General features: G+C 49.5%; 12 protein-coding genes, 1 non-coding gene and 2 pseudogenes across 30 annotated transcripts; 7 read left to right on the top strand and 8 right to left on the bottom strand.

Moving 5' to 3' along the window:
- Nucleotides 1–14,377: 14,377 nt before the first annotated feature.
- RHBG (Rh family B glycoprotein) lies at nt 14,378–31,232 on the bottom strand. Of its 3 annotated transcripts, none has more exons than XR_010340326.1 (10): nt 31,006–31,195; nt 21,865–22,051; nt 21,087–21,237; nt 20,790–20,937; nt 18,004–18,170; nt 17,578–17,715; nt 17,319–17,452; nt 16,647–16,768; nt 14,932–15,118; nt 14,378–14,805 (listed from the first exon to the last, which is right to left on the bottom strand). XR_010340326.1 is itself a non-coding variant. In XM_064370468.1 (10 exons), the coding sequence occupies exons 1-10, from the start codon at nt 31,190–31,192 to the stop codon at nt 14,737–14,739; spliced, it is 1,377 nt and encodes a 458-aa protein (XP_064226538.1). In that variant the 5' UTR covers nt 31,193–31,232; the 3' UTR covers nt 14,378–14,736. The 3 variants fall into 3 exon arrangements, 2 of the variants coding, with proteins under 2 accessions (XP_064226538.1, XP_064226539.1); XM_064370468.1 differs by having other exon boundaries at nt 14,932–15,005; nt 31,006–31,232; XM_064370469.1 differs by lacking the exon at nt 31,006–31,195 and adding an exon at nt 24,441–24,996 and having other exon boundaries at nt 14,932–15,005.
- Nucleotides 31,233–59,999: 28,767 nt separating this feature from the next.
- Nucleotides 60,000–72,538, bottom strand: TSACC (TSSK6 activating cochaperone). Of its 3 annotated transcripts, none has more exons than XM_064370691.1 (4): nt 72,212–72,538; nt 70,684–70,740; nt 64,745–64,873; nt 60,000–60,227 (listed from the first exon to the last, which is right to left on the bottom strand). In XM_064370691.1, the coding sequence occupies exons 2-4, from the start codon at nt 70,715–70,717 to the stop codon at nt 60,013–60,015; spliced, it is 378 nt and encodes a 125-aa protein (XP_064226761.1). In that variant the 5' UTR covers nt 70,718–70,740; nt 72,212–72,538; the 3' UTR covers nt 60,000–60,012. The 3 variants fall into 3 exon arrangements, with proteins under 3 accessions (XP_064226761.1, XP_064226762.1, XP_064226763.1); XM_064370692.1 differs by having other exon boundaries at nt 72,459–72,538; XM_064370693.1 differs by having other exon boundaries at nt 72,306–72,315.
- A 213-nt stretch (nt 72,539–72,751) lies between these two features.
- CCT3 (chaperonin containing TCP1 subunit 3) lies at nt 72,752–96,266 on the top strand. The gene is made up of 14 exons (XM_021667327.2): nt 72,752–72,910; nt 75,205–75,266; nt 77,385–77,435; nt 77,529–77,591; nt 78,950–79,046; nt 83,199–83,316; nt 84,693–84,879; nt 86,771–86,920; nt 88,248–88,380; nt 88,854–88,935; nt 93,344–93,524; nt 94,348–94,593; nt 94,854–94,985; nt 95,927–96,266. The coding sequence occupies exons 1-14, from the start codon at nt 72,880–72,882 to the stop codon at nt 96,029–96,031; spliced, it is 1,638 nt and encodes a 545-aa protein (XP_021523002.2). The 5' UTR covers nt 72,752–72,879; the 3' UTR covers nt 96,032–96,266.
- Nucleotides 106,966–107,384, top strand: VHLL (VHL like; annotated as a pseudogene).
- LOC135272339 (U6 spliceosomal RNA) lies at nt 112,052–112,158 on the top strand. Its single transcript, XR_010340500.1, has one exon. It is a non-coding gene; the product is annotated as a U6 spliceosomal RNA (small nuclear RNA).
- Nucleotides 112,159–113,044: 886 nt separating this feature from the next.
- Nucleotides 113,045–117,187, top strand: GLMP (glycosylated lysosomal membrane protein). Of its 2 annotated transcripts, XM_012449826.2 has the most exons (6): nt 113,045–113,196; nt 113,689–113,946; nt 114,130–114,330; nt 115,333–115,551; nt 116,298–116,554; nt 116,667–117,187. In XM_012449826.2, exons 1-6 carry the CDS (start codon nt 113,077–113,079, stop codon nt 116,830–116,832), a joined length of 1,221 nt encoding a protein of 406 aa, XP_012305249.2. In that variant the 5' UTR covers nt 113,045–113,076; the 3' UTR covers nt 116,833–117,187. The 2 variants fall into 2 exon arrangements, with proteins under 2 accessions (XP_012305249.2, XP_012305251.2); XM_012449828.2 differs by lacking the exon at nt 116,298–116,554.
- A 1,821-nt stretch (nt 117,188–119,008) lies between these two features.
- On the bottom strand, nt 119,009–125,741 carry TMEM79 (transmembrane protein 79). The gene is made up of 3 exons (XM_012449841.3): nt 124,792–125,741; nt 124,318–124,531; nt 119,009–119,222 (listed from the first exon to the last, which is right to left on the bottom strand). Exons 1-3 carry the CDS (start codon nt 125,546–125,548, stop codon nt 119,009–119,011), a joined length of 1,185 nt encoding a protein of 394 aa, XP_012305264.1. The 5' UTR covers nt 125,549–125,741.
- Nucleotides 119,112–164,488, top strand: SMG5 (SMG5 nonsense mediated mRNA decay factor). Of its 4 annotated transcripts, none has more exons than XM_064370359.1 (23): nt 119,112–119,204; nt 125,598–125,828; nt 134,087–134,185; nt 135,052–135,175; nt 135,502–135,658; nt 138,828–138,917; nt 140,359–140,448; nt 141,127–141,205; nt 145,471–145,596; nt 145,704–145,772; nt 146,186–146,394; nt 147,184–147,321; nt 147,482–148,081; nt 149,789–149,964; nt 151,980–152,055; nt 152,763–152,938; nt 154,908–155,066; nt 160,217–160,276; nt 160,646–160,805; nt 161,233–161,323; nt 162,251–162,325; nt 162,719–162,857; nt 163,043–164,488. In XM_064370359.1, the coding sequence occupies exons 2-23, from the start codon at nt 125,785–125,787 to the stop codon at nt 163,124–163,126; spliced, it is 3,021 nt and encodes a 1,006-aa protein (XP_064226429.1). In that variant the 5' UTR covers nt 119,112–119,204; nt 125,598–125,784; the 3' UTR covers nt 163,127–164,488. The 4 variants fall into 4 exon arrangements, with proteins under 4 accessions (XP_064226429.1, XP_064226430.1, XP_012305247.1 ...); XM_064370360.1 differs by lacking the exon at nt 119,112–119,204 and adding an exon at nt 126,338–126,461 and having other exon boundaries at nt 125,234–125,828; XM_012449824.3 differs by lacking the exon at nt 119,112–119,204 and having other exon boundaries at nt 125,234–125,828.
- An 88-nt stretch (nt 164,489–164,576) lies between these two features.
- Nucleotides 164,577–170,060, top strand: PAQR6 (progestin and adipoQ receptor family member 6). 3 transcript variants are annotated; one of them, XM_012449830.2, is made up of 8 exons: nt 164,577–165,462; nt 166,683–166,758; nt 167,186–167,313; nt 167,449–167,654; nt 167,774–167,900; nt 168,253–168,349; nt 168,579–168,729; nt 169,078–170,060. In XM_012449830.2, the coding sequence occupies exons 2-8, from the start codon at nt 166,708–166,710 to the stop codon at nt 169,350–169,352; spliced, it is 1,035 nt and encodes a 344-aa protein (XP_012305253.1). In that variant the 5' UTR covers nt 164,577–165,462; nt 166,683–166,707; the 3' UTR covers nt 169,353–170,060. The 3 variants fall into 3 exon arrangements, with proteins under 3 accessions (XP_012305253.1, XP_012305254.1, XP_012305252.1); XM_012449831.2 differs by having other exon boundaries at nt 164,577–165,513; XM_012449829.2 differs by lacking the exon at nt 164,577–165,462 and adding an exon at nt 165,947–166,088.
- Nucleotides 170,061–170,155: 95 nt separating this feature from the next.
- Nucleotides 170,156–171,997, bottom strand: BGLAP (bone gamma-carboxyglutamate protein). Its single transcript, XM_012449840.3, has 4 exons — nt 171,124–171,997; nt 170,848–170,886; nt 170,636–170,705; nt 170,156–170,436 (listed from the first exon to the last, which is right to left on the bottom strand). Exons 1-4 carry the CDS (start codon nt 171,185–171,187, stop codon nt 170,307–170,309), a joined length of 303 nt encoding a protein of 100 aa, XP_012305263.1. The 5' UTR covers nt 171,188–171,997; the 3' UTR covers nt 170,156–170,306.
- Nucleotides 171,998–173,159: 1,162 nt separating this feature from the next.
- On the bottom strand, nt 173,160–200,447 carry PMF1 (polyamine modulated factor 1). Its single transcript, XM_064370361.1, has 5 exons — nt 200,242–200,447; nt 183,401–183,506; nt 181,811–181,911; nt 178,856–179,051; nt 173,160–173,646 (listed from the first exon to the last, which is right to left on the bottom strand). The coding sequence occupies exons 1-5, from the start codon at nt 200,400–200,402 to the stop codon at nt 173,593–173,595; spliced, it is 618 nt and encodes a 205-aa protein (XP_064226431.1). The 5' UTR covers nt 200,403–200,447; the 3' UTR covers nt 173,160–173,592.
- Nucleotides 200,448–200,621: 174 nt separating this feature from the next.
- Nucleotides 200,622–219,924, bottom strand: SLC25A44 (solute carrier family 25 member 44). Of its 4 annotated transcripts, XM_012449838.2 has the most exons (4): nt 219,767–219,924; nt 213,932–214,569; nt 205,652–205,779; nt 200,622–203,179 (listed from the first exon to the last, which is right to left on the bottom strand). In XM_012449838.2, exons 2-4 carry the CDS (start codon nt 214,554–214,556, stop codon nt 202,988–202,990), a joined length of 945 nt encoding a protein of 314 aa, XP_012305261.1. In that variant the 5' UTR covers nt 214,557–214,569; nt 219,767–219,924; the 3' UTR covers nt 200,622–202,987. The 4 variants fall into 4 exon arrangements, with proteins under 4 accessions (XP_012305261.1, XP_012305262.3, XP_012305260.2 ...); XM_012449839.3 differs by lacking the exon at nt 219,767–219,924 and having other exon boundaries at nt 205,652–205,803; nt 213,932–219,551; XM_012449837.2 differs by lacking the exon at nt 219,767–219,924 and having other exon boundaries at nt 205,652–205,728; nt 213,932–219,550.
- Nucleotides 219,925–221,087: 1,163 nt separating this feature from the next.
- Nucleotides 221,088–221,233, top strand: LOC135272379 (small nucleolar RNA SNORA26; annotated as a pseudogene).
- A 6,038-nt stretch (nt 221,234–227,271) lies between these two features.
- Nucleotides 227,272–257,827, bottom strand: SEMA4A (semaphorin 4A). 5 transcript variants are annotated; one of them, XM_012449844.2, is made up of 15 exons: nt 257,810–257,827; nt 250,173–250,340; nt 248,295–248,455; nt 246,802–246,864; nt 246,443–246,541; nt 246,106–246,211; nt 244,442–244,558; nt 243,714–243,838; nt 243,380–243,552; nt 241,002–241,152; nt 232,065–232,245; nt 230,064–230,182; nt 229,759–229,916; nt 229,340–229,440; nt 227,272–228,615 (listed from the first exon to the last, which is right to left on the bottom strand). In XM_012449844.2, exons 2-15 carry the CDS (start codon nt 250,309–250,311, stop codon nt 228,023–228,025), a joined length of 2,286 nt encoding a protein of 761 aa, XP_012305267.2. In that variant the 5' UTR covers nt 250,312–250,340; nt 257,810–257,827; the 3' UTR covers nt 227,272–228,022. The 5 variants fall into 5 exon arrangements, with proteins under 5 accessions (XP_012305267.2, XP_012305266.2, XP_012305265.2 ...); XM_012449843.2 differs by lacking the exon at nt 257,810–257,827 and adding an exon at nt 255,136–255,218; XM_012449842.3 differs by lacking the exon at nt 257,810–257,827 and adding an exon at nt 251,126–253,214.
- LOC105715458 (NADH dehydrogenase [ubiquinone] 1 subunit C2-like) lies at nt 235,029–237,507 on the bottom strand. The gene has a single exon (XM_012449846.3). The coding sequence runs from the start codon at nt 236,370–236,372 to the stop codon at nt 236,007–236,009; it is 366 nt and encodes a 121-aa protein (XP_012305269.3). The 5' UTR covers nt 236,373–237,507; the 3' UTR covers nt 235,029–236,006.
- Nucleotides 257,828–266,879: the final 9,052 nt, after the last annotated feature.

Below are 266,879 nucleotides of genomic sequence, written 5' to 3'. Positions count from 1 at the left end.
ACCGTGGCCAGCCCTCTGCCTCCTCTCCTGGCCTCTGGCTTGGAGGGGAGGCTCCCGGGTAGGGGAGCAGGGCAGGCAGGAGGAGGTGGGTAGAAAGGATTCTTCCGAGCGTAGTAAAGAAAAGCGGGGCAGGGTCGACAGCAAGCAGGAGAGGGCCCCAGAGGGTGGGCTGCCTTTTGGAAACAGAATGACCCAGACCCAGACAGGGCAGAAGGGGTGGGGTAGGGCCCCTCCCCGGACAGAGATGCCAGGACTGGGGTGGGAGGACCCAGGCAGGACACTTTGGAATGTGCTCTCAGAGTCCCACTGAGCATATGCAGATGAGGCCTGTCTGTATGCAAATGAGCCCGTCTGTATGCAGATGAGGAGAGAGGGCATTCTCTTCTCAGGGTTACCATAGAGCCCAGCTCCTCCCTTTCCCTCTGGGCTCCAGCTGCAGGGCAGTCTGGGAAGAGTCCAGGCCGGGGGAGAGGCAACCTGCAATAGAAGGTTAGACTTCAGGAAGGACTTACCAAAAAAAATGGCTAGTTCTGGGAAAGGAACTGTAGATGAAATAGGGAATATAGGGGGGCTGCTGAGAGGGCCAGGTAAAAAGGATGGAGGTGAATCATGAAAGGACATCTCAGCCACAGGAAAACACAGGCAAACTGACAGAAAGCTTTGAGAGGGAGGCTGGGGAAGAGGAGGGGAGGAGCTGTGACTGAGCATCCGCTCCCTGCCAGGTCCCGCATAGAACGCCTTCCACTCAGTCTCACTGGATCCTGGTGATAACCCTGTGAGGACTTTTACAGATCAGGCCTGGAGAGGCAGAGAGACTCACCCACATCACACTGTTTGCAAGTGGCCAGGCCCTGGCCTGTCCGACTCTACAGCAGGCAGCCATAGCTTAGACCCTTCCCATTGCTTCCTGGCAGACACTGAACAGTTCTTCCTACCTGAGGGGAGAGGAGGAAGGGCACCAGGGGTGGGAGAGCTGTGCCCAGAGCAGGGGCCTGATGTACCCTGAGGGGAGGTCCGGTTGGGTCTCAGCCAAGGTAGGGCCTGCAGAGGTCTGAGAATTGCCAGTGCAGTGTCAGGGAAGGCTACTGGGGAACTTGGGTGGGCAGCAACCAGGAGGGGACCATGAGGGCTGGGAAAGATGCCAGGGATGATCCAGTGGGGAAACTGAGATCCAGAGAGGTTGAAACAGTTGCCCACTCACTCAGCAGATCCAAGTAGAAACTGGGCCTAAACTCTGGCCCCTCGGCCCCCAGCCCGTGGCCCCTTCCTAGGAGTGCTGAGGCTAGGGGTGGAGGGGTCTCTGAGAATAGCCTCTCCTCTTCCTCCGGTGGCCCCCGGCCCCCCACATCCAATGGCGTAGCCAAGGCCTTTGTGGAGAAGCCGTGGGGAAGAGAGGCCCCTTGTTGGCCCATTCATCGTGCCGGAGGCTCGGCTGATGCCAGCCCCCGGCACCGGCTGGGCTCTCCTTCCTGGGGGTGCCAGCCAGCCCCCACCCGCTGCCACAGCCCGCTCCCCAGCTCTGTCGTTTCCTGGAGCCTCGGGGTTTGGCCGAGGTCCCGGCTGAAGGATGGCGGGGAGCCCCAGCCCCCGCGCCCCCCGCACCTCGCCTTTCACACGCTGGCACCAGAGCCGTGGGAACGCTGGATGGCAGCTGGGCACCGGTGCCCGGCTCTGCCCACCCCCAGCCCGGCCAACCTCAGAGAGGAGGAGAGGAACAGGCTGCCCCCAAAAAAAGCCCCTCCAGGATGGGGCCCTAGAAATACTTAGCACTAATTATGAATCTGGGGACAAACAAGGCATTTGCAAGTCAATTAGTGACAGAACTTTCCCAGGAAAGAGGTTCATCCAGGCTCAGCTTCAGACAGGGCCACATGCTGGGTCATCTTGTCCCTCCCCCTGCCTCTGCCCCGCTTGAAGCTCCAGGCATATAGACCGACCGATGTTCTGCCAGCCCCAATGTGGCTGAGGGTGCCTGGGGCCCTGAGTGGACCTGGGGGGCAGGAGGGCAAGGCTGACCCTACTAAGGTCAGCTGGAGGTCAAAATAGGGCTGTCACCAGGAGACATTCTGCCAGGGATCGGGCCTCAATTCCACCTGTGACAGAACCTGGTGGTGGCTCTTGGAAGGAGATGCCAAAGAGGCCATTGGCTCAGACAGGGTGGCCCGGGTGGGCTGACGGGAGAACAGCAGTCATTGTAAAGGGCCAGTGGGAGATGCTTCCCAGAGAACACAAAGGCACCAGGACAAGAGGAGACCGACGGGGCAGACAAAGGGTCTTCAGGCATCTCAGCAATCGTCCCCCAGCCAGGAGGCACGCGGTGTCCAGAGGAGCCTCCAGGTGGACCTGCATGGCACCTGGGGTCACTGTCCCTGGAAAAAGAGACAGAGCAACAGATCTTGCTCCTCCCGGGGCTGAGAGGCCTTTAGCTGGGGCAGGGGCTCCCTAACAAGAGAACCCCTTAATTGGGGAAAGAGAGAGAAGGAAAGGGGCTGTGCTGGGCAAAAGCCCTAGAGCCAGCCCTGCCATCTGAGGGAGATTAAGGGATTATAATTAAAAGGTGTTTGAGGGGCTCCAAGCAGGTGGGTTGGGGCCGGTGCTAATGATCTAATTGCTGCTTCACCAGGGCTTCAGCCAGGGCCTGGCTGCTGGGGCTCCTAATGAGTCGGGTGTTTTTCTGAGGGAAGTGGAAGAGAAGAGGCGGAGCTGAGGGGCCAGGAGGGGAGTCTTTTTCTTCACTTTGAGCCCTCAGTGCACATGCTCACATGTTCTGGCCGGTCCTTCCCTTAATGCCCTCCCTGGGAAACCAAGCCTAACGGAGTCACGGGAGGCCTGGAGAAGACTTCTGGGAGCCAGGAGTGAGCAAAGAGGGGCTTAGATCTCCCCAGAGAGAGGACACTCAGACAGGGGATGGTTAGGGAAAGCGGGGTGTCCTTGGAGTAATTAATAACAGAATGCAACTAAAAATGTAGTCTGTGTCAGGCACCGTACTGAGCACGTGACAAACCGACTTAACCCTCACAACCACACGGCAAAGACCAAGGAGGAGACACGCTCCCGAGGCTAAGCAGAGGTCAAGGGTCCCACAGACCAGGCGTGGCCCTTTTCGGGCCCTTCCTTCTTCCCGGGAAGGGACAGATGGTCAAACCCTCTCTAGACTCTGAGAGTCTACAGGCTAGGGGTCAACAGTGTGTAGATTGCAGCCCAAAGACCTCTGGCTACAGGAGTCCAGACTCACCCGGTTTGTGCAGGCTGCTTTCTTGCCTCTCATGCAAAAAGCAAACTGTGGCCCCAGCGTGGTGGCTCGTGCCTGTAATCCCAGCACTTTGAGAGGGCGAGGTGGGCTGATCACTGGGGCACAGGAGTTCAAGACCAGCCTAGGCAACATGGTGAAACCCTATCTCTACAAAAAACAAGTTTAAAAAATTAGCCAGGTGTGGCCGGGCATGGTGGCTCAAGCCTATAATCCCAGCACTTTGGGAGGCTGAGGTGGGCGGATCACCAGGTCAGGAGATCAAGACCATCCTTGCCAACATGGTGAAAGCCCATCTCTACTAAAAATACAAAAATTAGCTGGGCATGGTGGCAGGTGCCTGTAGCCCCAGCTACTTGGGAGGCTGAGGCAGGAGAATCACCTGAAACCAGGGGGTAGAGGTTGCAGTGAGCCAAGATCGTGTCACTGCACTCCAGCCTCGGCAACAAGAGCGAAACTCTGTCTCAAACCTCCAAGACTTCTTATTGGAGAGGAGCCAGCGGCGTTTCAGTCCCTTCTTGACCTCCCCCTTCCATCTCTCTACTCCTGCCTCCTGCTGAGCGAGCTCATGGTGGCCACACTCACCATGAGCCTCTCAGGATGGTTCCCTCCCCACCTGCCACCCCCTAGTTGGCACCGTGGACAGAGCACCTGGGTTCTCACTAGCTGTGTGCACATGGGCAAGTCACTGAAGCACCTGCCCGTGAGGGGTGGGACAGTGATGGCCACTCCCCTGCTGCAGCTGGGGGACGGGGTGAGACATGGTGTCACCTGTGAACTCCTGGAGAACTGAGGCCTTCCACTTGCCCTTCCCTGCACCTGGTGAAGGGGCTTTTGCTGCCCCGTTGCTAATCTGCGGCGTGCTCTTCCCGAGGCCACGCCCCCTCTTCCAACCTCAGTTGATCCTACTGGGACATTGTTGCGTCCCTGCCCTTTCCTTGCCTGTTCAGCTGAGCCGAGGAGAAAGGCACTGTAGTCTCCCAGTCTTACTTTCTCATCTGAAAAATGGGGATACAAAGAGTAGCTATTTCCCAGAGCTGTCGGGGGGATTAAATGAGATAATGTATGTAAAGTGTTTGGTGTAGGAGAAGACTCATAAACGGTGGCCGTTATTATAGTTATTAAATGGGAGGGACCCTACAAAATGTACTAGTCCGGGGAAGGGCCTCCTTATTACTGCTCCGGCTGGGAATAATGAGGCCTTGTGGTAAAAGCCCCTCGCCCTCCCAGGCCCCTCTCACAAAAGAACTCAGGGGCTGTGGATGGGCCGACAAAGTGAGAGTGAATGGTGCATAATGGGACACTTAGGGGCTTATCCCAGGCTGGGAGTGCTGAGAAGGACCCTCGGGCTGTGGCTCCAGGTGCTGAAGAACCCCACAGGCCCGAAACACAAGCCAACAGGCTGCCCCTGCCCTTGGCAGCTGGGCCCAGAGCCTCCAGACACCACGTCACCCAGGCCTTCACTCAGGGATCGAGGGCATCCCCGTGCCAGGTGCCACTCTGCTTGCTGGGGCACTGGCCAACCGGCCTGCACATACGAACCCCAGGACCTCTGACCCCATGACTTTGAACCTAGTGTAGCCCACTGGCAAGAATCAAAACAAACAGGTAAGATAATTAGTGTCAGACCATGATAAACCATCTGGAGAAAGACAAGCAAAGGGCACCAGGCCAGGCTGGGCTGGGGTGGTGAGTTGCTGTTTAAAATAAGGTGCCTCCAGTCTGGCCAACGTGGTGAAACATGAGGAAAATGTTGTGTAAAAATACAAAATTAGCCAGGCGTGGTGGCGGGCACCTGTAATCCCAGCTACTCGGGAGGCTGAGAGGCACAAGAATCACTTGAACCCAGGAGGCAGGGGTTGCAGTGAACTGAGATTGCACCACTGCACTCACAGCCTGGGTGACAGCGAGACTCTGGCTCAAAAATAAAATAAGGTGCTTAGGGAAAACCAGGTTTTGCTCCAGTTTTTCTTGTGGAAATTTAAAAATAGATATAAAATAAACAGATTAGTATAATGAGCCCCCACCTATCCCTCGCCTGGCTTCAACGTCTGCCAATCTTGTTTCACCTGCACTCCCGCCCCTTTTCCCCACTTCCCGTGTTATTTTGAAGCAAATCCCAGACATCTCCCTCCAGGAAGGATGTGATTCCAGCAAAGACCAAAGGGAGGTGCAGAAGCCAGCCCCGGGGATGTTTGGGAGGTGAGCATTTCGGTCAGGACAGAAAGTACAAATGCCTTGTACCTGGTATAGTATCGAGCCTTTCAAAAAAAACAACCCTATCAAACAAAGAAGGAAAAAGGTCCGGGGCTCTCATCTCATTTGCCCCTAACTGGGTGTGGAACCTTAGACAAGTCTGCTAAGTGCTCGGTTTGTCATCTGTGAAATGGGGCTAATGCCCTCGTCCCACAGGGAGCTTGTAGGAGTGGAATGAGAATCCCCAGGTTTCATAAAAGAGTGACACGGCAGGGTCAAAGGTCAATGTCTGCTCCCAGGCAGTTCCGGCCCCAGAGGAACTCAGTGTCTCAGGGGAAATGAGAGAGGGCCCCAGGGCACCCAACATTAGGTGGGGTTGAGAAGGAGGCTGGGCGGATTCCTGGAGAAGCCACCTCAAGCAGTGATTCGTGGCAGCCCAGGAGAGCTTGGGAAGGGACCGCCCCCACACACCTGCTCTCCCCGATCCTTCTCCGCCCCAACTTCAATGTCTTGACTACAGCTTTTGAGGGAAGAATCCACCAAGACTTTAGTCTCTCCCAACCCAGGGAATAAGAAGAGAAAAAAAGTCCTGAAAACAAAACCCCGACAACAACCTTAAAGCAGGAGAGATTGGTTGGAAGGCTTTTAATCCCTTAATCCCTCTCAGATGGGCCTTGAGACGCTAATGATTTTCCTAATTATTCCCTCCGATTTTCCCATCGCTCTGTAAGGACCTTCGAGAGGAGTGAAATTCCGAGTGAGCGGGTGTGGGATGAATGGCAGACCCACCTCCCCCACGTCGGGCCCAGAGTCCAGGCGGCTGCAGAGGTGGGGGAAGGGCCAGGAGTGCCCCAGCTGCGGGGCCTGGGCTTCTCTGTCACTGACACCCGTGTGCAAGGCGGGCCTGGGACAATGGGGCGGTTGGGGGCTGCCTGAGAGGGCCAGGTGTGGGGCTGGGGTCCCCTCAGCGTGAATGGCCCATTATCCTGCCTTGAGGATGGGAGTTGAGGGTCTCTTTGTGTCCCCCAAGAAAGGCGTCTCCGGCGATAATCACCCTGGGAGGGAGGTGGAGGTGGTGAGGAGGATCTTTAAAGGGGGCCAAACCTCCCCAGAGAACAGTTGGCCATTCAGGCCTCCAAGCCCTCTCTTGTCTCCAGCAGCCTGGGATTCAGGGGCCCGTCCATGGGCGGTGGGGCGAGGGCTAGGCCCACAAACATGGCCAAGCTCAGGCCAGGCCCCTCCCCATCAGTGTGGACTGTGGGACTGAGCCCAGAGGTGGCTTCTACAGGAAACTGCCCAGCCTGCTTGGGGTGCAGAGGCCAGGTTGGGCCAGAGGGGAATCCCAGGCAGCAGACAGCTCCTGGAAAGGCCCCCAGGGCCCACCCTGCCTGGCAGGCCACATCCTACCTCCTGGAGTCCCAGCTGAGAGCAGGCAGGCTTTCCTGCCTCCACAGGGTCCAACGGGGGCAAACTGGACCAGAGGGCTCCTTGCCACCCCTCCTGCTCTGTTAGCCCAAGGCTGGAGGTCAGGCAGGGGACAGCAAGGCTGGGAAGGGAGCAGAAGGACGGTGGCTTTGTCACCAAAGCCAGAGTGGGCTTCCACTGCCCGTGGGGACACACAGCCACTGTCCTTTAGAGCACAGCCCGTTGGGGTGAACAGATAAATAACAGCTCATTACAGGCAGTGTGAGGTGGGGTGCCATGTAGAGGGGTGAGGTGAGACCGCATGCTGTTGGAGGAGGTTGGGGCAGCTCCCGGGAAGAGAACGCCTTTTGTTTATGACAGTACCCTCTGGCCTGGCACATGGTGGGTGCCCAGTAACTGAGGGAAACGTTCCAGTCAGAGGTGTCCTCCACCCTCTTACAGCGATCGCCTCACTGTCTTGCTGAGATGGCCCCTAACCACGGTGACACCCCCGCAGAAGGGGCCACACTCCACAGCCTGGTCCTTAGGGCAGCAGGCAAAGGGGGACTCCAGCGGGCACTCGAGCTGTGGGCTGCGGGAGAGCAGGGTTGCCCGTGTGGGTGCTCACCCACGCTTTCTCCAGAGCCTCTGCACCCGCCACCCGGCCCACCCCGTGTGCTGCTGGCATCAGGTGGGTTCTCAGGCCTCTCACAGGCACACATCCTGGCCTGGGCCATCCCAGTGCAGGTTGTCCTCTCCCTCCCCCACTCCATTTCTCTGCAGGGCTCAGTGAACCCCCCGGGTGCCTTTGTCTCCACCCACCCTCCCCTGGCAGGGCCTGGGGTGAGTGGGTTCGGGAAAGGGAGCAGCTCCTTCCCAAGATGGAGCTGGGGGAAGCCGGCGGCCCAGCGCCTGCCAGCGGTGCAGTGATTAGCTGCCTGGGCTGCTGCCTGCTGCAGCATTAACAATCGCATTTATTAATGGTCTTAATTAGCAACCGCCAACAAGAAGCCCGGTACTAATTTCACCAATAATCGAGGATTGCGGGGCGTGGACAGGAAGGGCGGGTGAGGGGATGGATGGCTGCGGCATGGGGAATGATGCCGCCATGGGCAGTGCCAAAGCCCAGCCCAGCAGGGCCAGGGGCTGGAAAGATGGGGAGGGGGACCCACCCTCCACCCCCCACCCCCTACCGCCTCCCACACCAGGGTGCCTTGACCCCCCACAGTGCAGCCTCCTCAGATGGTGTTGAGGAGTTGCAGGGAGGAGGGGCGACCTCTGTCTGTGTCTTCAGCGCCAGAACCCAGACAGCAGCCCGTGGGATGGAGGCGAGTCTATAAAAGCCCGAGTGAAATGAGCTAGAAGGGAATTGGGAAGAAGTCCCACAGTGTCCTGGAGCACATTCCTCGCTCTGAGGAGACGGAGATGGATGGTGCTGAGCTGGGAAGGAGGGGACGCTGGTGTGTGGGGGGCAACTTCTCCAGCTGAGGGCTCTCCTGCCAAGAAGAGCAGGGTGGGAAAATCCAGACGATGCCCAGGCACAACAAAGCCCACTTCCTCTCTCAGCCTCAGAGCCAAGCTGGGCCTGCTTGGTGCCTGCCTGGGGCCCCAGAGACCTGCCCAGAGAGCCCTGGAAATCTGGGCTGAAGGGATAGGGGCACCTCAGGGCAGGGAGCTCTGGGACCTGCCCAAAGCAAGGGTGACCATCTGCAAATGCCTTGGAGAGGGAGGGCAATGGGAGGGACACGTGTGCTCTGGGGCTCAGGTCGGCAGAGGAGAGGGGTGGGGATGCTGGGTTACCTTCTTTCAGAGGTGGCTTTTGGGGCCTCTGGAGGAGTTTCCATGAGGCTGGGCAGCCCCAGGTCAGAATGCTGTGGAGGGGTTCCAGATTGGGCCAGCGCCCTGGACAGGTGAGGAGCTGCAGGAGGGCTCACTACCCCAGACAGAGGTGAACAGAATAGAGGTGAAAAGAACCCCAGCGGCCTCCTCGGCCCCAGGAAATGCCTCAGCTCCCAGGCCTGGTCCCTGCTCCCAACCTTCCTCTCTTCTAATAATTTTCCAAATACTATTCCAGAAGCCAGGCCCCACTGCCCCAATCAGAATGGCTGACATGGACGCTGCGCCTTGATGTTTACAGAGGCAAGGGGGACAGAGGGGAAGCGCTATATCTCACGTGAAAGGCTGGGCCAGAGCACAGAGGAACACGCCTCTGAGCCCAGCGCTGGGGCCCTGCCTTCCAAAGATTGCCTGCCCTCCACCTCTTCTTCCTCCTCCCCCCATTCAGCCTCTCCTGCCTTCCTACCACTGAAGACAGGAGTTCCTGGGACAGTTCTCATTTTGGTGTTGCCCCTAAAGCCATTATGAGTTATCAAGGAAGCATCAAGGCTTCAAGGGCCCAAGCACCATTTCCAAAACGGCATCTCACTTGAGTGGAGGAAGCCCTTACTCCTGAGTCTCAGTGTGGGCTTAGAAAAGGTGAACTCGCTGGGCGTGGTGGCTCATGCCTGTAATCCCAGCACTTTGGGAGGCCGAGGTGAGTGGATCACCTGAGGTCGGGAGTCCCTGAGGTCAAGAGTTCGAGACCAGCCTGACCAACATGGAGAAACCCCATCTCTACTAAAAAAATACAAAATCAGCCGAGCATGGTGGTGTATGCTTGTAATCTCAGCTACTCGGGAGGCTGAGGCAGGAAAATCACTTGAACCCGGGAGATGGAGGTTGTGGTGAGCCGAGGTCGCGCCATTGCACTCCAGTCTGGGCAACAAGAGCGAATCTTCATCTCAAAAAAAAAAAAAGAAAGAAAAAGAAAAGGTGAATTCAGGTCCTGTGCCTTGCAAAGATTCCAGCCCATTCACTGGAGCTCAGCCTGGAAGCGCTCAAGTCCAGAGTGCCAAGTTCCCAGCCAGAACAGGCTCTGCTCTGAGCCGAGAGCTTCCCTGCCCACTGCCCGGGTGTTCTGCAGTGTTTGATGGGTGCCTTCCGTTAGATGGGCACAGTCTCCTGTGCTGGGGTAGAGGGATGCACTTCTTTAGCTTGTGGGAAGGGACTTTGTGTGACAAGCCCCCACCTCTGCGTCATTGGAGAAGTTTGTTTTTGTCCTGCCACGGCTGCCCTTTCTCCCAGTAAAAGTTGGGGCTCCTTATCTGGTGGTGGACGGGGGAGGGAAGGAGCTGCCCCACGGCCTGGACTGGGCCTTGGGGCATCTCTGCCCAGTAACCAGTTTTGCTTTGGGAACGCCACAAGTATTTCCCTCAGGGCTCTGGAAAGAATTGGCCTCAGAGATACCTGTCAAAGTCTTTTGGATCAATATGATGTGTAAAAATGGATGGAGTTTGGGGGGAGGGGGCTAAAAGGGAGTGGCATCTTCTCCCTGGTGAGAAGAGTACCAACCACAGCCAGCTTTAAACTCCAAAAGACACAGGCTCAGACGTGTGCAGGCCCCCAAGTAGTGACGGGGTAGCCAAGATGGGGACCACCATGGCCAGGTCCCAAAGTCAAGGCTTTTTGGGGATAAGAGTAGGTATGGGATGGGCGGGGGACAGATGGCCACCTCTTTGGGAAGAAGAGTAGGTATGGGTGGGGGTGACAGATGACCACCTCTTTGCGCCCCAAGGCCTGGTTCCGGCCACCCTCTGCCTTCCTCCCGGGCTGGCGGACTCCACTGGTGATCAGACGCCGGCGGCACAAACAATGGCGCTCTGTCCCCAGCGCTCCCGGGGCGACAGCTCATCCCTATGCAGTGGCCGCCTCCCCCACCCAGGCCCGGCCGCCAGCCCTTTTCAGGCCATGGAAGCCCGGCCGGCGGCGAAGGGGATTCTCACAGGCTGTTGGGCATTTGCATAGCCAGCTCGCCCGCCCGGAGACATTGGCCCGCATTGTTCCCGGGCGGTGGCGGCGGGCGCACGGGCCGGGGCGCGCGGGACGGCGCGGCGGACCGGCTGGGAGCGGGCGGGCCAGACAAAGGAGAAGGGGCGCGCGGGGCCGGAGGCGGCGGTGGGGGAGATCCTGACGGTGGGAGCGGAATATCGGGGTGAGGTGGGGGGACCGGGCTGCCGAGCTCGTCTGGCCCGGGACGGCCACCGCCCCGCACTTGGGACACCCACGCCGTGTCTAATTCCTCCCCGAGTTGGGGCCGCCGCGCCGTGATGTGAATCCCAATACGGGGGATCTCAGGCCTTTCCCAGGCTGCGCGGGGTTCGGAGTGCCGGGTCCTCTGGAGGTCAGAGGAGCAGCTTCTAGCTCCTGGCCGAGGGGCTCTGGCCGCACAAGGCAGAAGCACCTGGGGGCTCCTGGGGACCTTGGGCCTCCTATCCTGATGTCCCTGGGCAGGAAATCCTGCTGTGGTTCATACACACTTGTGCCAGGCCAGAGCAGCGGCGACTTCGGAGAACCTTCCGTCAATGCCGCTGGCCCTGCGGGCTTCCACCCTGACCCCAGCGCGGCCTGTCTCCCTGCATCAGCCTTCTCCAGGAGGCAGGCAGGGGTTGTGTCCTCGTCCATCATTGTCCGAAGAGATCAGGCACTGGGGTTGGACAGACAGAGTTCATGAGCGGGCAAGTGTCCGATTGTCCCGCTCTGAGAGGAATAATGGTGCTGATCGGAGGGGCTGTCCCTGAGGGGCAGAGGCCTCATTGTCCTGAAGGGGTGAGGAAGGAGCCCCCTTGGCCCCTGTCCCCGGCATCTCCTTGACCTGTTCATTGTCCCCCTGTTGACCCAGCCCGAATAGATGGGCCACCGTGTAGGGGACGATGCTGCTGAGGCAGGGGCTCCAGGGGAGAGGAGGGAAGGGCTTGGTGGCCTTTGAGCAGGGGCGCTAAAGGTACCTGTCTTTCCTGCCCTCTGTGCTCCCTGACTGAAATCAGTGGCGGGATGGTCACCCACACCTACACCACAAAGAATGGCTCAGCCCTATAAAGTGGAACCAGGGCTGGAAGGCCTGGGATGAGTCCAGCATTCAAGGGAAAGTAGGGGGAGGGACAGGAGGAAATACAGAGTGAAAAACCAAGAGCCTAGTTTAAAAAGTTCAGTCCTGGGCAGACAGCCCCTGCATGAGAATGGGATCGGGGTGCAGGGGCTAGAGGCAGGGCTCAGCATCATTGCTTGGGCCAGGGAAGGCTTCACAGATGGGATAGAGCTTGGAACTGTCTGTCTCCGGGGCACACAGGGCCCTCTGATGGGTTAGCTCTCTCTCTGCCCCTTTCTCAGGACACCTTGGCAGGCTATGCTGAGACCTACACCCTTTTGTCCCATGGAACCTGTCTGGGCAACTGCCTTCTAAAGAGGGACCAGTCGTCCCTGTTCCAGGAAGCCTCCCTGGATTGAGATGGGCTGCTTTCCCCCAGCCATGACCAGCCTGGGCTACAGCTGCCCATTTTTTCAGGCCTGGAGAAGGCTTGGTCGCAGTCTGGAAGGAATCAGCCAGCAGAGGGAAAGGGTCAGGTTGTAAAATGTTGGTGCCATGAATTTTGTTTGTTTTCTGAGCTAGGGTCTCTCTCACCTAGGCTGGAGCACAGCAGAGCGATCATGGCTCAGTGTAATGAACTGCCAGGTTCAAGCAATCCTTCTGCCTTAGCCTCCCAATTAGTGGGGACTACAGATGCATGACACCACACCTATTTTTTTTTTGTAGGGATGGGGCCCCACTATGTTACCCAGGATGGTCTCAAACTCCTAAGAGTGCTGGGATTACAGGTGTGAGCCACCTCACCCAGTTGGTGCCATGAATAAATGAAGATTTGTAGCTTTCCTCACCCAAAATGGGCTGGGGCAGGGAGGGGTCTCATCCTATCCTTGAATCCCCCTTTCCTGAAGGTCTTCTTTCAGATCTCTGGGGACTCTAGGGGAGAACAGGCCAGCTGGCTGTATCTGGGCCCATGCAGAGCAGAGCTGGGAACTGAGGCCCTATAGGTAGAATGGGAGATGGGGCCTCAGCTCTCCCAAACTCCCTCCCTTCCTCCTAGCAATGCCTGACAGTGACTTAGGAACCTTTTTGTGAAACCTTTTTGTGATCCCAGCTGTCATCCTTCTGCCTCCACACAAGGGACTCCTCCCAATACACCTACCCCAGCTAACAGTGGGCACGGGGAGCGGTGGAGGAAGGAGGGGGGGCTGAAGGGGCAGAGGCACAACTGGGTCGCCCGAGCTGGGATGGCTCCACAGAAGCCTTCCTCCCTCAACTTCCTTCTCCTCACCTCTGTGCTTGGCCTCTCCAGCCAGCCCGCTCAGTCCCTCCGGCTGTGGGGGGTATGGAGCCTAATGGGGTCACCTTTTGTCCTAATTCCAGGCCTAGGTCCCAGGAATCCCTCTACTTCCTCCTCGGGTTCCTAGGTCTGATTGGTCTTGGTTTTTTTTGTTGTTGTTGTTTTGTTTGCTTTTTTTGAGACACAGTCTCACTCTGTCACCCAGGCTGGAGGGCAGTGGCACAATCTCAGCTCATTGTAACCTCCACCTCCTAGGTTGAAGTGATTCTCCTGCCTCAGCTTCCTGAGTAGCTGGGATTACAGGGATGCACCACCATGCCTGGCTAATTTTTGTATTTTTAGTAGAGACGGGGTTTCACCACGTTGGTCAGGCTGGTCTCAAACTCCTGACCTTGTGATCCGCCTGCCTCAGCCTCCCAAAGTGCTTGGATTACAGGCGTGAGCCACTGTGCCTGGCTCTGGTCTTGGTTTTAGGGGAGAAAGAGCTGTGGTCAGAAGCCTAGGGGAAGGGCAGAAGGCAGAGGGGGTTCCAGTCCTTCAGTGTTAGAAAGGGGGCTCCAGTCTACTTGGAGGGATGGATTTCTGCTGGATGAGAGATCTGAAACTCCTGGCATCTGCCTGACATGTAGTGGGGGATAGGAGCTCAAAAAAAGCTTGTGGCATGAATGCACGAGGACCAGAGCTGAAGCAGACAGGAAGAGGGTTAGGCTGTAGGAAGGACTTTCATTCTTCATAGAGGACCAAGGAGGGGCAGAAAGGCAGCATCTTCCTCTGCTGGGTTTGGAGCGCCCTCTGGTGGTCAAATCACTTCAGGACAACAGAAGCCCTTGGATAGGGGTCCTCGAGTGTCTTCATCCTTCTCTGCCACAGCCCTAATCACAGGCCCTAAAGTGATGCCCTTGCAGTTCCCCACTCCTCAGTCTCGGGACTGGGATATAAGTGGCACCTAGGTGCTTGCTGCTTCTAGCTTCTTAGGGTTGGTGGCAAACAACTTATGTCTCCCTTGGGCCCTGTGGGCACCCTCTTCCTTCTCTGCTCAGAGGCTGCCCAAGGTGAAGGTTAGAGTAGCAGCAGTTCTGGAATAAGAAGAACTCTCTCCCACAGCCCAAGCCATCCTGTAACAAAATACCATGTTTTCTGGGAGAGAATGCGCTCCCTGTGCCTCGGCAGGGCACTCGCCTGGTAGGACGTGGTACTCTAGAAGGAGTCCAAAGATCAGGAATCATCCTGCCTCGCCAGGAACCTCCAGGAGGTCCTACCATTGTGAGTGGGAAGGTAAGAGGAACTTCCCACGTTCCCAGGACACAAAGACAAGGAGTCAGAACCCTTAGAGACGGCGGCGTTTATCACCCTCAGCTGGACCCTGCTCGGGCTTCACTAACTGTGTGATGTGGGGCCAGTGGGTCACTTAGGTGCCTCACTTTGGCCCCTTCTACCCACGTGCAGGCAGTCAGGTCAGGCAGCTGGTGAGGTTCCCCCTACCGTACCCAGTTACGGCCCCACTGCCCACCATCTCCCAGCCTGCTACCCCTCTCCCTCTGGAGATGCTGCCTGTGGAAAGGGGCCTCCTTTCAGCTCATGGCTCCTTTCTTGCAGCTAGTGGAATGAGAGCTCAAAAAGAACTCCTAAGAGTAGCCAATCAGCATCTTCTAAAAGGAGAGTGTCCTCTCAGGGGCCAGCAGCAGGTCAGGCCTGAGTGTCTGCTTCCTCCATCCTCAGAGGTCTCTGGGCTTTATCCTCATGCTCGCCAGGCACCTGGAAGGAAGGAGTGGGTAGAGGTGAAAGGGTAGCTCCAGGAGCTCCAGGAGCAGCAAGGAAGGAAGAAGGCGCCGAGGCAGGGAAGGGAGGCTCAGAGGGTGTGAGGGCCCAGCCGTGTCTCACCTCCCAGTGAACCTGGTCCTCGTAGCACTGGGAGTCTGGGGGGGAGTCCAGGAAGGGTAGCTTCAGCAGGAGCCCTGGTGGTGGTAGGGGAGGATCTGTGAGGCTTCTCTGCCCCCTACCATGGAGGAGGGTGCCACCCACTGCCACAGGACACAGGGGTCTGGGAGGCATGAGATCAACATGATGCCTGTGCAGACAAAACACAGCTGTATTTGCTGAGCATCTACCATGTGCCAGGCCCTATGCAAAGTACTTGACCAGTCTTGCTTTCCTGAGTCATCACAGCAACGCTGCAAGGCCAATATTATCCCTGTAGTACAGATAAAGAAACAAGACTCAGAGAAGTTAAATAATTTGCTCAAGTGTGTGCATTTGGTAATAGACCAGCTCCTGATTCCATCATGAACCACAGCTGCTGAGCTTTCTGTGGCCTCCCACACAGGAGAGGCACAGAAAATGCTTATTGCAGCCAGGTGCTGTGGCTCAGGCCTGTAATCCCAGCACTTCAGGAGGCTAAGGCAGGCAGATCACTTAAGGTCAGGAGTTTGAGACCAGCCTGGCCAATATGGTGACAGCAAGTCCATCTCTACTAAAAATACAAAACTTATCCGGGTGTGGTGGCATGCAGCTACTTGGGAGGTTGAGACAGGAGAATCAGTTGAGCCTGGAAGACAGAGGTTGCAGTGAGCTGACATTGTACCACTGCACTCCAGCCTGGGTGACAGAGCGAGACTCTGCCTCAAAACAATGCTTATAGCGCAAATAAGTTATTAAATGAATGAATGAAACCATATTAGAGAATGAAAATCTCCAGGTGGTCAGGCACAGTGGCTCATGTCTGTAATCCCAACACTTTGGGAGGCCAAGGCGGGTGGATCACCTGAGGTCAGGAGTTTGAGGCCAGCCTGGCCAACATGATGAAACCCCATCTCTACTAAAAATACAAAAAATTAGCTGGGTTGGTGCATGCCTGTAATCCCAGCTACCAGGGAGGCTGAGGCAGGAGAACTGCCTGAACCCGGGAGGCGGAGGTTGCAGTGAGCCGAGATTGTGCCACTGCACTCCAGCCTGGGCGACAGACCAAGGCTTCAAGGCTCCATCTCAAAAAAAAAGAGAAGGAAAGAAGGAAGACAGACCAAGGCTCCATCTCAAAAGAAAAGAAGGGAGGTGGGGGAGGGGAGGGGAGGGGAGGGGAGGGGAGGGGAGGGGAGAAGGGTGAGTCTCCAGGTAAGAGCAGAAGGGTGGGGATGCTGAATCAGGTTTTATTTTGAAGGCCAAAAAGACAAGGCCACACATGAAGAGCGGCTGCCTGACACGTGCCGTGGGCAGTTTCCTCTGTGGAAGGTTTTCGCGTGGGTTCTGGAGGTGGCAGGCCGTCTCCTCCCCTCCCAGTCCCTGCCCCAAAGGGCGCAGCCGGCCCCTTCTAGGCCTCAGCCTGAGGTCAGGCTTCCCTCTAGTGGACAGAGGGAGCAGCACAGGCCCGTAAGAGAGGGCCTCGCTCCCCTCCTGCCGGCTCCCCTGCTGCCCTTGGCACCAGAAAGGAGCAAGCACCCGCGTGCACCTCCATGCCTGCACGAGGTTACCCCTTAACCCGCAACCCAACCTCTACTTTATGGCACAAAGTAGATACTCCATAAATATCTGTGAGTGAATGAATCCATGTCAGGGGTAGAGGATCCCATGCCCCTTCCTCTGGAAAATCCGAGGTTACTCACCTCCAAGGGCCCCGCCCACAGAGGCAAACAGCAGTGTGACAAACAGCCCGAAGAGCTGGTGCACGGCCTGTGACGTGGCACTGCGCTGGCCCTCGGCTATGAGTGGAAACACACTCTCCAGGCTGCAGAGAGACCAGATGGTGGAAAGCCTGGGGCGGGGGTAGGAGAGAGACGGGGACGCAGCACAGGGCCGGAGCTGCCCATTTCGCTGGAACTCACACCAGAGGACGGGAAGTGGCCGAGAGGGTCTTGAGGGTGGGTGCCAGGCTGACTCTCACCTCCAGGCCATTGCTCAAGCCAGGCCCACAGCCTGGAGCTCCTCCCAACCCTCACAGGCCAGCAGACACCTAGGCACCTTTCAAGACTCCGTTTGCAGGTTGCTTTTGCCCACCCTTGATGTGCAGAAATAGATCCTAAGGGTCATTATCTCTTACTGACCCTTCAGTAACACGTAACACTCTTGAAGTCATTTGTCCCATGACCTTCTGCTGCCCCTGATTGAGGACCAGAAGGGCAGTTTCTGGCTTGGTTTGGTTCACTCCACTTTCCTTTGCTCCAAGAATATGGATGAACGAATGAATTCATTCCCTTTTCTGGGTCACACACAGAGAAGGAGAATGACAGAGGCCATTCCAGAGGCATGACTGCAGCGCGGGTTGGGAGGAAACTCACCCATCTCCGTAAGCTTCATGGGTGGCAAGCCCGGCCACAAGGACCCCCAGGAGGGCCCCCAGGACCCCCGGCATCCCATGGAGGTTGTGGACTCCACATGTGTCTTGGACTTTGAATTTCAATTCAAGGATGGGCTGGAGGACAGGACAGATCATGAGTCTCCCGTGCCCACTCCCCACCTACCCCAGCCTGTTGGAGAGGTGGGAGGAAAGGCACAGAAGACTCCATCTTCTGCCCAGGGCCCAAGGGGCATCTATACCGTGAAGAACTTGTACCCCAGCGTGGAGACGGTCCCAGCCAAGAAGCCGGCTGCCAGAGCCCCAAAGGGTGTCAGCATCATTTCACTTGAGGTCCCCACCACGACCCCTCCGGCCAGCGCTGCATTTTGGATGTGGACCTAAGGGATAAGGTGTCGAAGGCCCTTTCAGACCGTCACACCCACAGCAACCCAGCCCTGTCCACCACAGTGACACCTACTGCTTCTGGAAGTCCCTCTGCCATCTAACCTCTAACTCTCCTGCTATCATATCATCTCCCATTCTGACCCCACAGCCACCAGCTCAGATGGAGCTCCTATGCCTGTGCCATTATCTAATCCCCTGGAGAATCTTTCTTGAGGGTCTCAGACCTCTCCTTCCCTACCCAGGCCACCCCCTCTGCCTCTCCGAAGCCTTCTTCCCCATACCATGTCAAGCCGCCCGTCTTCCCCAACAAGGGCTGACAAGGCAAAGGTGCCGAGGGTGCTGGCAGCCAGGGAGTAGTATGTGTTGAGGGCTGTCCGATGCTGCCCGGCCCCCAGCGCTGTGAGCGCAGAGTTGAAACTGGGCCAGAAGATCCACAGGAAGATGGTCCCTAGATGGTGGGCAGGCAGGAGGAGTGAGAGGAAGGAAGTGGCTCCCACTCAAGGGAAAAATTGTATGACTGCAGGCAAGTCGCCTCTCAGCAGCCTCAGTCTCCTCATCTGTTAAGTGGGATTGATAGTAATACCACCTTGGGCCGGGCGCGGTGGCTCACGCCTGTAATCCCAGCACTTTGGGAGCCTGAGGTCGGCAGATAGCTTGATCTCAGGAGTTTGAGACCACCCTGGACAACATAGTGAAACCCCATCTCTACCAAAAATACAAAACAATTACCCGGGCATGGTAACACATGCCTGTAGTCCCAGCTACTTGGGGGACTGAGGCAGGAGGATTGCGTGAGTCTGGGAGGTGGAGGTTGTAGTGAGCTGAGATGGTGCCACTGCACTCCAGCCTGGGCTGCACAGCCAGACCCTATTTCAAAAATAATAATAATAATGATAATACCACCACCTTATCAAGTGGCAATTAAATGAGGCAATGCACATAAATGCATAGCCTGTGGCCTAGCAGGCACAAAACGCCCAGCAAATAGCAGCTCTTGAAGGGCACTGGCACAAAAAGAAACTACTTGGTTGAAAACCACAGAACATTGAATTTTTTTTTTTAAGACAAGGTCTCACTCTACCACCCAGGCTGGAGTGCAGTGGCTCAATCTCAGCTCACTGCAGCCTCCACCTAGCGGGTTCAAGTGATTCTCCTGCCTCAGCCTTCCCAGTAGCTAGGACTTCAGGTGCCCACCACCATACCTAGCTAATTTTTGTATTTTTAGTAGAGATGAAATTTCACGATGTTGGCTAGGCTGGTCTCGAACTCCTGACCTCAGGTGATCCACCCACCTCAGCCTCCCAAAGTGCTGGGATTGTAGGTGTGAACTACTGCATCTGGCTGGAACATTGACATTTTTTAAGTATCAAATACGGAAAGGAAAAGGCAGAGGCCACTGTACGTCGCGTACTCTGCTGGGTACTTCACATCACAAAAACAATGACAACCTCAATCTCTCCCAGAGAGGGCAGACCCTGCGGTGTTCAGGAGAGGCCTCTGTTTGCTGAATACTGAATGGGCTGGGCCTGTGCATTTTGGGTAAGACCTGGGAGCCCATTTACCCCGCCTTCGTGCGTGAAGTTCCCAGGTCCATCCTGGAGGAAGAGAGGGGCCAAAGGACAAGGTGAGGGAGAAGGCTGGGGACCCTGTGACGTAAACCAGCACGGTGGGAGGCTGAGGGACCACCCTCAGTCCTGAGTAGTCTGTTGGGTGTGGCTTCTCCCAGCAGCCCGGCCATCTTGAGTGAAATCTCCCACACCCACATGTGCATCCCGTAGGTGGAGCGTTTGTGGGAGAATCCAGGACGGGGCTTCATTCCTGTCTGGGTGACACTAAAATCCAGGAGCTGGGAAGCAGAGAGCTGAGAATGCAAGTCTTCCGGGAATGCCTGGAAACCTGGGGAAGCCTTTGGACTTCAAGGCAAACTTATCTGGGTCTCAAAGGGCAAGGAGAGCTCAGCTGCCCTGGGGTTCCCTGTGCTCTGACCCAGCAGTGCTGAGCAATCCTAAGCCAGCCTCTCTCTTTCATATAGCAATAGGCACTCCAGTCCCCATTCAATACCTTCTACAAAATACAATAAAATCTGGATTTGCCTTCTGTCAGCAGTTTTGAAAATAGAGGAACGGAAGCCGAGGTGGAGGCACATGCTTAGAAGCAGGTGGCGGTGGTCAGGCACAGCGGCTCACGCCTGTAATCCCAGCACTTTGGGAGGCCGAGGCGAGTGGATCACCTGAGGTCAGCAGTTCTAGACCAGCCTGGCCAACATGGTGAAACCCTATCTCTACCAAAAATATAAAAAATTAGCCAGGTGTAATGGCACGCACCTGTAGTCCCAGTTACTCAGGAGGTTGAGGCAGGAGAATTGGTTGAACCCAGGAGGTGGAGGTTGTGGTGAGCCAAGATTGCGCCACTGCACTCCAGCCTGGGCAGCAGAGCGAGACTGTCTCAACAAAAAAAAGCAGTAGCAGTAGGTGGTGGTGACAGGGCTCCTAGCTCAGGCCCTATGGGTCCCTGTGGTGACCCAAGACCCTTCCTCTCCTTACCCCTGCCAGAGAATGCAGGGGCTTCCAGGGAATCTTCCGGGAGGAAATATCCTTAGGAGGTGGAAGGCAGCACTAGGGGCAGGCAGAGATTGCCTGTTTGCTGGGGGAGCCAGACACGCAAAGGCCTGGAGGCGACGGCCGGCAAAAGCTGAGTCTGGCTGGAGCCTGAGCCAGGGAGGAGGGAGGAGGAGAGGCTGACGTGGAAGTTGAGGAGGCCGTTTTCTAACCTGTGGCTGGTGGGGGCCCTGGAAGGTTTTAAGCAGGGATTGAGGTGGATTTAGAAAGGCCCCAGGAAGGGATCCAGGGCATGTGCATTCCCCAGGGCTGAAGTTTACGATGTCATAAAACCGTTGAGAATGATGAGCGCAGATCCCAGAGCTCTCACAGCAGAATCCAGATGGAAAGGGAGTGCCCAGGCCCAACCCCAGGACCGCAGGCAGCCACAGGAAACAGTCACCTCTGGCCCAGATCAGAAGCATCCAGACCAGCCCCCTCCCCATGCTACCACCCCCTGCAGGCCTCACCAATCATGGCGAAGAGGTCTGAATGGTAGACGGAGCCCTGGCGGTGCCTGCTCTTCTCCAGCTGGGGCCTGTACAGAACCCGTGAAAGGACCAGCCCGAAGTAGGCGCCAAACGTGTGGATAGTCATGGAGCCTCCCGCATCTCTCACCTGGGGAGGTGCGGGGAGGTGGAGAGGCGCGGGGAGGTGGAGAGGCAGGCCCCTGCCCCATCCCCGCCCCTGCCGCCCTGCTGCTCCTGGCTCAGAGGCTGACCTTGACCACCCCCCACCCCTCACTCCACCCCTCCCCAGACTCTTACCCCCAGGAGATTAAGGAGCACAAACTCATTGATGCCAAACAGCACCACCTCCAGCAGGGCCATGAGCAGCAGCTGTGCAGGCCCGGTCTTGCCCAGGACAGCACCAAAGGAGATGAGCACGGCCCCCGCACAAAAGTCAGCGTTGATCATGCTGGGGTTGGGGGCAGAAGGGGGAGCGAGAGGGGTCAGGGAGGCTGGCCTCTGGGCTTCTACCAGGCATGAAGCCAGGGCAGCATGACATGGTGGGTGGGGTGGGGGCGGAGTTCTGCAGAGAAGACAAGGAGCTCAAGCCACCACTGGAGTTGGAAGGGATCACCTGGCCCGATTTGTAGATAAGAAAATGGAGCCTGTAATCCTAGCACTTTGGGAGGCCGAGGTTGCTGGATCACCTGAGGTCAAGAGTTCAAGACCAGCCTGGCCATCATGGTGAAACCCCATCTTTAAAAAATAAATGAATAAAAAGAAAATGGAGTCTCAAGGAGGTTCAGTGACTCGGCTGACAAAGGCCACAATAGGTGGAAGAGCCAGAGCTGTCTACCCTCCTCGAAGCTCTTGGGGAACAGGGGCCCTAAAGAATGAGGAGGTGGGGCTGAGTGTGAGGGTCAAGGACGAGAGAGGAAATCAGGCAGTAACGACAGGCAGGACACCTAAAGAAACCAAGTGACAGCCAAAATCGTGAGTCAGGAAGCAGGCTTGAAGGACAGGGCTTGAGCTGAGGCCCTTGGGCAGGAGCCTCCTGAGAGGGCCTGGGGGAGCTGGGTAGGTGGCTGCTGCCCACCTCTCCATGCCAACATGGATGTGGCCGCTGTCGAAGGAGTGGAGGAAGCCCTGGACCAGTGTGGACCACTGCAGGGCAAAGGCGGCCAGGAGGAAGGTGAAGCCCACGCTGCTGAAGCCGTAACGCTGCAGGAAGACCATGAGGAAGCCAAAGCCCACGAAGACCATGGCATGCACGTCCTGGAAGCCTGCAGTGGGCAGAGACAGGCGGAGCACTCGGGCGCTGCTCTAGCCATAGCCCATAAACCAGTCAGCCACCCTGCCAGTGCCCCCGGCTCTCACCAGCCAGGGCTGCCTTGAGCCGAGCCTATAAAACTCCCCAGGCATGTCAGGGCCTCCCAGCCCGGAGCCACCTGCGCAGAGCTGGCCAGCCTGGAGCAGTCGGACCCAGACATCCCTGCTGTCCTTATGCCAGAGCAAGGGAGTAAACCCTTCTGCTTTGTTCATTTGCCCCGTCCTGGGTCTCTTACAGCTGATCGGCTGGAAGTCCAGCCTGTGCTCTTTCCTGCTGCAGTCCATGCTCAAAATTCTGCTAGCTACAGGCTTCTTTTCAACATTTCCTCTCTAGAGAAAGCCCTTCTTGACATCCACGTTTCATCCCTCATACTTCAGAGACTATACCTCTTCCTTTTGAGGATTTTTAAGTTATTATCGTTATTAGATGTCTCGCTCTGTCACCCAGGGTAGAGTGCAGTGGCATGATCATAGCTCACTGCAGCCTCAAACTACTGTACTCAGCCAATCCTCCCACTTTGGCCTCCTAAGTCACTGGGACTACAGGTAAGGCCCATTGTGCCCAGCTATTTTTAAAAAAAATTTTAGGAGGCCAGGTGCAGTGGCTCACGCCTGTAATCCTGACACTTTGGGAGGCTAAGGTGAGTGGACTGCTTGAGGCCAGGAGTTCAAGACCAACCTGGCCAACATGGCGAAACCTAGTCTCTACAAAAAATACAAAAATTAGCTAGGCATGGTGGCGCATGCCTGTGATCCCAGCTGCTTGGGAGGTTGAGGCACAAAAATTGCTTGAACCCAGGAGGCAGAGGCTGCAGTGAGCCAAGATCGTACCTCTGCACTCCAGCCTTGGGTGACAGAGTGAGACTCTGTCTCAAAAAAAAAAAAAAAAAAAATTAGGAAATAGCTTTAAACTGTTAACAGAGATGACGTTGGAGAAAAGGAATCGCAGGAAGAAGGGACAAGGGTGCCTTGTCACACAACTTCAATGCAAACGATGCCCCCTGGAGTTGTGCAACACAGTGACCCTGAGAAGGAGGGTTTTACTTTTTAGTTTCTTTCTATAGTTTGAATATTTTAACTTTTTTTTTTTTTTTAACGCGGATTAAACATCTCAGGAAGTCATGCTTTCTAGATTAATTACTTGAAGTTTTTAAAGAGTCAATGAGGTTTATGGGCAGGAAGATTTGGGGCCTTTTCTGTTTGGTTTCTATTCCGTACCACTCTGCAGGAAAAGCTAAAGTGATAAAAATAATAGATAAGGCTGGGTGCAGTGGCTCACACCTGTAATTCCAGTGCTTGAGAGGCTGAGGGGTGAAGACTGCTTGAGGTCAGGCGATTAAGACCAGCCTGGGCAACATTGCAGAACCCTCCCCCCACCCATCTGTATAAAATAATAATAATAATCAGCTTGGCATGGTGGCAGGGAAGCAGAAGGATCACTTGGGCTTGGGAGTTTGAGGCTGTAGTGAGCTATGATCACATCACTGCACTCCAGCCTGGGTGACAGAGTGAGACCCCATCTCTAAAAAATAGTAACATACAGTTATATTGAAAATGAGCTAAATGCAAACAATTTGCTTTGGTGATTAGCTTGTTCTGTAACTGCCCCCCTCCCATCTATTTGTAAACTTGTAAATAAGATTTAAATCAACCTAGTCTGATGCTCAGCCCGACCATCTGGTCCTGTTTTCTTTGTCTTGAGCTATATGCTATGTATATAGTAATACCATGCTATATTTTTTACCTTAATCAAGAAACACCAGAGAAAGCGTGTCATGAGCACTGTCATTGCATCTGTTGTAAATAGGTTACTGAGAAACGAGCTATTGTCACCCTAAATCCCAATTTTATAGCTTCATGTGAGCACTTTATTTCTTTTTTTTAGACAGTCTTGCTCTGTCACCCAGGCTAGAGTGCAGTGGTGCAACTCCAATGTCCGCCTCCCAGGTTCAAGCGATTCTTGTGCCTCAGCCTCCCCAGTATCTGGGATTATAGGCATGTATCACCCCGCCCAGCTAATTTTTGTATTTTTAGTAGAGACGGGGGTTTTACCATATTGGCCAGGCTGGTCTTGAACTCCTAACCTCAAGTGATCCACCCACCTCGGCCTCCCAAAGTGCTGGGATTACAGGCATAAGCCACCACACCCAGCGGTGAAAAATTTCTCTTAGAACTTAGTGCTAGGAAATGTTACTTCCCCCAGGAACCAATCTGCTTTCCCACCTTCAGGCAGCCGAGGTGCTGAGCACCACGGACCGGGCTCTGGGAAGGCAGCTGTCATCAAGGCAGCCACAGTCTGTGCTCTCACAGAGCAAGGAAGACAGACACGGAAGAGTGAAAGACCTGCACGTGTGAGGCTCCCTGGGCTGGCTGGAGCTCAGCGTTCCACTGGAATCACAACTGTGCAGCTGTAGGCCCCGTATGGGGTTCATTGTGTATGTTCTGCTTCTCTGCTTTGCTTTTCTTATACACATGTTTTGGTTGTAAATGACTTCAAATCAAGAGGTTGATAATAAAGAAAACAGGACGGACTCGATGATTTACGCCTGTAAGCCCAGCACTTTGGGAGGCTGAGGCGGGCGGATCACAAGGTCAAGAGATTGAGACCATCCTGCCCAACATGGTGAATCTCTGTCTCTACTAAAAATACAAAAATTAGCTGGGCATGGTGGCGCGCGTCTGTAGTCCCAGCTACTTGGGAGGCTGCGGCAGGAGAATTGCTTGAATCCGGGAGGCAGAGGTTGCAGCAAGCCGAGATCACGCCACTGCACGCCAGCCTAGGCAACAAGAAGAATAAAGAAAAAAAGAAAGAAAAGAAATTAGAGGTCTGCAGCTGCCAGCCCTAGGGTTGGGACACTAAATGTCCCCAACCCTGCACTGCTTCTCCTGACCTCCCCACTTCCCAAATCACCCAGTAACAGATGAATGGATAAAGAAAATGTGGTATATATACACAATAGAATATTATTCAGCCATAAAAAGGAATGGAATCCTGTCATTCATGGCAACATGGATGGAACTGGAGGAAACTGTAAGTGAAATAAGCAGGCAGCTTTGGAGGGCTCTATCTTCTCTCCAATCAAAGGTGCCTTGGGCTGGGCACAGTGGTTCATGCAGTAATCCCAGCACTTTGGGAGGCTGAGGTTAGAGGACTGCTTGAAGCCAGGAGTTTGAGACCAGCCTGGGCAATGTTCTCACTCATATGTGGAAGCTAAAAAAAAAGTTGCTCTCCGCCGGGTGCAGTGGCTCACGCCTGCAATCCCAGCACTTTGGGAGGCCGAGGCTGGCGGATCACCAGAGGTCGGGAGATCAAGACCAGCCTGACCAACGTGGTGAAACCCCATCTCTGCTAAAAATACAAAACTAGCCGGGTGGTGTCGCAAACCTATAGTTCCAGCTACTCAGGAGGCTGAAGCAGGAGAATCACTTGAACCCGGGAGGCGGAGGTTGTGGTGAGCCAAGATGGTGCCACTGCACTCCAGCCTGGGCAATAAGAGCAAAACTCTGTCTCAAAAAAAAAAAAAAATGTTGCTCTCACAGGAGTAAAAAGTAGAACAAAGGACAATAAAGACAGAAGAGTAGAGGGGGGGGAATAGGGAGAGATTGTTAAAGATACAAAATGACAGTTAATTATATCTAACGTAGAAGGATAAGTTGTAGTGTTCTTTACCCAGCGATCCCCAAACTTTTTGGCGCCAGGAACTGGTTTCCTGGAAGATAATTTTTCCACAAATAGTTGGGGGGCGAGGAGGTGGCTTTGGGATGATACTGTCCCATCTCAGATCATCAGGCATTAGATTCTCATAAGGAGTACACAGCCTTGATCCCTCCCATGCACAGTTCACAATAGGGTTCAGGCTCCCATGAGAATCTAATGCCGCTGCGATCTGACAGGAGGCGGAGCTCAGGCAGTGATACTCACTCGTCTCCTGCTGTGTGGCCCTGTCCTCACCGGCCAAGAGGCTGGGGACCCTATAGCACTGTAGAGTGACTGTAGTTAACAATAATATATTATATCATTTCAAATAGGAGGAGGATGCTGAATGTTCCTAACACAAATAAATAATAAACGTTTGAGATGATGGGGGAAAAAATAGAGAGAGGGAGAGGCATCACTTCAAGCTCAGCCTGCACCCTAAGTTCTTTCAGCCTCACTGCCTGGCTGCTTCTCTCCTTGCGCAAACAGTGAAGAGAATCCCTGTCTGTTCTGGTGCTCAAGGACAGAAAGATAACGAAGGGCGGTGGGTCAAAGGGCTCCTGACCATTACGTGCAAAACCTCTCAGAACTTGTCTGGTGTGGTGTTAGTGTTCACGTCTCCCACCCCAGCTTTGTTTGGAATCAAAACTCAAGGCTCTGGCCTTTCAACTGGAGTCTGAACATCAAGAAATCTCCTTCTCTGGGAACATTCCACAATAAGAAATTCTTTTTAGGCTCTGAGAGGCGAGGGGCTGTTCCAGCTGGAGGTGGAGGAAGAAGATGAAGCAAGCTCTCAACATCCCCTTTAGAGGATGCTTGTGAGGGTGAGATACAGTGTGATGCCCACCCCACCCCACCTCACCCCCACCAAACCTATGCACTATTTTGTTTTAATTATTATTTTTTGAGACGGAGTATCGGTCTGTCGCCCAGGCTGGAGTGCAGTGGCGCGATCTCTGCTCATGGCAACCTCTGCCTCCTGGGTTGAAGTGATTCTCCTGCCTCAGCCTCCTGAGTAGCTGCAATTACAGGCACATGCCACTATGCCCAGCTAATTTTTGTATTTTTAGTAGAGACAAGGTTTCACCATGTTGGTCAGGCTGGTCTTGAACTCCTGACCTCGTGATTCACCTGCCTCAGCCTCCCAAAGTGCTGGGATTACAGGTGTGAGCAACCGCACCCGGCCACTTTTGTATTTTTTTGAGACAGTCTTGCTCTGTTGCCCAGGCTTGAGTGCAGTGTTGCCATTATCGCTCACTGCAGCCTCACCCTCCTGGGCTCAAGCAATCTCTTCTCATCAGCCTCCCGAGTAGCTGGGACTATCGGTGCTTGTTACCACACTCAACTAATTTTTTTTTTTTAATAGAGACAAGGTCTCACGTTGTTTGTTGCCCAGGCTGGTCTCAAACTCCTGGCTTCAAGCAGTCCTCTAACCTCAGCCTCCCAAAGTGCTGGGATTACTGCATGAACCACTGTGCCCAGCCCCAGGCACCTTTGATTGGAGAGACGATAGAGCTCTCCAAAGCCGCCTGCAACTCTCCCTACTTCCCTTGCTGCACCTCCACACCCCTGCTAGATAGCTCCTGGGCAGCCAGACAAGATGATGGGAGAGGACAGCTGTTAAAGCTGGGGCTTTGGCATCTAGCAGAACTTGATTTAGATTCCAGGTCTGGGCCTGGTGAGGTGACTCATGCCTATAATCCCAGCACTTTTGGAGGCCGAGGCGGGCTGATCACCTGAGGTGAGGAGTTCAACACCAGCCTGGCCAACATGGTGAAAGCTTGTTTCTACTAAAAAATACAAAAAAATTAGCTGAGCATGGTGGCGGGCACCTGTAATCCCAGCTACTCAGGAGGCTGAGGCAGGAGAATTGCTTGAACCCAGGAGTGAGCCGAGATCATGCCATTGCGGTCTAGCCTGGGCAAGAAGAGCAAAACTCTGTCTCAAATTAATTAATTAATTCCAGGTCTGGCCTCGAGTGGTGGGTCATGCCTGTAATCCAAGCACTTTGTGAGGCTGAGGCAGGAGGATGGTTTGAACCTGGGAGGTTGAGACTCCAGTGAACCATGATCACGCCTCTGCACTCCAGCCTGGGCGACGGAGTGAGACCCTGTTTCAATTAATCAATTCCAGGTCTCCATGCCTCCTTCTGACCCTATGACCTTGGACAAGCCTCTAAGCCTGATTTCTCATCTGTAAAATGTGGATATAAAATATGATAAGCAAGAAGAAGCAGGGGGAGCTGGGGAGGCTATCTCTCCCAACTTCCCCACCGTCCATCCCGCCTGCCTGGTCCTGGTCACATCCCTCATCCCCTGCTTCTTCCAAGAAGATCCTGATTCCATCGATCCGAAATCCCTCTCTCTGCAAGTAAGGTCTCTGAGATGTATAAAAAAAGAACTGGTCCATATTTTTTCAGAACACTTTCTCATGTTTGCTTCTGTGGCCCTTTAGCTCTGGCTATTTGTTATTTTTCCATCGCTTGCTTTCTGGAAGAAGAGGCTTGTAGTGTAGGGGAAAGGCCGCAGACGGGGAATCGAGAGACCTGGTTCTAGCCGGGCTCCTTCTATAACTTGCTGTGTGACTTGGCCAGGTCACATGACCTCTCTGGCGCTCTCGCTCTCTCTCTCTCTCTCTCTCTCTCTCTCTCTCTCTCTCAGCATCTGAAGGGGTGAACCAGACGGGCTCTCAGCGCCCTTCCAGCAGAGAAAACAGACGGACCCGCAGATTAGCCATGTCATGGCATTGGCCAGTCCTGGAGCTCAACGACAGCCACACAACTCCCTTTCATCTCCCGAATTAAAGAGCAGTGGCCACACCTCCATCTGGCCCTGACCCCTTCCCTTGGACATAGGGACAGGTGAGGACCCGGCTCATCAAAGTCCCAGGCTCTGGGGACCTCGCACCTCCCTCCTCCCCAACCTTCCCCCACAACAGTATCCAAGTCCACGGGAATGGAAACCTAGGGCAGAAAAAGAGGTAGGAATCCCACGTCTTCTATCCCTCTTATAGCAATTCAGGGACAAAATGCTATCTGTCTGAGGGGAGCCCACCATTGCAGCATGGGGCAAGAGGCTGGACACCAGGGAAGGCTTTTTATAAGGAGGGCTTTGAGGGGAAGCAAGTCAGGGGTTCATGGCAAGCAGCCAGGTCAGACCCTTACATAACAGCTTACTTCTCTCAGACTCTCGACTGTTCCCTTCCGACTCCCTCCCCTTCTTTTTCAGCCAGGGCTGTGGATGAAATACAGGGAGGGAGGAGCCATAGCCTCTTCTGCCTAGGCTGGGTCACTTATCCTTGCGCCAGAAGTCCAAGTTTCCACCTCACCCTCTATATCCTCAGCCTTTTGAGCTTCATATTGTTGAGTCTAGAACAGGGTGAGGTGGGGATAGCCTGCCATCAGCTCTGCATACAGAAAGTCAGATAACGGGGCCTGGCACGGTGGCTCATGCCTGTCATCCCAGCACTTTGGGAGGCCGAGGCTGATGGATCACCTGAGGTCAGGAGTTTGAGACCAGCTTGGCCAACATGGTGAAACCCTGTCTCTACTAAAAATACAAAAATTAGCTAGGTGTGGTGGTGGGCGCCTGTCATTCCAGCTACTTGGGAGGCTGAGGCGAGAGAATCACTTGAACCCTGGAGGTGGAGGTTGCAGTGAGCCGAGATCACGCCACCGCACTCCAGTCTGGGCAGCAGAGTGAGACTTCATCTCAAAAAAAAAAAAGAAACAAGAAAACAGAAAGAAGAAAGAAAGAAAAAGGAAGGAAGGAAGGAAGGAGAAAGAAAGAAAGAAAAGAAAGGGTAAGAACAGCTTGAAATTTTTAATAGACTTTCATACTCTAGGACTTGTTTGAATGTATCTCCTTCAAACAGGCATCCTTTTTCCCCTTGCTCCGATGGGGAAAACTGAGGCTTGGAGATACCTGCCCAAGCACTTGTGATAAATTCTGGGAGATCTGGTGCTCTTGGTCCCAGCTGCCTAGGGCCTGAATTACAAGGCAGGGTCCCCAACTTTGAAGGCGAGGCTCTATTCCCATGGGGCTGAGGGTGGGGGTGGGAGGTTAACTCACTCTCTCTCTCTGTTGAAACTTGTCAGCAGGCAGGTGACTTGTGGGGCAAAAAGCTTGGGATGCCTAAGTTCTAGTTCTAGCTTTGCCACTCACATGATGGGTGATCATGAACAACTCACAATCCCTCTGAGACTCAGCTTCCCCCTCTGTGAAATGGGCTAATGAAGCTGCCATGCTTCCTCCCAGGTCTGGGTGCTGCTGCTCCATGATTAGCAGGTAGAGGGTGCCTCATTTTCTTTCTTTTCCTTTCCTTTTTTTTTTTTTTTTTTTTGAAATGGAGTCTCACTCTGTCGTTGCCCAGGCTGGAGTGCAGTGGTGCAATCTCGGCTCACTGCAACCTCCACTTCCAGGGTTCAAGTGATTCTCCTGCCTCAGCCTCCCAAGTAGCTGGGATTACAGTTGCCCACCAACACACCTGGCTAATTTTTCTGTTTTTAGTACAGATGGCGTTTCACCATGTTGGCCAAGCTGGTCTCAAACTCCTGACCTCAGGTGATCCACCCACCTCAGCCTCCCAAAATGCTGGGATTACAGGCGTGAGCCACTGTGACTGGCCGGTTTCCTCATTTTTCTTTGTCTCTGAAAGGATCAGCTTTGAGGGACTGGGAAAGAAATTCCTGGTCCTACCTGGTCTTAGCTGCCTACATATGTGGGCGATTCATACCTAACACCTGCCATTATGGCCTCTCGCACCCCCACTCCTACCTTCCCTGCTCAGCAGGATTCTCTTTCCCATGCTCAGGGTAGAGCCCCTAGGAAAGGCATCTCTGGGAAAGCCCAGAAAAACCCAATTAGGCCAACTGGGAGATGGTTAAGGCTGGGGCTCTAGATCTGGCTTCAAATCTTAACTCCCCCACTTGTGACTGTGTGACTCTGAATCAGCCACTTCATCAAGCCTCAGTTTCCCCACCTTTGTCTATCTCATAGACTAAGTGAGATAATGCGCATGTACCAGCACGGTGCCCTAAATCATAGCAGGCACTAGTGAAAGGGTGCGATTTTAAACCCAGAGCCCCTCCACCTCAGCGCCAGAGGGCTGCCCAGCTAGATGAGGGCACCCAAATGCTCCCTCCCAAGACACCGGAGGGTCTTTGCAAAGCTTGAGGTCTTCGCTTCCCGCGCGCCCTCACCCCGCACTCACTTGGGTAGCGAAAGTAAAATTCATTGTCCGCATTACTGTGGTTGCCCCGGTGCCAGAGGGAAGCGTCGGTTTCGTGGTTGTAGCGGACGAAGACAGCAAACAGGACGGCGGTGGCGCCCTGGAGGAAGAGGCACATCAGGGGCAGCTGCAGTCGCCGGCTCGCGGAGCGGCTGGGAGACCCCGCCATGGCTGTGGGCTGCGATCTCGGCTGGCGCTGGCAGGCTCTGGCAGACAATCCCCGGCGACCGGGCAGGTTTCGCGGAGCCCCGCCCACAGAGGCCCCGCCCACGGAGGCCCCGCCCTCACCTGCCGCAGGCCCAGGGCCCCGGGGGACAGGAGCGCGGCGTCGGGGGTCCTGGACCCTTGGCCCGAGGTGGGACCAGGACTTGGAGGAACGGAGTCGCACAATCCTGGCGCTGACCCTGGCATTGTTCCTGTGCCAGGTCCTTGGAAGTGACCCTGGAAAGGCGCCATGTGTTCTGCCCTGCTAGGGCACAGCTGTGACACCTGGGTGTGAGAGAACCCGCATCCTCATACACGATGTTACTTTAGAGTGTCTCCCAAGGAATAAGGGGCCCTTAAAGACCCTGGTCTGGGCTGCCTGTGGTGGCTCACGCCTGTAATCCCAGCACTTTGGGAGGCCGCGGCGGGCGGATCACCTGAGGTCAGGAGTTTGAGACCAGCCTGACCAACATGGATAAACCCCGTCTCTACTAAAAAAAAATACAAAATTAGCCGGGCATGGTGGCGCATGCCTTTAATCCCAGCTAATCTGGAGGCTGAGGCAGGAGAATCACTTGAACCCAGGAGGCAGATGTTTCAGTGAGGCGAGATGTGCCATTGTACTCCAGCCTGGGCGACAAGAGCGAAACTCCGTCTCAGAAAAAAAAAAGCTGGGTGTGGTGGCGTGCGCCTGTAATCTCAGCTACTTGGGAGGCTGAGGCAGGAGAATCGCTTGAACCTGGAAGGTGGAGGAGGTTGCAGTGAGCTGAGGTAGTGCCACTGTACTCCAGACTGGGCAACAGAGCAAGACTCTCTCTCAAAAAAAAAAAAAAAAAAAAAAGACCCTGGTCTGGGGCCCGTCTAGGGTTAACACAAGAGAGAGTTGGGGGTTACTCAATCTTTCTTTTCCCTACTGAAAAGCAGAGATGGAGAACAGAGATAAACAGTGCTCTCCAGGCACTGATGATTAACCAGGCTGGGGACGTCTGGGCCTCTGCAGTGACGTCCCTTAGACCGTTCCAAGCCTCCTCCCCTTCCGACCCCCAATCTATACCACACCACAGAGAAGCAGGCTGGGCAGGGGCCACACTGACACCCAGGTTCCCTGCATGCCCACTGTGGATGTGAGAGGGCCTAGGCTGCCTCTGCAGCTGGAGCGGAGGGAGGCTGGATGCAGGCAGGGCTTCTCAATTCCAAGTCCAGAGTTCCTTATTACGAAAGCAAGACTGGCATCCACTGGGGAACCTGGGAGACAGACATTTATTGAACCCTTACTGTGAGGCAGGATCTGGAGATGAACCAGATAGCCCCTCCCTCCAGGAACCACTGTCTGGTGTGGAGACAGACACTTAGGAGGAAATTTGATTACCAGTAGGATAAGCGAGCAACCCATACAAGAACAGAAACAAGACGGGTCCAGGAGGAGGGGCTGCAGAGGCCCCAGGGGCAGGGGTAAGGGAGGGGACTGAGATGGAGAATTGCTTCCTGAGAAGGTAATTAATGTGTGAAGGTGATCTGGAAGGACCACCTATGAATTGGGCAAGTAAAGAAGGAAGAGGAGACATTACGAGACGTGGGGCTGGCCGAGCACAGTGGCTCACACCTGTAAGCTCAGCACTTTGGGAGGCCAAGGTGGGCGGATCACCTGAGGTCAGGAGTTCAAGACCAGCCTGACCAACGTGGAGAAACCCCGTCTCTTCTAAAAGTAAAAAAAAAAATTAGCTGGGCATGCACGGTGGCACATGCCTGTAATCCCAGCTACTCGGAAGGCTGAGGCAGGAGAATCGCTTGAACCTGGGAGGCGGAGATTGCGCTGAGCCAAGATCATGCCATTGCACTCCAGCCTGGGCAACAGGAGTGACACTGTCCCCCGCAACAAAAAGAAGTGGGGCCAACGTAGACAGAGCCTGGCAGTGTAAGCATCCAGAGTGTTCAGGAACTGAGGCTGCTGGAGGGTGGGGCGGTGCCAGGAAGGCCTTGAAGGCCCTGCTAAGGCACAGGGCCTCTACTCAGTGTGTGCTGGGCCACTGAAGGGCTCTAAACAGGTGTGGAAATTGGTTCTGACACCTGACCGGCTGGTGGGAGGGGAGGCCCTCTGTCTACGCTGCCGCCCATCCCAGGCCTGCCTGTATGGGGGAGCCGTTGTGTGGAAGGAGCTCGCGGGTGTGTGCAATGGAGTCCCAAACCCCAGCCCGAAGGAAAAGCTGCCACTCCCATGAGTATGGCCTAGGTCCTCAGGGGCCAGCCACTCCCCAGAACAGATGCAGGGTAGGGCTCCTTCTCAGGAATGGGCAGGGATGGGTCAACAGTAGAGTCCCCTCCTCCTTTGCTTACCTGCTGCCCCTTCCCCAGCTCACCTCTCCCTACCTCCCCTCAAAGGCTCCAGCCTTTGGTGCAGAGTGGACTCTAGAGGACAGCTGGGTTCTAGGTGTCCAGTTTCCCTTACTCAGGTGCCAGCCAGGGGTCAGACTCTGGGTGGCAGTCTCTGGTAGCACTGCTCCCGGCTGGCCAGTCAGGCTTTCTGGCCCTCAGTGGCCTCTGTCCCAGAAAGACTCTCTGTCCTTACTTGCTCGGCAGGAAGCTTGTTTTCTAGCCCTTCCTGGGGCAAGGCAGGATATCAAGTCAATATCCTTTGGATAATGATTCAGTATCTGGAGGCTCCACCCAGGCCCAGCCTCCTGCCCCAAGACTCTGCCTGAGTCCTGTTTGGGGGTCGGGGGTTGCTCAGGCCTGGGATGGGAAGAGCCTTCAAAAGCTGCAGAACCAGGGAAAACCACGAGTAGGCTGGGCCTTCCCAGCATCTGCTGTGAACTGCCTCCCTGATTCCAGCCTCCTCCATCTCTGTCACCTGTTGTTGCCCTTAGTCTCTTAATTCCTCTAGGTCTCTGACTCTCTCTCCTCTGTTGCTATGGAGAGAGAATGGAGAGGCTTAGTCCATGGTTTCCTTTTGCATTGTGAAGTTATGTCAAGGTCCTTGGTCCTCCCCCTGCCTCCTCCGGCCCTGGTAGCTCTGATGGAATAGTGAGGGGCTTCATCTCTCACTCCTCCTTCCACTCCAGGCCTCCTCTGAGAAGCCCCTGACTCCGCCATCAGCTCTCAATCCGCCTGGTCTGAGATCTTCCCCATCTTTGACCTTCCATCTCCAGTTTCCAGCCGGGACCAGCTGAGCGCCAGAAGGGTGGCCAAGGGGAACCGGTGTCTGCTGCCTGCGCTGGCCCAGCTTGGCCAGTTTGTCCCTGGGGACCAAGTATCTGCGGTTACTGAGTAACTCGGGGCTGCTCAGAGCTAACCTCTACCAGCGTCAACTCCCAACCTCCTGCTCTCTCGTCTCAGGAATCCCCAAGGCCACTTGGCTCCTTTAGTTCCATGGAGCCACCCCCAGTGTTTATGGTGGAAAAGAGAGAAAAATAGCAAGGCAATAGAAAAGATTCCTGTTCATTCATTCATCCATCCATCCAACCATCACATCTTTACTCTATGACGCTGGGCAAGTAATTGAGCCCTCTTTAAGTCTCATTTTTCTTATCTGTAGGAGTAATAATAGTTCCTTTGTGGAAGTATAAGGATTCCAAATAATTGATATAGATCACTGGCATTGTTGTAAGCATTCAACAGATGTGCTGATTATTATTGTTCTGGTTGGCTGAGCACGAAGGGCAAATGGGTGGCTGGCTCCAATACACTACAAGGTGCATGGTGTCTCTGAGGATAGGAACAGATGGAGGGGGCAGGCAGAGTCTTGATGCAGTCTCCTGTCATTGACTGGAGGAAGGTGGCAGCAGGGGCTGGGGTCTAGGATAGGCACATTCAGGAAGGACCATCAGACCAGCAGCAATTTTTTTTTTTTTTTTTTTTTTTGAGCCTGGGTGTCACTCTGTCACCCAGACCGGAGTGCAGTGGTGTGATCACAGCTTGGCTTACTGCAGCCTCAACCTCCTGGGCTCAAGTGATCTTCTCACTTTCAGCCTCCCAAGTGAGTAGCTGAGACTACAGGCACGTGCTACCCTGCTGGGCTAATTTTTGTATTTTTTTGTAGAGATGAGGTTTTTCCATGTTGCCCAAGCTGGTCTCAAACTCAGGAGCTCAAACGATCCTCCAGTCTTGTCCTCCTCAAGTGCTGCAATTATGTGCCCAGTCCATAACAACTCTTGAACAGAGGAGATTTGGAAGAAGGTACAGCCTTCCTTCATTCAATAAATGTGTTGAGTGAGCTCCTACTGTGTACCAGGCACTGTGCTAGGCTCTGGGCATCCAATGGAACAAGATATAACCCCTACTATACATCATCTCCATCCAGGGCCTGGCAAGGGACCTGGCACAGCAGGGTAGGAGGAGATGGGATGGAGAAGATGAGATGAGTCCTCAAGGTCTGGCAGGAGCTGTTGGCTCTGAGCAGCTTGTGGCTGGAACACAAGCAGCACAAGGGCCATGTGGGGAGGAGGGGCAGCAGGGCCAGTGCACCCAGGGCACAGCGAGAAGCAGGGACTTCACAGTGAGGACTGTGGGGAGCAGCTGAGGGGTCAACAGCAGAGGAGTCATATGATCTGATTTGTTATGTTCAAGTCCTGGCTGCCTGGGGAGCATGGACTGTAGGAGCCAGTGGAAGCAGGTGACCAGTCAAGAGGCCACTGAGGCCCGGCTGGGTGCCGTGGCTCACACCTGTAATCTCAGCACTTTGGGAGGCCAAGGTGGGTAGATCACTTGAAGTCAGGAGTTCGAGACCAGCCTGACCAACATGGAGAAATCCCGTCTCTACTAAAAATACAAAATTAGCCAGGTGTGGTGGCGCAAGCCTGTAGTCCCAGCTACTCGAGAGGCTGAGGCAGGAGAATTGCTTGAACTCGGGTGGCGGAGGTTGCAGTGAGCCTAGATCACACCACTGCATTCCAGCCTGGGCAACAAGAATGAAACTCTGTCTCAAAAAAAAAAAGAGGTCACTGCAACAACCCAGGCAAGAGCGGACAGTCATGGTAACAGTGGCGAAGAGAAGTAGTCAGGTTCTGGATTTTTGGAAGGGAAGTGGTAAACCCTCTTGGATTTACTGAAGGATTAGGTATAAGGGTGAGAGGGAAAGGAGTGCTGTGGACCAGACAGTGTCTCTCCAAAGTTCATATTGAAGCTCTAATCCCATTGTGATGGTATTTGGAGATGGGCCTTTGGGAGGTGATTAGATCTGGAAGAGGTCCCAAGGGTGGCCCTCGTGATGGGATTAGTGCTTTTTTTTTTATCCCCCCCCCACTCTTTTTGCCCAGGCTAGAGTGCAATAGTGTGATCTCGGCTCACCCCAACCTCCGCCTTCCAGGTTCAAGCGATTCTCTTGCCTAAATAGCTGGGATTACAGGCATGTACCACCATGCCCGACCAATTTTTTGTATTTTTAGTAGAGATGGGATTTCTCCATGTTGGTCAGGATGGTCTCGAACTCCTGACCTCAGGTGATCTGCCCACCTCAGCCTCTCAAAGTGCTGGGATTACAGGTGTGAGCCACTGCGCCCAGTTTAGCACTCTTAAAAGAAGAGACACCAGAGAGCTTGTGCACACTCACTCTCCCACCCTCCCTCTCCACCCCACCTCATTCTCCATCTCTGTCTCTCTCTGCCATGTGAGGACAAAGCAAGAAGGTGGCTGTCTACACGCTAGGAAGAGGCTCGCAGCACAGTCATCCTGGCTGACCATGCAGGCACTCCAATCTTGGACTTCCAGCCTCCAGAACTACAAGAAAATAAATTTCTGTTGTTTAAGCCCCCAGCCTATGGTACAGTCATGCACTGTATAATGATATTTTGTCCAACAAGAAACTATTATATATACAACAGCGGTCCCATAAGATTGTAATGAAGCTGAAAAATTCCCACACCTGGCGTTTACTCTACTGGGCTTCTTATCATTCTCTTGGAGTATGTTTCTTCTACTTACTAAAAAAAAGGTTAACTGTAACATAGCCTCAGGCAGGTCCTTCGGGAGGTATCCAGAGGAGGCAGTGTTATCACAAGAGATGAGAGCTCCATGTGTGTTACCATCCCTGACGACCTTCCAGTGGGGCAAGACGTGAAGGTGGCAGCCTGGCCAACATTGTGAAACCCAATCTCTACTAAAAATACAAAATGTAGTCAGGCATGGTGGCAAGCGCTATAATTGCAACTACTCGGGGGGCTGAGGCAGGAGAATCACTTGAACCCAGGAGGTAGAGGTTGCAGTGAGCCGAGATCACACCACTGCACTCCAGCCTGGGCAACAAGAGCAAAACTCCTTCTCAAAATAAAATAAAAAGATGTGGAGGTGGAAGACAGTGATATTGACAATCCTGACTCTGTGCAGACCTAGGCTAATGTATGTGTTTATGTGTTTATTTTTAACAAAAATTTTTTAAAATTAAAAGAAAAGTAGAAAAAAGCACAGAATGAGGATATAAAGAAAAAAATTGTGCAGCTATACGATGTGTTTGTGTTTTAAGCTAAGTGTTATTACAAAAGAGTCAAAAAGTTTAAAAACACTGCCAGGTACAGTGGCTCTTGCCTGTAATCCCAGACCTTTGGGAAGCCGAGAAGGGAGGATCTCTTATACCCAGGAGTTCACTGGGCGTGGTGGCTCATGCCTGTAATCCCAACACTTTGGGAGGCTGAGGCGGGAGGATCACCTGAGGTTGAGAGTTTAAGACCAGCCTGACCCACAAGGAGAAACCCCATCTCTCCTGAAAATGCAAAATTAGCCGGGTATAGTGGCCCATGACTGTAATCTCAGCTACTCAGGAGGCTGAGGCAGGAGAATCGCTTGAACCCGGGAGGTGGACGTTGCGGTGAGCCAAGATGGTGCCATTGCACTCCAGCCTGGGCAACATAGGGAAACTCTGTCTGTACAAAAAATGTAAACTAGCCAGGCATGGTGGCACACGTCAGTGGCCCCAGCTACTCGAGAGGTTAAGGTGGGAGGATCACCCAAGCCTGGAAGGTTGAGGCTGCAGTGCGCCATGATCACAGTACTACACTCCAGCCTGGGTGGCAGAGCAAGACCCTGTCTCAAAAAAATACATAAAAAGTTTTTAAAAGTTAAAAAAATTAGGCCAGGCACAGTGGCTCATGTTTGTAATCCCAGCAATTTGGGAGGCTGACACAGGGGGATTGCTTGAGCCCAGGAATTCGAGACCAGCCTGGGCAACAGGGCAAAACCTGGTCTCTACAAAATTTTTTTTAAAAATCAGTCAGGCGGCTGAGTGTGGTGGCTCACGTCTGTAATCCCAGCACTTTGGGAGGCCCAGGTGGGCAGATCAACTGAGGTCGGGAGTTCGAGACCAGCCTGGCCAATATGGAGAAACCCCACCTCAAAAAAAAAAAATTAGCCAGGTATGGTGGTGCACACCTCTAGTTCCAGCTACTCAGGTGAAATGATTGCTTGAGCCCAGGAGGCCAAGGATTCAGTGAACCAGGATCACACCACTCTGCATTCCAGCCTGGGTGACAGAGTGAGACCCTATCTCAAAAAAAAAAAAAGTTAAAAATATTTAAAAGTCTATAAAATAAAAAGTTACCATAAACTGTCCGGGTGCAGTGGCTCATGCCTATAATCCTAGCACTTTGGGAGGCTGAGGCAGGTGGATCACCAGGTCAGGAGATCGAGACCATCCTGGCCAACATAGTGAAACCCTATCTCTACTAAAAGAACGCAAAAATTAGCCAGGCATGGTAGCATGCGCCTGTAGTTCCAGCTTCTGGGGAGGCTGAGGCAGAAGAATCGCTTGAACCTGGGAGGCAGAGGTTGCAGTGAGCCGAGATGGCAACATTGCACTCCAGCCTGAACGACACAGTGAGACTCTGTCTCAAAAAAAAAATTACCATAAGTTACGGCTGATTTATTATTAAAGAAAGAAATTTTTTTAATTTTTTTTTTTGTTTCCAGTAGGGTTAGACAAAAAAAAAATTTTTAATAAATTTTTTTTCTTTTTTTTTTTATATACGGGGTTTCACCATGTTGGTCAGGCTGGTCTTGAACTCCTGACCTCAAGTAATCCACCCGCCTTGGCCTCCAAAGTGCTTGGATTACAAGCGTGAGCCACCACGCCCGGCCTTTTTTTCTTTTTCTCTCTGAGACCCTGTCTCACTCAGGCTGGTGCGCAGTGGTGTGATCTCGGCTCACTGCAGCCTCAACCTCCTGGGCTCTGGTGATCCTGCCACCTCAGGCTCCCAAGTAGCTGGGACTACAGGAGTGTACAGGGGTGCACCACCATGTCCAGCTAATTTTTATAAAGACGGGGTTTCGCCATGTTGTCCAGGCTGCTCTCGAACCTCTGGACTCAAGTGACCCTCCCACCTTGGCTTCCCAAAGTGCTGGGATTATAGCCATCAGCCACTGCACCCTGCAGGTGTACCATTTTTTATCTTTTATATTATATTGTTGTTATTGTATCTTTTCTATGTTTAGATACACTTAGATACACAAACACCATTGTGTTACAATTGCCTACAGTATTAGGTACAGTAACCTGCCTTACAGGCTGGTAGCCCAGGAGCAACAGGCTAAACCATATAGCCTAGGTGTGTAGCAGGCCATGCCATCTAGGTCTGTGTAAGTACACTCCATGATGTTCACACAACCACAGAATTGCCTAATGACATATTTCTCAGAATGTATCCTTGTCATTAAGCAAAGCATGACTATACTCTGTTATGTCAGCCCATGCTATCATAGGAGTCAAAGATGGTACCCAGGTGTTTGGCCTGAGCCACAGTAGAATGGTGGTACCATGTGTCAAGCTGGGGAGCACTGAGAGAAGAGCAGGTCTGGGGCCATTGGGTGTTCCATTTGAGATGTCAGGAGGCATCAGATACATGAGTCCAGAGTTCAGGAGAGAGGTCCAGGGTAGGGATAGAAATGTGGGTGTTTTCAAGGCCAGGCGCGGTGGCTCACGTCTGTAATCCCAGCACTTTGGGAGGCTGAGGCAGGTGGATCACCTGAGGTCAGGAGTTTGAGACCAGCCTAGCCAACATGGTGAAACCCCATCTCTACTAAAAATACAAAAATTAGCCGGGCATGGTGGCAGGTGCCTGTAATCCCAGGTACTAGGGGGTCTGAGACAGGAGAATCACTTAAACCTGGGAGGCGGAGGTTGCAGTGAGCCGAGATCGTGCCACTGCACTCCAGCCTGGGCAACAGAGTGAGACTCTGTCTCAAAAAAAAGGAAATGTGGGTGTCGTCAGTGTGGAGCTGGCATTTAGTCATAAGACTGGGTGAGAGCAGATTGAAAGCAAGTAGAGAGAGAGGGACAGGAAAAGAGGGGATCCCAACACGTAGAGGTCAGGAAGAGAGGAGGGCCCAGCAAAGGAGACCGAGAAGGAGCAGCCGGTGAGGGAGGAAGTAAACCAGCAGAGGGTGTTGGAAGCCCACGTGAGACAAGGATTTCAAGAAGGGGATGATCAGCCACTCAGAGAGTGAGGGCTCAGAACAGCCCACTGGATTCTATGAGGCACAGGGTCTGGATGCCTTGGCACGAGCTGTGCGCTGGTGGTAATAAAAGCCTCATGGAAGTGGGCTGGAGACAGAATGGGAGGAGAGAAGGGGAAACGTTGAGCTCAGTCATCTCTTATGAGGAGTTCTGCTCTAAGGGGAATGGAGAAACGGGGCAGTAGATGGAAGGGAATGAGGAGCCAAATATTTTTTTTTCTTTTTTCAGTGATGGAAGATTATTTTAGCAATTAGCTAACGGACTAAGGGAAATACAGCTTGTCCTGAATTAAATCAGATGCAAAAAAGAAAAACATTAGAATGAAAAATACAGTGTAGCGCACTGGTGGCTGTGTTTTTTGCCACCATGTGGAACATAGCCAAGAAGTGCTTTTGGCCCAGGCACAATGGCTGACAACACTTGAGGCCAAGGTGGGAGGATCGCTTGGGCCGCCCAGGAGTTCAAGGTCAGCTTGGGCATGAGACTGTCTCTACTAAAAGTCATAATAATTTCCTTTTTTTGAGACCGAGTTTCGCTCTTGTTGCCCAGGCTGGGGTGCAATGGCACAATCTCCGCTCGGCACAATCTCGGCTTACCGCAATCTCCACCTTCCCTGATTCAAGCGATTCCCCTGCTTCAGCCTCCCAAATAGCTGGTATTACAGGTGTGCACCACCATGCCTGCCTAATTTTGTATTTTTTAGTAGAGATGGGGTTTCTCCACGTTGGTCAGGCTAGTGTCGAGCTCCCAACCTCAGGTGATCTGCCAGCCTTGGCCTTCCAAAGTGCTGGGATTACAGGCGGAGCCACCACGCCGGCCTTTTTTTGAGACAGAGTCTCGCTCTGTCACCAGGCTGGAGTGCAGTGAGTGAAGTAGTGCAATCTCCACTCACTGCAAGCTCCGCCTCCTGGGCTCAAGTGATTCCCCTGCCTCAGCACTCATACGCCCGGCTAATTTTTTTTTTTATTTTAGTAGAGACAAGGTTTTACCACGTTGGCCTGGATAGTCTTGATCTCCTGACCTCGTGATCCACCCACCCCGGCCTCCCAAAGTGCTGGGATTACAGGTGTGAGTCACCGTGCCCGGCCAAAGTCATCATAATTTTTTTTTTTTTTTTTAGATAGTCTTCTTCTGTCACCCAGGCTAGAGTGCAGTGTCGCAATCTCGGCTCACTGCAACCTCTGTCTCCCAGGTTCAAGCAATTTTCTTGCCTCAGCCTCCCAAGTAGCTGGGATTAAAAGCACCTGCCACCACGCCGGGCTAATTTTTGTAGTTTTAGTAGAGATGGGGTTTCACCATGTTGCCCAGGCTGATCTCAAACTTCTGACCTCATGATTCACCCGCCTCGGCCTCCCAAAGTGCTGGGATTACAGGCGTCAGCCACCGTGCCTGGCTGTCATCGTAATTTTTAAAAGTTAGCTGGGTTTGGTGGTGTGAATCGGTGATCCCAGCTACTCAAGAGGCTGGGAGGTCTCGGCTGCAGTGAGCTGCGGTTCCACCATGACTGCACTCCAACCTGGGTGACAAATGGAGACCCTATCTCAAAAAAAAAAGTGCTTTTGAACTGGTAAAATGCTGTTAGAGCAGGGCACAATGGCTCATTCCTGTAATCCCAGCAGTTTGGGAGGCCAAGGTGGGTGGATCACAAGGTCAGGAGATCAAGACAATCCTGGCCAACATGGTGAAACCCTGTCTCTACTAAAAATATATAAATTAGCCAGGTGTGGTGGTGTGTGCCTGTAATCCCAGCTGAGGCAGGAGAATCACTTGAACCAGGAGGTGGAGGTTGCAGTGAGCCAAGATCACGCCACTGCACACCAGCCTGGGCGACAGAGCAAGATTCCGACTCAAAAAAAAAAAATGCTGGTAGATATTATCAAAACTATTGTTCACAAACTACTTACCAAACAGATGAGAATAATAAAGACTCCTCTGCAGAAATGCTCTCGTAAAACATTTTCTGAGCAGTTCACACATGGCAACACGAGTTATGAGCTTAAAATCTTTAAATCCTAGTGATGAATTTGGGAGTAAAGTAGCAATGGCTTAAATCTCCCACAGCTTCTCCTAATCTTAAAGGATCCTTGAAACATACCATATAGGAAGATGCGGTGCAACTGAAAATACTCAGGAAATATTTCTGTTTCTTAAAGCATGCATTCCAGCAGCTAAAGAGGAAAGTAACTTCCAAATAGAAATTGCAAAGATGAGTGAGCCTTTTACTGCTCTTGGGAGAAGAGACAGCCTGAGCGGAGAGTGAGCAATCTGGGAGAGAGGGAAGCCTGGGAAACAGCCAGCTCACTTTTTAGAGAAAAAGAGATGGGCCATGCCTCTGCTGTGCCAATTCCAGGAAAATGCACTTCTCAAGACCTGGGTGAGCCTGAAGTCAATGGAGACCACCAGACTGAAGGGCTGAGGGTCCAACCTGGTCCTGGACAGGTGAGGCTTATTCACTCTTCCTGAAACACAGGGCACCTGGCCTCTGATGTCTTTCCCTTGGCTTGGCATCCCCTTTTTCCACCTGCCTCCAATTCATTCTCCAAGTCTCCTCCCTGCCTTGGGGAACCTTCCCCTGACACCCACTCCTGAGCCCTCTCTGGGTATAGATTCCTTAGGTAGGACCTTATGGTACAGTGGAAAGAACACAGTTTTGGAGTCAAACAGACCTGGATTTCAATCTTGCTTCTGCCCAAACTGGATGACCTTGAACTAATGACTTAACCTCTCTGGGCCTCAATTTCTCTGTTTATTAAAATGGGGGTGCCACTACCAGGTTGACCAGATGGTTGTGATTCTAAGATGCTGTGTATCAAGTACCCAGGACAGAATAAACACTGAACACAGCTATTACCACTTTATTATTATGTAGTATTGTAATGCATTGTTTATATATCTTTTCAGGTAGACTATGAACCCCTCACGGGCAGGGGCCCTGTGTCCTTGACCTCTGTCTGGTGCCCAGTGCAATGCCAGATGGAAGTAGGTGCTTGGGGATTATCTGTAGAATGCATGCATGAATGAAGCAACTGGTGGCGGGTGCAGAGCTACACCATCAGGTCCCCAGTTCTTCCATGATCATTTTATTTATTTATTTTGAGACTGCTTCTTGCTCTGTCGCCCAGCCTGGAGTGCAGTGGCGAGAACTCGGCTCACTGCAACCTCCACCTCCCAGGTTCAAGCGATGCCTTCTAAGTAGCTGGGATTACAGGCACACGCCACCATACTGAACTAATTTTTTTTGTATTTTTAATAGAGACAGGGCTTCACCACGTAGGCTAGGCTGGTCTTGAACTTCTGACCTCAAGTGATCCACCTACCTCAGCCTCCCAAAGTGCCAGGATTACAGCCCTGAGGCACCACACCCAGCCCTCTATGATCATTTTAGAACGTCCCTTCTCCCTGTCATTCCTACAGATGCTGGAGAGCCATTCCGGGGTCAAGGTGTCGCTGGAAGCCTCGGTGGGCCTCCACTCCTCCTCTTGCCGTTCAGACACACCCACACACAACCCCCAACCCCCAACAGGTCTCCCCCTCCCGCCATCACTTTCCCGATGGAAGCAGGCAGGCCCATCTCCAGTGGGGAACTGAGAAGATCCCTCCCCAGCGCAGCCTGTTTCTCCCCCCAGGTTGAGAGAGTCTTTTTATTTTCCAGGCCCTGTACCTGTTCAGGCTGTTACCCACATGCTGCTTCTGCTAAAACAGAACTCTGCCTGCAAGGCTCACCTCAAATGTCATTTCCCCTAGGAAACCACCCCTGCCTACCTTTGGACTCCTCGCTGCATTTTCCCCCGAATTAGAGCACAGAGCACCCCATTGGGATTTATACTTCCACCCCTTTCTCTGGACAGGGATGCCTTGAAGTGACACCCCCTTACCCCTCTCTCTCATACAGGGCATAGCATGGTCCCTGCTCCCGATTCCTGAATGAAATATTTACTTGAAAGACGTCGCAGCCTTGACTCCACCCTAGGGAAGCGTCCCCCAGCGTCCCCCAGCGTTGCTGAGGGGTCCTACGCTGATCCCCTCCCACCACCAGGGTCCGCTCTGTCCCTCCCTGCAGGGCTCCTCTCCCTCTGACTCTCTCTGCCCGGCTCGTCCGTCCTGAGCCAGCCCGCCACCTAGCGGCGGAGCGAAGTCCACGCACTGCTTTCCGCACACCCCGCGTCACCTCACCCTAGGCTTTCAGCCAAACAGTTTATTCAGAAATTGAAAGCAGTGACCAGGCTACCCGCAGCCGCAGCTCAGCTCACAGCTTCGGAACTGGGAAAGGGGGCGGGGTGGGGAAGGGTACATCCTCCCTCTCCAACACCCCTGGTGGCCGAGTGGAAGGGGTGCCCCTCACTCCCTTGGCTGGGCTGTGCTCCCTGGCCGGCTGATTCCTCCTCACCTTCCTTTCTTCTCAGATTAATTTGTAAAAAATATTATCCTTCCCACTTATCCATTCAATAAGTATTTATCTATTCAAATATTTAATTTTGGTCAAGCAAGAAAAAAGAAAGAAAAAGAAAAATCCCATTGCCTGAGTTCCATATGCTTAAAAAAAAAAAAAAAAAAATGTTGGGCACAGTAGCTCAAGTCTGTAATCCCAGCACTTTGGGAGGCGGAGGAGGGCGGATCACCTGAGGTCAGGAGTTTGAGACCAGCCTGGACAACATGGTGAAACCCATCTCTACTAAAAATACAAAAATCAGCTGGGCATGGTGGTGCATGCCTATAATCCCAGCTACTTGGGAGGCTGAGGTAGGGGAATCCATTGAAACTGGGAGGTAGAGGTTGCAGTGAGCTGACATCGTGCCATTGCACTTCAGCCCGGGCAACAAGAGTGAAACTGTCTCAAAAAGAAAGAAAGACAAGCCAAACTCGTCTAACAAAGGAAACCTCTGCCTTTATATAGGCTTACAACTCTAGATATTACATGTGAAAGGGTCTTGGGTTTACAGTTTTAGAAATTACACGTGAAAGGGTCTTGGTCTTACAGCTCTAGAATTTACATGTAAAAGCATCTTGGGCTTAGGAGTAGGCATGGGGTATAGTGACTTAGGTGGGGTTTGATCGTGTTTAAGTAAAAACAATGCCTACTGGAAAGAGTCCTCCACATCATGCCTGCGATCTATAGGAGGGCGATTAGGGTGGTGCCCAGTCTGCCAGCCTTTACTTCTATTGAAATGCAGTGTGGAAGTCAAGTGGGGGATGGTCTTAGATGCTTAAGCGTGATTAAAGTTCTCCTCCCTCAACAACACATGACTCTAACAGCACATGGAGGGAAGAACTTTGAAAACATGCCAATACTTGGCCCCACTCCCCGTGGTTTTTTTTTTTTTTTTTTTTTTTTTGAGACAGAATCTTGCTCTGTCACCCAGGCTGGAGTGCAGTGGTGCAATCTCAGCTCGCTGCAACCTCCATCTCCTGGGTTCAAGTGATTCTTCTGCCTCAGCCTCCCAAGTAGCTGGAATTACAGGCACATGCCACCATGCCTAGCTAATATTTTTCTGTATTTTAGTAAAGACGATGTTTCACTGTATTGCCCAGGTTGGTCTCCAACTCCTGAGTGTTGAAAAAATGTGCGCTTTGAATGAAGAGACCTTCCAAACAGGCTTTGTGTGAGCAACACGGCTGTTTATTCACCTGGGTGCAGGTGGGCTAAGGCTGAAAAGGGTGTTAGCAAAGGGCAGTGGGATAGGTGTTGGTTTTATAGGTTTGGGTAGTTTTTTGTGGGGTGAGGGTGTTGCAGAGTTAGTTACAGTGGCGGGGGGGTAGGGGCAAGGGAGTATCCATGACCACAAGTTCAGTTACAATGGCAGGGTTGGGTGAGAGGTATTTACATTATCATAAGAACAGTTAAGATGGCAGGGTTGAGTGAGAGGTATTTATATAATCATAAGAACTGTTAAGATGGCAGGGTTGGGTGAGGGGCTATCGGGGAAGCTGGGCTGGGCGATCAGGGATGACGGCAAATGCAGGCAGGGGGTGGGAGACATCAGCCGAGGCAAGCAGGACTTCTGACTTTTAGGCTCCAGGCTCCAGGCTTGCATATGGAGACCTGACACTGAGCTCAGGTGATCCGAACACTTTGGCCTCCCAAAGTGCTAGGATTACAGGCGTGAGCCGCCACACCCAGCCGATTTTTATTTAATAGGCTTGGGAGTCCCAGCACTAGTATATATTTTTTAATCTCTCTGGACAAAATGTCTAGCCAGAGTTGCAGATCGCTGATCTGAGTAGCAGCAGCAGCCCCTCTACCTGGGAGCTTGGTAGAAAAGAGAGTTCTCGGCCGGGCGTGGTGACTCACGCCTGTAATCCCAACACTTTGGGAGGCTGAGGCGGGAGGATCACCTGAGGTCAGGAGTTCAAGACCAGCCTGGCCAACATGGTGAAACCCAGTCTCTATAAAATAAAATAAAATAAAAAAGAAAAGAGAGTTCTCAGGTCCCACCCCAGGCCTACTGAGTTAAAACCTCTGGGAATGAGGCCCAGGGTCTTTTTTTTGAGACGGAGTCCCACTCTGTCACCTAGGCCAGAGTGCAGTGGTGTGATCTCAGCTCACTGCAACTTCCACCTCCTGGGTTTAAGCGATTCTCTTGCCCCAGCCTCCCAAGTAGCTGGGATTACAGGCATGAGCCACCACGCCTGGCTAATTTTTGTAGAGACAGGATTTCACCATGTTGGCCAGGCTGGTCTTGAACTCCTGACCTCAAGTGATTCGCCCTCCTCAGCCTCCCAAAGTGCTGGGATTACAGGCATGAGCCACCGTGCCCTGCCAGGGTCTGCTTTTAAAAAGCCCTCTGAATGATTCTGATGCATGCCAAAGCCTGAGAACCACGGATCTAGGGAAACTTTAAGGCCTTTCCTAGCTCTGTCAGTCCCAGAACTTCTGGAAACAAAGATCCATAATCACTTACCCTCTTAACCAAGGACATGTGTGCATGGGTCAACCTGCTTATAGGACAAATCAGTCAAACCTGAGATCACCGAAAGTTTCACTTCTTTATTATTGTACGGTAGATGCGCCTGACGGTAATAACTTAGGAAATATGTGTGTTCAGAGTTCCGTGCTGAGGAATCCAGGTGTGGCCAACCTGGAGATTCAATCCTTATCTATGAGGAACATCTGAACCCCACCCTTCACACTCCCCTCCCCCGGCCTGGCCTGTAGAACTCCAGCTGTACAGGGGATTGAAACCCGTTATTTTGGGTTAAATGATGGTTGCCAGGTGGAGGTTGATAGGAGAAAGGTGCTAAGTAAAAATGCTCTATAAGCTGCATGCCGGCCGGGCATGGTGGCTCACGCCTGCAATCCAAGCACTTTGGAGGCTAAGGCAGGCGGATCACCTAAGGTCAGGAGTTCAAGACCAGCCTGACCAACATGGTGAAACCCCATCTTAAAAAAAAAACCAAAAAACCTGCATGCCTTTGTTTTTTTTTTGAGATGGAGTCTTGCTCTGTTGTCCAGGCTGGAGTGCAGTGACGCCATCTCGGCATACACCACCACACTCGGCTAATTTTTGTGTTTTTAGTAGACACGGGGTTTCACCATGTTGGTCAGACTGGTCTCGAACTCCTGATCCCAGGTGATCCTCCCGCCTTGGCCCTGCAAAGTGCTAGGATTACAGGCATGAGCCACAGCACCCGGCTTTCTGCATGGTTTTAAACTTTTTAAATGTCTGCAATTAAAAAAAAAAAAAAACTTTGTATTATGAAAAATTTCAAATATACACAAAATAGAGAATATAATTAACCCAGTATACCTATCACTCAGAACAATTAACTATATATGACCAATTTTATTTCATCCACATCCCAACCCAATCCCCTCCACCTGGGTTATTTTAAGGCAAAACCCTGACATCATCTGTGTATGTTTCTGTATCTGTCTCTAAACACAAGGACTCTTATTTTCTTTTTCTTTTTCTTTTTTTGAGACGGGGTCTCACTATGTTGCCCAGGCTGGAGTGCAGTGGCTATTCACAGGCACAATCCCACTACTGATCAGCACGGAAGTTTTGACCTGCTCTGTTTTAGACCTGGGCCGGTTCACCCCTCCTTAGGCAACCTGGCGGTCTCCCGCTCCCGGGAGGTCACCCTACTGATGCTGAACTTAGTGCGGACACCTGATCAGCATAGCACACTACAGCCCAGAACTCCTGGGCTCAAGTGATCCTCCAGCCTCAGCCTCCCGAGTAGCTGGGACTACAGGCATGCTCCACTGTGCCCGGCAGGACTCTTATTTTCAGCATTTTTTTCAATATTTTATTACAAACTTTTTTTTTTTGTTTTGTTTTGTTTTGTTTTGTTTTTTATGAGACAGAATCTAGCTCTATCACCCAGGCTGAAGTGCAGTGGTGCAAACTCCACCTCCCAGATTCAAGCGATTCTCCTGCCTCCGCCTCCCGAGTAGCTGGGATTACAGGCGCCTGCCACCACACCTAGCTAATTTTTGTATTTTTAGTAAAAACAGGGTTTCACCATGTTGGCCAGGCTGGTCTCGAACTCCTGATCTCAGGTGATCTGCCCACCTTGGCCTCTCAAAGTGCTGGGATTACAGGCGTGAGCCACCATGCCCAGCCATAAACATTTTCAAACATACATAAACGTTGAAATAATTTTTCCAGTGAAAACCCATAGATATCCACTAACTACATTCTACAGTAACATTTTATTCTACTTGCTTTTTCACATAACTATACATCTATCCACTAATCCATTTTATTTTTGTATGCATTTCAGAGTGAATTGCAGACATCAGTATATTTCACCCCTAAAACCTTCTGCATGCATATGATTAAGTACAGTTCAGTATTTGTTTACAGTTTTTTAAGGCAAAAAAAAATTTTTTTGAGACAGTCTCGTTCTGTCACCAGGCGCCAGGCTGGAGTACAGTGGTGCAATCTCGGCTCACTGCAACCTCCACCTCCCGGGTTCAAGCAATTCTCCTGCCTCAGCCTCCCGAGTAGCTGGGATTACAGGCGCACGCCACAACGCCCAGCTAATTTTTTTCTTTTTTCTTTTTTTGTATTTTAATAGAGACGGGGTTTCACCATGTTGGTCAGGATGGTCTCGATGTCTTGACCTCGTGATCTGCCCGCCTCAGCCTCCCAAAGTGCTGGGATTACAGGTGTGAGCCACAGCGCTTGGCTTAAGGTAAAATTTATATCCAGTAGACTTGGCGCAGTGGCTCACACCTGTAATCCCAACACTTTGGGAGGCTGAGGCAGGTGGATCACATGAGTTTGTGTCCTTTGTAGGGAAATGGATGAATCTGGAAACCATCCTTCTCAGCAAACTAACACAAGAACAGAAAATCAAACCACATGTTCTCACTCATAGGCGGGTGTTGAACAATGAGAACACATGGACACAGGAAGGGGAGCAAAAATACAAAAATTAGCCAGGCATGGTGGAGGGCATCTGTAATCCCAGCTAATCTCGGGTGCCTGAGACATGAGAATCGCTTGAACCCAGGAGGCAGAGGTTGCAGTGAGTGGAGACTGCACCACTGCACTCCAGCCTGGGCGACAGAGTGAGACCTTGTCTCAAAAAAAATGTATATCCAGTGAAATGCACAAATCTTAAGGGTACCGTTGATGAATTTTGATAAATACATAGACATGAATAACCCAAACCACTGTAACAAAATATAAAACCATCAACCTATAGTTTCCTATGCCTCTTCTGTCAATCCCTATTCCCACTGCTCCCCCCACCCCCCATGGAAACCAGTTTTTAGTTTTAGTTTGTTTTTGCTTTTGTTTTTGTTTTTTTAGAGAGACGGGGGTTTCACCATGTTGGCCAGGATGGTCTTGATCTCTTGACCTCGTGATCCGCCCGCCTCGGCCTCCCAAAGTGCTGGGATTACAGGCGTGAGCCACCGCACCCGGCCTAGTTTTAGTTTTATCTACCACATATTAATCTTGCCTGTACTAGAGCTTCAAATAAATGGAATGGTACAATGTGTATTCTTTTGTATAGGACTCCTTTTACTCAATGTAACATTTCTGAGATACTTTCATGCTGTTGCATGTATGAGTAGTTTGTTCTATTTTATTGCTAAGTAGTATTCAATTACATGAATATAACAGTTTATCCTAACCTTTGTATCATTATGAAATGTCTCTATTTGTGACAGTACAATTTGTCTTAAAGTTTACTCTAGGGCCGGGCGTGGTGGCTCACGCCTGTAATCCCAGCACTTTGGGAGGCCGAGGCAGGTGGATCACGAGGTCAAGAGATCAAGACCATCCTGGTCAACATGGTGAAACCCCATCTCTACTAAAAATACAAAAAAAAAAATTAGCTGAGCATGCTGGCGTGTGCCTGTAATCCCAGCTACTCAGGAGGCTGAGGCAGGAGAATTGCCTGAACCCAGGAGGCGGAGGTTGCGGTGAGCCGAGATCACGCCATTGCACTCCAGCCTGGGTAACAAGAGCGAAACTCCGTCTCGAAGAAAAAAAAAAAAGTTTACTCTACACTCTCTGATATTAATATAGCCATTCCAGTCTTCCTCTGATTACCTTGGCCTACTCTATCTTTTTCCATCCATTTACTTTCATCTAATTTTTTTTTTTTTTTTTTTTTTTTTTTTTTTTTGAGACGGAGTTTCGCTCTTGTTACCCAGACTGGAGTGCAATGGCACGATCTCGGCTCACCTCAACCTCCGCTTCCTGGGTTCAGGCAATTCTCCTGCCTCAGCCTCCTGAGTAGCTGGGATTACAGGCACGCGCCACCATGCCCAGCTAATTTTTTGTATCTTTAGTAGAGACGGGGTTTCACCATGTTGACCAGGATGGTCTCGATCTCTTGACCTCGTGATCCACCCGCCTCGGCCTCCCAAAGTGCTGGGATTACAGGCATGAGCCACCGCGCCCGGCCTAAATGGTTTTTTGTTTGTTTTTGTTTGTTTTATACATTTTATTGCACTTTAGGTTCTGAGGTACCTGTGCAGAACATGCAGGATTATTGCATAGGTACATACATGGCAATGTGGTTTGCTGCCTTCATCCCTCCCGTCACCTACATCTGGCATTTCTCCCCATGTTATCCCTCCCCAACCTCCCTACCCTCTGCTGTCCCTCCCCTATTCCCCCACAACAGACCCCAGTGTGTGATGCTCCCCTCCCTGTGTCCATGTGTTCTCATTGTTCAACACCCGCCTATGAGTGAGAACGTGTGGTTTTTCTGTTTTTGTGTTAGTTTGCTGAGAAGGATGGTTTCCAGATTCATCCATTTCCCTACAAAGGACACAAACTCATCATTTTTTATTGCTGCATAGTATTCCATTCCACATTTCCCTTGTCCAGTCTATCGTCAATGGGCATTTGTGTTGGTTCCAGGTCTTTGCTATTGTAAACAGTGCCGCAATGAACATACGTGCGCATGTGTCTTTATAATAGAATGATTTACAGTCTTTTGGATATATAGCCAGTAATGATATTGCTGGGTCAAGTGGAATTTCTATTTCTAGGTCCTTGAGGAATCACCACACTGTCTTCCATAATGGTTGAACTAATTTACACTCCCACCAACAGTGTAAAAGTGTTCCTATTTCTCCACATCCTCTCCAGCATCTGTTGTCTCCAGATTTTTTAATGATCGCCATTCTAACTGGAGTGAGATTAATCTCAATGTGGTTTTGATTTGCATTTCTCTAATGACCAGTGATGATAAGCATTTTTTCATGTTTCTTGGCCTCATAAATGTCTTCTTTTGAAAAGTGTCTGTTCATATCCTTCTCCCACTTTTGAATGGGTTTGTTTGTTTTCTTGTAAATCTGTTTTAGTTCTTTGTAGATTCTGGGTAGTAGCCCTTTGTCTGATGGATAGATGGCAAAAAAAATTTTCCCATTCTGCTGGTTGCTGGTTCACTCTAATGATTGTTTCTTTTGCTGTACAGAAGCTCTGGAGTTTAATTAGATCCCATCTATTTTGGCTTTTGTTGCCAATGCTTTTGGTGTTTTAGTCATGAAGTCCTTGCCTATGCCTATGTCCTGAATGGTTTTGCTTAGGTTTTCTTCTACAGTTTTTATGGTGTTAGGTCTTATTTTGTTTAAGTCTTTAATTCATCTGGAGTTAATTTTAGTGTAAGGGGTTCAGTTTCTGCTTTCTGCACATGGCTAGCCAGTTTTCCCAACACCATTTATTAAACAGGGAATCCCTTCCCCATTGCTTGTTTTTGTCAGGTTTGTCAAAGATCAGATAGTTGTAGATGTGTGGTGTTGCCTCCAAGGCCTCTGTTCTGTTCCATTGGTCTATATCTCTGTTTTGGTACCAGTACCATGCTCTTTTGATTACTGTAGACTTATAGTATAGTTTGAAGTCAGGTAGCATGATGCCTCCAGCCTTGTTCTTTTTGCTTAGAATTGTCTTGGCTATGCAGGCTCCCTTTTGGTTCCATATGAAGTTTAAGGTGTACTTTTTCAGTTCTGTGAAGAAGGTCATAGGTAGCTTGATGAGGATAGCATTGAATCTATACATTACTTTGGGCAGTATGGCCATTTTCACAATATTGATTCTTCCTAACCATGGGCATGGAATGTTTTTCCATATGTTTGTGTCCTCTCTTAATTCCTTGAGCAGTGGTTTGTAGTTCTCCTTGAAGAGGTCCTTTACATCCTTTGTTAGTTGTATTCCTAGGTATTTTACTCTCTTTGCAGCTATTGTGAATAGCAGTTCATTCTTGATTTGGCTCTCTTTAAGTCTGTTATTGGTGTATAGGAATGCTTGTGATTTCTGCACATTGATTTTGTATCCTGAGACTTTGCTGAAGTTGCTTATCAGTTTCAGGAGATTTTGGGCTAAGATGATGGGGTCTTCTCAATATACAATCATGTCATCTGTGAATAGAGACAATTTGACTTCCTCCTTTCCTAACTGAATACCCCTTATTTCTTTTCCTTGCCTGATTGCTCTGGCTAAAACTTCCAATACTATATTGAATAGGAGTGGTGAGAGAGGGCATCCTTGTCTAGTGCCAGATTCAAAGGGAATGCTTCTAGGTTTTGCCCATTCAGTATGATATTGGCTGTGGGTTTGTTGTAAACAGCTTCTATTATTTTGAGATACATTCCATCGATACCTAGTTTATTGAGAGTTTTTAGCATAAAGGGCTGTTGAATTTCATTGAAGGCCTTCTCTGCATCTATTGAGATAATCATGTGGTTTTTGACTTTGGTTCTGTTTATGTAGTGGATTACGTTAATAGACTTGCATATGATGAACCAGCCTTGCATCCCTGGGATGAAGCCTACTTGATCGTAAGGCATAAGCTTTTTGATGTGCTATTGCAATCGGTTTGCCAGCATTTTATTGAAAATTTTTGCATCTATGTTCATCATGGATATTAGCCGAAAGTTTTCTTTTATTGAGTCTCTGCCGGGTTTTGTTATCAGGATGATGTTGGTCTCATAAAATGATTTGGGAACGATTCCCTCTTTTTGGATTAGTTTGGAATAGTTTCAGAAGGAGTGGTACCAGCTCCTCTTTGTATGTCTGGTAGAATTCAGCTGTGAACCTGTCTGGACCTAGGCTTTTTTTTTGGTTGGTAGGCTATTAATTGCTGCCTCAACTTCAGCCCTTGTTATTTATCTATTCAGGGTTTTGACTTCTTCCTGGTTTTAGGCTTGGGAGGGTGCAAATATCCAGGAATTTATCCATTTCTCCCAGGTTTACTGGTTTATGTGCATAGAGTTGTTTGTAGTAATCTCTGATGGTAGTTTGTATTTCTGTGGAATCAGTGGTGATATCCCCTTTATCATTTTTCATTGTATCTATTTGATTCTTTTCTCTTTTCTTTTTTATTAATCTGGCTAGTGGTCTATTTTGCTGATCTTTTCAAAAAAACAGCTCTTGGATTTATTGATTTTTTTGAAGGTTTTTTTGTGTGTCTCTATCTCCTTCAGTTTTGCTCTGATCTTAGTTATTTCTTGTCTTCTGCTAGCTTTTGAGTTTTTTTTTTTTTTTTTTTTATCTTGCTCCTCTAGCTCTTTCAATTTTGATGATAGGATGTTAATTTTAGATCTTTCCTTGCTTCTCATGTGCGCTTTTTTTTTAATTTTTTTTTTTAGACGGGGTTTCACCATGTTGGTCAGGCTGGTCTTGAACTCCCGACCTCAGGTGATCTGCCCGCCTTGGCCTCCAAAGTGCTTGGATTATAGGAGTGAGCCACCACGCCCAGCCTAAAGTGTATGGTCAATTTTAGAGTAGGTCTGATGTGGTGCTGAGAAGAATGTATATTCTGTGGATTTGGGGTGGAGAGTTCTGTAGATGTCTATTAGGTTTGCTTGGTCGAGATCTAAGTTCAAGTCCTGGATATCCTTGTTAATTTTCTGTCTCATTGATCTAATATTGACAATGGAGAGTTAAAGTCTCCCACTATTATTGTGTGGGAGTCTAAGTCTCTTATTAGGTCATTAAGAACTTGCTTTATGTATCTGGGTGCTCCTGTATTGGGTGCATATATATTTAGGATCATTAGCTCTTCTTGTTGCATTGATCCTTTTACCATTATGTAATGCCCTTGTCTCTTTTGATCTTTTTTGGTTTAAAGTCTATTTTATCAGAGACTAGGATTGCAACTCCTGCTTTTTTTGCTCTCCATTTGCTTGGTAAATCTTCCTCTATCCCCTTATTTTGAGCCTCTGTGTGTCCTTGCATGTGAGATGGGTTTCCTGGATACAGTACACTGATGGGTTTTGACTTTTTATCCAATTTGCCAGGCTGTATCTTTTGATTGAGGCATTTAGCCCATTTATATTTAAGGTTAATATTGTTATGTGTGAATTTGATCTTGCCATTTTGATGCTAGCTAGTTGTTTTGCCCATTAGTTGACACAGTTTCTTCATTGTGTTGATGCTGTTTACCATTTGGTACGTTTTTGTAGTGGCTGGTACTGGCTGTTCCTTTCCATGTTTAGTACTTACTTCCTTCAGGAGTTCTTGTAAGGCAGGTCTTATAGCAATGAAATCTCTCAGCAGTCACTTGTCCATAAAGGATTTTATTTCTCTTTCACTCATGAAGCTTAGTTTGGCCAGATATGAAATTCTGGGTTGAAAGTTCTTTCCTTTAAGGATGTTGAATATTGGCTCCCACTCCCTTCTAGCTTGTAGAGTTTCTGCCAAGAGATCCACTGTGAGTCTGATGGTCTTTCCTTTGTAGGTGACTCGACCTTTCTCTCTGGCTGCCCTTAGGATTTTTTCCTTCATTTCAACCCTGGTGAATCTGACAATTATGTGCCTTGGGGTTGCTCTTCTTGAGGAATATCTTTGTGGTGTTCTCTGTATTTCCTGGATTTGAATGTTAGCCTGCCTTGTTAGGTTGGGGAAGTTCTCTTGGATAATATCCTGAAGAGTGTTTTCCAACTTGGATTCATTCTCTCCGTCACATTCAGGTATGCCAGTCAAGCATAGATTAGGTCTTTTCACATAATCCCATAGTTCTTTGAGGCTTTGTTTGTTTCTTTTCACTCTTTTTTCTCTAATCTTGCCTTCTCATTTTATTTCATTGATTTGATCTTCTCTCTCTGATATCCTTTCTTCCGCTTGATCAATTTGGCTGTTGAAACTTGTGCACGACCCAAGAAGTTCTTGTGCTGTGTTTTTCAGCTCCATCAAATCATTTATGTTCTTCTCTAAGCTGGTTATTCTAGTTAGCATTTCGTCTAACCTTTTTTCAAGGTTCTTAGTTACTTTCCATTGGGTTAGAACATGGTCTTTTAACTCAGAGAAGTTTGTTATTATCCACCTTCTGAGGCCTGCTTCTGTCAATTCATCACACTCATTTTCTGTCTTGTTTTGTTCTCTTGATGGTAAGAAGTTGTGATCCCTGGGAGGGGAAGAGGTGTTCTGATCTTTGAAGGTTTCATCCTTTTTGTGCTGGTTTATCCCATCTTCGTGGATTTATCTCCCTTTGATCTTTGAAGTTGGTGATTTTGGGAGAAATCTCTGAGTGGACATCCTTCCTGTTGTAGTTGGAGCTATATCTTTTTTGGCCTGTAGAGGCGCTGCTGGGCTGCCTCAGATTCAGTCAGGTTGCTGGGTGTGTGGTCTTCCCCTGGGGTTTGTTTGCAGGTGAAATTAGCCCTGCCTTCCCAATAGCATCTCTCCTTCCCTAAGCTCAATCTTCCTGGTTTGTTTTTGTTTTTTTGAGACAGAGCCTCACTCTGTCACCAGACCGGAGTGCAATGGTGCGATCTCGGCTCACTGCAATCTTCGCCTCCTGGTTTCAAGCAATTCTTCTGCCTCAGCCTCCTGATTAGCTGGGACTACAAGCCCGCACCACCATGCCCAACTAATTTATGTATTTTTAATAGAGACAGGGTTTCACCATGTTGGCCAGGATGGTCTCGATCTCTTGACCTCCTGATGCGCCTGCCTCAGCCTCCCAAAGTGCTGGGATTACAGGCGTGAGCCACTGTGCCCGGCCTAATTTTTGTACTTAAAGTATGTCTCTAATCAGACTGACTCCTGAGGGTTGTTTTTTTTAATTTTATTTTTTGACATAATTCTAGCAAGATTGGTAGTCTCTTTCTACCAAATAGGATAAGATATTCTAGTATTATCCTTGTATTATTTTCCTGCCTGAGACCTAGAAACAGTCATTTCTTCAGGATTATTCCTTTATTTCTTGAAAAAAGTGGTATTTAGAGACTATAATCTAGGTGCTTAGGGGTACTGTTGCTGCCAAGTTAATCACTGTTTCAAGGCCTTTTCAGTGAATATGACTTTTTGGGAAAGGCGTAGGCAGGGCCTAATATTTTTTGCATGTGATGTCCAATTGTTCCAATACTGTTTATTGAAAAGACTATCCCGGGGCCGGGTGCGGTGGCTCACACCTGTAATCCCAGCACTTTGGGAGGCCGAGGCAGGTGGATCACGAGGTCAAGAGATCAAGACCATCCTGGTCAACATGGTGAAACCCCGTCTCTACTAAAAATACAAAAAAAATTAGCTGGGCATGGTGGTGCGTGCCTGTAATCCCAGCTACTCAGGCGGCTGAGGCAGGAGAGTTGCCTGAACCCAGGAGGCGGAAGTTGCAGTGAGCCAAGATCGCACCATTGCACTCTAGCCTGGGTAACAAGAGCGAAACTCCGTCTCAAAAAAAAAAAAAAAAAAAAAAAAAAAAGACTATCCCTTCTCCTTTGGATAGTCTTTGCTACTTTGTCAAAGATCAGTTGACTATATTTGTGTGAATTTTTTTCTGAGTTGTTGATTCTGTTCCATTGATATATGTCTATTCTTTCACCAGTACCACACTGTCTTGATTAGTGTAGCTTTATATCAAGTCTTGAAGTTGGGTAGCGTCAGTCCTCTCAACTTTTTTTCTTTTTTTTTTTTTTTTTGAGACAGAGTTTCGCTCTTGTTACCCAGGCTGGAGTGCAATGGCGCAATCTCGGCTCACCGTAACCTCTGCCTCCTGGGTTCAGGCAATTCTCCTGCCTCAGTCTCCTGAGTAGCTGGGATTACGCGCCACCATGCCCAGCTAATTTTTTGTATTTTTAGTAGAGATGGGGTTTCACCATGTTGACCAGGATGGTCTTGATCTCTTGACCTTGTGATCCACCTGCCTCGGCCTCCCAAAGTGATGGGATTACAGGCGTGAGCCACCGCGCCCGGCAGTCCTCTCAACTTTCATTCTCCTACCACAGCAAAGTATTTTGCCCACAGTGTTTCTACTATCTTAGTTGTGTCTCGCCGCTATCTAGAAGCTGACAATGGCTTTCCAGAACTTATTATTATTATTATCATTATCATTATTATTATTTTTCCAAGAGGGAGTCTCACTCTGTCACCCAGGCTAGAGTGCAGTGGCACAATCTCAGCTTACTGCAGCCGCCACCTCCTGGGTGCAAGTGATTTTCCTGCCTTAGTCCTCAGCCTCCAGAGTAGCACATGCCACCATGCCTGGCTAATTTTTGTATCTTTTTAGTAGAGATGGGGTTTCACCGTGTTGGCCAGGCTTGTCTCGAACTCCTGACCTCAAGTGATCCGCCCACCTCAGCCTCCCAAAGTGCTGGGATTACAGGTAGTAAGCCACCGCATCCGGCTACTTTCCAGATCTTTTAAAAGCTGCCATCAGAATAATTCTGCAGGGAAAGCTGACTTACCTCAGCTCCTTTACATTATATTTCACACTCTATATTCCTGTGGCGGAGGGACTCTTCCCCTTATTTATGATGACTTATTCTCCTACTGATATGGTTTGGATATTTGTCCCCTCCAAATCTCATGTTGAAATATAATCTCCAGGGTTAGAGGTGGGGCCTGGTGGGAGGTGTTTGGATCATGGGGATGGATATCCCTCCTGAATGTCTTAGCACTATCCCTTTGGTGATGCGTGAGGTTTTTGTTTTGTTTTGTTTTTTGTTTTGAGACAGAGTCTTGCTCTGTCGGCCAGGCTGGAGTGCAGTGGCACGATCTCGGCTCCCTGCAACCTCCATTTCCCAGGCTCAAGCAATTCTTCTGCCTCAGCCTCCCAGGGAGCCGGGATTACAGGTGTGAGCCACCACACCTGGCTAATTTTTGTATTTTTAGTAGAGATGGGGTTTCACCACGTTGGCCAGGCTGGTCTTGAACCCCTGACCTCAGGTAATATACCTGCCTTGGGCTCCCAAAGTGTTGGGATTACAGGCATGAGCCACCATGCTGGCCGAGTGAGTTCTGGCTCTACGTTCATACAAGATCTGCTTGGTTGAAAGTGTGTGGCACCTCCCTCCTCTCTTTCCCCTCACTCTCTTGCTCCCTCTCTTGCCATATGACATGCTGCTCATCTTTGCCTTCCATCGTGATGCCAAGCTCCGTGAGGCTCCCATCAGAAGCAGATGTTGGCACCACACTTCCTGTACAGCCTGCAGAACCAAACCATGAGGCAAAATAAACATTTTCTCTATAGATCACCCAACTTTAGGTATTCCTTTATAGCAATGCAAGAATGAACTAATACATCTACCTCTAGGTCTTTGTCCAAGCTTCCCAACTGATATGGACCTACCTGACTTCTTCTGTCCATGCCACCCAACCTCCCCCTTCTTCAAGCGGCATCATATAGTCACTTTTTCCAGCAAGATTCTGAAATTGGTACAGTTGTAGCCTAGTAGCCTCCAGTGTTATTTCTTAACCTCCATTCCCTTTCAGAACATCACTAAATTTTGCAATGAATTGTCTGCCTTGTTAGACAGTAATACCCCCAAACTGCTTTTGTAATATGTAACCCCAAGTACCTTGTACAATGCTTTGCATTCAAAGAGCACTTACTATGAACCTGTGAACAAACTAACCACATGTAGAATACATATACCCAGATTCCAACAAGGGTTTACTGGGAAGAGAGAGGAAAAAAACACAGTAACTTTGTTCCGCAATTCATTTACTGAATTGGGGCAGGTGATTAAACAATGGATTAGGAGATAAGGCTGGGAGAGAAGAGTTCTTGCTTCTCCTCCCAGGAGCCCGTTGTGTCACGGATGCCTGTAAATTTTCCGAAATAGCCATCTGTTGTTGGGCGAGCTGGGTCTGAAGCTGGAGGTTGGCATACATACATTCCAGGAGTCCTAGGCATTCCTTGGGCTTGTGATCAACTCCAGAAGGAGCAGCAATGGAGGTGCAAGGGGACAAAGAAGAGAGATTTTATAATTGTCCTGAGGTTGGAAGGACCCTAATAAAATGACCTCTCCAATCTTTCCAGGCACAACCCCACCCAGACACTCCTTTGCCCAGCTGTCACCTCCCAGTGAGGCATACCTGGCTATCCTATTTTAATTTGAAATCAATCATTGGAACTTATTACCCCCTCCCTTGTTTTACTTTTCCCATAATATTTACGGTCGGCCAGGCACGGTGGTTCATGCCTGTAATCTCAGCACTTTAGGAGGCCAAGGCAGGCAGATCACATGAGGTCAGGAGGAGACCAGCTTGGCCAACAAGGTGAAACCCCGCCTCTACTAAAAATACAAAAATAGGCCGGGCACGGTGGCTCACACCTATAATCCCAGCACTTTGGGAGGCCGAGGCAGGTGGATCACGAGGTCAAGAGATCAAGACCATCCTGGTCAACAAGGTGACACCCCGTCTCTACTGAAAATACAAAAATTGGCTGGGCATGGTGGTGCATGCCTGTAATCCCAGCTACTCGGGAGGCTGAGGCAGGAGAATTGCCTGAAACCAGGAGGCAGAGGTTGCGGTGAGCCGACATCGTGCCATTACACTCCAGTCTGGGTAACAACAGCGAAACTCCATCTCAAGAAAAAAACAATAATAATAAAAATAAAAATACAAAAATTAGCCAGGTGTGGTGGCATCTGCCTGTAATCCCAGCTACTCTGGAGGCTGAAGCAGGAGAATCACTTGAACCTGGGAGTTGGAAGTTGCAGTGAGACAAGATCTCACCACTGTGCTCCAGCCTGGGCAACAGAGCAAGACTCTGTCTCAAAAAAAAAAAAAAAAAAACTATGGTCACATGGCATATTTTGTAATTACTTATTTAATTTTTGTCTAAGTCCCTCTTCAGGAATGTAAACTCCAGGATTGCAAGGATTTTTGTCTGATTTGTTCACTACTTTTCCCCAGCACCTAGAAAAATGCCCGGCACATAAATATAACAAATATGAGCGGGGTGACGTGGCTCACGCCTGTAATCCCAGTACTTTGGGAGGCCGAGGCAGGTGGATCACCTGAGGTCGGGAGTTCGAGACCAGCCTGACCAACGTACAGAAACCCCGTCTCTAAAAAAACAAACAAACACACAAACAAATATGGCCGGGCTCAGTGGCTCATGCCTATAATACCAGCTCTTTGAGAGGACAAGGCAGGCAGATCAAGAGGTCAAGAGATCGAGACCATCCTGGCCAACACAGTGAAACCTTGTCTCTACTAAAAATACAAAAATGAGCTGGGCATGGTGGCATGAACCTGTAGTCCCAGCTACTCAGGAAGCTAAGACAGGAGAATCCCTTGAACCCAGGAGGCAGAGGTTGTAGTGAGCCAAGATCATGCCACTGCACTCCAGTCTGGCAACAAAGTGAGATACCGTCTTGGAAAAAAAAAAATGTATAACAAGTATTTAATGAGTGAATGAAATGGTCTGGGAGGGAGGCCTAACTCCTAGAGCTCAGGGGATACCTCAGCCTCTGTCTGTTACCTGACATAGTGTCTCATTAGCAGTGACCTGAAGTTCCCTAACTTCAACCATTCTTGCTGCATCAGTCCATTCTTTTTTTTTTTTTTGGAGATAGAGTTTCACTTGTTGCCCAGCCTGGAGTGCAATGGCGCGATCTCGGCTCACTGCAACCTCTGCCTCCTGGGTTCAGGCAGTTCTCTTGCCTCTCTCAGCCTCCTAAGTAGCTGGGATTACAAGCAGCCGCCACCATGCCCAGCTAATTTTTGTATTTTTAGTAGAGACAGGGTTTCACCATGTTTCCTAGGCTAGTCTCAAACCCCTGACCTGAGGTGATCCATCCGCCTCAGCCTCCCAAAGTGCTGGGATTACAGGCATGAGCCACTGCGCCCAGCCAGTCCATTCTTTTTCTAAATTTTTTTTTTTTCCTGAGACAGAGTCTTGCACTGTCACCCAGGCTAAAGTGCAGTGGCACAATCTCAGGTCATTGCAACCTCTGCCTCCCGGATTCAAGCAATTCTCCTGCCTCAGCCTTCCTAGTAGCTGGGATAACAGGCACACACATGTCTGGCTAATTTTTTTTTTAATTTTTTTTTTTTTTAAGATGGGGTTTCACCGTATTGGTCAGGATGGTCATGAACTCCTGACCTCAGGTGATCCACCCACCTCCGCCTCCCAAAGTGCTGGGATTACAGGCGTGAGCCACCTTGCCCAGCCAAGACTCTCTTAAAAAAAAATTAGCCAGCCAGGCGAGGTGGCTCACGCCTGTAATCCCAGCACTTTGGGAGGCGGAGGTGGGTGGATCACCTGAGGTCAGGAGTTCAAGACCAGCTTGGCCATTGTGGTGAAACCCCATCTTTAAAAAAAAAAAAAAAGAGAGTTTACTCTGTCACCCAGGCTGGAGTGCAGTACGATGGCGCAATCTCAGCTCACTGCAACCTCCACCTCCCGGGTTCAAGTGATTCTCCCGCCTCAGCCTCCTGAGTAGCTGTACTACAGGCATGTGCCACCACACCTGGCTAATTTTTGTATTTTTAGTAGAGATGGGGTTTCGCCGTGTTGTCCAGGCCAGGCTGGTCTCAAACTCCTGACATGATCAACCTACCTCAGCCTCCCAAAGGGCTGGGATTACAGGAGTGAATCACTGGACCTGGCCACATTTTCTTTCTTTCTTTCTTTCTTTCTTTTTTTTTTTTTGAAATGGAGTCTCACTCTGTAGCCCAGGCTGGAGTGCAGTGGCGCGAACTCGGCTCACTGAAACCTCCGTCTCCTGGGTCCCAGTTCAAGCAATTCTCCCACCTCAGCCTCCCAAGTAGCTGGGATTACAGGCATGAGCCACCATACCCAGCTAATTTTTGTATTTTTTAGTAGAGACAGGGTTTCACCATGTTGGCCAGTCTGGTCTTGAACTCCTGACCTCGTGATCCACACACCTTGGCCTCCCAAAGGGCTGAGATTACAGGTGTGAGCCACCGTGCCCGTCTTTTTTTTTTTTTTTTCCTTGACAGAGCCTTGCTTTGTCTCCTAGGCTGGAGTGCAGTGGCACAATCCTGCTCACTGCAGCCCCCATCTCCCAGGTTCAAACAATTCTCCTGCCTCAGCCTCCTAAGTAGCTGAGATTCCAGGCAGGCACCACCATGCCCGGCTAATTTTTGTATTATTGGTAGAGACAGGGTTTCACCATGTTGCCCAGGCTGGTCTCAAACTCCTGACCTGGTCCACCCACCTCAGCCTTCCAAAGTGCTGGGATTATAGGCATGAGCCACAGTGCCCAGCCACTTTTTCTAATATTTTTAAGCTACACTATACACAGCCAGTTAACCTTGGTAATTATATAATCTGCTGTTTGTATTTTTATTAGTCTTGACTTCTTTGTTGGACTCTGAGGTCCTTAAAAACAGGGGTTATGGGCCGGGCACGGTGGCTCACGCCTGTAATCCCAGCACTTTGGGAGGCCGAGGCGGGTGGATCACGAGGTCAAGAGATCGAGACCATCCTGGTCAACATGGTGAAACCCTGTCTCTACTAAAAATACAAAAAAAATTAGCTGGGCATGGTGGCGCGTGCCTGTAATCTCAGCTACTCAGGAGGCTGAGGCAGGAGAATTGCCTGAACCCAGGAGGTGGAGGCTGCGGTGAGCTGAGATCGCGCCATTGCACTCCAGCCTGGGTAACAAGAGCGAAACTCCGTCTCAAAAACAAAAAAACAAAAAAAAAAAACAGGGGTTATGACTGTCTGGTTAGTGCCCTGTTGGGTTCCCCATAGGTATGCCAAATACCCACTGACCTCTCCAGGGGAAAATAAATGACGAAAATTCTAAGAACTTGAGACTGAGCTAATAAATATATTTCCTTCTCTGGCCACCTTTTTTTCTTTTTTTTTTTGAGACGGGGTTTCACTGCTGTCATCCAGGCTGGAGTAAAGTGGCATGATCTTGGCTCACTGCAACCTCCGCCTCCTGGTTCAAGCGATTCTCCTGCCTCAGCCTCCCAAGTAGCTGGGATTGTGTAACACCCAGCTCAACTAATTTTTGTATTTTTAGTAGAGATAGGATTTCACCTTGTTGGCCAGGCTGGTCTCTAACTGCTGACCTCAGGTGATCCACCCACTTCGGCCTCCCAAAGTGCTGGGATTACAGGCATGAGCCACCACTCCTGGCCTCCTTTTTAAAACAATTTTACCTACTCAAGTGAACAAGGGTAAACCTGGCCACCTTTTAACATTACCAGTAAGCAATGAGAGGTTCACTTCACTCCTGCCTAGTCTAGCAAAGGTGCTAACAAGCAAGGAAACAATATAAATTAGTAGAACTGGGATGAAAATTAAATCAATAAAACTAAATAATCGACAAGCTACCAGGGAAAAATCCAGAGATGCCTTAACATAGATTTGGCTCTTGATCAGTAGAAGACAGCTCGATGCCTCCTCCATGCAACCCTTCCCCCTGCTGAGTCCGTTAGAAAACCCTCCTTACATCCTTACCTGAGGGCAGCTTTGTTGCCTGGATGTTCAGAAAAGTGGCTGGTGGGGAACTTGCTTGAAGATTAATATAGCTAGGGGAGGGTTTTGCTCTACAAAGAGGCACAGCATTAGCGTCCTCTTTGGCTGGAACTAAATCAGAGGGAACTAAATCAGAGCTCATTCCAAAAAGGGACAGCCTTTCTAATTAGATCCCTGCACCTGGTCCATGAAGCAAGTGCCCAGGCCCTGCCCTGAATATGTTACATATCAGAAAGACACATAAGAAAAAAAGAGGCCGGTCGTGGTGCCTCACGCCTGTAATCCAAGCACTTTGGAGGCCAAGGCGGGCGGATCACCTGAGGTCGGGAGTTCAAGACCAGCCTGACCAGCATGGTGAAACCCCGTCTTTAAAAAAAAAAAAAAAAAGAAATCATAGTAGGATTAAGACAAACCAAGCAGGAGTAGGATAAGCTAAAATCTAATTTGTTTGTGAGCTACTTGTTTATTTATTTACTGAGGCAGAGTTTTGCTCTTTTTGCCCAGGCTGCAATGTGATGGCATGATCTTGGCTCACTGCAACCTCCGCTTTCTGGGTTCAAGCAATTCTCCTGCCTCAACCTCCCAAGTAGCTGGGATTACAGGTGTGCACCACCATGCCCAGATTTTTTTTTTTTTTTTTTGAGACGGAGTTTCGCTCTTGTTACCCAGGCTGGAGTGCAATGGCGCGATCTCAGCTCACCGCAACCTCCGCCTCCTGGGTTCAGGCAATTCTCCTGCCTCAGCCTCCTGAGTAGCTGGGATTACAGGCACGTGCCACCGTGCCCAGCTAATTTTTTGTATTTTTAGTAGAGACGGGGTTTCACCATGTTGACCAGGATGGTCTTGATCTCTTGACCTCGTGATCCACCCGCCTCGGCCTTCCAAAGTGCTGGGATTACAGGCGTGAGTCACCGTGCCCAGTGCGATATTTTTATATTTTTAGTAGAGACAGGGTTTCTCCATGCTGGTCAGGCTGGTTTGAACTCCTGACCTCCAGTGATCAGCAGACCTCAGCCTCCCAAAGTGCTGGGATTACAGGTGTGAGTCACCGAGCCCAGCTGTTTACAAGTTCTTACTGATAAGGACTACAGGCTTGCAGCTACTAAATCCTAAGGTATACATGAGATGTGTAAGACGTGGTTTCTTAGGTGCTTATTATCTAGTTACAGAGACAAATCAGACACAGGTGAAACATTGATCTTACAAGGACATAAACAATGAGTCTGATAGCCTGGGGTGGAAATAAAACCTTTTTATCTGTTAGTTATACATGTGATTAAATGTAAAAATGGATCACCTGAGGTCAGGAGTTCGCGACCAGCCTGACCAACATGGAGAAACCCCGTCTCTACTAAGAAACACAAAATTAGCCGGGCGTGGTGGTGCATGCCTGTAATCCCAACTATTAGAGAGGCTGAGGCAGGAGAATTGCTTGAACGCAGGAGGCAGGGGTTGTGGTGAGCCGAGATCGCGCCACTGCACTCCAGCCTGGGTAACGAGCGAAACTCCATCTCAAAAAAAAAATATGTAGAAACAAATGTTTTACAAAAGGGAGAAGAGATCAATATGAGTAGTGAGAGAAGACTCCCTGCAGGTAGAGCATATTTCCTGAACCTTAAAAACTGGAGAAGTGGTTGGGCGCAGTGGCTCACGCTTGTAATCCCAGCACTTTGGGAGGCTAAGGTGGACAGATCACCTGAGGTCAGGAGTTCGAGACTAGCCTGACCAACACGGTAAAACTCCATCTCTACTAAAAATACAAAATTAGCCGGGCGTGGTGGTGGGCACCTGTAATCCCAGCTACTTGGGAGGCTGAGGCAGGGGAGTTGCTTGAACCCGGAAGGCAGGTATTGTAGCGAGCCGAGATCATGTCATTGCACTCCAGCCTGGGCAATAAGAGTGAAACTCCATCTCAAAACAACAACAAAAACAAACAAAAAAAACCTTGAGAAGCCAGGCTATACTGGTGAGACCACAGTCAAGCCCCTCTCCCCAACAAGGATTGGCCTGTGACCCAATACAGGCCAATCATGGTATTCCCGTCCGCCTTGGCAACTGTGACTAAACCAGGGCGGTATGCGCATGAGCTAACTTGGGCCAAAGTCATTCCTTGGGATCAATATATGGATTCCATGACAAATAAATTTACTTTCTTCTGATTCCCTATTCTGAGAAGATATGTGGGTGGAACCAATGAAAGCTAATTGGCTAACATACCATGAGAAGTGGATAAAAGCAAGAGATTAGAGACAAGCAGCAGCATAGGAGAAAGACGGATGGATACACAGACACCGACAGGCACTGAATCCCCAGTTTTAGTCCCCGAGGCCCTGCTTTTTGCAGCTCTTCTTCCCATTATTCTGTGAGCTACTTTGGCATTTCTCCCAATTGCATAAGCCTCTAAATTGCTTTTACTTGAAGAAGTCTGAGTAAAACTCAACTCTCATATTAACATAATCACATTTGGACATACTGAATCTGAGGTGAGAGTAGGAAATCCAAGTAGAAGTGCCTAGAAAAACAGCCAGAGAGCTGGCACCCGAGCTCAAGTGAAAGGTCAAACTGCCAGGCCAGCCTCAAAAAGGGGACGAAGAAGCTGCAAAAATACATTAGCTCTCCAAGGTAAAAAACAGAGGGAAAAAGTGAACCTTTGAGGAACTCCTCCTCAGGAGTCTAGAAGATGAAAAGGAAGTGGCAAAGTAGACAGAAGAGCAATGGATGGAAAGTCAGACAGCTCGAACTAGGTTAAGAATTCAAAAGGCAAGGCAGTAGGGAGACAATAATTCACTGTTAGAGCGAAATCAACAAAGGACGGAAAAACAATTCATTTTCATTCACACACGTAAGAGATAGCTAAGTGCCTGCTATGTATCAGTCACTGGGGATACCACAGTTTGCTAATCAGAAGTGAGTCTTGCTGTACAGACAGTCATCAGGCAATCAGGCACACACGCTATTCCACCTCATAGCTGACCTAGTCTGTGGAGCTGGGAAACGTGTCCTGAGGAAGTGATATCTCAGCTGGAATCTGAAGGATAAAAAGGGGCCTCTTTATAAAAAACAAGCCTGGGGGCAGAGGTGTGAATAGCAGGTTGTATGAAGGAAGACATCTTATTTTTGTTCTTTACTTAGAGGGCAACAGAAGGAATGGCCTGGTAAGAGGAAGAAGTGCTCATATGTGGGTGCCAGGGTGAGATGCTTTCTGTCTGGAAGGTCAGAGCCTATGAAAACTGAAATCTGTTCTCTGTCTGTCACTCTTGGTGAGGGAAATATTTTTTTTGGTTTTTTTTTTTTTTTCTTTTGCATGGGGCTACTGGGTTTGTGGATTTTCCAAGCTCTACTGGTAGGTCCTCCATCTTCTTTTCCCTCCTGCTCAGGAGTCATCAGTCATTTGATGGCTTGTGCAGAATGTGGTAAAGAGATAGAAGTTGAAACTCAGGTCTCAAGATTCTTCTCAATAATGTGTTAATTTCCATGCGAAATGTGTTCATTTCCATGCAAACACACTTTTAAATAATTTGAGCCCTTCCTGGACATATGAGGATGCATTTTATACTGGGTTATAAGGTTTGAAGAATGCTTTACACATTTTTAGACAAGGTGGCATGAGAAATTAAAAATTGTTTTAAATTTTAAAAAAGAGAATGTTTTACACATACTCTATACTAAAGGAGCTGTATTTCTGACAGACGATGTATACAGAGGATGAGGGTGGAGAGAGGCAAAAGGAGGCAGAACAGAGGAAATGATAATAAAAGGTGCTTTACATGCATTATCTTACATGTTTTTCACGATGACCCTTGAAGTAGGGTCATTGTGGATACCACAGTCTGCTAAACAGATGGGGTCACTACTCTCCTGGAACTGAGAGTCTTGCAGTTTAGACAGTCTTAGGTGACCAAGCCACACACACTATTGCACTTCAGTAAGTGCTATGAGAGCAAATGACCTAGTCTGTGGAACTGGGGAACATGACCTGAGGAATGTAGATAAAGTAGGTAGCTTTACCTACATTTTACTTGAGGAAACTTAAGTCAGGAAATTTGCTCAAGATTCCACAGTTAATATATGTCTGCATGAATAATGTTTTCTTTTTTGTTTGGTTTGGTTTTGTTGAGACAGAGTTTTGCTCTTGTTGCCCAGGCTGGAGTGCAATGGCATGATCTCGGATCACCACAACCTCTGCCTCCCGGGTTCAAGCAATTCTCCTGCCTCAGCTTCCCAAGTAGCTGGGATTACAAGCATGCGTCAACACACCCGGCTAATTTTGTTTTCTTAATAGAGATGGGGTTTCTCCATGTTGGTCAGACTGGACTCGAACTCCCGACCTCAGTTGATCTGCCTGCCTAGGCCTCCCAAAGTGCTGGGATTACAGGCATGAGCCACCATGACCAGCTGAATAATGTTTTTTCAGTTAGGCCTAGCTTCATATCCTTAGCCCATCCCTTAGTAGCAGTTAATTTAAATGTTTCGATCTGTTGTGGAGGTAATAGCATTTTCTTTTTTTTTTTTAAACCCCACCCCCCAATAGCATTTTCTAGTAGAATTGTGAGCATTAACTAAGTGGTAAACTGGCCGGGCGTGGTGGCTCACGCCTGTAATCCCAGCACTTTGGGAGGCCAAGGTAGGCAGATCACTTGAGGCCAGGAGTTCAAGACCTGGCATAACCCTGTCTCTACTAAAAATACAAAAATTAGCCAGGCGTGGTGGTGTACGCCTGTAATCTCAGCTACTTTGGTGGCTGAGGCACAAGAATCGCTTCAATCTGGGAAGCAGAGGTTGCAGTGATCCCAAGTAGGTAAACTGCTTAAGAGAGTCTGGCAAATAGCAGCTGGAATTAAATCTGGTCCTGTAAACTCCAAAGTCAAGCTCTTTACCACTGCACTATATACTCTGTGAAAAGAGCTAGTTAATTTATGTTCAAGCTATGGAATAGTAGGTCTTTCAGATAATCTCTTCCACCTATAGTTAAGTGAATAGGTTCTGGAGTCAGAAGGCCTCAGGCATTTCCCTGGCCACCAATGGGACTGTCCCATTCCAATTCAGTATCTGTTCACTCTGGTTAACACCATGTCCTCTAAGATCCTGTACATAGCCTTGTTCTAAGTATTAAGAGGAGATACAAAGGAAGAATCATAAATTCATTTAACAAATAATTACTGAGCATCTACTATTTAACAGATCCAGTTTCTAGGTGCTGGAAATAAATACAGCAATGCTCCCATTTAGTGGGGAATGCAAAGGAAGTCCGGCTTTTTTTTTTTTTTTTTTTTTTTTTGGAGATGTAGTCTTGCTGTCGCCCAGGCTGGAGTGCAGTGGCACAATCTCAGCTCAATGCAACCTCTGCCTCCTGGGTTCAAGCAATTCTCCCACTTCAGCCTTCTGAGTAGCCGGGATTACAGGCACGTGCCACCATGCCCGGCTAATTTTTTGTATTTTAGTAGAGACAGGGTTTCACCATGTTGATCAGGCTGGTCTTGAACTCCTGACCTCATGATCCGCCCGACTAGGCCTCCCAAAGTGCTGGGATTACAGGCATGAGCCACCCCACCTGACCAAGAGGTCTGGCTTTTTTTTTTTTTTTTTTTTTTTTGAGACGGAGTTTCGCTCTTGTTACCCAGGCTGGAGTGCAATGGCGCGATCTCGGCTCACCGCAACCTCCGCCTCCTGGGTTCAGGCAATTCTCCTGCCTCAGCCTCCTGAGTAGCTGGGATTACAGGCACACGCCACCATGCCCAGCTAATTTTTTTGTATCTTTAGTAGAGACGGGGTTTCACCATGTTGACCAGGATGGTCTCGATCTCTTGACCTCGTGATCCACCCGCCTCGGCCTCCCAAAGTGCTGGGATTACAGGCTTGAGCCACCGCGCCCAGCAGGTCTGGCTTTTTAAGGGAGGGGAAGCAGGGCCTCCAACACACACCTTTTCTGTTAGGATGACTAGTGTGCAGCTCCATCTGAACACCAACAGGTGTGGTGCCTGGGAAAGAATCATAGCATCACATGATCAACAATCCATGCTAGTATTTCCATTATTGATAATTTCCTAAATTATCTCCATCAGATCTCAGGCTGTTCCAATTTGGGGAGGAAAAAGTAGGAAACTCTATTTCATGGACATGTTTCTTGAACTGTTCGTGCTCTCACAGCCCCTTCACAAGTTTGGAAAACAGTTATTTCTATACTAGTGCTTCCTTTTTTTTTCTGGACAAAATAGTAATTTAACCAAACCGAAACCTTAAACGTCTCTGACGAATGGGCAACTACTTTCTGTGTTCTCACCAAGTTTAATTTCTGCGGTATGATGAGTTCTGCTCCTATCCCGAATGGTAATTTTAAAACTCTGGCTCCCCATCATCTCTAACCAAGACTGAGTGAGGAAAGTGGGAGAGGGATGGATGTGGGGAAAGAAGATCTCAAAGCACCACAGGGAATACTTTTTTTTTTTTTTTTTTGAGACGGAGTCTTGCTTTGTCTTCCAGGCTGGAGTGCAGTGGCGCGATCTCGGCTTACTGCAACCTCAGCTCCCAGGTTCAAGGGATTCTCCTGCCTCAGTCTACCGAGTAGCTGGGATTACAGGTGCGCGCCACCATGCCCAGCTAATGTTTTTTTTTTTTTGAGACGGAGTTTCGCTCTTGTTACCCAGGCTGGAGTGCAATGGCGCCATCTGGGCTCACCGCAACCTCCGCCTCCTGGGTTCAGGCAATTCTCCTACCTCAGCCTCCTGAGTAGCTGGGATTACAGGCATGCGCCACCATGCCCGGCTAATTTTTTGTATTTTTAGTAGAGACGGGGTTTCACCACATTGACCAGGATGGTCTCGATCTCTTGACCTCGTGATCCACCCGCCTCGGCCTCCCAAAGTGCTGGGATTACAGGCGTGAGCCACCGCGCCCGGCCTGTTTTGTTTTTTTGAGACGAGTCTCGGTCTGTCACCCAGGCTGAAGTGCAGTGGCGTGATCTCGGCTCACTGCAACCTCCGCCTCCCGGGTTCAACAGATTCTCCTGCCTCAGCCTCCTGAGTAGCTGGGATTACAGGCACCACACGCCACCAAGGCCGGCTAATTTTTGTATTTATAATAGAGACGGGTTTCACCAAGTTGACCAGGCTGGTTTCGCACTCCTGACCTCAGTTGATCCACCCACCTTGGCCTCCCAAAGTGCTGGGATTACAGGCGTGTGCCACTGTGCCCGGCCTAATTTTTGTATTTTTAGTAGAGACGGGTTTCACGATGTTGGCCAGGTTGGTCTCGAACTGCTGACCTCAGGTGATCCACTCACTTCGGCCTCCCAAAATGCTGGGATTACAGGCGTTGAGGCACAGCGCCCGGCGGGAATACTTGAGAAAACATTTTAGATAGGATAACTTAAAGAAACGCAAGCCATCACCCTCCAGTGTTGCTCACAGCCTCAGATGAAAGCATTTCCTAAGAAGGGAAAAGTCTGCATACAGCCATTAGTCCAGTGGCCATAAACCAAAACTCCCAGCGAGCCCGGAAAAAGGATGCCCAGCCTGGCCGGGTAAGACTACAACTCCCACTTCACCCTGCGCCAAGCCGGCCATGTCTTCCCCCGTCTGCTGGCTGGAGTCCCGCCTCTCTGGTCCACCTGAGGCTGGAACAAGAGTGGAAACTGTCAAGCCTTTCTTAGTCTTCACGGTCGGATATGAACCGAGTCGCAACATTTTAATGACCTCACTTGCGGTGTTAACCGAAAGCCGCAAACCCAGCACCCGCCCTTAGAGTTGACACACATGCGCAGTGGCGTGCCGGCCAACTGCCATAGCCTTGGCGCCTGCGCTGTCGTTCGCGCCGCACGCGGCGGGGAGCGGCCACCCTATTGCGCAAGCGCATGTGCCCTCCTAGTGCCTCCATCGTGCTCTCTCTGTCTAACTTGTCTGGCCGTTCTTGCGTAGGGGGCGGAACTAAGGCTGTCAATTGGTCTATTTTTGTGCCAGTCAATGAGATTGGTGCGGTGATTGGCGGCTACCTTGAGAGTAGTGGGTTAAGGTGTAAGCCCTGAGGAGGCAGCCTTTTCTGAGCTTCTGTCTGGTTCTCTCTCTCCAGAAGGTTCTGTCGGTTCCCCCAGCTCTGGGTACCCGGCTCTGCATCGCGCCGCCATGATGGGCCATCGTCCCGTGCTCGTGCTCAGTGAGTTTTGGGGATACCAGGGAAGGGACCCCTTTTCGCCCTCCTGTGTCCATACTTTTCAGTGTCGCCCCAGCTGCGTCCCGCCCTGACCCGGCCACTGAGCCTTCCAGTTATCATCTTCATTTTGGAAGCCCGGTGTACCGCTTTCCTCTCTTCCCTTAACCTATTTGCCTCTTTTCACAAACTCAAACTGACCTTCCTCTCCCGGAGCCTCTTTTCTTGACGTGTGCTCGTCTTGGGAAGCTCTTTCCCACGCGTTCCGTACCTCATCCCCCACTCTTCCCCTGCAGGCTTTCTAGCCTGATTGTCGCTCTACAGCTGCAAGAATAATATATTGGGTTTTTGTTTTTTTTCAGTTAGGTCTAGCTTTATATCCTCGGCCCATCCCTTAGTAGCGGTAATTTAAATGTTTCCATCTGTATTACGGAGTTAATAGTATTTCCTATTAGAATTGTGAGAATTAAGAGAGATAAGTAGGTAAACTGCTTAAAGAGGGTCTGGTAAATAGGTAGTATCCTTGGTCACTGTACGTTACACTTCTTTTCAGTAACAGTCGCTTGAACAGCAACCCCTGCTCCTGAAGTCACTGTACTTGCTTTACTGATCTTGGATGTAATCGTTCCCTCCGGGTCCCCGGTGTTGTCATTTTTCCCACTAAACAGTTGGGTTTTCCCAGATTTCTCGACTGGTCATCTTTTCCCTTTGGAAGATTCCTCATTTTTTTTCTTCTTATTTTTCGAGACAGAGTCTCATTCTGTCATCCAGACTGGAGTGCAGTGGCGCGATCTCAGCTCCCTGCAACCTCTGCCTCCCGGGTTCAAGCGATTCTGCCTCAGCCTCCCGAGTAGCTGGGATTACAGGCGCGCACCACCACGCCCAGCTAATTTTTGTATTTTTGGTAGAGATGGAGTTTCACCATGTTGGCCAGGCTGGTCGCGAACTCCTGAGCTTAGGTGATCCGCCCACCTTGGCCTCCCAAAGTTCTGGGGTGGGCCACCCCGCCTGGCCCCTTATTTTTTTTTTTGTAGTGAACACCACCTCCATTGTCTTCCTTGGGTATGTTTCCGTTCTATGTATAACTTCTGTATCTCATCTGCAGAAACAGCTAGGATGCCTGACGAGCCATCTCCTCTCCCTTACCATCTTCTGTATACTGAATGCCATTCAGAGTTTTTATACATTATCTCTGTACCTGAGAAATAACTTTTCGGGGAGGGGGACCTCATTCTTCTGATGGATGGTAGGTCCATGCCTGAGATAGATGTAAATCCTAAGGATTGTGGATGTTTTGGTTTGATGGGACTAGACTGAAAGATATCTAGACTTAAGTTGTAAGGGAATGTAATTTGGAGAGGGGAAGGAAATAAACATCATGTTGGTTTGGTTATAACCACTGGCTTGTCTCCACTGAGATGGGCTGGGGGTGAGTGTATATTTGCAGAGCTCCTTTCAGGTCTGCATTTGTCTCTGGCATTAGTTGGCTGTGACCGATTAGGCTCCCAGTTAAAATATGTGGTCAGCTCTTAGTGATGGTAAATGGATTACTGAGGCCTTCTTGTTACATCCAATTATGGAGTGACTATATAATTTATGTTACAAACTGTTGACTGTGTTCTAAACAGTATTCTGTGGGGACACTATCAGTAATTATGTTGGACCTATTAGTGTATGATCCCCCTATCCAAGCAGAAAATGAATCCCCAAACACTTTCCCTGCTTACATAAGCAATGATTGGTCATTTCTTAGGATCACCAGCCCTTTGAGAATCTGATGATAGCTGTGGATCCTCTTTCCAGAAAAAAAAAATTGCACTATCTCTCATTTTCTCACAGAGTCTCAGCGACTTCACTATCCCATTAACGCCCAATCATAGATCTCAGGTTATGAATCCCTGCTGTAAATACATGAATATTTTTCTTGTTTTTTTTCCTCTTTTTTTATTTTGTTTTTTTGGTTTTTTGTTTGTTTGTTTGTTTTCGTTTTTATTTCGCTTTTTCGAATACATGAATATTTGGTTAAAAGGAAAGTATTAACCAAGATTCCAAAGTTATTTCTTAATATACCAAGGGTTGAAATAAAGAAGTTAACAGCCATAAAGACATGTTTACAGTTTTTTGAGATATGGTTGACATATAATAAACTGCTTATATTTAAAATGTAGAGTTTGATAAGCTTTGCTTTGTGCATACACCATGAAACCTGCATTCTTATATTTCAAAGACTAGGAAATAAATAACTTGTATATGATGGGGCAGTTCTGGGCTGTTGACTCTTGTGTTTTTATCTATTTTAGGCCAGAACACAAAGCGTGAATCCGGAAGAAAAGTTCAATCTGGAAACATCAATGCTGCCAAGGTCACAAATCTTGTTTTGTTTTGTTTTTTGCCCTTCTGATTGTAAGTCACAAATCTTTTAAGTGTTTATGGTAGTTTGCCTCCAGCTATCTTCCCTGGTATTTGGTGATCACCGTGTGTCCTGTGTGTGTCCTGTGCATCTAGACTCATATAGAGTGTGCAGATAGGCAGAGGAAAAGGTGACCTCTTCAGAAGATTTTCCTGATGATGGTAGGGGAAAGGAAGCCCTCCCCTTCTGAGTTAGGATTGATAGTTTTCTCATTAACTTAAGCATAATTCTGTTGCTGTGTATTGTTTTATAGCATTCTATTTGTGTCTGTCTCTCATACTAAACTGAGTTACTCTCTAATAAAGAAAGATTTTATTAATTCCCTTTTGTATTCCTAGTGCCCATTGTAGATCTTGGACAGATATTTGGTAAATGTCTTTTGAATGAAATAGTAAAGTAGCCGTCTATCTGATTTAGGGTGGTGTGGAGGCCACTGTCATAGAAAGAAATACTAAGAGATGGACTTGTAGTAATTAGGACTGCCGGGAAACGGAAGCTCTGGGAGCCATTTCCCCCTTTTTCTTGTGTGAAAATTCATTTCTTTCTTTTTTTTTTTTTTTTTTTGAGACGGAGTCTTGCTCTGTTGCCAGCCTGGAGTACAGTGGCACGGTCTCGGCTCACCGCAGCCTCCATCCCCCAGATTCAAGCGATTCTCCTGCCTCAGCCTCCTGAGTAGCTGGGACTACAGGCGCGCGATACCACGCACGCTCAGCTAATTTTTGTGTTTTTGGTAGAGACGGGGTTACCGTGTTGGCCAGGATGGTCTCAATCTCTTGACCTCGTGATCCGCCCGCCTTGGCCTCCCAAATGCTGAGATTACAGGCGCGAGCCACCACACCTGGCTTGTGAAAATTCATTTCTATATCCATCCTGAAACCTATTCCCAAGGGGAGAAAAACAACAGGAGCTAGCCGCATGCTAGATCTAGTGCTAAAGCTAGTGGTATGCTATCTCTGAAGTGATTCCTTTTCTTTTTTATTTTTTAACTTTTTTTTTTTTTTTTTTTTTTTTTGAGACGGAGTTTCGCTCTTGTTACCCAGGCTGGAGTGCAATGGCGTGATCTCGGCTCACTGCAACCTCTGCCTCCTGGGTTCAGGCAATTCTCCTGCCTCAGCCTCCTGAGTAGCTGGGATTACAGGCACGTGCCACCGTGCCCAGCTAATTTTTTGTATTTTTAGTAGAGACGGGGTTTCACCATGTTGACCAGGATGGTCTCGATCTCTTGACCTCGTGATCCACCCGCCTCGGCCTCCCAAAGTGCTGGGATTACAGGTGTGAGCCACCGCGCCCGGCCCTTTTTTTTTTTTAGAGAGAGGATTTCACCATGTTGGCCAGGCTGGTCTCAAACTCCTGACCTCAGGTGATCCACCCACCTTGGCCTCCCAAAGTGCTAGGATTATAGGCATGAGCCACCACTCCCAGCCATCTGAAGTGATTCCTAACCATACTTTAGGGGTGTCACTAAAACACTGGCTCTGGTGGGGCGCTGTGGCTCATGCCTGTAATCCCTGAGCTTTGGGAGGCTGAGGCAGGTGGACCATTTGAGGTCAGGGGTTTGAGATCAGCCTGGCTAACATGGTAAAACTCTGTCTCTACTAAAGATACTTAAATAAGTTAGCCAGGCCTGGTAGCAGGTGCCGATAGTCCCAGCTACTTGGAAGGTTGAGTCAGGAGAATTGCTGAAGCCTAGGAGGTGGAGGTTGCAGTGAGCTGAGATCTCACCACTGCACTCTTGGATGATACAGTGAGACTCTGTCTCAAAAAAATAAAGTGATTGCCAACCGTATTTTAGGGGTGTCATTAAAACACTGGCTCTGGCCAGGCACAGTGGCTCATGCCTGTAATCCCAACACTTGGGGAGGCCGAGGTGGGTGGATCACTTGGGCCCAGGAGTTTGAGACCAGCCTGAGCAGCATACTGAGACTCCATATCTAATAATAAAATGAAATTAAAATAAAGTAAAACACTGGCTCTATGGGTTGTTCATGCCCCTTTCCAAACCTATCGCTCCAGCATTCTCACACTATCCTCTGATTTGTGCTTGCCTATTTTATGTTGTCTTTCCATTAGACTATTGCAGATATCATCCGAACATGTTTGGGACCCAAGTCCATGATGAAGGTAGGTTTATCTCTCCCTAAAACTCTTAGACTACAGATTTTTTTCTTCCTGTTATCTAGGACACTTTAAATAGAACTTCTGCTTTTATCTTAGATGCTTTTGGACCCGATGGGAGGCATCGTGATGACCAACGATGGCAATGCCATTCTTCGAGAGGTGTGTTTTGTTGTTGGTTTTGTTTTTTTTACTTTCTGACAGTTTTATAAACATAAAGGACCTATTTAGATACAAGCTCTGATTTGTTTTTTAGGGCTGCTATAACAGATTGCCAGAAGCTGGTTGGCTTCAACAACAGACATTTATTATCTTACAGAATGAAGCTAGAAGTCTGAAATAAAGGTGTCAGCAGGGCAATGCTCCTTCTTTCTTTTCTTTTTTTTTCTTTTTTTTTTGAGACGGAGTTTTGCTCGTTACCCAGGCTGAAGTGCAATGGCGTGATCTCGGCTCACCGCAACCTCCGCCTCCTGGGTTCAGGCAATTCTCCTGCCTCAGCCTCCTGAGTAGCTGGGACTACAGGCACGCACCACCACGCCCAGCTAATTTTTTGTATTTTTAGTAGAGACGGGGTTTCACCATGTTGACCAGGATGGTCTCGATCTCTCGACCTCGTGATCCACCCGCCTCGGCCTCCCAAAGTGCTGGGATTATAGGCGTGAGCCACCGCGCCCGGCCCTCTTTCTTTTCTTTTAGCTTCTCATGGTTGCTGGCTTTCCTTGGCATGAACTTGGTCTCTGCCTCAGTCCTCATGTTATTCCCCTTGGGTGTCTCTTATACAAGGACACGTGTGATTGGACTTGGAGCCCACCCTAATTCAGAATTACCTTATCTGACTTGGTTGCATCTGCAAAAACCCTATTTCAGAATAAAGTAAATTTCACAGGTTCTGGGAGTTACGACCTCAACTTTTTTTTTTTTTTTTTTTTTTGAGACAGAGTCTCACTGTTGTCGCCCAGGCTGGAGTGCAGTGGTATGATCTCAGCTCACTGCAACCTCTGCCTCATGAGTTCAAGCGATTCTCCTGCCTCAGCCTCCTGAGTAGCTGGGATTACAGGCGCCTGCCACCACACCTAGCTAATTTTTGTACTTTTCGTAGAGACAGAGTTTCACCATTTTGGCCAGGCTGATCTCAAACTCCTGATCTCAGGTGATCTGCCCACCTCGGCCTCCCAAAGTGCTGGGATTACAGGTGTGAGCCACCATGCCCAGCCGACTTCAACATATGAAGAACACAATTCAACTACAATGGTGCTTCTAGTAAATAAGCTAAAAATTATTGTTCTGTTCTCTGGAAACTTTAATAGTTGAGTACATGTGATAAATTTTTTCCTAAAAAGATTTGGAAAGTGGTTTACTTAATTTATTTGGGGTGCCATTTTTAGTCTTTCAAGATATGGTAAAATATTAAAGGGAAAATAAGTATATATAGAAGCAATAAGCCCAAGAGTTAAGGCCACACTGCATAAGTTAAGAGGTCTTCTGAATAGTGTGGATTCAGTAGTGATCTACTTTTTTAGATTCAGGTCCAGCATCCAGCGGCCAAGTCCATGATTGAAATTAGCCGGACCCAGGATGAAGAGGTTGGAGATGGGACCACATCAGTAATTATTCTTGGTAAGAGAAGAATGGGAGGTTGATAAGGAAAAATACAAAATAACATCTGTGTCGTATTTTAAGAAGGAAATTCTGTTACTAATCCACTAATTACAGATGTTTAAATAGCTTATTGGTAATTGTCTGTATTCTCTCCAATTGGGTATAAAACATTTATATGAATAGAATGAGCTATGCAAATCTGGCTGATAAAGTAATAATGAATTCTCTTTATTCACTGTAAGTTATAATATTCTATAAAATCACTACAAACACTGAATTGGCAAATAAATCATTGCTTCTACAGGAAATGCAGGGTTAGGTACCTATAAGCCTCTGGTCACACTTTCATCAACTGATAAATACATACCTTATTGTATGTGTTTTCTGTCTTCAAGACACCCGTTTAATATATATAGTTGAAGGCCGGGCACGGTGGCTTACACCTGTAATCCCAGCTCTTTGAGAGGCTGAAGTGGGCAGATCACGAGGTCAGGAGATCCAGACCATCCCGGCCAACATGGTGAAACCCTGTCTCTACTAAACATACAAAAATTAGCTGGGCATGGTGGTGCATGCCTGTAATCCCAGCTACTCGGGAGGCTGTAGCAGGAGAATCGCTTGAACTGGTTGTAGTGAGCAGAGATTGCACCATTGCACTCCAGCCTGGCGAGAGAGCGAGACTCCATCTCAAAATATATGTACATGCACACACACACACACACATATTTATACACATATATGCGTAGTTGATTTATTAGCTTTGAACTCATAGCCAATAGCAATATAACTCATGCCTATACAAAGCTCACTTAACATGTCTTTTTTTCTGTAATGCACATCACAGCCTTCCTGCACATAGGAACATTAGATAGCACTTAAGCACTACACTTGTGAGCCATTTTAAATACTGAAATTATCAAGAAAAATGTGAAAAACATAACCTTAAATTTACTGCATAAAGGACACTTTTACAGTGTGAGAGCTAAAGCAAGACCTGTTTGACCTCACCTAGGAATGTCATTGGCTGACTAGATTTTTTTGCCATTCTGTGGATGTCCCTGAATGACTGAAAATGTCATGAATATTGATTTTGGGGTTACAAATAAAGTTTAGCAAGTGGGTGAACTCACAAATAGTCAATGAAATCCCGAGGATAGTGACCCTGGGCTATGTAAGTTTAAAGACTAATCTTTCTACTTCCTATAGGAACATAAATAATTATTTTTCAAATATTGAACTATTGCCTTTATTGTGTAAATGTCAAGATGATAGTGAAATTTTTATACTAGAAAAACTGGTTTTAAAAAATCTGATTGCAACCAAGTGTGGTGGCTCACGCCTGTAATCCCAGCACTTTGGGAGGCTAAGGCGGGAGGATCCATTGAGCCCGAGTTCAGCACCAGCCTGGGCGACATGGAGAGACCACACTGCTATAAAAATATTAAAAAATCAACTGGGTGTGGTGGCACACACCTGTAGTCCCAGCTGTTGGAGAGGCTGGCATCAGTAAGGCAGGAGGTTGAGGCTGCAATGAGCCGTGTTCATGCCACTGCACTCCAACCTGGGCAACAGAGCAAGACCATGTCTCTATTTTTTATTTTATTTTTTTGAGATGGAGTCTTGCTCTTGTTGCCCAGGCTGGAGTGCAATGGCACAGTGTTGGCTCACCATAGCCTCCGCCTCCCGGGTTCAAACGATTCTCCTCCCTCAGCCTCCCTAATAGCTGGGATTATAGGCATACACCACCATGCCCGGCTAATTCTGTAATTTTTATTAGAGACGGGGTTTTTCCATGTTGGTCAGGGTGGTCTCGAACTCCCGACCCGAGGTATTTTGCCTGCCTCCCAAAATGTTGAGATTACAGGCGTGAGCCATGGTGCCTGGCCCAAGAGGGAATATTTTAAATTAAGGGATTTTTTTTTTTTTTGACAGTCTCGCTCTGTTGCCCAGGATTCAGTGCAGTGGTGCAATCTCAGCTCACTGCAACCTCCACCTCTCAGGTTCAAGTGATCCTGCCTCAGCCTTCCTAGTAGCTGGGATTACAGGCGTGTGCCACCACACCTGGCTAATTTCAGGGTTTTACCATGTTGTCCAGGCTGGTCTCGAACTCTTGAGCTCAGGTGATCCACCCACCATGGCCTCCCAAAGTGCTGGGATTACAGGCGTGCACCACTGCGCCTGCCCAGGGGATTCTGGTTTACATTGTGGGCCCACATACCTAAAAATAAAGTTCTTACATTGAAATCATTATTATTATTTATTTTTCATAGAGATGAGATCTTATGTTGCCCAGGCTTGTCTCAAGCTCCTGGGCTCAAGTGATCCTCCTCCCTCAAGCCTCCCCAAGTGCTAGTATTAGAAGCGTTATCAAAATCATAATATGGATTTTTTTTTTAATTTTAAGAGATGGGGTCTTGTTCTGTCATCTCAGCTGGAGTACAGTGGCATAATTATAGCTCACTGCAGACACAGTCTTCCTGCCTCAGCCTCCTGAGTAGCTAGGACTACAGGCCAGCACCACCAAACCTAGCTGATTTTTTTTTTTAATTGGAGATGGAGTCTTGCTCTATCACCCAGGCTAGAGTGAAGTGGCATGATCTCAGCTCACTGCAACCTCCGCTTCCTGGGTTCAAGCAGTTCTACCTCAGCCTGGCCCAAGTGACTCACCTGCCTCGGCCTTCCAAAGTGCTAGGATTATGGGCATGAGCCACTGTGCCCAGCCTTAATTGTGTACATTTTCTAATTTGAATTTTTTATTTTTCTGAAACAGAATCTTGCTCTGTTGCCTAGGCTGGAGTGCGATGGTGTGATCACATCTCACTACAGCCTTGACCTTCTGGGCTCAATGAGTCCTTCCAGCCCAGCTTCCTGAGTAGTTAAAGGCACATGCCACCATACCTGGCTAATTTTTGAATTTTTTTGTAGATACGGGGTTTTTCTATGTTGCCCAGGCTAGTCTAAAAACTCCAAGTCTAGTGATCCACTCACCCAGCCTCCCAAAGTGCTGGGATTACAGGTGTGAGCCACTGCATCCAGCCCTGAATATTCTTTCAGATGTAAGGTTTTGTGTGTTTTTAGTTCCAGCAGTTTGACTATTAGGTATTAAGGTACTGATAAACAAGTCAGTTTTCCTTTTGTGTATTTTTCTTTTTTTTTCCTTCTTTCTTTTTCTTTTCTTTTCTTTTCTTTTCTTTTCTTTTCTTTTCTTTTCTTTTCTTTTAAGAGATGGGGTTTCACCATGTTGGCCAGGATGGTCTCAATCTCCTAACCTTGTGATCTACCCACCTTGGCCTCCCAAAGTGCTGGGATTACAGGCGTGAGCCACTGAACCCGGCCTCCTTTTGTTTATTTTTCTTTATTTTAGAGCCTTTAGGGAAAATTTTTCTTTTTTATTAGAAAGATCAAGGGAAGGCCAAGCGCAATGGCTCACACCTGTAATCCCAGCACTTTGGGAGGCCAAGGTGGATAAATCACCTGAGGTCAGGAGTTCGAGACCAGCCTGGCCAACCAACATGGTGAAACCCGTCTCTACTAAAAATACAAAAATCAGCTGGGCATGGTGGTGCGCGCCTGTAATCCCAGCTACTTGGAGGCTGAGGCAAGATAATCGCTTGAACCTGGGAGTCTGGGAGGCAGAGGTTGCACACCAGCCTGAGTGACAGAGCCAGAGTCCTGCTCAAAAAAAAAAAAAAAGAGAATAAGTAAGCCCTGGAATCAGTCTTTCATCATTTTGTTTATTGAGACCAGGTCTGACTCTGTCACCAAAGTTGGAATGTAATGGTGCAGTTATGGCTTACTGCACCCTCAACCTCCCAGGTTCAAGTAATCCTTTTACCTCAGCCTCCTGAGTAGCTGAGACTGCATGCTCATACCACCACACCAATCTAATTTTTAAATTTTTTTTGTAAACACTGTCTCACTGTGTTGCCCACGCTGATCTTGAATTTCTGGGATTACAGGGATGAGCCATAATACCTACCCTGATCATTTAAAATATGTGCAGTAAAGATGTTTTTTGTATGAATTGGCTTGCATTAGTATGAATAGCCAAATGTCACATCTTTTGGGAAAGTCTGATTTAGGAGAGTATTTTTTGGAAAAATAATGAAGTTGGTTGCCTTGATATCCAGATACTTCAAAACATTATTATGGTGCTTGTATCTTTTTCAGCGGGGGAAATGCTGTCTGTAGCTGAGCACTTCCTGGAGCAGCAGATGCACCCAACAGTGGTGATCAGTGCTTACCGCAAGGCATTGGATGATATGATCAGCACCCTAAGGAAAATCAGGTATCTTGGGAGCAAGAAATAGATAGTATCAAGTATGAGAGGATCTGGCCAGACGCAGTGGCTCATGCCTATAATCCCAGCACCTTTGGAGGCTTAGGCGGGCAGATCCCCTGAGGTCAGGAGTTCGAGACCACCCTGACCGACTTGGTGAAACCTCGTCTCTACTAACAGTACAAAAATTAGGGTCAGGCACAGTGGCTCACACCTGTAATCCCAACACTTTGGGAGGCTGAGGCAGGTGGATCATGAGGTCAGGACATTAAGACCATCTTGGCCAACATGGTGAAACCCCATCTCTACTAAAAATACAAAAAGTTAGCTGAGCATGGTGGTGCATGCCTGTAATCCCGGCTACTCGGGAGGCTGAAGCAGGAGAATTGCTTGTACCCGAGAGGCAGAGGTTACAGTGAGCCGAGATCACACCATTGCACTCCAGCCTGGGCAAACAGAGCAAAACTCCGTCTCAAAAAATAAAACCTATAATTTATTCTTTCTTCCATGCCCGACCGGAAATAGTTTTTTCTTTTTTCTTTCTTTATTTAAATGTTCTACTCATATGGTTGGGTCATTAGATGCATAAGTATTTAGTAATTTGGTGAGGTTTATATCATACTGCCTCTTCTTGAACAAGTTTTACACTACTGTCTTTGGCACACTTAGTGTTTGATTTAATTATTTTTATGCAGTAAGCTCTGTGAGAGTGTAGAGGTACCCATGGGTTTTATTGTGTGGAGCTGTACCCTTAAAGGTTTTTTTGTGTGTGTGAGACAGAGTTTCGCTCTTGTTACCCAGGCTGGAGTGCAATGGTGCAGTCTCGGCTCACTGCAGTTCAAGCAATTCTGCCTCAGCCTCCCGAGTAGCTGGGAGTACAGGCATGTGCCACCATTTCCAGCTAATTTTTGTATTTTTAGTAGAGACGGGGTTTCACCATGTTAACCAGGATGGTCTTGATCTCTTGACCTCGTGATCCACCTGCCTTGGCCTTCCAAAGTGCTGGGATTATAGGCGTGAGCCACCGTGCCTGGTGGGATAAGGTTTCATAGAAAAAAATGTGTCTTGTCCCGAGTTGTAAAAATTGAAGAGTTTATCTGGTTGCAGCAAAAGATAAGGAACAAATTATTTTACATAAATCTTTGTATCTAAGTGTAAAGGGTTGCTCAGGGAATTAAGGCACCTCTACGGATGTATTGTAATCTTGCTGAAAGGCAGATTGTCCTTTTAATTTCTTTCTGATGTCCTTTTAGTTTCCTCCAAAGGAACAGATCCCCTTGTTCTGGCTCTTGACCCATTATTATAGTCACTGAGATACAGATGAGGCACATCTCTACATACCTAACATGCCTTCTTCACTTATTATCCGGTTTTCTTTTCTCTAGTATCCCAGTTGACATCAGTAACAGTGATATGATGCTGAATATCATCAATAGCTCCATTACTACCAAAGCCATCAGTCGGTGGTCATCTTTGGCTTGCAGCATTGCCCTGGATGCTGTCAAGACGGTACAGTTTGAGGAGAATGGTCGGAAAGAGATTGACATAAAAAAATACGCAAAGGTGGAAAAGGTAAACTTTTGCATTGTGTACATTGGGTCAAATTATTTCTTAGCACGAGTCATCTAACTTGTGAGGAAATTATTTTTAGTATTGTTTTGTTTTTTGTTGTTTTTTTTTGAGACAGTCTTATCCTGTTGCCCTGGAGTTCAGTGGCACAGTCATAGCTCACTACAGCCTCAAACTCCTGGCCTCAAGCAAATCCTCTGATTTGCTAGGACTATAGGCACATGCCACTGTGCCCGGCTAATTTTTTTTTTTTCTTTCTGTAGAGTTGAGGGTCTCACTGTGTTGCCCAGGCTGGTCTTGAACTCACTTCTGGCCTCAAGCAATCCTCCCACCTCAGGCTCCTAAAGTGCTGGGATTACAGGCATGAGCCATCACGCCCTACCTGAATGAAATCAGAGCAAGTTATCTTTTTTTTTTTTGAGATGGAGTCTTGCTCCATCGCCCAGGTTGGAGTACAGTGGCACAATCTCAGCTCACTGCAGCCTCAGCCTCCCAAGTAGTTGGGATTACAGGCTTCCACCCACCACGTCCAGCTAATTTTTGTATTTTTAGTAGAGATGGGGTTTCACCATTTTGGCCAGGCTGAACTCGAACTCCTGACCTCAGATGATCCGCCTGCCTCCACCTCCCAAAGTGCTGGGATTACAGGCGTGAGCCACCACACCTGCCCAGAGCAAGGCATCTTTAGTTAGAACTGGGAAGAACTTTGTACTTGCTGCCTGGAAAACAGAAACCTAAAGAGGCTACCAAGTAGGAATTTCCTGAAATAATTTTGTTGTTACCTTCACTGCTATCTCTACACAAGGTTAATAAGGACAAGGGAAAGGCTTATTGGTGTCTCCATGTTTGTGTATTTGCATACATCAGTCATTTGGTCAGGGTATAAGCTTAACAAGGGCTCTATTATACAGTGCTATTATAATAGTAAGCCCCTGAAAGCTTTCTATTCTCTCTACTAAATTTCATTAAGATCAAAAAGCTTAGGCTGGGCGCAGTGGCTCACGCCTGTAATCCCAGCACTTGGAGAGGCCAAGGCAGATCACGAGGTCAGGAGTTCAAGATCAGCCTGACAAAACTGGTGAAACCCTGTCTCTACTAAAAATACAAAAATTAGCCGGCCATGGTGGCATGCGCCTGTAATCCCAGCTACTTGGGAGGCTGAGGCAGGAGAATCGCTTGAACCCGGGAGGCGGAGGTTGCAGGGAGGTTGCAGTGAGCCACTGCATTCCAGCCTGGGTGACAGAGCAAGACTCATCTCAAAAAAAAAAAAAAAAAAGATTTAGTCATATAGCTTGTGGCCAGTAGATGGAGCCCGAAGCCTAAAATTCTGTGGCAATATTTTTAAAGAAATTACAGAGACCTAAGCCCTTATTTATTTATTTAAACAGCAGTTGGGTCGCACTGTGTTGCCCAGGCTGGTCTCGAACTCCTGGCCTCAAGGGCCCCTGCCTGAGCCTCTTGAGTAGCTGGAATTTTAGGTGTGAGCTGCTGTATTTCTGTGGATCTCGGCTTGATACTCATTCAAGTTGAATGTCATGGTCTAAAATTTGTGTATTTCCTGGTGGGAAGAAAATGCGATTCCAACCATATTTTTGAGCTTCATCAAAGAGAGGTACTTTAGAAACTTGAAACAGTGGCAATTTGGGAAAGATGAACATCTGGGAAGGAAATTAAGAAATTATCTTAGGCCGGGCGTGGTGGCTCACGCCTGTAATCCAAGCACTTTGGAAGCCAAGGCAGGCGGATCACCTGAGGTCAGGAGTTCAAGACCAGCCTGACCAACGTGGTGAAACCCCGTCTTTATTTAAAAAAAAAGAAAGAAAGAAATTATCTTAAATTTGGATTTAAAAATTTGGATTAAAAATGGATTACAGTGTGGTTGTCTTTTGTTCAGATACCTGGGGGCATCATTGAAGACTCCTGTGTCTTGCGTGGAGTCATGATTAACAAAGATGTGACCCATCCACGCATGCGGCGCTATATCAAGAACCCTCGCATTGTACTGCTGGATTCTTCTCTGGAATACAAGAAAGGAGAAAGCCAGGTAAGGTTCTTGGCCTTGTTCCTTAAGTAGATGCAAGAATCTGACTGCAAATATGAACAACAGAAATAAAAGGTGTGTTTATTGCATGCCTTCTAGGTGCATAGTGTACACTGACTCTTAGAACAATCCTTTAGAATAGTTGGTGTTGATTCCATTTTACAGATGAGGGATCTGAAGCTCAGACAAGTTAGGTTAATTGCTTGAGGAATACAGCTAGTATAGTATTGGCCAAAGTCAAGATTTGAACCTAGTCACGTTTGGCTTGTTATATACTATCATGCTACCTTTCCTAATGCACCAGGGAACATAAGGTAGGAGTTAATTCAGCTTTAAAGTACTAAAGGAGAATTTCAGTTGGGTGCAGTGGCTCACATCTATAATCCTAGCACTTTGGGAGGCTAAGGCGAGTGGATGGCATGAGCCCAGGAGTTCAAGATCAGCCTGGGTAACATGGCGAATACCCTGTCTCTATAAAAAAAAAAAAAAATTAGCCAGGCATGGTGGCATGTCCCTGTAGTTTCCGTTACTCGGGAAGTTCAGGCGAGAGGATTGCTTGAGCCCAGGAGGTCAAGGGTTCAGGGAGCTGTGATCACGCCACTGAACTCTAACCTGAACAACAGTGAGACCCTGTCTCAAACAAATAAAAAGGCCGGGCGTGGTGGCTTACGCCTGTAATCCCACTCTCCGGGAGGCCAAGGTGGGCAGATAATGAGGTCAAGAGATTGAGACCATCCTGGCCAACATCGTTAAACCCCATCTCTACTAAAAATACAAAAAATAGCTGAGCATAGTGGCGCACACCTGTGATTCCAGCTGTTTGGGCAACTGAGGCAGGAGATTCGCTTGAGGCCAGGAGGTGGAGGTTGCAATGAGCTGAGATAGTCCTACTGCACTCCAGCCTGGGCGACAGAGCGAGACTACATCTCAAAAAAAAAAAAAAGATTTTCTAGGGGGCGGGAGGCTCACAAGGCTCCATCACCTTTGGAAAGAACAATAATCAATTAGTGGGAAGAATTAAGATCCAGAATTTTCATGCACACTGCTAGGACAGATGTATGATTGGACTGAGTGGTCAGAGACCTTAGAAAGGCCAAGCTCCCCACCAGTGGCTATCGATTCTGGTTGTTTGTATAAGGGGTTAAACTAGATGATAACGAGAGCTTACAAAGGTGTTATGAGGGCTTACAGAGGTGTTGAGATCACGGCTTTAACATAATTCTAACTCTGAGATACGTGGGAGGGGTAGGTAGAGGGAGTGTAGTATGACCCTAAGAGCTTCACCAGTCTAGGGATTTTAAAATCAGAGTGTCTTTTCTTTACTACACAGACTGACATTGAGATTACACGAGAGGAGGACTTCACACGAATTCTCCAAATGGAAGAAGAGTACATCCAGCAGCTCTGTGAAGACATTATCCAGCTGAAGCCTGATGTGGTCGTCACCGAAAAGGGCATCTCAGGTGGGACTTCGATAATTTTTCCAGCTTACCTTTGAGGTAGATGAGTGTGGGTAATTTTTGTTTTTCCCCTTCACATCGACAGGGGCATAATAGTGTAATGGTTAGAGTAGTTTGATTATAAAACCAGTTTAGGGCTGGGCGCGGTGGCTCACGCCTGTAATCCCAGCATTTTGGGAGGCCGAGACGGGTGGATCACGAGGTCAAGAGATCGAGACCATCCTGGTCAACATGGTGAAACCCCTTCTCTACTAAAAATACAAAAATTAGCTGGGCGTGGTGGCGCACGCCTGTAGTCCCAGCTACTTGGGAGGCTGAGGCAGGAGAATTGCTTGAACCCAGGAGACGGAGGTTGCGGTGAGCCGAGATCGCGCCATTGCACTCCAGCCTGGGTAACAAGAGCGAAACTCCGTCTCAGAGAAAAAAAAAAAACCAGTTTAGAACCCAGCTTGACACCTCTACTCTTGGATTTGTAGATTTAGCTCAGCACTACCTCATGCGGGCCAATATCACAGCCATCCGCAGAGTCCGGAAGACAGACAATAATCGCATTGCTAGGTGAGTATGCCAGATAAAAGTAAGATTTTTCTTCCCCTGTGTTTTGTAGCTGTATAACAGTCATTATTACCTGAAAAGGTTTAGTAAAGGATACAGTAACAGGTGGAAATAACCTTGGCTTAGCTGTCTGCCCTCTTGAGAAGTCCTCTAGTCCAACAGTTATTTACTGCATGAGTCTGATCTGTACCACACCTAATCATTAGTAAGCAGCTTGTGCTTAGACATCTGTAATTGCTACCTTGGTGGGTGTCTGTTACATTTCTAAATAACTGCTTATCAAAGAGGTTTTTTAAATGTCATTATGATGATTTTTGAATGAACATTTCCAGAGTAGTGGCCCAGATTATAGCGGAACCATCGGTTTCCTCAGCTATATCCTTAGCTGCTATTTATGCAACTCTGGATTGCATTCACTAGTTCTGCACTGATGTCTGTGCTTGGAGACCATTCTTTTTAATAGACGAGGTCTTGCTGTGTTACCTAGGCCTGTCTCAAATTCCTGGGCTCAAGCAGTCATCCTGTTCTCAGCCTTCCCAGTACCTGGGCATGCACCACCATGCCCAACAGAGTTCATTCATTTTTAATACTAATTTATTATTATTATTATTATTATTATTATTATTATTATTATTTGAGACAGTCTTGTTCTGTTGCCCAGGCTAGAATGCAGTGTCTCTGTCTTGGGTCACTGCAGTGAGTCCAGATCACACCACTGCACTCCAAACTGGGTGACAGAGCCAGACTCCTTCTCAAAAAAAGAAAGAAAGAAATTACCATTATATAGTATAGACATGTTAATTTTTTTTCTTTCTTTTTGCAGCTTCTGATTCTCTGGTTGAAATATGTACATGTTAGATATGCGTGAGAACTCATTTGTCTAAATTTTAGTAACCACAAAGTATATTTTGAATTCAACTGTATCTGGTTATACTAGTGATGACTAGTTTTCTTAGGTGTACAGTTGACCCTTGAACAACTTGGGGGTTAGGGAATCAGCCCCCAAGGAGTTGAAAATCCGTGTATAATTTTTGACTCCACAAAAATTTAACTCCTAATAGCTGACTATTGACCCAAACCTTTACCAATAACACATTAGTTATCACATATTTTTTGTACGTCATATGTGTTATATACTGTATTTCTTTACAATAAAGTAAGCTAGAGGAAAAAAATATTACTAAGAAAATCATAAGGAAGAGGTAACACGTTCACTATGCCTTAAGTGGAAGTAGATCATCGTACAGATCATCATCATCTTCATGTTGCATAGGTGGTGGAGGAAGAAGAGGGACTGGTCTTTCTGCCTTGGGTGTCAGAGGCAGAAGAGTGGTGGAGAGAGGTGGAAGGGAGGCAGGATGAGTAGGAGGCACAGTCAGTGTAAGACAATGGAAATGCGTTGTAATTTGTCTGACTTTTGCTTTTCCATTTCTCTAAAAATGTCTGTATAATACCAATCCCTCTTCGACTGCTTCAGTTTCTTTCTTTTTTTTTTTTTCATTCCATTTCACACATTGATGCTTCAGTTTCAATGCCCTTATCACAGAAGGGGGTCCATATTGTAAAAGAAGTCAAAAGCAGTCTTGAATAATCAGAAGCCTTCTGCCAGATTGTCTAATGTCAGTTTGCTTTCTGGCACTGCTTCTTCTACATCATCTTCCTCATCGTCTGGCACTAGTTTGGAAGCAGTTGTCTCCATCAAGTTATCTTCTGTTAATTCCTCTGGTATAATGTCTGTTAGCTCTTGAAGTTTTCCAAGATCCTTACATTGAAACCCTTCATCACCACCATGCCAATTTTTTTAGCCACAGCCACAGTCTCTTTCATGATTTCGTTGACTGGCTCTGTCATAAATCCTACAAAGTCATGTACAACATCTGGACAGTTTCCTTCTACAGAAATCTGTCATTTTGGGCTTGATGGCTTTTCTAAGTCTTTTTCTATAATAACTGTGGCATCTTCAGCAGTGTAATCCTTTCACATTTTCATCATATTCTCTGTTGGAGTTCTCTTTCATAATGTTGACAATTTTTTTTGTGTTTTTTGTTTTTTTTTTCTGAGACAGAGTCTTGCTCTGTCGCTAGACTGGAGTGCCGTGGCATGACCTTAGCTCACTAAAACCTTCGCCTCCCAGGTTCAAGCAGCTCTCCTGCCTCAGCATCCCGAGTAGCCGGGATTATAGGCATGCACCACCACACCCAGCTAATTTTTGTATTTTTAGTAGAGACAGGGTTTCACCATGTTGGCCAGGATGGTCTCGATCTCTGGACCTCATGATCTGCCTGCCTTGGCCTCCCAAAGTGCTGGGATTACAGGCATGAGCTACTGTGCCCAGCCGATGATGCTCTATATAAAGTACCATGCGTAATAAGCCTTACAGGTCCTTCTCTGACTGTCTGGTCTAGAGTATTTGGATGTCTTCAGTGTTGAACTCATGGGGTTCTGGGTGGTTAGGGGCATTGTCGCATATCAAAAGCACTTTAAAAGGCAGTCCCTTTCTGGAAAAGTACTTCCTGACTTCAGGGAAGCAATCCAGAAAAAGTGTTCTTGTTGTCCAGGCCTAGTTGTACAACCACAAGACATAAACCTGACTGCCCAAGAGACAGGCTAACTCTACTCCTTTGCACAAAATCCTGGTGCTCCCTTCTCAGATATCATTTGTGGCATAATCTTCCTGAGTAGGTCACTTTCATATACATTAAAAATGTATTAGGCCGGGTGCAGTGGCTCACACCTGTAATCCCAGCACTTTGGGCGTCTGAGGCAGGCAGATCACGAGGTCAAGAGATCGAGACCATCCTGGCCAACATGGTGAAACCCCGTCTCTACTAAAAATACTAAAAAATTAGCCAGGCAAAAAAAAAAAAAAAAAAGGTGGCGTGTGCTTATAGTCCTAGCTACTCGGAGGCTGAGGCTGCAGAATTGATTGAACCCGGGAGGCAGAGGTTGCAGTGAGCTGAGATTGCGCCACTGCACTCTAGCCTGGCAACAGAGCAAGACTCAGTCTCAAAGAAAAAAAATACACATGTATATTTAGGCGGATACCCTTTCTCCTCAATGATTTTTTTTTTTTTTTTTTTTTTAGACAGAGTCTCACTCTGTCGCCCAGGCTGGAGGGCAGTGGCGCAATCTCGGCTCACCACAACCTCTGCTTCCCAGGTTCAAGCAATTCTCCTGCCTCAGCCTCCCAAGTAGCTGGGAGTACAGGCATACACCCAGCTAATTTTTTTTGTATTTTTAGTAGAGAATGGGGTTTCGCCATGTTGGCCAGGCTGGTCTCTAACTCTTGACCGCAAGCCTTCCAAAGTGAGCCACCACGCCCAGCCCTCAATGATTTTTTTTTTTTTTTGAGATGGATTCTCACTGTTGCCCAGGCTGGAGTGCAGTGGCGTGATCTTGGCTCACTGCAACCTTCCAAGTTCAAGTAGTTCTGCCCTGAGTGGCTGGGATTACAGGCGTACACTACCATGCTCGGCTAATTTTTTGTATTTTTAGTAGAGATGGGGTTTCACCATGTTGGCTAGTCTGGTCTCGAACTCCTGACCTCAGGTGATCCTCCCACCTCAGCCTTCTAAAGTGCTGGGATCACAGGCATGAGCCACTGCGCCCGGCCAATGATTTTGTTAATGGTATCTTGGGACATGTCTGCTGTGTTTTGGTTAGCAGAAGCTCCATTTCCTGTTATCTTGACGTTTTAAAAACCAAACAAACCTCTTTCTACAATTATCAAGCCATCCTTTGCTGGTATTAAATTATCCAACTTTAGATCCTTCAACTTTTGTGATAAGGTATCATAATAATTTCACGATTTCTCAAATCATATTCGAGTCTCTAGGTATGCTGTTCTTACCTACATAAAAGCTGCATTTTCAATAAGAAATAGGTATTTCTTGAGGTTTTCCCACCTGCTGGCATACATAACTGCAGTGCTGCTATAACTGTGAAGTGATGGCTTCACAGATTTTTTTTTTTTTGAGGTAGGGTCCCACTCTGTCATGTAGGCTGGAGTGCAGTGGCATGATCACAACTCACTGCAGCCTTGATATCATAGGTTCAAGGGATCCCCCACCTCACCCTCCTGCATAACTGGAAGTACAGGCATGTGTCACCATGCCCAGCTAATTTTATATCTTTTTGTAGAGACAGAGTCTTGTTATGTTGCCCAGGCTGGTCTCGAACTTCTGGGCTCAAGCAATCCTCCTACCCAGCCTCCCAAAGTACTGGGATTACAGGTGTGAGCCGCTGTGCCTGGCCCCCTGAAAATCTTTTTCACCAGGCAGCCAAGACCTCTTAAGTGATGTTTGTAGCAATCCACTTTTGCCCTTATCCCCAGCTACAGACCCTAGAGACTAGGGAAATGGGTAAAAGTATCTGAAATCATCTGATTCTCACCACCTCCTCCATCCAATAGAGCCTGTGGGGCCCGGATAGTCAGCCGACCAGAGGAACTGAGAGAAGATGATGTTGGAACAGGAGCAGGCCTGTTGGAAATAAAGAAAATTGGAGATGAATACTTTACATTTATCACTGAGTGCAAAGACCCCAAGGCCTGCACCATTCTTCTCCGGGGGGCTAGCAAAGAGATTCTTGCGGTGAGTCAGCCTTGGATGTATGACCAGATGAAGTAGGTCACTGGACTTCTTAAGAGTTTCCCAAAGGGCCTAAAATCATTCTGTGATCCATTTATAGCTATTTAATTTGGATCTGTAGTGACAAATCCCTTTTCTGCTTCCTTTTTTTAATTAAATAAAAATTTTAAAATTATAATAAGCATAAAATTTACCATCTTAACTATTTTGAGTGTATAGTTCAGTAATGTTAAGTATATTCATGTTCTTGTGCAAGAGATCTCCAGAACTTTTTCATCTTGCAAAACAGACTCTGTACCCATCAAACAAAATACCTCATTTCCTCTTACCTGACAATAACTGCTTTCCTGTTTTTTACGTTGAAGTTATAACTACTTTTTTTCTCTCATTGAGTCTAAGTAACTTTCCCAAAGGCATGTAGCTAGTATTTAACACCATGCAACTTCCTAAAAGATACAACTAGGAAGGGATGGAATAGGTTATGGCCCTGTCTAGCAAGATAGATGCTGTTTATTTCCAGATAACTAGCAAGGGATGAAATAGGTTATTGCTCTAATCTAGCATAATGGACAAAGACCTAACTTTATGGTTGGGTGACACCCCCAAACCCTTTGCAGATACCACTCCCCACCACACTGTTAGTCATGAGTTATAATAGATTCAGGTAAATAGCATCTGCTCTGCCCAGTAGGGGTTCCAGGGACCTTTTCTAGTTGCCCTCCTCGGTGGTTTTACCAACTTTGCAGTTAGGAGGTCCTTTTGGTGGCTCTGATTTCTCCATGAGTCATTGAACTTTGGCTTCATACTGTCTGTTTGCTTCTCCAAGGAAGTAGAACGCAATCTCCAGGATGCCATGCAAGTGTGTCGCAATGTTCTCCTGGACCCTCAGCTGGTGCCAGGGGGTGGGGCCTCTGAGATGGCTGTGGCCCATGCCTTGACAGAAAAATCCAAGGCCATGACTGGTGTGGAACAATGGCCATACAGGGCTGTTGCACAGGCCCTAGAGGTCATCCCTCGTACCCTGATCCAGAACTGTGGGGCCAGCACCATCCGTCTACTTACCTCCCTTAGGGTGAGTTTCTCTCCAAGCTTTTCTCTTGATGAAGTAGAGAAAGCTGTGTTTGGCCTTGGGGGAAGGTTCATATCTGGCTCTCTAAATTCTCCTTATAGTTTATTCCTTGAAATCTTTCTCTCCTTTTAGTCTTTGACTTGTTTGCTTTCATTACCATTTTTCCTTATCCCTTCTGTACCAGTCGTTTATTTTTGGCTTTGTTTTTTACCTGATGTTTTCTGTTAACTTATTTTCCCCTTTTCTTCTTGCTTCAACTGCAGGCCAAGCACACCCAGGAGAACTGTGAGACCTGGGGTGTAAATGGTGAGACGGGTACTTTGGTGGACATGAAGGAACTGGGCATATGGGAGCCATTGGCTGTGAAGCTGCAGACTTATAAGACAGCAGTGGAGGTAAAGCACTCTAAGATACATTAAGTACTGCTTAATTTTTTTTTTTTTTTTTTTTTTTTTTTGAGACATATCCTCACTCTGTCACCCATGCTGGAGTACAGTGGCACAATCTCAGCTCCCTGCAATCTCCGCCTCCCAAGCAGAGGGGAGGTTCAAGCAAGTCTTGTGCCTCTGTCTCCTGAGTAGCTGGGACTACAGGCACGCGGCACCACACCTGGCTAATTTTTTTTATTTTTTAGTACAGACTGAGTTTAACCATGTTGACCAGGCTGGTCTCAAATTCCTGACCTCAGGTGATCTGCCTGCCTTGCCCTCCCAAAGTGCTGGGGTTACAGGCTTGAGCCACTGTGCCCAGCCTGGTCTAGTCTTGCAAGGAGGGGTATAGAAGGCAGAATATTCCAAGGCATTCTATCTCCCTATTTATCTTTAGCTCATACTGAAAGCAAGATAACATAGCATAAGCTGTATCCCTTGCTTAGGGATAACTGCTCTTTTTTTTTTTTTTTTTTTTTAATTTTGAGGCAGAGTTTTGCTCTTGTTGCCTAGGCTGGAGTGCAGTGGTGCGCAGTCTTGGTTCACTGCAACCTCCACTTCCTGGGTCCATGCGATTCCCTTGCCTTAGCCTCTCGAGTAGCTGGGATTATAGGCACCTGCCATCACACCCGGCCATTTTTTTTTGTATTTTTAGAGATGGGGTTTCACCAGGCTGGTCTTGAACTCCTGACCTTGTGATCCTCGCACCTCGGCTTCCCAAAGTGCTGCGATTACAGGCGTGAGCCACCGCACCTGGCCAAGAACTACATTTTAGATACAAGACTGAAAAGGTAGATTTCAGGCAAAATGGCAATTCTGTAGTAGCAGCTAGGTGATATGATCTAAAGGAAAGAAAAGTATCCTTTCCTTCTCTGCTGACCTCATTGCATCTGTGGTTTTCCTTCTAGACGGCAGTTCTGCTACTGCGAATTGATGACATCGTCTCAGGCCACAAAAAGAAAGGCGATGACCAGAGCCGGCAAGGCGGGGCTCCTGATGCTGGCCAGGAGTGAGTGCTGGGCAAGACTACTTCAATGCACGGAACCAGCAGAGTCTCCCCTTTTCCTGAGCCAGAGTGCCAGGAACACTGTGGACGTCTTTGTTCAGAAGGGATCGGGTTGGGGGGCAGCCCCCAGTCCCTTTCTGTCCCAGCTCAGTTTTCCAAAAGACACTGACATGTAATTCTTCTCTATTGTAAGGTTTCCATTTAGTTTGCTTCCGATGATTAAATCTAAGTCATTTGAGAAAGTTGTTATGTGTTTTTCAACCTTGGGTCATCTCTCTTATCTCCTGGCAAAGAGGAGGAGGCAGAAAACCTTACTGGGGAGGGGAGGGAGACCTGGAATGAGGGCATTCAGTCTCTTTTGCCTTCTTGAGGGAGTATTCTTCAGACTTTTCAGTAAATTTTGGTTGGAAAGACCCTTTTGGAGTTCAAAGGATAATACTGTAAAGCTTATGAAGCACCATTTTGCATTCACCACCCAAAGAACAGGAGGAACCTGTCTAAAGCATGAGTGTTCCCCATAAGTGGTTGTATGAAGAGCAACACCCAATACATCCTAGGCCTCTGGCATGTGTCCTAAAGGACATAAAACATCCTTTTTTTTTCCTTTTGTATTGTGTAGTTTTCAGAATTCTCCCCTTACCTGGAGTTCTTTTTCTCTGTCCTCTTCCAATGTTCCTTCCAATTCCAGTCAGCATTTTGGCTTGTTGGCCTATTCTCATGCCAGCATCATGTCATAGTCAGACCTCTGCCTCCCTGCTAGCAGAAACAAAATATTTAAATCTCATTTGTTTTTATCAAGGAGAGAAAAAAAGTTTGGGTAGTGGTCCCGGGATGCTACAGGCTAGGTGGTACAAGCCTCCCACCTGTCCTTATGACTCATACATTTAGCCTTGGTTTTTTTTTTTGTTTTTTTTTTTTTTGAGATGGAGTTTCGCTCTTGTTACCCAGACTGGAGTGCAATGGCGCGATCTCGGCTCACCGCAACCTCCACCTCCCGGGTTCAAGCAATTCTGCCTCAGCCTCCCGAGTAGCTGGGACTACAGGTGCACGCCACCATGCCCAGCTAGTTTTTTGTATTTTTAATAGAGATGGGGTTTCACCATGTTGACCAGGATGGTCTCGATCTCTTGACCTCGTGATCCACCCGCCTTGGCCTCACAAAGTGCTGGGATTATAGGCATGAGTCACCACGCCCGGCCTTTTTTCTGTTTTTTTGAAAGAAAGAGAAAGAGGGAGAGAGAACAGGGGTCTTGCTCTATTGCCCAGGCTGGAATGCAATCTAAAATAGGTGTTAAAAACCTTTTTTGCTGATAATTGTGCTTAACAGCGGAGACAGGAAGGAGTAAGAGAAGAAAATAACAGCCAACCAATATTTCATTAAGTCTGTGAAATGCTATGCAAATGCTGAAGAGTGATTTACTTCCAATTAGTGGTCACTTTCAAAATAGGTGTAATGTGATACTGAGAAAAATGTATGTTCTGTGGACCTGTGGTAAAGAATTCTATAAATATTCACTGAGTTTACTTGTTCCAGGTCTGAGTTCAAATCATAGATGTCCCTGTTAATTTTCTATCCCATTGATCTGTCGAATATTAACAATGTGGTGTCAAAGTCTCCCACTATTATTGTTCGGGAGTCCAAGTCTCTTTATAAGTCATTAAGAACTTGTCTCATGTATCTGGGTGTTCCTATATTGGGTGCATATATATTTATGATTATTGACTCCTGTTGTTGCATTGATCCTTTTACCATTATGTAATGTCCTTCTTTGTTTCTTTTAGTCTTTGTTACTGTTAAAGTCTATTTTGTCAGAGACAAAAGTTACAACTCCTGTTTTTTGTTGTTGTTGTTGTTTTTGCTCTCCATTTGATTGGTGAGTCTTCCACCAACCCTTTGTTTTGAGTCTTTGTGTGTCCTTGCTTATGCGATGGATCTGGATACCGCGCACCAATGGGTTTTGACTTTTTATTCATTTTGCCTGTCTGTGTCTTTGATTGGGGCATTTAATCCATTTAAATTTACGATTAATCTTGATATTTGTGTGTTTAATATTGTCATTTAATGCTAGCTGGCTATTTTGCCCATTAGTTGATGTAGATTCTTCATTATGAAGATACTCTTTACCTTTTGATAAGTTTTTGGGATGATTGATACTGGTTGTTCATTTCTGTGTATAGTGCTTCTTTCAGAAAGTCTTGTCAAGCAGGCCTGGTGGTGATGAAATCTCTGAGTGCTTGCTTGTTTGCAAAAAATTTTATTTTTCCTTCATTTATGAAGCTTAGTTTGGCTCGATATGAGATTCTGGGTTGAAAATTCTTTTCTTTGAGGATATTGAATATTGACCCCCACTCTTCTAGTTTGTAGGGTTTCTGCTGAGAGATCTGCTGTGAGTCTGATAGGCTTCCCTTTATGGGTAACCTGACCTTTCTCTCTAGCTGCCCTTAGAATTTTCTCCTTTATTTCAACCCTGGTGAATCTAACGATTATGTGTCTTAGGGTTGCTCTACTTGAGGAATATCTTTGTGGTGTTCTCTGTATTACCTGGAGTTGAATATTGTCCTGCCTTACTAGATTAGGAAAGTTTTCCTGAATAATATCCTGAAGAATATTTTCCAGCTTGGATTCATTCTCTTAATGACATTCAGGTACACCTATCAAACGTAAATTAGGTCTTTTCACATAGTCCCATATTTCTTGGAGACTTTGCTCATTCCTTTTTACTCTTTCTTCTCTAATCTTGTTTTCTCATTTCATTTCATTAAGTTGGTCTTTGACCTCTGATATCCTTTCCTCTGCTTGATCAATTCGACTGTTAAAACCTGTGCATACTTCACGGAGTTCTTGTATTGTGTTCTTCAGTTGCATTAATTCACTTATATTCCTCTCTAAATTGTCTATTATCGTTAGGATTTCGTCAAACCTTTTTTCAAGGTTCTTAGTTTCTTTACATTGGGCTAGGACATGTTCTTTTAATTCACAGAAGTTTCTTATTATCCACTTTCTGAAGCCTAATTCTGTTATTGGAACGCACTCGTTCTCCATCAGGCCTTGATCCCTTGTTGATGAGGAACTTGTGATCCCCTGTAGAGGGAGAGGCATTCTGATTTTGGGTATTCTCAGCCTTTTTACACTGGTTTCTTCCCATCATTGTGAATTTATCCACCTGTCGTCTTTGTAATTACCAACTTTCAAATTAGGTCTCTGAGTGGACGTCCAACTTGTTGATTCCCAGCGCCGGAATCTGAGCAACCCACTGCACTGGCTAAAACAGCTGCTTTAAGATTGATGGTGCTTTTCTGCCCAGTAATCTCCAGTCTGGCTTCCTTCTTGAGTCCCTTTTTCAATCAACTGAATAGGCGACTCTGCCTTCCCAGAGCTCCAAACATCGACCAAAAGGGGACCCAGTCCCGTTTACTCTGCACCAAGAACCACCGCACTAGGGCGCTGGCCACAAGTCGTGCTGACGACCTGTGGGGCTCCTCCCCTGGGAATCTCCTGGTCTCTGAGCAACAAATATTCATCTGAAAGTGTGGCATCCTCTCGTTCTGTGCCTTGTTCTTGCCTAATAAACATTTAGCCTTGTTTATCTCTTCCCTGACCATGGAACCTAGTCATACTAAGTTGAATACTTGGTAGAATAACGATAAGTATTGTGTAACAGATGTGTTCTGTCATTTTATGTGTTAACTGATGGATCCTCACAACAGCCCTCAAGACAGGTAATGTTGCCGGGCACGGTGGCTCATGCCTATAATCCTAGCACTTTGGGAGGCGGAGGCAGGCGGATCACAAGGTCAGGAGTCTGAGACCAGCCTGACCAATATGGTGAAACCCTGTCTCTACTAAAAATACAGAAGTTAGCTAGGTGTGGTGGTGGGTGCCTGTAGTCCCAGCTACTTGGGAGGCTGAGGCAGGAGAATTGCTTGAACCTGGGAGGCAGAGGTTGCAGTGAGTTGAGATTGCAGCATTGCACTCCAGCCTGGGCCACAGAGTAAGACTCAAAAAACAAAATGTAACATTGGCCAGATGCAGTGGCTCATGCCTATAATCCCAGCATTTTGGGAGGCTGAGGCAAGTGGATCACAGGTCAGGAGTTTGAGACCAGCCTGGCCAATATGGTGAAACCCATCTACTAAAAATGCAAAAATTAGCCAGGCATGTAGTCCCAGCTACTCTGGAGGCCAAGGATCGCGTGAACCTGGGAGGTGTGGAGGTTGCAGTGAGCCAAGATTGCACCACTGCACTCCAGCCTGGGTAACAGAGCAAGACTCTGAAAAAAAAAAAAAACAGGTAATGTTATATCCCCATTTTGTGAGGAAAAAATCTAAGGCATAGATACGTAACTTGTTAAAGGGTCACAAAGCTGGTAAGTGGCAGACCTGGAATTCATATGTAGGCAGTGTGGTTCTAGAAGTCATGATTTTTATTTTATTTTATTTTTTTATTTTTATTTTTTTGAGACGGAGTCTCGCTCTTGTTACCCAGGCTGGAGTGCAATGGCGCGATCTCGGCTCACCGCAACCTCCGCCTCCTGGGTTCAGGCAATTCTGCCTCAGCCTCCTGAGTAGCTGGGATTACAGGCACGCGCCACCGTGCCCAGCTAATTTTTTTGTATTAGTAGAGACGGGGTTTCACAATGTTGACCAGGATGGTCTCGATCTCTCGACCTCATGATCCACCCGCCTCGGCCTCCCAAAGTGCTGGGATTACAGGCTTGAGCCACCGCGCCCGGCCTATTTTTGTTTTTTTTTTAATTGAGATGGAGTTTCGCTCTTGTTGCCCAGGCTGGAGTGCAATGGCGCAATCTCAGCTCATGCAACCTCCGCCTTGCAGGTTCAAGTGATTCTCCTGCCTCAGTCTCCCAAGTAGCTGGGATTACAGGTGTGTGCCACCATGCCCTGCTAATTTTGTATTTTTAGTTGAGTTGAAGTTTGTCCATGTTGGCCAAGCTGGTCTCAAACTCCTGAGCTCAGGTGATCTGCCCACCTCGGCCTCCCAAAGTGCTGGGATTAAAGTATATGGGAGGAGGGCGTGAGCCACTTCACCCAGCCCTCCTCCCATATACTTTAATCATCTCTAGATTACTTATGTCACTTAATGCAATGTCAATGCTGTAAATAGTTGTTATGCTGTTTTATTTGTAGTATTTTAATTTTTTCCTCAAATATTTTCAATCCACAGTTGAATCTGTGGATGAGGAACCAGCAGATACAGAGGGCCAGGCCAACTATACCTTTTTTTCTCCAGAAAAATCAATGTCTGAGAAAATTTTGAGAGTTTATTTCTGGAGTAGCCATTTGTGGTGGCAGGGAAGTCGAGGTGGGAAATTGAATCCCTACTAAATTACAACAGTTAATTCCCGGCAGCTGAATGATGTAAATATAAGAAAAGGTCTGGACTGGGCACACTGGCTGACGCTTGTAATCCCAACACTTTTGAAGGTCGAGACAGATGGATCACCTGAGGTCAGGAGTTCAAGACCAGCCTGGCCAACATGAAACCCCATCTCTACTAAAAATAAAAAAATTAGCTGGGTGTGGTGGTGGGCGCCTATAATTCCAGCTACTAGGGAAGCTGAGGCAGGAGAATCACTTGAACTCTGGAGGGGGAGGTTGCAGTGAGCCGAGATTTGGCCATTGCACTCCAGCCTGGGCAACAGGAGTGAAACTGTCTCAAAAAAAAGAAAATGAAACCATAAGAGCACTAGAAGAAACATGGGGTTTAAAATATGTGAGGGGGTAGGGAACTCCATACAAGGTTGCACTGCAGAAACAGGGAGGTTGTTGCAATAACATTAAGTTAATTTCCTTGAAGAAATTTTAGGGTGGACAAGATGGTGTGCACCCATTGTCCCAGGTACTCAGGAGGCTAAGGTGGGAGAATCACAAGCCCAGCAGTTTGAGGCTGCAAGTGAGCCATGTTTGCACCACTGCACTCCAGCCTGATGGATGCAGCAAGACCCTATCTTAACAATAACAAAAAACACTTTTAGAACTTGGCAATTAAGAAAAGTCCTGTCGAAAAATAGGCAAAGGATTTAAAAACTCCAGAGGAGCAAAAATTGACTAAAACCTGAAGAGATGCTTAACCTTATTCAAAGGGAAATGTAAGCATGATTTGGCAAACACTTGGAATGAGCTCTAAAGCCTGTGGTTTGTGTGTCAATTGGTAAACCTCATATAAAGGGCAGTTTGACCTGGCGACTCCACTCCTTGGTACTTATCCTACCGAATTTGGTTATTAGTAAGAAATGCTGAAATCTCAGCATTTCTCCTTGGTTGAGTCAATTTCAGTCAGGGTTATTTTTTCCAGCATTGTTTTTCGAGCCTGCGGCCTTGGGCAGTTGAGCACCAAGCGCTCACCAACTGAGCTAACCGGCCGCCCAACTCCAGCATTGTTTTTCACAGCAAAATACTACTACATCGACAAGGTTCTGGTTAAATAGATCCATGGAACATCCCTCTGCAAGGAGAATGAGATAACTCCAAGTGCATCGATACAAAACGTTCCTCAACATGTGAGTTTAAAATGCAAATTGGTGCCGGGCATGGTGGCTCATACCTGCAATCCCAACACTTTGGGACTCTGAGGTGGGTGGATCACTTGAGCTCAGGAATTCGAGACCAATCTGGGCAAGATGGCAAAATCCCACCTGTACTAAAAATACAAAAATTGGCCAGGCATGGCAGCACACACCTATAATCCCAACTATATGGGTGGCTGAGGCAGGATAATTGCCTGAGCCCAGGAGCTGGAGGTTGTAGTGAGCCAAGATCTTGCCACTACACTCCAGCCAGGGTTCGACAGTGTCTCAAAAAAATAAAAAGCAACAACTGGCTGGGCGCGGTGGCTCACGCCTGTAATCCCAGCACTTTGGGAGGCCGAGGCGGGTGGATCACGAGGTCAAGAGATTGAGACCATCCTGGTCAACGTGGTGAAACCCCGTCTCTACTAAAAATACAAAAAATTAGCTGGGTATGGTGGCGCGTGCCTGTAATCCCAGCTACTCAGGAAGCTGAGGCAGGAGAATTGCCTGAACCCAGGAGGCGGAGGTTGCGGTGAGCCAAGATCGCGCCATTGCACTCCAGCCTGGGTAACGAGCGAAATTCCGAGTCAAGAAAAAAAAAAAGCAACAACTGAAGAACAGTGTTTGGGTGCCACTGTATATTATTTATATGTAATTTGTATATATTTATATTCTCGAGCATAGGATATCTTTAGGAAGATACATAAGAAACTGGTAGTGATGGTTGTCTCAGGAGGGACCAGTTTGCCGGTGAATAGAAATGATGCCCTTAGGTACATTTTTTTTTTTTTTTTACAACTGGGTCTCAATGGCACAGGATTTTTCTCAGCCACTTTGCCAGCCAGGTCTGGAGCCCCTGGCCTGCTGCTGGAGGTGCCCTGCCCATTCGCCCCACCTGGCCACACCTGGCTTGCACACTGGCTCTGCCCTTGTCTGGGCTGGGGCATGCCCCAGGCTGCCTGTGTTTTTGCTTGTACCCACATTCAGCAGTTCCCGAGTTCTTGTCATGCATCCAAGAAGAATGAGATTATGCTGACAGTTCAAAGGGTGAAGAGGATGGAAGAGAATTTTATTGAGTGACGAAACAACTCAGCCGAGAGGGGACGGGAGGGTAGTCTCCCAAGTTAGGTGGTTTCTCTCCCATTGTGGCTGAGTCTCGGGCTTTTATGAGTTCAAAATGTATGTGTGTGTGTGTGTGAGTGCCCACTCGCGTGTGCTGGTTGGTTTGTGAGTATACAAAAAAAAAGGCTAAAACAAAGGCCCCACTCAAAGGTGGTCATGACAGTGTAACAAACCAATTAGGGAAAGGTACATATATGTAACATAGTGAAGGGTGGTGATCAATCAGAGGAAAGTTTGACAAACAGGAAGAGGGGTTCTCAATCCCACCCTTGCATTTACCCAGGACTTGTAGCTTGACTCTCAACTGTTTTCAGCTTGAAAGTGGGGTTTCATCAGGAACACACCCCTGTCTGCCTAGGATTTGTCTGCCTCCTGTTGCTATCCTCACTATTGCCCAGGCTGGAGTGCAGTGGTGCAATGGGAGGTTTAAGGGATCCTGTGCTGGGACCACAGGCCTGCACCACCACATCGGGCTAATTTTTGTATTATTTTGTAGAGCTGGGATTAGGCTATGTTGCCCAGGCTGGTCCTGAACTCCTGGGCTCAAGACATCCTCCCACCTCAGCCTCCCAAAGTGCTGGGATTACAGGTGTAAGATACCACACTGAGCCCTTTGGTACCTTTTGAAATTTGTACCATGTGCATTTATTAGTCAAAACAAGATTAAAGTAGGCCAGGTGTGGTGGCTTTTGCCTGTAATCCCAGCACTTCGGGAACCCACAGCAGGCAGATCCCTGAGGTCAGGAGTTTGAGACCAGCCTGGCCAACATGGTGAAACCCCATCTCTACTTTAAAAATACAAAAATTGGGCCAGGCACTGTGACTTGCACCTATAATCCCAGCACTTTGGGAGGCCGAGGCTGGTGGATCACGAGGTCAAGAGATCAAGACCATCCTGGTCAATAAGGTGAAACCCCATCTCTAGTAAAAATACAAAAATTAGCTGGGCATGGTGGTGTGCGCCTGTAGTCCCAGCTACTCAGGAGGCTGAAGCAGGAGAATTGCTTGAACCCAGGAGGCAGAGGTTGCGGTGAGCCGAGATCGCGCCATTGCACTCCAGTCCAGGTAGCAACAGCGAAACTCCGTCTCAAAAAAAAAAAAAAAATACAAAAAAATACAAAAATTGCTGGGCCCAGTGGATCACACCTGTAATCCCAGCACTTTGAGAGGGTGAGGTAAGTGAATCATGAGGTCAGGAGTTTGAGACCAGGCCAACATGGCAAAACCCTGTCTCTACTAAAAATACAAAAAATTAGCTGGGCATAGTGGCTGGCACCTGTAATCCTAGGTACTCGGGAGGCTGAGGCAGGAGAATCACCTGAACCCAGGAGGTGGAGGTTGCAGTGAGCTGAGATTGCACCACTGTACTCCATCCTGGGCAACAGAGCGAGACTCTGTCTCAAAAAAAAAAATTAGCTGGGCGTAGTGGCGGGCACCTGTAGTCCCAGCTACTTGGGAAGCTGAGGCAGGAGAATTGCTTGAACCCAGCAGGTGGAGGTTGCAGTGAGCCAAGATCACGCCACTGCACTCCAGCCCGGGCGACAGAACAAGACTCTGTCTCAAAACATAAAGATTAAAGAAAAAAGAAAAAAAAGTGCATCCCATCAGATGTCACCTCCCTCTTTTGACAAATACTTGTATTGCCCCATATCCCATTTTCTCATATCCTAACTTTTCTCCACGATAAAAGTGTGTACTCAGCCGGTCACGGTGGCTCATGCCTGTAATCCCCAGCACTTTGGGAGGCCAAGGCAGGCGGATCATGAGGTCAAGAGATCAAGACCATCCTGGCCAACATGGTGAAACCCCTTCTTTACTAAAAATACAATGGTTAGCAGGGTGTGGTGGCACACACCCGTAATCCCAGCTACTCAGGAGGCTGAGGCAGGAGAATCACTTGAACCCAGGAGGCAGAGGTTGCAGTGAGCTGAGATCACACCACTGCACTCCAGCCTAGTGACAGAGTGAGACTCCTTTTAAAAATAAATAAATAAATAAGGCTGGGCGCAGTGGCTCACATCTGTAATCTCAGTATTTTAGAAGTCCGAGGCGGGTGGATCATGAGGTCAAGAGATCGAGACCGTCCTGGCCAACATGGCGAAACCCTGTCTCTACTAAAAATACAAAAAAATTAGCTGGGCGTAGTGGCGTGCGCCTGTAGCCCCAGCTACTTGGGAGGCTGAGGCAGGAGAATTGCTTGAACCCAGGAGGCGGAGGTTGTAGTGAGCCGAGGTCACGCCACTGTACTCCAGCCTGGTGCCTGGTGATGGAGTGGACTCTGTCTCAAAAATAAATAAATAAATTGTGAATTCTTTCTGAACCAGAACCCGAATAGCAAAGTGTTCAATTAATATTACATTTTGTTTTTGTTTTGAAATGGAGTTTCACTCTTATTGTGCAGGCTGGAGTGCAATGGTGTGATCTCGGCTCACTGCAACCTCCACCTGCTGGGTTCAAGTGATTCTCCTGACTCAGCCTCCCGAGTAGCTGGGATTACAGGTGCCTGCCACCACATCCAGCTAATTTTTTATATATTTAGTAGAGATGGAGTTTCACCATGTTGGCCAGGCTGGTCTTGATCTCTTGACCTCAGGTGATCCACCCACCCTGGCCTCCCAAAGTGATGGGATTACAGGTGTGAGCCACTGCACCCAGCCACAAAGTGTTCAATCAGTATTAGACTGACGAAGCCCTCAGATGTGCTGTCTCATGGAATACCCTCAAATTCCTCTCTGGATCTTCCTATCGCAGTTGTATTATTGGGATTCCATTTGGATATCTCTCACTATAGGTAGCTCTTCAGTGGGATGAATTAGGTAGGACAGGCTGAGAGTAAGCCTGTCTGATCTAGGATGTCTTGCTTGCCACCCAGATAGAAGATTATGTACTCCTGGCCTTTCTGATTCCATTCTAACTCTTGCCAAATCCACATGAAGGGAAGTAGTCTCTAAGAACAGGTACGGGGCTGGGCGTGGTGGCTATGCCTGTAATCCCAGCAATTTGGGAGGCAGAGATGGGCGGATCACCTGAGGTCGGGAGTTCAAGACCAGCCTGACTAACATGGAGAAACTCCATCTCTACTGAAAATACAAAATTAGCCGAGCATGATGGCTCATGCCTGTAATTCCAGCTACTCAGGAAGCTGAGGCGGGTGAATCACTCGAGCCCGGGAGGCAGAGGTTGCAGTGAGCCCAGATCGCACCATTGCACTCCAGCCTGAGCAACAAGAGCAAAACTCCGTCTCAAAAAGAACTGGTATGGTTAGGCCCAAGTTGTCAAGGCTCCGAAGGTAATGCCCCGGAGGGTGGGGAAAGGGGTGGGGTTAGAGGCCAAGGCGGGCACCCACGAGGCAGGCCCAGAAAAGGACTGCCAGGAGGAGTCAGGCGCTGAGAAGGAGATGGAGGTGGGGGCAGCATGGCCTGTGCTGCGCTCGGTGAACTCGCACGAGCTCACCCGGGTCATCTTTTACAACTGCAGCCCTCGGGTCCTGCTGCCTGTGTGGCTCAACTGCTATGGCAAGCCGCAGCCCTACCCGACGCTGCTGCCCAGCAGGGACTTTCTCATACACAGCTTCAAAGCCACCTTGGCTCTTCAGGGATTTAAGGACATGCAATAGGCTTCTGGTTAACCAAACTGAATTGTTTGTGCCATCTTCCAGTGTTGATGGACAGCCTGTTTTTGCCAACCTCACACCACCAGTGTATACCCTGAAACAGCGATGCCTCCAGATTGTCCAAGGCCTAGTCAAGCCTGAGAATTATATGAGACTGGACATCGTCCACTCTATGACGATCTGGAAGACCACCCAAATGTGCTTGAAAGACCTGGAGCGACTGACACAGGAGCACAGTGAAAATGGACGGCCAAGTGCCATGGCTCACGCCTGTAATCCCAGCACTTTGGGAGACCGAGGCGGGTGGATCACCTGAGGTCAGGAGTTCAAGACCAACCTGGCCAACATGATGAAACCCCATCTCTACTAAAAATACAAAAAATTAGCTAAGTGTGGTGGCGTGTGACTGTAATCCCAGCTACTCGGGAGGCTGAGGCAGGAGAATCGCTTGAACCCAGGAGGCAGAGGTTGCAATGAGCTGAGATTGTACTACTGCACTCCCGCCTGGGTGACAGATCAAGGCAGAAAGAAAGAAAGAGAGAAAGAAGAAAACAAAAGTAATGGATGGAAGAGGAAACTGAAGATTTTTTTTTTTTTTTTTTTTTTTTTTGAGACGGAGTTTCGCTCTTGTTACCCAGGCTGGAGTGCAATGGTGCGATCTTGGCTCACCGCAACCTCCGTCTCCTGGGTTCAGGCAATTCTCCTACCTCAGTCTCCTGAGTAGCTGGGATTACAGGCACGCACCACCTTGCCCAGCTAATTTTTTGTATTTTTAGTAGAGACGGGGTTTCACCATGTTTACCAGGATGGTCTCGATCTCTTGACCTCGTGATCCACCCGCCTCGGCCTCCCAAAGTGCTGGGATTACAGGCGTGAGCCACCGCGCCCGGCGGCATCTGTTTTTAATTGATGTACTGTGGTTGGTGATGTGTCTGCCTCCTGCTTTGAGAAGACTGAGGCGTCCTTGTGACAGGGACCAGTCTTTCTCATCTTTGAGACCCGAGTGCCTGGCATCTTATGAGCCTTCAGTCAGTGTTTGCCAGATGAACAAACCAGTGGATGCTTTGGTAGAAAGTGCTTAGAGATTTTGCCTTTTTTGTTGAGGGGTGGTGGGCAGCCTTAAAATGTGTACAATAAACAAATGTCTTAAAGGGAATCTTTTTTTTTTTTCAATGGAGACTCACCTGTCACCCAGGCTGGAGTGCAATGGCACAATGTTGGCTCGTTGCAACCTCTGCGACCTGGGTTCAAACAATTCTCCTGCCTCAGTTTCCTGAGTAGCTGGGACTACAGGCGCCCAACACCATGCCTGGCTAGTTTTTTTTTTTGAGATGGAATGTTGCACTGTTGCCAGGCTGGAGTGCAGTGGTGTGATCTCAGCGCACTGCAATCTCCACCTCTTGGGTTCAAGCAATTCTCTTGCCTCAGCCTCCGGAGTAGCTGGGACTACAGGCGTGTGCCACCACGCCCAGCTAATTTTTTTGTATTTTTAGTAGAGATGGGGTTTCACCATGTTGGCCAGTCTGGTCTCTAACTCCTGACCTCAGGTGATCTGTCCACCTCGACCTCCTAAAGTGCTGAGATTACAGGCATAAGCTACAGTGCCGGGCCTGGGAATCATTTTTATAGGAAGCTCTTTTTATAATTTTGTAAGTCACATGCTTTTCTCAGTCTACTGTTGCAGTGCTGTTTTATTTCTGTTTCTAAACTAGGACTGGCTTTATACAGTTGTGATAAATAGCATTTTTGCAACTTGACATCTGCAAAGAAACTGAGAATATTCTCGTGTTTCATTCTAATATTAACAGGCTATATACTGCAAATACGTTTTCAAAAAATGTGGTATTTCTGCTTCTCTTTGGAAATCTATGACATTTCCGATTGGTTCAGCATTTTTCATCAGGCAGGATCCAGTGACACTTTCACCTGGCTGGAAGAGAGACTGAAGCTCTCCGGAGCTCTGGTGAGTCACTCCTAACAGTGGATTCGTGGAGTAGCCTGGAATGTTTCATCATTTTATAAGTGTACAGATCCTTACAGGGCCAGGCGAGGTAGCTCATGCCTGTAATCCCAGCACTTTGGGGAGGCTGAGGAGGGAGGATCACATGAGGTCAGGAGTTTGAGACCAGCCTGGCCAACAGGAGAAGTAAAGTTCCTCTTCAAAGTTTCCTTTCTTGTTAAAGAATAAATTTGCGGCCCAGGCGCGGTGGCTCATGCCTGTAATCCCAGTGCTTTGGGAGGCCGAGGCAGGTGGATCACGAGGTCAAGAGATCGAGACCATCCTGGTCAACATGGTGAAACCCCGTCTCTACTAAAAATTCAAAAAATTAGCTGGGTATGGTGGTGCGTGCCTGTAATCCCAGCTACTCAGGAGGCTGAGGCAGGAGAACTGCCTGAACCCAGGAGGCAGAGGTTTCAGTGAGCCAAGATCGCGCCATTGCACTCCAGCCTGGATAACAAGAGCAAAACTCCGTCTCAAAAAAAAAAAAAAAAAAAGAATAAATTTGCTAATAACTCTTTGTTAAGCCCTATCCTACGTAGCTGTTAGACATGCCATGCTTACAGGCACGTAGTATATTCTATGTCCTTGTACTTTAACCAAAATATCTGTGCTGGGCGTGCTCACAGGCATGTCCCAGCTCACAGCCTATGCCCCTGACCTGTTTAAAAGAGTTTTAAGTTATTAGCCAATCAAGTTTTAGTTTAGATTGTGAGGTCTGGCTCCAACCAATGGAGATCATACACAGCAGTAAGAAAAACCCCAAATGCGTAAGGGATAAATATGTCTGCTTTTCCATTGTTCATTGTACTCTCATGGCAAGATGGCTAGTGAGGGTACCCTTCCTGCAGTGCAGGAAATAAAAATTGCTTTGCTGAGAGATCCTTTGTCTCAGTGCTGATTTTTCTTTGTGGCACCGAGCATCTTTTCCAACAATGGTGAAACCCCGTCTCTACTAAAAATACAAAAATTAGCCGGGTGTGGTGGTACATGCCTGTAATCCCAGATACTCAGGGAGGCTGAGGCAGGAGAATCGCTTGAACTCAGGAGGCAGCGGCTGCAGTGAGCCGAGATCATGCCACTGCACTCCACCCTCAGTGACAGAGTGAGACTCCATCTCAAAACAAGACAACAACAACCACAGCAACAAAAATTCCTCCAGTAGAAGAGAAAAATTTGGAAGAGACAGAAAAGTAAAAAGGAAGAAAAAATATCACTATAGATACACTACTTAAATACAACCACTATTAGCATTTTGATCCATTTCCTTTTAGCCTTTTTTTTTAACATAGTTGAGATCTTACTGTTTCTATAGTTTTGTATCCTACTTTTTCATTTAATTTTATGACAAATATTTTTCCATGTTATAAGCTCTTCATAAACATTAGGATAGTCTTTCTTTTGTAATTAATGTTTGGCGTATTTTTTGGCATCTTTAGTTCTTTATCCTAATCTTTGCACACAAGTCCTGTGTTCTAAAGTCAGAGTGATGGCTGGTGTGGTGGTTCAGCCCTGTAATCCCAGTACTTTGGGAGGTCCATGTGAGAGGAACACTTGAGCTCAGGAGTTCAAGACCAGCCTGGGCAACATAGAGTAACCCTGTCTCTGCAAAAAACTTTTTTTTTTTTTTTTGAGACAGTTTCACTCTTGTTACCCAGGCTGGAGTGCAATGGCGCGATCTCGGCTCACCGCAACCTCTGCCTCCTGGGTTCAAGCAATTCTCCTGCCTCAGCCTCCCAAGTAGCTGAGACTACAGGCATGTGCCACCATGCCCAGCTAATTTTTGTGTATTTAGTAGAGACGGGGTTTCACCACGTTGACCAGGATGGTCTTGATCTCTTGACCTCGTGATCCACCCGCCTCGGCCTCCTAAAGTGCTGGGATTACAGGCGTGAGCCACTGCGCCCGGCCTTGCAAAAAACTTTTAAAAAATTAGCCAGGCATGGTGGCATGTGCCTGTAGTCCCAGCTACTTGGGAGGCTGAGGCAGGAGGGTCACTTGAGCTTGAAAGTTTGAGGCTGCAGTGAGCCCTGATTGTGCCACTGCACTCCGGCCTTGGTAACAGAGCAAGATACTGTCTCAAATAAATAAATGAGCGAAGTGAAGTAAACAAACACTCCACAGTTTTCCACAACCCTTTTAAATTTCACCAATTTTAGCCCCTTCTTCCTTTTTCTTTCTTTCTTTTTTTTTTTTTTCTTTTTTCTGTTTTTAAAGACGGGGTTTCACCATGTTGGTCAGGCTGCTCTTGAACTCCCGACCTCAGGTGATCCGCCCGCCTTGGCCTCCAAAGTGCTTGGATTACAGGCGTGAGCCACTACGCCCGGCCAGCCCCTTTTTCTTTCTTTCTTTCTTTTTTTTTTTTTTTTGAGACACAGTTTTGCCACTCGTTGCTTAGGCTGGAATGCAATGGCACAATCTTGGCTCACTGAAACCCTTACCTCCCGAGTTCAAGCGATTCTCCTGTCTCAGCCTCCCAAGTATTTGTGATTACAGGTGCCCACCACCATGCCCGGCTAATTTTTGTATTTTTAGTAGATACAGGGTTTCACCGTGTTGGTCAGGCTGTTCTTGAACTCCTGACCTCCAGTGATCCATTCGCCTTGGCCTTCCAAAGTGTTGGGATTACAGGCGTAAGCCACTGTGCTTAGCCTAGCCCCTTCTTTCAACATTTTAACAAATAAATTGGCTTTTTTTTTTGAAGTATGTTGTTCTCATTTAGTGACACATCTGTAAATATAATTTTTATTAAAATGTTAGGCAGAGGTGCTCGCTTCGGCAGCACATATACTAAAATTGGAACGATGCAGAGAAGATTAGCATGGACTCTGCGAGAGGATGACACGCAAATTCGTGAAGCGTTCCATTAAAATTAAAAAAAAAGAAAAAAGAAAAAATATATATATATAAAATTAAAATCAAATAAAATAAAATGTTAGGCAGAGAAGAAGAACCACACTGTCCACAGGAAAGCAGAACCATAGAGAGTTTCACAGTTCACAGGGAAGAAGAACCACAGAGTTTCACGTGCTGGAGTAGAAGGCAGCTGTTATGAGTCCCACAATGGGTCAGGGTGGGGGACTTAAGGCAATGTGCTGGTCCTAAATTAGTAGTTCCATGATGTTTATTTTCTTTAACCTGTCTTTGTGTCAAAATGAGATTTCACGTTCGTTTTAAAACATGCTGTTTGAATCCTGTGTTTTTGTCTTTTTTTTTAAGACGGAGTTTCACTCTTTTTCCCAGGCCGGAGTGCAGTGGCGCACTCTCGGCCCCCTACAACTTCAGCCTCCCTAGTTCAAGCGATTCTCCTGCCTCAGCCTCCTGAGTAGCTGGGACTACAAGCGCGTGCCACCACGCCCAGCTATTTTTTATTTTTAGTAGAGAGGGGGTTTCACCATGTTAGCCAGTATGGTCTGGATCTCCCGACCTCGTGATCCGCCCATCTCGGCCTTCCAAAATGCTGAGATTACAGGCGTGAGCCACCGCGCCCGGCCTGAATACTGTTTTTGGCATTATCCAAGGAAGATTGAAAACTTGTAGCATGAATACTGTATGTTTTTCACTTGAAATCTTGTGACTGTATTAAATTGTATTACTCGTAAGAGACTATGAAGTTTTCTATTTTAAGATAGAATACAAAGCTGTTCTTTAATATATTAAATGGTGCTCAGGAAAGGAACTTCAAAAAAGAAAGAAAAAACTGGTTTGGCGGCTCCGCCCTTGAAAGGGATCAGCTGAACCCGAGTCATGTGACCCTCCGGCGTCTCTTCTGTAGGCTGAATTGCGGCCGTATGCGCGGCTCTGTTGAGCGCGGCTGGGGTTGGGGGCGCTGTGCCCCCAGCCCCCTGCTCCTTTTGACTCTACTTCTGTTTGCAGCCCCATTTGGCCTGCTCGGGGAGGAGACCCGCCAGGTGAGGGCCCTGGGGCTACAGCGATAGAAGTTTCAGGAAATGCTACCCTTGCAGGGTGGCTGGAACCAGGCATCCAGGGGCTAGGTAGGAGTGGAGGGCGGCTGCTCAAGAGGAGGGTTCTTCAACCTGGAGGGTGTGGGAGACGGTCATGGGTCATGGGACGCGATTGTGGAGCAGGGTGAATGTGAGGGTGAAGTCTGGACCCTGACTCAGCCCTGGGTGACCCAGGTCCAGGCAAGTGTTGAATGTTTTCTTCTTCCCAGCCTTGTGCTCTGCCCACCAGGGTCAGGGGAGTCCGCTACCCCTTTTCATCCTGTACCCCCTGCCCCTCACCCCAGGATTCCCTTAGCTCCCGCACACATTCCTTGTCTAGTCCCCAAGGTCCCATCCTTTCTCCAGCATTTTCCAAGCCCCCCTCCCCGACGAGATTCTCTTTTGCCTGGGTCTCTCTGTGATGCCGTTGCCTCAGTCCTCCGCTACTCCACGTTCCAGGTGTCTCTGGAGGTCATCCCCAACTCGCTGGGCCCCCCGCAGAACCTGCTTCATATCCGGGCAGTGGGCCCCAACTCCACGCTGCACTATGTCTGGAGCAGCCTGGGGCCTCCGGCGGTGGTGCTGGTGGCCACCAACACCCCCCACAGCACCCTGAGCGTCAACTGGAGCCACGTGCTATCCCCTGAGCCCGATGGGGGCCTGATGGTGCTCCCCAAGGACAGCATTCAGTTTTCTTCTGCCCTTGTTTTTACCAGGGTGAGGAGGTTGGGGGAGAACCAAGAAGAGTGCAGAGGGGAGAGTTCATCCCAATTAGAGGGTGGAAGTGAAGGCTGGAGGCGGGTGAAATAGATACGAAAGCCTGGGTGGGGGGCGAGTGGGAGGGGGGACTCAGGAGAAACATGGAGGCGAGCCCAGTTCCACCCCACCCCCACCCTCCAGCTGCTTGAGTTTGACAGCACCAACGTGTCCGATACCGCAGCACAGCCTCCAGGAAGACCATATCCTCCATACTCCTTGGCCGATTTCTCTTGGAACAACATCACTGATTCATTGGATCCTGCCACCCTGAGTGCCACATTTCAAGGCCACCCCCTGAACGACCCTACCAGGACTTTTGCCAATGGCAGCCTGGCCTTCAGGGTAAGGGGTGGGAAATCAGAAAGAATTCAAAAAGGCTGATTTGCAAAGGTGGGATTTAACGATGGAGGTGGGATTTAACGATGGAGGTGGGATTTAACGATGGAGGTGGGATGTATCGATGGAGGTGGGATTTAACGATGGAGGTGGGATTTATCGATGGAGGTGGGATTTAACGATGGAGGTGGGATTTATCGATGGAGGTGGGATTTAACGATGGAGGTGGGATTTATCGATGGAGGTGGGATTTAACGATGGAGGTGGGATTTATCGATGGAGGTGGGATTTAACGATGGAGGTGGGATTTATCGATGGAGGTGGGATTTAACGATGGAGGTGGGATTTATCGATGGAGGTGGGATTTATCGATGGAGGTGGGATTTAACGATGGAGGTGGGATTTATCGATGGAGGTGAGATTTAACGATGGAGGTGGGATGTATCGATGGAGGTGAGATTTAACGATGGAGGTGGGATTTAACGATGGAGGTGGGATTTAACGATGGAGGTGGGATTTAACGATGGAGGTGGGATTTATCGATGGAGGTGGGATTTAACGATGGAGGTGGGATTTATCGATGGAGGTGGGATTTAACGATGGAGGTGGGATTTATCGATGGAGGTGGGATTTAACGATGGAGGTGGGATTTAACGATGGAGGTGGGATTTATCGATGGAGGTGGGATTTAACGATGGAGGTGGGATTTATCGATGGAGGTGGGATTTAACGATGGAGGTGGGATTTATCGATGGAGGTGGGATTTAACGATGGAGGTGAGATTTAACGATGGAGGTGCGATTTATCGATGGAGGTGGGATTTAACGATGGAGGTGGGATTTATCGATGGAGGTGAGATTTAACGATGGAGGTGGGATGTATCGATGGAGGTGAGATTTAACGATGGAGGTGGGATTTAACGATGGAGGTGGGATTTAACGATGGAGGTGGCCTTTAAGCATCAGCATCCAGCTGTTTCCCACACCTTCCGTGCATCTTCCTTCCTAGGTCCAGGCCTTTTCCAGATCCAGCCGACCAGCCCAACCCCCTCGCCTCCTGCACACAGCGGACACCTGTCAACTAGAGGTGGCTCTGGTTGGCGCCTCTCCCCGGGGAAACCGTTCCCTGTTTGGGCTGGAGGTAGCCACGTTGGGCCAGGGCCCTGACTGCCCCTTGATGCAGGAGCAGCACTCCATCGACGATGAATATGCACCTGCTGTCTTCCAGGTCAGACTTCCTGGAGAGAGGCAGATGGGTGAGGAATGTAGGTGGGACACCACTGGTACCTGAAAGTCATTCAACCATTTGACATTTAGCAACACTTTTTTTTGGGTCGTTTAAGTGCTAGGCTCTGGGCTAATGAATCTGACCCAGTCTCTGCCCTCAGTGGAGACAGACAGAGAGGCAGTGCAGTATGACTCACACTCTGGCGGGTGGAGATCTGCAAGGGGCCTGGAGCCAAGAGGAGGGGCTGAGTCCAGACTTGCAGGCTTGGAAAACAACTCAGTACTCGTCCAGTCTTACTCCGTTTTTTTTGAGACGGAGTTTCACTCTTGTGTTGCCCAGGCTGGGGTGCAATGGTGTGATCTCGGCTCACTGAAACCTCCATCTCCTGGGTTCAAGTGATTCTCCTGCCTCAGCTTCCCGAGTAGCTGGGATTACAGGCATGCGCCACCACGCCCAGCTAATTTTGTATTTTTGGTAGAGATGAGATTTCTCCATGTTGGTCAGGCTGGTCTCGAACTCCCCGACCTCAGGTGATCTGCCTGCCTTGGCCTCCCAAAGTGCTGGGATTACAGGAGCGAGGCACCGTGCCCAGCCCAACTCCCCATTTTTACAGAGGAGGGATCGAGGCCCTGCCTAGGACTCAGGACTCCTGCTGCTAGTGACGGATAAAGGCTGGGAGAGGCAGGGAAGGGAGGGTTGGGCACAGGTTGGTCCTCTTTACCTCCCTTGTTTGCCTTTCTTCCCAGTTGGACCAGCTGCTATGGGGCTCCCTCCCGTCAGGCTTCGCACAGTGGCGACCAGTGGCTTACTCCCAGAAGCAGGGGGACCGAGCATCAGCCCTGCCCTGCCACGCTTCCCCTCTCCATCCTGCCTTGGCATACCCTCTCCCCCAGTCACCCATTGTCCGAGCCTTCTTCGGGTCCCAGAATAACTTCTGTGCCTTCAATCTGACGTTTGGTGCTTCCACAGGCCCTGGCTACTGGGACCAACACTACCTCAGCTGGTGAGAGCCAGGGCCTGGGCCAGAGGCTTGGGGAGTTGAAGTGGACGAAGGCTGAGCCTCCCGGCCTTTCCTCCTAAGCCGTCTTACTCCTGTCTCTCTCTGCTCGCTCTAGGTCAATGCTCCTGGGTGTGGGCTTCCCTCCAGTGGATGGCTTGTCCCCGCTAATCCTGGGCATCATGGCGGTGGCCCTGGGTGCCCCAGGGCTCATGCTACTGGGGGGCGGCCTGGTTCTGCTGCTGCGCCACAAGAAGTACTCAGAGTACCAGTCCATAAATTGAGACCCGCTTTCTGGAGGGAAGGACATTACTGGACCTGCCTTGCTGTGCCTCAAAACTCTGGAGGTTGGAGGGTCAAGTTCCAGCCAGTCCCTTCACTCCCGTCTTGCTTTTTTGTGGAACCTCAGAGGCCAGCCTCAACTTCCTGGAGACCCCCAGGTGGGGCTTCCTTCATACCTTGGGGAGGGGACTTTGGAGGTGGGTCGGGGACAGGGTTATTGATAAGGAAAAGTCCCTTTGGTGTTGCCGTCTTGCATCTCCACACATTTCCCTTGGATGGGACTTGCAGGCCTAAATGAGAGGCATTCTGACTGATTGGCTGCCCTGGAAGGCAAGAAAATAGATTTATTTTTTTTCACAGGGCTCCAGTCTCTTGATGTGTGAGTGTCGTTGGGCTGGTCTGCGGGTGGTTCCAGGGAATGGAAGGGCTAAGAGATGGGCTTGGAAGTCAAGTTTCTGTTTGAGGCTCTATTTCCTCACCATGGAACCCTGCTCCACCAGGCAGAGATGAGAGGTTTCTTTTTTTTTCTTTTTTGAAACGGAGTTTTGCTCGTTACCCAGGCTGGAGTGCAATGGCGCGATCTTGGCTCATCGCAACTTCCGCCTCCTGGGTTCAGGCAATTCTCCTGCCTCAGCCTCCTGAGTAGCTGGGACTACAGGCACGTGCCACCATGCCCAGCTAATTTTTTGTATTTTTAGTAGAGACGGGGTTTCACCATGTTTACCAGGATGGTCTCGATCTCTTGACCTCGTGATCCACCCGCCTCGGCCTCCCAAAGTGCTGGGATTACAGGTGTGAGCTACCGCGCCTGGCTTTTTTCTTTTTTTTTTGAGACGGAGTCTCACTCTATTGCCCAGAGTGGAGTGCAGTGGCGCCACCTCGGATCACTGCAACCTCTGCCTCCTGGGTTCAAGAGATTCTTCTGCCTCAGCCTCCCGAGTAGCTAGGATTACAGGTGCCTGCCACTGCACCAATTTTTTTTTTTTTTTCTGAGACGGAGTCTTGCTCTGTTGCCCAGGCGGGAGTGCAGTGGCATGACCTTGGCTCACCGCAACCTCCACCTCCTGGATTCAACTGATTGTCCTGCCTCAGCTTTCCAAGTAGCTGAGACTACAGGCTCCTGCCACCACACCCAACTAATTTTTTTATTTTTAGTAGAGACAGGGTTTCACTGTGTTGGCCAGGCTGGTTTCAAACTCCTGACTTCATGATCTGCCCGCCTCGGCCTCCCAAAGTGCTGGGATTACGGGCATGAGCCACCGCGCCTGGCTGAGCTGGGAGGTTTCTACTGTCATCTGAATTAAACAGGGAAGGGACACTTGAGACTGGGGGACAAACAGGAAGAAAGAGCCAGCAAAGACTGGTAGTAGTTTATTGTTACACACACACTCACACCAGGTTAACATCAGCCACTGTGCCAACCAGCCACTCCCCAGCACCACATATGTGGGCGCACACACACACACACACCCCTCTTGGGAGGCAGATTTCCCTGTCTGCTCCCCTCTTCCCGTGGGAGGGGCATGGCTTCTGGGCAGTTTAAAGGTGAGAAGTTACGGGTCCTAAATAGGTAGAAGAGCAGCAGCTCTGGACTGGCCAGCTGTAAGTAGTCTTGACTGAGGCTAAAGGGCCCCAAGGCCAGTCATGGAGTGTCCTGAATCCAGATCCCCAGGAAGGTTTTCACCAAACATGAAAGTCCCATTTGATGTGATGCCCAGCCTCTATCCTTAGGCGTTTCCAGAGTCCTTGAGGCGCTCTGCTTAGACAGCTGGCACAGAAGTGGTCAGGGCTTTGGCTGTGGCTCTCCCACTGCCTCATGGGAAGCCGGGGAGTGGAGCAGAGTCCAGCATTAGGGAGCCCTTGTAGCAGTGCTGGGACTCTGCTTAGGAAGGAGCTGTGCCCTTCCCCTGGTCCTGGCCCCATGCCCTCAGCATCCTTAAGAAATACGGCTGTCCACCTTTTTTCCTGCAAGAAAACTAAGTCCACCCGTTATGACGGTGCCGGGCCCCAAAGGTGAAGGCAGCCCCGGCAAGGGGAGAACTGATTGACTGGATCCCTGTTGGAGCAGTAGCAAGTTCCACCCACCGCAGTCCCAGGCCTGGGGGCGAAGTTCAGGCTCAGCTGGTTCAAAGATGTCAGACCCACGTCCCTACCCCGAGGGCGAGAGGGCGGAACTGCTCAGCCCCAGGGGCGGGGCCTGTAGTCGGAGGCCGAGCGGGCGTGGTCCGGGTAGTCCAGGCGGCTCTCGGTGGCAGTGAGCATGCGCTCCGGCTCCACCACGAACATGTAGTAGAGATTCCACACCAGCATCGACAGCAGCGGCAGAAACGTCAGGCCGTAGCCGAAGCCTCGGAAGGAGCGGCCCACGGCGAAGGTCAGCCAGTAGATCAGCCTGCGGGGGCAAGAAAGGGTCAGCCTACTCTGGAGGGAAGCTCGCCAGCCGACTGGCAATGAGCTGACGGTGTGGGGAATAGATCGGGGAGGCGGATGCAGTTGGTGGGTATGGCTGGTACTTTAAATACAGCCAAAGTTTATGCATTTAATATTTATTAGGCACAGCGCTAATTAAGTGATTGATTTTGACTTCCCCACGTTTATGAAGTTGAGTACATTATTCCTTCTCCTCTTTTATTTTCCATTTATTTGTATTTTTTTTTTTTTTAGAGAAATGGCCTTGATTTGTTGTCCAGTTTGGACTCAAACTTCTGGCCTTGAGGAATTCTCTCACCTCAGACTCCTGAGAAGCTGGGATTACAGATGCGAGCCACCACACCTGGCTGTACAAACTTTAAAATGTTTGAGCAAATACAATGAGTATAGTAAAATATCTTCCTCCCTTTACTGATCCCCACCCTATTCTCCCCCACCCCCACCCCAGGCATCAATATTATGGTTTCTTGTGCACTGAGTTATTTTTTTTCTTTATTATTATTATTACTTTATTAGAGACAAGGTCTTACTCTGTCAACCAGGCTGGAGTGCAGTCGCAGCCCCCAACTCCTGGGTTCAAGCAGTCCTCCCACTTCAGCCTCCCAAGTAGCAGGGACTACAGGTACATGCCACTATGCCCAGCTGATTTTATTTTTTTTTTAGACGAAGTTTCACTCTTGTTGCCCAGGCTGAAGTGCAATGGTGAGATCTCGGCTCACTGCAACCTCCACCTCCTGGGTTCAAGCAATCCTCCTGCCTCAGCCTCCAGAGTAGCTGGGATTACAGGCGTGCACCCATCACAGCCGACTAATTCTGTATTTTTAGTAGAGATGGGGTTTCACTATGTTGGTCAGGCCGATCTCAAACTCCTGACTTCAAGTGATCCACCCACCTTGGCCTCCCAAAGTGCTGAGATTACAGGTGTGAGCCACCATGCCCAGCAGATTTTTGCTTTTATCTTTTTTCTTAAAGAACAGGGTGCTTTTCTTGGACAAATAATAATAATAAGAAGAAAAAATACCAGTGCGATAGTACACTGAGTGATTTTTTCTTTCTTTTTTTGAGACGGAGTTTCGCTCTTATTACCCAGGCTGGAGTGCAATGGTGCGATCTCGGCTCACCGCAACCTCCGCCTCCTGGGTTCGGGCAATTCTCCTACCTCAGCCTCCTGAGTAGCTGGGATTACAGGCACGCGCCACCATGCCCAGCTAATTTTTTGTATTTTTAGTAGAGACGGGTTTTCACCATGTTGACCAGGATGGTCTCAATCTCTTGACCTCGTGATCCACCCGCCTCGACCTCCCAAAGTGCTGGGATTACAGGCGTGAGCCACCGTGCCCGGCCCGATTTTTTTTTTTTTAAGTGCATATACGAGCAAAAAGTTCTTTTTCCCTTTTTTGAAGTAGGTCAGTATACTACATAGATTGTTCTCTGCATGTTAATTTTTTCCCATATAATATATCCTGGAGATATTTTATATCAATATAAAAACAGTTTCCTCATTATTTTATAGCTGCAGTGTGTTTCACTGTATTTATCCTTTTGCAGATGAAGAAACTAAGGTTCCAAAGGAGTTATGTAAAACTGGTCCAATATCACACATCTGGGAAATAGTAAAGCCGTGATTTGAACCCAAACCTGTTCATTACCTCCTCTTCTGCCAGTTTAGAGGGGCAGAGGGAAAGAGGAAAGCAAAGAAGCCACCTCCAGGAGGGCTTGAAGCCCAGAGGATGGGTCAGCCACAAATTTCTTGGGAGAAATTTGTTCAATACACACCCCTCAATGGAGAGAGGGGAGAGCAGCTTCCTCTTAATATACGAAGGATCACTTCTTAACGTATGAAGGACACTTATTACATAATTCATGTGCCTCTACTCTTTTTTACCTGTGAAAGGGAGGGAAGAGTGAGTTACTGCTGCTTCTCTATTGCACTAGGAAGCAGCACAGCATAATGAACCCCTACCAAGTACCAGACTGTTTTAAGCACTCTACGTGAACTAACTCATTTAATCCTCATAACAACCTCATTTTACAGATGGTGAAACTGAGGCACACACTGCTTAAGGAACTTATCCATGGGAAGGAAGAAAGAACCCTGGATAAGAGAGGGAAGGGACCTGGTTTCTAGTCCTGCCACTATTGCGGACTGACCTGAGCAACTCTTCTCCCCTAGTCTGTTGTGATTTCCCTTTTGTAAAATGGGAAGCCTGGACCAGACAATCACTGAATCTTCCTTTAGCTCCCTGATGATTTTTACCGCTTAAGCCAACTTCTATCTGAGACCAGTATTCCTAAAGAGCTGGAGATGGGAGGCTGAGTTATATGAACAGGAACATATTTATTTTGGAAAAACCTATTGGGAGAAAATGCAAGGCTGCATGATGGTCAGGAGGCTGGTGGGACAGCTGACTGATGGACCACAATCAGAAGTGACAGGAAGCCTAATTTTAGCTCAATAGGAAGAATATTTTATTTTAGCAAGCTACCTGGAATCCTGTATCAAAGGTAACAAAAGCAGGCCAGTCATAGTGGCTCATGCCTATAATCCCAGCACTTTGGGAGGGCAAGGCAGGTGGATTATGTGAGATCAGGAGTTTGAGACCAGCTTGGCCAACATGGTGAAACCCTGTCTCTACTAAAAGTAAAAAAAAAAAATGAGCTGGATGTGGTGGCTTGTACCTATAATCCCAGCTACTCGGGGTGGAGGGCGGGGGGGCTGAGGCAGGAAAATTGCTTGAGCCCAGGAGACAGAGGTTGTAGTGAGCCGAGATCATGCCACTGTACTCCAGCCTGGGTGATACAGTGAGAGACACTGTCTCAAAAAAAAAAAAAAAAAGCCGGGTGTGGTGGCTCATGCCTGTAATCCAAGCAATTTGGAGGCCAAGGCGGGTGGATCACCTGAGGTTGGGAGTTCAAGACCAGCCTGACCAACATGGTGAAACGCAGTCTTTAAAAAAAAAAAAAAAAAAAAAGGGCTGGGCGTGGTGGCTCACGCCTGTAATCCCAGCACTTTGGGAGGCTGAGGCGGGTGGATCACAAGGTCAAGAGATCGAGACCATCCTGGTCAACATGGTGAAACCTCATCTCTACTAAAAATACAAAAAATTAGCTGGGCATGGTGGCGCGTGCCTGTAATCCCAGCTACTCAGGAGACTGAGGCAGGAGAATTGCCCGAACCCAGGAGGCGGAGGTTGCGGTGAGCCGAGATCGCGCCATTGCACTCCAGCCTGGGTAATAAGAGCGAAACTCCGTCTCAAAAAAAAAAAAAGATTATATGTATTAGGGAAAATGGAAAGACCTGCATCTGGGTTCAGAAATTCAAAGGTGCCTTCTAGGTTAACAGTAGTTCATGTGAAAACACCCCTAAGGATTTTAGGTGATGGCAAACTGAATGAAAGGAGAGTCAGAAGGCTGCCAGGAGAGCTCATATGGCCTTGGTTTGTATGAAGAAAAGGACAGTACCCTCTACCAGGGCCCTCCCCGCATTGACAAACAGGAAGAGAAGGACTATACCCTCAATTAGGCTCCCCAACCTTGATAGGCAGAAGTTTCTTCCCAGGACAATGAAGAAACCAGGGCCATTTTGCAAAGTAGACACTAGGGGACAAGGGTGTTAGAGTCAGGGGACTGACAGGTGGTGGTAAATATCTGAATTTGTCCTATGCAGTTCTGGAGGTCAGAATCTGGGCAGAAATGTTTAGCACAGTATAAAGAACTGTCTAACAATTAGGACCTCTACAAATGAAAAAAGACTGGTTTATATGAAGAACTGAGGCCGGGAGTGGTAGCACATGCCTGTAATCCTAGCACACTGGAAGGCTGAAGCTGGAGGACTGCTTGAGGCCAGGAGTTTGAGACCAGCCTGGGCAACATAGTGAGAACTAGTCTTTATTTTTTATTTTAATTAATTATTTTTTTTTGAGACTGAGTCTCCCTCTGTCACCCAGGCTGGAGTGCAATGGTGTGATCTCGGCTCATTGCAACCTCTGCCTCCCAGGTACAAGTGATTCTCCTGCCTCAGCCTCCTGAGTAGCTGGGATTACAGAGGCACACAACCATGCCTGGCTAGTTTTTGTATTTTTTTTTTTTTCCGAGATGGAGTCTTGCTTTGTCACCTAGGCTGTAGTGCAGTGGTGTGATCTTGACTCACTGTAACCTCCACCTACTGGGTTCAAGCGATTCTCCTGCCTCAGCCTCCTGAGTAGCTGACAGGTGCCTGCCACCACACCTGGCTAATTCTTGTATTTTTAGTAGAGACAGAGTTTCACCATGTTGGCCAGGCTAGTCTTGAACTCCTGACCTCATGATCTGCCCGCCTCGACCTCCCAAAGTGCTAGGATTACAGGCGTAAGCCACTGAGCCCAGCTTTTTATTTTTTTGAGATGGAGTCTAGCTTTATCGTCCAGGCTGGAGTCCAGTGGTACTGTCTTGGCTCACTGCAACCTCCACCTCCTGGGCTCAAGTGATTCTCCTCCCTCAGCCTCCTGAGTAGCTGGGACTACAGGCATGCACCATAATGCCCAGCTAATTTTTGTATTTTTAGTAGAGACAGGGTTTCACCATGTTGGCCAGGCTGGTCTCGAACTGCTAACCTCAAATGATCCGCCACCTTAGCCTCCCAAAGTGCTGAGATTATAGGCATGAGCCACTGCACCCAGCCTTGTCTCTATTTTTAAATATATATATATATATATAAATTTAAATTGCACATTTAGTCACAGGGGGTGTTCAACTAGAGACCAAAAAAGCTACCTGGCCAGATTGCCACAGGGGTGGCTGCAATAGGTGCATTGATCTAGATGACACCTGAAAGCCTTCTAGTTCTACATGGTTCTATGTGTCTCTGAAATCAGCTTCCTATGGAAGACATATGAGCTGACCATCTGCTACCAGCTGAGGTAAGGTGCAAAAGAGAAAGTGGACTTATCTCTCTAGGGCACACATTTGGGCCAGTGTAGAATCCAGAAAGCTCCTGCCCCTGGCTCTCCAGACATTCAGATGCCTGGCTTCTCTAGCACCATCCCCTCTCCCATGCCCCACCCCCTGCCCCAACTTACCGGGAGATGGCAAAGAGACCAGTGAGCAGGGGGAGCAGCTTGAGGGTATCCTGGGCCAGGTAGGTGGAAAGCACGGCCAGGTTGAAGAAGTAGAGGATAAAGAGCTGGACCGACTGGGCCACATACCGCCGGTGGATCTCCACCTCCCGCCGTGGCTCCCCAAAGGGCCGAAGGGCAGAAAACCATAACAGGCTCAGCCCGTACACCAGGATCCCTGGGTGGAGTTGGGAAATACAGGGTAGGGTCAGAATAGGCAGGGGAAGTGTGCAAGAAGCAGTCAGCTGGAGGCAGGTTCACTGTGGGTGGTACATGGCCATGGGCTCTACACAGTGGGGTGGAGGTGGTCCTGGGAGGAGATGGGCATGCAGAGTGGCAGGGGGTGGGAGACACTGAGGGGACCAGGCCAAGTGAAGGGAAACCCTCCTGCTCCCCACGCCAGGCTTCCCGATGCCCCCTTTTGTCTCACAGGCTCACCCAGCACAATGGGGAAGGTGGCAAAGACCCCACAGCGCAGTGTGTAGATCAGGCGGGAACTCATGGTGGGCAGCCGTGGGACATCAAAGGGCAGGAAGGTGTATGCCCCATATAGTAGGCAGGGAAAGAGGAGGAGTGCAGCTCCCACAGAGGCCACGGCCCTCAGCCATTCACGGTCTCCACAGCTTCCGCAGCCCCCACAGGAACGGCCAGGCGGCCTCACCACTGCCTCAGCCCACTTGCATTCAGTGGGGTCGGGGTGGGTGGCCCGGGGGGGCACAAAGGTTCGGCGCTCGCCCTCGCCTGCCTCACAGCGCACGATAAGGTCTTCCTGGGGTCGCCGCTCAATGCACTGTAGGTCAATAGGCACGAAGGCACGGGCCGCTTTCTCAGGCAGCAGGTTGGCATCATCTTCAGTCAGCTCCTCTAGCTTAGTAAGTGGTTCTGACTCTGGGGGTTCCGGTTCAATGTCCCGCCAGCCAGGGGGATCCGGGAATGGAGCACTGGGCTGAGGGCCAGTCCCCCAGGGCAAGGTGGCAGCCTCACTTACTGTACTGTCTAGACCATCCTCAGCCCCCTCTATGGCTGTGGGAGACCCAGCTGAAGATCCCACTCTGAGGGACTCAGCTCCCGGGGACTCGACCCCATCTTCCCCTTCTGGCTGCTGGCCATTGGGGACCAAGGCCTGGGGCGAGCTCTTCTCTGGGACCTCAGACCTCTTCACTTCCAGCAGGGCCAGGGGCTCCTGTTCTGTCATCCTGGGGCCTCGGTTCTGGGATCTACCACAATGTCATGTCATCCTGCAGGGAGCAGAGGAAAGCTCTGTCAGAAACCCCAGTCTTCTAGTTCTTAGGATGGGTTGACAGAACTCACACTCTCCAGGGCAACTGGCTTCATGGGCTTTGGCCCCTTCTGGAGCCTTAGGAAGAACGTGGTACAGAGGAAGACGCTGAAACAGAGGGAGGAGGGAAGGAAGTGAGCAGCTGAAATGAAATGGAGGCACCCTTTCGACATCAAATGCCATCCAACAGGAGAGGGTGAGTCAAGGGACACAGGCCCCGGCGCTGTGACCTCAGTCAGCCCCCACCCACGCCTTCTATGCCCCTCCACCAAAACCCCTGGAGTCATAGCCACCCTAATGCAGGAATAGGAGGTAGAGGAGTTGTCTAGAACTTTGCCAAGTTTCTTTCCCACCGAGGATCTTCCTGTAGAAAAAGAAGCTTCCCCTCCACTGTCCCATCTCCCCTTCTCCCTACAGATCCCTCCTTGGAACCTTCCTGGGTTCCAAGTGAGACCAGTGATTTGCCAACTAATCTGTCCCAAAGAGCTGATGGCTGCAGGGCACCCTGTCCCTTCATTGGCACTTGGTCAGTTCCCAAACTCCTCACTAGCCCACCTCATCCATCTCTGCAGGGCCTGGGTCTGTTATTGTGACTTTTAGGTCTGATCATGGCTGTTTACCATGCCTTCTTTCCTGTCTTTCTCCCCTCCCTACTGCCCTCCAACTCATTCTGGATGGGACTGATTTTCCCTCCCTCATCTCAAGGGCCCTCCAAACCTTGCAGTTTGGACCCATGACATCCTTTTTCCGTGTGGAGTGAAGTGGAGGGTCCCATCCGTCAGTCCATCCGTCCGTCCGGGAGGGAGCTGCCCAGCTACCTGCTGGCTCTGCAAGTATTTCTCTCTGTCTCCCTCCCTTTACCTGTGTCTCAAAACCTGTCTGACCAGAGCAGGTGGGGCCCAGATTAAAGGGGCAGGCCCCGCCCTGCTGAATCTGCCGACAAAAAAAGCATTAGAGGAGGATGTCATCCTTTCTGAAAGTTGGGATGCACCTGGGCAAAGGGGTAAGTTTACATTCCAGGCACCTGGAATGTGTAAGAGCTCCCAGCTTAGGAAAGCAGAGGGGGAAAGTGAATTTGTGCACCAAAGGGTGCTCGGAGTAGGGTGGGATACCCAGAAAGCAGATGGAATTTGTACACTTATTCATTCAGTAAATATTTACTGAACACCAATTATTAGCTAGGCACTATTCTAGGCAGACACAGAAGAACAGAACAAGATGACAGTCAAGGTCTCTGCCCTTCAGAAGCTTATATTCTATTAGGGTAACATAATGAAGACGCCTAGCAACTAAATCAATTAGACAATTTTAACAGGAAAGACCTCTTTAGTAAGGTAATGTTTGAGCTGAAATCTGATGGGAAATCAGGAGTATGAGTGTTACAGGCAGAGGAACAGCAAGTGAAAGACCAATGGGTGGCAAAGACTTAGGCTGTTTCAGGAACAGAAAGAAGGTGGGTGGCTGGAGCCAGGAGCATAGCGGTAGAAGGGCAATTTATGTTCTCAGTACAATGTGTACACAGGCAAAAAACAAACAAACAAAAAAAACCTTGCTTTTTATTTATTTTTTTGAGACAGAGTCTCACTCTGTCACCCAGGCTGGAGTGCAGTGGCACAATCTCTGCTCACTGCAACCTTCGCATCTCGGGTTAAAGCGATTCTTCTGCCTCAGCCTCCCTAGTAGCTGGGACTACAGGTGGGTGCCACCACGCCCAGCTAATTTTTTTTTTATTATTATTTTTAGTAGAAATGGGGTTTCACCATGTTGGCCAGGATGGTCTTGATTTCTTGACTTTATGATCTGCCCGCCTTGGACTCCTAAAGTGCTGGGATTACAGGCGTAAGCCACTGGGCCTGGCCTGAAAAAACCCCTTGCTTCTTAAACTTAGGGTTTTTTTTTTTTTTTTTTTGAGACGGAGTTTCGCTCTTGTTACCCAGGCTGGAGTGCAATGGCGTGATCTCGGCTCACCGCAACCTCCGCCTCCTGTGTTCAAGCAATTCTCCTGCCTCAGCCTCCCGAGTAGCTGGGACTACAGGCGTGCGCCACCTTGCCCAGCTAATTTTTCTATTTTTAGTAGAGACAGGGTTTCACCATGTTGACCAGGATGGTCTCGATCTCTTGACCTCGTGATCCACCCGTCTCGGCCTCCCAAAGTGCTGGGATTACAGGTGTGAGCCACCACGTCCAGCTTAAACTGAGGTTTAAGCTAAAACAAGACAAAGCAGTCATGTTCCTAGCTGTGAGCTCACCTGCCCTGATTTCCAGCGTGAGGATCAGGAGACAGAAATGTAAGGGAGTAGCTTGTCATTCCTATGAGACCTTATCCCTAAAGTCATTTGAGCTTTGTGAGGGCAGAGATAATGTCTAGCTTGCTCACTTCTGTGTCCCTAGAATCAATAAATGTTGCTGGCTGGTAAGGGATAGATATGTGCCGGGCGTGGTGGTGCTTGCCTGTAGTCCCAGCTACTCGGGAGGCTGAGGCTGGAGGATCGCTTGAGTCCAGGAGTTCTGGGCTGTAGTACACTATGCCGATCGGGTGTCTGCACTAAGTTTGGCATCAATATGGTGACCTCCCGGGAGCGGGGGACCACCAGGTTGCCTAAGGAGGGGTGAATTGGCCCAGGTCGGAAATGGAGCAGGTCAAAACTCCCGTGCTGAGCAGTAGTGGGATCGTGCCTGTGAATAGCCACTGCACTCCAGCCTGGGCAACATAGCGAGACCCCATCTCTAAAAAAAAAAAAAAGAAAGAAAAAAAAGATATGCAAGCTGGAAATCTTTTGGGAGGGGGAGCTGAAGGGTCAAGATGCTTGTACAAGAGTCATTTCCTGGCCGGGCGCGGTGGCTCACGCCTGTAATCCCAGCACTTCGGGAGGCCGAGGTGGGTAGATCACGAGGTCAAGAGATCGAGACCATCCTGGTCAACACGGTGAAAACCCGTCTCTACTAAAAATACAAAAAATTAGTTGGGCATGGTGGCGCGTGCCTGTAATCCCAGCTACTCGGGAGGCTGAGGCAGGAGAATTGCCTGAACCCAGGAGGCGGAGGTTGCGGTGAGCTGAGATCGCGCCATTGCACTCCAGCCTGGGTAAGAAGAGCGAAACTCCGTCTCAAAAAAATAAATAAATAAAATAAAATAAAAAAAGAGTCATTTCCTTTTTTTTTTTTTTTTTTTTTTTAAAGACAGGGTTTCACCATGTTGGTCAGGTTGGTCTTGAACTCCCGACCTCAGGTGATCCACCCGCCTTGGCCTCAAAAGTGCTTGGATTAGAGGCCTGAGCCACCACGCCCGGCCCAAGAGTCGTTTCTTCCAGGGCTTTATTCCTGTGTGATGTTTGGCCCTTTCCAAGGAAACTCTCACATGCACTTTTCGTTTGTTTAAATTATGGGGGGAAAGGGAGAGCTGGAGTCACTCCCACCAGTAATCTGAAAGACGCTTGGCTCAAACAGAGCTGGGGAAAAGGGGCAAAAGCATGGACCAAATAATCACTGTAGGACAAAGCAGTCCCGCTCCTAGCTGTGAGCTCACCTGCCCTGATGCAGTTAAGCTTTGGCCACCTCACTGGGTAAACTGTCCGTTCTCTGATAGCTTTGCCAATAAAGTTTTTCTCAAGGATTTGGCGAAGCCGGAAAGAGGCCATGCTGCCCAGAGTTAGTTCTGGCAACTTCCCGGGAGGGAAAACGAGTTTCGCGAGATTTGGTAGCAGAAGGCCACTGGTCCGCAACTGTGCGGCTGCTATCGCGAGATTTGGCAGGAGGCGGAGGAGCTGTCGGGGGCAGCCGCCTCACAGCGATGGCGGCCGAGCAGGGCCGGCGGCAGCGGCGGCTGCGGCTACGGCCGGAGACGGCAGTGGTGGCGGTAGTGGTAGGTGGTGGGGGCCTGTGACCGGGAGCTGCCCCCAGACCCGGACACCATGAGCCAAGGCCCCCCCACAGGGGAGAGCAGCGAGCCCGAAGCAAAAGTCCTCCACACTAAGCGGCTTTACCGGTGAGAGGGGCCAGGGCGTGAGAGCAGCCGCCGAGGAGAGTGGGGGGACGGCGAAGGGCGGGGCCTCCCCTGCGGGCGGGGCCCGGTGCCGGGGTGAGATGCGGGCGGGGAAGGAGGATGCAATTTTGGAGGCGGGGCGGGGTCCCGTAGTAACTCGGGTTGGAACTGAAAGGAGGAATTGGGTGGGTGGGAGGTTTGGAGGGAAGCACGTGGAGGAATCCCCTCCACAGTGTGCTTGGTCGGGACGAGCCCCAAGCTTTGTGGAGTTGGGGTAGTAGGGTGGGCATTGAAGGCCAGAAGGGTTGGGTAGGTAAAGGTGGGTCACAGGTGGAGAAAAACCCGGAAGGGAACGGTGCTTGGAATCCTGTGAGATTTACAGGGAAGAGTCCTGGACTGAAGTCTCTAGAGCTAGGTTCAGGTCCTTTCTTTGCCGCTCTCTCACCGTGTGACCTTGGGCCTCAGTTTCCTTATCCTTAAAAGGAGATACTTGAATTGGATATGCTCTAAAGTCCCATACACCTCTAATTTTGAGGAGTCTGAATGAGAAAGTCTTGGCCTGGAAGGGCCACGAACGACTTTATGTCCAGAGCGTTCTTGGGACTTGGGAGGCAATTCGGGGCACCTGGGGACTCCTGAGTCTTGCCTTCCTTCCAGCCTCATGACTGTAGTCTCTTGCCAGGCAACTTGCGTTCCTGGTTTCTGATTTCCATAATGCCACCCACACTCCACAAGTCACATCTTCAGCCCTTCAGCCCTCTGTTGGGAGCAAGCCAGAATGAGCTCTTCCCATCAAGGTTGGAGGATTTGTTGTGTAGGTCAACTAGAACATGGGCTCCACAACTGGATCAAAATAGTTTAAAGCTTGGAGACTGAGTTTTGTGCCTTCTGCTACATAGTGGGGTTTGGGGTTTTCATGTAGCTCAGGCTTTATAGAACACGGATGTTTGCATGCGAAGAAGACCCTCACAGTCTTGGCCCCATCTTGGCAGTGAAAGAGTCAAGAGCATGTTGTCTTTTCCTCTTTGAGTAGGCATCCTGCCTTCTCTGGCTTTGTAAGCCAGGGGCAGAGGGGAGTATAGGCTGCTCCAAAAATAGAAAAATGATTCAATCTAGCGGCCCCTGGGCTTCCACTGTGGGCTGCCCCAAGCAGTTCCCAGGGGGGTGAGGAGTTGGCTGAGGGTGGCACGTGTGCCTCATCATGCTGCCCAGTGTCAGTGCTGCCTGTCAGACAGAGCGTGGGCCATGTCTGCAATATTCCTTGTCTCCAGCATTTGGGGATGGCTCCGGTCATCCTTCCTGTTGTGTAGTTCCTTCTTAAAACACTACATTCACAGGACTAACCTAAACTGATGTATTTGCGTGTGTGGCTTAGCTGTGTGCACATGGGTATTTGCCTGTAAGCGTGGTGTTGGCTTTGAGCAGGTAGAAATTTGAGGCAACCAGTTACTGTTTTTATAACTTCTTATAGCAATGGTGATCAGTGGAAGGAACCAGGAGGAAAGTCTTGTTTCTCTGCTCAAGATAAATGTGTTGTTAGACTATAGACTTGTCACCCTGAACTTCAGAAATTTGGAGAACTCCCACACCTAGCTGTTTACGGATATGAAATTCTGAAATATTTTAAGTCAGAAGAAAGGGCAGCAGGAGAAAGGAGCCTGGAAAGGACACAAGCACCAATTGATTAATTAGGCCAATTCATTAGTTATTTGTTTTTAAAAACATTTTTCTGGCCGGGCGCGGTGGCTCATGCCTGTAATCCCAGCACTTTGGGAGGCCGAGGCAGGCAGATCACGAGGTCAGGAATAGGAGACCAGCTGCCCAACATGATGAAACGCTGTCTCTACTAAAAGTACAAAAAATTAGCTGGGCGTAGTGGTGGGTGCCTGTAATCCCATCTCCTCGGGAGGCTGAGGCAGGAGAATTGCTTGAACCTGGGAGTCAGAGGTTACAGTGAGCTGAGATCTCGCCACTGCACTCCACTCTGGGTGACACAGCAGGATTCCATCTCAAAAAAAAATAAAAAAAATTTTTTTTTCTTTTTGCTAGGCCTGGGAGTACAATAGTGAATGAAACACAAGACTAGATTTTGTAGTTTTTGTTCTAAGAGAGATTATAGTTTAGTGGAGGAGCTTATGATCTGATGGAAAATGAGGAAAAAACTACTGAGCCCTCTCATTTAAGCATTTGCAATGAGAACTTCTAGAGTGGTGGTTATTTACCTTCTTTTGGATTAAGGATATAAGGAGAGCTGTGGAGCTTGTCTATCAAAATATATACTCCCATTAGATTTTTCCATGGCACCAAAAATAAAAGCCGTGCCCTAGGGACTGAGCTGGTATAAAGTAAATCACTGGTACTGCCCCTGGCATCAAGGGCCAGGCTGGCCAAAAGGGCTTGGCATCCATCGCTATCTAGGCTGTCCAGGTGTTTGGAGACACGTGATTGCCTGTGAGAAGGCATCGATTACCATCCCACTCACTCTGCTGGGTGCTGGCGGTCACTTCACCCTGTGTAGGACAGCTTTTAGTAGTGTGCCTCCTGAGCCACTACCACCACAGGGTGCCAACTGTTGTGGCCCACTTTCCCTGGCCTGGGAGCACCTCTTGGTTTGTTTGGAAATATTCACTCTGTTTTTGTTGCTTTTGTGTCCACAGTTGTGTCTGATTTGAATGTTCTTACAGCTGCTGCCTGATTTCCTCTGGGTTTTACCCTTCCAGATATGAGGCCTACCTCTGGGACTTCTTGGCCATCCATTGTAGAGTTTCTGTGGCTTTTTCTTTGCTGTGATGACGGATTTAATTACCTCTTAGTGCCTGGAGTCTCCCCCTCAGCCTTGGAACAAGAAGGATGGAGACTTAAGACTTGGGGTGGGCCGGGCGTGGTGGCTCACGCTTGTAATCCAAGCACTTTGGAGGCCAAGGCGGGCAGATCACCTGAGGTCAGGAGTTCAAGACCAGCCTGACCAACATGGTGAAACCCCATCTTTAAAAAAATAAATGAAATTAAAAAAAAAAAAAAGACTTGGGGTGATTACTATATATCAGGCACTGTAACGGGGGCGTTATGTATTAGCTAATAATATTCCCGTTTTATGGTTGGATGAAGTGAGATGTAAGGTATTTTGTCCAGGACCACATAGCTGGTAAGAAGTAGAGCTAAGATTCGAATCCAGGAGGTCTGGTTTCATGCCTACACTCTTTTTTTTTTTTTTTTTTTTTTTAAGATGGGGTTTCACTATGTTGGCCAGGCTGGTCTGGAACTCCTGACCTCAAGTGATCTGCCCACCTTGGCCTCCCAAAGTGTTGGGATTACAGGCGTGAGCCACCACACCCGGCCTCATGCCTACACTCTTAACCACTATGTTCAATTCCTTCAGCAGAATCCAGGCTTACCAGAATCCTGTTTACAGCTAAGCAGCCTAGGGGTTCCCTCTACTTTCCCATACCCCACAATTCCATAGCAGAATTTTATACTAGAAATGCCTTTCCTGGGCCGGGCGCGGTGGCTCACGCCTGTAAGCCCAGCACTTTGGGAGGCCGAGACGGGTGGATCACGAGGTCAAGAGATCGAGACCATCCTGGTCAACATGGTGAAACTCCGTCTCTACTCAAAATACAGAAAATTAGCTGGGCATGGTGGCGCGTGCCTGTAATCCCAGCTACTCAGGAGGCTGAGGCAGGAGAATTGCCTGAATCCAGGAGGCGGAGGTTGCAGTGAGCTGAGATCGCGCCATTGCACTCCAGCCTGGGTAACAAGAGTGAAACTCCGTCTCAAAAAAAAAAAAAAAAAGAAATGCCTTTCCTCTGTGTCAGGGATAATAATAAGGCCTTATAGAATAATAATTTATTCATTCCACCATTACTTATTGAATGTTTACCATATACCAGAGCTATATATAAATTATTTAATCCTCACAACTGTCCTCTGAAGTAGCTGCTATTATTATCTCCATTTTTATTGATGTGTTAACTAAGACTTTAAAAGGGTGGGTAACTTGCCCAAAGGCACAGAGTTAGACACAGCCAGGGTTCAAACCCTAGATTTTCTGCCTGGCATCACAGCCTGTGTTCTTTCCATTGGGAGAGCCTTCCTCACCAAAGAGTTTCTCTACTTTAAGACTGTTGACATTTTAGGTAGGGTAATGCTTTATTGTGGTGGGCTGTTCTGTGCATTACAGGTGATTTAACAGCACCCACTAAATGCCAGTAACAACCCTCTATCCCCCTAGTTGTGATGACTGAAAATGTTTCCACCATTGCCAAATGTCTCTGGTGGGTGGGGGTGGGAAGGGGCAGGGGTTACTGTATCAAGATGGAGACTGTGTTCATCTTGTTTTGTATAGAGCTCAGCCTGCAGCCTTTTTTCCTCAACCCTAATTCTTTAGCTTTTCCTCTAGAATCAGTGTCCCAGCATCATCTTCCACAGACCATGCATATGACTCAGGGGTATTTGCCTGTATTTCCCTGCAGGGCTGTGGTGGAGGCTGTGCATCGACTTGACCTCATCCTTTGCAACAAAACCGCTTATCAAGAAGTATTCAAACCAGAAAACATTAGCCTGAGGAACAAGTAAGCTAGAGATTCTAAACTATAGATCCTTACTGTTTCCCTGCCTATTTCTACAAGAAACCTTTTCAGATATATAAACACACACTCTGTTTTACCTCCTGACCTCATGATACCTTAATGGACTTTGAAGTCTCTGGCCTTCCTAAGAGAGGAGCTAGGATCCCTCACTCCATCTGCAGATTTTATATCTAATAGATTGGTGACATAAAGTAACACAGTCTCTACATCTAAAAAGTAGAGTAAAATAAAAAGAATCGCATTCGAGGCTGGGCACAGTGGCTCATGCCTATAACCTCAGCACCTTGGGAAACCAAGGCAGGAGGATCACTCGAGCCCAGGAGTTTGAGACCAGACCTGGCAACGTAACAAGACCCCGTCTCCACAAAAAAATTAAAGATAGCTGATTGTGGTGCTGCACACCTGTAATCCCAGCAACTCAGTATGCTGAGGTGGGAGGATCATTTGAGCCCAGAGGTTTAAGTTTACAGTGAACTGTGATCTCGCTACTGCCACAGAATGAGTGAGACCCTGTCTCAATAAAACCCCAAAAAAATTGAGTAAAGGGAGGCTGCCATACTGCATAATGAAGGGAAAAAAAAGGACAAAAAGGCAGAGAAAAAGGGAGCAAAGTATGCAGAGGGAAAAAGTGAGGATTATTAAAATGTTAGTTCTTCATGCTTCTATCTTTTGGGGCTCCCACTGCCTTCGTAGGCTGCTATTGTGCTGGGTCACACTGACCCTGCCTGTCTCTTGGGAAGGACAGAGATTTGTTGGTGAGGGTGTTGGCATATGACTCCTTTCCCTCAGTTCTTATGTCCCCACTCCAAGGAATGAGCTGTCTCTTATGCTCCCCTGCACCCTCCCAGGCTGCGTGAGCTCTGCGTCAAGCTTATGTTCCTGCACCCAGTGGACTATGGGAGAAAGGCTGAGGAGCTGCTGTGGAGAAAGGTATACTATGAAGTTATCCAGCTTATCAAGACTAACAAAAAGGTAAGGGGAGGTCCTTATCTAAAGAGAGAAAGCCAAGGAAGGAAGAGACAGCTAGGAAAGTGGGCCCAGAACATGGCTGGAGGTAAGGGAGCCAAGAAAAGATGGCAGAAAGGAGGGAGAGAGTCAGATGTAATTAGGATTGGAGAAGGAGAGGAGTCTCGTCCCAGATGGGAAGACCAGAGAGTTAGAGCTAAGACTATGGGAGTAACTTGTGAGTGAGATGTAGACGAAGTTCCGAAGCCAAGTGAGATGAACAGGATAGGGGAGGGTGAGTGGAACTCTGAGTTTATTGCTTAACCAGCCCCCTTCCCTTTCCCATTCTGTAGCACATCCACAGCCGGAGCACTTTGGAATGTGCCTACAGGACGCACCTGGTTGCTGGTATTGGCTTCTACCAGCATCTCCTTCTCTATATCCAGTCCCACTACCAGCTGGAACTGCAGTGCTGCATCGACTGGACCCACGTCACTGACCCCCTCATAGGTCAGTGGAACCTGAAAGGTGGACTTGAGCAGGTTCTCATGCTTCCACCTCTGGCCTTATCCCCCAGAGTTCATGTAGTTTGTGACCCAGCCAGGCAGACAGAGTTCTAGCAGACCTACATACAAATAGTTTATGAAGTTTGGATTTATCCAAACAATTGTATGAGTTAGAGTAAAAATCTTAAGGAAAGAGCGAGGTCTGGGATTGTGGACAGGCAAAGGGAGGGACAGAAAGACCTAGAGTAGATCTGCCGCTGGAAGGTGGTATTAATAACATTTCTTTTCTTCTTCCAGTTGAATTTGGCCAGCACCGTTTCTTTTGACTTTAAAGATTATTTCCCAATGTTTAATGAAAGTATTGAAATCTTTAGATATGTTGGGAAAATTATGGACAGTCTTTCAAGATAGTACAGATTCCTTTTCCACCAGCTGACTTACTGGCAGCTGTTTTTATCTCCTTTTCTAGTTGTTAAGTTTTCTTTTCAGTTCAGCCACCCTTTAGAGCTCCTCCCCCAGCTCTCCCTGCTCTCTCTCTCTCCTCCATCACCAGGACAGACATTCTGGGTCAGAGATGGAGGTTGTGTCCTTGTCACCACACGGAAGAATTCTGTGATCAGAATTAGAGCACCTGTGTTTTATGCATTTAAAACATCTAGGCCAGGTGCAGTGGCTCATGCCTGTAATCCCAGTACTTTGGGAAGCCAAGGCAGGTGGATCACCTGAGGTGAGGAATTCGAGACCAGCCTAGCCAACATGGTGAAACCTTATCTCTCTTAAAAATATAAAATTTAGCTGGGCATGGTGGCACACACCTGTAATCCCAGCTACTCAGTAGGCTGAGGCAGGAGAATCACCTGAACCCGGCAGGCAGAGGTTGCAGTGAGCCAAGATCATGCCATTGCACTTCAGTCTGGGTGACAGAGTGAGACTCTGTCTCAAAAAACAAAACAAAACAAAAAAACATTTAGACCAGGAGTGGTGGCTAATGCCTGTAATCCTAGCACTTTGGGAGGCCAAGGCAGGAGGATTACTTAAAGCCAGGAATTCACGACCAGCCTGGGCAATGTAGTGAGACCCTACATCATCTCTACAAAAAAATAAAAATGTTTAACTGGGTATGGTGGTGTGTGCATGTTTTCCTAGCTACTTGGAAGGCTGAGGCAGGAGGATTACTTAAGCCCAGGAGTTTAAGGCTGCAGTGAGCCATGATTTCATTACTGGTACTCTAGCTGGGGCAATATAGCAAGACCTCTCTCTCTCAAAAAAAAAAAAAAAAACAACAACAAAAAAAAAAACCGCATTATCTAAAAATAAAAACAACATTATTTCGGCACCATCTCCATAGGTTACCCGATAGCTAGAGGGGTCCACAGGTTTTAAAAAAAGGATTACTTCAGAGGGTTAGTTCCCCAAACCACTTTAGTTTTTCTCTTCACCGATTTCTCCATTCAGCCAACTGAGAGGTAGCTATAGAAAACATTAGGAACGGCTTTTCCAAATGGAAGCAATACACTCGAGAGGCAGTAAGGTGAGATGGATGAGGACAGTCTAGAGCCTTTTGTATCCTAGCTCTGCTGCTTAGCAGCTATTTGACTTTGATTTCCTCAACTGTAAAATGGGAGTAATAAGAGTAACCTTGGCCAGGTGCAATGGCTCACACCTATAATCCCAGCACTTTGGGAGGCTGAGGCGGGCAAATCACGAGATCGGGAGTTCGAGACCAGCCTGACCAACATGGTGAAACCAGGTCTCTACTAAAAATATAAAAATAATCTGGGCCTGGTGGTGCTTCTGTAATCTTGGCCACTTGGGAGACTGAGGCAGGAGAATCGCATGAACCCAGGAGGTAGAGGTTACAGTGAGCCAAAACTGCATCATTGCACCCCAGCCTGGGTGATAGAGCAAGACTCCATCTCAAAAAAATAAGAGTAACCTCATAGGGTTGCTGTGAGGATTAAGTTAATACTATAGAATGCTGCCGGGCATGGTGGTACGTGCCTGTAGTCCCAGCTACTCGGGAGGCTGAGGTGGGAGAATCACTTGAGCCCAGGAGTTCTGGGCTGTGGTGTACTATGACAATCAGGTGTCTGCACTAAGTTTGGCATCAATATGGTGACCTCCTGGGAGCGGGGGACCACCAGCTCGCCTAAGGAGGGGTGAACCGGCCCAGGTAGGAAATGGAGCAGGTAAAAACTCTCGTGCTGATCAGTAGTGGGATCGCACCTGTGACTAGCCACTTCACTCCAGCCTGGGCAACATAGCGAGACCCCATCTCTTTTTTTTTTTTGAGACGGAGTTTCACTCTCGTTACCCAGGCTGGAGTGCAATGGCGCGATCTCGGCTCACTGCAACCTCCGCCTCCTGGGTTCAGGCAATTCTCCTGCCTCAGCCTCCTGAGTAGCTAGGATTACAGGCACGCACCATGGTGCCCAGCTAATTTTTTGTATTTTTAGTAGAGACAGGGTTTCACCATGTTGACCAGGATGGTCTCGGTCTCTTGACCTCGTGATCCACCCGCCTCGGCCTCCCAAAGTGCTGGGATTACAGGTGTGAGCCACCGCGCCCGGCCGAGACCCCATCTCTTAAAAAAAAAATACTGTAGAATGTTTAAATGAGTTTCTGGCACATAGGAAAACTGCCTCCCAAAGATCTTAAGCTCTCTGAAGCTACCAGACAGTTTATTGGGAGGGAGAGGTGAATGTTCAGGCATATTGGCTTTGGCCATCAGCAGCCTCAGGCAAGGCAAGCTTACTTTTCTCCTTCATGGGCAGACTCTCCAATAGTCCGCCTTCTCTGTTTACCTCCTCCACTAAGAAGAGCATCTGAGCCAGGCACGGTGCCCGGGAAACCTTCCTCCTTTCTGGAAGCCTTCCTGTGATGAGCTTCCCTCAAGGTGCCATCCTAGGTTAAGGGCCCTAGCCCTCCTCTTCTGGTTCCTTCCTGTCCTATGAACGAATCTGCCTGTAAGTCTCTGTGTCCCTTCATATGCCCACCTGTGCTCCTCTGTGTCTCTCCATGTGTCCTGGATGAGTGTCTCTCTGTCCTGGAAGACAGTGTTCCAAGACTGACCCTAGATTCTTAGGCTCCTTCTACACATTGGAGAGGTATTTCCCCATAGGTGCGGGGAGGCAGAACAATGGCTCATAAATCTCTTTATCTTTGTCTCATAGGATGCAAGAAGCCAGTGTCTGCCTCAGGGAAGGAGATGGATTGGGCACAGATGGCATGCCACCGATGTCTAGTGTACCTGGGGGATTTGTGTAAGAATTTGCACCTTTCGTTTTCTCTGTTTTGGGTTGCAGGACAGTCCCAAACTGCTTCAGTTGTTGGTAACACCCATTACATGGTTGGAGAGCAGGAGGGGTAGTTTGGCCTCTGAAAACTTTTTCCCTCCCATCTGTTTCAGTGATTCCTTCTTTTCACTGCCCTTCCATGAGTCAGAGAGGATCAGTGAATACAGGAAAAAGAGAATTGTCTGAGCTTTGAGCAAATCAAGATAATAATTCTGTTTCAGTAGTGGGTTGAGAAGATTTTAATTGGATATTTTTCTTCTTTGAGTGTTTCTTTTCTCTTTATTGACTCCTATATGAATAGAAACTTCAGCACAGGGATTGTAATTAGAAATCAAGGAGGACTTATCTCCCTAACAGATGTTTCTAAGGATGGAAAAGTACTCTCTTGCTTTATGGTCCCTGGGACCTCTCATTCCTGATAGACAGTGGTTTCTCATTAGGCTGCTGCTATGTGGCTGTTGGGTGCATTATCTCTTACTGACCTGAGTCTTCTATCCCTGCCCCCAGCCCACTCCTGGACCCCTCATTGAGCAATGTGTACAGAGAGTCAGCGGTTTCATAGATGATGGGCCAGAGTATCATTAGTAATGTCTTCTCTGTAGAATTGAGCAGTTGCATTTCAGAACTAAATATCAGAGGTCTTTGCAGGCATTTATGTGTGCTGCAGCTCCCCTTCATTGTGAACAGATGGTCACGCAGAGCCTGTTCAGGCTGGGCATGGTGGCACGCATCTGTAGTCCTAGCTACTTGGGAGGCTGAGGCGGGAGATCATTTGAACCCAGGAGTTTGAGACCAGCCTAGGTGACAGCAAGACCCTGTCTCTTAAAAAAAAAAAAAAAAAGGCCGGGCGCAGTGGCTCATGCCTGTAATCCCAGCACTTTGGGAGGCCGAGGCGGGTGGATCACGAGGTCAAGAGATCGAGACCATCCTGGTCAACATGGTGAAACCCTGTCTCTACTAAAAATACAAAAAAATTAGCTGGGTATGGTGGCGCGTGCCTGTAATCCCAGCTACTCAGGAGGTTGAGGCAGGAGAATTGCCTGAACCCGGGAGGCGGAAGTTGTGGTGAGCCGAGATCACGCCATTGCACTCCAGCCTGGGTAACAAGAGTGAAACTCTGTCTCAAAAAAAAAAAAAAGAAAGAAAACAAAAAAGAGCTTTTTTACTTCACAAGCACTAAATATTCTTTACATTTTGAACCTACCAGCAAGGACGAGAGAGTTGAACAATTTGCCCATAGTCATGCAGATTTAGGACTATGCCAGAGACCCTAGCAGCTCGCCTCCTAGCTCAGGTACCTTCCTTCTAGGCTCTTGTGACAGCTCCTCAGAGTGGACTCCCAGAAGTGGGGGAGGGTTTTCTGAAACTTAGAATCATCGAGTTTCCCTTCCTTTTCTCTCTTGTGCAGCACGATATCAGAATGAATTAGCTGGTGTAGATACCGAGCTGCTAGCCGAGAGATTTTACTACCAAGCCCTGTCAGTAGCTCCTCAGATTGGTAAGTTGTCCCCAACTTGGGCCTCCCAATCCAGTAGGATTTTCCTAGGGAAGATGATGATATTATTGAGATGGCAGGCAGTTCATTCTCATTTTCCCCAGCTCCTCTTCATTTTCAGCTCTCTCATACTTTACCTTGTTTATACCTTTTCCCTCTTGTAACACACTCAGAAAATGGTGGAAGGGGAAGATGAGTGGGAAAGTCTTGAACTAAGAAGGAGTGAGGCAGAATAGAAGGAAAAGAGAAGATGGCTTTCCTGTCCCTGAGGTCTCTTGTAGAAAGAGGAGCACAATGAGATAAAGGATAAGACTCTATTATATAGAGAGATGGGGATTTGCATGTAGGAATGAGCACTCAGAGCTGGGATAGAGGAGAGGGCTTCATGGCATTCCATCAACCTCGGAAGAGCCATAGTGGAAGCCAAAGGAATGGTACTCCATAAATTCAGGTAACACCTGGCATACCAGGCAGGAACAAGCTGGTAGACATAAGAAGAGGTCAGTAATCCCCTAGAGGAACAAGATTATGCTGCTAATCAACTGAGATGCCAGTGTTGCTTGCAGACCCAGCTGTTTTCCCCACAAATTCTCTGACTTATGGGGAATTAACATTGATTGGGCCTGGCAGCTTTGAATGAGTATTGTGGCCTTAGACTGCATGAATTTTCTTTCTCCTTAGGAATGCCCTTCAATCAGCTAGGCACCCTGGCAGGCAGCAAGTACTATAATGTGGAAGCCATGTATTGCTACCTGCGCTGGTGAGTATTTGCCAGCACTTTTTCCAGCCCTGCTTTTGTGTGCGTATTATTCCTGCTTTGTTTTCCATCTTCCCTTCCTCCCTGCTCTAGCTTGTGGCTGAGATAGGGGAATGCTAAGATTGAAGGGTCCCTCCATTCAGAGGGACTCTGACACAGCCCTGCTGCTTTTCACCTAACTGCTGGATCTGTACGCACTTGGGCAGCTAAAATAGCTATTTATTATCTTATGCCAAATACAAGATTGCTGTTTTCCAGAAGAAGGAAATAAACTTGATACAGTTGGTAAAATGTTACCAAAGTGACTTCTGACAAGAGCATCAGAATTCTAGAGTGTGTTAATGTGGTAATATACATGCAGGGACCAGCAGGGTGAGCCACTGCTTTCCTGGGTCTGACTCTCATCTGTTAGGATATAAAATAACATTTTCGGCAGGGCGTGGTGGCTCACATCTATGATCCCAACACTTTGGAAAGCCAAGACAGGCAGGTCACCTGAGGTCAGGAGTTCGAGACCAGCCTGGCTAACATGGCAAAACCCCATCTCCATTAAAAATACAAAAATTGTTGGGTGCAGTGGCTCATGCCTGTAATCCCAGCACTTTGGGAGGCCAAGGTGGGCGGATTGCAAAGTCAGGAGTTCAAAACCAGCCTGGCCAATATGGTGAAACCCCGTTTCTACTAAAAATACAAAAAAATTAGCCAGGCATGGTGGCACAAGCCTGTAATCCCAGCTTCTCAGTAGGCTGAGGCAGGATAATTGCTTGAACCCGGGAGGCGGAGGTTGCAGTGAGCTGAGATCGCGCCACTGCACTCCAGCCTGGGCGACAGAGCAAGGCTCCCTCTCAAAAAATGAAAATACAAAATACAAAATTTAGCTCGGTGTGGTGGTGAGCGTCTGTAATCCCAGCTACTTGGGAGGCTGAGGGAGGAGAATCGCTTGGACCCAGGAGGTGAAGGTTGCAGTGAGCCAAGGTCATGCTACTGCACTCCACCCTGGGTGACAGAGCAAGACTCTGTCTCAAAAAAACAAAACAAAAAACATTTTCAGGGCACCCAAAATTGATTAAGCGTAGGGTATTGGGTGGCAGTAACCAAGAGCACATGAGACTGATAGGTAAACCAGAATACTTTACCTGAAATGCTTTTAAGTTATAATGAGAAACTGCCAGGAAAACAGAAAAACTCACTGTTGTCACCTAATCAGAGCTAAAGTTGAGGAGCCAAACTCATTCTCAGAAGAAGCTATATAATGAACTTCGGCTTCAAACAAAAGGAGTAGGGTGGTCTTCATAGCTGAAGTGGTCAAGTACTAAAGTATATCCAAATAGTAAAGTAATCAGATACTGAAGTATAAAATAGTAAAATACTAATCGTACCTCATAATTCCATGTGCCATGATTTTTGGTTCACCTGGTTGAGGAAACCTGGTCCCTGTATTAAGTATTAGCTTGTTGGGGGTCCCTCTCCTGTCTAAATCGGTACAGGCTGGCCTTCTATACATACACCACTGCATTCGTTCATTCTTTTTTATTTTTATTTATTTATTTTTTGCTATAAAGATGTACCCAAACATTTGTTCATTCTTAAATATCATTACTAGGTTTATAACCTGTTGTATCTTTCCCATTTCTTTCTTTCTTTTTTCTTTTTTTGAGATGGAGTTTTGCTCTTGTTGCCCAGGCTGGAGTGCAATGGTGTGATCTCGGCTCACTGCAACCTCTGCCTCGTGGGTTCAAGAGATTCTCCTGCCTCAGCCTCCCGATGAGCTGGGATTACAGACACAGGTTTTCTCCATGTTGGTCAAACAGGTTTCGAACTCCCCACCTCAGGTGATCCACATGCCTCAGCCTCCCAAAGTGCTGGGATTACAGGCCTGAGCCACCGTGCCTGGCTCTATCTTTCCCATTTCTTAAATGTCAAAGCACCCCCTTACTTGTCCTGGGTCCCTCATCACACTTATAAGCATGATTTAGGGTGGGTCATTTCCAAAAGAGAGCCAGGCATATCCAAGTTTGGGAGGTGCCCACTAGGGCATACCTGACTCTGCTAAAACAATTCTCTCTTGGTTTATGGGTTAGACAATTGGGCAGGGCTCAGTTGGGCAATCCGCCTTCTCCTAGTGGCATTGTTTAGGGTTAGTCATTGGTATTCAGCTGATCTGAAGGTCTAACAGGTCTGGAGGGTTGGCGCATTTGGCCCCTCCCCTCTCCATGTGGTCTTAGGACCATGTATGGTATTTTCCACAGGATAGAAGAACTTATGTAGTGGCTCAAGGCTCTAACAGTGAACAATGACTTAAGAGACTTGGAAGTTGTATCTGCCAGTTTCCAGCTTGGACTGGAAACTGTGAGTTACTTCTGTAATATTCTGTTGGTCATAGCCCTTCCTCCACTAGCCCCCTGCAAGATTTGAGGGCAGGAGATGTAGACCACAGTTCTCAATGGAAGGAGTGTCAGGTAATTTGTGGCTGTCTTTAATTCACCACAGAAATTGGTTTCTTCTATTTTATACTTTATTTTTTTTTTTGAGACAGAGTTTCGCTCTTGTCACCCAGGCTGGAGTGCAATGGCACAGTCTCGGCTCACTGCAATCTCTGCCTACTGGGTTTAAGCAATTCTCCTATCTCAGCCTCCTGAGTAGCTGGGACAACAGGCATGTGCAACTATGCTGGGCTGATTTTTTTTGTATTTTTAGTAGAGACAGGGTTTCACCATTTTGGCCAGTCTGGTCATACCTCACTTTTTATAATTAAAAACATGTTTTTAAGAAACAAGACACAGGTCAGGTAACAAGACACAGGTCAGGTGCAGTGGTTCACGCCTATAATCCCAGCACTTTGGGAGGCCGAGGCAGGGGATCACCTGAGATTGGGAGTTTGAGACCAGCCTGACCAACATGGAGAAACCCCATCTCTGGCCGGGCATGGTGGCTCACACCTGTAATCCTAGCACTTTGGGAGGCCGAGGTGGGTGGATCACCTGAGGTCAGGAGTTCAAGACCAGCCTGACCATCATGGTGAAATCCCATCTTTTAAATAAAAAAAATGAAAAAAGAAACCCCATCTCTACTAAAAATACAAAATTAGCCGGATGTGGTGGCACATGCCTGTAATCCCAGCTACGCAGGAGGCTGAGGCGGGAGAATAGCTTGAACCCGGTAGGCGGAGGTTGCAGTGAGCTGAGATCACACCACTGCACTCCAGCCTGGCAACAGAGTGAGACTTCATCCCAAAAAAAAAAAAATTACCTGGGCATGGTGGTATGCACTTGTAGTCCCAGCTACTGGGGAGGCTGAGGCAGGAGGATCAACTGAGCCCAGGAGTTTAAGGCTGCAGTGAGCCAAGATCGAGCCGCTGTGCTACAGCATGGGCAACAGAGCAAGACCTTGTCTCAAAAGAAAAAAAAAAAGGCTGGGCACGGTGACTCACACCCCTGTAATCCAAGCACTTTCAGAGGCTGAGGTGGGTGGATGGCCTGAGGTCAGGAGTTTGAGACCAGCCTGGCCAACATGGTGAAACCCTGTCTGTACTAAAAACTAGCCAGGCGTGGTGTCAGGCACCTATAATTCTAGCTACTTGGGAGACTCAGGCACAAGAATTGCTTAAACCCAGGAGGCAGAGGTTGCAGTGAACTGAGATCATGCCAGTGCACTCCAGCCTGGGTGATAGAGTGAAACTCAGTTTAAAGAAAAAAAGACAGTTGGGTTGGAGACTTTTCTTTGCCATGTATTAGCTGTGTGACCTTGGTCAATGTATTTGTTCTCTCACAGGCTCCATGTCCTCATCTGTGAATGTGGACAGTATTAGGGTACATTGCTTGACACAGTGGGTGCTCAGTATGTGTTTGTGTTTTCATGTTGGGAGGATGAGGATTAATTGAAATAGTGCATGTAAATGTCCTTGCACATAGTAAATGCTTATTAAATGCTATCCATTATAAAGTATTCTATGCTTTAAAAAAGATGAAGGATAATGTATTTCAGGTGTGGCAACTAAGTTAAGTTTGTAACAGAGTAGGATTGATTGTCTCCGTTCTAGATACAAGGGAGAGTAAGACATCCTTTTTCCTCTGACTAATCTAGAAGTTATGTATGTGCGTTTTATCAGGAAAGATAAATAACTCATGAGCCTTTTACCCTGAGTATGTACATGGAAGCTGAGGCTGGGAGCAGCCTATCTTTTCTAGTAACATTGTTTCCTAAAGCCCCAGCAGAGTAACATATCTTCCCCCTGCCAAGACTCAATAGCTCACCTCAATCTCCTACAGCATCCAGTCAGAAGTGTCCTTTGAGGGGGCCTATGGGAACCTCAAGCGCCTGTATGACAAGGCAGCCAAAATGTACCACCAACTCAAGAAGTGTGAGACTCGGAAACTGTCTCCCGGCAAAAAGCGGTGAGTGGGGCCTGTGAAGAGGTGGGGGGTTTTTCTGCAGTTGGTGCAGAAGGACCATAGGGACTGTGGGGCCATTCAGCATTTACTCTGGGCTCCTCTCATTCCAGATGTAAAGACATTAAAAGGCTGCTGGTGAACTTTATGTATCTGCAAAGCCTCCTACAGCCCAAAAGCAGGTGAGTGGAAGAGACATGAACTCGGACTGTCCTGTGAGCCCCAGCCTTGATGACTGCTTTATAGAAGGTGTCTCGATGACAGTGGACTGTTGAGTTTTGCCCTCAGTTGGAACTTCCCTAGCCAGTTTGTCCTTTCTTGGCATTCCTCACTGTTTCTCCCAAGGGTCCTGTGCCCATCCTTCTCCCAGCAGCTCTCCGTCTGGCACAGAATGGGTGCGTAGGAAATGTTGAAGAGGAAATGGCTGAGTGAAGCCTCCTCACATCCCTCCCCTGTTTTAGTTGCTGCCCTCCCCTGCTGTGCTCTCAGGTCTCCCCTGCAGCGTCCCATAGTCCTTTCTCTGAATCTTGTATTCCCTGCTCTTCTTCCCCAGCCCCCACCACTAACCTCCCCTGTTACTCTTGCCCTTCTGTAGCTCCGTGGACTCAGAGCTGACCTCACTTTGCCAGTCAGTCCTGGAGGACTTCAACCTCTGCCTTTTCTACCTTCCCTCCTCACCCAACCTCAGCCTGGCCAGTGAGGATGAGGAGGAGTATGAGAGTGGATATGCTTTCCTCCCGGACCTTCTCATCTTTCAAATGGTCATCATCTGCCTTATGTGTGTGCACAGCTTGGAGAGAGCAGGTAACCTTCCCTGTGTTCCTCTTTTCTCCTCCACTGGCTTTGGGGATCCTCACTCCCCTTTTCTGCAGCTCATTTTTCATAAACTTCCTTCCACAAGCAGTCTCTTCACTCCTGTGTCGCTGCTTGGCTGTGGGCGAGTAAGGGCCAAGGGATCCTACCCTAAAGGAGCTCCTGGTAATTGAGTATAAGCAACAGCACTTTTCCTTCCCCCTTCTCCTTACCGCCTCCCATAAATATGCACACCCTTGGTCAGGGCCTGTGCAGAGACGAAGGTCAGGATACTTAGTGATGATCCAGACAGAATTCAGACATTGCTATTGGAGGCATTTAGGCAATTCTGGAAGCCTTTCTGGCAGACGTGTATGTAGAGCAAGATTGGGAGGTAAGGATGGATAGGGCTGGATGTGAAGGCTCTTGAGGCATGGGGAGGAACCCTCAAAGCAAGGGAGGATGAGATTGGACAAAAGGATACGCTTATCTGAAGGAACACCAGGTGAGATGGTACATTCTAGATTATGGAAGGAATAATAGGACAGGTACAGTGCCTCACACCTGTCATCCCAGCACTTTGGGACGCTAAGGCAGGTGGATTACTTGAGCCCAAGAGTTCAAGACCACCCTGGGCAACATAGTGAGACCCTTGTCTCTAAAAAGTTAAAAAAAAAAGAAATCTTTGACGAGTAGTTGATCCTTAGAAGAGTTGAGAACAGATGAGTTGGGGTTGGAATTGATGGTGTCTTCTCCTCATCCGGGCCCTAGGCCCCTAATGCCTGGCTTTCCTGACTTTAGGATCCAAGCAGTACAGTGCAGCCATTGCCTTCACCCTGGCCCTTTTCTCCCACCTCGTCAATCATGTCAACATACGGCTGCAGGCCGAGCTGGAAGAGGGCGAGAATCCTGTCCCAGCATTCCAGAGTGATGGCACAGGTGGGAGAATGGGGGAGGTTATCACTATGGAAAGGTTGGTGTGGGGCATGGGGATCAAGGAAAGGAACACAGACACGGGGAAAGTGGTGTCGGAAAGCATGTTCCAGCTTCCAGGCTCCATCTGTTCCTTGGGCTCCACCTGACCTTCCTCTTTCCACAGATGAACCAGAGTCCAAGGAACCTCTGGAGAAAGAGGAGGAGCCAGATCCTGAGCCTCCTCCTATAGCACCCCAAGTAGGTGAGGTCAGAAAGAGCCGTAAGTTCTCCCGCCTCTCCTGCCTCCGCCGTCGCCGCCACCCACCCAAAGCTGGTGATGACAGTGACCTGAGTGAAGGCTTTGAATCGGACTCAAGCCGTGACTCAGCCCAGGCCAGTGAGGGCTCGGACAGTGGCTCTGACAAGAGTCTTGAAGGTAGGGGAACCGCCTTTGATGCTGAAACAGACTCGGAAATGAATAGCCAGGAGTCCCGATCAGACTTGGAAGATATGGAGGAAGAGGAGGGGACACGGTCACCAGCCCTGGAGCCCCCTCGGGCCAGATCAGAGGCTTCTGATTCCCTCAATGGCCCACTGGGCCCCAGCGAGGCTAGCATTGCCAGCAATCTACAAGCCATGTCCAGCCAGATGTTCCAGACTAAGCGCTGCTTCCGACTGGCCCCCACCTTTAGCAACCTGCTCCTGCAGCCCACCACCGACCCTCATACCTCAGCCAGCCGCAGGCCTTGTGTCAATGGGGATGTAGACAAGCCCTCAGAGCCAGGTATTTAGACCCCTTCATCATCCTGTTCTGGTCCACACCTCCATGCCATAGACACTTACCTGAGAGGCCACTCTCCTCTCTGTGTATGTGACCTTTCATCTCTGTCCTTACCTTTGGCCCTCTGCCTGTGGTGTAGCCCATGAGTTTTTTCCTGAGGATCCTGTCTCCTGCTTAGTCTGTCATTCCCAGCTCCCAACCCATTTGTTGGTTTTATTTCTCTCACACTTCATCCTGCCCTGTTTGTTTGGGGCTTTCCTCCCCACACAACAATTGCAGCTGGAGCTTCCTTCCCTTGTGCCATCCCAGGTCCTTCCAGGGCTCCTGGAAGCTAGAAAAACCTATACCCACCAGGGCAGGTGCATTAGAGTGAGACTTCTCTCGTGAGGATCTTCCCTGCAAAGAGTACCTATTTAGTAGCAGCAGCAGCCATTTGTTAAGGCTACTCTATGCATTGTTCTAGGGTATTGTCTTATTTAACCTTCTAACAGTCTTGTGGTAGAGGAGTTATCATCCCTACTCTACACTGCCTTTCACCTCCACAATTTTTTTTTTTTTTTTTGGAGACAGGTTCTCACTCTGTCACCCAGTGCAGTGGATGTGCAGTGGTGCAATCTCAGCTCACCACAACCTCCACCTTCCAGGCTCAAGTGATTTTCCTGCCTCAGCCTTCTGAGCAGCTGGGATTACAGCACGTGTCACCACGCCTGGCTATTTTTTGTATTTTTAGTAGAGATGGGGTTTCACCATGTTGGCCAGGCTGGTCTTGAACTCTCAACCTAAAATGATTACACCGCCTCAGCCTCCCAAAGTGCTGGGGTTACAGGTGTGAGCCACCATGCCCAGCCACCTCCAAAGTTTTATATATATAGGTGTTCTGTCTGTCTGGCATGTGCTTTTCCTCCCTTGCTCCCAGCCTGTCACTTAGCTAATTCTTACTTGCCCCCGCTAGATTTTAGCTTAAAAGTCATTTGCTCTGGGACTCCTTTAAGGCTATGTTAGATTTGCTTCCTGTGGCCACCTGCACCTCGGCAGCCCGCAGCCCTTTCCCACTCTGGTGAGGTTGCCTGTTGACTTGCCTGTCTCCCCAATTAGACTCTGAACTGCTTGAGGGCAGGACAGTATGTCTTACTTATTGCTGTATCCCAGTACCTAACACAGTGCCTGCCACATGGGTGGGACTTAGAACTATCAAATGACTGAGTGAATGACAGAAATGAGAAAGCTGATGCTCAGAGATGTGAAGTGAGCGGCCCAGTGTTCTCACTTGCAAAGTAGAAGAGCTAGGAGTTGAAAGTAACTCTTTTAAAACTGTACTCCTTGCTCTTCTCCCTCCCTTAGCTTCCATCTAATTGTCTGCCCTGCCTTCAAGCACAGAGTAGGCACTTCATAAATACTGGTTGAATGAATAGCTGTACATCAGTGTCACAAATTAAATCTGTAAGAATCATATTTAAATTTAAAAGGTGCCATATTTAAAAAGCAACTTTGGTAAAATGAATTTGAGGAGATTAAAAAACAACAACAGTTAGTGGGTCTGGAAAAATTAAACAAGGGCCTGTTAGTGATTCCCCAGCTTTTTCATATCAGAATTCCTCAGAAGGGCCCAGGCTGGGTGGAAGCATGCTCCCTGCACAGAGCTGAGGACTGTTGCCAGTGCCTGTAAGTTGTTTATCCCAGTTCTTTCTCTTTCATTCACCCACCCCTCAGCCTCTGAGGAGGGCTCTGAGTCGGAGGGGAGTGAGTCCAGTGGACGCTCCTGTCGGAATGAGCGCAGCATTGAGGAGAAGCTTCAGGTCCTGATGGCTGAAGGCCTGCTTCCTGCTGTGAAAGTCTTCCTGGACTGGCTTCGGACCAACCCCGACCTCATCATTGTGTGTGCACAGGTGTGTTGGTTCACCCCATTGCCCCTGTCAGGTCCCAGGGTCTTGGAGGAGAGGATGAGCAAGGATGGGGCCTGAGAATCCCCTCAGATGTCCAAGACAAGAATTACTCCAGGCAGTCAAGCACCTATCTGTGCTGGGCCCTATTGCTTCTGACAGTGAAAGATTAGGCATGATCTTTGCCCTCACAAAGCCTGTGGCCAGGGAACGATGAGCAAGCTGCTTATTTTGCTTTGTATCCCCAATGCTGGGCATAATGCCTGCCATTATGAGTAAGGCCAGTAGAAGTATGTGTTCAAGGACCAAACTTGATAAATACCAAAGAATCCAGAGAAAGGAGACAGCATTGAGTAGAGGATAGTGACAGAAGAGATAGGAACTTCTGACAAGAGTTGTGAAGATGTACTAGGCAGGGGAAACAGCCTAAGGAGAGTCACACAGCAGGACTGAGCTCTGTCAGGCTGGCTGCCTTGGAGGCTGGGTGGGGCCATCGTAGCTTTCCCTTCCTTCTCAGGTTCAGTGTCAGTCTTCAACCTGTAATTCCCAGAGGCATACCTGCCCTGCTGTGGAAGACCCTCTTCCCTTTGGTTTGCCCCATTCCCTAGGTGAGAGAGTTTGGGTCAGGGCCAGGTGCACCCTTGGGTGTGTGCTTATGTCTGATGACAGTTAGTTACTCAGTCATTGGTCACTGAGGGAGGTGTGGTGAAGACGGAGATGCAGGGTCACATTCCTGGAGAGGTGTTCCAGTACGGGCACATGGGAGGGCTGGAAGGAGAGGTTTCTGCCAGACATAGAGAAAGCACATCCTTTAACACCCTGCATTTCCCCACTACCAAGATCCAGAAAGTCCTCGTGGTTTAACTGCTTTCTCTTTTCGTAAAGCATTCAGCTGGTGAAAAAGCTCAGCCAGGCTGTTCTCGAACTCCTGACCTCAAATGATCTGCCTGCCTCAGCCTCTCAAAGTGTTGGGATTACAGGCATGAGCCACTGCGCCCGGTCCAAATGTGCCTTTTTTTGTTTTTTGTTTTGTTTTGAAACAAGTTATCACTTTGTTGCCCAGGCTGGAGTGCAGTGGTACATCTTGGCTCCACTGCAGCCTCAACCTCCCAGGCTCAAGCAATCCTCCCAACTCTTATCTCCCCAGTAGCCAGCTGGGACTACAAATGCACAACACCACACCCAGCTAATTTTTTCCTTTTTTTTTGAGAAGGAGTTTCGCTCTTGTTGCCCAGGCTGGAGTGCAATGGTGTGGTCTCAGCTCACCGCAACCTCCACCTCCCAGGTTCAAGTGATTCTCTTGCCTCGGCCTCCTAAGTAGCTGGGATTACAGGCATCCACCACCATGCCTGGCTAATTTTTTTTTTGTATTTTTAGTAGAGATGAGGTTTCTCCCTGTTGGTCAGGCTGGTCTTGAACTCCCGACCTCAGGTGATCCACCTGCCTCAGCCTCCCAAAATGCTGGGATTACAGGCATTAGCCATTGTGCCCAGCCCGCCTGGCTAATTTTTGTATTTTTTGTAGAGACAATGTTTTGCCTTGTTACCCAGGCTTCTTTTGTTGATTTTTATTTTTTTAATTTTATTTATTTATTTATTTTTTTGAGACGGAGTTTTGCTCTTGTTACCCAGGCTGGAGTGCAATGGCGTGATCTCGGCTCACCGCAACCTCCGCCTCCTGGGTTCAGGCAATTCTCCTGCCTCAGCCTCCGGAGTAGCTGGGATTACAGGCACGTGCCACCGTGCCCAGCTAATTTTTTGTATTTTAGTAGAGACGGGGTTTCACCATGTTGACCAGGATGGTCTCGATCTCTTGACCTCGTGATCCACCCGCCTCGGCCTCCCAAAGTGCTGGGATTACAGGCGTGAGCCACTGCGCCCGGCCCCTTTTGTTGATTTTTAAATCAAACTCCCATAGGGCTCTGAAATAGGCCATATCCCCTAGTGGGTGCTTTTCTTGCTCACTGCTGTTCTCTCCCACTGTCTCTGGCTGAAGACTTCCTCTTCCTTCTCTCTCCCCAGAGCTCTCAAAGTCTGTGGAACCGCCTGTCTGTGTTGCTGAATCTGTTGCCAGCTGCTGGCGAACTCCAGGAGTCTGGTGAGGGGGTCCCTGGCACTACCCTCCTTTCTTTTCTCCCGCATTGGCCTCACTAAGCCCATCCCCCCTCCTCGTAACCCAGCCCTTGGGGTAAGGAGGTTAATGGGATTCACTGCCAGCCTCCCTAGCACACAGCAGTCATTGTGTGGTCTAGGGCTCTCCGGTTTCCCACCTCAACACTGCTGTACTGTGGGCAGGTGGCCTGGTCAGCAAGGAGTCTCTCCCTGGGGAAGACAAGGGCAGAGTGAGAGGGGCCTGGGAGCCAGGCCTCGCTGCCGCTGGTGCACTGATGCCTGCAGTCATTGAGAGTTGACTTTGACCTACCAAGTTTGTTTGTCTGGCTCATCCCCTCCCACCACCTTCCAGATGGAAAACTCCACCTGTTCCTATTTCTTGAGACTTGCCAAGGGCTATTCAGTCATCCTGAGCCCTTCCTCTCATTTCTATCCCAATGTAATTGTCCCTTCTATCAGGGAGTCTTCCTGACCTGAGCCATCCTTGTTCTTCCTGAGCCTCTCTGCTCTGCCTGATTGGCCCTTATGTGTCCATCTCTCTTTCCTTCACTCCCTCCATGTCTCCCCACTGTCCTAGGGTATGTCCTGTCTCATTGTCTCATCCGCCTGATAATTCCCAAAGGGAAGGGCTATGTCTCTCTGACTGGGAGTTCCCACAGGATGGATGGTCTGATATGTCCTCCTTTTGCCCAGGCCTGGCCTTGTGTCCTGAGGTCCAGGATCTTCTTGAGGGCTGTGAGCTGCCTGACCTCCCCTCTAGCCTTCTGCTCCCGGAGGACATGGCTCTTCGTAACCTGCCTCCCCTCCGAGCTGCCCACAGACGCTTTAACTTTGACACAGATCGGCCTCTGCTCAGCGCTTTAGAAGAGGTGAGGATATAATTTTTTATGCCACAGCTGTTTGTTAGTCACACACAGTGACAAACGGGCTCAGGGCTGGGGAGGAAGGGGGCAAGACACCCTCTTCCACCTAGACAGGGACAGTGTCCTTGGGGTTACAGGCTATGCACCCTTTGTTCAGTGAGCCATTTTAGCTTTTTTCCTATCTTGGCAGGATGTCCTTCTAAAGGTTTGCCATTGGTGCCACCGGCAGGTTCTACAGAACAACTACCCCCCTTCTTTTCTCTGTCTTCTGTAAAGGGCAGAACAAGTAGTTATTGGGGCTTTGAAATCTTTATCAGTCTCTTTTCTAACTCTGGGCCCAGCCTGCTCTGAGCTGAACATAAAGCAATCATAGAAAGTTAAAGCTGGAAGGGAATGTGCTGCCCCCTTAGTCCAGCAACTCTCACCCTTGACTCTCCATCACCACATGGGCCATTTGGGGGCAGCAGAGGAAAGCCAAGCAGACAGGCCACCCAGTCCTGACATGCAAAAACCAACTGGCTGCTCCCTCTCCAGCCAGAGCTGCTTGGCTCTGTTTTTTTTTTTTTTTGAGACAGAGTTTTGCTCTTTTGCCCAGACTGGAGTGCAGTGGCACAATCTCAACTCATTGCAACCTCTGCCTTCCAGTTTCAAGCCATTCTCCTGCCTCAGCCTCCTGAGGCGCCAGGATTATAGGCACTTGCCACCACACCTAGCTAATTTTTGTATTTTTAGTAGAGACGGGGTTTTACCGTGTTAGCCAGGATGGTCTCGAAGTAGTGACCTTGTCATCTGCCTGCCTTGGCCTCCCAAAGTGCTGGGATTACAAGCCTGAGCCACCATGCCTAGCTGGCTCTGTTTTATATTTTAGAGTTCTAGATAAGATTTTTATTTGAGAGTGAAGAAGGGTTTTACTGACCACAAAAGTAAGTTGGGGCCAGGTGTAGTGGCTCACGTCTGTAATGACAGCAGTTTGCAGGGGCCAAGGCAAGTGGATTACTTGAGCTCAGGAGTTTAAGAACAGCCTGCGTAGGCCGGGTGCAGTGGTTCATGCCTGTAATCCCAGCACCTTGGGAGGCTGAGATGGGTGGATCATGAGGTCAGGAGTTTGAGGCCAGCCTGGCCAACATAGTGCAACCCCGTCTCTACTAAAAATACTAAAATTAGCCGGTTGTGGTGTTGAGTGCCTGTAATCCCAGCTACCCAGGAGGCTGAGGCAGGAGAATTGCTTGAAACTGGAAGGCGGAGGTTGCAGTGAGCCGAGATCACGCCACTACACTCCAGCCTGGGCGAACGAGCAAAACTCCATCTCAAAAAATAAAAAAGAACAGCCTGGGCAATATGGCAGGACCCCATTTCTATCAAAAAAAATACAAAAATTAGCTGGGCATGGTAGTGCATGCCTGTAGTCCCAGCTACTTGGGGGCTGAGGCAGGAGGATGGCTTGAGCCCAGGAGGTAGAGGCTGCAGTGAGCTATCTGCAGTGAGCTATCTGTGATCTGGAGGGCAGATCACACTACTGCCCTCCAGCCTGGGTGACAAAGCAAGATTCTGTCTCAAAAAAGCAAAAAATTAATATTAAGTTGGAAAATGTGATCTAGTTTGGTCCCATGGAGCATATGAGAAGCATTAGGAGAGAGATGGCATTAGAACTCAGGTCTCCTCACTTCCGGCCCAGTACCCTTTTTTTTTTTTTTTTTTTTTTGCTTCTTAGCTCAAGTCTTGGTTCTCTGGTCCTCCTAGGAGTTTCCTTGCTGTACCTACTCGTTTTGTGGCAGTTAAAGGCTCTAGGCCTTAGTGTTTCTCCTTCCCACCCCGTAGACCACAAGTCTTTCCCTGGAGCCCTTGTTGCCGAGGTGGCTGGGCCAGCAGGGAGGTGGGAGGGAGAGATGGAGGGAGGGAGGGAGGGGGCCCTGGAGGGCAGGGTGGGCCTAGAGGGCCCTGCTCAGTGGCGCTGGGCTCCTGTCTCTCCCCACAGTCAGTGGTGCGCATCTGCTGCATCCGCAGCTTTGGTCACTTCATCGCCCGTCTGCAAGGCAGCATCCTGCAGTTCAACCCAGAGGTTGGCATCTTCGTCAGTATTGCCCAGTCTGAGCAGGAGAGCCTGCTGCAGCAGGCCCAGGCGCAGTTCCGAATGGTGAGTCAGGCCTTCCCATCCCTGTCAGCTCTGCTCCCATTTAGCTCACTGAGAAACCAGGGCAAGATGCTCAGACCCTCTGGTGGTCTCCACCTGAAGGGCATAGTAAGATGCATAGGGAGAGGGAAGGGGAGGTTGGGAGGGAGGAGGCCTGGGAGGGACTAAGGGATGGGACTGAGAGAGGCTTTGAGCAGAGGCTTCCTGGCTCAGGAACTGTACCCAGACTGACCTGGAGTTGAGGCCACCTCTGTTACCTCTTAATCTATGAATTGAGCAAGTCACTTAACCTCGCCAAGCCAGTTTACTTGTCAGTTAATGTGGGAATAAATAGAATCCACTTTATGTAGTTATTTGAAGATAGAATGATAGTGGATATGAGGTGCCTTGCACATTGTCTTATGGAGCATGCGTATGCTTAGCAAATGTTCCCTCTCTTCCCGTTCATGAAGAGGGATAAAGACTGAGGAATAGAAGGCAGTGGAGCGCTCCTGATATAAGGGGCCATGAAGGAACCTTCCCATCCCAGATATGGTCCCATCCCACAGGGGCCCCAAAGGATAGAAAGTGGCCTGTGTTACCTCTTTTCCATCCAGTAATTCATTCCACAGATATTTATGCCACTTTGTGCCAGACATGTCAGTATTCTAGGCACTGGGGTTACAGCAGTGAACAAGACAGACCTTTTTCTTGGTGGGGCTAATACTTTGTGAGCAACAATCTGGTTTTCACAGTGGGGCCTGCACAGCCCTGGGCATGTTTCCCGACACACTACCCCCTGCGAAGTGGCACCAGTACATTTGGGTTGTTAGTGTCTGGCATAGGAAGTGTGGCTCATGTGTCTCAGCAAGCCCTCAGGCTTTCTTCTTCATCTTAAGCCAATCCCTTCCCCCACATTCTTCCTTTCCACCTGCCCCAGGGCCAGCAGTTTCCCCACCCTTTCTGAGTCCCATTTCTTATGGGCATTCTGCTTGGCTGGGAAGGGGCAAAAGCTCCCCAGAAACTCCCTTCCTTGCTGTTTTAAAAACAAGCACATTTTGTTAAAAACAAACCTTTTGTGTTAAGGCTTTTATTGCTAGTCCATAGGGGAAGACGTGGCGGGAGGTTACAAAAATAATTATGAGGAAGTTAGACAGTTTCAAAAAATGTTATAATTTTTTCAGGCATTTCCTCTGGCCTAAAGCTCCTCCTGGGGGGCCAAGGAGTACCTGCAAGCCTCCCCCATGTGGAGCTAGACTCCACAGGCCAAGCCTGACCCTGGCCACGTTGCTAGCTGGGGCTGCCTCCTGCTCTGCTTGAGTCACAGGCTTCCACCCTGAGGGGCTTATCCTCAGCCAGAGGAGTGTTGTGCTTGTCATGTTTATCAAGAGCTTTCTCTATGCACAGTCTGGTTTGCATGGGACATCTCATCTAACCTTTGCAGCAGCCCAGTGAGGTTGGTGCTTGCATCCTCCATTTTATAGATAAGAAAATGTAGGCCGGGTGCAGTGGCTCACACCTGTAATCCCAGCACTTTGGGAGGCTGAGGCGGGCAAATCACTTGAGGTCAGAAGTTTGAGACTAGTCTGACCAACATGGTGAAACCCCGTCTCTACTAAAAATACAAAACTTAGCTGGGTGTGGTGGTGGGTGCCTATAGTCCCAGCTACTCAGGGGGGTGAGGCAGAAGAATCGCTTGAACCTGGGAGGTGGAGGTTGCAGTGAACCAAGATCGTGCCACTGCACTCCAGCCTGGGCAACAGAGCAAGACTGTCTCAAAAAAAACTAAAAGAAAGAAAATATAGAAAGATAAAGAAACATTCCTAAGATCAAAAAGTATAGTCGGTAGTAGAGCCAGGGCTCTGGAGTTGGACAAACTGTGGAGTTCTTATCCTGGCTCTTTGCTGCTGCTTTAGAGACTTAGCTTTTCTCTAGGCCAGGTGGGCACTAGGAGTTGCTGGGGCTGCAGGATCTGCTGATGGAACCTCTGAAGGTAGGCTTTCCCTCTCAGGAACATATGGGCCCACATCTGTTTTTTTTGTTTGTTTTTTTTGTTGTTGTTGTTGTTGTTTTGAGATGGAGTCTCACTCTGTCACAGAGGGTGGAGTGAAATGGCGCAATCTCGGCTCACTGCAACCTCCGCCTCCCAGGTTCAAGTGATTCTCTTGCCTCAGCCTCCTGAGTAGCTAGGATTACAGGCACATGCCACTGCGCCCAGCTAATTTTTTTGTATTTTTAGTAGAGACAGTGTTTCAACATCTTGGCCAAGCTGGTCTCGAACTCCTGACCTTGTGATCCACCTGCCTCAGCCTCGCAAAGTGCTAGGATTACAGGCGTGAGCCACGGCGCCCGGCTCAGCCTGCATCTGCTTGAAATGCTGGGTTGGTGATGTCAGAGCCTCAGATTAGGACAGCTCCTTCTTGGGTCTAGGTGGATCCCACTTACTTGCACTAGTTCTTTTGGGGGGATTTTACACAAGTGCCCCCATCATCCCCCTCTCTTGAATATGGGGTTTCACAATTACCATATTATTCTAAAAGCACCCCGTGGACTTGATTTCTGCTGTAGGAAGAGGGGAAGTTTGTCTATGGTGCCTCCCTTTCTTACCAGTTTGCCCACAGGGCCTGTGAGAGAATGGCTGTCCCAGGAGGTTGAGGTGCAGTCAGTCAGCCAAGATCTGGCCACTGCCCTCCAGCCTGGGTGACAGTGAGACCCTGCCTCAAGGAAAATGGCTCTCACCTAGGCTCTGGTCTTCTGCTTCCATTCTTTCATTTGACCACATTGTTTCTCAAAGGGACACTACTGGCACTTTGGGCAGAACAATTCTTTGTTGTGCAGCACTCTTCAGGGCTTGGGAGTGGATCTTGCAACTGTAGACTTTATTCATATTTCCCTAGTGTTCCCACCAGTGTCTGTTTTCTGTTCTGTAGTCCAGTCCAGGACCCACAGTATGTTTGATTTTCATGTATCCTTAGTCTTCTGCAATCTCTGACAGTTCTCAGTGTTTCCTTTTCTTTCCTGATGTGACACTTTTGAAGAGTACTGGTCAGTTATGTCATAGTGTCCCTCAGTTTGGGTTTGGGTGATGAGAATGAGAATTTTTTTTTTTTTTTTTTCGAGACAGGGTCTTGCTCTGTCAACCCAGGCTGAGGTGCAGTGGCACAACCATAGCTCACTGCAGCCTTGAACTCCTGGGCTCAGGCAATCCTCCTGCCTCAGCTTCCTGAGTAGCTAGGACTACAGGCATGCACCACCAAGTTTGGCCATATATATATATGTATATATATGTATTTTGTAGAAAAGAAATGGGATCTTGCTGTGTTGCTGAAACTGGTCCCAAACTCCAGAGCTCACTCCAACCTCTACCTTCTGGGCTCAAGCAATTCTCGTGCCTCAGCCTCCCAAGCTGGGACTACAGGCATGAGCCACCATACCCGGCTAATTTTTGTATTTTTAGTAGAGACAGGGTTTCATCACGTTGTCCAGGCTGGTCTCGAACGCCTGATCTAGGGTGATCCTCCCACCTCAGCCTCCCAAAGTGCTGGGATTACAGGTATGAGCCACTATGCCTGGCTCCAAGATGAATATTTTATTTATTTTTTGAGATAGAGTCTTACTCTGTTGCCCAGGCTATAGTACAGTGGCTCAGTCTTGGCTCTCTGCAACCTTTGCCTTCTGGGTTCAAGCAATTTTCCTGCCTCAGCCTCCTGAGTAGCTGGGATTACAGGTGCCTGCCACCACGTCTGGCTAATTTTTGTATTTTTAGTAGAGACGGGGTTTTGCCATGTTGGCCAGGCTGGTTTCCAACTCCTGATCTTAGGTGATCTGCCTGCGTCGGCCTCCCAAAGTGCTGGGATTACAGGTGTGAGCCACCACGCCTGGCCAAGATGAATATTTTAAAGCACCACTTTGATGATGCCACTTTGCTTATCAAAGAGTCTTCAGTGGGCTGGGTGCCATGGCTCATGCCAATAATCCCAGCACTTTGAGAGGCCAAGGTGGGCAGATTGCTTGAGCCCCAGAAGTTTGAGACCAGCCTGGATAACATGGTGAAACACCATCTCTACAAGAAATACAAAAATTAGCCAGGCATGGCTATTTTTTCTCCACCGGAGAAGGGCATGTGCCTGTAGTCCCAGCTAGTTGAGGGGCTGAGGCAGGAGGATCACTTGAGCCTGGGAGACAGAGGTTGCAATGAATGGGAATCGTGTCACTGCACTCCAGCTTGGGTGACAGATTGAGACCTTGTCTCAAAAGAAAAGCAGAAAAAAGAGTCTTCATTGGCTCCCCATAGCTTACAGGATAAAGTCCCCATCCATAACCTCATCTTTTAGACCATATTAAGGAATTTGGGCTTTACCCAGAATACAGAGGAAAGGCATCGGAAGACTTCTAGGCAGGGCTGTGATGGGCATCACATGGTTTTTAAAAGATTGCCTTGGTTGTAGGTGGAGAAAAGGGATTGATAGAGGCAGAGACCAGTAGTGAAGGAGAGGTGTGGACTTAGACTAGGGCTTCACAGTGGAGGTGGAAGGATTTGCATACTGTTTAGGGGCACAATTGACAGGACAGGGAAGCTAATACCTTCTGGGGCTGAGAGAGGGAAGATTCAAAGCCAACCCTGAGCTTTCTGACTTGGGCAGACTTCAGTTTATTTACCAGGCTAGAGAACACTAGAGGAAGAGAAGCAGGTTCTGAGGAGCACATTGGGCTGCTGAGTAGGCAGTTGGATGTGTGGATCTGGAGCTCAGGATGGTCAGGCCTGGGCCGAATCTGCAGATTTGGAAGATGTTGGCAAGCAGATGGGGGTAGGTGAGGGAGTGCATAGGTAGGATCTCCTGGGAGGGGACACCAGATTGAGAAGAGCAGAGATTGAACCCTGAGGCACAGCCAGGTGAAGTCCTGCTTGGCGACGGCACATGGCTGCTCCCCTCCCCTGCAGGGCCTGGAACGTCATGACCTGCATTGGGTTGGTCATGGAGGCTGTTCAGAGTGCCGCAGAAGAATATTTTTTCTTCCATGCCTCTCCTCCCCTCATTTAGCAGCAGTGCTAAAGAGTGATTTTACATGAGGCCACACTGTTTGAGACCCCAGGATATCCTCTTGGTCTTCCTGATCACCGGAGAAGGGCATGTATACCCTAACTCCTTATAACTCGTTTTTTCCCCTCATAGGCACAGGAGGAAGCTCGTCGGAACAGGCTCATGAGAGACATGGCTCAGCTACGACTTCAGGTGGGAAATCAGGGGCCCAAGTGCTTCTTTTGCACTTGGTAGAGCTTTTGCTTAAACCCCACTGGCAGGTCTTCCCCCTTCCGCTCTAGGCCCCCTGCTCTGTTACCTCTGTGTCCCTCCGCTTCTCCCAGTTCACCCTCCCTGCTACTAAATCTTCACTCAGCCCCCTTTGTGCTTTCACTTCTGTCTCCCTTTCTCTTTAACTCTTATTTCTGTCTGTTTTTTTCCCCAAAGCCATTGGTAGAAAGGTCCCCTGATCCCCTTAGCAACAGGAGAAGCCCCATAAGAGCCACCTTGAGGACCACTGTTCCCCCACCCCAGGCTGAAGGGGTCTCCCGCAGCTGTACCCACCCTGCCCTCTCTCACCAGCTCGAGGTCTCTCAGCTGGAGGGCAGCTTGCAGCAGCCCAGGGCCCAGTCGGCTATGTCTCCCTACCTCGTCCCTGACACCCAGGCACTCTGCCACCATCTCCCTGTCATCCGCCAACTGGCCACCAGTGGCCGCTTCATTGTCATCATTCCAAGGACGGGTAAGTACATTGGAGAGGTAAGGGGACAGATAGAGTGTGGGTAAAAGAGATTCTGGGCTTGGGATTAAGAGACCCTTATTTGGGGCTCAATTTATACACAGTGACCTTGGTCAAGTCTTACCACCTTTGTGAACATGTCACTTCATCATGAAATGGACATAACAGTCCCTATTCTGCCTCACAAGATATTTGGGAGAAACAGAAAACAGAAGTGAGTACAGTGTGGAAGTACTGGGTAAATTCCAAGTATATTGCTGGCAGAAGGTCACCATCTTCAGAGAACTTGGCGAGCCCTCTAGGGAGCCAGGGTCCTTTTTCTGCCTGCAGGCTGTACTGAGGTGAGCTCAGATACTTCCTCCAGAGCCTCTTGTCACAGCAGTCTGAGCTTATCTGTTTTGTCCTTCCCTACCCTCACCTTGCTCACCAGTGATTGATGGCCTGGATTTGCTGAAGAAGGAGCACCCAGGGGCCCGGGATGGGATTCGGTACCTGGAGGCAGAGTTTAAAAAAGGAAACAGGTGAGTGCAGGCCTGGCCGGACCTGTGCTGAGCCCTGGGTCCATCTTTTGGACAACACATGCTTATAAGCCCCTTGCTCCCTATGGGTAAGACACATACATACCTGTCTCTACTCACAGTTTGCTCACTGCTTGGGGAGTGATACCAGAGATCATTAGAAGTCAAGGTCGTAGGTGCTGAAATGACAGGTGACCAGAGGAGTCAGGAGCCCTGTGGGGAGCACTGAGCTGCTGTCCTTCTTCCTCTGGTGCAAGCCTGTGATCAGCACCCACTGGGGAGAAGGGAGCAGGCTTCCCTCCCCCAACATTAGACTGTGAACTCCTTTACAGAGGAGTTTCTCCTGCTTTAGGGTGCGACAGGTGATCAGGTTTCTCAGAGTGTGAGGGCCTTCATCTGGGCTGCCCACCTCCCCACTGAGCTGAGGCAGTGGTGAGACTGAAGCCAGCCAGGGATGAGCAGATGGCAGCATGTGCAGGTGCTCAGCCCGGTGCAGGCCTGCCCTTCTGGCCTTGGAGGCCGGAGGAGGACTAGGCAGAGGGTGTAGGGAATAAGGAGAAAGCTTCCCTCTCCCTGCTAGCTGGCCCACCCCGTCCTCTGCATCTGCTCTGCCTGGCCAGGAAGCTGTACAAGGCCTGATTGTTTGGACCTTGTCTCCAGAAGCCCTGACTTGAAAAGCATCTGCTGATTCTCCCCTCTCAGCTCCTCCCCTGGGAGGAACCAAAGAATTGATGTTATCAGGAGGAAAAGCGAGCTTCGCCCAGCAGCCAGGAAGCCACTTGGAAACGGTTCTAAACAGAGCTGTGGTGGGAGAGATGTGTTCCCTGCCCCGCCTGCAAAACTAGGCCCCCAGAGGCACAACGATCTGCTTTGTGTAGGGCACCCTGCCTGTCCTCTGCTCCTGACTTCCAGTCGCATGTCTCTTCGCAGGTACATTCGCTGCCAGAAAGAGGTGGGAAAGAGCTTTGAGCGGCATAAGCTGAAGAGGCAGGATGCAGATGCCTGGTAACATTTCAACCCTCACTCCTAGAACCTCAGTCAGGCTACCTGCCTTGCTCCTCCGCAAGCATTCCCAGGGAGAACGGGCAGGGCTGGAGAATTCTGAGACTCCACACGTAGCCTGCCAGGGCCCTCCCGCAGGCCTCACCTTTCAAGAGTACGAAGTTGCCCCGGCACCTGAGCTTTGTAGATGGGGCGGCCTCTTCGGGCCTTGCGATGCTCAGGCTGGTATTTTCCTTCAGTGCACCTTTGCCTGCTCCCCATAGCGTCTCTTCCAGGGCCAGCTTCCAGGGCCCACTGCTGCTCGCTGCCCTCCCAGTCCCCAGCCGCCCCTGTCCCCTGGCGGGCTGTGCTAATGCTGGGTCGTGACCCATCTTCCCTTCCGCCCCCCATCCCCAGGACTCTCTATAAGATCCTGGACAGCTGCAAACAGCTGACTGTGGCCCAGGGGACAGGTGAGGAGGACCCAAGCGGCATGGTGACCATCATCACAGGCCTTCCACTGGACAACCCCAGCGTGCTTTCAGGCCCCATGCAGGTGGGTCATAGGTGAGGTGGGGGGATGGTGTGGAATAGGGACGAGGTACCAGAGTAAATTCTGTCCCTACACCCTCCACATAGCTGCCTTTTTCTCTCCCATCACTCCTTCCCCAGCCCCTCAGCGATTTGCTCCTCAGTTCAGGAGGTCAGGCCCTCTCCATCTTTCCTCCTCCCCTTCCACAGGCAGCCCTGCAGGCCGCTGCCCATGCCAGCGTGGACATCAAGAATGTTCTGGACTTCTACAAGCAGTGGAAGGAGATTGGTTGAGACTGACCCCCAGGCCCTGCAGTGGGGCTGACTCCAGATCTCTCCTGCCCTCCCTGGCAGCCAGGACCAGCACCTGCAGTCACCCCACCACACGCAGATTCATGCACGCACACAGGAGGGAGGCCTAGCTGCTCAGAGGCTGCAGGGAGGGCCCAGGAGCCAGCTGGGAGGGTGGGGTCCCTTTGTTGCCAAGACGTTAGGAAAGCGAGGAAAGTGCTTAGAGCAGGAGAGTCCTGTGGGCCCCTGGCCAGCCTTCTTGCCTCAACTCCCCTGCTGTCCCCAGCGGCAGGTGGCAGGCATGGGTACCTGCATTTCACTGGAGTGGGTTCTTGGATCTCTGCGGGGAAGGAACAGCAGAAGAGGGCCCTTCTTCCTCACCCGAGATACAGGATGGTTGGGGCCAGAAGTTTGGACCCTCCAGGTTTTGGGGAAAGAGCTGGGTCATACCTGGTGTCTGAGTGGTTCTCGGCAGACCCTTCCCCTCCTCAAGGACCACCCATACTCCTTTCAGCCCCCTTTATGGAGGCCGGGCAGCTCTGGAGCCAGCCACAGGCTCTTATAGAAGCGAGGCCTGGAGTGGCCTGCACCGAGTAGCCGGGTCAGGGTTCATGTGCTCCTCCTGCCACAGGGGCTGCACATCCCATTGCCCCACTTCTGCTTTCTGTCTTCCTCTGTCTAGCTTCCAGGGCAGGGAGCAGGCTCCACCTAGGGCTGCAGGCAGTCTGGCCTGTGCCAGCATGGGCGCCTGTGCCAGCATGGGCTCCTGTGCCTACCAGTCCCACAGGTGCTGTGCTTTGTTGACAGAAGGATGACAGAGAAGAAAGGGGGTGCGGTCTGAGGCCACCGCCCCACTTCCTATCTAAGGGAGGGCTGAAGACAAGGGGCTGGCATTCAGTGAGCAGCAGAAACAGGAGGCCCCTTGGAACTGCTCAGTCAGGGGTCCCCTGTCCCCCGTTTTGCCCTCCCCAGGACTAAAGACTTGGAGGGGCTGGGTGTGGGGCTAGCTTTGGGAGTGTCGAGGTGACTATGTGGGAGCAGAGATCATGAATAGCTCAGGGCAGTGAATGGCGCACCAAGAGCAGGGTCGTGTGTGGGAGGCTGTGGCCAGGATTGTCTCAGCTCCTCCCCCTCAGGCTGGGAGGATAGCACAGGCTGGGGGCTGGGGTTGGAGGGTCTCGGCTCTGCTGCCCCCACCCCAGTACTAGCCTGCCTTCCCAAGCTGTGGCTTGGAGGATAGCTGGCTTCCTGCCTCTCCTCTAAAACAGCAAGTCTGGGAAATCCTGGGGTGAGTGGGGTCACCCCAACCCCAGTTGCTGGCAGAGACTGAGACTAAAGCATCACTTAATAAACCCCCAAGCCCAGTCCCTGTCTCCTGGTGCCTCTCTGTACAGAAGTTTTATTGGGAGGTGGGACATTGAAGAGGGCATCCTGAAATGCACTTTGGAAAGACTTCCTTGAAGTGGATGGAACAGAACAAGAAGCTGGCAATTTGAATGGGAGCCCTGGAGATGGTTTTATGGTAGATACTGTCGAGTTCCTTGACCCTGTCAACTGAGGCGTGCCTTTGCAAGGGCGATAGGTGGAAATCTCTTGCCAGCAGATACCGCTGCCTGCAGTTTGCTGTCACCAGGAGAAGGAATGATACCTGATATCTGATCCCCTACCCCCCCACTGTCTCTTCCTCAAGAGGCTGGGGAGGTGAGCCTTGAAACCAGCCTGAGTCCTCAAGTGCCTGTCCTGCAAGGATTGGCACCTCAAATTGTATTCAGGGTGGGGGTGGGGAGGTGATAAGCTTGGCAAATCCCCCGTGATAGAACCAACATTTACCAAGGGCAGTTGGCTCTGAGCCTTACCCAGCACTAGATGCTAAGAGGCAGCAAAGCATGGTAAGAGATGGCTTCTGAAATCTGGTCAGAATTCAGGCATTTAGGTTCCTCTGCCAGCCTAAGGCAGAGCTGTCCTCAGCTGCTGGGAGAACCTAGAACAGGGGAACACCTTTCTGGGTGGTCTCTACAGCACCATGGCCATGTCCTGGCTTGGGCCCCTAGTCTGTTCTAGCCAGCCTGAGCACAGGGAGTTTAGGTCGTGCTGGAGGAGCTGGCTGTGTGCAGGCGGCAGAGTGAGCTGCCTGCTAATAGGGCCGGGCCACCCTGTGCTGCTCCCTGGAGGCTGGACAAGGCTGGGATTGTTCCCTGGCTCCCCTTTGTCTCCCCACTCCCCGCCCAGCCTGCCCGGCCACTCTCCTTCATCAGCCTGGCTGGCAGCAGCCTTGGACTCCGCCCGTGGAGCCCTGGGCCTGCTGACCCATCAGCTTAGGAGCACCCACCAAGCTCTGGGTAAGGAAGCTCACCTGGGGCTCTCATACCACCTCTCCTGGGGAAATAGAGGTAAAGCACCTTGCTCCAGCTGTCCCTCCCCCATTTCCATAGCAACTGCACACACCCCACTCCGGAGCTCTCCAAACCCTAATGCTAAGGGAAGGCACCGTGAGGGAAGCTAGACCCCAGCGAATTTCTCACTCCTCCCCTAGATGATAGATGGGTAGCACTCTGGGTAGGGGAGACATCCCCCATCCCACTTGTGAGAGCAGACAAGGGATACCCTGGGAGGCCGTCATCCATCTTTGTTCTGCTGGGGTGTAGGGACTAGGGCCAAGTTTGCCTTGTGCCCAGTAGGGTCCCCAGCACCCATCTCAGGGGCAGAGGCTGGGGGAGTGACTGACTGCTGGTGCAAGCCCCAGAGTGCATGCAACACAAACACAGATGCGCAAAGCTGGTGGCAGGAAGAGGAGGGGCTAGGCTATAGAGTTGCTGCAAAGTTTTGGCCTGGGGGAGTGTCCTATTCCTCCTCCTGGGGCAGCTCCGCCTGCCCAGCTGGCCCAGCCCCTCCACTTGTGCCAAGGAATGTGCCAGGAGAGGCGGGTGGGGCAGCAGAGCCACAGCCGCCCGGAGGCAGCGCACAGGTCTGGGGCTCAGGGATAGGGGGCTCAGAAGGGGCAGGGACCCCAAAACACTGCCGAGGCTCAAGTGTAGTCCTCAGAGAAAAGCCAGGCATCTCCTAACTCCTTGTCCCACCTGACGGCATCTGGCTTCTCCAGGGATTCTTTCTTCTGAGTGCCAAGCTTAGAATCTGTGCTCAGCCCGGCGCTGTGGGCTGAAGTGCATTCTGGTGGGGCGGGGTGTAGTACTCGGGCTGTCTCTGCTGGCCTCAAGTCAGGATTCTCCCCGAGATAAAAACTGGGGCCTGGGGGGCTGGATCACTATTTGAAGCAGCCTCCTAGCTGGGAGGACTCACCACTCCATGCTGGGCTGAGGCTGCCTAGCCCCTCAGTGTGGGGACTGAATACCCGAAGGAGGACAAGGGCAGGGGATGGAGTTAAGAGGTGCGACGGCTGGGGAAGCTGGACCAGCCTCCCCGGGCTCGAAGGAAGCATTTCCAGGAGGGGAGGGTGCCAGGTGCCTCCCACACACGCAGCCCATCCTGGGGCTGAACCCAGGTGAAAGGGCCTGTGGATGAGGGCAAATAGCTGATCCCCTACCCCCCACTCTGTCTCCAGGTCAACGTGGAGGTGCCAGGCCACCATGCTCAGTCTCAAGCTGCCCCAACTTCTTCGAGTCCACCAGGTCCCCAGGGTGAGGGGCTCCACGCACTAACCCACCAACCCCCACTCCTAGAGGACTGACTAGGGGCAGAGATTCTTCTCTCTTAGCTACTGGGGCAGCCCCTCCTGCAGGTGGACTCTTACCCTCCCATTCCAGTGTGAGACTCTTCCTCTGTTCTCTGAGGAACAAGCTGTGGCCCTCCATCCTGAGTCCCCTTCCCCAGAGCGCCCTGTCGGTGTGCTGCACCCCGCCCCACCCACCCCACCCCGCCCCAATCGGCCTCTTCGGTTTCCCATCTGATTTGTGGGCACTGGAACCTATGGTAAGATCGGATCAGATTGGCTTGGGGGCCAGGTTGATCTCCAGCCCATCCTCTTTGACCCTGCTTCCAGAGATCTCTAATGGAGGGAGAGGGTCTGGGCACAGTGACTCCTCTCCTTTCCCACCACTACGCCAGGTGTTCTGGGAAGATGGCATCATGTCTGGTTACCGCCGCCCCACCAGCTCGGCTTTGGACTGTGTGCTCAGCTCCTTCCAGATGACCAACGAGACGGTCAACATCTGGACTCACTTCCTGCCCACCTGGTGAGGGGAGGCTCTGCCCCAGTCCGCGACCTTCAGCTCAAAGGGGGTACCCAGGCGGGCAGGGACCGTCCAGGCCCACGGGCTGCAGCGGCAGTCACGGGGCTCCGCGGCGGCCTGAGCACGCGCCCGCCGCAGGTACTTCCTGTGGCGGCTCCTGGCGCTGGCGGGCGGCCCCGGCTTCCGCGCGGAGCCGTACCACTGGCCGCTGCTGGTCTTCCTGCTGCCCGCCTGCCTCTACCCCTTCGCGTCGTGCTGCGCGCACACCTTCAGCTCCATGTCGCCCCGCGCGCGCCACATCTGCTACTTCCTGGACTACGGCGCGCTCAGCCTCTACAGCCTAGGTAAGCCGGGCAGGCGCAGGAGCGCGGGGTCTGGGCGTCCCGGGGCGGGGCGAGGGTTGGGACGCGGGAGGGAGGGGCGCGCCCCTCCGGCCTCAGCTGCACACCCCACCTCACTGCAGGCTGCGCCTTCCCCTACGCCGCCTACTCCATGCCGGCCTCCTGGTTGCACGGGCCCCTGCACCAGTTCTTTGTACCCTCCGCCGCACTCAACTCCTTCCTGTGCACCGGCCTCTCCTGCTACTCCCGGTGGGTTCCCAGGCCCCTCCAGTGGGGACGGGGAAGGCGGAGGCACAGGAGAGGACACACCTCCCTGCTCTTGAACAGCATGGGTGACATCAGGACCATGTACTGAGGACTTCCTGTCAGACCCTATATGCTCATACCCATGCTGTCTCCTTTAAATCTCAAGCCACCATAAAAGGCAGGTGTCTTTATCCCCACAGACAGATGTGGTCCTTTACACAAGTCATGTGCCCTAAGGGTTTTCTTAGCTGCAGGCTGCGCTGATATTCCAGGTTGGCCCAAGGACCCCTTGCCTTTCTCTCACCCCTACCCTGAGCACAGTGATGGTGACCAGCCTTTTCCTCCCACCTCCCAGTTTCCTGGAGCTGGAAAGCCCTGGGCTCAGTAAGGTCCTCCGCACAGCAGCCTTCACCTATCCCTTCCTGTTCGACAACCTACCTCTCTTCTATCGGGTAAGGTGGCCTGGGGCCCCTGCCCAGACTCCTGCTTTCCTGTCCTGACCCTCAAGGTGCCCACTTCCAGCCCTGCCCCCTCAGTCCCTGCCTCAGCCCAGCCACCTCTCTTCAGGCCCAGCACCCCGCCCGGCTGTGCCCACCCGCTCTGCATCCTCACCAGACCCCGACACACACCCGTATTTCTGCTCCCGAGCCCTCCCCACCAACCTTACTTTTCCTCTGCCAGCTCGGGCTGTGCTGGGGCAGGGGCCACAGCTGTGGGCAGGAGGCCCTGAGCACCAGCCACGGCTACCACCTCTTCTGCGCACTGCTCACTGGCTTCCTCTTCGCCTCCCACCTGCCCGAAAGGCTGGCACCAGGACGCTTTGACTACATTGGTGAGAGCAATGCCTGGCTCAGCCCGGGAAAGGGCAGGGGCTGATGGCTTCCCAGAGCACAGAATGAACTGGGTAAATGGGTATCACAGCCCCAGCATGGAGGCAAATTACAGGAGGGACTTCCCTGTCTTCCTATAACAAGTGAGCATCACTGGAAGAGTCCTCAGAGTCCTGCACCTGCCACTTCTCAGGTAGCAAAACTAGTAGCCTGTGTGCTGGGGGCCGCACGCACAAACGCTCACACGCCTGTCAGTCCCTCTGGGAATTTATAGGGGAGGAGCAGGCCCAGTGGACCGGGTGACTTGCCCTGGGAAAGGTGTGGCTCTGACCTGCCCGTCATCTCCACAGGCCACAGCCACCAGCTATTCCACATCTGTGCAGTGCTGGGCACCCACTTCCAGCTGGAGGCAGTGCTGGCTGATATGGGATCTCGCAGAGCCTGGCTGGCCACACAGGAAGCCGCCCTGGGCCTGGCAGGCACAGTGGCCACGCTGGTCTTGGTGGTAGCCGGGAATGTGCTCATCATCGCTGCGTTCACAGCCTCCCTGCTTCGGGCCCCTAGTACATGCCCTCTGTTGCAGGGTGGCCCACTGGAGGGGGGTACCCAGGCCAAACACCAGTGAGGCCCTGGAGGGGGCAGAGGCCAGGCCCAGTGCTGGGGAGGAGTGAGACCCAGGCCTCATCAGGTAGGGACGCATCTCAGCCTGGAACCAACAGTGGCTGAGGACAGAGGGCGGAGGACAGAGGGCAGAGGAGAGGAGGAGTGTCTGGGGGGACTGGCAGAGTGTGTGAGGGACCATGGGGGGGCTCTTGATGGGACTGAGGGAAGTGCTGAGGGTCTGAGAGGGGAGGCGGGTGCGTGTCCAGGCTGAAGATGCCTCCCGACTCTGTCTGAGGTTGGGGCGGGGAGTGTTGTTGGGGCCCTTTTGTCTGGCTCCGTTTCTGGTGCTCCTGGAAGTCTCTGCTCAGCACAGGGAAGAACTAACACGACTAACCTCGGGCTACCCTGAATGCTTCTTGCTAACCAGGCCGGGAGGGAACGCACTTGGCCCCCATCCCCGAAAGCCAGGTAATGCCAGTTTGCCAGCAGCTATTTGCCTATGGAGATGAGTCTGTCCTGGACACAACTGTGTATTCAAGGTGACCAGGCTTTTGGGGGTGGGCCTATCTGGGTGCATCATGGATGGTACAGTGGACTGAGTGTGGGGAGGAGGGTGCTAGGCTAGAGGGGGATCTCTAGCTAGACTTCCTGGGCATCCTAGGAAGCCACCTTCAATGACTTCTGGAACAAGGCAGGTACAAATAAAAAAAATAAAACTTTTTGGAAAGCACTTCCTAGAAGTGAAAGGTAAAACCTCCTCACCCCCATCCTCCTGACACCTCCCTCCCACACTCCATAAAGTGGACAGATTCACAGGCCCTCGGATTCCTCTTCTGGAGTTTATTTGGGAGCAGCTGGGATGATGGGGACCCCACATCCCCAGGGCTGGGTGGTCAGGGCAAGGGGGAGGGGAAGAAGAAGGGGGCCTGGAGAGGAGCAGAGCTGGGGTCACCTGCCAGGCCAGCAGGGTGACACCCTAGACCGGGCCGTAGAAGCGCCGATAGGCCTCCTGGAAGCCGATGTGGTCAGCCAGCTCATCACAGTCCGGGTTGAGCTCACACACCTCCCTCCTGGGCTCCAGGGGATCCGGGTAAGGGGCTGGGACTCTGAGACACCCGACACGGTGGCATCAGCCCCCGTGCAAAATGCCCATCCCTCTTCTCACTATACATGGGGCTCCAGGGTCCCCGCCAGGGCAGGCTGCCTGTGCCCCCACCACGGCCCAGAGGCCACCCCCTGCTGTAGCTCCCCCGTGGCCCATCACGGTGAGGCAGGGCCTTGGCCCAGCACCGCCTTTTCTCTCACCCCAGCCATTGATACAGGTAGCGCCTGGGTCTCTTCACCACCTCGCTGCCCTCCTGCTTGGACACAAAGGCTGTGGAGCAAAGGCGCAAGCATCAGGTGGCTCTGGGTTTGGGAGGACAAGGTAGGGAGCAGGGTGGCCTTCCTGACAGCCTGGCAGGAGTCGGGGAATGAGACTGAGGGACCAGGAGCCCCTGCCAGGCCCATCCTCATACCTGCACCTTTGCTGGACTCTGCACCGCTGGGCTTCGCACCTGCAAAGGAAGGGAGCATGGTTCCTCTGAACCCCGCTCACCCCTAGGGCCCTCATCGTCCTTCCCCTGTGTCTCAGGCAGCGTGTTCTTTCCTCCTCTCCCTCTGCAAGGGCAGAGCTAGGACAAATGGCTTGAGCCTGCACCAGGGACTGCCAGCGGGGTGAGAAGAGGTGGGCTGTGGTATACCCCTCTCAGCCCCGACTGCAGTGCGGTCTGAGGGGAGGTGGGGACACTCACCTGCCTGGCCAGCGATGCAAAGTGCGGCCAGGGCCAGCACGGGGAGGAGTGTGAGGGTTCTCATGGCGTCTCCGCAGCTGCTGCTCAGGGCTCGGCTGGCCTGCCCTCAGCACCCTCCAGCACTGTTTATACCCTCTGGGCCACGCCCCGGAGATGAGGAGGGGCACGCCTGACCACGGTGCGGGTGGGTCTAGGGGGAATCTGCCAGGGCTATTTGGGGGTCATCCGCCCTAGCTCCGTAGGCCAAACCCCAACGGATGTTGTGGTTGGGAGCTGTGGCTGCTGGGCCAGGAGCCCCTAGGAGTGATGGAGGGTGAGCCACAATCAGAGACTGCCCGGCTCTCAACACTGCCTCTGGCCCCTTCCCCAGGGGGCAGCCCCAGACCCCCCAACCCTGACTCACTCTTCCTCAGAGACCCCCAGCCTCAGGTTGAGCACTGGCTGAGCTCTAGGGGAGTCTAGAGAGGAAGAGGGGCTCAGAGACCGAAAATAGGTTCAAGCAGAGCTGGGCTCCAGCTGTCTGACAGTCTGTGATTTCTACCGTCGGTCCCGTGGGCAGGAGCCAAACCGAGGGAGGGAATGCCTCGCAGTGCCCTCGTTCACCCCGTGAGATGCCAAAGGCAGCCTGCTGTGGGCGCAGCTCGACGGCTCCAGACAGGAGAAAGGGTCAGGCAGCACAGGGGCAAGCGCCAGAGCCAATGGAGGCAGGGCCGGGCGGGGGATGGTTCATCTCCGGGACAGACCGAGTGGCTGTGACTGTCAGGTACACAGGCACAGGGCAGGGAGGCAGGGCACTCACTGAGATGGGGACCCTTTCCCCATGCCCTTGGCAGGCAGGGCCTGTGAGGAGCGCACAGACGGAGCGTGCCTCCACCCTCCTGACCCCCACCCCCCGCCCCGATTCTCCTCCTGCCCCTGCAGTCTCCACAGTGTTAACCACCCTGGGGAGGGACCTGCACTCCTGTAAGTGACAGGAAGGCATGTCCTCTACGGGACAGAACATTCCAGCCTGAAAACCCCTCCACTGCCTCACGTCAGCCCAGAGAGGGAGGAGTGACCTGGCACCTTCCCCTGTCTAACCTGTGTCCTCACTCACCTGCCCACCAACCAGGGCGTGAGACCGGCTGCCCAACCCGACAAATAAACAGAGCACCTGCCGGGGCAGGCCTGACAGGACAGGGCGTCTGGATGCTTGAATGCCACAGCTCCACAGTGACAAGGCGAGCAGAGGGAGACAGAGCCGGGTACCGTTTATAGGAGGGAGGTGGGAAGTGGCGGCCACCTGATGCTCTCCTGTGTCCCCAGTGTGCCTCCGGCAGACCTCACCAAGACCCTCACTAGGGAAAAGTTCGGCCCCCGCCACACCCAACCCCTCTCTCCCCTGGTCGATCCGGGAAGCGCCCTGCCTTTGGCTGCCCTGGCTGAAGAAGAGTGAAGTGGAAGAAGCAAGAGAAACAACACGCCCAGCGATTTTTTTTTTTTTTTGAGACGGAGTCTCACTCTGACATCCAGGCTGGAGTGACATCCAGGCTGGAGGTTGTGATCTCAGCTCGCTGCAACCTCCACCTCCCGAGTTCAAGCGATTCTCCTGCCTCAGCCTCCTGAGTAGCTAGGATTACAGGTGCGTGCCACCACACCCAGCTAATTTTTGTATTTTTAGTAGAGACAGAGCTTCACCCATGTTGGTGAGACTGGTCTAGAACTCCTGACCTCAGGTGATTCACCCACCTCGGCCTCCCAAAGTGCTGGGATTTCAGGCATGAGCCACCACGCCCGGCCATAGTGATTCTTGGAGGATACCAAGAGTGACACCTCTTTGGCAGCTCATCCTGGCCAGAGGGAACCTGGGGGTCCTGGTTTTTGTACAAGGGGCTCTGCTGCTCTCTGCGCATGATGGTCTAGTAAGCTCTTTGCCAACCCACCCCAGCCTGGAGGTTCCCAGAGGACCACAACTGAAGCCTTGACTGGAGCCAGCATTCGGGAGCCAAGAGCAGATCTCGGCCCAAGAGGCCGGGCAGAGGAGGCGCCCTCACAGATTACAGTGCGGTAGAGGAAGTTTATTTACGGATGTGGGAGAACATGGTACGGGCCCTGGGCTGGCCAGCAAGGGGGCAATCAGTGGAGACTGAAAACAGATTCTCCAAGCAAGGCCCAGGGAAAGGGCTCAGAAGCCAGCAGGAGCGGGCGGAGGGGCAGAGCTGACCTGAACCGAGAGGAGAAAGCGTGGCCAAGAATTATCCAGGTAGAAGACACAGGAATCTGAAGCGGGTGTGTGTCTAACCCCAAGGGTGCCCCAAAGGCACAGTGGCAGTGAGGCTTGCTCTGGCCTAGTCCTCCACCAAATGCCATCACTGCTGAGGGACTGGGCACCATTTCAGCCGTTCTCAGAGGCAGCCTGCCCAGGCCAGGCATGCTGGACCACAGGCTCTTGACCTTGACTGCCCTCTGCTTCTGGGCCTGGCTGTCTCCTCACTCAGGCTCCCTCAGCACAGCTACCAGCTCCTTCTGTTCTCTGTGTAGAGCCTGAAATCAATGGGAGACAACAGACAAACTGGAATATGAGAAAACCCAAATCCTTGCCCTCCACTGCCCCTGACTCCAGGCCTGGGGTTTCCCCCAGGACAATATGGATGGAGTCCATGGATCAAGTCATGGGCCCCACAGGGCGGGTTAGGACGAAGGCACGTTAGGAAGTCCCCACCATTCAGCAGGTATTTATGGCAAGCTGGGTTCTGTGACCACCTAGGCTGAGAGTCCCCAGAGCAGAGCCCATCTTCAGCAAGGGTCCCCAGAGTGGCCTTTTGATCTCTAACCTCAACAGAGCTTTCCAGCAGAGAAACTTTCTTGAATTAAGTAAACTTTCAGTTCAGTTCCAGACATAGAAGCTGTGAAAAAAACAGCTCTGTGAAGTGGCCACACAGGGCTCAGCACTGAACACTCAATCCACAGGCCCATGTCAGACAATGTGAGGGTCTGTGGCTGGAACTGGTGGGGCATGACTTTTTTTTTTTGGATACGGAGTCTCACTTTGTTGCCCAGGCTGGAGTGCAGTGGAACTGTCTGGGCTCACTGCAACCTCTGCCTCCCAAGCTCAAGCAATTCTCCTGCCTCAGCCTCCCACGTAGCTGGGATTAGAGGCACCTGCCACCACGTCTGGCTAATTTTTGTATTTTTAGTAGAGACAAGGTTTCACCATTGTTGGTCAGGCTGGTCTCGAACTCCCAAGCTCAGGTGATCCGCCCGCCTCAGCCTCCCAAAGTGCTGGGACTACAGGCATGAGCCACTGTGCCCGGTTGGCATGGCTTTTAAGACCAGGGGGCTTTGTTCCTCTTATGATAGCATTGAATCTCAGAGCTGGTAAGGCCCTGGGATCATTATCTGGCCAGTTTGGAAGCCAGGACCCAGAGACAGGAGTGACCCATGGCCTCATGGTGACTAAGTGGCAATGGTGGAGCAGCGCCTTTTCTGAGGACCCAGCAGGGGGCCCTGCGAGTGCTCGAGTTACACAGTTCGGAGCCATGGGGCCTGCCCTGCAAGATGGCACCAGGCTGGGGGGGCCACAGTCACTACCACTTTCATGCCTGCTGCCCAATCCCCCCAGGCCAGTGTGTGACGTGAGGAGAGCGGAGGGAGTGGGGACAGCAGAGGGAGTGGGGACAACAGGGAGCAGAGCGGCTGCTGGCCTTCCACTTGCCACCACCTCCTGGGCTGGGGCCCTTCCTGAGCTGTGGCAGGGCCTTCAGGCTGCAGCTAACTGGTCTTGGGAAGAGAAGACCAGGGAGATCCAAGAGGCATTAATTTTGGGGACCTGCACCCCTCAGGAATATGAGGGGTTGCCCTAGGAAGGGGCTGTCAAAGGCTGTAAGTAGATATAAGCTGGAGACTGACACGACGGATGGAGAGAGTTCGACGGAGGCGCCGCCACTTCAGCCCTACTAGAAAGCTTCTCTTGGAAATGCACTCTGAGCCAACAGGAAAATCTGTCTCATCGCGGTGCAGCCAAGCTGCCACCTGTCACCCAGCCTGATCATCATCTTCTCCTTCTTCACCCAATGTGGCCGCAAGTGACATCAGGCCACTTTCAAAATTTAAGTTCACCCTCAAAGGACACACAATTGTTTCATGGAGAATATATGTTAGATGTATGAAGGTTCTACAAGTCATTCTAATATATACATTATCTAAATTTTGGGCAATGGCAGACAGCCAAAATAATCCTTAACACAAAGAACAAAGCTGGAGGCATCACACTACCTGACTTCAAATCATACAAGGCTATAGTAACCAAAACAGCATGGTACTGGTATAAAAACAGACACATAACCAATGGTGTAACAGAATACAGACTCAGAAATAAATCCATATACTTATGTCAACTGATTGTCACAAAGGCGCCAAGCACATACAGTGGGTAATCCCAGCACTTTGGGAAGCCGAGGCAGGTGGATCACTTGAGGCCAAGAGTTCAAGACCAGCCTGGCCAACATGGTGAAACCCTGTCTCTACTCAAAATACAAAAATTAGCCAGGTGTGACAGCAGGTGCCTGTAATCCCAGCTACTTGGGAGGCTGAGGCAGGAGAATCACTTGAACCCAGGATGTGGAGGTTTCAGTGAGCCAAGATCACGCCACTGCACTCCAACCTGGGTAACAGAGCAAGACTGTCTCAAAAAAAAAAAAGTTAAAATACAACATTTTTGGGCTGGGTGTGGTGGCTCACGTCTGTAATCCCAGCACTTTGGAAGGCTGCAGTGGGCAAATTGCTTGAGCCCAGGAGTTTGAGACCAGCCTGGCCAACATGGTGAAACCCCATCTCTACTAAAAATACAAAATTTAGCTGGGTGTGGCAGCTTTCGCCTGGAATCCCAGCTACTCAGGAGGCTGAAGAGGCATGAGAATGGCTTCAGCCTGGGAGGTGGAGGTTGCAGTGAGCTGAGACCATGCCACTGTACTCCAGCCTGGGCAACAGAGCGAGACTCTGTCTCAAAAAAAAAGAAAAAAAAATACAATGGAGAAAGGACACCTTCTTCAATAAATAGTGCTGGGAAAACTGGATACCCATGTGCAGACAGATGAAACTGAACCCCTATATTTCACACCATATAAAAAAATCTACTCAAGACAAGTTAAAACTTAATGTAAGCCCAAAACTATGAAACTTCTAAAGAAAATACGGGAGAAACACTTTAGGACATTGGTCTAGGCAAAGGAGCTGTGGCCACAACCTCAAACGCACAAGCAACAAAACCAAGAATGGACAAATGGGACTATATTGAACTCAAAGGCTTCTGCACAGCAAAGGAAACAACAGGGTGAGGAGACAATCAGTTGAATGGGAGAAAATATCCACAAACTGTCAATCCAACAAAGGACTAATATCCAGAGTATGTAAGGAATACAAACAACAGTAAAAACAAATAACTCCATTAACAAGTGAGCAAAGAACATGAGCAGACATTTCTCAAAAGATGGTGTACAAATGGCCAATAGATACATGAAAAAAATACTCACCATCACTCATTATCAAGAGAAATGCAAATCAAAACCACAATGAGGCTGGATGCGGTGGCTCATGCCTGTAATCCCAGCACTTTAGGAGGCCGAGGTGGGTGGATCATTTGAGGTCAGAAGTTCAAGACCAGCTTGGCCAACATGGTGAGTCCCCATCTCTACTACAAATACAAAAATTAGCTGGGCATGGTGGCGGGTGCCTGTAATCCCAGCTACTCGGGAGGCTGGAGTAAGAGAATTGCTTGAACCCGTGAGGTGGAGGTTGCAGTGAGCCACAATTGCATCACTACACTCTAGCCTGGGAGAAACAGAGCGAAACTCCGTCTCAGAAAAACAAAAAACAAAACGCAAAGAGATACAAACTTAGCCCAGTTAGAATGGCCACTTTTTTTTTTTTTTTGGAGACAGTGTCTTGGTCTGTCACCTAGGCTGGAGTGCAGCAGCACAATCATGCCTCACTACAGCTTCAATCTTCTGGGCTCAGGTGATCTCCTGCCTCAGCCTCACAAGTAGCTGGGACTGCAGGTGTGCACCAACATGCCTGGCTATTATTATTATTATTATTGTAGAGCCTCCCAATGTTGCCTAGGCTGGTCTTAAACTCCTGGGCTCAAATGATCCTCCCAAAAAGCTAGGATTACAGGTGTGAGCCACTGCACCCAGCCTAGAATGGCTATTAATATTATTTATTTTATTTTCATTTTTGTTTGAGACAGAGTCTCACTCTGTCACCTGGGCTAGAGTACAATGGTGTGGTCTCAACTCACTGCAACCTCTGCCTCCCATGTTCAAGCGATTCTCCTGCCTCAGCCTTCCAAGTAGCTGGGTAACACCACACCCAGCTGATTTTTGTGTTTTTAGAGATGGGTGTCACTAGGTTGGCCAGGCTGGTCTCGAACTCCTGACCTCATGATCCACCCGCCTCGGCCTCCCAAAGTGCTGGGACTAAATGTGTGAGCCACCACGCCTGGCCTAAAATGGCTACTATTAAAAAGACAAAAAATAACATGCTGGTGAGGATGCAGAGAAAAGTTGATCTCATAAAGGTAGAGAGTAGAATGATAATTAACAGAGGCTGGGAGAAGAGGTGGGGGATGAAGACAGATAGTTTAATGGTATAAACACACAGTTAGGTAAAAGTTGTAAATTCTATGTAAGGTGACAATGTACTATATATTTCAAAGTTGCTAAGTGCCTGGTGCAGTGATGAGCACCTGTAATCCCAGCTATTTGGGAAGCTGAGACAGGAGGACTGCTTGAGGTCAGGAGTTCGAGACTGGCCAGGGCAACATAGTGAGACCCCCCATCTCAGAACTAAACCAAAAACAAAGGGGTTAGAAGGGAGGTCTTGAATTGTTCCCAACACACAAATAATACCCAAAGTATGAACACCTCAAATACCCTGACTTGATCACTGCACATTCTATGCATGTAGCAAAACATCACATGCACTTCCTAAATATGTAAAATATTATGTATCAATTTAAAAACATACTGTCCCATCCTCTGTTCTTGTTCTCCACCCAACCCCCTACCACACACACGGTTTTTTGGGTTTTTTTTTGAGACAGAGTCTGGCTTTGTCACCCAGGCTGGAGTACAGTGGCGCAGTCTCAGCTCACTGCAACCTCCGCCTCCTGGGTTCAAGCACTTCTCTGCCTCAGCCTCCCAAGTAGCTGGGATTACAGGTGCCTGCCACCACACCCTGTTGTTTCTGTGTTTTTAGTAGAGATGGGGTTTCACCATCTTGGCCAGGATGGTCTTGAACTCCTGACCTCGTGATCCACCTGCCTCAGCCTCCCAAACTGCTGGGATTACAGGCGTGAGCCACCATGCCCAGCAAACCCGTTTTAATATATATATATCTATGTTGGGCAGTGGTGACATGGAGCAGTAGAATGACCACTAGGTTTAACTCCAAATCTGACGTGGAGGAGCTGTTACCTTGGGTGAGTCACCTGCCCTCGCTGGGTCTGTGTCCTCACCTGCTCCATCAGGGGAAGCTGCGCCTGGTGGAGGATCTGGGGAAGGCTGTCTGCTGAGGCTGGCAGAGACCACTGCACACACCCAAGGACAGGTAATGAATGGGTGGCTGTCCCCAGGGGGCAAGCTCTCCTACTCCCTGTGGGGTCCCTTGTGTTGGAAGGGAGGAAACCACCAATTTGGGGATCTCAGAGGGCCCAGTAGAGAAGGAAGAGGAAGAAGCAGGCTGGGACACTGACCTGCCAGGCCTGCTGCCGGGCCTGGACCTGTAGCTGCAGCTCCTCCAGCTCCCTCCGCCCTGCCAGGACGGCATCTGCCAGCTGCCGGTTCTCAGCCTCCTGTTTCTGCACGTGGCGCCGCAGGGTGTCCCGTTGCTGCAGGAAGTAGGGTGCCATGGCGCTGTGCAGATCTTTCTCTGGGATCCCGCTGGGGCGCCTGGAGGGCCACAGGGGGCACAAGGAATGAGGGAGGCGGAATGCCCTTGTGGAAGAGGGTTCAAATTCCGAGCCCACTTGGTGACATGCCCACCTTGTCCCAACTTGGGCTGGCTTCCAAGGTCTCTCCCATGGTCCCTCTCACCTCCCAAGACCTGTTCCCCATAGGAATGCTCACTTCCTGTCCCTGGGTTTCAATGCTTAGGGGTCCACCCTCTCCCCCTTCTCACTTCAGCCCCTATCTTAGCCTTCCCGACCATACCCCACATTCCCCTCCTCTCTTCCACAGACACGCCCCCATTTATAACACTTCAGGGCTAGAGGTGACTTTCTATCCCCTGCCTCTGTCCTTGTGACCATGTGCCCTACTGGTGCACCCAGTCCATCAGACTGAGCTGGAGAGGTTGAGGGTGGCTGCTGAGGGAGGGCCCAGACTGTGGGAGGCCCCCAGAAGTGTCGGCTGATGTGGGAAGATAAAGAAAGTCAAGGGCTGGGCGTGGTTGCTCACGCCTGTAATCCAAGCACTTTGGAGGCCAAGGTGGGTGGATCATCTGAGGTTGGGAGTTCAAGACCAGCCTGACCAACATGGTGAAACCCCTGTCTTTAAAAAAAATATATATATGTATGTATGTATATATATATATATATATATATATATATATATACACAATAAAAAATAAAAAAAAAAGAAAGTCAAGTCTGAAGAGGCAAGATTACACAAGGGGTGGAGGCACCATGAGTTCTTTAAAATTCTTTTTCAGTGGCTGGGCATCATTGAAATGCCAGCACTTTGGGAGGCCGAGGCAGGTGGATCACCTGAGGTCGGGTATTTGCAACCAGCCTGGCCAACATGGTGAAACCCCATCTCTACTAAAAATACAAAGATAGGCCGGGCACGGTGGCTCACGCCTGTAATCCCAGCACTTTGGGAGGCCGAGGCGGGTGGATCACGAGGTCAAGAGATCGAGACCGTCCTGGTCAACATGGTGAAACCTCGTCTCTACTAAAAATACAAAAAATTAGCTGGGCACGGTGGCAGGTGCCTGTAATCCCAGCTACTCAGGAGGCTGAGGCAGGAGAATTGCCTGAACCCAGGAGGCGGAGGTTGCAGTGAGCCGAGGTCGCGCCATTGCACTCCAGCCTGGGTGACAAGAGCAAAACTCCGTCTCAAAAAAACAAACAAACAAAAAAAAAAAAATACAAAGATTAGCCAGCCATGGTAGCTGGCGCCTGTAATCCCAGCTACTTGGGAGGCTGAGGCAGGAGAATTGCTTGAACCCGGGAGGTGGAGGTTGCAGTGAGCTGAGATCGCACCACTGCACTCCAGCCTGGCCTGGGCAACAGAGTGATACTCGGTCTCAAAAAAACAAAAAAAAATTCTTTTTCAGTTGTGAAGCTTAATTCTCTTAAGTATTAAGGTTGCAAAGCATTTTTAAAAATTGAATATTACAAAAAAGATTTCTACTCCCTCTGGCCTAGGATCCTACTAAGGGAGGGAGGGTTGCAGGAGGCAGGGGCTCAGCTGCTGGGGTCTTGCTGGCCCCTGCTCTGCACTGCTCATCCCAGGCCCCACTTCTCCACCTTATACTTGTTGTATCAGGCAGCCGGCTGCTGCTGAAATGTCAGCTCCAGGAGAGCGGTATTTTGTCTGTCTTGTTCACTGCTACGTCTTTGGCATTTAAAACAGTATTGAGGCCAGGCGTGGTGGCTCACACCTGGTAATCCCAGCACTTTGAGAGGCCGAGGCAGGTGGATCATCTGACATCAGGAGTTTGAGACCAGCCTGGCCAACCACGTCTACTAAAAATACAAAAATTAGCTGGGCATGGTGGTGTGCGCCTATAATCCCAGCTACTAGGGAGGCTGAGGCAGGAGAATCGCTTGAACCCAGGAGGTCGAGGTTGCAGTGACCCAAGATCATGCCATTGCACCCCAAACTGGGTGACAGAGCAAGACTCTGTCTCAAAAATAAATAAATAAATAAATAAACAGTATCGAGCAGATAGTAGGTGCTCCCTAAATACTTGCTGAATGAATAAATGAATAAAAACCAGTTGCCAGGCCAGCCTCATCTACGCCTGGAATATGTACATGGTGACTGCAAACCTCATGATTCTGCCTCCTCTCACTCCCCCACCCCTTTCTCCCACAGGCCCAACAGGTCCTTAAATAAGCTCCCTCAGGAAGGCTTCTTCAGTCTGGCCCCATTCCTCCCTAAACCCCTGGGTAACATGGCTTAACTGGGCCTCTCCTCCCCTGAAGGGAACTGTGTGGTACGACTGTTTTCAGTTACTGTTTGGTGTCTGTCTGCTCTACTTGTCCCTGTCAAAAGGTTTTCTCTCAGGGGCAACAAGCCCAGAGTCTCATGGATATGGTGAACATGGGGTCAGCCTTTAAAAAAGCTTTTTAAAGGCAGGGTCTCATATTGCCCAGGTTGGTCCTGAACTCTTGAACTCCTGGTATCAAGTGATCCCTCCCACCTCAGCACCCCGAGGAACTGGATTACAGGCATCATGAGTCACCACTCCCTGCTTAGGTCAGTCTTGAAGTCTCCTTCAAGAAGCTGAACTGGCCAGGCATTGTGGCTCAAGCCTGTAATCCCAGCACTTTGGGAGGTCAAGGTGGGAGGACAGCTTTAAGGCCACGAGTTTGTGACGAGCCTGGCCAACACAGTGAGACACTCCCTGACTCTAGGGAAAAAAAAAAAGCTGAATTGCTGCCTCTTTCCCGTGCCTTCTCACCTCCCTGCCCCGCGCTCACCAGGCCGGCTCCTTGCGGTCTTTGCCGTCTTCCACAATTTTATCCAAGGCGTTCAAGACAGCTTCCAGGTTCCCCTCCTTTTTGATTTCAGAGATTTCCTCCTTAAGACAGAGGAGGAAAGAGCTGTAATGACACTAGACGAGCTCATGGGAAAAATATGCTAAAATGCTAACAGCACTTGGTAAGATTTTATTTCTGTTCTGGGTCTTTTTTTTTTTTTTGAGACAGAGTCTTGCTCTGTTGCGCAGGCTAGAGTGCAGCGGTATGATCTCAGCTCACTGCAACCTCTGCCTCCTGGGTTCAAGCGGTTCTCCTGTCTCAGACTCCCCAGTAGCTGGGATTACAGGTGTGTGCCACCATGCCCAGCTAATTTTTGTACTTTTAGTGGAGATGGGGTTTCACCATGCTTGCCAGGCTGGTCTCGAACTCCTGACTTCATGATCCACCCGCCTCAGTCTCCTAAAGTGCTGGGATTACAGGCGTGAGCCATCGCATCCAGCCTTTGTTCTGGGTCTTTATGTTTTCCTTAACATTCCAACTTTTCTACATGTGGCTTTTACAATTAAGAAAATAGGCTGGGTGCAGGCTGGCTAACATGGTGAAACCCTGTCTCTGTTAAAAAAAAGAAAATTAGCTGGGCATGGTGGCATGCACCTGTCATCCCAGCTACTTGGGAGGCTGAGGCACAAGAATCACTCGAACCTAGGAGGCAAAGGCTGTAGTGAGCTGAGATCATACCACTGCACTACAGCCTGGGCAACAGAGCGAGACTCTGCCTCAAGAAAATAAATTAAAATTTTAGACCACTATACCGACCTAAAGTGGGAAATATTTTTTAAAAGAGCCTGTAGGCTGGTAGTTCATGTAATCCCAGGACTTTGGGAAGCCAAGGTGGGAGGATCGCTTGAGCCCAGAGAGTGAGGCTTCAGGGAGCTATGATTATGCCACTATACTCAAGCCTGGGTGATAGAATAAGATCTTTTTTTTTTTTTTTTTTTTTTTTTTTTTGAGACGGAGTTTCGCTCTTGATACCCAGGCTGGAGCGCAATGGCGCGATCTCGGCTCACCGCAATCTCCGCCTCCTGGGTTCAGGCAATTCTCCTGCCTCAGCCTCCTGAGTAGCTGGGATTACAGGCACGCGCCACCGTGCCCAGCTAATTTTTTGTATTAGTAGAGACGGGGTTTCACCATGTTGACCAGGATGGTCTCGATCTCTTGACCTCGTGATCCACCCGCCTCGGCCTCCCAAAGTGCTGGGATTACAGGCTTGAGCCACCGCGCCCGGCCTTTAAGATCTTGACTTAAAAAAAAAAAAAGACCCCATCAGCCCTTGCTGAGTTTGCATGATCTAGAGGGCAGACAACATAAAATACATAATTACAATACAGGACAGTGAGTGAAGGCTGCATCTAAGGTACCTGCATCATTTGGAGGGGAGGGATGATGGGTGCTGCAGCCTGCTGGGCACCCAGGACAGCTCTAGGGGCTGAGGAGACAGAGGGGCAGAGGGTGGGGCACTGCCCCCAGGGGCCTGACAATCTGGAGACAGAGCCCAAGTCAACAGCACCTGCTGGGCTTCCTGCCACTCACCCAGATAGATGTCTGCAACTCAGCTATAAACTTGTCGTAGATCCGCTGTGTCATCTCAGGCTGCAGCTGGTAGAAGCGCTTGTAGCAGTCGGTGAATCTCTGATAGCTGGTGGGAAGGAGAGAAGCAAAGGTGAGGAGGGCCAAGCACATCGCCGGCCATCAGCCTGCCTGCCTGCGCACCTCCGCTTCACATCACAGGACTCTGAGCTCTGTCCACTCACGGCCCTGGTTAAAGGCAGAGGATGCAAATCTCTCATCTAAGCATGAGTCGTTGAGGATGGGTCAACCCCATCAATGCCCCATCAGCATCCCCACTCTCTCTTAGGAGAGCCCCAGGTGAGTTTAAGTGTTTCTCCCTTAAAGATTACTTCTCACCCCTTCCACAGTTTCTAACAAGCTCCCCGGTGAGGCTGATGGTGCCGGTCTGGGGACCGCACTTTGAGAGCCCCTGGTCATTCCAGTGCCCCTGAAGGACTTGGATTAGGACAGGGCATGTGACATCTGGAAAAGATTGGCTCACTCCTAAAAAGAGCTGCATAGAAAGCAACCGGGGCTCTCTGCAGGATATTACTATGCCCAGGTGATGCTGTTTGGCAGCCATGAGCCCCTGGGCTGAGGGCAGAGTTTACACCCAGCTGCAGCCGCTCCAATTTGAGGCTTCTTGTTGCACAAGGTAATGTATTTCTCTTACTGTTGAAGCCTGATTTTCTTTCTTTTTCTTTTTTTTTGAGGCAGACTCTCGCTCTGTTGCCCAGGCCGGAGTGCAGTAGTGCAATCTCGGCTCACTGCAACATCCACCTCCCAGGTTCAAGCAATTCTCCTGCCTCAGTCTCCCAAGTAGCTGGGACTACAGGTGCCCCCCACCACACCCGGCTAATTTTTATATTTTTAGTAGAGATGGGGTTTCACCATGTTGGCCAGGCTGGTCTCAAACTCCTGACCTCAGGTGATCCACCTGCCTCGGCCTCCCAAAGTGCTAGGATTGCAGGTGTGAGCCACTGCGCCCAGCCTGAAGCCTGATTTTCTATTTTTCTTTTTGAGACAGGATCTCACTCCATCACCCAGGCTGGAGTGCAGTGACACAATCAGAGCTCACTCCCACCTTCAACTCCAACTCCTGGGCTCAGGGTATCCTCTTGCTCAGCCTCCTGAGTAGCTGGGACTACTGCTGCTCGCCATCATGACCAGCTAATTCTTCTATTTTTATTTTTCTGTAGAGTCGGGGTCTCACTATGTTGCCCAGACTGGTCTCAAAAAAACTCCTGGGCTCAAACAGTCCTCCTGCCTCAGCTTCCCAAAGTGCTGGGAGTCTAGGGGTGAGCCATCATGCCCAGCCAAGCCTGATTTTAAATGAGGTCTCTGCCACTAGCAGCTGAGAGCTCCTCACTGATAAATCCCTTGCAGCTGGAAGGATCAAATGGTATCCACTATATTCCCAACAGCTTATTCCTCTTCGACAAAGAAACTCAAGTTAAACAAATTCTTTTTCTCCCTCCCGCTGTTTTCTCCCTCTCCCGTGCCTGTCTCTCTGTCCACTCTCTCAGGCCCTTCCCCTTCAACAAATATTCACTGAGTGTCTACTATATGCTGATTGCCCACCAGGAACTGAGTATTCAGGGTAGATGAGACTGACACGGTCCTCCCGGAGCTTCCGGGAGGAGGAAGAGAAGGAAAGATGATAGAGATGCAGAAACTCACATGTATGTGATAATCATCACTTGTGGAGAGTGATTTAAAAGAAAAAGGCCAGAGTTATAGGACTAACAGTGTATCATAAGGATCTTTAAATTGGGAGCAGCTGTGGTGAGACGAAGCCCTGTTCAAATGACTTGCAGAAAGTGTCTGAGCTAAGGAAGAGTCTTCAAACACACAAAAGCTCACACTGATCCTCCACTACAGGTCAGGATGCTCCTTGGCTGTGAGGATCAGGCCGGTGGGCCACTGGGTAAACAGGGCATTAGGGCCCTGACCGCCAATGCAGAGCCCCACCCCGGCCAGGATTCACTGCTGGGTCCTCCCTTTCTCATGGCTATTTAAGCCTCCTCACCAAACCTGCCCCAAAACCACGCTTCTGGAAACGTGGAGACTAAGAGCAGTGGTAACTGGAGCTGGCTCACAGCGGCCTGCAAGAGAGAACGGCTAAGTTTCCAGGAACTCTGGGTCACGTGAGAAACACAGACATTATTCAGAATTAAATTACATAAACTGACAATAAATTATCTTTAAAACAAAGGTCCTCGAACCCCCAAACATACCACTTCCTAATCATTCTACCACCTTTTACTCTGCTCTTGAGGCAATTTGTATGTATTGTCTCTGGTTCAAATACTGGATCAAGGTATGCTGCTGCCCAGCTTTTCTCAACTCTGTGTATAGTGATGCCACGTTGGTGGCTTAGGAGTATTTACACCTTGGAAATTGGCAAACGCTACAAACTGGGGCTCTCTTTTTCAGAGAGCTGGTTGTAAGCAACTTCCGGGTTACAATACACTTCCGGGTCAGGGTGGCAGTCTCTCACCTTTACAGTGGTACACATTCCGTGTGAGTACACCCTGGAAGCTAAACTTAGGTACCTAAAAAACAATACTGTATACAGAATAGATGATGGGCATTCCTTCAACCCTCAGCAGACTCACAGATATCTTGTTTTGCTGCTGGCCCAACTAGCCACGCAGTCCTGTGGCTACTGGGAGGAACACATGATGCCTGACCAAGCGGGGCTGGAGTTGAAACCGGGTAATTGTGGCTTGAAACAGGATTGGCTTAGATATGGGAGATCCTGTTCCTCCTCCCAACCTACACAGGCACAGGGTCTGAGCTGGATGCATCTCTCTTCAGCTCAGGCAGCTGAGAGCGGATAGGGCCCAGGGCAGGGGTGAAGCAAATTCTGACCGCCAGTGCTGCCTGTGAAGTCTTCCGCAGTCTCCTTCATGGTGTGATAATTCAATAAAAGTGAAGGACCACAGAAACACACACATGCATACAAAGACACATGATGAAATATATGCTAACAGGACAATGTGGCTTAACCAAGGAGAAAGGCAGCCAGATTGGCACCAGTGCTGGCGAGAACAGGAGGAAGGCGATGTCTTCCTTGAGAGCCAATGCAGACTGGGAACATTTTGAATGCCCTTGTAGATTTTCTGAAAAATATACTCAGGGAGAAGTAGGAAAGTGATACATTAAATGAAAAAAAAACTCACCAGGTACAGTGGCTCACACCTATAATCCCAGCACTTTGGAGGCTGGGGCAGATGGGTCACTTGAGGTCAGGAGTTCGAGACCAGACTGACCAACCTGGTAAAACTACATCTCTACTAAAAATACAAAATTAGCCATGCATGGTGGCACATACCTGTAATCCCAGCTACTCGGGAGGCTGAGGCAAAAGAATCACTTGAACCCGGGAGGCAGAGGTTGCAGTGAGCTGAGATCACGCCACTGCACTCCAGTCTGGACAAGAATGAAACTCTGTCTCAAAATAAAAATAAAAAAAAATTCCATGGTCAGGTGCAGTGGCTCATGCCTGTAATCCCAGCACTTTGTGAGATTGAGGCAAGAGGATCACTTGAGCCCAGGAGTTGGAGACCCTGTCTCAAAAAAAAAAAGAAAAAAAAATTTTTTTTTTTTGGCCAGGCACAGTGGCTCATGCTTGTAATCCCAGCACTTTGGGAGGCCGAGGTGGGCAGATCGCAAGGTCAGGAGTTCAAGACCAGCCTGACCAACATGGTAAAACCCTGTCTCTACTAAAAATACAAAAATTAACTGGGCATGGGGGCACATGCCTGTAATCCCAGCTACTCGGGAGGCTGAGGCAGGAGAATCATTTGAACCCGGGAGGCGAGGTTGCAGTGAGCCAAGATCACGCCACTGCACTCTAGCCTGGCCAACAGAGTGAGACTCTGTCTGAAAAACATTTGGAGTCTCACTCTGTTGCCCAGGCTGGAGTGCAGTGGTGTGATTTCAGCTCACTGTACCTCCACCCGCCAGCTTCAAGCAATTCTTGTGCCTCAGCCTCCTGAGTAGCTGGGATTACAGGCACCTACCACCACGCCCAGCTAAATTTTGTATTTTCAGTAGAGATGAGGGTTCATCATGTTGGCCAGACTTGTCTAGAACTTCTGACCTCAGGTAATCCACCCACCTCGGCCTCCCAAAGTGCTGAGATTACAGGTGTGGACCACCGGACCCAGCCAAACAAATTTTTTAAATCATGACCACTTGCCCCAAGTATCAAATTTTATCTTCTTACACAAATTATAATATCCTTGTGGACAGGAATGCCTTCTGCAATGCTGCTGGGATCTCCAGGGTCCCCAGAACTGTGTTAAATCCACAACAGCATGTAAGACACTCTGTAGACTGAGTAACTGGGGCTAAGGTGAGGCCTGGGCTGCCCACCCTGGAGCCCAGGATCCCAGGACCTGAAATGCTTGGGAAGAGGAGTCCTTCCCCAGGAGCCTCCTTTGCAACCTCTCTGTCAAGGCCCCTCTTCACCCCACGATGGGACGGTCTCTTGGCCCTGGCTTCCAAGGGTACAAAAGAGGCCACCCAGCTACCCAGGGCATACTGGGTAACTTTACTGGTTTTCTGGCTGTCATTTTGCCTGGGTTCAAATCCTACCTCTACCACTCATCAGCTAGTGACTTCGGACAACTTCTTTACCTCTATAGCCTCAGTTTCCTCCTCTGTCAAATGGGAAAATAACAATCTAGGCCTCACAAAATTACCGTGCAGATTAAGTGAGGTAAAATATATAAAGTCCTCAGTACAGTGCCCAGCATACTGATGCTCTGTGTTAGCTACAATTATTCTTATCTCAAAATAACAGTCCTCACTGCCCCTCTGAGGTATAGAATAGTCAGTAACGTGGCTCCCCAGAGCCAAGGAGTCTCCTCCCTGGTGGAGGGCAGGTGCTAGTGAACGAGGCTTGTGGCAATTGAATGTGCAGAAACCAAGCTGGTAAAAACCAGCTGTCAGGATTTGTTCCCACTAAAGAGAAAAGGCCAAATTGTGGCCCCAAAAAGGCTAAATTTATCAGAAATGAAAGTAACTTTTAAAAACCACATTTACTGAGTTTCAAAACTGAGATGACTCTATTAACTCTGATTTTTAACCTGTTGTTTTTTCTTTGGAGGCCAAGGCAGGGGGATCCCTAGAGCCCAGGAGTTCAAGATCAACCTGGACAGCATAATGAGACCGTGTCTCCACAAATAAATAAATAAATAAATAAATTGAGGGCTGGCACAGTGGCTCACGCCTGTAATCCCAGCAATTTGGGAGGCCGAGGCAGGCGGATCACCTGAGGTTGGGAGTTTGAGACCAGTCTTACCAACATAGAGAAACCACATCTCTACTAAAAATACAAAATGAGCCAAGTGTAGTGGTGCATGCCTGTAATTCCAGCTACTTAGGAGGCTGAGGCAGGAGAATCACTTGAACCCGAGAGGCTCACCTCCAGAGATTGCGGTAAACCCCATCTCTACCAAAAACACAAAAATTAGCTGGGTGTGGTGGTGGGTGCCTGTAATCCCAGCTACTAGGGAGGCTGAGGCAGGAGCCTCCAGATCACACCACTGCACTCCCAGCTTGGGCAACAAGAGTGAAACTCCGTCTCAAAAAAAAAAAAAAAAAAAAAATTGGCTAGGCACAGTGGCTCATGCCTGTAATCCCAGCACTTTGGAAGGCTGAAGCGGGGGTAGGGGGATCACTCGAGGTCAGAGTTAGAGAGCAGCCTGGCCAATACCGTGAAACCCTATCTCTACTAAAAATACAAAAATTAGCCAGATGCAGTGGTACACGCCTGTAATCCCAGCTACTTGGGAGGCTGAGACAGAAGAATCACTTGAACCCGGGAGGTGGAGACTGCAGTGAGTGGAGATCGTGCCACTCCACTCCAGCCTGGGAGACACAGAGAGACTCTATCTATCTCAAAAATAAATAAATAAATAAATAATGTAAATAAATTTGACTTCAAAATATTTAAGCACAGAATCAGGCTCTGGTCGTTTGTCAATCTGTTGGTTTACATATGCAGATAATTATGCAGGGCAGCATGGAAAGATAAAAAAGGTAGACAGTGCTAAGGGAGCCAAAAAAGGAGCCAGGGCTTGCCTTCCTCCCCCGTGGTAACCTGCACGCAGCCCAACTGAAGGCCTGTTTCACAGGTTGTCCACCAGAGGGCAGGCGGGGACCAGCACTTCAGTCCCAGTGAAGGAGTGGAGGGCCAGGAAGGCTGAGAACAAAAATAAACAGACGCTGGGGACACAAAGGCAGAAGAATGGTACAATGGACTTTGGGGACTAGGGGGAAAGGGTGGGAAGGGGATGAGGGATAAAAGACTACCCATTGGGTACAGTGTACACTGCTCTGGTGATGGGTGCACCAAAATCTCAGAAATCACCACTAAAGAATTTATCCATGTAACCAAATACCACTTGTTCCCCAAAAAACTACTGAAAATTTAAAATTAAAAAAAAAAAGTTGGGGACTGGCGTGACAGAAATTTCTGCTCTTTATCCTCTATTCACCAACTATACAACTGTCCTTTTCTTAAGAAATGCTTCTCGACCGGGCATGGTGGCTCACGCCTGTAATCCCAGCACTTTGGGAGGCCGAGGCAGGTGGATCACAAGGTCAAGAGATCGAGACCATCCTGGTCAACATGGTGAAACCCTGTCTCTACTAAAAATACAAAAAAAAATTATCTGGGCATGGTGGCGCACGCCTGTAGTCCCAGCTACTCGGGAGGCTGAGGCAGGAGAATTGCTTGAACCCGGGAGGCAGAGGTTGCGGTGAGCTGAGATCGTGCCATTGCACTCCAGCCTGGGTAACAAGAGCGAAACTCCAACTAAAAAAAAAAAAAAAAAAAAGAAATGCTTTTCATCCGGGCGCAGTGGCTCACACCTGTAATCTCAGTACTTTGGAAGGCTAAATTGGGCGGATTACCTGAAGTCAGGAGTTCCAGACCAGCCTGGCCAACACGGCAAAACCCCATCTCTACCAAAAACACAAAAATAACCTGGGTGTGGTGGCGGGCGCCTGTAATCCCAGCTACTAGGGAGGCTGAGGCAGGAGAATCGCTTAAACCCAGGAGGCGGAGTTTGCAGTGAGCCAAGATTGCACCACTGCACTCCAGCCTGGGCGACAGAGCGAGACTTTGAATCAAAAAGGAAAAAAAAAAGTGTCTCCATTTGGCCTTTTTCTCTCTCTTCTAGTCCTGTGTACACTAAGCAGCCCCAGGACTAAGAAAGGGAGAGGAGGAAAGAAGCAGCAGAGAAATGTCTCAACAAAAATAAAAGGAAAATCTCCAGGCCAGTGATTCAAGATGAATGGCTGTATTAAAAGATTTTCCTGGCTGGGTGTGGTGGCTTATGCCTGTAATCCCAGCACTTTGGGAGGCTGAGCTGGGTGAATCACAAGGTCAGGAGATCGAGATCATTCTGGCTAACACGGTGAAACCCCATCTCTACTAAAAACACAAAAAATTAGCTGGGCTTGGTGGCACACGCCTGTAGTCCAGCTACTCGGGAGGCTGAGGCAGGAGAGCTGCTTGATCCTGGGAGGTGGAGGTTGGAGTGAGCCGAGATGGCACCACTGCATTCCAGCCTGGGTGACAGGGTGAGTCTCTGTCTCAAAAAAAAAAAAAAAAAAAAATTTTTTTGCCTTTAAAAATTAGTCTTTCAACAGGCACAAAGTTACAATTAGATAGGAGGTACAGGTTCTGGTGCTGCACAGTAAAGTGACTGCGGTTAACAGTAAAATAGTGCATATTACCAAATAGCTAGAAGAGAGGCTTTTGAAGGTTCTCACCACAAAGAAATGATAAACCCATGAGAGGACATGCTAATTACCCTGACTGGATCATTATACAACATAGATATGCACCCTGTAAATATGTACAATGACAATGTGTCCATTAATAAATACTTAAAATTAATCTTAATTATATCTTTAGGTTATTTGGTCTCTTGGACTAACTTAACCTTTTATTGTTTAGCTTCTTCCTTTGGAAACTGCTGGAAAACTTTAAAAATCTGAAATTGGGATACTTTTCCTGAAAAAGATGGAGAAAGCCTTATGGTTTGATAAATATTAGCATGATAATAAAAAATGCCAGCAGGGACCAGGCGCGGTGGCTCATGCCTGTAATTCCAGCACTTTGGGAGGCCGAGGCGGGCGGATCACAAGGTCAAGAGATCGAGACCATCCTGGCCAACGTGGTGAAAACCCATCTCTACTAAAAAAAAAAAAAAAAAAAAAAATTAGCTGGGTGTGGTGGCGTGCGACTGTAGTCCCAGCTACTTGGGAGGCTGAGACGGGAGCACTGCTTGAATCCAGGGGGCGGAGGCTGCAAGGCACTGTCTCAAAAAAAAAAAAAAAAAACGCCAGCAGGATAACTGTATTCATTTAACAGACACTTACTGAGCACCGACCAGGTACCAGGCCAAGTTCGGTGGTACAAACCCAAAGATGAGACAGTACAATTCCTGCCATCAAAGGGATTGCAGATCAGCCTTCAGGAAAATGGGTACGAGACAGCATGGGGTCCTAGCAAGGGCTGGGGGAAGGCTCCCTAGAGGAAGCAATGTCAGAGACAGAAGCAGGAGGTGGCTACAGGACAGAAGAGCAGCATGTAGTAAGCTCAGGCAGTGTAGCTGAAGGGCGGTGTGTGTGTGTGTGCACACATGTGCATGTGTGTGAAGATGAAGTAATAACCAGAAACCAAGGACTGACTAGTGCCAGGCCCTGTTCTATGTACTCTACATAACTCATTGAATCCTTACCATGACCTTATGAGATGGGTTCTATCATCATCACCCCCATTTTTCAGACGAGGAAGCTGAGGCAGAGAGAAGCCTGCCCACGGTCACACACAACCAGCATGTGATGGAGCCAGGTGGACTCAATCCAGGCTATCTGGCCATGCTGGCTTCCACGCAGGGCCGGACACAGAGTCTAGAGTGTGGATGTATCATGATGGGAGGAGCTAGAAAAGGGTCTGAAGCAGAGAGGTGATGTGAACAGATCTACACCTTAGGACGCACACTCGGCTGCTGTGTGGGGGTGGACTCAGGAAGCACAGCTGAGACGACAGCCGCCCAGAGCAAGGCAGAAACGGCAGGGACAGAAAGAGGTGGATGGTCTGGAAGCATGTGGAGGAGAGAGTATGAGCACGCCAGGCCTGGAGCCACACACCACAGTCTGATGACTCATGCCCACCCTTCAGAAACAAATCACCACCAGTAGCACACATCACCTGCACATTCAAAGAGGATGAGATATTTCCGAGGCATTTACAGTCAGAATAGTTTATATGTTAAACCACTCTTTTTCCTGTGACGAATTATTTCCTATGAACACCAACGGTCTTTGCCACTAGTTTAAAACTCTATGAGTTCATTACAAATGCAGTTAGCTTTCTTTTCTTGGTCACTGTCAGAGGTAGACTTTAAGTCACTTCAAGTGCGGCATATCCCAGGCCAGAAGACTAGACCACAAGGATTTCTCTAAGTATGGCATCTAAGAGTTTAAGAACTGTTGGCCAGGCACAGTGGCTCACACCTGTAATCCCAGCACTTTGGGAGGCCGAGGCGGGTGAATCACCTGAAGTCAGGAGTTCAAGACCAGCCTGATCAACATAGAGAAACCCCATCTCTACTAAAAACACCAAATTAGCCAAGTGTGGTGGCGCACGCCTATAATCCCAGCTACTTGGGAGGCTGAGGTAGGAGAACTGTTTGAACCCAGGAGGTGGAGGTTGCAGTGAGTAGAGATCAAGCCACTGCACTCCAGCCTGCATGACAGAACGAGACTCTGTCTCAAAAAAAAAGAAAAAAGAAAAAAAACAACTGTCAAACGTCTCTCGCTCCCTTAGTCCCCATAAACCAGCACATGCGGCACAGTTGCCAGGGTGCTGTAAGCAGCTGTAGCAGACCCAGCTTCTCTCTGAATAGTACTAACTGGGCCACAATCTGAGCCCCACTAACGATGCCTCTAACCGACTGCCTCTCTTGGTGGCTTTCGGTTTGTAACAAAACACAAAAAGGAAGCACCCTTGTCTGTCTGCTTTAGCTCAACAGGAGAATGGTTTTCACATGGCTCAGGAGGCCATGGGGACAGAAAAGAACCCTTCATTTCCAGAGAACAAGCAGAGGTTACAAAGGGTAGGCTCCAACAGGGCCATGTTTCTCTGCTCTGAAGCCTGAGAGAGAATGTACTGGGGAGTCTTTGCCTCAGTCAAGACAAGATACCTTAAAGAAAGATGCCTTAAAGGAAGACAGCAGGGTGTGGATCCACGGGATCTGAAAGCCCAGCGTGGCCAATTATGTTTCCTCACTTTGGGGTGCATCATATAATCTACCCTCTCAAACTGACATTTATATGGAAAATATGCTGAACTGTAGGGAAATTCTATCTGGGGCTTAAAATATCCCTCTGGATAAGAAAAATGTGAATAAACTCTCATTAACTATGTTCAGACTCCAGTCCCAGGTATAAGTACTTCATTCTTGGGATTGAGGACTATAAAGGCTTTTAACTCAATGGCTTGGGGCTGGGGAAGAGTCGAGTATTTGCATACATCTTAAAAGTCTGTATTAACTGCCAGGTGTGGTGGCTTATGCCTGTAATTCAAGCACTTTGGGAGGTTGAGGCGGGTAGATCACAAGGTCAGGAGTTCGAAACCAGTCTGGCCAAGATGGTGAAACCCTGTCTCTACCAAAAATACAAAAATTAGCCAGGCATGGTGGCAGGCGCCTGTAATCTCAGCTACATGGCAGGCTGAGGCAGAGAAGTGCTTGAACCTGGGAGGCAGAGGTTGCAGTGAGCCAAGATCATACCACTACACTCCAGCCTGGGTGACAGAGTGAGACTCCATCTCAAAAAAAAAAAAAAAAGGCAGGAAAGCACTTGAAGTTCCAGGCAATGAGGAGGGCAGTATGACTGAGTATGACTGCAGCGGGGCACAAGAGGTAGGCACGGCCTAGAAGCCCTGGTGAGAAGCAAGGGACAGTCACCGAAGGCCTTCTGCAGCAGCGAGACATCAGATGGGAGGAGAGCGTGAAGTAAGGAGAGGGCAACATTCACATGTTTAAAGGACAGGAAGAGGAAGAGGAGCCAGGAAGGAGCAGCTAGTGAGGTAAAGGGGCAGAGAATGAAGTCGGAAGCCAAGGGAGAAATCTGAAGAACAGAGAAGTGGTTGACAATGTTAAAGACTACATGGAAAGCAAGTAGGTTAAAGATTTTAAAAATATATGCCAGGCGTGGTGGTTCACACCTGTAATCCCAGCACTTTGGGAGGCCGAGGTAGGTGGATCACCTGATGTTAGGAGTTCGAGATCAGCCTGGCTAACATGTTGAAACCCCGTCTCTACTAAAAATACAAAAATTAGCCAGGCGTGGTGGCACTTGACTGTAATCCCAGCTACTCGGGAGGCTGAAGCAAGAGAATCACTTAAACCCAGGAGGCGGAGGTTGCAGTGAGCTGAGATCGAGCCACCGTACTCCAGCCTGAGCAACAGAGTGAGACTCCTCTTAAAAAAAAAAAAAAAAAAAGAAGTAAAGAGTATATGCCCTAAGTGCATGCAAAAAAGAAAAAAATAAAAAATAAAGCAAAAAAAAAAAGAAGTAAAGAGTAAAAACAGCTAACAGAAGAAAACGTTGGAGATTATCCTTGTGACCTAGATTTGGGCATAGCCTTTATAAACAAGACCCCAAGGGCTAGGCATGGTGGCTCACACCTGTAATCCCAGCACTTTGGGAGGTGGAGGCAGGCAGATCTCCTGAGGTCAGGAGTTTCGGACCAGCCTGGTCAAAATGGTAAAACCCCGTCTCTACTAAAAATACAAAAATAAGCCAGGGTTGGTGGTGTGCACCTGTAGTCTCAGCTACTTGGGAGGCTGAGACACAAGAATTGCTTGAACCTGGGAGGAGGAGGCTGCAGTGAGTCGAGATCACGCCACTGCATTGCAGCCTGGGTGACACAGCGAGACTCCATCTCAAAAAACTAAAAAATAATAATAATAAAATAAAATAAGACCCTAAAAGCACAAATCATAAGGTGAAAAAAAAAAATGAATGGAAGTAATTAAATGAAAATTAGGATAAAAAAATAAACGGATTAGGCAGTATCTGGCATTTTTTCAATGGCTCTTTGAGTTACTCAAGAGGCTGAGAAAAGGAGAGTCACGAGGATCCATACAGCTCACGAAGGGTCTGCAGGGATAACTGCATTTCCCTTCTGCGTCATCCTCTTGGGGGAAGTGGAAACAATTAAAATGTGTGCTGCTTTTTATTTAATTAAAGACTTCTGGCTGGGAGCAGTGGCTCATGCCTGTAATCCCAGCACTTTGGGAGGCCAAGGTGGGCAGATCACAAGGTCAGGATATCAAGACCATCCTGGCTAACACAGTGAAACCCCATCTCTACTAAAAATGCAAAAAAATTAGCTGGTGTGGTGGCGGGTGCCTGTAGTCCCAGCTACTTGGGAGGCTGAGGCAGGAAAATCGCTTGAACCCGGTGCGGAGGTTGTAGTGAGCTGAGATCGCACCACCACACTCCAGCCTGGGTGACGGAATGAGACTCAGTCTCAAAAAATCACACACAAAAAAGACTTCTGTTCCTCAAAGGACACCATCAACAGAGTTAGCAACCAATAGACAGATATTTCCTTCTATACTAGGAACTCTAGCAAATCAACAAGTAAAACCCCCCATTTTTAAAAAAGTCTGAAAATCAAAGGCTGGAGGAAATGAGCTGGCAGTTCTCAGAAGAGGAAGCCAAAATGACTAAGTACATGAAGAAATCCCCAAACCTTCAAGGAATCAGGGACATAGAAATTAAAATGAGACACCCTTTCATACCTGGCAGAATGACAAATACTAGAATGATAAAAACCCACTGATGGTGAGGATGTAGGGGACAAGAACAGCTTTTCTGGAACGTAATCCGACGGAACACAGGTAGGTGTAAACTCTAGGATCTAGTGATCCCTCTCCCAGTTATATGTCTCAGAGAAATTCCAGCACTAGCTCATGAGGAAATATATAAGGACATTCACCCTGGAAGAAGTTATGGATGAGGAGCTGGAGGCAACCAGGAGTCAGTGATAGGAAATGGGTAAGTGGTGGAAGCATATCAAAGACTGACATGCAGCACTAAGAAGCTATGAGCCATGTGCACTTTTAGGACATGGTTAGATCTTTTTTCTTTTCTTTTTTTTTGAGGTGGAGACTCGTTCTGTTGCTCAGGCTGGAGTGCTGTGGCACAATCTCACTTCACTGCAACCTCTGCCTCCCGGGTTCAAGTGATTCTCCTGCCTCAGCCTCCTGAGTATCTGGGCTTACTGGTGCGTGTCATGACACCCAGCTAATTTTTATATTTTTAGTAGTCATGGAGTTTCACCATGTTGGCCAGGCTGGTCTCGAACTCCTGACCTCAAGTAATCAACCTGCCTCGGCATCCCAAAGTGCTGGAATTACAAGCATGAGCCACCACACTTGGCCTGACATGGTTAGATCTTGAAAACAATGTTGTTGAGTAAAAAAGGCATATGTAGCACAATATCATTCATATAAATTTAAAACATACATAGACAAAAATATAACATATTTTACAAGGATACAAACAGTCAAATGCCACTTCCTTACCCTCCTCCTCACCCTGACTCCTCTTCCCCACTGCTCTCTATTCCTTTACCCTGATTCTATTTTATTTATTTTTTTGAGACAGAGTCTTGCTCTGTCACCCAGGCTGGAGTGTAGTGGTGAGATTTTGGCTCACTGCAACCTCTGCCTTCTGGGTTCAAGCAATTCTCCTGCTTCAGCCTCCCAAGTAGTGGGGATTACAGGGGTGCGCCACCAGGTCCAGCTAATTTTTGTATTTGTAGTAGAGATGGGGTTTTGCCATCTTGGCCAGGCTGGTCTTGGAACTTCTAACCTCAAGTAATCCACCTGCCTCCACCTCCCAAAGTGTTGGGATTACAGGTTCGAGCCACCATGCCAGGCTCAATTTTACTTTTTTTTTTTTTTTTTTACAGTACTAGAATGTCTACTCCATGAAGATTGGAACCTTGTCAATTTTGATCAATGCTATATGTCCAACAACTAGAACAAACTCTGGGCCACTGTCAATGGTCAATAAATATTTGTACTATAAATAAATGGCTGAGGGGGGTGGATCATCTGAGGTCAGGAGTTTGAGACCAGCTTGGCCAACATGGTGAAATCCCTGTCTCTACTAAAAATACAAAAATTGCCGGCCAGGCGCAGTGGCTCACGCCTGTAATCCCAGCACTTTGGGAGGCCGAGGTGGGTGGATCACGAGATCAAGAGATCGAGACCATCCTGGTCAACATGGTGAAACCCCATCTCTACTAAAAATACAAAAAATTAGCTGGGCATGGTGGCGCGTGCCTGTAATCCCAGCTACTCAGGAGGCTGAGGCAGGAGAATTGTCTGAACCCAGGAGGCGGAGGTTGCAGTGAGCTGAGATCGCACCATTGCACTCCAGCCTGGGTAACAAGAGCGAAACTCCGTCTCAAAAAAAAAAAAAAAATGAAAATTAGCTGGGTGTGGTGGTGCATGCCTGTAATTCCAGCTACTCAGGAGGCTGAGGCAGGATAATCACTTGAACCTGGGAGGCAGAGGTTGCAATGAGCTGAGATTGTGCCACTACACTCCAGCCTCCACAACAAAGCAAAACCCTGTCTCATTAAATAAACAAGCTGTGCATGGTGGCTCATGCCTGTAATCCCAGCACTTTTGGAGGCCAAGGTGGGAGGATCACTGAAGCCTCTGAGTTTGAGACCAGCTTGGGGAACAAAGAGAGATCTCATCTCTAAAATAAATAAAATAAATAAATGGAGGACATATAACCAAGAGTAAGTGGGGACTGTGGGAGGGGAGACAAGGGCAAGTATGAGTAGGGAAAAATAAACGAGGGAGGGAACTTGCCGGGACATATGATGACGTGCCATGACTGGTTCATAAAAGTAATTACAAATTATTTTATCAAATTCATTATTATGGCAAACTAGGCCCTGCATAATAAGGCTGTCACCTGCCTCTTCAGCCTCATCTCATTTTACTCTGATGACTATGCGGTAGCCAAGGTTTCTGCCAGTTCCTGGAATATCTGATTACCTCAGAGACTTTGCACAAGCTGTCCCCTTTGCCTACACGCTCTTTCTGAAATTCTTCAAAAAGCTGGTTCCAGTTAGGCACAGTGGCTCATGCCTGTAATCCCAGCACTGTGGGAGGCCAAGATAGGTGGATCGCTTGAGCTCAGGAGTTTGAGACCAGCCTGGGCAACGTGGTGAAACCCTGTCCCTACTGAAAATACAAAAATTAGTTGGGTGTGGTGGCAGGCTCCTGTAATCCCAGCTACTTGGGAGGCTGAGGCAGGAGAATCACGTGGGAGGTGGAAGTTGCAGTGAGCAGAGATCAAGCCACTACACTCCAGCCTGGGCAACAGAGCTAGACTCTGCCTCAAAAAAAAAAAAGAAAAGAAAAACAGGTTCCTTCTCATTCTTCAAGTTTCAGCTGAAATGTCACCTCTCAGAATGGGCACCCTAACCATCCTATTTTTTTTTTTCTTTTTTAAAGGCAGGGTCTTGCTGTCACCTAGGCTGAAATGCAATGGGGCTATTGTAACTCACGGAAGCCTCAAACTCCTGGGCTCACATGATCCTCCTGCCTCAGCCTCCCAAAGCACTGGGATTACAGGCATGAGTCACTGTGCTGGTCTTATCTTACCAGGCTGTGTGATGAAGTTGTTGGTGCTTCTGTCCATTGAATGCAAGCTCCAAAAAGACAGAGGCCTGTCTGCCTTGTGGTATCCACAGCACCTGACACAGAAAAGGTACTCAAATATTTGATGAGTCATGAGTGAAGAGAAAGATCAAAACGTGTAGGAAAGGTAATGTACTGAACCCAGGAGGGATGGACTGGGAAAAGATGAGAGTCCTGATGAAGCCAAAGAACGGGGAAGTGGGAATAGAGAGGGCTAGAGGAGGAGAGACTGTGGTCAGGGCACCAAACTTCTGGAAGCATTTCAACACTGATGTGCTGGGGTGGTGGGATCATGGGCAAAACTCTTGAATCAGATACATTACGTAGAAGTCGAGACAGGAAAAATGTTTCTTTTTATGTTAATACATTTAGTCCCGGCAATCTCCCAGTGAAGAAGATATTCCCATAATAGATAACAAATCTTTCTAGTGGCAGGTCCTGTCCCAGGCGCCTTAGGTGTATTTACTCAATTCATTCTCAAAAATGAGAAAGGTACTATTGTTGCCACTTGACTGATGAGAAGCCGACGAGGGACAGGGGGCTTATGTCTTGCTCACATAGTCGTGGGCCGGGATTTAAACCATGATCTGTAGCCTGGCGCGGTAGCCTGAGCCTGTAGTCCCGGTTACTTGGGAGGCTGGGGCGGGAAGATCGCTTGATCCCAGGAGGTCGAGGCTGCAGTGATCACGCCACTGCACTCCAGCCTGAGCGACAGCGCAAGACCCTGTCTCAAAAATAATAATAATAAATAAAAATAAAACAACCCCTGCTCTAATTTGCAAAGGCTCTCTTTCCTCCCAATCACCTTAAGTTTTAGTGAAAACGGGGCTTCCTGGAAGGAGCAGCAGCTAGCTATCCCGGTCCGCTACAGGTTATCAGTGCGTGAATGCCCTGACACCTCCGGCTCAGGATTTGACAGGGTCTTCTGATCCGACTGCCCCGCCCCGCCGCAGACCCACGTGATCGCACGCCGGTCAGCGGCCGTCCTGATCTCGCGGGACTTGAAATTCCGTGCGGACAAACCCTCCTACTGCGGCTCCTCCACTTTACCTTCCGGCAGCGACCAGCTTCTGAAGAAAAGTGTCTACCATGGTGTCGAGGAGCTTCACCCTCGAAATGGTAGTGCCGGGCGGCACAGATTCCGGAGACGACTCCTCATGCCTTTTTTCCTCACAGCCGCGACCTAGATTGGCGCTGCTTGCTTCGGCCATGTTGAAGTTGAACCGCCAAGTCTAACTGGTCCGGCCTCTCCGTTCTCCGAAGCCCCTGATTGGCCACTCCCACGACGGGCGCCTCCGACTGGAAGCGGCAGAATGTCTGTCACCGAGCAGGGCGGGGGTTGGGAGGTTGCCGGAGGCTGAGGGACGCGGGTGGGCGTGGCTACACGCGGTGGGCTGTCCGCGACCGGAAAAATACGCGCAAGCCAAAGCTCGGGGGCTCAATAAAAACTTTTAATTACATTTCAGAGACTTCGTACAGTGCAACAGCGAATATTCACTGTTAATGTTCACAAGAGTCCATTTTATCAAATGTTCAGAGTCTGCCTTTTCATTCCCTTGTTCCTCAATGCTCCCATCAGGTTTCCCGCCTTGGCCAGTCTCCCAGAGTTTTAGTTTTAGTTACCAACCAATACATCCAAGATTCTGTTTTGGACTCCAGGGAGAATGGAAGTCCACCGTCCCATCCCCACCAAAACATATTTCAGTCAAACCCAATCCCAGTCCCTAAAGAATTAGGGAAGTATGGGCCAAGGGTCCTTTTAATTATACACACATCACCCTTAAAACTGCGTGTGTGTGTGTGACAAACAGAAAGAAAAACACATGAAAGGCTGCAAAATACTGCACAAGACAAAACAGAAGGAAAGTCTCGGGGGAGAAACATACTAAGACGCCAGCGGCAGGATCCTACCTCCTGTCCGTGACACTTTCCCCACTATGCCATGGAGGGGGAAGGACTGGGACCAGTCTCTAGGGGAGGAAGGCGTGGAGCTGACAAAAACCAGCCTCCAAAGGTTTCCTTAGGACGCGCTTAAAGAGATGGGAGGGGCCCACTGCTCCATTATATTTGTGGTTCTCAGGGTAAAGAGGTGAGGAGGGGCAGGAAGATTCAGAATGATCAGTGGGTCCAACCCTTTAGATGTGAACATTCCTGGACAGAAATTGGAAGACTCTTCACAAAGTGCAGGGAGAAAATAAAATCAAGTGAAAGGGGAAAACCCTCAGAGAGATCAAGATGGGCAGTGGTGGTAGTGAAGGTAGAGAAACGGTTTTCAGAACCTGTTCTGGCCAAGGTGGAAGAATGTGCAGCAGCCATAAGAAATATCAAGGCTTCAGGTAGCTAGCACCTTACAAATTGGCACCATGGCCTTTCCCAGGGGGTGGGACCAATAGGGTTTGGAGGACCATCCAAGCCAAATGTCTCAGGTAGAAATGCAGGGTTTGACATGCTTTCTTGTCTATTTGCTGCACCTCTCTACCTGCATCACAGCTTGGAAGGAGCAGCAGTAGGGAGGATGAGGCAGGGAAGAAGCAGCACTCCTCTCCTATCTCCTGAGGAAAGCATCAGATAATCTTGGCAGTATCAGGCTGGTAAATGCAGTGGTCCTGGTATCGGGTGACTTCCTGAACTGCTCTTTATGTTCTTCTAGCATCCCTCCACAGGGTACCATGACTGGGATGACTTCACATCCAGCGATGTGGAACTTAAAGAGATCCCCATTGTAAGACAACATTTGTTGCCATGAGTCTGAGTGATTGGGGTATTTACATGTATGTCATGGCTGCCTGGGGCAGGGACTCTCTACTGCCCTCTCCTAGGTTTGGCTCCGCTGGCCTGGGTGGATGTGCTGGGGAACACATGCCCTCCTGTTGTCTTCTACATCAACTACTTTCTCAACCTGACTTTTCAAGGTAGTGCTCCAAGTCCAGTGCACCCAAGACAGCCTGATCCACTTAGAAGTGTGCCCACCACGGGAGTCCTCTGGGCCAGGGGACACCCCAGCTTAGACTCTCCTAGGGCTCCTGAGACTGAAGGGACAGGGAACTGGATTGAGGAAAATGCTACATTACATTTTTCTACCTGTCTTAGGAAGGGGTAGGCTCTGACAGCAGGATTGGCGCTTTAGCAGGACTAGTAGCCTGGTTCACAGATGTTAAAAAACACAAACACGCACACACAAAATAAACTATCAACATTTCTCCCCAATCTAATAACCCCTCCAAAGAGAGGACGAGTGCTCTGGAGAACCAGAGATTTTTGCTGCTCCTGCTCCTTGTGCAAATAAGTGCCTGGCACCGTAGCCCCAAGTGCAGGGAAAAGCAGTCATCTAGCGGGCAGCTCAGTCCCAAAATAAAAATAAGCAAGGCTGAGATGAAGGGGGAGAGGGGTGATAGCAGCAGCTTGGAATCTGGGCTGAAAGCCCAAGAGGAAGAACCAGTGGTAGTAAGCAAGCTCTATGTACAGCTCTTCTCAGGGTCGCAGGGACACAGATGGAGGGGGAAGCCAGAAGGGCTGGCAGGGTGGAGGGTGGGGTCTTTAGGCCAGTATCGAATACAGGGACTGAGTGAGGGAGCCCAGCTCAGAAGAGAATTTTAAATAGTGGGGGCAAGGGAGCCAGGCGTGGAGCCTCGTCAGCAAGAGCAGTTCAAAGTCTCTATCCCTATCCCAGATAGGCCACCTGGCCCAGGGCAGGGCTGGGTGTGTGGTGGGGCATTTGGAGAGGGTGCTGTCCTCTCCACTCTGTCCCTGACTCACAGTAGTGTAGAAAACAGCAGCCTTCTCTCCCCACCGATGGTTACCAGTGTCTCGAGTCCACCAGCTCAGGTCGGAGGCTGAGTTTCTTGAGGCTCTCATAGCCCACCACAATGACAATGGTGGAAGGTGTGGCTGAGATAATTCTGGCCGAGAGGCCCTTCATGAGGCCCCAAGGCCCTTCTTCTGCCATCAGCTGTCTGAAGGTCAGGATGATGGAGTTCTTGCCCTCAACCTGGAAAAGTCAACACAGTGGAGGGGCCATTGTCTGTAGTCAGAGCCCCTCTGCTCAATCTCCCTCTGTCTTTGGCTAAAGTGCAGAGAACCAACTTGGATGTTGGAAGGAGTGGACTCTGCTTGTGAGAGATGGTACAGCACAGTGATTTAGTATGAGCCCTGGGGCCTGACTGCCAGAGTTTGAATTCTGCTCCCCAGCCTACTAACAACATAACCTTGAGTAATTTACTTAACTCTTTGTGCTCCAATTTCCTCAAATATAAAACAGTGATAACAGTACCTGCACCATTAGGTTGTCATAAGCAAGAAAGAAAATAATATTCATAAATACTAACAAAAGTGGTGGCAGACAGTAAGTGTACAATAAATGTTAGCTATCACTGATACCATGGGATAAGCTATGTAGCCATGAATCTCTGGACCGGATGCTGCTCTTTGGTCTCAGGGAGGCTGGGTTAAAACCTCTCTAAGAATCTCTGCAGCTGTGCTAGTCTGTGATTTTGATTCTGATCATCTCAATCCCTTGAAGCCCCAGAGCTAGAATCTTCCTCTCCATCTCTGCCATCTTTCTTCACACACCCCATGAATGAATATAGGCATCTTCCCTATCACACTGAAAGCCTGGCCAAGCAGGAATCACTTCTCTCTTCTTTCTCAACAGTCCCATACACACCCCCCACCCCTAAACTATACCTTCAGAAACCACCCCTCAGCCCCTCGGCCAATACAGGACAGACGCACTCCTTGTTCATACCTCCCCTTATATGGTATGACCTTCACAAGATATCCCAGCCATGGCTAAGAACATCTCCCTCTTCCGCCCTGCCTCCTTCAGCACCTCCTCCACACTCCCTTCTTCCTTTCCAGTACTCTCTCATGTGACCATCTCTGCTTCCATAACCCTTCCACTTTATCCACAGCCACGTCAAGGACTTTTTTAGCTATGCCTCTGGGTCTTTCCAGCCTGGAAGCTCCTCAAAGTAGAGACCTGTCTTTTTCCTTGGATCTCCTCCTAGAACACCCAGAACAAGGCTCAGGAAAAAATGAGGACTGACCCTGTGCACTTTATTATTTGCAAACCAACCAGATGCCAGTGTATTCATTTTCAAATGGAGGCGGGCACTCTTTCCTAGGGACAAAAATACCTGTATTTATTATCTATCTCCTTCCCAACATCCTGGCACTAGGGAAGCTGATTTTATCCCCAGCCTGTTAAGCTCATTTTCCTTCCCTCCTCCCCTCACCATAACCCAATGACTTCACTCTCTTGTACAATCTTTGATTCTCCATTACGTCTGATTCTCCACAAATCAGATATAAAACTTTATAAGGAGGCTAGGCACGGTGTCTCACGCCTATAATCCCAGCACTTTGGGAGGCCGAGGTGGGTGGATCACCTGAGGTCAGGAGTTGGAGACCAGCCTGGCCAACATGGTGAAACCCCTTCTCTACCAAAAATATAAAAATTAGCTGGGCATGGTGGAGGGCACCTGTAATCCCAGCTACTTCGGAGGCTTAGGCAGGAGAATTGCTTGAACCCAGGAGGCGGAGGTTGCAGTGAGCCGAGATCGTACCACTGCACTCCAGCCTGGGCAACAAGAGCAAAATTCCATCTAAAAAAAAAAAATTTATATGGCAATACCTACTATTTGCACATTGTATATCATCATTCAGATTCTATTTCCTTGGTCTAGGTGCTATATAACTGTCTTTAAGCGACTGAAGACAAGCATTAGTAAGGGCAGTTTTACTGCACCCACACCATATGATCTGTGAAACCCATTTAAGAACAGTCACCCTCATAATCCGTAGAGAACTTACTGCCTAGTGGAAAAACCAAACAGACTTATGAATTAACTGAAATCAATATTTCTTATAACTACAAAGCTGCAGGGTAAAGGAAAGAGTCATTGACAGGCTATGGCACGGGCATGTGATAGAGGAGAGGTATGCAAGGTGGCAGACAGAGTCAGAAGCATTCCAGGTACTTTAAGTGCTAGGCTAACTTTTTTTTTTCCAGACAGAGTCTCGCTCAGTCACCCAGGGTGGAGTGCAGTGGGACGATCTCAGCTCACTGCAACCTCTGCCTCCAGGTTCAAGTGATTCTCCTGCCTCAGTCTCCTAAGTAGCTAGGACTACAGGCGCCCGCCACCACACCCAGCTAATTTTTTATTTTTAGTAGTCATGGAGTTTCACCATGTTGGCCAGGCTTGTCTTGAACTCCTGGGCTCAGCTGATCTGCCCGCCTCAGCCTCCCAAAGTGCTGGGATTATAGGCGTGAGCTACCACGCCCAGCCATGGGCTGGCTTCTGTAGATGCGAAGCATACAGAAGGGGCTTAGATGTTCAGGAGAAGACTGACTGGACTAGAGGGCTAGGACACAAAGAGGTCAGGGCAACACTGGAGGCCTCGAAGGTCATACTTCTAATGGCTTCTCCAGGAGAAGGGTGAGGGAAGTGGCCAGTCTTACCTGCACACGGGTTCGTATGACATCCATGGGATTGGTGAGGATGGAGGCAGTGGCTGCAGCCAGGGGTCCCGAGATGGCTTGAAAGACAATGTGAGGGCACTCCTTAGGACACAGGTAGGAGAGCTGCTCTGGAATCCAGGGAGAGACAATGCCTCAAGACACAAGGTACCGCCAGTCTGCCCTTACTGTGCTTGCTGCTTCTACCAGGTAGCTTTCCTAACCCGGACAAACCCTCCGCCCTTTGCCACCTTACACACCTGACTCCTAGCTTTTCTTTTCTCTGTTTCCTTCAAAAAATTCTAAGTCTCAGGCTCTTTCCAGAAGTCATCTTGGTGACACCACCCATTTATTTTGATTTTTTTTTTAGACAGGGTCTCACTGTGTCACCCAGGTTGGAGTGCAGTGGTGTGATCTTGGCTCACTGCAGCCTCAATCTCCCGGGCTCAGGCAATCCTCCCACCTCAGCCTCCCCAGGAGCTGGGTCTATAGGTTTGTGCCACCATGCCTAGCTAATTTTTTTTTTTTCTTTTTTTGAGACGGAGTTTCGCTCTTGTTACCCAGGCTGGAGTGCCATGGCGCGATCTCAGCTCACCGCAACCTCCGCCTCCTGGGTTCAAGCAATTCTCCTGCCTCAGCCTCCTGAGCAGCTGGGACTACAGGCATGCGCCACCACGCCCAGCTAATTTTTGTATTTTTAGTAGAGACGGGGTTTCACCATGTTGACCAGGATGGTCTCGATCTCTTGACCTCGTGATCCACCCTCCTCGGCCTCCCAAAGTGCTGGGATTATAGGCGTGAGCCACCGCGCCCGGCCCATTTTAAAAAAAAATGTTTTGTAGGCCGGGCATAATGGTGCATGAGTGCAATACCAGCACTTTGGGAGTCCGAGGCTGGCGGATCACGAGGTCAGGAGATTGAGACCATCCTGGCTAACACGATGAAACCCCATCTCTGCTAAAAATACCAAAAATTAGCCGGGTGTGGTTGCACATGCCTGTAGTCCCAGCTACTGGGGAGGCTGAGGAAGGAGGATCACTTGAACCCGGGAGGCGGAGGTTGCAGTGAGCCAAGGTTGCATCTCTGCACTCCAGCCTGGGTGACAGAGCAAGACTCTGTCTCAAAAAAAAAAAAAAAAAAGTTTTGTAGAGACAGATCTCACTCTGTTGTCCAGGCTGGTCTTCAACTCCTGAACTCAAGCAATCCTCCCATCTCAGACTCCAAAAGTGTTGGAATTACAGGTGTGAGCCATTGCACCTGGCCAACATCATCCATTTAAACAGAATAAGATTCCTTGGAGAGGAGGATTTCAAATCTTTTTGCTTGCTGACTCCTTTCATCTGATGAGCAGAAAATCCTTCCTGATGTAAAAGCCTTATGCCTCTTTGCCCTGTTTCTCCTAACTCAGAGGCTAGAAAAGCATACTCTAAATATTTGCTTCTATATGCATTGAGTAACTCTGGTAGGATCCATTAGAAACCAGTGACATGGCCAAGTGGCAGTAGCTCACGCCTGTAATCCTAGCACTTTGGGAGGCCAAGGTCAGTGGATCACTTGAGCCCAGGAGTTTGAGACCAGACTGGACAACATGGTGACACTGCTCCTCTACCAAAACTACAAAAATTAGCCGGGCATGGTGGTGCGGGCCTGTAGTCCCAGCAACTTGGGAGGATGAGGTTGGAGGATCACCTGAGTCCTGGAAGTAGAGACTACAGTGAGCCATGATCACGCCACTGCACTCCAGTCTGGGCAATCAGAGTAAGACCCTGTCTCAAAGAAAAATAAAAAATAAAATAAAAACCAGTGACACTGACTGTCTCCATAGAAGGGAACCAGGTGACTGTGGTGAGTGAGGAGCCTTTTCATCACATACTACATACCCTTTCTTAACTTTTGAATTTTGAACCATGTTCATGTTTTTAAAAATAAAAACAATTAATATTAAAAATAGTCATATCCTACAATGAGCACTTTTCTCCAGCCTGTATCAAGAAAGAAAAATTCATCTTTTAAAATGCTAATGAAGATAGAATGGTACCCAGATTCACCCAACCCAGTACCACTGAGAGGTCTACCAGCAATTGCATTTTATTTTTACTCTCTCTGGAGGTGAAAGACAAGAGTTCATTCATTTAATCAACAAAGACTTATTGAGTAACTACCATGAGTGGGTCATCTTGGGTCCTGAGGATTTAACAGTGAATAAAAGAGCCTCAAATTCCTACGCTTAAGAAATTTATATTCTAATGTGAGGAGACATTAACAAATAAAAAGCAAAATACATAGCTGTGTCAGCAGGTATGTGCTATAGATAAAAATAAAGCAGGAAAGGGAGACACAGAGACCAAGGGTGGAGGGTAAGGGGTTGTCATTTTTATTTATTTACTTATTTATTTTCTCAGATCTCACAGGGATAAAGGATGAAAGCCCATTCCAAGAAGGTGAAGTCCAAGCAAAGACCTGAAGAAGAAAGCGCAAGCCATATGGATCTATGGACAGAGCTTTCAAAGCAAGAGATAATGTCCTATGCAAGGGCCCTGAAGCGCGAGCAGATAGCAAGTGTTCCCGGCAGCAAGTCCAGTACCCTGAAGCAGTATGAGTGACGGAAGGAACAGCCGATGAGATCCAGGAAGTAAGTCACTTAGGGTTTTCTCTTCCATAGTTCGATTGTCATACCTTTAAGAATTTTTTCCTCATGCTCCTACTTTTAGTACTTTGTGGCCAGGGAGACGTAGGGAGGTGGATGCTAGCAGGGCAGAAGTGAGAGCTTCCAAGTCCCAGCAGGCATGACAGAATTCCTTAAGCCTTACCAGAACCACCTCTCCCCCAGTTCTAACTACTTTCTTCCCCAGAATCAGCATACAAACAGAAACAAAGTGAACTGGTGGTTCCGCCTCACTGGTGTCCTGTTTCTCCCAAGAAAAGGCATTTTGCAATCATTAAACAGTGGCTCAGGCCTTTGGGAGGCTGAGGTGAGTGATCACCTGAGCTCAGGAGGAGTTCAAGACCAGCCTGGCCAACATGGTGAAACCCCATCTCTACTAAAAATACAAAAAAATTAGCCGGGTATGGTTGCAAGCGCCTGTAATCCCAGCTACTTCGGGGGCTGAGGCAGGTGAACTGCTCGAACCCAGGAGGCGAAGATTGCAGTGAGACAAGACCACGTCATTGCACTCCAGCTTGGGCAACAAGAGGGCAACTCCATTTGAAAAAAACAATTAGCCGGGCGCAGTGGCTCACGTCTGTAATCCCAGCACTTTGGGAGGCCGAGGCGGGCGGATCACGAGGTCAAGAGATCGAGACCATCCTGGCCAACATGGTGAAACCCCATCTCTACTGAAAATACAAAAATTAGCCGGCCATGGTGGCACATGCCTGTGGTCCCAGCTACTCAGGAGGCTGAGGCGGAAGAATCGCTTGAACCCAGGAGGCGGAGGTTGCAGTGAGCCGAGATTGTGCCACTGCACTCCAGCCTGGCGACAGAGCAAAACTCTGTCTCAAAAATAAAAAAAAATAAAAAAAATAAGAAAAAGAAAAAAAATTAAAACAAAAACAAAAAAACTGTAGCATCTGGACTGGCACTGCCTGCCTCCTTGGGCCTGTATATACTGGCCTCCAGGCCTGCAAGCTACAGCAGGATCCAGATTCCAATTTTAATCATGCACATATGCCATTTTCCTGGGCCTTGGGGAGAGGATGAAACACAAAGGCAAGAAAGTGGTAGAAATAACTCCATGTTAGGCCAGGCACAGTGGCTCATGCCTGTAATCCCAGCACTTTGGGAGGCTGACGCATATGGATCACTTGAGGTCAGGAGTTCAAGAACAGCCTGGCCAACATGGTGAAACTCTGTCTCTATTATAAATACCAAAAATTAGATGGGTGAGGTGGCGGCCAGGTGTTGGGAGATACAATAGTGAACAAAAACAGACATGATCCCTGTTCCTATAGTCCCAGCTGCTCTGGAGGCTGAAGCACGAGAATTGCTTGAACCCAGGAATTCGAGGTTGCAACGAGCCAAGATCATGCCACTGCACTCTAGTCTACATGATAGAGCAAGACTCTTGTCTCAAAACAAACAAACTGGCCAGGCGTGGTGGCTCACACCTGTAATCCCAGCACTTTGGGAGGCCGAGGCAGGGGGATTGCTTGAGGTCAGGAGTTCAAGACCAGCCTGGCCAACATGGTGAAACCCCGTCTCTATTTAAAAAAAAAAAAAGAAAGAAAAGAAAAGAAAACAAAGATTGAACGAACGCCACATCTTTCATTCTTCTCCATTATTCATTCAAGAAACACTGAAGAATCTCTTGCCTACCAGGCAAAAGATGAACCCAGGCTGACTTGGCTTAAGTCCCTCTTGGCCAAGACTGGCTTGACTTTGGACAAGTATTTAATGATCTAAATGAGAATTTACTTAATACTAGATGGCAGGCACCGTGATAAGTACCAGACATAGAACAGACACATGGCCAGGGAGATGCCTTCATGGAACTCATATTCTAACTAAAGAGCTGGGAGTTGAGGGTAAAATACCTGCAAATTATGACAAGTACTAAGAAGAAAACAAGGTACTGAAATATACATAAAACAGAAAGAGCCCTCTTTCCAATAAGATAAAGTCCTTTTTGTGAACATGACATGTAAGCTGAAGCCTGAAGGATGAGAAGGAGCCAGCCACATAAAGAACAGGGGCAAGGGTGTCTGGGCAGAGAAGATTATCTGCAAAGGCCTTGAGGTAAGAACAGAGCTTGATGTGTACCAGGAACTGAGGAAAGAGCAGTGAGGGAGAGAAGAGTGGCACAAGGTGGGGCTGGAAAGCAGACAGGAGTCAGATCAATGGAGAGGTATAGACGGTGGAAAGGAAAATTGATTTTACTCTAGATGCCAGTAAGCCAGTACTGGCAGAGTTTAAGCAAAAGGGAGTGGCAAGAACCAGTCTATTAATTCAAAATATATTTACCAAGCAATTAAGGTTCACCAGACCCTGAGCCAGGTGTTGGGAGGTACAATAGTGAAGAAAAACAGACATGGTCCCTGTTCTTATAGAACACTTACATCACAGGGTTATTGTGAGACTGGAATTATGAGATATGTAAGCCCTTACACAGAACCCTGGCACATGTGGGCATTCAATAAACGTTACCTTCCTCTCCCTTCCAAGAACCTTTCCATGTAGTAGAAGAGATAAGGCACACACAAATAACATCAAGGCAAATGTATAACTGCCTTAAGAAAGATTCAACGTTGTGGGGATGAAAAAGGGGAAAGATCACTTCTGGGTTAAGGGTTACATGGAGAGGAAGGAAGAGGAGGCAATAAAGAGCACTTAAGGTAAGTCATGATTGCACCAAGGGTAAGTGAACCTGGGAGGCATCTCGGCACCGTGGGAGGAGAGGTGATGTACGGTTGAGGAACTGTGCACTACCTGCTCAGGCTACAGCACAGACTGCCTATGCCTAGGGGAGAAGGGAGAGATTTCACTGTTAAGGGAGGCTGAAGCCAGGCTGAAGAGTTTGGATTTTATTCGGTAAGCAGTGGAAGCCACTGAACATGACAACTAGAGTTGAAAAGATCAGTCCATTAGACATGTACGTGATGGACGGGAAGGAAGAGAACTTAGGGGGGAACAGCTACAAGGCTGATGCAGCAGTCTGGGAGGAAGGTAACAGAGGCCCTCTGGGAAGGGTTTCCAGGGAAGGCAGTAGGAATGAAAGTTGGGTAAGAAATTCTGCAGTCACCAGGACTAGACATGGGGACAAGAAAGAAGGAGTGGGCAAGCACAATCCCTAAGGCTTCAGTCTCAGTGACCTGGAGAATTAACAAGCCCGCTGACAGATGAAAGTAAGTCAGAAAAGAGAGCCAGCTCAGGATGAGGACTAGTTAATTCAGAAAGTTTTAGACATAAGTAGATCATCTAGATGGAGAAGTCCTACAGTCAGAATGTCTGTGCAGAGCTCTCAACAGGTCTGTGCAGAGCTCTCAACAGGTTAGTATGAGGATGGAAGTAGAGATGACGGACACATCAGAAAAATGCAGCTCTAATTGTAAATACAGTCAAGTGAGGAGAGAAGGCTAAAGACAGACTCCAGAGAAAATGCTCACATTTCCAGAGAAGCTTTTTTAACATTAAAGGGTCAGGGTAGAATCCAGGAACCTGACTTTTAACAAATACCCCAGCAGAAACACTGTGCTAAACAGAAGTAATAGAGCTAGCAAAAAAAGAAGAAAGGCTGGGTGCAGTGGCTCACACCTGTAATCCCAGCACTTTGAGAGGCTGAGGCAGGAGGATCACCTGAGGTCAAGGTTTCGAGACCAGCCTGGCCAACATGAGAAACCCTGCTGAAAATACAAAAATTAGCTGGGGTGTGGTGGGGGGCAAAATCTCAGCTACTCTGAAGGCTGAGGCAGGAGAACTGCTTGAACCCAGGAGGCGGAGGTTGCAGTGAGCCAGGATCACGCCACTGCACTCCAGCTTGGGTGACAAAAGCGAAACTCCATCTCAAAAAAAAAAAAAGGCGGGGCAGGGCACGGTGGCTCACGCTTGTAATCCCAGCACTTTGGAAGGCCGAGGCGGGTGGATCACCTGAGATTGGGAGTTCGAGACCAGCCTGACCAACATGGAGAACCCCCGTCTCTACTAAAAATACAAAATTAGCCAGGCGTGGTGGCTCATGCCTGTAATCTCAGCTACTTGGGAGGCTGAGGCTGGACAATCACTTGAACCTGGGAGGTGGAGGTTGCGGTGAGCCGAGATTGCGCCACTGCACTCCAGACTGGGTAACAAGAGTGAAACTCTGTCTCAAAAAAAAAAAAGAAGAAGAAGGAGGAGAAGAAAGAAGAAGGAAGAAGAGTCAGCAGCAGCAGCAATAATCAGAAAAACAAAAGAAGTACCAGGAAATTACAGAGCCACAAAAAAAAAAAGAAATCATTACAGGTTAAGAAGATATCAAAATTTTGGTCAGAAAAGTTTCCAATGGGGTGGGACAGAATGCCCACTACCAAGGATTAGTAGCCAACAGCCGGACTTATGGAGGCTGCAAACATGCTGCTCTAATGGGAGTTTCGTAGTTACTCAAAGCTGTGGATGGATGTCCCAGGGTAGCAGGTACACACAAGTCCTGCTCTTGCCCTTTAAGAAGGCAATCTGGCAGTATGTTTACAAAAGCCCTCAAAAATGTTATCTTTGACTCAGTAACCCCATTGCTACGAAATAGGAAATACTTAAAAAGTAAAATGTCTTGACCTTGTGACCCACCCGCCTCGGCCTCCCAAAGTGCTGGGATTACAGGCGTGAGCCACCGCGCCTGGCCACACCTTGAATTTAACAATGCTGAGGGGCCAGTGTCTCACAGCTGTAATCCCAGCATTTTGGGAGGCCAAGGTGAGCAGATCATGAGGTCAGGAGTTCAAGACCAGCCTGATCAACATGGTGAAATACCACCTCTACTAAAAATACAAAAATTAGCCAAGCATGGTGGCACACACCTATAGTCCCAGCTACTCAGGAGGCTGAGGCTAAGAATCTCTTGAACCCAGGAGATGGAGGTTGCAAGCCAAGATCTCACCACTGCACTCCAGCCTGGGTGATAGAGTAAGACTCTGTCTCAGAAAAAAAAAAATGCTGGCCGGTCACCCGCAGGGTGGCTCACGCCTGTAATCTCAGCATCTTAAGAGGCCAAAGCAGATGGATCACGAGGTCAGGAGTTAAGACCAGCCTGGCCAAGATGGTGAAATCCCGTCACTACTAAAAATACAAAATTTAGCCGGTGTGGTGGCAGGCATCTGTAATCCCAATTACTAGGGAGGCTGAGGCAGAGAATTGCTTGAACCCAGGAAACGGAGGTTTCAGTGACCCAAGATTGCATCACTGCCCTCTAGCCTGGGCGACAGAGCAAGACTCTGTCTCAGAAAAAAAATGCTGAGGAAAAAAAATGCTGAGGAAAAACATCTGCCTCAAAAGCTTACTATTACCCATCAGATTCATCTTCAAATCCCAAACACGGCTTTTGCCCCACCTTCCAGTGACTCCAAAGCACACAGAGCATATGCTGTGCACTGTTTTAGTCTTTCCACCTGTCTGCTTCCCCCACTACATTGGAAGCTCCTTGAAAGTAAGAACCATGTTTTATGCAGCTTTAAATCCTCTTGGATTCAAACATTTGCTGAATGAATGACCCATTCCCCCATTAAATCTCACCTCCACTCTAACATGCACCAGCCAACAGTATCTCAGCCCGATTAGAAATCCCACCTTCCTCCCCCGCTGTCCTGGCCCCTGCTTACCTGCGTAGAAGTGATAGAAGGGCCACCAGACGGCACTGTTGGGGATATAGGTAAGCAGTGAAGCCACGTAGCCTCGATAGAAGCCACGCAGCCCATCAGCCCGCAGGATCTGCTTGATGATGTCCTTGGTTTGGCCAAAGGCAACTATCCCTTGTCCCTCTAGGTTCCCCCGCACCTGAAAGCGGCCCATTTTCTCACCCTTGCGCTGCATCATCAGGTGCTGGGAGACTACATCAATGGGCACTGTGATGCTCTGGGCCACAAGGGAGGCTGAGCCACCAGCCACCAGTGATTTGACTGTGTTGCTCTGGCTATAGTCAGCTACAAACTTCCGGGTGAGCTCATAAGTGGTGACATAACACTGGCCAGAGATGAGGGTGAAGGTATTGACCAGGAACCCTCGGTAGAGGCCAGCGATACCATCTGCTCGCAGGATCTTGATGAAGGCGTCAAAGGTCCCATGGTAGAGGCTCTTCCCCTTCTGCACTTGCAGCCGGGTGCGGATGAGGGTAAATGGGTAGACGCTGACACGGATCATCATTGTCATTGCCACACCAAACACGTAGAACTTCTTCTTGTCCAGGTGTTCCCACTCGATGATCTGGATGTTGCGTTTGTCCTCCATGGTGCCTGAAGACCTGGGATTTGAGCAGCATGGAGGGATGAGAGGGAGGAGGCTACAACTTTGTGCTTTCTCCTTCTGGCTGGGATCTGAAGCCCCATTCTCAGGCCTCATCTCCTGGACAGTCACCTGCCCAAAGCTTGGACCCTACCCAGCCTGGCTCTGTCAATCCCCACTTGAATCTTCCTTTATAGATCAGGATAATGTCCCCTTCTCTGTCTTTGGCCAGGCCTTCTTTACTCAGGTTCCCTCCTCTAGAAATTGTCCCTTACTTCAGTGATTCCCCTGGCTCCATGCCCTCCTCAGCTCCCTACCCCAGCTTACAGGATCTTCTATCCTGACTCTCTGCCTCTGTGTAGGCCCTAGTGTCACCACCCTGGCCAGGGAGCATTCTTTTTGTCTGGCTCACCCAGGCAGAGCTCAGGATGCTATGGACAACTACCTGGCAGGATGCAGGGCCTTTAAGTGGGTGAATGGGACATCAGTAAGTGACATTTAGGAGGCTCCTGAAGGTTGAAAGGGACTGTTTCAGTTTTGATGCTCCTGGGCCCACTAAGGAGGCCCCACCTTTGGCCTTGCACCCTCAGCAGGGTTCCTGTGAGCGCCACCTACCAGCCAACTCATTTTGTCTCTGGTTTCCCTTGCTGGCCCCTCAGAGCTCCCCCGATCCATACTTACTACATTTATATATTTTCTCCCGTCTGCACTGGAAGAAAGTGTAAGGAAGAGGGCAAGTGGGGCTTTCACAGCACAGGGCACCCCCCATCACCTCCCCTTCCTCCAGCAAAACGAGCTAGAAAGTCAGGAACAGGCCAAAGGGCAGAGTCCTCTTTGGTTATTAGATAACTCACTCTGCGAAAAACAGAAAAGAACCACCTGAGAGCTCAGTAGTTTCCCTGAAGAGTCTGGAGAACTACAGAGTACAGGACATGTTGGACCCCATGCTTTCAACTCTAAGCATATAAACCACAACCTCAGTCTTAGATAATGAAGGGGAAGAAGTGACAGAGAAGATAGACTCCGACCTCAAGAAACCGTCTGTTCAAGGAGACACCGTATTGCTCTGGAAAATGGACACAAGATACGGAGGGAAAGGCCAGGTGCGGTGGCTCACGCCTATACTCCCAACACTTTGGGAGGCCAAGGTGGGACGATCACTTCAGCCCAGGAGTTCAAGACCAGCTTAGGCAACATAGGGAGACCCCCATCTCAACAGTATATAAAAATAAGCATGGTGGCATGCATCTGTGATCCCAGCTACTTGGGAGGCTGAGGTGGGAGGATCGCTTGAGCCTGGGAGGTCGAGGCTGCAGTGGGTTGTGATCACACCACTGCATTCCAGCCTGGGAGACACAGTGAGACTCCGTCTCAAAAAAAAAAAAAAAAAAAAGATAGAAGATAGAAAGGGACGGAAACCAGAGCATGTTAATGCACATGTAGCCCTCATGTTAAGTGGGCTAGAATTTCAAACAAAACTAGCAAGCTTACTAATTTAAAAACTGTATAAAGTCAGAAGCTTCACATTTAGGAAATGTCAAATCAGAGGATGTCATTTATTAGACATACTTACATGTGGTAATATGATGTGCTCCAGTGTAGCCCGCTGCTGTTCGGTAAGGTACTAGAAATTTTCAACCAGAAAGGGAGAGTGGGAAGATAAATCCCAGGAAGTGAGAAGCAGGGGCTCCCCAGACTTTAAGAGAAATCCCAACAGCTGAGAAAGGAGGTGGCCACATCACAGGGACAATTCTAGGGGGCTGAAACATTCTACACTAGCAGTTCCAGTGGCAAACCTCATGCCAAGCGTCTAATCAGAGTCCGTCCTCAACCCTGTCCCCCAAGCAAAGGTCCCAACTCAGGTTTCAGGTAGCTTTTATTCCATGAGAACCACCTTTGGTTTACCAAGGAAGCAAGGGCAGCTTTTCAGGATTCCCTGAGCTGGACCGTATCACTTTCATTGAAATAGGGACGACCTGCAGTGCAAACTGAGTGCTTGAGAGTTGAGGGAAAACCTCAGCTTCAAGGTAAGGAATGAGGGAGGGGCACATAACCCGCACAGGCTTCCTACAGGACAAAGCCGTTTGAATGAAGGATAATCCATGTAGATAGTGAAAGGGAGAGAACAATGGCTTGGAAATGAGAAGACAGAAGTCAACTGGATTAGCAAGACTGGAAAATCTAGGCTGTGGAAATTGAGCTAGAGGCAAAGCTCTGCTGTCAAGAGAACCCCTAGAACAATGATATGCCACTTGCTGCAGGCAAAGGTGAGGGACCCACTATGTCCTGTGGGACAATATTCTCCTTTGAGCCCTTCAAAAGGTGGTCACTGTCTCTCCTGCCCCAGAGTGGCTACCACCCAGGGCTGCAAGATCATATTTCCAACACCGGTGAGAAGATACAGAGAAACACTAGGATTGACTGACTACTACCTCGTGTAATCCTTACAATTTAACTTGTGTACAGTTAGACACTTCTGATAAATGAGGAAATGGAAGGTCAGATACGTTCACCATAACAGGCCCAAGGTCACATAACTGGTCAATGGAAAGGCAGATATGAGCCAAGATTTCTCCTCTACTCCACCATGCGTTGTACCCCATGGGACCTGAAGAATTCTAACACAAATCACTGTTTAAAGCCAAGTCATTCCCACCTCTGGGAGGCAAAATTAATGCCCTTATCGCTGCAGGTCACTCAACGATTAAGCGTAAGCTCCTGGCCATGCAGACACTCGGAGACTTCTTGCAGCTCTGTTCCAGAGAAACCAAGAGCTGCCTCTGCTTTCCTAGTGTGTCTGTGGAGTGACCAAACTTAGTGGCTGAGCAGTCACGTTGTCAACACAAGACAAACACAGCAGGGCTCAAGCAGAAGGGCCTCCTGCCAGGCACATGCAAAATGCGTGCTCTGCAGGGCAGAGGGTCAGAGCAACTAAAACACAGAGCAACCAGGGATTCTGTTCCAGGACCTGGTTTCATGGCACCTTCTCAATTTATCAAGCTGAACCACCAAGTACCAGCATCTCCTGATGAGAAATCCTAAGGCAGGATCCAATTTCCCCGCTCACCTCCATCTCTCACATATGCCAATCTATTTTAAACTCCCACAAGGAAGTGAGGACTTTCTGAGGCAGGTAACTCCTATCCGAGGGTCATGCCTCAGAGGGCTAACCCACTACAACAGAAGGGGAGAGGGCACTGCACCCACTCCCTTTACCCCTTCAAAAGGGGCAGGCTGCTCCTAAAAGGTGGGATCTCAACCTGCTCTTTGTTACATAACTTCCAAACTTCTTGCGGAAATATCAATCCCATTCTTCTTGTTTTACCCTCTGAAAAATCCTCTTTTCAGATTCCTGTATGTAAAGTTCTTTCAACCTTCCCTTCCCCCAATTCAGTCAGCCCAACTTCTTTATGGCTCTTTCTCAGACCCTCATGTGCATGGCTCCAATTCTGGATTTTCTTCCACTTTTTCATACTGCTCAGGCACAAATGTTGAAGTGCTTTCTCTGGGGACCTAACAGGTGACCCAGAATTAGTGAGCACTTTGTCCTGAAGTCATCAAGTGATATATTAGAGGCAGAGCTCCCACTACAGACCCTACTAATGGAAAGGGACAAATTGGCCCAGGGGCGTACGTGTCCTCCTCTCCACCTCCACTCTCCTTGTACAAGAAAATTCACATGGGACTATTCACTAGGTTCTGGGATAAGATTCTGGCTCGAGAGAAGGAAGTGTCACCTGGAAGGCAAGGTCATACAACAGGAAGAATACCAGCAATCAGGAGATCCATGTTTGAGTTTCACGTCCATTACTCAGTACTGTAAACCTGGAACCAAGTCACTTCGCTGAAATTCAGTTTTCTTATCTGTTGAATCAGGCTAATAAAGCCTATCAATTTTGTATAAGAGTTGTGGTGCAACTCATATGAGTTAATAATTGTGGACTCACTTTGTTAACAGTAAAGCATTATCATTACAAAAAGTTCTACTGGACAGTGATGCTCTAATTCCTTGCTACCCAAGGAAGACTATAGCATGGACATCAAGTGCCACAGACTAGCAGCATGGACATCACCTGAGAGTCTGTTAGAAATACAGAATTTCAGCCGGCACAGTGGCTCACGCCTGTAATCCCAACACTTTGCGAGGACGAGGTCAGGAGTTCGAGACCAGCCTGGCCAACACAGTGAAACCCCATCTCTACTAAAAATATAAAAATTAGCCAGGCATGGTGGCGCGCACCTGTAATCCCAGCTACTCAGGAGGTTGAGGCAGAAGAACTGCTCGAACCTAAGAGGTGGAGGTTGTAGTGAGCCGAGACCATGCAATTGCACTCCAGCCTGGGCAACAGAGCATGACTCCGTCTCAAAAAAAAAAAAAAAAGAAAGAAATACAGAATTTCAGAGTGCACCCCAGACCTGCTGGATAAGAATATTTAAAGCATTGCTTTAAATATTAAGGATTGTCAGTATTATAAGAATTATAACAACTACTCCAGGACTCTGGGACCATTAATGGCTAGGTTAGGAGTGCTCTGACTCCATCCTAACTTGTCGCTGGAACTGAGCCCAATGACGACCACTTGATCGATTCGTATCTTTTCTAATCAAATCATCTTCTACAACTCCTGACAAGACACCCATGGGTCCCCAGTTCTCAGCTGGAAGCAGGGAGAGTAGAGACCGACATTCTCTATTCCTTCTGTTCTCCCTATTGCATCTACATCCTGGGAGCTATCTACCACATGAACGTGAATATATTTACGTGTTTGCCCTCTTGTCCTACTGAGTATACAGTTCCCTAAGGGAGATCCCTGGGGATGCCTCCGACCTCTCCTTCGAGATAATCTCCTCCCTACCTCGGACATGGTGAGATTCCCACCCAGCTTTCCTTTGGTCTTCCATAGGTATCCACGTGATCCCTCATCACAGACACCACATGACAATCCTCTCCACATACTCCACGGGACAGCCCCTTTATGCAGCCTCTGTCCTGGCCCCCCACCCCACCCCTGCACTCTGGGTCTTCGAACATGCCCCTTGCCGTGCTTCTTCCGCTGTCAGCTAATCTCACGCTCCTCTGCCAGGAAGAGATGCCTCACCGGAGTTGTCCTTCACTCCCCAAACTGCATGGCACCGTACACATCCTTTGCCTCATTGACAAGTGAAGATCCTCAGAGATCTGAGTTGTCAGGCACCCCGAGCCGGTGGCTTCTTACCTTCTCAGACTCCGGCGGCTTCACCGCGTCTGAGGCAAACTCCAAGCCCGGACCTCTAGGCCGCAGCCCCCGCTCTATCGGCCGTTCCCAGCGAATGCCGTCCGCCGGTCGCATCTTCCTCCATCTCGACTAGGCTCCCGGTACTGCCGGAACCGGAAATTTGGACTCTGTCATTACCGCCCCCCGAGGATGAGCAGTCGACGATCCCGCCAATGGCGTTTGAGCCTTTGAGCCTCCCCAGGAGCAAGGATGGGCGGCCCTTCCGAGAACAGACGGCCTCCTGGCGGCCATCTTGGATTTGGGCAGTAGCCACGCCTTCTTTACCTTCGTTATGCCCTCAGCGTTAAGGCGCCTGCGTGTCGTGCTTTAGCTCTTTCTAATTGGCAGAAATTGAATCAGCAGACGCTTCTTGAAGATCCAGTTGTAAATAAAATCACCTTGCGTTTGAGGGTGTTGGAATCTTCATATTCAAATCAAGAATGTGCGCAGTGGCTCACGCCTGTAATCCCAGAATTTTGGGAGGCCGAGGCAAGCGGATCACCTGAAGTCAGAAGTTCGAGAGCAGCCTGGCCGCCTTGGCGAAACCCCTGTCTCTACTAAAAATACGAAATAAATTAACCGAGAGTGATGGCGCGCGCCCGTAATCCCAGCTACCCGATGGCCGAGGCATGAGAATAGCTTGAACCCGGGAGGCGAGGTTGCAGTGATCTGAGATCTGCACAGCAATAGAGCGAGACTCTGTCTCAAAAAGAAAAAAAAATGAACAAATCTAATGTGCGAATTTTTGTATAACTTTTTCTTCTTTCGTCTTTTTTGTTTTTTAGAGTCAAAGTCTCACTCTATCACCCAGGCTGGAGTGCAGTGGCAACATCATAGCTCATTGTAACCTGAACTCCTGGGCTCAAGCGATGCTGCAGACTGAGTCTCCCAAAGTGGCGGTTTGACAGGCATGAGCCACCGCTCTGGCCACTTTTCTCATTATGAATAGAGCCAAAATAGTAGAGGCCAACCTGCAGCAGAAGAACTGAGGATACATAGCCAAATTTGAGATTTGGGAACTCTAAAAACTGCAGGAGTCAGGGACAACCTGGAAGTCAGAAGTTTGAGACTAGCCCAGCCTGCCAAAGTGCTGGGATTACACGCCTGAGCCACCATGTCGGGCCTCCTTTTCGTTTGTTTGTTTTTTGACCCGGAGTCTTGCTTTGTCGCAAGAAAATGACATCAAGGGCCTCTCCCAGCTTTTGAAACTATTTGCCTGTACATAGACTTAAGAGAAGGAGCACTTTAAATGAGGTGCTAGAAGGCCTGGGCTGGAGAGTCAGTTCATTTCAAAGTTGGTATCTCTACAACTCAACAACAAAAAGACAACCAAATTAAAAAATAACACAGAGGGATAAGGTAAGTCTCCATTAAACTCAGGGAAGAGACTGGAAAACTCCTCTTTGGATCCTGTCTATAGTCACAGGTGAAATAAAAGGAAAGAAAAATGGGCAAAAGACTTGAATAGACCTTTCTCAAAAGAAGATATACAAATTGCCAAGAAGGACATGAAAAGATGCTCAACATCATTAGCCATTAAGGAGATGCAAATCAAAGTTGATAAAATATCACTTTACACCCACTAGGATGGCTAAAATTAAAGCAAACAAAAGGCAGAAAATGAGCGTTGATAAGGATGTGGAGAAATTGGAAGCCTCAGATATTGCTGGTGGGAATGTAAGATCGTACAGCTGCTGTGGAAAACATTGGCAGTTCCCAAATGAGCCAAACATAAAATTAGCACTGACTCAGCACTTTTACTCCTGGGTATGTACCCAAAACAATTGTAAACGGATATTCAAACAAAAACTCATTCACAAATGTTTATTTTTAGCAGCACTATTCACAATTGCCAAAAGTAGGAACAACCCAAGTGTCCATCAACCAATGAAAATGGGTAAACAAAGTGTGGTATATTTACACAGTGGAACAGTATTAAGCAATAAAAAGGAATGAATATATGCTACAACATAGGCGAACCTTGAAACCACTAAGCTAAGTGAAATAAACTGGATACAAAGGCCACATATTATGTAATCCTAATTATTTGAAATAACCAAAATAGACAAATCTATAGAGACAAAAATCAGATGAGTGGATAGGTGATTGCCAGAGTCTGTGGAAACTGAGGGAGGGGATGGAAAGTGACTACTTGTGTTCAGGGTTTCCTTTTGGGCAATGAAAATGTTCTAGAACTAGGTAGTGGTGATAGTTGCAAAATATTGTGCATGTATTAATGTTATTAATAACAAATTTTATGTTGTGCGTATTTTACTATTTTTATTTATTTTATTTAATTAATTTATTTATTTATTGAGACGGAGTTTTGCCCTGTTACCCAGGCTGGAGTACAGTGGCACAACCTTGGCTCACTGCAATCTTCGCCTCCTGGGTTCAAGTGATTTTCTTGCCTCAGCCTCCTGAGTAGCTGCGATTATAGGCACCTGCCACCATGCCCAGCTAATTTTTGTATTTTTAGTAGAGATGGGGTTTCACCATGTTGGTCAGGCTGATCTTAAACTCCTGACCTCATGATCCACCCACCTAGGCCTCCCAAAATGCTGGGATTACAGGTGTAAGCCACCATACCCGGCCTACTATTTTTATTTTTATTTATTATTATTATTATTATTATTGAGATGGAGTCTCCCTCTGTCACCAGGCTGGGGTGCAATAGCACCATCTGGGCTCACTGCAGTCTTCGCCTCTGGGTTCAAGTAATTCTCCTCCCTCAGCCTCCCGAGCAGTTGGGATTATGGGTCCCCGCCACCACGCCTGGCTAATTTTTGTATTTTTCGTAGAGATGGGGTTTCACCAGGTTAGCTAGGCTAGTCTCGAACTCCTGACCTCAGGTGATCCACCCGCCTCAGCCTCCCAAAGTGCTGGGATTGCAGGCATGAGCCACCATGCCAGGCCCACGGGCCTACTTTTTTTTTTTTTTTTTTTGAGACGGAGTCTCGCTCTTGTTACCCAGGCTGGAGTGCAATGGCGCGATCTCGGCTCACCGCAACCTCCGCCTCCTGGGTTCAGGCAATTCTCCTGCCTCAGCCTCCTGAGTAGCTGGGATTACAGGCACGCGCCACCGTGCCCAGCTAATTTTTTTGTATTAATAGAGATGGGGTTTCACAATGTTGACCAGGATGGTCTCGATCTCTCGACCTCGTGATCCACCCGCCTCGGCCTCCCAAAGTGCTGGGATTACAGGCTTGAGCCACCGCGCCCGGCCTACTTTTTTTTTTTTTGGAAAGGTAATCTTGCTTTGTCACCCAGGCTGGAGTGCAGTGGCACGATCTCGCCTCACTGCAACCTCCGCCTCCCAGGTTCAAGCTATTCTCCTGCTTCAGCTTCCCTAGTAGCTGGGATTACAGGCACCCACCACCATGCTCTTCAGAACACCTGAACTGAGAGCATCAATGGAACTCCTGTTCTCCCAAATCTCAGCCACCTGCTGTCTTCATCTCAGTTCATTAGCAACACCATCTTCCATTTGACTAGGATAAAAATATGGCAGTCACCCTTTGACTGGTCTCTTTTTCTCACACCCCATGTGCAATGTATCATCAAATACCATTAGCTTTATCTTAAACATATATCCACTTTGGGAGGCTGAGGTGGGAGGATTGCTTCAAGACCAGCCTGAAAACATAGTGAGACCCCCCCTGAAAAAAAAGGAGGGGTAGGCACTGTGGCTCATGCCTGTAATCCCAGCACTTTGGGAGGCCAAGGAGTGAGAATTGCTTAAGTCCAGGAGTTCAAGACTAGCCTGGGTAACATAGTAAGATCCTGTCTCTATAAAAAATAAAAAAATCAGCCAGGCATGGTAGCACGCGCCTATAGTCCCACCTATTTGGGAGACTAAGCAAGAAGCTCACTTGAGCCCAGGAGGTTGAGGGTGCAGTGAGCTACAATCAAGCCACTGCACTCTAGCCTGGGTGACAGAGTGAGACCCTGTCTCAAAAAAAAAAAAAAAAAAAAAATTGTAGAAACCCTTCCCACTCCCAAACTGCTTTCCCCAGATCCATTTTTTCCTATAGTACATCACCATCTAATGTACCCTACCTACCTTACTTATTTATGCAGTTGAACCTGACCAACATGAGTCTCAAGTGCATAAGTCCACTTTTAAGCAGATTTTCTACCACCTGTGCCCTGAGACAGCAAGACCAACCCCCTCCTCTTTCTCCTCCTCCTCAGCCTACTCAGCCACCATTTGTGATGATCCACTTCCACTTAATGAATAGTAAATATAGTTTACTTTACTTTACTTTACTTATTATTATTATTATTAGAGACAGGGGCTTGCTCTCTTGCCCAGGATGGCTTGCAGTGGCATGATCATAGTTCACTGCGGCCTCGAATTCCTGGGCTGAAACAATCCTCCCACCTCAGCATCCTGAGTAGCTAGGTCCAAAGGCATGGGCTACCTACCATGCCTGGCTAATATATATATGTGTGTGTGTGTGTGTATATATATATATGTATATATATATGTTATCTATATTATGTATAAAATATATATCATATATAAATATGTATTTATACATGTATATATGTATATATATGGGTTTGTTTGTTTGTTTGTTTGTTTGGTAGAGATGGCTAAGAGGTCTGGGCATGGTGGCTCATGCCTATAATGCCAGGATTTAGGGAGGCTGAGACAGGATGTTGCTTGAGGCCAGGAGTTTAAGACAGCCTGGGCAATATACCAAACCCCATCTCTACAAAAAAAAGGAAAAAATGCCGGGTGCGGTGGCTCACACTTATAAACCCAGCACTTTGGGAGACCGAGGTGGGCGGATCACAAGGTCAGGAGGTCGAGACCATCCTGGCCACCATGGTGAAACCTCATCTCTACTAAAAATACAAAAATTAGCTGGGCATGGTGGCGCGTGCCTGTAATCCCAGCTACTCAGGAGGCTGAGGCAGGAGAATTGCTTGAACCCAGGAGGCGGAGATTGCAGTGAGTGGAGATCATGCCACTGCACTCAAGCCTGGCAACAGAGTTGAGACTCTATCTCAAAAAAAAAAATAGCCGGGTATGATGGCATGTGCCTGTAGTCCTAGCTACTCTGGAGGCTGAGACAGGAGAACCCATTAAACCCAGGAGCATGAGGCTACAGTGAGCTAGGATCACACCATTGCACTCCAGACTGGGTGACAGAGTGATACTCCATCTCTAATTTTAAATATATATATACTTGTTAGGCCGGGCACAGTGGCTCATGCCTGTAATCCCAGCACTTTGGGAGTCCAAGGCGGGGCAGGCAAATCACCTGAGGCCAGGAGTTTGAGACCAGCCTGGCCAACGTGGCAAAATCCTGTCTCTACTGAAAATACAAAAATTAGCCTGTCGGCTGGGCATGGCAGCTCACACCTGTAATACCAGCACTTTGGGAGGCCAAGGTGGGCGGATCACCTGAGGTCAGGAGTTCAAGACCAGCCTGGCCAACATGGTGAAACCCTGTCTCTACTAAAAACACAAAAAAAATTATATGGGCATGGTGGCAGGTGCCTGTAATCCCAGCTACTTGGGAGGCTGAGGCAGGAGAATCACTTGAACCCAGGAGGCAGAGGCTGCAGTGAGCTGAGATTGTGCCACTGCACTCCAGCCTGGGTGACAGAGTGAGACTCTGTCACAAAACACCCACGCACACACACACACACACACACATATAGTGGCACAATCTTGGGTCACTGCAGCCTCTGCCTCCCAGGTTCAAGTGATTATCCTGCCTCAGCTTCCCAAGTAGCTGGGATCACAGGCATGTGCCTCCATGCCTGGCTAATTTTGTATTTTTAGTAGAGATGGGGTTTCACCATGTTGCCCAGGCTGGTCTTGAACTCCTGACCTCAGGTGATCCACCTGCCTCAGCCTCCCAAAGTGCTGGGATTACAGGCATGAGCCATCATGCTTTGCCCTCATTTATTTTTCATTTTTTTAATGGCTAAGGGGGTACATTGCACAGTATGTGTTTTTTTTTTTTTAACTACAATTTAAATTTAAAAAAGATTAAGAACCCATAATAGAAGAAAATTGTGAGAATGGGGTGGCCGATGTGTGAGGACTATACAAACACCAAGATGGAATTTGGCTTTAGGGGCTTATGGGTAGTCTTGGAGAGAGCCATTTGAGCAAAAAGGTGGGGAAAGAAGCCAGAACCCAGGAGGTTAGAGAAAGCTCGTGTGACACTGGAGGGAGGTGGGGGCAGCCAGAATAGACCTGCTCCCGCGTTTGGTGGTACCAGGAAAGAGAGACTGAGTGGGGGTGACATGAATGGACAGAGTTTGGGAAAATATTATTGTTTTGTTGTGTGTGTGTTTTTTTTTTAAAGACGGGGTTTTGGCCGGGCGCGGTGGCTGACACTTATAATCCCAGCACTTTGGGAGGCCGAGGCGGGTGGATCACGAGGTCAAGAGATCGAGACCATCCTGGTCAATAAGGTGACACCCCGTCTCTACTAAAAATACAAAAATTAGCTGGGCATGGTGGCGCACACCTGTAGTCCCAGCTACTCGGGAGGCTGAGGCAGGAGAATTGCTTGAACCCAGGAGACAGAGGTTGCAGTGAGCTGAGATCGCGCCATTGCACTCCAGCCTGGGTAATAAGAGTGAAACTCTGTCTCAAAAAAAAAAAAAAAAAAAAGACAGGGTTTCATCACGTTGGTCAGGCTGGTCTTGAACTCCCTACCTCAGGTGATCTGCCCTCCTTGGCCTCCAAAGTGCTTGGAATACAGGCGTGAGCCACCACACCCGGCCTGTTTTGTTGTGTTTTTATGTAGAGAACACCTGATCACACCTGTAGGTGGGAGGGGGAGATGAAAGATGAGGAAGTGGGTAAAGCCAGTGGGGATGCTGGGGTTCAGATGCTGAGAGAACAGATCCCTAGCAGTGATGGGGACACAGATGTGCTGATTAGTGGAAGAGGGACCTGTGCCTTTGTGACAGAGGGGAGAGGGGGAAGGTGGTGTGGAGGTGTGGACAGAGCATCATCAGATATGGAGAAGGATGTGGCCAGGGAGGGGGTGGATGCACAGTCTTTCTATAAATTTGTCTACCAAGAGTTGAAGCCAACTGCTGCAGTGAGGAGTCGGGCTGAGCTGGAGTCACGAGAAGTGTGGGAGAGCTGTGGACAGCAACTGTGGGGGCCGCAGCAGGGGAGTCAGTGATGGATGAGGTGTCGCCTATCTAGCAGACAGATACAAGCTGAGCTTGGTCAACACCAACCTGTGGTTGGCCCAAAAGGCAAAGTTTTCTGCATCCTCCAGCAATGCTCAGAGTGGAGGAAAGGGCTGTGGGCTGGTTCTGGGTAGGGAGCTGGCAGGGCAGAGGATGTGGTCTGGAGTCATAGAGAACAATCCCCCCACAAACCTAGTCCTCCTCCCCACTGATGTGCTTGGACGGCTTGCTCCCTCGACATCCCAGCAATTCTCTGCCGCAGCACTCTGCTCCAACAAACACAGCACCCATCATACACAAGCTTTGTCTTTTTAATAAAAAATAAACAGTCTCTGACAAGCAGTTTTCTGAATCCCAAAACAAAGGAAAAGGGAAGGGGAGAGGTCAAGGGATCAGGTAGGGTAAAGGAGTGAACAAGGCTCAGATTACCCCTGCCATTCTGCCAGGGCAGAAGGGATCACAGTCTGCCCCAACTGAAGCAAGAAGGAAGGTGGTCAGACTTCAGGAAAGACTTCCTGGGAATCAGCGGTGCATGACCGGTAAGGGAAGCAGGAGGGAGTAGATCCCGGCACGACCCTGGGAGAGGGGAGTGTTGGTGTCCAAAGTGGCAGCTTCAGAGTGGAGTTTCCAGGAGTGGCATATTAGCATGTGGTTCTTTAGATGTTTGGTGTTTATTACCATTGGGTCCCGGGGCAGGCAGGCTTTTTAGGGGCTCTTGGAACACTGTTTCTGGAGGGTCCCTGGAACGGCCAGAACTGAAGGATCCTCTCTAGGTTCTTCAATATCAGCGTAGGAGCAGGTCTGTGGGTAGCCCCCACTCTGCTAGAGAGCTCATGTGCTTGGTAGAAGGGAGTCCCACAGGGGAGGCAGACTGCTGTGCACGACCCTGCTGAGTGCCATCGGTGATGAGGAGTAGCAGAAGCTCCTCTCAGGGGAGGAAGGTGGTCTTTTGTGCTACTCTCTTCCTAGTCGGGGCTGTGCTGGGGCCACCCAGCCAGCATGGCCAGGTGCCTGTCCTGAAGCCCCAGCCTGTGCCTGGAGTTAAGCCACCTCAGTGCCTAGGCAGTTGCTATCAGCGTCCACATCGCTGGTAGAGGTCCTGCATTCCTTGGGAGACTGGAGGTGTTGCTCTCTGCTCAACGGGGCCTTCTCCCTAGGGGGCAGGGTCGCACAGCCCTGAACCTTGCCCCGAGCCCGGAGCGCTCCTAATGGGGAAGCCAGGAGGATGATGAGGGCTACTGAAAGCACTAAGGCGAGGAGGACAGTGACAGTGACAAAGTGGGGCCAGTAGGACCGCTGGGCAGCCAGGGCGGCCCCACCACTGACCCTGGTCAACGGGACCTCCACGTGCTCCCGGGGGATGCCTGCCAGTTCAGGATCCAGGGCCAGGGGCTGGTCCTGGCTGTCTACCCAATAGGAGACCACAGGGTATGAGAAGCCATTCTCAGTGGCCCAGCACTGGTAGAGACCCCCAACCCCATCCTGCAGTATCAGCAAGAGAGAGCCATTGTAGATCGTGGAAGAGGCTTCTGGGACTGCAGCTGGGCCATGACTCCAATAGTAAGAGGCCAAGGCTGACAGGTGAGGACAGGGGAGCTCCAGGATGGAGTTGGGGACAGCCAGGACCTCTTTAACTGTAGGAGAAGGAAAGGAGCAAAAGGGTTAAAGGAGGGGCAAAGGATGAAGACAGGAGAGAGTCTCTAACCTATTTTTGGACCCCAACCCCTTTTATTTTTTTTTAATTGAGGAAGGGTCTGGCTCTATTGCCCAGGCTGGAGTGCAGTGGCGTGATTTCAGCTCACTGCAACTTCTGCCTCCTGGACTCAAGCTATCTTTCCACCCCAGCCTCCCAAGTAGCTGGTACTATAGACATGTGTCTCCATGCCTGGTTAATTTTTGTATTTTCTGTAGAGATGGGGTTTTACCATGTTGGCCAGGCTGATCTCAAACTCATGAGCTCAAGCAATGGTAGAAGGGAGTCCCGCCTCAGCCTACCAAAGTACTGGGATGACAGGAGTGAGCCACTGAGCTTGGCCTGGACCCCAGCTTTTATCTCCAACTTCCATACCCAAATTTCACCCCTCCTTAATCTCCAGTCTGGACCCCAAACTAAGCCCTAGTCCATCTAACTCCAACTCTGACACCAAAATCAACCGTAACCTCAATCCTGAATCCCAGCTTGGCCCCTAGCTCAGAGTTCCTATCTCTCTTCCCTATAGCCAGGACCCAAATCTATCCCAACTCAGGCGTTCAGATCTCAAGCCAGGCAGGTGCTGGGGCAGGAAACTGGAGCAGGAATGCCCACTCCTGCCCAAAAGTCTCCCAGCGTCTCTGCACCTCCCCTAGTCCCACACTCACTGATTTGTGGGCGGCTCTGAGGCCGGAGGCTCCTGCCCACAGGGCCACTGGCACATGCCCACCCTGGGTTCCCGTGCTCCATGTCCTGCTTCCAGGAATTCCTAAGAGGGCAGAGAAAGCAAAAATTATCCCTCGAAAGAGCTGAAAGTGGGAAGAGGAAAGAGAAAGGGAGGAAGTGCAGTAGGGAAGAAGGTAGGCAGGGGGAGACTAGGAACAGAGAGGGGAGGAACCCAGGATGGCCAGGGCAGCTTCAAAACTGCCTGGCCAAATTCCATCCCTGGAGGAACCCACGGTGGGATGGAAGGACTCTCGGAGTGAATGTGTCAGTAGCCCCTGGAGAGAGGAAGAACAGTAGCAGAAGCTGGTGGAGAAGGGTCCTGGCTGGCCATTGTCAGCCACCATCCAGGACTGGCACTCACAGGTTGGGGGCAGACAGGAGGCAACAGGTTCGGGACTCAGGGTCCCAGGCACAGTGGGGGTCCCGGGCAAGGACACAGTCCACACAGCTCTCATAGACACTACAGTTGGCTCGGGGCACCCTCCAGACACCTCCTGAGAAGCCCACGAACACTGCACCCTGGAGGAGAGATGGAGATTATCGGGGAGCCCCAGCCACATCTGGCAAAGTCCCAGCACCCTGGTGCAGGCCAGGGAGCCAGCCCAACAGGCCCCCAAGGCCAGCCCCACCGGAAGGCCACTTGATGGTCAGGTCCCTTCTTCCCACCTGGGTGGGGGCCAGCTGCAGGTTGCGAACAGGTTCAGGGTCAGGGAACAGCTGAATCTCTTCCACCAGATGAGCACTGCTGTCCCCACTCACCACAGCCTTGTGGAGGGACCCCGTGGCTATGGGGAGACAGAGAGAGTGGAAGTCATCTCACCTCATCCACAGATCCCTTCCCAACGTCACATGGCCTCCCCAGCTGTAAGAACGCTCCTTCTAAGGGTGATGTGTACTGGGCACAGGTCAGCCAGACCATTCACATTCCTCTGTGCCATGGAGGTGGCAGTCTCATACCTGGTTAAAATCCCTTGGACTCCTGTCCTTCCTTCGCAACTCCCTGACAAAACTTTGTCCCTGGAGAAACCCAACTGTCTATTTCTCCATAGGCATGAAGCAGTGGGCAGCTGGGAGAAAAATCACATCACCGGCTGGCCCGAAGGTAGTGAGTAATCTCAACTGATTGTTCACAGTCAGTTACAGAAATCACATCACCAGCCTCCTTCACTTCCATCAAGCACCTCAGTGAGGTCTACGTGACCACCCTTTTAACAGGAGCAATCTCCCCACCTGGCATTCCTGATTCCCCTGCACACACCTCTACTTGACTCAAATCTCATGATGTCATGTCATTTACTTATTCAGGATGCTATTGTCTGTCTCCACCCACTCCACAAAGACTGAGATTTTTGACTGTTTTGTTCTCTGCTGTATGCCCAATACGTGTACAGCTGATAACAGTGACTAGTAATATGGCCTGAAGGAATGAATGAACTTGGCAGGTGTCTTCTACTGACCTTCAGGGTTATCCTCCTCAGCCAGGCCCTTCATACACTGGGCAGTCTTACCGCATTCCGCACCGACTGTGTCTCCCTCTTTCAACAATGGCTATTTTTTGTTTTAGACAGAGTTTCGTTCTTATTGCCCAGGCTGGAGGGCAGTGGCACCATCTTGGCTCACTGCAACCTCCACCTCCTGGGTTCAAGTGATTCTCCTGCCTCAGCCTCCCGAGGCGCTAGGATTACAGGTGTGCGCCACCACCACACCCAGCTAATTTTTTTGTATTTTTAGTAGAGATGGGGTTTCACCTTGTTGGCCAGGCTGGTCTCAAACTCTTGACCTCAGGTGATCTGCCTGCCTCAGCATCCCAAAGTGCTGGGATTACAGGTGTGAGCCACTGCGCCTGGCCCACAATGGCTATTTGAATCTACCCCTCTCTCCTCAAACCTTCCACCTTTCCTGCCCCCTCACTCCAAGCTCATGACCTTGTGTCCTCCTCCTTTATAGAGAATACAAAAGCCTTCAGATAAGAACTCCCTTGGCTTCTGGTCCTCGGAGCCTACACACCCACCAAGTCACACCCTGCTGCTACAACTTCACTCCCAGCCCAGCTCAGGCGCTGTTCCTCCACCACCCACAGCTGCCCAGCTCTGTGTGTGTCCTGGTCTCCGGCCCTCCACAACTTTACCTGCCACTTATCCCTTCTTCTACCCATCTCTTCACCGTCCCCCGGTCTACTAGTGCTTAGTCCTTTCTGTCTAAGAGGCCAAGGGGGGCAAGGGCCCTGGGGACAAGGAGGGGAAAAAATCAAAACCAAGAACCCTGGCTGGGCCGCACTCCCTGCTCCAGTCACCACCTCCTTCCTCTCTCCCTTCTCAGCCAAGGTTCCTGTAGGAGTGATCTCTACACGTGCGGTTTCCAGCTCCCTCCACCCACTCACCTATCATTCTAACATACCTTCCCCCGTAAGACACACAGCTCTTGATAAGGCCACCAAAGACCTCCCTGTCTGCCTCCCGCACTACACAAAGCTCAGAAGGGGTAGGAAGTATACTGTTTTACTCCTCTGCTGTATTTTCAGAGCCTAGCGGAATGCCAGGAACATAGCAGGTGCTCAGTAAACAGTTGTTGAATGAATAAGTGAATGAACTCAAGAGTTTCCCTCCCCAGCCTGGGGGTAGCCTCCGCTCTAGTCGTCTGAGGGATGTCCCGGAACTCTTTACTCACTGGTGCCCAGGTACATGACAAGATGGCTGTGCCCATCAAGGTCTTGGGCTGTCTCCACTGCAAGCCGTGTATACTCCACACCAGACTTCACCAGCAGGGGCGTCCCCACCACCTGCTCATCCATCAGGAAATGGTCCTTCATGAAGGTCAAGGCCTTATCGGAAGAGGGGCCCACCGAGCACTAAAGGAGGAAGGAGGCAGATCAGGCTGGTTTCCCCCTTCCCTCAGCTCACCCTCCCCACCACACCTGTTCTCCTCCTTCGCCCCCTCCTTCATAGCAGTCCTTATCTCAGGGTGGTGGTAAAAGCTCCGACTCTGGAGCTGCCTGGCTGTGCATCCCAGCCTCTGCATGCTTGAGGGTCCTCAGCTGTGAAGTGGGGACCTCCCCATAGGCTCTCTGGGAAAACGAAATGCACTAATACATGAAAAATAATTCACGCAGTGCTTGGCATGAAGCAAGCACTCAGCAAATGTTAACTGTCTGCTCCTCCTTAGCTCCTCCAGCAAGGAGGCCTGGCAGCCAGCAGGAAGCAGGACAAAGGATCCTTACAGGCAAGGACCAAGTTTTATGGCCAGGCACAGTGGCTCACACCTGTAATCCCAGCATTTTAGGAGGCCTAGGCAGGCGGATCACCTGAGGTCAGAAGTTTGAGACCAGGGTGGCCAACATAGTGAAACCTCATCTCTACCAAAAATACAAAAATTAGCTGAGCATGGTGGCATGCCTGTCATCCCAGCTACTCAGGAGCCTGAGGCAGGAGAATCACTTGAAGCCAGGAGGCAGAGGTTGTAGTGAGCCGAGATCGTGCCACTGCACTCCAGCCCAGGCAACAGAAAGACTCTTTCTCGAAAAACAAAAATACAGCCCGGGCACAATGGCTCATGCCTGTAATCCCAGCACTTTGGGAGGGTGAGGCAGGCGGATCATGAGGTCAGGAGTTCGAGACCAGCCTGGCCAACATAGTGAAATCCTGTCTCTATTAAAAATACAGGCCGGGCTCAGTGGCTCACGCCTGTAAACCCAGCACTCTGGGAGGCCGAGGCGGGTGGATCACAAGGTCAAGAGATCGAGACCATCCTGGTCAACATGGTGAAACCCTGTCTCTACTAAAAATACAAAAAATTAGCTGGGCATGGTGGCGCGTGCCTGTAATCCCAGCTACTCAGGGGGCTGAGGCAGGAGAATTGCCTGAACCCAGGAGGTGGAGGTTGCGGTGAGCCGAGATCGCGCCATTGCACTCCAGCCTGGGTAACAAAAGCAAAACTCCGTCTCAAAAAAAAAAAAAAAATACAAAAATTAGCTGGGCGTGGTGGCAAGTGCCTGTATTCCCTGCTACTTGGGAAGCTGAGGCAGGAGAGTTACTTGAACCCGGGAGGCAGAGGTTGCGATGAGCCGAGATCGTGCCAACTGCACTGCAGCCTGGACAACAGAGTGAGACTCCATCTCAAAAAAAAAAAAAGAAAATTAGCTGGTCATGGTGGCAAGTGCCTATAATCCCATCTACTTGGGAGGCTGAGGCAGAAGAACCACTTGAACACGGGAGGTGGAGGTTGCAGTAACCCGAGATTGTGCCACTGCACTCTAACCTGGGCAACTGAGTGAAACTGTCTCAAAAAAAAAAAAAATTTAAAAAGGACCAAGTTTTACTCGTGGCTATATTTCCAGGCATAGCACAGGATCTGGCACACAGTTGGTGCTCAATGAATGTTTGCTGAGTCAATGACTGAATGAATGTCACAGAAAGGGGTGGTGTAGCACGGAGCGTTTCTCATCACGGTTTTGCAGGAACTTGCTGCATGACTCTGGGAGAATCCCTTCTCCATTCTGAGCTTCCTTTTTCTCACCCATAAAATGAGGGGGTTGGACCAGCTGTTCTCTAAAGGCCCTGCTAATACGAGCATGCTGTGGCTCTGGGACACCTGTGTCCTGATCTTCAGTCAGGATCCTTGTTCTCCAAGAGCACAACTCTGTCACCTTTAAGCTGTGTCCTTAGACAAGCTATTTCACCTCTCTGACCTTCAACTTCCTCATCTGCAAAGTAGGGTAATAACATCTACATCTCATTTTGATGCAGGAATGAGCACATGCACCTACTCTCATGTCCTCCCACAGGGTTTCTTGTTTGTTTTTTGTTTTTACAAATAGAGACAGGTTCTTGCTATGTTGCCCAGGCTGGTCTCAAACACCTGGCCTCAGGAGGATCTCTTACCTTGGCCTCCCCAAATGCTAAGATTACAGGTCAAAGGCGTTTTTAATTTTTTAAAAAAATTGTTTTTTGAAACAGGGTCTCTATCACCCAGTGCAGTGGCATGATCTTGGTTCACTGCAGCCTCAACCTCCTGGGCTCAAGCGATCCTCTTACCTTAGCCACCTGAGAAGCTGGAACCACAGGTGTGTGCCACCATGCCTGGCTAATTTTTTTTTTTTTTTGAGACAGAGTCTTGCTCTGTTGCCCAGGCTGGAGTGCAGTGGCACAATCTCGGCTCACTGCAACCTCTGCCTGGAGAATCAAGTGATTCTTCTGCCTCAGCCGCCCAAGTAGCTGGGATTATAGGTGTGAGCCACCATGCCCAGCTAAGTTTTGTATTTTTAGTAAACACAAGGTTTCAGGGCCGGGCGCGGTGGCTCACGCCTATTATCCCAGCACTTTGGGAGGCCGAGGCGGGTGGATTGCGAGGTCAAGAGACCGAGACCATCCTGGTCAACACGGTGAAACTCCGTCTCTACTAAAAATACAAAAAATTAGCTGGGCACGGTGGTGCGTGCCTGTAATCCCAGCTACTCAGGAGGCTGAGGCAGGAGAATTGCCTGAACCCAGGAGGCGGAGGTTGCGGTGAGCCGAGATCACGCCATTGCACTCCAGCCTGGGTAACAAGAGCGAAACTCCGTCTAAAAAAAAAAAAAAAGACAAGGTTTCACCATGTTGGCCAAGGTGGTCTCGAACTCCTGACCTCAAGTGATCCTCAAATGATCTGCCTCCCAAAGTTCTGGGATTACATGCATGAGCCACCACTCCTGGCCCCAGATATTTTTTATTATTTATAGAGATGGGGTCTCACTATGTTACTCAAGCTGGCCTCCAATTCCTGTGCTCAAGTTATCCTCCCACCTCAGCCTGCCAAAATGTTGGGATAATAGGCATCAGCTACCGCACCTGGCCCAAAGGGAATTTTTAAAAAGACATAAACCTACAGAGATGGGGAGAACAAGAGAGAAGTGCAAAAGTATCCACATTTTGGAAACTGGAAAATGAATGAACAAACAGAAAAGACATAACAGAGAGAGAGAGCGAGAGAGACAAGAATCTTCTCAAGCCAGCCCTGGAGGAGGCCCCAAAACATTTAGAAGGCAGGATTCCTAACGTTCATGAATTAGTAACCTGAGCTACCTCTCAAAGTGAGGTTAATGCGGAGGATAAATAAGGAGGATTATTTGAAAGTCTGTTTAAGGAACAGGCAGATCCTCCCCCAACTGCACAGAGCTGGGTGACTGCCTCTTCCACATTCTGGCCCAAGACTGGAGGTTTATCTGCCAGAGAGAGTAAAACAGAGGGTTTCTGGATGGAGGACAGCAGGCCCAGTTGATGGGGACACCATCCTGAAAGCGGAGGGAGTCAATACAGGTAGGTACACGACATGATGAGACTCATTCCCAAACCCAGCCCTCTTCCCCTGCAGCTCCCAGACACCAGAAGCCTGATCATCGGCCTCCATGCAGAAGACCAGATTTTCACATATCTCTCTTACGATAGTAATGATGGATTTCTGTGATGTTTTCTTCTTTCTGATTTTTTTTTTTTTTTTTTTTACTCATGGTAACTATTTTAATTACAAGGTGTCAACATACAGATTGGCATAAACTTCAACTGTCATTGGAAACATGTTCCATCTAATTCAGAAACAGCAGGTATCAGTGAAACTGGAGCAAGCATTTTGAAGACTTCAACGTACTGGATAGAATTTTTCAAAAAGTTCACCATACGTTTTCTTCTCTTTTTCTTCAGGAAAATCCTCTGGATGTAATTTTACATACTCAAACATGTCACGATCCCTCACAGCACATACGTAGTCATGACGTTTTACAAGAAAATATCCAGCAAAATAAAAGGCTGTAACATATAGAAGCTGGCGATGCAAACCCGCCTTCAGGACCGGCCTCCAGTAGATGTAGTTGTCAAGCAGGCCGGAGCAGTAGCCCAAGAAGCCTAAGTAGAGGATACGCGGGTCGGTCAGGTTGGGCGGGGGCAGGCTCCGGGACTCATCCGGCAGAAACCTTAAAGACTCTCGGTTCTGCCGCGAGTATAACATGGTGATGCGGTTCTCACTTGAGGTCTAGCCTTAGACCATGAACTACAAGGAAAACCACCACGACCACTATGCGGTCTATGCAGTCAGCTTTGTCCTCCGCCTTTCTGATTCATTTGTGTTTCCTCTTAGGTTTTTGTTGGTTCTTTTTTTTTTTTCTATTTCTTTATTTTGGTTTCTTTCTTTCATGGTGGTGCTTTTACTCACGTCTGGTAGTCCTTGGATGTCTACTCGTATTTAACCATGGGGGACCTTGGAGCTGTTTGGAGCTCTACGTCCATAACTAAGGCTTGGCAATCTGGTCTCTGTTATGTCACCACTGAGGGCGGTCTGACCTCAGTGGAGTGCAGTGGCACGATCTTGGCTGCTTTGGGAAACTAATTGAAGGTCTAAGAGGAAAGACTTAATGACCTAAGATATAGTAAAGATACTGACATTGAAGATTCCCACCAAACAGCCCAGCCAGAAATGAACCAGAAAGAAGAAAACTTCACAGAAATCCATCACTACTATCCTAAGAGAGACATGTGAAAATAGTGCACCCATGAAACAGGAACCGAATGCCGCCAAAGACGAGTCTTTCTTTCACACAGGGGGCCGCCAGGCATTACACACATCCAGAAAAAAGAGCACACAACCATGATGAAGTAATCTTGCCCCTCCCCTAAACCAAACCTGAATCTGAGTAAGTCTCTAGATCCAACTACTAAACAATTTAAAGGAAATAAACTACACTACAGAGATGCAATCATCAAGATCCAGGCTGCGGAAGACTCTAAATGACAAACAAATTGCAAGAGAAAAATAGAGATGGAAAGGGATTATATAAATTTTTTTCTTTTTTCTTTTCTTTTTTTTTTTTTTTTGAGACAGGGTCTCATTCTGTTGCCCAGGCTGGAGTACAATGGTGTGCAGTCTCAACCTCCCAGGCTCAAGTGATCCTCCTACCTCACCCTCCTAAGTAGCTAGGACTACAGGCACATGGCACAACACCCAGCTAATTTTAATATTTTGTAGAGATGGGGATTTGCTATGTTGCCTGGGTTGCTCTCAAACTCCCAGGCTCAAGCAATCCTCCCACCTTACCCTCCCAAAGTGCTGATATTGCAGGCTTGAACCATTGCACCTGGTCTTAAGTTTCTTTTAATCTATATAATCCCAGGTGAGGCATAGTGGCTCACACCTGTAATCCCAGCACTTTGAAAGGCCGAGGCGGGAGGATTGCTTGAACCCAGGAGTCTGAGACTCTGCCTCTACAAAATATTAAAAAATTAACTGGGTGTGGTGGTGGGTGCCTATGGTCCTAGTTACTCAGGAGGCTGAGGTAGGAGGATCACTTAAGTCTGGGAGGCTGAGGCTGTTTGGCAGAAATAAAAAATATTTTCTTTCTTTCTTTTTTTTTTTTTTGAGATGGAGTCTCACTCTGTCACCCAGACTGGAGTGTAATGGTGTGATCCCAGCTCACTGCAACCTCTGCCTCCCAGGTTCAAGTGATTCTCCAGCCTCAGCCTCCCAAGTAGCTGGGACTACAGGGGTACACCACCACGCCTGGCTAATTTCTATATTTTTAGTAGAGATGGGGTTTTGCCATGTTGGTTAGGCTGGTCTTGAACTCCTCACCTCAGGTGATCCACACATCTCAGCCTCCCAAAGTGCTGAGATTACAGGCGTGAGCCACCATGCCCGGACTTCTTTCTTTTTTCTTTCACTGTCAGAAATGAAAATCTGACAGAAAGACTGGAAGACAAAGTTGAGACACTCTTCCAGAAAAATGGAACACAACCAAAGACTTGGACAATAGGAAAAGCTTTAAGAAAGTAAGAGGACCAGTCTAGGAGGTCCAGAAATAAGTGAGGAAACACTCCATTGGAATGTAAGTCCCATTAGAGAAGGGACTTTCATCCATTTTGCTCACTTCTATATTCCCTGCTCAGAATAGTAGCATGTGTCCTCAAAAAATATTTGCTGAATAAAAAGAAGATAGGGCTGGGCACAGTGGGCCACACCTGTAATCCCAGCACTTTGGGAGGCCGAGGCGGGCGGATCACCTGAGGTCGGGAGTTAGAGACCAGCCTGACCAACATGGTGAAACCCCATCTTAAAAAAAAAAAAAGATTCCAGTGAAATAAAAACAGGTACATTCAGAGGGCTAGGGATCAGAATAACTTTGGACTTCTCAACAGCAGCTCTGGAAGCTAGAGGATAATAGAGCAAGGCCTTCAAAGTTTGAAAGAAACGTATATCTATTCTAGAATTACGTGTACCTAGCCAAACTATCAAATGGGAAAGTAGAATACATTTTCAGACACTCAAGTTCTTAAAATCTTTTACCTGCCATGTATCCTTTTCCAGGAATCTACAAAGGATAACCGCCACTAAAATAAGATAGTTAAAAAGAAAAGAGAAAAAAAAGAGGAAGCCATGGGACGCAAGAAACACGAGATCTGTCACAGGAAAGAGGCAAAGGGAATCCCCAGGATGATGAGGAAGGGGGATTCCAGGATGGCATCTGTGCTCGGGGAGTAGAGGGCACCAGTCTAGACTGGGGCAGACAGGAAGGCTCTCCCGGAAGATGAAACTGTTAGAAAAGCTAATAGGTCTGTCTTCAGAAGAAATTCAGATAATTTAGGAAGAGTTTAGGGTTGAATTAAAGATAAAAGTTTAGGCCAGGCACGGTGGCTCATGCCTGTAATCCCAGCACTTTGGGAGGCTGAGGTGGGAGATCACTTGAGGTCAGGAGTTCAAGACCAGCCTGGCCAAAATGGTGAAACCCCATCTCTACTAAAATTACAGAAATTAGCTGGGTGTGGTGGTGCACACCTATAATTCCAGATACTCCGGAGGCTGAGGCAGGAGAATCGCTTGAACCCCGGAGGTGGAGGTTGTAGTGAGCCAAGATTGCGCCATTGCATTCCAGCTTGGATGACAGAGTGAGACTCTGTTTCAAAAATAAATAAATAAATAAAGATAGGAGCTTAGAAAACAAAGCAAGCAAAAAGTCAAGATAATTACTAACCCCAGGGAAAACAAAACTATGCAAAAAGGATAAGTAATCATGGCTTACTACCTGGCTTAGCTGTGAATTAGAAGAGTCATAATATAAATATTGATCCAACCAAAATGACTAGAAAACTACGTTGGGAGATTGGGGGTGATTGTAGTTACTGTGTGTTGGTCCAAGTCAGCTTTTGTGGAAGAGGGTTAGAAAGTCTGATTTGCATTGTTTGCTGATTTCTGTGGCGTATAATTTCACCGTGGCTAATTTCAAGTTACCAATGTCATATCACTGAACACGAATTTGGAAAAAGATATGCAAAAACAGTTCTTGCTAGCTGCTGCAGCCCAGCTCTAGCACACCATTGGGTGGAGGTGGGGGTTGGGGAACACAGTTAAATCTTCACCTTCTAGAATGGGAAGTCAGCAGATACTATCAGAAACTGAAACATCAAGAAGTAGCAATAAAGATTACTTAGTGATTTTGAGATAAATATGAAAATAACCAGCTAAAAAGAGTTGAACACGGTTGGAGAGAAGCGGGGGATGGAAATATGACTGCTTTTTGTGAACAACCCTGTAGATCTATTTGATTTTTCAAATCATGTGCATATAACAGCTCTGATCTTGTTTTCTTTTGTAGAGATGGGGGTCTTACCGTATTGCTCAGGCTGTGATTTTTCTTTTTGTTTTTTTTAATTTTAAAACTTTTTGAGAGACAGCATCTTGCTCTGGTCACCCAGGCTGGAGTACGTTCTTGTGATCACAGCTCACTGCAGCCTTGAGCTCCCAGGCTCAAGTGATCCTCCCAACTCAGCCCCTTGAGTAGCTGACTACAGGCACATGGCACCATGCCCAGGTAAATTTTTTTTGGTAGAGATAGAGTCTTACAATGTTGCCCAGGCTGGTCTCAAACTCCTAGCCTCAAGTGAACTTCCTGTCTCAGCCTCCCAAAGTCCTGGGATTATAGGCATGAGCCACCATGCCTGGCCTCTGATTTTTTTTTTTTTTTTTTGAGAATGAGTCTCACTCTATCCCCCAGGCTGAGACTGGAGTGCAGTGGTGCGATCTCTGCTCACTGCAACCTCTGCCTCCCAGGTTCAAGAGATTCTTCTGCCTCAGCCTCCCAGTAGCTGGAATTACAGGCGTGTGCCACCATGTTCAGCTAATTTCTGTATTTTCAGTAGAGATGGGGTTTCACCATGTTGACCAGGCTGGTCTCGAACTCCCTACTTTAAGTGCTCCACCTGCCTCGGCCTCCCAAAGTGCTGGGATTACAGGTGTGAGCCACCACACCTGGCCTGGCCTCTGATTTTTCTAAAAAGTTAAATAATAAATGCAGGTGGCAATGCCCGAGACAGTACTTGGCACACAGCCCATTGTTCCCACAGTGATATACCCAGATATTTGATGTGCACTTAGCCTTGGTGGAGGGAGATGGCTCTAGCAACTGCTCTGTATATAAGAGGGTGCTGGACACGTGGACTTCAGGCAGCTGTACCAGGTGTATGTCTAGGCAGACAAGACTGGTGGGGTGGGGAGCACTAACATTTATTGGGCATTTACTACGCCATGATAGGTGCTTTTTCAGGCATATTATGTGTTTGGACTGTGCTCAGTATAGGGGGTAGTACTCACACTGCCCGGCCGGGGGTTGGTCTCAGGGCCCCTGTAAGTAGTCCAGCGTGAAGTTTCTTTGTTCAACTCTTTGTATTTCCCCTTAAAGACACGTTCAACGTCCATGAGAGAGAAGGCACAAACCGCAGAGCTCCTGGTCCCGCCAACCTGCCTAGAGACAGCCAGAGGGAACATTGTCTCTTGTCTCTGCCATGCCAGGCAGCTCTCTCTCCAGCCCTGGCCCACCCTCAGTGAAAAAGCCCAGCAGGCAAGAGTGTGGAGAGCTGGGCCAAACTCCAACTACCACTCCTTCCCCTCGCTGTGTGATAAGGGCCAAGGGAGCCCCATGGAATTCCCTGACTCTGGCCGAGGGCCTGGCTCTAGGCCCATCTTGGGATCTGAAGTCTGATTATCCTTAATGAGAATTAATTGGGGCTCAGGCCCTGGGGTGGCCCCTGCCTGTCCTGCCTAGACTGGGCTGCACCCATGGGAGGGGCAGTGTAACCGGCTCTAGCCTGACTCCACACAAAGCTCTCTTCCTTTGAGTCTCTTGGATCCCTGGTCCTCAGAGAACCGACCAATGCCTGACTACCAGACTGTTTTTTTTTTTTTTTTTTTTTTTGAGATTGGACAAGACAGCAACTTTAAGCTTTATTTTCCTTGTCCATATAATGGGAGCTACTCCTACCAGACTGTTTTTAATCCCTCAGCCTGGACTGTGGAGACAGGAAGTCTGTTTATCCTGCTCTCTTGAACCTGACTATTGTATATACCAGGCTCTCAGTTCTGATCCTGTGGACACCAGACCCCACTCACCCCAAATACCTTTGGGACCTGACACATTGTCAGCAGGTACCTAAACACCGTGGTGCCAGACCACGGCCGGGGCACCTTGGACAAATCGGTTAACCTTTCTCAACCTTCAAGCAATGGCTTTATTTTTATCTTATGATACAGATGGTGTTTCTCTGCCCTGGCCATTAGGGAGTGCAGGGAGGCAGAGAATTGCTTGAACTCGGGAGGCGGAGGTTGCAGTGAGCTGAGATGGTGCCACTGCACTCCACCCTGTGTAATGTAGCCAGACTCGTCTCAAAAAAAAAAAAAAAAAAAAAGTGCAGAGCTAAATTTGTGGCTAGCGGCCAGGCGGGTCCCAACACTTTGGGAGGCCAACCTGACCAACATGGTGAAACCCTATCTCTACTAAAAATACAAAAAAGTAGCTGGGCGTGGTGGCGGGTGCCTACAATCCTAGCTACTCCAGAGGCTGAAGCAGAAGAATCATTTGAACCCAGGAGGTGAAGGTTGCAGTGAGCTGAGATTGCACCACTGCACTCCAGCCTGGCGACAGAGTGAGACTGTCTCAAAAAAAAAAAAAATTTTGTGGCTCGCATTCAGGGACTATACTACATCTTATGACAAGCATTTCTTTCTTTCTTTCTTTCTTTTTTTATTGAGACAGAGTCTCTGTCTGTCGCCAGGCTGGAGTGCAGTGGTGCAATCTTGGCTCACTGCAACCTCCGCGTCCTGGGTTCAAGCAATTCTTCTGCCTCAGCCTCCCTTGTAGCTGGGATTAACAGGGGTGCACCACCGTGACCAGCTAATTTTTGTATTTTTAGTAGAGACGGGGTTTCACCATTTTGGCTAAGATGTTCTCAATCTCTTGACCTCGTGATTCGCCCACTTCAGCCTCCCAAAGTGTTGGAATTACAGGCGTGAGCCACTGCGCCCGGCCATGACTAGCATTTGTAGTGTGTTGGACTTATCCCTAGCTTCTCATACTCTTCCTTTATTCCCATTTCTTTCTTTCTTTCTTTTTTTTGAGACGGAATTTCGCTCTTGTTACCCAGGCTGAAGTGCAATGGCGCGATCTCAGCTCACCGCAACCTCCGCCTCCTGGGTTCAGGCAATTCTCCTGCCTCAGCCCCCTGAGTAGCTGAGATTACAGGCACGCGCCACCATGCCCAGCTAATTTTTGTATTTGTAGTAGAGACGGGGTTTCACCATGTTGACCAGGATGGTCTCGATCTCTTGACCTCGTGATCCACCCGCCTCGGCCTCCCAAAGTGCTGGGATTACAGGCGTGAGCCACCGCGCCCGGCCTATTCCCATTTCTTCATCCATTTTATTGATTTTAATATTTGCTTTTTGTAAAATGCTTCCTACCCCTTTTGGAACTAGGCGGAATATAAACTAGTCAGAACCTCTCTGAGCCTTATTTTTCCCATCTACAAAAAGGGCATGAGTCAAATTCCTGAGGGGTGGTGAAGATTTAATGCCTTCCTATGTGAAAGTGCTGAATAGGCGCTGGCTCATGTCAATTTCTGCCTCTGCTCACCAGCTAGAGCCTTACTGGCGTCAGGTCCCGTGTCCAGCCCCCATGGTCCAGCCCTGCTGCTCACCACTGGGAGGTGAAGACTGCGTAGATGTGGGGAGCTGTGGGAGAATCGGCGGGCAGCAGGACCGCGTGGCGGATGACGTTGAAGGGCAGCTGCCCCGGCTGGGTGCAGAGCAGCTGGGCCTTCAGGAAGGTGGTCCACTTCTTCTGCAGCAGCTTTTCGCCGCCCACGTCGTTCTGGGAACACAGGGAGAGTCAGAGAGCGCCCCAAGCCCCGCGAGTCCCCGCCCCGCTCCCTGCTCCCCGCTCTCATTGGGCGCCCAACACTCAGTCCCACCCCTGCCATCTCCCCATTGGCTCTCCTCCAGTTAGCACCGCCTCCCGCCCAGGCTGCCTACCTTGCAGACTCGAGCCACCCGGGATGTGTGGAGCCTCTCAAAAAAGTCAAACTCGCTGGCTGTCTCCTCGAAGAAGAAGTAGACGAACTGGGTCGAAGGGATGGCTGCCACGAAAGAGGCGTCCGCTGCGGGGGAGAGGCAGATTGGCTTAGGGACTGAGCCCCTAGATGCCCTGGGTTTGCCTGGGTGAAAACCCTTGGGTTGGCCTGGAGGCCAGGACACAGGCTTCCTCGGGTCCCACAGCTTGTCGAGGGGTAGCGTTAGAGGTGGGAAGGAACACAGACCATCTCTCCTACCTCATCCACCATCCCGACCCCACACGTCACCCTTTCACAGAGAAGGAACCAGAGCCACGGAGGGCTGAGAGAGGACTTGATAAGGATCCTAGTCTTCTGTCTCCCTTGACCCCACCTTTTCCACCACAAAATAAATAAATAAATAAACAAAAATGGCGGGGCGGGATGACTGGTACTTCTTCTTCTTCTTCTTCCTTTTTTTTTTTTTTTTTTTTTGATATCCACTACAGGAGACTGGTACTTCTTTAATGTATTTACATAAGACGAAAGCTTCAAAAGGGCCGGAACTTGGTCTTCCCTGGTATGTATCCCCTGTGCCTAACAGTAATGCACACATTGTACCCTCCATAAATGAGAGTTGAATGAATTAGCAATTCGCAGTGCCAGGTCTCTGGGACTCAGGAAAGGGGCCAGCAGGGGTCAGGTCCTTACGATGCAGCCAGCGGAGGAAGGTGTCGGTCTTGAGGACAGGCTGGGATCCCAGTGTGCGCATCAGGATGGGCTCACTGCCCAGGAAGTTGTTCATGGTGCCAGAATAGAGCGTCCCATCTAGAGTGGGGGAGAGAAGAGAGATCTGATGGGCTGAAGCGCTCCTCTGCCCTCCACAGACCTGCCTCTGAATGGGGTTGGCATCCATATCAGTCTCGGGGGGGGGCCCTGCATCAGTTCTGCACCTTCCTGGGGAGCCCCAAAGCCCAGCTCCGCCCCCTCACCAAGCACCCCTCTTAGCTTCCTCTCGCCACAGGAAATGGCAGATGGCAGTCCCGTGTGGCCCTCCGTGTTTGGGCACTTTTCCAGCCTTTCTGTGGCTACTCGCTCACATACCTAGCTGAACCACTGGCCAAGTTGAATCGCTTATTGATCCTGGAAGGTGACCGTGTTTTCCACTTCCACAGCTTGAGTCCTACGCTTCTCTCCCTGGAATGCCTTCCCTGCCATCTGCCTACCTATCTTTCAAGGTCCTGCTGAAAAGCCGAAGGCCATCTCCTCCAGGAAGCCAGGTGGGAAGTCTGTAATAGGTGGTGTCCAGTAGTGCATAGAGACATGGTTTCTCTCTCTTGTTTTTTTTTTCAAGACAGAGTCTTGCTCACATCCAGGCTGGAGTGCAATGATGCCATCACAGCTCACCATAACCTTGACCTTCTCAAGTGATCCTCTCACCTTAGCCTCCCAAGTAGCTGGGATCCCAGGCACTTGTACGGCTAATTTTGTTGTTGTGGTTTTTGTTTTTTTAGTAGAGACAAGGTCTCACTATGCTGTGTTGCCCAAGCTGATCTCAAACATCTGGGCTCAAGTGATCCACCTGCCTCGGCCTCCTAAAGTGCTGAGATTTCAGGTGTGAGCCACTGCACCCAGCCTAATTTCTTGTTTATAATTCCTATACTACCCAGCACAATGCCTTGTGCACCAGAGGAAGTGTTCACACATCCCGGACCCTCGTGCTTCTGTGTCCCTCCACGTGCATCTCTTTCCACCTCTTTTGTGGCAATTTCAGCAGGAGCTCGTGGCTGGGGTGCCTAATTCTCCCTCTGATCTTGTGCTCTGGGTGGGTTCCCTCTCTCTCTTTCCCCTGCCTTTCTTATTTTGTTTTGTTTTGAGACAGAATCTTGCTTTGTTTCCCAGGCTGGACTGCAGTGGTGAGATCTCGGCTCACTGCAACCTCCACCTCCTGGGTTCAAGTGATTCTTGTGCCTCAGCCTCCTGAGTAGCTGGGACAACAGGCGCACGCCACCACACCTGGTTAATTTTTGTATTTTTAGTAGAGATGGGGTTTCATCATGTTGACCAGGCTGGTCTCGAACTCCTGCAGTTATGTGATCCACTCACCTCAGCTTCCCAAACTACTAGGATTACAGGCGTGAGCCACCGAGGCCTTTTTTTTTTTTTTGAGATGATCTCACTGTGTTACCCAGGCTAGACTCAAACCCCTGAGTTCAAGCAATCCTTCCACCTCAGCTTCCAAATGACTGGTTCCATAGGCACGAATCACCACACCCAGCTTCCCCTGCCTTTTGGAAAACTCTGTAATATTCCGTATTTCACAGTGTGACTGGAGAAAGCAGATGTTGGGACGAACTGGGAAACCTGATACTCACCCACCAAGACAGCTGTATGCTTGTGAGCGGGGTCAAAAGGGCTTTGGCCTTTTCCTTCTGTGACCTTGTCCTCCAAGATGGGCAACAGGTAGGAATCTTGAAGTTCCTAAACGGGGAAAGAGGCTGGGGGGCCAGAACGCCAAGGTCTCACATCTGGGAAATGAGGGGCTTGAGGAAGGAAGGGAATGGGACATAGAGGGAAATCGGTCTGGGGCCAGGACGTTCATGAGGGTCCTGCATCTGGAAGGGCAGAGTTTTCCAGAGCTGCAGAGGAAAGGCGGGGGTTGATGTGAGAAGAGATGCTTGGGGACTAAGTGCTGGACCCCAGAGAACTCACAATGAAGGTACAAGCAGGGCTGAAGGCGAAGGTGCCGCAGGTGTAGAGATGGGTGGCATTGTAAGAAACCAGGACACGGATGAAGTTGAAGCACTGTGTCTGAGGGAGACAGAGAATTCAGGTCTCCAGGCCACTTGCCTGAAATTCCTGGGCCCCCAGAGGCTGCCCCCTCACTTCCTAGTGAGGAGAAAGGCTGGGTAATGCGTGGGCAGTCCCTGTCTCTCTCTGTAGAACAGAATCCAGGAGATAACCATGCAAACAAATACCCTCCACTGCCGCTCAACCTGAGGTCATCCAGGGATGGTCTAAGGATGCCAGGGCTCTCCACCCCGAGCCCCCACTCCCCCACCTCCACTTACCTCATTGTTCTTCTTCTTAAAGGCACATTCACTCTTCTTTCTCTCACTGGCGGGCCATGGTATCTGAAAGTGGGGAGTTGGGAGGGCAAGATTTAAAGAAATAAGGTCTTCAGTTCTAGCTGTGACCTGCCTCCCTTCTCTACTCTAAAGTGAAATCACCAGCAGGCATGGTGGTTAGTGATACGCTGATGGCAGGAATAACACCAGTTTGTGACGATGGCTATTACTCAGATGATACTGATACCAGACATAGCTCCATGATTGAACACAGCCTAAGGAAACAGACAGACCCAAGTTTAAATCTAGACTTGGCCATTTCCTGACTGAGAGATTGTGGTCAATTTCATAGGCTACTGGTAGTAGACACAACCACAACCAGGTGGCATATACAAAACACCTAACACGAAGCATGCTATACATGGCAGCAGTTGTAAAACCACACATTTCCTGGGGGAATTGTTTAAAATGTTGGTTCCTGGGTCACACCTTAGAGAATCTGCTTTTTTTTTTTTTTTTTTGAACCCTCCCGGGTTCAAGCAATTCTCCTGCTTCAGCCTCCCGAGTAGCTGGGACTACAGGCACCTACCACCATGCCTGGCTAATTTTTGTATTTTTTGTAGAGATGGGGTTTCACTATGTTGGCCAGGCTGGTCTCGAACGCCTGACCTCGTGATCTGCCTGCCTTGTCCTCCCAAAGTGCTGGGATTACAGGCATGAGCCACCGCACCCGGCCTGAGAATCTGCGTTTTTAACCAGCATCTCGTGTATGCAGGTGATCAGCAGACTACACATCGGGACACACGAACCATGGAGGTGGTCGGTATATGGCTAGCACCGTCTCTCCCTGTCTTCCTTCCTTCCTCACATTGTTCCCATTAATAGGGTAACTAAGACACAGAAGCATCAGTGATTTCTACTAGTGACTGGATATCAAATTATTCGTATGATTTGAGTCAGTGTTTTTTTTTAATATGTCAGGGATTTCCATATCAATCATTTTTGCAATCAATATTATTCAATCGCCCAGGCACAGTGGCTCACATCTGTAATCCCAGCACTTTGGCAGGACGAGGCGGGCAGATCACGAAGTCAGGAGATCGAGACCATCCTGGGGCTAACATGGTAAAACCATCTCTACTAAAAATACAAAAAATTAGCTGGGCATGGTGGCATGCACCTGTAGTCCCAGCTACTTGGGAGGCTGAGGCAGGAGAATCACTTGAACCCAGGAGGCAGAGGTTGTAGTGAGCCAAGATCACGCCACTGCACTGCAGCTTGGGTGACAGAGTGAGACTCCATCTCAAAAAAAAAAAAAAGTGAGGCCACAATAATCTTTCCTGTCTGTTGTATTGTCAAGATACATATATAAAGAGAATTGCTGATTCCAGATAAGAGCAATTGAGCTATTATGCACGCATAGGCACCCCAGCCCAAGGCAGCTGCTGACCCCCTCCTCGCTCACAGCCCATACTCTTTATCCCTTGACTCCTCACCATGTTCTTTAGACTGAGCACCCCTGGATCCTGGATATCCAAGGCCAGAATGGCTTCTCGAGCCCCCACATAGAGAGTATTTCCATCATCACTCAGGAGCAAAGCGTCAAAATCCTGGAGGCCCTTCTGGTGGAAGAAGCTTAGTGCCCTACGTTCATCTCCTGTTGGAGGTAGTGAGAAGGAGAGAGTGATGAGCAGTCGGTGGGCAGGCAGCTGACTCCTGAGATAAAAGTGGGGGAAGGGGAAGGGTTGCCTGAGTGTGCTCCCCAGGCCTTGGCAACTAGACCCTCTCTCTTCTGCCAGCAGCTCCCCGCTTCACCCTACCCCGCCAGCAGCCACAAGAGCTTTGTGTGCTGAGCCCACAGTAGAGAGGGTCAGCCAGAGACAGGGTAATGGGGACAGGAAATAAAGTAAGGTACAATGGATGCTCTTCCAGGCCTGGGACAGGGAGGGCTGCCGTGGGGAGGACACCTTGGTCCTCACTAGGAGGGGGAGCAGCAGGTAGACAGACAGGCAGGAAAGTGTTGGCAGCCGCAAGCAGGAAAGCTACATGCAGACAGGAGGCTGTGTGTCAGAGGGTCGCTCTCGCCACCCACCCAACCACCCCTGCTTTCTTCCTCTTCTGTTAAAGGAAATTCCCACCAGTAGAATCACCATGAACAGAGAGGAAATATTTTTCTTCAAAGATCCGTGTGGGCATGCCTCGATGTCACCTGGGCAGGGATGGTGAGCCAGGTGTGGGAGGCTCACCTAGGTCCTCTCCATGACCTTGGCATGGTGGGGTGGGTGGGGGTGTATGTTCCTGTCCCACTGGAGCATCAGCAAGGAGGAAGAAGCTCCTCAGATCCTCTCTCATTAGCACTTGCACTGTTGCATTAGTGACAAGGCTGACTAGCTAACTGATACCTTTGCAGGCTCAGGGAATCTTACACAGGACAGAGGGGAGGAGTTGGGGAATATGGTGCAGTTGCAGGCTGGAAGGGCAGGCCTCAGGGACAAGCATCTCTTGGAGGCCAGGCCTCCCCCAGAGCTGCATAAACCCCTCAGTTACTGAACAGATCACCCTGTATTCATGGTCTGATTGCTCATGTGCTTCCCTGTTGTGACTGTGAACACCTGAGCGCAGGGGCTGAGGCTCATACGTGTTTGTATGCCCGGCACCCAACACAGAGGAGGTCTCTCCATCAATGGGCAATATACATTTCCTTTACCAATTGCCCCAGAAAGACGCTAAAGACACAGCCACGCCCAGCCACCTACAAATCCTACAGCATCTATGATCTATGTCCTTTCCTCAATCTTCTCCCTGGAGGTGAGGGGGCCAGCAGCCTCCACAGTCTCGGTAAGAAACCAGCCAGGCTGTGCTTGTGTGTGTATTCCAGGGCCCATTCTCTGACCGGCCATCCCACGGTCCTGGACATGGTATGTATGGTCCAGCGTGATCTATGTGGTTGGCATGGGTGTGGCATGCCCTGGGTCACTGGGTCTACACATGGTCTTCTAGCATGGGCCTTGACTTTGGGGTACCTGGGAGTGTGAAAGCAGTTAGGGATTTGAGGTGCCCAGCTCGGTGACAGCAATATTTAAGGAAGAAAAGAAAAATCACCAACTTTGGAGAACTGGAAGAAGCGGTGCCCCTGGCCCCATGCATGGCCCCCTGTTTTCCTCAATCTGTGCTTCAAGCGGCTTTTCTTTCCATTTGGACTTCTATTTCTGGCTGTGTCTCTCTTTCTCTGAAGCCCCCTGTTTCTCCCTGGCATCTCTCTCTGAGTCTGTTTCTCCATGTCCATTTCTCCCCTCCTCTGTTCCTCTCTCCTTCCTCCACCCTCCTCCAGCTCTGCATTGCTATCCCCATACTTCCTGCCGTCGGACACTTACCTGCATAGTATCTGACCCTGGGCGTGGGCCCCTGCCCACCTCCCCCCGCGGTTGTCGTCGGCAGCAGCAGCTGGAGCAGTTGGAAGAGGAAAAGGCCCAGGAGGCTCCAGGGGTCCAGGCCCAGGGCTGGGAGGGCCATGCTCAGCCACAGGCTGTCACCAGGGAGCTCTGGGGAAACAGGCACCCGGGCACTTTCTGGGTGAGCTGTCCTTACCACATCCCCCCTGGGGACCAATCAGAAAGCCCCAGGCAGCAGAAGTGTGTGTGTGTTGGTGGGGGGTGGGCATTAGGGCAGGGAAGGTTCCCCATCTGGAAGGGCCCTAAGAGAGTCTCACTTTCATCACCCTTCAGGCCTCAGCCTGTCACCTCATTGTCACCTCTGGGGAGGAGCCCAGGTGTCCCCCATCCTGCCTCTTCTGCTGTCTTCTCACCGACAGTTCTGCTCTGCCCTTTTCTTGCCTGACTCTCAACAAGTCTTTCCTGCCTTTCCTCCTTTCCTTCCCTCTCCTCACAGCCCAAGCCCAAATCGTTGCCTGGCTCTGGGCAGGGGACGTTTTGGGAAGCAGGTTCCCGTACCCAAAATACAAATTCCTCAGCCCTTCCTCTCCTGTCACTTTCAGATCTGTTGACACGTTGTGCCTCATACTCAGCTCTGACCCAGGTGGGCAGACCAGGTTTCAGTTGGTCTGCTCTAACCTCCCCCACCAGCCCCAGCTGGGCTCAGGGTCTTTGAGACTCAGGCCCGCCTGGCCCGATTCTTCCAGGGAGGTGAGAGTCCATCCCGCCAAGCTGGCTATCAGCATTTCCCGGGGAGCAGCCTGGGCGGGGTGGCTGGCCGGCCCCCAGCCTCTGCAGCTCCCCGGCCCCCTTGTCTCTTGTTCCTGTTGTCTGCCTCCCTGGGCCTGTCTACATAATCTTCCCCAAGACCACCCACCCCAAGTCACCCATCTCACCTCACATACCCTTGAACCAGCCACAGTGGAAAACCTGGTGTCTGGATTCTAGGGCGGGGGTGCCATTCAGGAGAAAGAAGAAGCAGGGTTCCCAGGCCCCAGAGGCACGAGACAGAAAGCTCAGCCTGGCTGGAACGGGAGTGCAGCCCTCCAGGTGCCCATCGTGCCAAAGCCAGCACTGGAAGCTCTAGGCCAGGGAAACCGGAATTTCCACCTCTCGAGTTGTGACAGATCCTGGCTTGGGCGGAAGTTGGTGGATTGAGAGGGAATAAAAAGAGGTTCACCCTCCTCACAAGAGATACACTTCTCTCTCCCTCCTCTTGCTCGGTCCATCCAGAAAGTCTGAGTCCCTTCTAGGTCATTTCAGCGATTTCCTTGCCTCTCCATCATGTCGCAGCCAGTCTAACCAGCCTAGCAGCGGTTTCTCCCCTGCTTCAGATTTCGCAGATAGGGGACATGACACATTCCTCTTTTCACTTATCCACAAGGTGGGGTCTCTCCACTGCTACCTACTGGAAAGTCCCTGCAGTGATCTAACCTTTAAACCTCCCACTCTCAACTGGGCCATAATCTTTTGAAAAAAATAAAAGAATTGTATTAGGCTCTTATCTGTGATTTTGCTGAGGAAGTCCCCCTTGTAGTCTAATCTCCATCACTCTTTGGCATCAGGCCAGTAGGAAGCCCAGAACATTTCCCATCTGAACTCATGCTCACTGACCACACTTCGGAGGCACCCAACCCCCAAAGGTAGCTGGCTGCTCACCTCTCCCCAGAGGCTCCAGAGGGAGCCTCATAATGCAGAGTTAATGAGGCATCCAACGCCCAGAACTCCATGGCCTACAAAGTGGGTAGGTTCCTGCCCACTCAACGCGGTCAGCTGACTGCAGGTTAAAGAGCACAGACATCCCAGGGTTAATCCACCTCTAATAAATAATCCACTTCTATCTGACACGCGCACTCCTCCCTGGCAGGAAGTCCTTCCAATAGTGTAACTTCCATCCTTCCTGCTACAGCACCAGCCAACTCGGGGGATGTTACAGCTCATGCTACTCCTTACAATTCCTCATCTGAGCTACTCAGCCTTCTTTCATCTCTCAGTTTCCCCAGGGACTGATCTCAGACATAACCCTCCTGACAATCATTTCTGTCAAGACTTGCCTAGGACTCCCCCAGACTCTCCCAGAGACTGGTTGCCAGGGCCCTTCCAGCTTCTTAGAATCAAGAGAAACTCCCGTTTACTCAGACCCTACCTTCTGTGTCTCCCCAACCCCCAGCTCAGATTTGGGAAGCCAATCTGCCCCTGGGCCTCCCTGCTTAAACAGATTGGCTTATTTGGGTCACTGGGAGGAGTTCTGATACGGGAGGCTGAGAGAGTTCCAGCCCTACACTCCCAGCCTGGTGCCCTACTCCCACCATCCTGGAAGTGGCAGACTCCATGTCCTGCCCCCAGTTCTTCCTCCAGACATCCAGAATTCTCCCAGCTCCAGACGTCCTCTTCCCCAGCCCCTCTAGCCAATATGAATAGTTCACACTACCAGACTTTAGTCCTCTCAACAATTTTAGCAGCTAGATACCGCCATAATCCCACTTTATGATAAAGAAGGGAGGTTACACAGGTAGAAGCCAAGTTAAATTCAGATCAGCCTCATTCAATAGCAAATGTCTTAGCTACACAGACTCTACAGCATCCTCGTCCCTCAGTCCTCCCTCCTGCCCCCGTCTAGGAAACAGTTCTGGCCACTTGGATAGAAAAGGCAAGGTTGGGCTGGAGGGTGGTGAGCTTTATCTACACTAGGTGAAGAAACGAGATCTCTGGGGTGATTTCTGAGGACGACTTTCGACAGGGCAAGAGCAGAGCATTAAACCAAGCGTGCCCCTTCTTCTTCTTCTCTCTCTTTTTTTTTTTTAAGACGGAGTCTTTCTCTGTCACCTGCTGGAATGGAAGGCTGGAATGCAATGCCACGATCTCGGCTCACTCCAACCTCTGCCTCCCAGGTTCAAGCCATTCTCCTGCTGCCCCAGCCTCCCAGGTAGCTGGTACGACAGACAAGCACGTGCCACCAAGCCTGGCTAATTTTTTTGTATTTTTAATAGAAATGAGATTTCACTATGCTCACCATGCTGGCCAGGCTGGTCTCGAACTCCTGACCTCAAGTGATCTGCCCGCCTTGGCCTCCCAAAGTGCTGGGATTACAGATATAAGCCACCGTGCCTGGCTCCAAGTGTGGCCCTTCTGAGCACACTTATTTGGGTCAATAAAGCATTTCAGAGGGAACAGAAACCTCCCTAAAGGAAGACTGTGAGGTACCACCCCCCCCCGCCTCTGCAAAGGACTCCTGGTCAAAAAGAGCCTAATTGGAAGGGCACCTGCCCCCAGCATTGCACCCCTCACACCAGAGCCTCTGCAGTCAGACCCCAAGCCCCACTGCCGTCTCCCTTGCTTCAGCTGGCAGGGCCCCAGCTAGGGCCGGCTTCACGGGTACAAGACGTGTGCAGTCACGGGAGGCCCGTGCTCAGAAGGACCACGCTGGCTTTAATGCTCTGCTGTTGCCCTGTTGAAAGCCCTCATAATACTTAAACAAGGGGCTCCATATTTTTATTTTGCACTGGGCCCCACAAATTATATATCAGGTCCTGCACACAGCATCAAAGAAGCTCAGGGCTGACAAGGTACTCAGACATAGCCCTCCTGGCAACCATACGAATGAGGAAGCCAAGGCCAAGGAGAGGAAGTACTTTGGCTGGGGTTGGCGTCAGGCAGCAGGTCAGGTCGGGCGATAGTGGGAAGGGGTCAGATGTTCAGGGACCTGCCCACAGGGGCCGTGCCATTTTCATAGAGCCGATCTGAGGGTTCCCCAGCCCATTTCTTTCTTGTTTTTGTTTTTTTTTTTTTTTGAGACAGAGTCTTGCTCTGTCGCCCAGGCTAGAGTGCAGTGGTGCAATCTCAACTCACTGCAACCCCTGCCTTCCCGGTTCAAGCAATTCCCCTGACTCAGCCTCCCCAGTAGCTGGGACTATAGGCGCCCGCCACCATGCCCAGCTAATTTTTGTATTTTAAGTAGAGATGAGGTTTCACCATGTTGGTCAGGCTGGTCTTGAACTCCTGACTTCAGGTAATCCACCCACCTCGGCCTCCCAAAGTGCTGGAATTACAGACGTGAGCCACCGTGCCCGCCCCCTCCCCCCCACCTCCACCAGCCCATTTCTCCACAAGCCTTGGGTCCTGCCATGACAACACTGAGTTCACCCTCTACCCTGCCAGGATCCAGCTCCTCCCCTGCAGCCTCTACATAGCATCCAACGGTAGCCCCTTCCTGCCAGCTTTTATTGTGCAGAGGAAAGGTCTAGAAGTGGAGGTGGGAGGGGAGCTGAAGAGGTTACTTCCCGCCCCTGCTCCATGCTACCTCTGAGCTTCAACCAGCCCCAGGGGCTCAGTCTCTTCTGCGCCCCTGCAGAGCACGGATGCCTCACTAAAGGAGCGGCTCCTAGAGCCAGGAGAGAAGCCACTGTTGGCTTCACCAAGGATCTGGCAGGTCCAGTTTCCCCCGCCTCCTTCTCCCTTTCAGCCTCAGGGGCAGCCCACGGAAGAGCCCAGTCCTGAGGAGCATTGCTTCCCAGCTTCCCATACTTAGCTCCACCTGCCCTGGCCCCAATCTGCCTTCTTGTTATGATCACAAGCAAGTCAAGTCAACTTGTATCTATTGAGTGCCTAGCGTGTGTAGGCACTAGGGACGTCCCCAAGCCTCTACACCCCCAGCGTCCCTCCACCTCTTCCCACCCCCACTGTCTCCCAGCATTTTTGCCTCCCGCCAGCTCAGTCCCTCCTAACCCCTTACCCAGAGCTTCCTAGGTCCCCTCCTCCAGTCTGACTAGCGCTGGAAGGCTGCGCTGAGTGTCACACACAATGGCCCGACCCCTCTGTCTGCCCCTTCCTTAGGGCAGAGCCAGCACCAGACAGTGGCCCCGCCCTCTCCCTTCAGAACTGTCTGTCAGTTCTCCCGCTCCCTTACCTGGAGCTTGGGGATGCCGCTGCGTTTCCCTCCCTCTGGAATGCCAGGCTTTCCGGTCTCCCAGTGCCTCAGCCCCTGCCACACCCCCACCCCCATCCTCAACCCCATCCCGCCTCACTGGTCCTCAGTCACCATGGCGACCGCATCTCTAAGTGGGAGGGACTAGAATCTCCCCATATTCTTCCTCCTCCTACCCGTGTCCCACTGCGCCCCACCTTCTGTGGCTCCTGGATTCACACGTGTGGAGGAGGAGGGGCTCCAGATGTGGGAGGAGGTGAAAGGGGGGTACAGTAGCCCCCGTCCCCACTCAGCTCCCTTACCCACCCTCAGCAGGCTCCATGATGCAGATGTCCCCAGCTGGGTTCAGGGGGTCAGACAGGGCCAATTCTCCTTTACGGCCAGTTCCTCTGGGTTTCCCTCTTTCCCGGGAACTGTGTATATGCCGGGGCAACACAGCCCAGCCCCATGCAAATTCAGTTTGCCAATGAGGATACGAGTGAACTCACAAATATCTGTGCAGATAAGTCAAGGGACAGCCTCTGTCAAGAAACCCAAGGAGCCCTCTCCTATCACAGTATCCTGACTTCTAGGGAGGGGATCCACTGCTGCGTTCAGGCTCTGCCTCTCCTTCCTAAGCTGCCTGAGAAGAAGGTGGCTGCCCCAGAAGCCTTCTCTAGCTAACACCCTCCAAGACTAATTAAGAGGGAAAGGTTTGTGCTGGAGGAGGAAGGGTAGGGGGCAGACTTCAGAGGACTTTCCAAGAGTCTAGACTAGATGGGCATAGAGAAAGAAGACTGAGCTGGATTATTTCCCCTTTGGGGAGGAGCACAGGCAGGCAGAGGTTTGTGTGGCGCCTTTCTGGGGGCCGAGCCTGTACCCTCTCACAGCCCTGATCCTAAACAGCCTTGTTACTAGAGCTCCCTTCTGTCTCCACTGGGCCCTAAGTTCGTTGGTAAAATGAGGAGTTGAGAAAGCCCCTTCAGGCCTGGCACGGTGGCTCACAGCCTCACTTTGGGAGGCCAAGGCGGGCAGATCACCTGAGGTTGGGAGTTCGAGACCAGCGTGACCAACACGGAAAAGCCCCAACTCTACTAAAAACACAAAATTACCCGGGTATGGTGGTGCACGCCTGTAATTGCAGCTACTTGGGAGGCTGAGGCAGGAGAATTGCTAGAACCCTGGAGGCGGTGGTTGAGGTGAGCCGAGATCACGTCATTGCACTCCAGCCTGGGCAACAAGAGAGAAACTCCGTCTCAAAATAAAAAAAAAGAAAAAGAAAAAAGAAAAAAAGCCCCTTCCAGGCTTTCCTCTCTCAGTTGGCAGGGGCACTAGAAAAGGCACCATGAGTCTGGGACAAGGGCCCTGGGTCCCAGGCCTGGAGGCCTGTAGCCTGCTGTGTGAGTCGGGCAGGGCACTTGCCCTCTCTGCCTCCCCTTGGTAAAATAACGGCTTTTCAGCCCACCTGGGAGCAGCGTGGCTCCAGCAGTCTTCACAGTAACTATAAGAGGAAGGAAATGAACGTGCCGGTGTCTGCCCCGGGTAGAAGGTTTTATGGACCAAGACTGGTTCCCCTTTAGGTCTGAGTTGGAGTGGCGGTTGAGCATTAGCCTTGGGGTGAGGCAAGAAGGGCATGGCATGCGCGGAAAGCAGAAGTGGACCCCGAGCGGGGCCGCCATGTCCCCACTGCTTCCTGACCCTCCACCTCGCTGCCCCACTGCACCTTGGCCGCGGGGACTCAGAGAGGGCCTGCTTGTCCAGGCTTCTCTCCCCTGGGACTGAGACACATGGCAGCATGGGGAGAAATTGAGATTAAGATGGTGGGGTGTAGAGGACCCTACAGTCCTGTTACTAGTCCTGTTACTAGTGCAGTAACAGGAAGGAAGCGGGAGAGCTGCAGGAAGCCCTCACACCCGCATTGGACATCCTTGGGTCCCTGCCCCTATTTTCTTCCCTTTTAGGGGAATTGGGCCCAGTCTCTGTAGCAGAGAAGGAAGGAGCTGCATTTCTGAAATAACCCAAGGGAATGCGGGAGCCTGCAGGTCCCACCTGGCCCCACTTCAATCCAGGTCACCCAGTCAGACTTCAGGGACCTCCCCTGGCCTTGCCATATGAGAGTCCAAACTTCCAGAAAGACCTAAATGGTCTTGATGAGAGAGTTGGGACATAGTCTGGGGTGGTGGCCATAGCCATAGTTAGAAACTCACTGATGTGAGCTGGACACCCAGGCCTCCCGTTTGCAGTTCTGTGAGTTGGAGAGGGAGAGAGAGCCTTTCCACAAGCTAATCTCCATTTCTCCTGCTGCAGCATATATAATTCTATTTCCTCTGGTTTGTCTAGCCTCAATTTCCCTACCTGTCAGAAGATGGGGTGTTGGGGGCCCTGTGTCTTTGATTGCAGGGGAGCAAGGCACAGCCGACAGAATTTAGAAAATGAAGGTCTTGGGGAAATGAGATGGGGGAGTGGAGGGAGGAGACCCAGGCATCCTGCTCCTTAGGATATGCCCCTCAAGATCCCTGAGGTTGCCCCTTCCCCAGTCGAGGCCAGAGGACCACCCCCTGCATTGTCCACTGGAGTTGACCCACAGACATGTCTGTAGTCCCAGGGTCCTGGCATCCCATCCCTCCCTCCCACACCAGGGACCACAGTCCCCCTTCCCACCACGTTGAAGCCTTACCCCCAGCCCAGAAGTGGAGACCCTAACCCAGGCGTCCAAGACTTCCAGCAGAGTCTGCACTGGACAGGGGGTGGAGCTGGGGCAGGCATGGCAGGGAGAGGGTGGGGACCCTGCCAGCCCCCTCCAGTGCCCCAGTTCCCAGGCAGCTCTTAAAGGGACCAAGGAGAATTAGCCAGGGGCAGCTTAAGGGGGTGAGTGTAGAGGAAAGTAGGTGGTGGGGAGATGACTGGACTTTCCAGGGGCAGGGGGGCCAGAGTGGGGACCACCTGACACCTCCCCTCCTCCCCTGGAAGTCCCCAGGGTTCTCCACCTCGATTTTCCCTCATCCCATGAGACCCCCATGCTGGCCACTCAGCTTCTGACTCCACCTCCTCAGATCCTGGCCCCTGTTCCCCTTGGGCCCCTGCCCACTTCCTCCCCTCCTCCATATGCGTGCCACCTCAGTCTCCGGTGAGAGCTGCCAGCTGGCACCGGCTGGTACTAGGCACGGAGAATCAGCCCAAGGAGTGAAAGGGCCTGAGGCCTGGCCCCCGAAGGCGGGGGGAGGCCAGCACCCCAGAATCAGTCGGAGGTGTAGGCAGCACCTTCCCTCCCAGTTGCCTCCAAGTCTTATTTCCTCTGCCCCTCTGGACACAGCGCAAGGGGGCACCGAGGCTCTGCGGAGGACCCTGGCTCACCCGCTCCCTCTGCTTCCTGTTGAGCTGTCAGGATTGTGATATGGAAAAGGAAAATGACTTAGTTACACCAGGAGGGTCTGGGGCAGCTGAAAGAAGCCCACGGCAGAAGAGAGGGACAAAGGAAATGGAAACGGAAGAGAGCAAACAAACAGCAGAAAACCTCAATTCTCATGTCGCTCCTGTACTCACAAGGCTCCCTGGCTTCCCAGAGCCCGTGGAATTAATTTCACACTCCCCAGAGGGTACTGTAGACCCCTCTCAATGCTTTAGTGCAGGGTGCGGAGGGGCTTTTCCCCAGTCAGCCTGGACTCTGCCTGTCTCCACGTTTCTGTTGGTACTGGATCTCCCACCTGGAAGATGTACTCTTCCAGGATAGTTCTTCTCATTTCCACTTGATGGAACTCTTCCTGTCCTTTCTTTTTTTTCTTTTTTTGAGACGGAGTTTCGCTCTTGTTACCCAGGCTGGAGTGCAATGGCGCGATCTCAGCTCACCGCAACCTCCGCCACCTGGGTTCAAGCAATTCTCCTCTCTCAGCCTCCTGAGTAGCTGTCTTCCTGTCCTTTCATGCCCAAACAACGCTTTCCTCTGCAAAGCCCTCCTGGGTCCTCCCACAGTATCCTGAATTGCCAAGGTATTTTCTGAGGATCTGGAGTCCTGGGTGACTTGGGGTAAACCTCTTCCCTCACTGGGTCTCTGCCGCCTTGATTAAAATGAGAATGGTAATAACCTGCCCACTAGTGGTGAAAGTGAAAATTAGTTCCAGTCTTTTGGATGATACTTGGCAATAGGTCTCCGGTTCTGCAAAAGTGCTCCCACAGCTGGGCATGGTGGCTGCGCGTGCCTGCGGTCCCAGCTACTCGGGATGCTGCCAGGAACGCAAGGCTGCTGTGCACTATGATCAAGCCTGTGAATAGCCACTGTACTCCAGCCTGGACGACATGGTGAGACCTTGTTTCACAAAAAAAAAAAAAAAAAAAAGTAGCCGGGTGTGGGGGTGTGCACCTGTAATTCCAGCTACTCGGGAGGCTGAGACAGGAGAATCACTTGAACCCGGGAGGAGGAGGTTGCAGTGAGCCGAGATCACGCCATTGCACTCCAGCCTGGGCAACAGAGCAAGACTCCGTCTCAAAACAAAAAAACAAACAAACAAACAAACAAAATTTTTTTTAAAAATATGCTCACATTGAGCGATTCCATTTCTGAGTCTACGCATTTACTTTATTTATTTATTTATTTTATTTTTTTGAGACAGAGTTTCGCTCTTGTTACCCAGGCTGGAGTGCAATGGTGCAATCTAGGCTCACCGCAACCTCCGCCTCCTGGGTTCAGGCAATTCTCCTGCCTCAGCCTCCCGAGTAGCTGGGACTACAGGCATGCGCCACCATGCCCAGCTAATTTTTTTGTGTGTTTTTAGTAGAGACAGGGTTTTGCCATGTTGACCAGGATGGTCTCGATCTCTTGACCTCGTGATCCACCCGCCTCGGCCTCCCAAAGTGCTGGGATTATAGGCGTGAGCCACCGTGCCCGGCGCATTTACTTTAAATACTTAGCAAGCACCTACAATATAGTCGGGCACTGCACTAGGTACCAGGGACGTAGCATGAAAGAAACAACAAAAGACCTGTCCCTCAGGTGCGCGCATTTTGGTGGAAGACATAAATACACAAGTGCAATGTATGTTCAATTAAATGTCCTGGAGAAAAATAAAGCAGAAGGAGTGGCTGGGAGGTGGTAAGACTCTGGATGAGGAGGATGCTACTCTTATAAAGTTTGGTCAGGGGGCTGGGCGTGGTGGTGTAACCCCAGCACTTTGGGAGGCTGAGGCAGGTGGATCACTTGAGGTCAGGAGTTCAAGGCCAGCCTGGTCAACATGGTGAAACCCTGTCTCTACTAAAAATACAAAAATTAGCCAGGCATGGAGGTGGATGCCTATAATCCCAGCTACTCAGGAGGCTGAGGCATGAGAATCACTTAAACTTGGGAGGCGGAGGTTGCGGTGAGCCAGATTGCATCACCGCACTCCATCCTGGATGACAGAGTGAGACTCCATCTCAAAAAAAAAAAAAATTGGTGAGAGGGCAGTGGGCATGGTGGCTTATGCCTGTTATCCTAGCACTTTGGGAGGCCAAGGCAGGAGGATCGTTTAAATCCTGGGAGGTCGAGGCTGCAGTAAGCCATGATCATGCCACTGCACTCAGCCTGGGTGACAGAGTGAGACCTTACCTCAAAAAGTAAAATAAAATACATAATCTAATTTGGTCAGGGAAGGCTTTACTGGACAATGACATTTGAATAGAGATCTGAAGAAAGAGTGAAAACAAGACATTCAGATATTTGATAGGAAAAAATGATCCAGGCAGAGGGAACCATTAGTTCAGAAGTCCCGGGGCAGGTGTGTGCGTGGTGTGTTCTAGGAATACCTAGGCAGCCACAGTAGCTCCAGTGGGGTGAGAACAAGGGAGAAGAGTGATAGATGAGGTGGGCGGGGTCATCAGGCACAGCTTTGTCTGCCATTGTGAGGACTTTGGCTTTAACATTTTCATGCTTTGGGAAGACTCAGGGTTTTGAGCAGAGGAGTGGCCAAACGGTTAAAGGATTGTTCTGCTGCTGTGCAGAGAATAAACCGTACAGAGCAAAGGTGGGAGACCAGTTATGAAACTAACGCCGTAATCCAGACAACTGTTGACGGTAGTGGCGGCAGTGGTGATGGGAATGGCCTGGTTCCAGACTATTTTATTGTATTTATCTTATTTTATTTTATTATTTTGAGATGGAGTCTCACTCTGTCACCCAGGCTGGAGTGCAGAGGCACGATCTCAGCTCACTGCAACCTCTGCCTCCCAGGTTCATGTGATTCTCCTGCTTCAGTCTCCTGAGTAGCTGGGATTACAGGAACGCGCCACCGTAGCTGGCTAATTATTGTATTTTTAGAGATTTCACCATGTTGGCTAGGCTGGTCTTGAACTCCTGACCTCAGGTGATCCACCCACCTCGGCCTCCCAAAGTCCTGGGATTACAAGCGTGAGCCACTGTGCCCGGCCAAATTCCAGACACATTTTAAAGATGGAGTTTTGCTAGTGGACTGAATGTGAGGTATGAGAGGACAAGGGAAGTTAACAATGACTCCAGGATTTACAGCCAAAGCAACTGGAAAGGCTTAGACACAAGAATCGCTTGAACCTAGGACGCGGAGGTTGCAGTGAGCCGAGATCACACCACTGCATTCCAATCTGGGCGATAGAATGAGACTCTCCCTAAAAAAAAAAAAAAAAAAAAAATTGGGAGGAGGCCAGGAGTGCTGGCTCACACCTGTAATCCCAACTAATTCAGGAGGCTAAGGCACAAGAATCGCCTGGACCTAGGAGGCAGAGGTTACATTAAGCCCTGATTACACCACTGCACTCCAGCCTGGGCAACACAGTAAGACTGTCTCCAAAAAAAAAAGTATGTCGGAGGTGGGGATGGGGAGATAGTGACCAAAGGGTTATAGTTTTAGTTAGGCAGGATGAGTGAATTCTGGAGTACAGCATGTACAGCAAGGTGCCTGTAGTTAGTATTTATTTATTTATTTATTTATTTATTTTTGAGTCGGCGTTTCACTCTTGTTACCCAGGCTGGAGTGCAATGGTGCGATCTCAGCTCACCGCAACCTCCGCCTCCTGGGTTCAGGCAATTCTCCTGCCTCAGCCTCCTGATTAGCTGGGATTATAGGCACGCGCCACCATGCCCAGCTAATTTTTTGTATTTTTAGTAGAGACGGGGTTTCACCATGTTGACCAGGATGGTCTCGATCTCTTGACCTCGTGATCCACACACCTCAGCCTCCCAAAGTGCTGGGATTACAGGCATGAGCCACCACGTCCAGCCTGTAGTTAGTAATTATGTAGCTCATACTGGAAAACTGCTAAGAGAATACACTTAAATGTCCTCATCACAAAAGAAGTATGTGAGGTGATGGATATATTAGTTTGATTTCATAATTTTACAACATATATATCAAAACATCACATTGTATAACACTGTTAATATATACAACTTTTATCAATTATACCTTAATAAAGCTGAAGGGGTTATGTTTATATAATAAACCTTTATAAAATGTCTGCAAATCATATGGTCTAATAGCTATAGATAGATACAAGTGAGAGCTTTCTCTCTTAATCTTTTATTTTATTATTATTATTTTAAATTTAATAGAGACAGGGTCTCACTATGTTACCCCGGCTGGTCTCAAACTCCTGGACTCAAGCAATCCACTCTCCTTGGCCTCCTAAAGTGCTGGGATTATAGATCTGAGCCACCACACCTGGCCTTCTCCTAATCTTAAGGACTGATATGAAGCTAGGGTGCCTGTAGTCCCAGCTACTCAGGAGGCTGAAGCAGGAGGACTGCTTGAGCCCAGGAGTTCAGGACCAGCCTGGGCAACATAGTGAGTTTCCAACTCTAAAAAAAACACAAAAAAATAAATAAACAAAATGCAATATGAAGAATATAATCTTGCTGGGCACAGTGGATCATGCCTGTAATCCCAGTGCTTTGGGAGGCCAAGGCCAGTGGATTGCTTGAAGCCAAGTTTGAGACCAGCCTGGGCAACATAGCAAAACCCTATCTCTATTAAAAATACAAAAAAAAAAAAAAGAGAGAGAGAAGAAGAAAAAAGAAAAAAAGCCAGGTGTGGTGGTACATGTCTAGTCCCAGCTACTTTGGAGTCTGAGGCATGAGAATCATTGCAACCTAGGAAGTAGAGGTTGCAGTGACCTGAGATCACACCACTGTACTCCAGCCTGGGCAACAGAGTGAGATTCTATCTCAAAAATAAAGAAAAGAGGACGGGCGCGGTGGCTCACGCCTATAATCCCGGCACTTTGGGAGGCTGAGGCGGGTGGATCACGAGGTCAAGAGATCCAGACCATCCTGATCAACAAGGTGAAACCCTGTCTCTACTAAAAATACAAAAATTAGCTGGGTACGGTGGCGCACGCCTGTAGTCCCAGCTACTCGGGAGGCTGAGGCAGGAGAATTGCTTGAACCCAGGAGGCGGAGGTTGCGGTGAGCCGAGATTGCACCATTGCACTCCAGCCTGGGTAACAAGAGCAAAACTCTGTCTCAAAAAAAAAAATAAATAAATAAATAAAAATAAAGAAAAGAAAAAGATAATCTTTTCAGGCCAGGTGTGGTGGCTCACGCCTGTAATCTCAGCATTTTGGGAGGCCGAGATGGGCAGATCACTTGAGGCCAGGAGTTTGAGACTAACAACATGCAAAACCCTGTCTCTAACAAAAATGCCAAAAATTAGGCAGGCATGGTGGCGCGTGCCTGTAATGGCAGCTACTCAGGCGCCTAAGGCAGGAGAATTGCTTGAACCTGGGAGGTGGAGGCTTCAGTGAGCCAAGATCAAGACACTGCACTCTAGCCTAGGTGACAGAGCAAGATTCTTAAAAAGACAAAAAAAAGCCGGGCGCGGTGGCTCACGCCTGTAAACCCAGCACTTTGGGAGGCCGAGGCGGGTGGACCACGAGGTCAAGAGATCGAGACCATCCTGGCCAACATGGTGAAACTCGGTCTCTACTAAAAATACAAAAAATTAGCTGGGCACGGTGGTGCCTGCCTGTAATCCCAGCTACTCAGGAGGCTGAGGCAGGAGAATTGCTTGAATCCAGGAGGCGGAGATTGCGGTGAGCCGAGATCGCGCCATTGCACTCCAGCCTGGGTAACAAGAGCGAAACTCCGTCTAAAAAAAGAAAAAAAAAAAAAAGAAAGAAAGAAAAAGAAGGAAGGGGATTTTACAAAAATTATTTTATTTAAAAAAATTTATTTAAAAAAAAATATTTAATGCCCTGGGCAACATATATTTACTTGTTTTTTTTTTTTTGTTTTTTTTTTGAGAGGGAGTCTCTATCACCCAGGCTGTAGTGCATTCGCGTGCTTGGCCTACTGCAACCTCTGCCACCCAATGCAAGCAATCCTCCTGCCTCAGCCTCCCGAATAGCTGGGATTACAGGCATGCATGACCACACTAGCCTAATTTTTATATTTTTAGTAGAGATGGGGTTTTGCCACTTGGACAGGCTGGTCTCCAACTCCTGACCTCAGGTGATCCGCCGGTCTGAGCCTCCCGAAGTGCTGCGATTAGAGGCGTGAGCCACCGCGCGTGGCCCTTACCTGTGTTTTGAAATTTACTATATGATATGTATTTTTTGTTGTTGTTGCCCAGGCTGTCCTCGAACTCCTGGGCTCAAACAATCCTCCCGCCTCAGGCCCGGAGTCACGGGAACTACAGGCTTGCGCGCCACCGCGCAAGGCCAAGCATGTATTACATTTTAACAACTTTTTTTTTTTTTTTTACATAATGAAATGTGGCTGCTGGGTGCTGACTTGTGCTGTGAGCATCATGTGAGGCGACCACGTGTGCGGACGCCTTAACTGCTGAGTCCCCGGCTGCCGCCCCCGCCGCGCTGCCAGATTGTGGGGCAGTATTTGCGTGCGGCCCTATGCCCTCAGCCCTCCTCCTCAAGAGCTGGGAACGTCGCCTGCTGCTCCCAGCGTTCCCCAGCCCACAGTGCCCGCGCAGTCAGCCCACCAGGGTTCAGCGAGCAGCGAAGGACCCCCCACCCGGGATGTGCGGGCGCCTCACCCGCCGTGATGGGTCTCTGGCGCCCCCAGGTCCCCGGCTCAGGAAGTGCAGGAGGGCGTCTTCGCTTTGAGACACGTGACTCCTTCGCTGACATCTAAGACCCCATATCTGTGGGGCCTCAGGGTCTTTGCTTAGGCCTAGGAAAGGAAGGGTTTCCTTCTTTGAAACTGCCCAACCCAAACAGGGACCCCTTCTTCAAACCTTCCTTTTTTTTATTTTTTTGACACGGAATGTTGCTCTGTCGCCCAGGTGGAGTGCAGTGGCACGATCTTGGCTCACTGCAACCTCTGCCTCCCGGGTTCAAGTGATTCTCCTGCCTCAGCCTTCTGAGTAGCTGGGACTATAGGTGCGTGCCACTACACCCAGCTAATTTTTTGTATTTTTAGTAGAGATGAGGTTTCATCATGTTAGCCAGGATGGTCTCCAGCTCCTGACCTAGTGATCCACCTGCCTTGGTCTCCCAAAGTGCTGGGATTACAGGCGTGAGCCACCGAACCCAGCCTACCTCCTTCCTCTGAACCTCCCTTCCCCAAACGCACTGTGGGCTCTCAGCCCATGGTGGAATCAGGAGTGTCCGGCATGACCTCAGGGGCGCTTCTGCTCTCAGTAATTTTGCTTTTTCACATGTTTTCCCATGATCCTAGCCAGACATGCCCTTTTCTCACTGACTCTTGACTGCAGGCTCAGCTCTGCCCAGGGAACATAAATAAACTTCCAGAATCTTGGGAACTGTGCCACCTTCGAGCTGAGAGGCCTGAGTTCCAGTGGCCTAGGAGCCAATACCTACCTCTCAAGAAAGTATGAAGGCCAAATGAGATGCTGCAGAAATGCTTTGGAAACTAGGAAGGGCCAGAGAAAGGCTGGCTTATATAATTCATTTTTCCTGTTTGGGACCCCTCCCTCAGTCTGGCCCCCAGGTTAGAGCACCCTCTGAGGCTACTTGTCCGGACACCTCCCTTTGTCTGCAGTTTGTTTTCTGACTCCCACTGGGGTGTACTTTCCCTGAGGACACTGGACATCTTGTCTTGTTCATTTACCAATCCCCTAAACTGAGCACAACGTGGCACAAAGGGACATTAACTGCTCCTTTCCTTTGCCCTCTCCTGTAGCTTCTGTTCCCTTCTCCCTGGGGTGTCCTTGTCCCTACGTCCTGATAAGGTCACCATCCTCAGACTGGGTCTATATCACATATCTTGTATTCATGCTTCGCTCAGGGCCCAGCACGGAGAAGACACTCAGTAACTGCTGTTGGACAAGGGAAGTTAGTTAGCAGATGCCCTTCTTCAGGCTCTGCTTCTCTGAAGGACTTCCACTGGGAGAGAGCCACACAGCAGGTGAGGATGCTCATATCAAAGCCTTTCCCCTCAGCTACCACCGAGTGCCCAGATGTGCACCCAAAGTACTCTGATCTCTAATTGTTTCCTCTGGAGCAGCGAAGGGCTGGGCAGCAATGAGCAGGAGGATGCAGTGACTGTGTGGTGCTGTGTGTGTGTGTGTGTGTGTGTATGTGGCGCTGTGTGTGTGTATGTGGTGCTGTGTGTGTGTGTATGTGGTGCTATGTGTGTATGTGTGTGTGTGTGTATGTGGTGCTGTGTGTGTATGTGGTGCTGTGTGTGTGTATGTGGCGCTGTGTATGTGGCGCTGTGTGTGTATGTGGCGCTGTGTGTGTATGTGGCGCTGTGTGTGTGTATGTGGCGCTGTGTGTGTGTGTATGTGGTGCTGTGTGTGTGTATGTGGTGTGTGTGTATGTGTGTGTGT

The sequence above is a fragment of the Aotus nancymaae genome, unplaced genomic scaffold (genome assembly GCF_030222135.1).
Source record: "Aotus nancymaae isolate 86718 unplaced genomic scaffold, 86718_ANA_hifiasm-v0.15.2.pri h1tg000108l, whole genome shotgun sequence".
In the NCBI taxonomy this organism is placed as follows: Eukaryota; Metazoa; Chordata; class Mammalia; order Primates; family Aotidae; genus Aotus; species Aotus nancymaae.
Note: the sequence above shows the minus strand (reverse complement) of the source record. Positions and strands in the feature narration are given on the sequence as shown.

What these genes read in the sequence shown, in the direction of transcription:
- RHBG (XM_064370468.1), bottom strand. Translation starts at nt 31,192, where the DNA reads ATGGCGGGGTCTCCCAGCCGCTCCGCGAGCCGGCGACTGCAGCTGCCC. An exon ending in AAGACGGGCGGCTTGACATG is followed by an intron (nt 17,716 to 18,003) that starts GTATGGGGAAGA and finishes CTTATCCCTTAG; the next exon opens with GTCCACATCCAAAATGCAGC. An exon ending in AGGACCAGGTTCACTGGGAG is followed by an intron (nt 14,806 to 14,931) that starts GTGAGACACGGC and finishes CCTTCCTTCCAG; the next exon opens with GTGCCTGGCGAGCATGAGGA.
- TSACC (XM_064370691.1), bottom strand. Translation starts at nt 70,717, where the DNA reads ATGGAGCTGCACACTAGTCATCCTAACAGAAAAG. An exon ending in TAGTCATCCTAACAGAAAAG is followed by an intron (nt 64,874 to 70,683) that starts GTGTGTGTTGGA and finishes CCTCTGATTTAG; the next exon opens with TTCCAGCCAAAGAGGACGCT. An exon ending in GGCAACAAAGCTGCCCTCAG is followed by an intron (nt 60,228 to 64,744) that starts GTAAGGATGTAA and finishes CTCCTTCTGGAG; the next exon opens with TTGATCACAAGCCCAAGGAA.
- CCT3 (XM_021667327.2), top strand. Translation starts at nt 72,880, where the DNA reads ATGATGGGCCATCGTCCCGTGCTCGTGCTCA. An exon ending in AGCACCCTAAGGAAAATCAG is followed by an intron (nt 83,317 to 84,692) that starts GTATCTTGGGAG and finishes TCTTTTCTCTAG; the next exon opens with TATCCCAGTTGACATCAGTA. An exon ending in ACAAGAAAGGAGAAAGCCAG is followed by an intron (nt 86,921 to 88,247) that starts GTAAGGTTCTTG and finishes TTTACTACACAG; the next exon opens with ACTGACATTGAGATTACACG.
- GLMP (XM_012449828.2), top strand. Translation starts at nt 113,077, where the DNA reads ATGCGCGGCTCTGTTGAGCGCGGCTGGGGTTGGGGGCGCTGTGCCCCC. An exon ending in CTGCCCTTGTTTTTACCAGG is followed by an intron (nt 113,947 to 114,129) that starts GTGAGGAGGTTG and finishes CCCACCCTCCAG; the next exon opens with CTGCTTGAGTTTGACAGCAC. An exon ending in ATGCACCTGCTGTCTTCCAG is followed by an intron (nt 115,552 to 116,666) that starts GTCAGACTTCCT and finishes TGCTCGCTCTAG; the next exon opens with GTCAATGCTCCTGGGTGTGG.
- TMEM79 (XM_012449841.3), bottom strand. Translation starts at nt 125,548, where the DNA reads ATGACAGAACAGGAGCCCCTGGCCCTGCTGGAAGTGAAGAGGTCTGAG. An exon ending in CACCTTCCCCATTGTGCTGG is followed by an intron (nt 124,532 to 124,791) that starts GTGAGCCTGTGA and finishes AACTCCACCCAG; the next exon opens with GGATCCTGGTGTACGGGCTG. An exon ending in GGTCTCTTTGCCATCTCCCG is followed by an intron (nt 119,223 to 124,317) that starts GTAAGTTGGGGC and finishes TTGCCCCCGCAG; the next exon opens with GCTGATCTACTGGCTGACCT.
- SMG5 (XM_012449823.2), top strand. Translation starts at nt 129,544, where the DNA reads ATGAGCCAAGGCCCCCCCACAGGGGAGAGCAGCGAGCCCGAAGCAAAA. An exon ending in GTCAGTAGCTCCTCAGATTG is followed by an intron (nt 140,449 to 141,126) that starts GTAAGTTGTCCC and finishes CTTTCTCCTTAG; the next exon opens with GAATGCCCTTCAATCAGCTA. An exon ending in AGGCAGGATGCAGATGCCTG is followed by an intron (nt 162,326 to 162,718) that starts GTAACATTTCAA and finishes CCCCATCCCCAG; the next exon opens with GACTCTCTATAAGATCCTGG.
- PAQR6 (XM_012449829.2), top strand. Translation starts at nt 166,030, where the DNA reads ATGTGCCAGGAGAGGCGGGTGGGGCAGCAGAGCCACAGCCGCCCGGAG. An exon ending in CGCCCGGAGGCAGCGCACAG is followed by an intron (nt 166,089 to 166,682) that starts GTCTGGGGCTCA and finishes CTCTGTCTCCAG; the next exon opens with GTCAACGTGGAGGTGCCAGG. An exon ending in ACTCACTTCCTGCCCACCTG is followed by an intron (nt 167,314 to 167,448) that starts GTGAGGGGAGGC and finishes CGCCCGCCGCAG; the next exon opens with GTACTTCCTGTGGCGGCTCC.
- BGLAP (XM_012449840.3), bottom strand. Translation starts at nt 171,187, where the DNA reads ATGAGAACCCTCACACTCCTCCCCGTGCTGGCCCTGGCCGCACTTTGC. An exon ending in AGAGTCCAGCAAAGGTGCAG is followed by an intron (nt 170,706 to 170,847) that starts GTATGAGGATGG and finishes TTTGCTCCACAG; the next exon opens with CCTTTGTGTCCAAGCAGGAG. An exon ending in TACCTGTATCAATGGCTGGG is followed by an intron (nt 170,437 to 170,635) that starts GTGAGAGAAAAG and finishes CGGGTGTCTCAG; the next exon opens with AGTCCCAGCCCCTTACCCGG.
- PMF1 (XM_064370361.1), bottom strand. Translation starts at nt 200,402, where the DNA reads ATGGCCGAAGCAAGCAGCGCCAATCTAGGTCGCGGCTGTGAGGAAAAA. An exon ending in AAGCTGGTCGCTGCCGGAAG is followed by an intron (nt 183,507 to 200,241) that starts GTAAAGTGGAGG and finishes CCTTCCCACCAG; the next exon opens with CTATCAGAGATTCACCGACT. An exon ending in AGTTGCAGACATCTATCTGG is followed by an intron (nt 181,912 to 183,400) that starts GTGAGTGGCAGG and finishes CTCTGTCTTAAG; the next exon opens with GAGGAAATCTCTGAAATCAA.
- SLC25A44 (XM_012449839.3), bottom strand. Translation starts at nt 214,667, where the DNA reads ATGAGGCCTGAGAATGGGGCTTCAGATCCCAGCCAGAAGGAGAAAGCA. An exon ending in CTTCTATCACTTCTACGCAG is followed by an intron (nt 205,804 to 213,931) that starts GTAAGCAGGGGC and finishes TTGTGTCTTGAG; the next exon opens with GCATTGTCTCTCCCTGGATT. An exon ending in TCATACGAACCCGTGTGCAG is followed by an intron (nt 203,180 to 205,651) that starts GTAAGACTGGCC and finishes TGACTTTTCCAG; the next exon opens with GTTGAGGGCAAGAACTCCAT.
- LOC105715458 (XM_012449846.3), bottom strand. Translation starts at nt 236,372, where the DNA reads ATGTTATACTCGCGGCAGAACCGAGAGTCTTTAAGGTTTCTGCCGGAT.
- SEMA4A (XM_012449844.2), bottom strand. Translation starts at nt 250,311, where the DNA reads ATGGCCCTCCCAGCCCTGGGCCTGGACCCCTGGAGCCTCCTGGGCCTT. An exon ending in TTAAGAAGAAGAACAATGAG is followed by an intron (nt 246,542 to 246,801) that starts GTAAGTGGAGGT and finishes TGTCTCCCTCAG; the next exon opens with ACACAGTGCTTCAACTTCAT. An exon ending in TGCAGCTGGCCCCCACCCAG is followed by an intron (nt 229,917 to 230,063) that starts GTGGGAAGAAGG and finishes TCTCTCCTCCAG; the next exon opens with GGTGCAGTGTTCGTGGGCTT.